Raw genomic sequence first — 288,358 nt, forward strand, 5'->3', positions numbered from 1 at the left:
TGTTAATTATATTTTCTTGTGGTGATGCAGCATAGGCATTTTCTTTTAGATTTAAGATTTAATTTTCTGTTCCAATTCTAATATAAGTGTTTTTTCTTTATTTTTCTTATGTGCGCAGTAAGGTATTATTTTACTCCGCATTATTGCCTTTCCTGCTTCCCATAGAACACATGGCGATATTTCCGGCAGATTATTTTGTTCTAAGTATATAGCCCACTCTCGTTTAAAATAATTAATGAAATCTTGTTCTTTAAGTAATGATGTATTAAATCTCCAGTTCCTAGTTGGTGGTGTAACTCATTTCTGTGTCAGAGACATAGATACAGGTGCGTGATCACTAATAGTGATAGGATGTATCTGAGTGTCTGTGATTTCCGTCATCATGGAGCTACTGACTAAAAAGTAATCCAAGCAGGAGTGGGAGTGATGTACTTGTGAGAAAAAAAACTATAATCTCTCAGAGTGGGGTGATGTGAGCGCCAAGCATCGCAAAGACCAAAATCCTTCATGTATTGTTTAAGAATGTCTGCAGACTGCCAGTTTCTTTGACTCACTGCTGTACTGAGCCTGTCAATCTCTGCATTAAGTACCAGGTTGAAGTCCCCTCCTATTACAAGTGTGGTGTCAGAGTGATCAGCAAGTGAGGTGAAGAAGGTATGAAAGAAGGAGGGATCATCAACATTTGGTCCATATATACTGGCAATACATAAATCTATATTCTGAATAGATAGATTAAGTATTATAAATCTGCTTCGGGGTCTGATATCGTGTTTCTAATAGAGAAGTTTATCCTTTTGTTAATTAATATAGCTACACCTCTTTGTTTAGAGTTGTAACAGGCTGTGTACATATGAGGAAACTGTGAAGAGGAGAGTGTGTGTGCAGATGTTCTGGACACATGTGTCTCCTGTAGGAACACAATGTCAGCCTGTAAGTCATTTAACCGGTTAATAAGTTTCACCTTCTCCCTTGAACCAACTCCACACACATTCCATGAAACAAACCTCAGTGTGCTCATATTGAAATTAATCGAGAAAGTGTTGCGTGCTCACTGAAGATGTGTGTGTGTGTGTGGATGTGTATGTGAGTGTACACTGCATGTTGTGTGTCCTGTATAGCATTGTGTGTGTTGTGTAGCAAACATGTTGGACGCAGAAAGAAAAGGAAAGGGTGCTCCAAAATGACAAATATAGCAAAAGAATGAGAGAGAGAAAAAAAAGGAATAATAATAATAATAATAATAATAATAATAATAATAATAATAATAATAATATAAAAATAATAATAATTAATTAACATAAAGTCCACTATGCTGACTGAACCGGCATTAATTGTTATATACAGACATGTAAAAAAAAGAGAGAGAAAAAAAACAGAAGATAGAGAAAAAAGGCGTTTGTGTACACAGGTCACCTGATCAGTATAGCCATGGCGTGGTTTCCTGGTCGCGATAGAGCTGTCCGTTTATATAGTTTGTCCACCGCGATGATAGCTCGTGAACCTTCTTGAATATGTTTTTTCCGGAGAGGGAACAGGATTTTGCGTCGCTCCAGGATCTCTTTAGGAAACTGATCGTTGACGCTGAAATCCGTTCCTCTCAGCTCCCGTCCGCGGCTCTGTGTCTAATTTTTGAAGCCAACCTCTGGATATGAGGCTGAACACATGGACTCACCTTCTTTGGTCGACCCTGGCAAGGCCTATTCGGAGTGGAACCTGTCCTGGAAAACTGCTGTATGACCTTGGTCACCATGCTATAGCTCAGATTCAGGATGTTAGCAATCTTCTTATAGCCTAGGCAATCTTCGTGGAGAGCAACAATTCTATTTCTCACATCCTCAGAGATTTCTTTGTCATGAGGTGCCATGTTGAATATCCAGAGGCCAGTATAAGCAAAGTGTACTCAAAACACCAAATTTAACAGCCCTGCTCCCCATTCACACCTGGAACCTTGTAACTTTAATGAGTCACATGACACTATGGAGGGAGACACAATTGGCCACAATTTGAACATGTTTACTGTGAGGTGTACTCACTTGCGCTGCCAAATATTTAGACATTAATGGCTGTTATTTTCAGTTATTTTCAGAGGACAGTAAATCTACACTGCTATACAAGCTGTACACTGACTACTTTAAGTTATATCCAAGTTTAATTTATATAGTGTTGTTCCATGAATAAATATTATAAAATATTTGCAAAAACGTGAGGGGTACACTCACTTTTGTGAGATACTATACGTTCGCATGCACAAAAATGGATGTTATTATCCAAGCTATCTGAGGTATTTACAGCAGCAGTAAGCAATAGTTCAACTCTCACGGCAGGTGTAAGTGATTTCACCATAGCTCCTTCCAGCCTCAGTGTTCTCTCAGTTCTCAGCTGGTGCTAGCCCTAGGGCTGTAGACAGCAGAGCAGAGATCTATGCCTGAAGCCGAGAGATCAGACAGCTTGGGCCCAGAGGGAATGCCAGGAGCAAACACACACTTTTGCACTCTAGAGTATTAACTGCCTCTGTCTCAGGGAAGGACAGCTGGAACAAAAAAGAGAAGTCCCAAGTGATTCACAGTTCCAGGCAATGCAAGGGCTCCGTCACTCACTCACTCACTCACTCACTCACTCACTCACTCACTCACTCACTCACTCACTCACACACAGTACCCTTCTGTTTGCCTCTTACATCATGTGACATCTGACACTTTTGGGTTCAGTGAAGTTTCAGTGGAACACCGTTAAGCCAATGTGCATAACAGAACAGCAGCTGCCAGTTCTTCCAAGAATTGTATTATCTTTTAGGAATAACCTCAATACAGTTGTTGAACAGATTTTTTCACTATGAGGTTCATTTTGTTAAAAGTAGATGGCACGTCGCACTGTGGTGAGAATTTGTAAAGTTTACTTTTTCTGTGCAAAGCAACTCCTGACCTTAATCATATCTGATCTTGATCTTAATCTGTCTTTCTATAACAGAAACACTGTGGCATCTCATCTAAACTACATTCATATAAGGTCAGTTTAGGACATGGGTGTCTAATTCATATCAAGGGTTGTTGTGGCTGAAGGTTTTCATTACAATAAAGCAGGAGCAACCATGATCAACTGTTTCAAGACTGAGACCAACTGATTAAACAAGTGGAATTAGATAGATGTGCCCCTGTTTTTTTTAATGAAAATCTGCAGCCTAACTGGCCCTAAGATTGGACACCTCTGGATTACGACCTACAGTTGCAGTGCATTGACATTATTTTGCCAGTAAGTGGCAGTATATTCATAAGTAACAGAAAAAATGAAATCCGGTAAGTCAAATAGGTGTCTGATGACTAAAAACAAAGTTGAGTGGGATAAAAAGGAAAAGAGGAAGAAAGACTGAGGAGGAAAGAAGCTAAAACCTAAACCATATACTAAAACAAAGACAGAAAGAGGGCATGAAAAGCAGAAAAAAATAGTCTAAACGAGACAAACACCTCTTTCTTTATTTTACTAACACATGAAAACTGTTTCAAGTCTTATTAGCCAAATCTATTCTTTCATTTTCATTCAGAGAAGCCAAATGTGTAACCAGAAGAAATGGATGTGTTGAGCCGTTTTGGATTTAATGCTGTAACACAATTCAGTGCAACACTAAAATAATTACTTAATCTTCCAAGCCCCCTTATAAGCTTTAAGGAGCCTGCAGACATTGTTTTTCATGCCAGAAACACATGCCATTTTTTGGATATAAGAACAAATTTTGTATCTAATAAATGTGTGTTACTAACACACAAGGTCAATACTGATCAAATCTTATATGCAGAAACAATAGAAACACAAATTACTACTGAGGGAAATCCCTGTATGTGCCATTTCTTGTTGAATAAATCCATCACTTTGACTGGATGATGGATAATTGGCCTATCCATGTTCCACATACAAATGTGCTCTTTTACAGCAACTACAGTGCCTTGAAAAAGTATTCATGCCACTTGAACATTTTCAAATTTTTTTCATGTTACACCCACAAACTTAAATCTTAAACACAAAAAACTTCAAACTTAAACACAAAGTAGCAAGTAATTGTGCAGTGAAAAGAAAGTTATACATGGTCTTCAAAATTTTTTACAAATGAAAATCTGGAAAGTGTGGCGTGCATTTGTATTCAGCTTCCCTGAGTCAATACTTTGTAGGACCACATTTCACTGCAATGACAGCTACAAGTCTTTTGGGGTATGTCTCTAGCAGCTTTGCACATCTAGAGGCTGATATTTTTGTCCATTCTTCTTTGCAAAATAGCTCAAGCTCAGTCAGATTGGACGAGGAGCATCTGTGAACAGCAATTTTCAAGTCTTGTTTCTTAATGGGATCTAGGTCTGGTCTTTGACTGGGTCAATCTAACACATGAATATGCTTTGATCTAAACCATTCTTTTGTAGCTCTGGCTGTATGTTTAGGGTTGTTGTCCTGCTGGAAGGTGAACCTCCGTCCCAGTCTCAAGTCTTTTTCACCCTCTAGCAGGTTTACCACCAGGACTGCTCTGTATTTAGCCCCATCCATCTTCCCATCAACTCTGACCAGCTTCCCTGTCCCTGCTGGTCCCCATAGTATGATACTGCCACCACCATGTTTCACGGTGGGGATGGTGTGTTCAGGGTGATGTGCAGTGTTAGTTTTCAGCCACATATAGCGCTTTGCATTTAGGCCAAAAAGTTCAACTTTGGTCTCAACTGACCAGAGCACCTTCTTCCACATGCTGTGTCCCCTACATGGCTTGTGGCAAACTGCAGATGGGACTTGCTATGGCTTGCTTTCAAAAATAATGGTCAGTCTGGTATGTTCCTTGGTTTTCATGATGCTGCTTGATCACTAACGTTCTCTAACAAATCTCTGAGGCCTTCACAGAACAGCTCTACTTATACTGAGAATAAATTAAACACAGATGGACTGTATTTACCCATTTTTATTTAGGGGTATCACTGTACAGGGTGGTGAATACAAATGCACACCACACTTTTCTGATTTTTATTTGTATATTTATTTTATTTATATATTTTCACTTCACAATTACTAAATCCCAATAAAATACATTTAAGTTTGTGGGTGTAACATGAAAAAATGTTGAAAAGTTCAAGGGGTATGAATACTTTTTCAAGGTATTACCTTAATACACTGTATTAAGAAGCTGGACAATACAGAGAGACCAACAGTATACAATATGTGTTACAGTGAACAAAAAGTTGTGGATTCTGATGGAGTGTGGCTTTAGGTGATAGCTTTATGTTCTGTTTTTTTTTTTTTTTAAAGGATTAGACCTAAAAAAAGATTCTGAAAAGCTCACCTAAAATGTCCATTTGGACTCTTGCTGAAGGTTTGGTGTTGAGGCTGAGCTGGATTAGGGATTTGTCACACCTGATAAATGCGATCCTCTGCAGGGCAGGGGGCTCTGATCTTACCTGCCTGTTCTGTAGATCATCCAGGCTTGGCAAGCAGATCTAGCAACAGTCTTCTTGCAATGCAAAACATAAGACACAAATCCTCACACATCACCTTCAACTCTTTCAGCCCCTCCTTCTCTACTTCCTGGAACACAGATCAAACAACACATAACTCAACTATGAGAGCCTTAGTGATTTCTACTTCTACAGACTGTAACGGAGATCTGTTTAAAACAACTGAGTAGGACTTTCACCACTGAGTACAATAGTAGTCGAACAATGTACTGATTACTTTGATGATTAATCAAGTAATCTGAATTTTTTAAAAAAGCCTTTAAAAACACTTTAAAAAATTGTAATAAAACTGTATAACAGCAGTAGAATTTAAAACATGTCTTATTATCATGCAAACTGCCACTTACTCTCAATGCATCAAGAAGGTAAATTTAAATTGACTTTTTTTTTTAACAGTGTAACTGAGTTTGAGTAAGCACGACAACCCCACAACTGGTGTATTAACAATGACATCCACAGACAGACCAAACCTGGTCTAGACACTTTTTAAGCCATGAGTGACACCACATAAAGTCCTTGGATAGGTTGGAGTCACATTTGGGTAGGAATAAAGTTTTTGAAAGCCACATGGCTGGCTGGATGGCTCTGGCGTGGTTCACTTATCCGAACATGTTTGTTTCCCAGACTGTCTGTACCATCAACAGCACAAGGTGCATTTTTCCCCCTTCTATGGCCTTTTGATGTAGCAGAAGATGGTAGGGAAAAGGATGGGGGTGGGGAACTGAGAGAGCAGTTCAAGAGTTAATGCTGCACATATGGCCAACCTGGCAGGCCAGCAGTGGGTTTGGCTGTTTGGCTGTGTTGAAAAGAGATCAGATGAGAAGGAGGGGTAGTTGGGCTTTTTTTTTTGGGGGGGGGGGGGGGGGGGGGGGGTGGTATGCTATATGAACACCTATTACTTTGTTTATAAACGCTGCCAAAACAGAAGGTGGACATGTAGCAACCAAAGGCTTGAAGAAATAAACCTAATGTTGATGTCTTAGCGAGTCTTGATGTGAAAGCACATTCATTTGATTAATATCCACAAAGTGTACCAGATTAAAAGACTTGTAGAACAAGACCAGACTATGAAAATGTAGGCTGCTATGGTCAGAGAGGAGAGTGGAAAGTCTAAGGTTTGGTCAGAAAGCTTGTGTACATGTACACACATGAAAAGGGTCCTTTTTCCTATCTGATCAGAAACACAGACAGTGTGCACCTACCTTATTTGTAAAGGGCTGATGTCTTATGGAATTCATTGCATATGTGCATTACATCATGGGTCTAACTCTGCTGTCAGACTAAAGGGGCTGGCTTGGGAAACCCACATGTTTAAGCAGCTGGCTGCACAATATGATACTGCAAAGATTATTATAGAACTTTAATAACATGTTATTCTACTACAGTGCTCCACATCATAGTCATATCCAGCATAGTCTTCCACATTATCCCCTTTGAAGTGATATGGTGGACAAGCATAGTGTGCAATACTTAAAAGTACTCTTGTTCAGCAAGGAAAAAGACATGCAATGCTTAATCAATAATAGAGAAAGTATTAAAGCATAGTTTTGAGGAATTACATCATCATGCACATATTCATCTGTCACTACTATTCATGTCACAATCATAAAACAGGGGTTTCCAAGAAAAAAAAGTAATCCACTGTCTGTATTGCTTGATGGATATTTTCTCTAACCTGGAATAACGGAAACAAAATCACCTTTCTTAGCAAAATGAAATGTGGGCAGGTTCACATTTGAGTCATGGGATGTTTAGGCATCGACTGGAAGCAGTCACTTTGGAACGTCTGTCTGGGAATTAAAGGAAAACGCAGTGTGTTGCAGACTGATGGTAGTAATAATCAGTTCGTAAGGGACGCTTCTGGGGAGCCCTGGGCGTGTAGTAGTATTTAGACGATAAAGTGAGACTCCAAGTGAGCTCTGAGAAAAGGGCAAGCCGTCTGCCTCAATGAACAGACAATGAAACGAGTTCCAGGGATCTCGGAATCAAAGTTAACGCCTCAACAGGTTGTACCTCAGTCACCGTAGTACGCTGAACGAAAAAGACGCAGCTAACACGTTACCTCAGAATAGCGCAGCCATAGCGAAAACAGTGATAATAATGGCGGTGTGACAAATGCCTGTATGACTGAAGTGACCGACGTGTGTGGAGCCGACAGCCGTGTAGCTTAACTCGGCAGTGTGGCAAGTTGCCAGCCTGAGGCGAATGTCCTATCTACTCAGCGCCATGCACGAGCTGCTCTCGCGCTGTACTCCCATGTGCAATATATCACAAATGTGCTCAAGGAAATAATGCATCGGTACGGATCACCACCGAAGAGCTGGCTTGGTCTCCGCTTACGACTCGGTGAGTACATCTGTATTCCCTTATTACTGACGCCACCGTGTTATTATAACCTTTTTTCTCAAAGCACATTCTAAATGTTACCACTTAAGTGATTAGCAGGCAAGGAAAGTGCTGGCAGTTTTCTAGATGCTCACCAGTTTTACATTTAACGCATTGTGTGTTGTGAGTTACCTGTTATCTGTCAGTTATTATTTTCTTAATACGTTTATTGCTATTAAGCAGGCTGTGAAACTGTAAAATAAATATATTTTGTAATAAACAGATTTATAAAATATAAGTTTCCTGTAGAAACAGGAATTGTAATTGGCACAGCCATAAATGTTTTCTTTGTGGCCTTTTGATCAGTTTCCAAACTAAAAATTCGATCAGTCACAATCATTTGCTCTTCGTGATTGTCATGTATTACCCCTTAGTGGGTTTGTGTTACTTGGCTTCCTTATTGCACCGATTTAAACTGGGATTAATCAGTTTAGGTTCTGTGTGTCAGGCCAGGCCATGGGAATTCTGAGGGCAGCAGGTGTAACATGAGCCGCAACTGTAATTGAGACTTTTGGAGTGTGGTAGAGCCTTACAGGCATTTACACCAAGTGTTGAATAGCTAGATAAGTGAGAGTGGCCTTGTGCCAAGGGCTATTGCAGTTTGTTTTTACAGCATTATTGCCATATCTGGCAAATTACGTCTGGGTTTCCAGCTTAGTCTATGAGAAGGCTGCTTGAGTTCTGACACTGTTGTAGAGTGCTGTTAAGTAGATGAGTGCACATATACAGGTTATTGTGACAAAGGTAGATGATGTTTACATGCGTGCTGCAAAGCAGTGAGATTTGGGATTTACCTTAGAGATTTCTATCAAGAAGAAAACATGTTGCACCTGCACTGACACTTGCACAGCTGCAGAGAGATTACATTCAGAGAGATATTTTTTAAAAACATATCTGGATTACATCCAGCCGAATATGCTTTATAAAACAGCAAAAATGTTGTTGTTAAAAAAAAAACAGGGGAAAAATAATGTTGACGTTAGTAGTGCAGGTTTTTAGTAATAAAGTTGTAAAAGGTATGTGTGACAGGAAGCGAGGAGGCGGACGCATATGCAGAGATAAGCAAGATTTATTATGGGCAAATCCAGGGTCATGGTCAAGACGGTCCAGGGTCATAGAGCCAACACGGATTGAACATGGGGCAGACATGACCGACCAACAATAAACAGGTTCAAACAACACACAGTAACCAGAATAATCAACAAACAGCACAATCAAACAACAGTTCTGCCAACATACATCAAACAGTACAAATCAAACAAAGACAAGCACTAGACTAATGAAAACACAGGGCTTAAATACAAGAGGGCTAACAAGGGTTCACAAGACACAGGTGGAGACACAGGTGAGAAATCAGGGGAGGAGTCACCAAAACAAGGGGCCGGTCTAGGAAACTGAAACAAATGCACATGGAAGATCAAAACACAACATGAACACATGGACAGGACTGGGAGGGGCCAATCGTGACAGTATGGTCAATACGAGAGAGGTTAAAGTTCAGAAAATAGTAATAGGCATTAGCTACAGAGTCATACACAAAATTAACATTAGTTGTTTACATATGTATGACCAAATAGATTTTTCTGTATGTTCCATTTAACCAGATGCATGAACATTATTAACTCACGATTTGGCTCTAAAATACTAACTGGACATAGTTTAATAACACAGGTAACATTTAAGCAATAGATCGCAGTACAATGTGGAGGCTTGAACAGATAACTTTATCTTAAAGGGGGTTTCTAGAAACATGTGGTGGGAAAGACATTTGACTTGTCCTTCTCTTGTGTCTATGATGTTCTCAAACATTGCTTTCATCTCCAAGCAGCAATGAACAAATTGTGCTTTTAATAGCGCTTATGATTTATCAGCGGAGCTCATAGGTATTGTTTCTTGCCATATTTTCAAATTTCGCCATAGCTTTTGGAATTTATAATTAGCAATGCTAGTAGAGTCTTGTTTACCTGAGCCTGAATGGAATTTGGCACAGGACACCTCGCACTGGCCATTAGCTAACTGTCACTTGGCTGACTAACTTGCCAGCCAGACTCCAAATACAAACCATTATTGAATACAGTTTGAAATTAGATGCTCTGTTTTGTATGAATATGACTTTGTCATAACTCTGGTGTTTAGAGCTGTACACATTTCTACACTGTTTAACAAAGTTAAAGTATTTATTGTGTGATGTATATAATAGAGATCATTATTAAAATATTATTTCATTTTATTATTTTACATCATCATTTTGATGGCACAAAAGATCTTGACATCATTTTAAGTAAAAGTAGAAGGCAAACAAACATGCTGTGTTCATCACATGCCTCCCCCCTGTATTAGTGCACTATGATCATTAACTGTATGTCATGCTGTTTGCAAAACCTGTATTTATTGCCATTTTAAGGCTCATCATGAGTGGCTGCCTTGTGAGCCATATGTGGTTAAAATTAAAAATGGCCAAACAAATGTCATGATGCCCCTTGGCTGATAGAGCCCAGCTTGAGCAGATGGAGGATGAATAGCATCAACCTTAGCTTCCAATGTATAATGTACTGACATAAACTTGCTGTGTATCAAATACTCACAAAAACACCAAAACACCCAGTCAGCTGGTATTGCACAGCATATTGCAGTCAAACAAGCAGGTTATTATTGGAACAACTGTCATGTATGAACAAATGATATTCATTGTATCTGAAATCACTTGTGATTACAGTTAATGTCAGTTTGATTACCACTGCACAGTGCTCTTTGAACCCAGGACTTCCATCTTCTCTGTAAATCTCAAAAGTGGCCATGTTCACTGTGAATCCAGAGAGCGTGCAGTATGCAAGCATGACTGCCACTTGCAGCCTTGTCATTAAAACTAACCCTTGCACATCAAGCTACTCCAAATCACTACCATATGCTTGAGAAAGGCTGGTTCTTAGTGGTTAAAAAGCTCCCAGCCTAGTCTCTAATTTGTCAGAGCAAAATTAGATATGTGGGGGGCTGGAGGCCTGGCGTGCCCCTGTAGTCACTAGCTCATAGTTTTCATCTTAACCCTTTCTCACCTTCTACAAAAAAGCAGGAAATGAGACTTCCTCCTCCTTTGCCACTCTCTTTTCCCTCTTCTGTAGGAAGATTGAATGTCAAGCAGTGCTGCCGTATTTTTGTGTCCTAGCTTTGTATGATACTGTAAGTCTAAGACAGCCTGTTTGTAAAGATGCATGCAGTATGTGGGCTCACTGTAGGTGGACTTCTTGAAAAGAGAGCTTTGTATCTCCCAATGTTCCAAAAAGTCACAGGTCCAAGTCTCCCTCACATCCCAGCATGCACTTCACATTTGAATGAATGCAGTGCTTGTCTGTCTTGCTGTGTGGGTCAAGATCCCCCCCCTTCCCCACTACACGCACACACACACACACACACACACACACACACTGGCTCACAGAATGAACAGCAGTCTACCCAGATTCTTTTGAGAAACTTACTTTCTTGGAAAATTACACTGCAGGAGAACTCATTCAAGACTGGTCTGTTTTCTGAAGTTGGATTTTATGTATGTTAATCCTGCGTAAAATAGCATTGGTCTGCCCAGAGTTATGATGTATTTAGTTACCATTGATTGTACCTCAGCACAGCAAACACCGAGAAACAAATCATTAAGTAAAACTGACTTTTTTCTGAAAGATGAAGTCAATGGGCTGAGGTGCTTCCACAGCTGTTGTTATTGGTAGGATTCAGAAGCACAATGTTCCACTGGAGACGACATGGCTCCTATGAGCTGGAGACTATCCCTTGCTCACAGAGTGAACTGAAGACAGAGAAGTACACCTGGATTTCACTCATGGACATCACCCAAGTTACCTGTGGTAAGGCTCTTGCAAAGATTGGATGGATTGGTGAACACCTCTTGAATGGGATTTTTTTAATGTGCCTGTGTACCTTTGCTTGCCTGAGTGGCTTGAGGATGTGGCTTATATTAAAACATCATACTTGTCACTTAATGAGAAAATGCTGTGTTTGGTAAAACCTGAACATAGCATTGCTTCGTAAAAAGGCTTTAAAAAGTGTGACCTCTTAAAACTTTTAAAGAAATTAGATTCACAGCAACAGCCTGATTTTTTGTTAGAAGGCTACAGGTTCATATCCCGTTTGCATGCCATTGAGTTAGGAAGTTCAGTAATAGACCCTAGCGTCAGAATGTCCCTAGTCCATTTATTCTTTGCTTTGGGTTGAAGACCTGCTGTTTGCAGAAAGTGGTTGGTGACTTCATGGTGGGGAGAGAACAAGTTCTGGCCCCAGATATGCTCTTGTTCTTCGATCTCTTGAAGCTCATTTGGTTCCTATTAATGATGGCCTTTGTCTCTAAGATTTGTGCTGATTGCCCTGCCTTAGACCTTAGAACTTCATCTTCCCTCAGAGCAGTCAAGCTCAGACATGTCTATCATCTGAATTAGAGTTTACCTCAAGACAAAGATGTGTATGTGTCTGCTCATTTGCTGTTTATTTTAAAGATGTTATGTATTCTTTCACATTTTTAGTGTGTCTCTATTGTTTATTGTTAGGTAGTAGTATTTTTAAGTGATTTTGTTTGTCAGTGATACAAAATGGTTTAAAGACATTGGGAAAAAAGCACTTCCCAGCTAGTTAATTACTACAACAAGTTAAGTAAATCCCAAGCAATGGGGGGATGATAATCCCGGAGCCAATGCTTCCGACAACCAGGACAACTTAAGACCTCCTGCTGGTTGTGTTTTGACATTTTCAATGCCCTGTGTCCTCCTAAAACTTCTGCTGGCATTGCTGGCATTAGCCTGATGTTCCTCTAGGAGGCTCAGAGTAGACATGTGTTACATAAAGGTATTTCCGGCTCAGACACAGACGGTGGATGTGCTGAACACTCACCTCCTCAGAGGCTTCGAAAGACACTGGATAAACAGAGGCACATAAAAAACAGTCCCTGGCATTCTGCGCATTCCTCACATGGATCATGCTCTGGAGGTTCCCCCTTGCCTCTCTGCCTAAACAAGGAGAAGTGGACGATTCTGAAATGAAAGGATGGTAGGAAGGAGAGGGGTGGAATGCGATGTTTGTAGTAGAAGATGATGAAAGGTTTGGTTCTGACAAGTAGGTAGTGAGCTGTTCCCATGGTGTGGGAAAGAAGGGTGAGGCCACGCAAGCACAGGTGCTAGGCCCTCACTTGCTGCCGTCAGTGATGAGCCCATATAACAAATAATTTCTCATCAAATCAGCTGGGCTGTGTGTCAACACTTTACAATATAACATGGCCTAGAGCATACCAGAATTCTAGAATCACAGGCTTGATGGTAACAGTTTGTGACACGGAGCGTCAGGTGTGCTTCAGTAGAGATTGATCAAGAATGTGGAATGATGTGGTCCCTAAAGGCTGGTTTGGGAAACTGACTGATAAGAGGTTTATAACTTGTGATTGCAAAGGATCACATTAGGAATATTTAGAAATATAAAGACTAATTTTACAGAAAAAAATAGCATTCCAAGGTGGTTTTTACATTGGTAATTATTGTCTGTAAAGTAGCTTTCCCTGTCTATGGATATCCAGTGATGTCGTTTGTCTGTATGTAATTGTCTGAGTAAAGCAGTAAATTTATGTCTATTGGGTTCAGAGTACAGAAACGAAAATGGGGAAATGATTTTGCAAAAATATCCCACATGCACCCTTCTCTTAAAATCTGGTGGGTTTTCAAGGTGAGGAATCATTGCACTAATTTAGAGGAAAACCATCTTAGCATCCAGCAAAGCGGTAATGTCTGGAAACCTCAGTAGTCTGCCAGTTCTCTTGTTATGCTTGTTTCTGTCTGTCTCCCTCTTTTTCACTGTCTCTATCACACTCTTCTCAATGCTTGCTCTTTGCTTAAATTATTCTTTTACTATATACTCTTTTCCCTCCCCCCCATTAATTCTCTCTCTCTCTCTCTCTCTCTCTCTCTCTCTCTCTCTCTCTCTATATGTATATATACACTGCTCAAAAAAATAAAGGGAACACTCAAATAACACATCCTAGATCTGAATGGATGAAATATTCTCAATGAATACTTTGTTCTGTACAAAGTTGAATGTGCTGACAACAAAATCACACAAAAATCATCAATGGAAATCAAATTTATTGACCAATGGAGGCCTGGATTTGCAGTCACACACAAAATTAAAGTGGAAAAACACACTACAGGCTGATCCAACTTTGATGTAATGTCCTTAAAACAAGTCAAAATGAGGCTCAGTATTGTGTGTATTGTGTGTGGCCTCCACGTGCCTGTATGACCTCCCTACAATGCCTGGGCATGCTCCTGATGAGGTGGCGGATGGTCTCCTGAGGGATCTCCTCCCAGACCTGGACTAAAGCATCCACCAACTCCTGGACAGTCAGTGGTGCAATGTGGCACATGGAGCGAGACATGATATCCCAGATGTGCTCAATCGGATTCAGGTCTGGGGAACGGGTGGGCCAGTCCATAGCTTCAATGCCTTCATCTTGCAGGAACTGCTGACACACTCCAGCCACATGAGGTCTAGCATTGTCCTGCATTAGGAGGAACCCAGGGCCAACCGCACCAGCATATGGTCTCACAAGGGGTCTGAGGATCTCATCTCGCTACCTAATGGCAGTCAGGCTACCTCTGGCGAGCACATGGAGGGCTGTGCGGCCCTCCAAAGAAATGCCACCCCACACTATTACTGACCCACTGCCAAACCGGTCATGCTGAAGGATGTTGCAGGCAGCAGATCGCTCTCCACGGCATCTCCAGACTCTGTCACGTCTGTCACTTGTGCTCAGTGTGAACCTGCTTTCATCTGTGAAGAGCACAGGGCGCCAGTGGCGAATTTGCCAATCCTGGTGTCCTCTGGCAAATGCCAAGTGACCTGCACGGTGTTGGGCTGTGAGCACAACCCCCATCTGTCTACGTCGGGCCCTCATACCATCCTCATGGAGTCGATTTCTAACCGTTTGTGCAGACACATGCACATTTGTGGCCTGCTGGAGGTCATTTTGCAGGGCTCTGGCAGTGCTCCTCCTGTTCCTCCTTGCACAAAGGCGGAGGTAGCGGTCCTGCTGCGGGGTTGTTGCCCTCCTACGGCCTCCTCCACGTCTCCTGGTGTACTGGCCTGTCTCCTGGTAGCGCCTCCAACCTCTGGACACTACGCTGACAGACACAGCAAACCTTCTTGCCACAGCTCGCATTGATGTGCCATCCTGGATGAGCTGCACTACCTCAGCCACTTGTGTGGGTTGTAGAGTCCGTCTCATGCTACCACGAGTGTGAAAGCACCACCAACATTCAAAAGTGACCAAAACATCAGCCAGAAAGCATAGGTACTGAGAAGTGGTCTGTGGTGCCCACCTGCAGAACCACTCCTTTATTGAGCATGTGAAATTGATTGTCAGTGTTGCTTCCTAAGGGGACAGTTTGATTTCACAGAAGTTTGATTTACTTGGAGTTATATTGTGTTGTTTAAGTGTTCCCTTTATTTTTTTGAGCAGTGTATATATATATATATATATATATATATTTATTTATATAAAATAAGATTACTTTGCTTGATTATTTTTGTCTCTTAGCCTGGACTTTCTGTCCTCTCTCCATGTTCCTGCGCCTGTGAAAAAAAGTCTGCACTAATTCAAAGTGAAGGGACAGTGGCTTTGATTTGTAGATGCGGGGAGATATTTATTGTGTTATGTTTTTCACAGCCAAATGCAAACTGCCCTTGCTGTCCATTCATCTACGATCATGCTGTCCACTCTTGTCCCTGACTTTTCTGTCCTTTTTTGCATATCTAAGTTCTTTTCATCCTCCTCTGTGATTCTGTAAGTTTTTGATTTGCTATCTTCTCTCAGCCCATCTCTCCCTCCCTCCCTATATCCCTTCCACAAACTTCTCCTTCATGCTTATTCTCGCTTCCTCTGTAATAATGCTTTTATGTTTTTTGGCATGTGGCCAAGGACATATCCCCCGCAGGTTCATTGTGTTCATGAGAGTCAGTCCATGATGTTTTCATCTGGCTTTGATCAAACATTAGTTAATTTCCTTTTTCATTTCTTTAATTGCCTCTGGTACTGATGTAGCACTATAGGTACTGTGACCTTTCACCTCTGTGTTTCAGGTGAGAAACCTGTACAGGAGGAGAAAAGTGTCATTTTGTGCCAGCACCCCAACTGTCCAGAACGCCAACTCGCCACCAAGGTAAGGTTCCATAACCTTCCACATGGTGTTTCAAGGGGTACCATAGACTTGCGTCTTGCACAACTCAATTTCTCTGAATTTTTATGTACTTTGCTGCCCAAAAATGTGAAAGTATGCTTGCTCCATTCATCACATAGAAGATTCCAGTGTAATAATCATCCATCAGCCTCCAGATTTGGGACACAAACAGGAAAAACTAAATTTTGTTTGTCTTCAGCCTGACAGATGTGAGGAAATAATGGCCATTTCAGAAGCCCTCTCATAGGACTCTGGTACTGCAGGCATGGAAACATACACACAATTCATGGTCTCCTACACAAACACATTCCAGTGCTTAAAACCAAAACTTTGTCTTAAAATCCAAAGCATTCTGCCACTTGTCAGTTATGTCAAGCTTTTCTGTGTGTATCTGGTAGCTGGTCAACTAGTCAACTTATGAATTCACTAGTTGGTGCTGTGGGCTGTTGTTGACTACTTAAGCCTGATTTTAGAAAACAAACAGTGGTGGGAAAAAAGTAGCAAACAGTCCAGAAAACAGTTTGGAAAAGTGACATGCCACTGCATCTGTTGAGAGACGTTACTTCCTGTTAACAGCTTCATACAAAATTTTTGAATAACTTATAAAAACAGGATAGTGTGAAGTTTTTTTAGTCCAGTTACCATATCTGAAAGGCTCATTTCTGATTGGTATGCAGAGATTTAACTTATAATAGTAAGTAATAGTAGTAGTAATAATATATTAACTAATAAACAGTTCCTTCCTTCTTATTGGACTGGTAAAACTGGTGAACTAAAGCATGAGGGAAGCATGAGGGAAGATTCTGATATGTGTGGTGGTTTATGGTGCAGTATAGTTTAGACAGTCCATGGACCTCAGCTTCTGGGTTTGAGACTGAAATATAACAAAGGTTCTTCTGTTGTGCAAATATGCCCTAACAATGCAGCATCTATTGCTAGATACTAGTGACAAATTAACAAAATAGTTTTCATTGACAATATGTATGTAGCATTCACCACTATTAAAAGACAAGCTTTTGTGCATATCGTGGTGCTTTATTAACCAGCTATTGATGTCACACCCTTGCAGTACAGCTCAACTTTGCTCTAAAAGTTTTCCCCAAACCTCAGCTACACCTTACTCTCTCAGTGCTTCACTTTGTTTGCCTTTTAGTTCATATACCCCCAGGGAAAACTATCCCTGCCTTCATAATAAGAGTCCTTATCAGAATAATCAGTGAATAATGCTAAAGATCTAATAGCCTGGGATTAACATGCAAAAATTTTATGAACGCTATCATACACTATATTTCCAAAAGTATTTGCTTGCCTCCCTCTAATTCATCCCAAAGGTGTTCTATCAGGTTGAGGTCAGTTCCTCCACACCAAACTCTCATTCATGTCTTTATGGACCTTGCTTTGTGCACTGGTGCCGAGTCATGTTGGAACAGGAAGGGGCCATCCCCAAACTGTTCCCACAAAGTTGGGAGCATGAAATTGTCCAAAATCTCTTGGTCTGCTGAAGCATTAAGAGTTCCTTTCACTGGAACTAAGGGGCCGAGCCCAACTCCTGAAAAACAACCCTAAAACATAATCCCCCAGCCACCAAACTTTACACTTGGCACAATGCAGTTCAGACGAATAAGGTTCTCCTGGCAACCGCCAAACCCTGACTCGTCCATCGGATTGCCAGATGGAGAAGCATGATTCGTCACTCCAGAGAACACATCTCCACTGCTCTAGAGTCCACTGGTGGTTCTTCATCAGTATTTAAAGACACAGAACGCATTGTTTTTGAAAGCATTTTATTTTCTGAATGTGGAACTAATGTTTTGCTGGATCATTGCCTCTGTTCCAACGTAAGAAAAATTTAATATTATTAAATAATTATACATATTGCCAAGTGTAAAGTTTACATATTGCATACATACATACATATTGCCGTATTGCCTACCAATATGTCTGACGACTTTTCAAATTATTTTCTTTTATTGTCTCAACTTCAGAGCCAAATGAATTCAGTTGAATTCACTGAGCCCATTGTGCTTCTGCCAGCCTTCCCTCATCTTTTGAGAAACACACTTTTTCCTTCTTTCTCTGCAGCCTGGCAGACATGTCCATTCATTAGTAGTGTTTTCCCCTTTCATATTTTAACAGGTGTTCCCTTCTGAGACTCTGAATTAGGACATCAGCCCTCCTAATAAGGAGCAGGAATGGCAGACCAGGGTTTCTGTGGTAGAGGGTGGTTATGCTGAAATATGTGTCCACTAGTGTGGGTTTCATTTGAGTGCAGCAGTACATCACATTAATGGCTGCTTTTCTTGATAAGAACCAATAATCCTCTTTAATGCGGCTTTGCCAGTGTCCATTGAACTTTGGCTTAGTTTTTAGTGAGAGACTCCAGGGGTAAACAGTTCTGTTTCTGGTGGGCTGTGATCGAAGCCAGACTGTAGTTAATGTACCAGTGTTTTTATCAGCCATGGTCTGCACTTATGCTGTTCTCCTCACAATGTGGAAAGACAAGTGTATGCAAGGACTCTTGTTTATTTGAGAGGTTTTCTGCAAGGAATATGAGAGGGACAGAGAGGGGACTTAAAAGTGTGTTTTTCTGTGTACGCATGTGAGTGAGTGTATGTTTATGTTTATGAGGTACCATGGACTGTTCAATGGGGCAGGGGGTTGTGTTGTAGTCAGCACACTATAGTTAGGCTTGTACTTCCTGTTCCATTGTCATGGATCTGAAAGTGAAATAGTGCTGGGCAGTATTGATAAAGTTCAATATGATGATTCCAAATATATGATAGTATTGAATGATGTTTGAGTTTGCATGAGTAAAGTTAATCAACCAATTATTCTTAAATACAGCTATTCTATTCTAAAAGAATGTCTTACAAATGTATTACAGGTGCCTGCCCCAAAGCACATTCAACTTAAGTTATTCAAGTTAAGGTTTCAGCTCCACAGAACTTAACAAAGCAGCTAAACAATTTCTCCATTTATCCAGGTTGTGCTACTTATGATTATTTGTGATTAAATGTGTGATGTTTCTGATGAACCGCCTATCATGTCAAACGTGAGTAGGAGTTGAGTGGCTTATTTTTGAAAGACGTGAAAAGAAATACAGAAATATGTGGAAAGTATAGGTTATAGGTTATAGCCATAAAACGCCCTACCATATTAGTGCTTTCCTGAATAATAATTTCTATATATTACTGATATCTACACTATATAGCCAAAAGTATTCACTTGTCTGCCTTCAAATATATATGAACTTGAGTGAGATACCGTTGTTAATCCATAGGGTTTAATATGATGTCGGCCCACCCTTTACAGCTATAACAGCTTCAACTCTTCTGGAATTTTTTACCATTCTTCCAGAAGCGCATTTGTGATGTCAGACACTGATGTTGGAAGAGAAGGCCTGGCTCACAGTCTCCGCTCTAATTCATCCCAAAGGTGTTCTGCTGGGTTGAGGTCAGGACTCACTCGCTCATCCATGTCTTTATGGACCTTGCTTTGTTCACTGGTGCCCGGTCATGTTGGAACAGGAAGGGGCCATCCCCAAACTGTTCCCACAAAGTTGGGAACACGAAAGTGTCCAAAATCTCTTGGTCTGCTGAAGCATTAAGAGTTCCTTTCAGTTGAACTAACGGGCCGAGCCTCACTCCTGAAAAACAACCCCACACCATAATCCCCCCTCCAACAAACTTTTTCCATCGGATTTCCAGACAGAGAAGTGTGATTTGTCACTCCAGAGAACACGTCTCCACTGCTCTAGAGTCCAGTGGCGGTGCTTTACACCATCGCTTGGTGATGTAAGGCTTGGATGCAGTTGCCTTGGAAACCCATTCCATGACGCTCTCTGAGTACTGTTCTTGAGCTAATCTGAAGGCCACATGAAGTTTGGAGATCTGTAGTGACTGCTCACTATGTACTGTGTCATTTTACATTCTGTCATTTGACGTGGCCTACCACTTCTTGGATGAGTTGCTGCCGTTCCCAATCTCTTCCACTTTTTTATAATACCATTGAGAGTTCACTGTGGAATATTTAGTAGCGAGGGAATTTCATGACTGGACTTGTTGCACAGGTGACATTCTATCACGGTACCACACTGGAATTCACTGAGCTCCTAAGAGCGACCCATTCTTTCACAAATGTTTCCCAAAATCGGTCTGCATGCCTAGGTGCTTGGTTTTATACACCTGTGGCTATGGAAGTGATTGGAACACCTGAATTCAATGATTTGGATTGGTGAGTGAATATTTTTGGAAATATAGTATATGCTGCCATTGCTGCAGAACTTTTTTTCATGTGATTGATACTGCAAACATCACAAAAAGAAGAAACCTGAAAATGACCAGATACAGTCTGGGAATATCACAATACTTATCATAATATTATCATAATACATTATAGTACAATTTGCTTTTCTAAGCGTACCGTGGATATTGTCAGTACTTAAAGAACACTGACTAACTACATTTCATTATAAAGTGAGCATAATTAGTCCTGTTTAATTGTATTTAGTGCTGAGCAGTTAGTAAAACACTAACACTAAAATAAAAATCAGGGTAGTTGTAGGTTATTATTATTGTTATTATTGTAGTATTTTTAAACATTACTGTTTATATTTCTATTCTTAGTTGCTATTTATTGAATAGCAGAAAAACAATATATTGTGATGCACATCGTGTTTCATGTAAATTGCCATATAACATTTTTGCCATATCGCTCACCCCTACTCTTAAGTGTTTAGTACCTAATACAAACAAGAGCGTGCTGGCTAGCTAGCTACTAAGGGCCATAGTAAAATGATTCAGACTGTACTGGCTGTACACCAGCGCAGCTGAATTAGCATGTGCACTGATATACAGCAGTTTTAAGCAGCTTGAAACCCTTCGTCTCTTCCTTCTTTATTAATGAAAGCTTGACAGTAACTTGTTTTCATTTTAGCTTGGTGGTCAAAAAGATTCTTACCTACTTTAAAATCCTTGCTATTAGAACACATCCAGATGAGGGTTGTCATATTGGGTAGGATCAGCAAATACAATGAAATAATAATTATTTAACAGTAATGTTTTTTCATGACTTTATAGTATTTCAGGTATGATTTATTAAAAAGCAATAGAAATAAATACAATTTATACAGTAGTGAAATCAGTCTATCAATCAGTTAATTCTGTTTTGCTTTTACTAAGATTACCCCAAAGTGAACCTTAAACAGTAAGAACAGTTGAAACTGTTTTCAAATCAATCTGAAGTTTTGCTGTCAATTTATCTAATCCTAAAGATAATTATTGTTGTGCAATACCAGCACATTGATATGAACCATATCGCTCAGCACTATATGAAACTGCATAAAAATGTGCGAAAGGACTTGTTTTATGTGGAGGAATGTGAAGTTTCATTTTTTCCATTGTCTGTATTCACTGGACGTTTTCCTTATGTAAATGTTCATCCTGAGCCAAGCCTTCTGCTTTGCTATTTTTCTGTCACTATGTGTATGCATAATGATGTTCATGTGTACATGCTCATGACAGCAGATAAAACAGATTGAGTTTGTCTTTTTCAGTCGGCGACTCGCAGAGTCAACTGTAATTTCTTTATGATAAACACTGGCATTAGGTATAGCCTGTAATTTAGACTATGATTCATACTCTGTTTATTCATCAAGTCTAACTCACGTAATGCACATGGAATTACCTGTTACCACTATGGAGAAAAGGTGGTACTTGACGGTGGTACTTGACTTGTATGCTTGTTATCTGGAAAGGCCAGACTTTTGCCCTCAGAACTGTGCCAGTGTCTTGGAATCACTGGCTCCGTTTTGGATTTTAAAGTAGGTTAATTGCTTTTCAATGTTCAGCAGGAGATTTAATCTGGTGGCTTGGGTTAACCTGGCACCCTGTCGAAACCTTGTCGTTTTTCCTTCCAAAGCAGAACTTTTCAGATGGCAATAGTGAAAGTCAGATGGCAATACAGAGCAGCCTTGAAATTCCAAGTGCCATAAAGCGGTTCATTATTGAAAGTAAGCCTATTTAAGAACTGAATAATGACAGAGATTTCGATTACAGAAATGAAATGTAGTAATTTATTTTCTTTCTCGCTTTTTATTTGCTATGTTGGGCTTTATGGTCCTGTATGGACCATATGGATTTATCTGGATGAATGTGAGTTATGAATTTTGAATCTTGAATTACACATTCTTATTTTAATTTAAAATACACCAGATTGACAGATTGACATTGAATGCACTGATATGAAATGCAAAGGCTGGTGGGAAGGCCTAACACGTGCATTAGCCAAAGCAACAGGAAACGACAATACAAATAACACTTGGTCATTCTAAAGCTAAACTGGCATTTAAAATTCTTAAACAAAAAAATCAGTTGCCTTTTAATAAAACATAAATTCCTAATAAAGAGAAAGTAAGTTAGAACTAGATGTGTTTAGTAGAGCTGATACAACAGTTTTGAAAACTCATGAAATCAAAAATGACAAGATTATTGAAAAATATGGACGTTTTTCAATATTGAAAGCACGTGTATTTTCCATGTTTAATATATCTACGACTAAGTATATCTAATTGCCCACAAAGTCCAAAGTTTAGCAGACCTAAGAAAAAAAATAAACTCATCAAACTCTTATAGTTTGTTGTTTTAATGCTTGGAGCTTTGAGCTGACTTGGACTTCGAACTCCATCATGCACACATTAGAGCTTCAAGCTCTGTGAGCTGGTGACTCTCAAACTGTTCTATTGAACTTTCTTAGTAGAATGGGTTGTTGCCCATTATCTGTGACTTTGAGTTGCAGTGACTAAAAGAAAAATAGTAACTTTGACACTGTTACTACTGGATCACTTCATTTCTTCTTCCCTCATTCTCAGTGTTCAATGGAAAAAAGACCTCATGTGTCTTAGGGCATTACATTTGTAAAAAAATAATGACTCTGTGTGAAACTATAATTGAGTTTTCCATCATTCCCTCAGTCCTCATGTGTGCAAATGAAAAAAAAAACAGGACTGGATAATGGTTAAGAATGCAGAACACTGCAGGATGAAACAGAATATCCTAACTGCCAATGACATTGCAGCCATTGTTAAGGATCAGTAAATCAAAAATATTTAGCAACACATAGCAACAGCAGTTGAGTAAACTGCAGCTCAATTTATGTCATAAAATCACAACACACTATAGCAAAACTGCAAATAAATCTGATTCAGATCCTGGCCAATTACTATTGTATTATACTTTTTACTGGATTTTCATTGGCTAAAGCAGAATGTTTGATGAACACACATCTTGTATTGGGTTTGTAATATTTCACTTGGTATTAAGGTAGAATTAAGATGTCCGACTGCCTTATCCAGGGTTAATCTTTGTTTGTAGAATACAGTATAAAATCTGAGTGTAGGTCAGGAACTAATAGTACACTGGGTCTGTATTGTGTCTGCTTCTCCATTATTACCAATATAAATCACTGTCTGCTACTTGACAGCTCAGTGTGAGAACAGACAGAGTTAGGTTTCATATACTGTAGAACACTGGCCTAGTGGAGCTGAGGAGTCCAGATCTAGAGTTGCTTTTCCAATGATTTTAGGCTTGAAAACTAAAAAGTGAACCTGAAAAGTAAGAAGTGACTATGAAGTTTGAGAGGCCCCACCAGGTGGCAGCAGATCTCAGTGTGAATATAGTAGTATTTCATCCCATTTTTCTATCAGACCTTTTGTTTAGAATAAGGGCTTCTTCCTCAGGCTCTTAAGGAATTTGTCTTTGCTGCTGCTGTCGGCTTGCTCATTAGAGCTCTAGACTATTGCTTTGTGACAAAGTGCTTTACCCACAAGTGTCACTATTGCAAGAATGTTAACAAAAACACTCATTGACCTTTGTGAGAAATTATTGTACAATTACACACCTAAACACCTACATTTAGAGCGCATAGAGTGCAGGTCTAGTTTTTATGGTATAGCTAGCATATTGGCAAATAATACATCATCGTTTTCTTACTTTTGACTACCTGCAATAGCTGTAGCTCAGCAATTTAAACTGGAAACTTCACTTATACTAACTCTAAATAAGCACACAGACATAGGAATAGTCCAGTTTGAAGAGTTTAGATATTTTGACACAGGGCCAGAGCCAGTCCTGACCTCCATGGGGTCCTATGCAAAATTATGCAAAGGGGCCCTCCTACCTGACCCATGAGCCATGTGAACCATTTGCAATTACCACACAGTCACACCTGACACCCCAGTGCTCCCACAATAATCCTCCCTCCCTTAAAACAGCTTGCACCATATGTCGATCTAAGACTAATTAGAACTGACAGCAAGCCCATATATTGTCTGGTCTGGTCTCCACAGCAGTTGCTGCTGCAAAGTTTCAGTTCATGCATGCACATATGAACACATGTTTATGCACAATGCATTTATAGTTTCTGAGCTGCAGTTTGCAACACCTTGCAAGACAAAGTCAGACCAAGAGATGCGCTGTCTAGCTAGCTTTTATTTGTTAACTGTTACTATTATTTACTAACGTCAGAAGAGAGAAAACAAGTTTATGTTTAGCTGTTCCTGCAATTCACTTCCAAGGTGTATTTTTTTTCTTTTGCATGAACAGATTGATAGTTCCACTTCATCATCTCATCGAAGTTGTAAACAATAAGCAACTTTGACACGAGGAGGGGGCGAGGCCCTTGCATAATTTGTGGGGCCCTACTGCTTTTGCGTAGTGAGTGTACAGAGTTGACCAGCACTGCACAGGATTATAGTTCCTTATTAATTTCAGAAGGATTTTGCTAGTGTTCTGTAAACCTTGCCCAACCTTGCAGCAGTTGCTAGGTTGTGGATGGAGCAAAGATAGGTCAATCCAATTGAAATAACTAACTCCCATAAAAGGCCTTAGAGATGAGAAGAAGCTGTATGAAATTCCTGCCTACAGGCCCTAAGTTCTCCAGGAATCATATTTTTATAGATCAAAATCTGTGTTTATGTACTGGCACTGGAAATGATGTCCTGAGTAATATTGTTTGCCAGTGCTGGGACTTCACAGCTTTGTTATTTGAGCTAGTGACAGAGCGGACACTGGTGTGTTTGTGTAATCTTGAGAGAAGACACTAGTGTGTTTGTATCAGGTCGAGAAGAAGACACTGATGTGTTTGTTTGCAGTAGCTCTGTGGTTTCAGTGCTGGCACCGTGGCCCAGGATTGTGGTCGCTGAGACGCATTATTGGCAAATGACTCATCGACATGAATGATGACGATGATGAAAACAGTGGCTTCATAAACCAGCAGCAGGTTTGTACATTGCCAGCCTTCTTATGCAATGTTGTCACTTTTCAGATTTGTTTATTGAAAAATGTGATTTGTCTGAGTTTATGTAGACGCTCAAAAGTATTCAAGGTATGTGGATTGTCTCTGAAGAATGGTGCTATTATATAAAGATCTTCAGTCTGTGTTGGAGGCCTCAGATAGAATAAGCATTCATCAGAATTTCTGCCCTACGTCTGGCCTCTCTGTCAGCATATCCCTGCATTTAAGCAATTACTATAGTCAAGATATCAACAAGGAACACTTGCTTCTCTCTCTTTCTTTCCCCCTCTCTCTCTTTTATCTGCACATGTCCAAATACAGCTCTTTTCCCTTTCACATTTTCCTTTAAAGGAGTCCTGTGATGTCATCAGGCAGGAATTAAGACCCAAAGGGATGAACAAAGGGTGCTCGACACGTGACCCCTTGAAGTGTAATGTTACCATCATTTTCAGCCCTGTGCTGGACAGCCCAACATGTCTTTCCCCTGAGAGCCATGAAAACATTTTCGAGCCAACACCAATAAAATCAAAGCAACGTACAGAGACGTTGTGTAGATTTGCGTATTTCACACAGGCTACATCTGTATAGACTCAGAACAAGGTCTATCATGACAATGTAAATCACAACAATGTATATCATGATAAATGTATAAAATTATTGTAATGTACTAGTGCCTTATTATAATAATTAGTAGGACACCAGGAAGCTCCATATAAAATGTAAGAAATGTCAGATGCGTCTGAAGTGATTATTGGAGCTGTAGAAGACTCAAGAATTTATTTTATTTTAAAAGTGGAGATCAAATCTCAAGGCAGGTAACCTGATAAATTGAAAGTTGCAGTATATCGTTTATCATTTTAAACTTCTCATTCACAGAATTCACATATTGCATGAGTTATTATTAACACTTTTGAACCTTATTGTGTTTTAGATTTAACTTTACTGGAAGGCTTCTGTGCAGTGACTTTTTTCCCAGTAAAATATTTTGGAATTGTTCAAGAATTATGCAGGATGTGTTATTGTTCAGTAAAGTTTAGCTTTTTTAAAAAAAACTCTCTCTCCATTAATCCACAAAACAAAAAAAAATTCAGGAACTTTCCAGAAATCGAGTTCCTGAGTCTTAAAGATTGATTTGAGTCTTGAAGGTTGATTTAAGTCTTTATGTCTTTGTTTTTCCTGTCCAGAACCACTGTGAAATTTATGACACCTTAGCAAATTTATGACTATGTGTTTCCAAGAACTTACTGAGAAGGTACAATTTGACCTTCATGTCTGATCTCTCTGGGCAGGACATTCTTCACATGTCTGAATATTTGTGTCCATTCCATCATCAGGCCAGTGGGTTTTTATCAGGACTCAAACAATATGCTTTCTCACATTATTCTGTTCACTGACTCATAAAGCATCACACACCATTGCAGGGAAGACCCTGAGACGTGGCTAGAGGAAATTGTCATGGTGTAGAGAAGGGGCGAAAACAGGAAACGGGCATATGACTGTTGGAAATATCGCTCACAGGACACTGTAGCTGTCTGGCTGTTTGTTTGGCTTAGAATGGTGTCCTCTGGGGCATGTTTTAGCTGTGTCCTATGTTACATTGTTTCTCTTCAGTGGTATCATTCTGTTGGTCAGTTGGTTTCACCTCAGCAAAGCATCCTTTTTGTCAAATAGGGCTGTGTTCAAAATACAATATAACGATGTCATGTATTAAAATTTATCAGTACAGGAATTAATCATTTCCTTCCTCTTGTGATATGAAATATAGCTTGCTACATTGAAGGTACTGTATGATTGTATAGTATTTATGGTTTGCTGTTCTGTGTCATATTGAATGTTGTGAAGCTTGTATAATGATTATGATAATGTATTGTATTGTGAGGTTCTCCGCCATGTGTCAAATGAATCTCATTGTGACCTTTACAATGGCCCATAGAGAGCTAATGCAATATTGCTACATTAGGCTTATCAGAGATAGAGTTCACAAGTGTGAAATACCATTAAAAACACACACTCTTGAATTAGTAGGTTATTTAGAACCAAAACTTTTGGCATCAATAGTTCATATCGGCTTACCTTAAATGGTGAGGGAAGAAGGAAAGAGGGCTGGGGATAGCGTAATGTGCTGGATTTGGTGAGTAGAGTCAGTGCTCCTGCTTCAAAGCCTCAAGCGTTTTTTCACTGAGGATTTCCGGCCCCCCTGCAGATTTGTACACTGAGTCAAGGGCGTGTCGACAAAAAGAGTCAAAGACAATCATAAATCATATTGTGTTATACAGTAAATAATAGCAATACAATTTGCATTTACATATACTGTATGTAAGTACTGTCTCTACTACAACTACTACAAACAGGCTTTTCTTCTCTGATACTGATACCAGTGATGAAGCCCTGAGTATCGGCTGATATCAGAACAGTCGTGTTGTTTTTAACAGTAGGTTGGTTACATGTGGCTACTGTTGTTCTGTCATCTGATTTCCTTCACATTATGTTACACTCAGTGCATGAAATACCCTATGGTGTTTGCGGTATCCCATGTTGGCTGGCTACTCCAGCACTGCCTGGCTTCTAACTGTTTCACCAGAGCACTGCTGAAGCTAGCTTCTTCAATGTCAACAAAATGTTTGGTTTAGCAGTTCTTCTTTTGGAAATGTTTTTTTTTCTAGTCTTCACCACATTAGTTGAGACATCTTTTATCTTCGGTTTGAGAAATAAGTGACAATTCACTCTTTCATTTTCACAATTCAGATTTCCTGTAGCATATTGTAAAGTCTTTCCTAGGTATCTCAAGCATAGCTACAGTTGCTTGGCTATGAAAGACCATCTGGGTGAACTAATTTGCTGCAGTGACACCCTGAAGCAGACGATTGCTGCATCACTGATTAGTTAATTTGTAGGAGAAGCAGGCTAAACAATGACCTTTCAGTGAGTTTGCATTTGAGCTTCTGTTATTCCCTAATGGACAGTATAACATAATAATAAGTTTATTATCAGGGGACACCAAATGTTTTTGATTTTGAGACATTAAGTGGTTCCTAAAGAGTAACTAGGGTGGCCTGTCCTTACTGGTCCCCTGTACTTCACACTTTGGTTACACTACAGCCAATTTTGGGGTTTTTCAAGCTAGATTTGATACAAAATTAAGATTGATTTTTTTTTTTCCTGTGATGTGTGATCCAGCATTTTCTGCCATTATCTGCCGATACTAACAATGGGCATCTGTTCAGTACCATCACAAGTTAGAAATGTTTAACTTTTTTAACAAGTTCAGAGCACAGAGCTGAATTTGACATGTTTGTGGTGTTGATGTTGGCCTGCATGTGAATTATTACTGAAAGGCATGATTTCCTTTTAAGTTGAGCCAGTGTACTGTAAAACACAGCCAACAGTGCTGAGGTTATAATAAAGGCCGTAATTAATATTAGAGAGAGTTGTTTGTACGTGCAGCAGGTGGATTGAGGCATATTTCTGCAAACTGGAGATCAGGACATTCCTGTAAATTACACTTTTGTTCAAAGTTGCTCATAAGAGGGGGTGCATAGTGTTGTGTATTTGCTAAAAGTCAATATAATGATGGCAAAGAGAGGGAGAGAAGAGAAAGAAGTGTGTACATGTGTGTGTATGAGATTGGACATTTGTGTATGTATCTGTTCCGACTAAACAGTAGAGGAGGGTGTTACTATAATCATACTGTCATATAGGTGACCGTTGCATCTTCAGTGTCTGCTTAGTATCTACACACAGCAATTTTTTTCCACTTGATACATATGCAGGTTTACTTTCATGTCAGGACCTGGGGTCAGACATATGTAAAATATCTACATGTAATATACCATATCCCATGTGTAATACATACAGCATGTATGCAGTGTGTAAAAGTCAGAGACCGCCACTGCCAATAGCAGAATGGCTGTTAGTTACAAATGAACTTTTAAGTATCAGAAAAAGCAAGAACCAAATAATTACACTGTAAAATCAACTGAATGTAAAATGTAGTTGTCTCAGTGTCCAGCCATTGCTTTATTATAATTTCCACTCTTTTCAGTAAACATTTTCGGTTTCTTGCAATTTAGATAATCCAAAATTCCAGTTCTCTGTAATTTCTATATATTTTCCCTTTTTGGAAACTCCTGTTTTTTTTCCTTTCCTTTCCCCTTAATCACCAGTTTAACTGAAAATTGAGTAAACAAAGGTTCTCTTTAAAACAGTACTGTAATATCTTGTGAGCTAATTTGAGGAGCAAAATTTATTTTCAGATGTCTCCTGCATACACCTAGCCATCATTAGATTTGTTCAATTCCAGCACATTTGATTTAGCTTATTGAAATGTTTAACCAACCAAATGGTGGACGGTAATCAATAATCTGGACTGCCATGAAGCAATGTTTTAAATTGTTGAAAAGATGTTGAAAAACAGATGAACATCTTTTGAAACATAATTTTCTCATGTATCTAAAACTCTCGCATGTTGCTGTATATTATTAATGTCCAAAGAAAAACATTCAACAAAAATATTCTTTACTTTCAATTTAAGACCAAAAGATTTTATTTCATGCAATTTTGGATCATTTCTATTGGTCCAATCATAATGAAACACACAGTGTAAAGGTGAACTGCTGTGTTCAGATGGTGTAGAAAAGAAAAATGGAAAAAATGGAGATGCATGATCTTTGGACAGTGATGATATGTAAGTACCTGTAGGTAATACTGATCTGTCAAATATGTACTATATCTGTAACTATATTTGATGAGAAACCTAATTCTAAATTTAAACTCAGTAACCGAAAAGTTCGTTATTGATCCTGTTATTGTAGGTTAGCCTGTTTTTCTTTGCTTGTCTACACAGTCAGGACAATTTTGTCTTGAAAATGTTTGAAACAAAAATAGACTCACATACACACACATCCTGTAGAAGTCTGCAATGAAAAAGAAAGGAAGCCAGGAAAGGGGAAGAAGGGAGAGAGGGAGGGAACAAGCAAGCGGCAGAGAGTGAGAGAGAGGGGAGACCATTCAGAGAGTGAAGCTGCCCTCATATGCTTCTCCATTCTGTAAGCATTAATACGGACAACAGAGAGGTCGAAAATTCTAGGGAAACGCTCATACACACGCACACGCACGTGTCTGCAGCAGCAGGTGAGTGACATCAATGTGTTATGTGAGGTTTACCGCTCAGCTAAACTGTTCAGAATGCAGGGCTAAAATCTCTGAGGTGGTGCTATTCTTTCCACAGGCATGTGAAAGGTCTCTGAAGAGTGAGGAAAACAGGCAGGTTAAAGCAGATCCTCTGTTCTACAGCTGATTCTCTCTCTCTCACTTGCTCTCTTGCGCTCTCTCTCTTACTCTCTCTCACTCTAATAAAATGCTAGAGTTAAAGCTTATTGCGGCTTTGCAGTCTGCTAATGGCTTAAGCATCAGTTGGTCCAGGTTACAGCCATATTTAGCATTTAGCCTTTCTGAAACCTTTAAAAGAGTTTACAGATGTTTAGTTCTTTCTTTCTTTTTCTTTCTTTCTTTCTTTCTTTCTTTCTTTTTTTCTTTCTTTCTTTCTTTACTGTGTTGCTCTTTTTCCTATTTCTCTCTTCTTCCTTCCTGTGCTAAGCATAATTCCATCTGAGTTTGGAGGTTTTTGTGCTTTTTTTCTTTAGTGCAAGAGTCAAGATACATTGCCATGGTCATTATGGCTGAATTTGCTAGAGTAAGCATTCCAAGAAGAAGAGGAATTAAAATCTCCCCTTTGTGCATCCATTCGTCTGTGAGTTTGTACATGTGTTCGGACCATTCAAATCTGAGAAAAGGGCAACTGAGGCAACTTGATTTTTTTCCTCTTCTCTCCCCTCCCTCCCAGGCCCTTTTGTAAGTGGCTGCCCAAGGCGGTCACAAGTTGCTGTTATTAACATAACCGTACATTCTTGGTGGCCGGAGGTGTCATGTGGGACGGTGTTGGGGTAATGTGCTTGAAACTCGTCGCCCTATGTAGTTGACAAAAGGGCAAAAAGGAGCTCTACTATTTCGGGTTACATTTACCGTGCTGTTTGTTTGGAATTTGATAGGGCCTTGGAAATATTTTAAATTTGGAATTTGATAGGGCCTTTAAGATATTAGAAATGTGGAGTTCGATAAGGCCTTTCAGATATTTGAAATTTTTAGTTTGATATGGCCTTTGAGATATTTGAAATTGGGCTGACATAATTACTTTTTTAACTCTATTAAAATTTACCTTCTTGAATTGGCAGTGATTATTTGGCAGTGTGCTTGATGCATATTTTAAATTGTACTTCTACACCAATCATCAAAGTTTCACACAATATAAAGGAGTTCAAGCAAAGTACAAAGAGAAAAATAAAAATAAAAAAGTTAAAAAGATATGTTTATTTTTATCTTCATAGTTTGTCCTTTTCCAGTTATGTATTTTGGAATCTATGAAAGGCTCTTTGTTATTGTTCAGTTATAAGAACACTTTGGCCAAAGTATGACCATCACTATATCTGTTTTGAACATATCTACTTCTGTCCTGCAGTGGTGCTGAAGTAGTATCTAGAGCATTTTTTTTACATCTGGTTTAAGACACGGAACACTCTTGTCTGATGAAATATCTTAAAATTTGGAGAAACCTTTAAGAAATTTTGACTACTTTGATGTGGATATTTTGGGGTGAGCTGTTAGATTTTTTATTGATTTTTTTGCTAGTTGTTGAATACACAAGGAAACCAGATAACTAGCTTTTAATGAGCCAAAAATCTTATTGCAACCAAATAACTGTTGTAACTGACTTCAAGACATCATAACAATGGAGAGAATAGATTTCTTGAATGACCATAAAGACTTACAACAACAAGCTGAATGCAAAAGCCATCTAGATCCAGCTACTTTACCACAGTTTGGCACCTTTCGCAGGCCTAAAGGTCGAAAAATGTCTTTATTAGCTTATAGATCAGTGAATAGGCAAGCAGTATAGATTGTTTGAGCTATGCTGGGATTCCCAGTGGTTGTACATTGTATTTGCACAATGCATGCTGGTGATTTTAGTGAGAAAACATTGAACAAAAGCATTAAAAGGACAGATTCATGATTGCTGACAAATTACAATGTCAAATAATGTATTGTATGTAGACTGAGGTCAGAGTAGGCCTTTAAGACCATTTTGTTATTTGGGCTTTTTAAAAACTGTAATTACTTAGATAACCACTAAAATAATTATTAGATTCCTGGATTTCTAATATAATTCACAGTCATGGCCCTAATGTGAAGTAGAGGTGACATAAATACACTCTGGATCCTTTTTACGATGAGGGATTATTCTTCGCATTAAGAACTAATTCTAGCCCTATGTGGACTTTAGTAGGTTAGTGGGCCATGCATGCTTGCATGTTTGAAGTGTGACACGTTTGTCATGTCCGAGAAGTGATTAACCTGCACTGATGGCTGTGAAAGTAATTGAATCTTTACTGGGTCTTTTAGTGGCCTTAAAAGCAATAGGCAAGTCTGACATTTGACCTCTTTGACTCATGCTTGGGGCCTTGGTTGATTCCATGCCACTCTGCTTGCCATAATAGTTACGACATTTTACATCAACAGCACAACAAGAAGCAGTTAAGCAGCTAGAGCTGTGATGTTGTTTTTAGTTTGGACAGCATCTTTAAGTGATGTTGACCAGTGTTTTCCAGTACTGCGAACCTGCACTGTACATTTTGGGGTAGGGGTGGGCAGTACAGTGGTATTAGTTTAAAATGAAATCACCATATTCTTTTCTTAGTATGTTGTGGGTATTGTCAGGACTTCCAGAACACTGAACACCTGCATATATATAATGGAAAAAATGTATTTAGGTGAATTATAGAAAGCATATAAACAACCACAGCTAGTGTAGAGTAACTGCATAGTAACAAGTAACTTTTTGCTGGTGCATTTTGTCTGTTTCTGAATGTTCACAGATTGCAGAAAACTAAATATGATGGTATACATTGCGTATCATGAAAATTACTGCAGTGTTTTTGTTGTCACCATGTTGGGTCTTATTTTAAGGTTGCTCCTTAACACACCCACCTTGAATCAGCAGAGGAGTTTTGGGGTTGTAGAAAACACAAAAAACCTACAACACAGGGTCATTCAGAAACAGAGGTAGACCATGATAGAACTATGGTTGTCACGATACCAGAATTTTGAACTCTACACCAATATAAAGTATGCCATTATGATACTCGATTCCACAAAGATTCTATGGCAAAAAAAATGACAAAACACTAGTCCTCATCTAAAAAATATTTAATTTGTAACAGCTTAATTAACAGCTTTGTTTTTGAATTCAATCTTCTGTCAATCAAAAATTTTCAAATAGCATGTTCTGAAACAGGTTGAAGTGGCAATTTTTTATCAGTGCTGTGTCTGCCTACCTTACAACCACGATATGCAGTATTACTACTAGAAATATGAAGGGTTAGTTAGTTTAAAACTTATACTTAATGCTGTTTAATTCTTCCATATTTAAAACAAATTTGCCTCAGGTAAACTTGAAACAGTTAGCCATCTGTATAATGTGCATCACTGAACAGAATATAGCAACTGGTGAAATTCAAGAGTCGTAAGTAAAGTATTTTGCACATACCTCTTGGTGCATGCCATTCAGACCAAGCAGTAAAAAAATCCTGAAGCCTAAAATTGCATAAAATGGGTATATAACTGTTCATGCAGCTTAGTGCACAAAGCTGACATAAAAGACACCACTATTTAACACAGGAGCAGACTGTGTCAGTGGAATAACAATTTTTTAAAGATTAAAACAAATCAAACTCAAACATGAGTTATATCTTATGTTGTTTGTTTCTAGTAGCACACAGTAACATCCATTACTGACTATTCACCTCTATGTTATAGATATGCTTATGTAAATCCTTGCCCATGTGCAATTTAATTAATCTGTAGGTAGAAAATAACATAGCCTGTTAGCCTGTTTAAATAACGAATTGAAAAAAATATAGTATTGAATTGTCACTTTGTGTTATTCTTTTAATAAACACCAAACCTTTAATATGCACATGCAGCATTCTATGGAAAGCAAAAACGTGCTACAGACAGAAGGACAAAACCTGACATTCTATTTGAAGCAAGCCTCATTTCACAATGAGTAGGTCTCCTGGCATTGAAGGAAGGTTTCTGAAGCCAAACTGACCCTTACGTAAATAAGCACTAATGCTCTCTAAGTAAGAAAGCAAAGAAAAAACAGACAAAGGTAAGATTAAGTAACATTTTGGCTAGACCTCCTGTTTTATTGGCCTTTCTTATTTTGGCTTTTCCTCATATTCTACATATGTGCTTTGACTTCCTGTTCTTCCAGGACAGTGGAAGTGTTTCTCAAAGAAATGAAATCATGGCTCATACCCATCAGCACCTCGCTAGATTATTTATACTCTGTTAAACTCATTAATCAATCATTCTGATTATTTTTCATGCTATATTCTTTTTTTGACAGTGAGGATTAAGTAATCTCTCTGGTATCCACTCATTTTTTCCGAGTTGCTTTTCTTCTATTGTTTGTTGGGCCCGTCTGGACTTTGCCTTCTTCTTTTGTGAGGGACTGTTTTTCTCCCCAAAAGCCTGCAGTCAGTCGCTCCGTCACTCGATTTGAGTCCAGCAGACACATTTGTTTTGGCTCCTGCAGGAGGTTTGCTGTGTGTGTTTGTGTGTGCACAATCTTTTAGGAGATATTTTGAGCACATTTGGTCTGGAGCAGAAGCAGCATTCACTGCCCGCAGGTTGATGACTGTGTTAGATTTTAGTTTTTGTCACTTTTTCATCCTAATTTTGCCTGTCTTGTCTTTTGGTATGCCTCTATCTGACCTCTCCATTTACAGACCTGCTGATGAACAGTGCAGATGTAACTTGAACAGAATGTACATTTGTCAGTTATGGTATGCATTCTGTATGAAACATTAAACATTTTTGCAATTGAACCTAGAAATAAACAACGGACATGTTTAGAACTTTGAAAAGTTACAACTGCCATTAATAAAATGGAGACATACCGAATACTGATACATTCTTCAGTTCATGCAAATATTTAAAGAATTCTACTTCTCTCATGTTTTAGCTTGGACTGCTTTTTGAATGAAGCACAACACAGAGCAGCCAGTCAGAGCAAAGATTATTCACAGATATCAGTTTTATATGCAAAGTAAGAAAAACAATTAATAATTTGGAGGGATTAAAAGAGATTGATAAAAATGTATTATGAATATTTTTGTTATATAAAACCGCATAATTTTCATGAGGACATCTAAAGGCCTTTGGCCCCCTTTGGAGTCATTATTAATTATTATTTGAGTGTAAGGATTGATGTTTTATGTGTGTATGTTGTTTGTGAAAAATGTTTATTTCTGTATAATAGAGAAAAAGCAAAAAAAACAAACATCATTTAAGCCGCTTCTCCTTCTGGCTCATGGGGTGCTGGAGCCTATCCCAGCAGTCATTGGGCGGAAGGCAGGATAAACAACGGACAGGTTACCAGTCCATTGCAGAGCAGACAGACAGACACATTCTCTCATACCTAGGGGCAGTTTACCATGTCCAGTTGGTCTTTGGATGGAAACCAGAGTACTCATAGGAAACCCACGTAGACATGGGGAGAACATGCAAACTCCACACAGAAAGGACCCTGGTGACCCAGCCGGAGAATTGAACCCAGGCCCCACTTGCTGTGAGGCAACAGCGTTACCCATCATGCCACCCAAAAGCAGAAACAAATTTCCAGTATATTTTTCTAAAATACAAGTTAATACAATAAAGTATAAGAATGCAGGCTATGCTGTAGTTTACAGAATATGTCAGTTACAGAACACTGACCAGTTACAGTTTGCATTAAAAATAGATTCAAGAGAGTCTCACTAATGGTGTAGCTGTGGTTGAGAACATGCTATTCATCATGAATAACAAATGTTAATTCTGATGACAGCAGGAATCTGTAAAAGGAAAATTGTTTGTAGTGAAGGACAGCATGACTCAAAACTTTTGATAGCATTTTTATAACATATTTTGCCATATTGCCTACCACTGTTCTAGTATCTGCTGTCTTTTTTTCATAATGCCAGACATGAGCAAATGAGCAACACTGCATGCATAATATCCGCATCCGTTAGTTAAGGAGTGTTTATGTGAGTTAGCATCAGTTGCTACAGATGCAAAGCTCATCAAATGAACAATAGGAGGAAGTGCACTGAAAGGGTTTTATCTTTCTCGTTTGCTCTCTCTCTCTTTCTTTCACTTTCCGCTCTTTCAGTCCATGCTGCTACTGGGTTCATAAACTTTGATAAGAGTGCAGTGGAATGCACTGCCTGAAACTGTGAAACTATCAGAGGACGTTTCATTCAGCAGAACTTTGAAAGAACTTTGATAAATGGCTTAACCCCAGAATGTAAATTACCTATGATCTCTTTTACTACTTTTTACCCTATACAACATATTCTGTTTTGGACTAGGTTTTTATGTCTGAGGTACTTTCAGCAACAAAAGATGTAGTTTAATGTCATAAAAATAGAACTAGTTTCTCAATACTGGTGATGTGTAAAATTGTAATGCTAATGAGCTGTTGCACTCAGTAAGACACTATGCAAACTTTGTCAGTGATGTTTCCTGTCAGGATATCAGTGATCAAAATTATAATGGTTTTAAGTCAATTACAGTTTGCAGCTGTACAGAATGAAACAGTATGAAGTCCAATCTGGGGTGTAGTGCTGCAGGCAGCTGTGGGCTAGAGGTTAGGGAGCCAGCCTTGTGACTGGAAGGTTGCCGGTTTGACCCCCTGAACAGACAGTATGTTACTGAAGTGTCCTTGAGCAAGGTACCCAAGCCCAACTGCTCCCAGGGGGGTTGTGTATTCACTTGTGTGTATGTCATGTTTCACTGCACGGATGTGTTAAAATGTGGAGGTGAAATTTCCCCATTGTGGGAATAATCACTTGACTGAAATTATCATACATCATTATCAGAGTTAATAAAATTTGGTAGAATTGTTTTGGGATTTTGTGCTGGATTTGGCTGGAATGTCAACTGAAACCAGTAACAATCTCCTGTTATAGTTCAATGGCATTTGTGTATTAAAAGTATGTATTAAGACTTGTCTGTGTCTCTCGCAGGTGTGTCACCATCCTCTGTGTCAGGAATTAAGGGACAACAGCCCACTGCACCTCTGTGAGTCATGTGACTCACGCAGCCACCCAGTTGCTGGTGGCAACATGCACTTTGATAGGCATCCGCGCTTTGACCTGCAACCTCAAGGTATGTAACAATAAGAGTATTTTAAGACTTCCAAGCCCATCAGTAAAATGAATAAAAAAACTTTAGTTTCTTCATTGATTACATATTTGACAGTCACATATGCCAAGTCTTGCATCAGATGACCTTTAAAACATCAGCTAATCCGAAAGTTTCCTAATGTACATAGGGCCTGACTTCTATGAAAAGTCTGTGACTGATACCAATAGGCCCAGCCAAGGGGTGACATAATCAGATATTGGCGATGATTGACAGTTAATGATGCTTGAAGGCAAACATTACCATGTTGGGAAAGAGGACTGACCTAGAAAGAGAACTGAACTAGAGAGAGGAATAATTTCATGTTAAACAGTTTTCTAAATAATATTAATTATGTTCATGTGTGGTATTGCATATTTTCTTTCTTTTTTAATGTTTATATGGTGGATTATTAAGGGGCATTAAAGAGCTGTACATTTTACTGCAGGAAAAATCTAAGCATTGTCTGTATAGATTAAGCAGTAAAATTATAAAAAAATAATGCTTCATATAAGCATCTACACCTTAATTACAAAACACCACCACTATAACATCAGTAAACATGTTGTTTTTTTCAATATGTAAAACATATGGATGGCTTTGGGACTTGCTCATTAACTTGTGCACATGTGTCAAGGGGAACGCTTAGCATGTGAGTCTCTAGGGACATAGGGGGGGTATTTTAAATTAGGGCCACTGAAACTGTAAGCATCATATACACAACATGAACAGTGGCATCATGCAGAATCATTTGCCTTTAAAAAAATGAGAATTTATGTAGAAGGTGGCAAGAGACAACAAAATGCACATATAACAGACACATAAAATCACTGCGACCTGCCTGTTCTATCTGCTTGCATTGTAGACATGCTCTTTCGTTCTAGAGTTGAGCAGTGTCAACATATTGTTGATATGTGGTGTGGCAACTGATTGTATCACATCCATAGATTTAACATTCATAAAAGCATCAAGTGTGCCATTTAAAGAGTAGGAACAGCAATGAACCAACAGCAGTAGGAGCTTATGAATGCATGTGTTTTTAGTGACAGCTTTTCCAATGAGAAGTGAAATAGTTTTCAAAAATATTTAGTTGCTCAGTATTTTATTATTTAGTGTGTGATTTCATTAAAGATTTTCATTCAATCAGTTCCATAAGAAAAAGAAACATATAAGCTAACAATAACTTAGAAAGTACCTCCAAGCTGCACAATATATGTGTTTGTGGGTGATATAATAAATTATCTCTAATTAACAAGAACATCGTTGTGCTTATTACAACCCCATTTCCAAAAAAGTGCAAAATGTAAATAAAATGTTACAAAATAGTTGGGATCAGGGCATGTTTACCAGTGTGTTTCATCACCTATTCTTTTAACAACACTCTGTAAGCTTTTGGGAACTGAGGAGTTTTGAGGAATTTTGCTGTAGTTTTGAAAGTGAAATGTTTCCCCATTCTGGTTTGATATAGGATTTCAGCTGCTCATCAGTTCAGGGACTCATTCGTCATATTTTTCATTTCATAACCCAAATGTTTTCAGTGGTGACAAGTCAGGACTGCAAGCAGATCAATTTAGCACCTGTTAATACAGACCAGTGCTGTTGTAATACATGCAGAATGTGGTTTGACATTGTCCTGCTGAAATAATCAAGGCCTTCCCTGAAAAAGATGTCATCTGGATGGCAGCATATGTTGCCAAAACTTGTATTTCCGCACCCCTGTACCATCATGAATATAGGCTTTTGAACTGTAGACTGATAACAAGCTGAGTGGTCTTTTGCCCAGGTCTTTTGTTGTCATCAAATTCAAAATGGGCAAATATTTTTCAAAAAACCATAACATTTTTAAGGTTCAACATTTGATATGTTTTCTTTGTACTATTTTCAATCAAATATAAGGTTTATATGATTTACACATTATAGCGTTTTTATTTACATTTTGCACACTGTCCCAACTTTTTTGGAAATGGGGTTGAGCTATTTTGGATCTACTTCATGTTATTTGATTTTGAGTATTATTTTACTTTTATCTGCATATTGCTGCTATCAGAAGAAAACCTTGTATCTCCATTTTTCAGTTTTTCACATGATTTGAAAATGCCTGTTGTTTCTTACACTGTGTGTAAATTTCATCGACTTGGAAAAAAGTCTGGTTCCATTGACTTGCATTAAAAGTAAAGCAGTTTTTCCTTCTCCTGTAAAGTTGTCATTTTGCAGATACAATGTTTTCTTCTGTTCATAGAAACTAAAGGTTCAAAAGTCATAAAAATTAGCCTAATTTACCACCAGGGAGTGTGAGGTTTGTGTGGATAAAGTTAAATCAGAGCAGCCTATGGAAGGATGTTAGTTTTGTCCCTTTTCCTGTCCCAACGGTAGGTTCCATCCTGGCTCGCAACGTATCCACTCGCTCCTGTCCCCCCCGCACTGGCCCCCCCTCTGACCTGGAGGAGGGGGAAGAAATGGGCTGTGATTTGGGGTCAGTTCTTTTTTATTAATTTCTCCATCCTGCCATCTGTTTACCACTCTTAGGGGCTTTACTGGTGAAATGAAAGCGGATGTTCCAGTACTTTCCAGTGGTGTCATATGAGAGCCTTTCTGGGTTTAGTTGCCTTTTCTTCTTGAAGTAATGGTTCACAGGGAAAATCAAATTTACACCATTTCCCACTTCTTAAACATAGACAAACAGTCAAGACGTGTTTGTTGTCAGCAATGTGCTTATTTATTATTGCACTGAAGCTACAAGGCAAATAGTCCTCAAGTAATATAAATTTGTCCCCCAAGATTTTGAAATAGAACTTCTGTTATATGTCTTTCAGCTCCATTGCAAAACTAAAGAAACAAACCTCAAAAAACAAATGTGTCTTGGTTGACTTACCATGTATAGTAATTTATACTTGATATTTTTGGTTAACCATTCCATTAATAGATTAACTAAATTATTTCTAAAAAATGGAAAATGAAAGCCAGAGGGTCTGTTTTTCTAGGTGTGGTCTTAAACCTAATCTTGGACTAAAACATGTTGTATGAAAACTCCAAATTAGCAAAGAAACAATCAAAATATGCTAAAAGTGTCAACTAAATCAATACTAAGACCAGTCATAAATGAACTTCTGGTTCACTGCATTTGTGTGAAATTAGACTATACTGAGAATTGTTCATCATTGTGAGACTGATTGTGTATAAGCTGTTCACAGAATTTTAATAATTGTATAAAAGTCATGGTCTTCTGTATTCATTGCAAATATGACTTGGCAGAATGCAAGAAACTTTTTGCTCATCAAATTAATACTGTTTGTGTTCTCCAGGGATCGCAAGAGTGGCCCTATAAAACTAGTGAAAAAGAAAGCAAGAAGGCGATACACAGATGTGAGTAAAGAACATTTTAATTTATGTCAAGTAAGGAAATCACAAACATTTTAAGCTGACAATTGACAAGAGCATCTTTATCTAGCTCTCAAAGATGGTAAATCTGTTGCCTCAGAAATGAAGCTGTAACATTGCTCTCTTTGTCGCCCTCTGCAGGACCCCAGTAAAGAGTGCTTCACTCTAAAGTTCGACTTAAACATGGACACAGGCATGGAAATAGTGCCAGCAGTAAAAAAGAAGACATTAAGGTGATTCTAGTTCATTCAACAGACCTAATGTTGGAAACAATGTGTCATCCACATGTGATGTCAGTTTATAGCTGTGTAAATGATCACATTCATAAGAAGACTAGATAGATAAAAATAGAGAATACAAATAAATCCACACATAAAAGTTCAAGAGAAATAAAATGCACGTTAAAGGGGCATTCCACCAATTTTTCTATTTTTTTTTGCATAATTAGGCCAAAACATTTTTGCATAATTAGGCCAAAACAAAGAAAGTGAAAAAAAATCAATTGAATTCCATTTCTTTTGCTTTATTCATCACAAAAGTTTAATTAAATGTAGCTGCTGTTAAAATATTTTGACATTAGATCAGTTACTACAGATCTACCTGACACTGAGATCTGGTATAAAGAGTGTGACTAATGCCTGTTGTGCTGTATGTTACAGGGAGGTTCTGGGCACGGTATTTGAGAGGAAAGGGATAGAACTGTCTCGTGTCAATCTGTTTCTGGACCAGTCTAACACTCCTCTCTCACTGGGCTTCGAGGCCTACCGCTTTGGGGGTCACTACCTTCGAGTACGAGGTGAGAGAGCATCCAGTTTCTTTGTAGCACATCTAAAGAACACTGATGATAATGTCTAACTCAAAACTTAGACTTTTTGATGTTTCTTGCATTTAGCATATGGAAATGAAGAACATTTTTAGCCCCCACCCCCCTGTTGAGTACCGTTCTCTGGGATGACTAATACATTATTTTGAGAACATAAGCAGCTTCTTTGTTTGATAAGTATATTTGGATCTCTGCAGTGCACTTGTGGCCTTGCTGTAGAATGAATTTCTTCCAGAGGGTATTACATGATGCATTAAAGTTTATTCATACTTATCAGCATTCATTATCCCTTCAATCAAAAACACATCACTGTAGCTCCACCTTGCTTGATACATGTTTGTAGACAAGGTTCAAAAAGTCTTTCATTGCTTGGGAGGCATAAATACTGCCTTCTCTTCCTTCCATAGATCTGAAATGTAGTAATTTAGGGGTTAGTGGTCTACCAGGTCTTGCGCAATTGTTAGGATTCCCATTTTTCTGTTTCTTTCCTGATACTTAAAAAAATTATGGCCATTTTCACTGGAAATTGAACAGTGATGAAAGTATTGTGTTTGACATTTGTGCAGTACTGTATATACTTATATGCTTGTAAGTTTGAACATCCCAGCCAAATTTCATTTTCTTGATTTTCTAAGTGAATAGAAATATACAAATCCTCAGTATATTTTTAATGGACAATTGCCGTTTATTTGCTACATTCGATATGAAAAAATGAAGGAAAATTTTTTTTTCTAATATAAGAAATGTTGGGAAATATACACACACATACACACACACACACACACACACACAGTCGTTCTATGTACCAAAAGAGTCAAGGCCAGTTATGCTCTCAGTGGTTAAAGGATCAAACTCTGCTGGTGGTGCCACTTGCAAGTGCTTAATGGAATTTTTTCATTTGGGTAGTCAAATTTTATAATGATAATGATGGTTAGTAATTACAGCCATGCTACAAAACAAGTTTCGTAAAGGTATTTTAACTAATTAGGGTCCACTAAAGACTTTTGATGAAAACCATACAGGAAAGATAGCATTAAGTGTACTGCTGTGTGTGCTTGTGTGTGTGTTCAGCACGTCCGGGAGAGGAGCTGAGGGTGGAGAGGGGGGTGAAGGACCCTCGCTCTCTCAGTCTTCCTATCATGAGGCCAAGCAGTCACAGTGCCTCCACTGATCGTGTGGAGCATTGCTCTCTGGGACGACGAGAGGCAGCGGATCTGCTTGTAAGTTTGGTAAGTTTCTTTTTCCCTTTCTTTTTCTATCGTTCTCCTTTTTGTCCTCCATTTTCTCCCAGAGGGCCAGCTTTTATGCAACACAGCTAGCACCGGAAACCCTCAGGGCAAATGTGTCATTTGTGGTATTTCTAATATTCCAGTACTCTACAGCATGCACACGTCTTCCCAAATGCCTCATCGTCAACAACCCAAAAAAAATCAGGGAATGTACATTACTCTTATTAAATTTCACTGCTTGTGTTGACATGTACCCCCACCATCAATTTTGCTAGGAACTTAGAAAGATGAGCAGGAACTTCCATGGAAAATATCACAGCCAAGCAGATATCATCAGAATGAATGGAGCAGGTCACTGTTTGCTGTAGTGTTATTCCTATATATCCTCAAAAAATGTCTTCTTCAGCATTCTTTAGCAAACTCACTGTTTATTTTTGCATGGTTAAAAGGTTCATCGCCATGATGGCAAATCTGTGGAAACAAAAAGGGTGTTGTTACAATTCAAAGAAAGATTTTGGTACTCTATGTAGTAAAAAAAATGCTGCCATTTGTGTATCATATGATTTTGTAGTGATATCCAGATTGTATGAAATCATTACGCTCTCCAGTATATGTTAAATTACACAGGTTGGTGGTCCTGGTCTTTGGGTTATATGTACAGCTTACCCCAAAATATCCAACCCCAGAACGTTTGGCTGAAGCCAGTACAGGAGCCCCTGAAAGATGACCTTTCTTGCTCATGACATTAAATCTCTGTGCTGTAAAGCAGGGATGGCCAATCTGCAAAGGACTGGAGTGGCTGCTAGTTTTATGTCCAAAGATTCAGGGGCACACCTGATTCCATTCGTTTAATCAGTTGGTCTCAGTCTTCAACAACTGATCATGCATACTTATGCTTTGTTGGAATGAAAACCTGTAGCCATACTGGCCCTTTGCGGACAAGATTGGACACACCTGCTCTATTAGCATCTTTTTGTTTACCTGTAGCCATACTGGCCCTTTGCAGACAAGATTGGACACACCTGCTCTAATTATTAGCATCTTTTTGTTTATCCGATGAGTTCAAGAACTCTGAGTCATTTTCCATGAATGGTGTGATTCCCATTAACAAAATAAATGGTGCAGCACTTGGTATACTGTATGAGAAGTAGTGTATGTAAAACCTCAACCAGAAATGTTTTTGGGTTTTGATTCTTTAAAAATATGAACATGGAAATCCTTCCTGTTACTCAGCGTTCACATGAACACATTCCTGCTTAGGAAATGAAACTCAAACTGGAAATATTCTTTTGCAGGATATGGTAGAACAAAGATGGTAACAGAGAGCACGTGGGTTCATCCTCTGGACTAAAGCTATGGTGATTCATCTCCTGAAGCTTGTACAGCAATGTAAATTTAAACGCTAGCTTTTCAGAGAAACATTTTTTTCAGTTTAAGTTCCAAAACTAAAGAGGAATACTCTTTGTGTAAGATATCATCTAAAGGCAAGTTCATACCAAGAGGGTTTTTGAAGTGTTTGTAATCATTTGTAAGACTGAACATTTAAAAGTTTTAGTCCACACTGGCTTGCTTATGTGTTGAAGTGCTGATGCATGTCCTGATAGGTCACAAATGGTGTTCCATGTGAAATATTAAATCTGATCCCTATCCTGGTCCACCACCCACCTTATTCTGAACAGTTACTAAGTCCCACCTTAGTCAGTTTATAATGTCACACTGCTTAACACCATCAAGCTGTTTAGCATGGCTGTTTTACATAGGGCTTACCACAGGTGTTCAAAGTTCAAAACCGATGTGTTATTGCTTCCTCATGACACACACGCACTGCCCTGTCAGCATGTTCTGTGGAAGACTACAGAAAACTGCAGTAAACTGTTATTATTTAATGAAAAATCTTACCCGGAAGGTCAGGCTTTCACAGGAACTACAGCATGCACCTGTTTATGTCCTGTGATCATTTTGCTGCTATGGGTAAAGATAATAACCGTCAATGATACGTCTGATTGGCTGTGCTGTGGTAACAGTGTACCGCTGTCAACTTTTGTGTTGTTAGGGTGTTGTAAGTGCTTTGGTCCATTGTGCCACTGAGGTAGGGAGGTCAGAAGCTTGCTGTGCCGTGCTATACCCGGAAGGGCTTATGTAACCTGCCAGAAAGGTGCACAGCCAGGATGGGAGAGATAAGACAGTGCCATAGTGTGAGAAAGTTAGGAGTGGTGCCGTGTGTTGTCCTGGCAGCAGATGGACTGTGTGGCAGAGAGGGCTGGAGGAGCACCAGAAGCTATTCGTCACTCCCACCAGCCCTGAGACAGGGGTCAAAGGACACAGTGCTGGAGAAGGATTGCCATACGATGGGACTGACAGTAGCATATGAGCATATAGAGGATACACAGAAGAAAAAAGGAAATACCAAAGAAGGAACACATTTCGAAGAGCTTTGGGGACTGAATCATGTTTCAAAGTGTTTAGGTTTGCAATTTAGTAGTGCAGACTATGGATGTAAACTGTTAGGATTGAAGAAGAACGAATGGTCTTTGATCCTGTGGCACTGTCCAATCCTGTTGTGCAGAATATAAAATAGTTGACGAAGAAAATAGGAACCTGTTTGTGGAGTTCAGCCATTTACTCCATTTAACTTTTTTCAGCAATGTCTGTAGTCTTTAATAGGCCTTTTTAACATTTCAGACTTTTCAGTTAGATCAGTTCTTCTTGTTTTTGTGCACGCGAAAGCACTTTTTGGTGTTGTTGAAATGCCAAATTTCCGTCAGAGGACGTGGCATGTGCCCAGTGTTGCAGCCCATCCGGAGAGGACTGAGGGGATGCTGACCTACTACAGCCCCCTGAGCGAGTTCCCTTTGTCGCAGACCCGCAGGCCGCAGACCCTGGGGCTGGTGGCTGCCCGCGTGCAGCGATTCGAGGCTGGGATGACCCTTCCTATCAGCCCTGTGTCTGTGGGCTCTCCCTCCCCTACAAGCTGCCCTTCTGATCTACCAGGACAGACTAAACAAGGAAACAAGGTACTCATGCCCTGCCAAATGTCCAATAAGGGGAATTCCTGTACTGTCTCTGGGATGATCATCAAAGACATCATAGTTTTTATGAAAAGAAAATCGTAGTAATACTAAGAAAATTTCTGTAACATTTAAGTGAATATGGAATAATGGAATAAATTGGAATAATTACTTTACTGAATATTATACAGTTTACTTGATTATCTACTTTAATGTTTACTTTATTATACAGAGATAATAGATTATTATAACAGTATTATACACCACTATACAGTTATTATAGCTTTTTATTGTGCTAATAAATTTTTTTTTTTGTAAGGTTGAGTTAAAATGGTAATAACTGATGGTAAATGTTTAAAGCTTTTTTAAAAAGTTAAAAACTTTTTAAGGGCAGTTCGGGTACTGTATTGAAGTTTGACGATGACTGCTTGGTGGGATGAGGGATCAGGTGGCCAACAATATAGCCTTCCTTCAGCAGCAGAACTCATAAATCCTGGCAATTTAACTGCTAATTTAACTTACACTGCTAGTTTGCTAAGGGCTACACAGCTAGCAACATCAAAAAAGACCAGACTTCCAGTTCATGAGGCAAAGTTGATGAGGGCATTTTAAAAACAAGATTGAAGCGAGCAAAAGTTTTTGCCACTGTAATTCTTTCTTATATCAATTGGGAAATTCCAACATATAAACTAATAACCTAAGTCTTATTCTAAAAAAAGGTAACTTTAAGCATACTTATTACTTTACAGTGTAGATGGCAGGAACATTCATTGTTATGTGTACGGTATCAGTCCATCAGACCTTGAGTCTGAATACAGGTTTAAGGTTTAAGACATGTTATGTTATGTGGTTTCAGGTGTAGGAAAACGAAACTTAAGCAGGCTCTCTTATCATACTGTACTATGTCATATAAAGAGCACATTATTGCTGTGTGAAACATTAATCTTTAACTACTGATGGATGCACTTGGAAACCATGAAGATTTCTATTATTGATTCATATTTTTGTACGTCTGTCTTTACTACATTTTTGTTGTCATAATTCCAATTATTGACTTGTAGGTGTAAATTAGGGCCATTCTTAGATCTACATAAAACAAAACTGAGGAAGTCTCATGATTCAGAAGTCATATGACATGGAACTATGCAGGACACAGGTTAATATGTAAATGTGGCTTCAGTTCATGGTTCCATTGCCATTCCTTTTCAAGTTTTTCATTTTTGACGAAAATATATATATACCAAGAAACTGATGCACATGAACAATTTTGCTTTGACACAGTAATCAACAGAATTTACTTTTTGATGTTTCTTATCACTGGCTGTAGATTTCAGATGGAGCCCCTCTCTTTAAAATGCAAATTAGGCAATGAAGCAAATTGTGACAGGACCTAATTAGTTCACTTAGTAGAGGCTTGTGTTGCTTAGCTCTAAGTGAATGACTTTGCTCGGCAATGAAGTGTTTTGTAAGCTGATAAAGTCCTTAGTGTCTGTATCCATGTCTTGTTTGTTCTGCCTTGTTTCTTTGTTTCTAGTTGTGACCTGGCTATTTTGTCTTTTACCTGTAGAATTTGTAGTTTTGGCTCATAATAATAGCATGGCACGATCTGTTTTTGATCATTTCTTGTTCTTTTTAAACAAGCACAGAAACCAAAAAAGTCACAAGTGCAGACCTGAATCTGCAATACAGAATTACGATAATACATGCATGTCCAGATAGAGCATTGGTTCTTTAGGTTGACTACCATTGAGCATTTGCCTGGTGAGATCAAGGCAAAGCACTGCAGCGATTATCAATGGAGAACTCAGTTGGTGGCTCTCCAGGATGTGAGCGGACTCTCATCACAGGATCTTCCTCCTACATGGGTGAAAGCCAAGTGCTGCTCTGTGGTCGGTTTGCACCATTTCCTAGTAAAGATGGCTATTAGGAGAGGAAAAGTAAGAGCTGATTTTGGATCAGTAGTGAAATGCGCTAAAGTGAGCACAGCTCCACCTCCCTCCTTTCCTGCCTCTGCTCCTGTCCCCTCTCTTCCTGTTCGCACAATAGGAGGGCAGGATCCTACCGTTTCCATGACAGCCGGCCAGCCCTCTTCAGTAATGCAGCACCAAGCTCCTGCTTCAGATCTCCACCTTCAGGTTCACTCTTACACACACGGGCACAGAGAGGTGGATTTGAATGTCTGGTTCTGTTTGTGCTCTAGGAAGGGTGTGACAGCAGCAGACGACTGCATGGTTTAAAGAAGGAGGTAGTTGCTGGAGATTCATTTTCAGGGGTTTCAGTATGGGCTGGATTCATTTCTGATGTAGTGCAATGGTGAACAGCATTTTGGAAATGCCTCTCACATCCTCGGTGAGCTTCTGGCACATTTTATTCTTTCAGTTTGTATGAAAATGTTTGAAATTCTTATGTTGTTTATATATATATATATATATATAAATGTATGTGTGTGTGTGTATCATAATCATCTAATCATCTGTGTATCATAATCATCAGTTCTGCTGAATGAATGCAAAGCAAACACTTCTTACACAGTACTTCCAAGATGCTTGACTTATTGTTCATATATATATATATATTATTGTTCATACACTGGTGTATATATATATATATATATATATATATATATATATATATATATATATATACACATACATATATACGTATATATATATATATATACATATATACGTATATATATATATATATATATATATATATATATATATATATATATATACCAGTGTATGAACAATAAGTCAAGCATCTTGGAAGTACTGTGCAAGAAGTATTTGCTTTGCATTCATTCAGCAAAACCAATGCACGAGTTTCTGTGTGAGATGATCATGATTCCATAGACTTGTTTGTGGACTTTATGTGTTCAGTCTAAGTGAGCAAAACTGGCTGTCCTGTGTCACACTCACCAAAATGGCCACTGATAATGAGGTTAATGAGCCTGCTGTAGCCACTGGTACAATGAAGACCTACATTAGGTATCTATTACATCACTGCTGCTTGCAAACTATCACTTAAAGCTGTAATGTAAGCACTCATCTGTATAGTAGTGCATTGACTGACTGTCTATTAGACTGTATAATTCTCCAGAATGTGGCTTTTAATTTTAGTAACCTGATAAGGCTACTGCATGCCCAGTGAGTCTTTGGGCCAAGAATTTAGCTCTAATGCATCAGTCTATTAACAGATACACATTGCATTTAAACCTGCTTTGATATCTGACCACAAATAATCTAAATGTTACCTGATTGTAATCATAAACAGGCTTTTTGTAGGGAAGCAAGAGTACAGGACATTGAGCTTTAACATTTTTCTCAAAGTGTACTGCTAAAGCCTATTTGCAATAGAAATGGCCTGTTTTTTTTTTTCAAACCCATTGTGTTTTTCCACCAGAAGAATTGATATTTATGATTAGAACACATTGTCTCAAATGCAAAGTCATTTGACCCTAGGGACATTTAGAAACTTTCCCTCAGTGTGCTCATACGTTCCTCAATTCTTCTCCATTGTCGCAGGGAGGGAAAAGCCTTTCCCGTGTTTTCCAAACGTTGCCTTGCCTCTTTTCCTGTTGTGACTCAGGGGTTCCTCCTGTGCTCCTGGGTCAAAGGGTGCATGCTCTGCTGTCAGTCAATTTTATAAGGTTACAACCTCTCTCTGTATATACATTTGACAAAACCAAGATGACGTTGACACCTTTTGATAGCATAACGGTTTTCGGGCTTTAGATTTGAGCTTTGTTTGTCAGTCCCGAGGTGAAATCCACTCATGAAGGCATATAGACGGACAAGCGCCGCTTTGTTTATGTACAAATGTCTAGATTGCATTGTCTTAGCGCTTCCTTACTTGCCAAGCTCCAGGCTAAGTCTGGGTAAACAACATAATGCCACAACCCGCCCTGACTACTTTAAAGGACTCACATACTATAAGCCGTAGTTCATAGTTTGTATGACAGGAGAGTTCCTTCTTAACTGTGTCCAAGAGTAATCATATGTCAGAGGGTTAAAGGAATTTCAATCCAATCGATAGCACATGGTAGATATATGATATCATTTAAACCCTATATTTAAATCAAACTAGTACAAAGACAACATATGCTGAAACTAAGAAATGTCATTGTTTTTTTAAAAATATATGCCCATTTTGCATTTCATGGCAGTAACATGTTTTTAAAAAATTGGTACAGGAGCAACAAAAGACTAGTAAAGTTGTGTAATGCAAAAAATCGAGTGAAACCTGGTGAAACATCTCACAACTAATTAAGTTTATTGGCAATAGGTCAGTAACATGATTGGCTATATAAAGAGCATGCCAGAGATTCTCAGATTTAGAAGTAAAAACAGGGAGGGGTTCATTATATCATTAAAAGATTCACAGAATTCATAGTAATCTCTTCATGCAAAGGACAAGTCCAGAAACCATTATTGGTCATGATGTTTGGTCCCATCAGCACTGCACTAATAAATAGACACAATTCTGTAGTGGAAATCATTGCATGGGCTCAGGAACACTTCTAAAAAACACTGTCTGTGAGCAAATTTCATCACTGCATCCACAAATGCAAGTTAAACCTCTAACATGCAAAGAAAAAAACATATATAAGGGGATCATGGGCACATGCCATGGGTGTCTGGCATCATATCCAAAATAGACATAGACTTTTCAAAAAACATTGAAATTTCACATTTTCAGCATGATATGTTGTCTTTGTACTGTTTTCAATTAAACATAGGGTTTAAATGATTTGCACAACACTGCACTCTGTTTTTAGTTGCATTTTGCATAGTAATCCAACTTTTTTGGAAACGGGGTTGTAGGGGTTCAGCATTTCAGGTCAACCTATGTACTTCAAATCAATGCGTTTTTTGTTCTTTTACTAAGTACAGGAAAACGTACAGAAAAGTAATTTTTAATGGTATTCAACTGTATGCTATAGATGTAGCAGATAGAGATTAGGTTGAGTGTCCTTTAATCCTGGAAAGAAGACTGTCTTTCTCTCATTCACTCTTTCCTTTTCAGGGTCAAGCACGTCGGCGGAAGAACATGACAGAGTTCTTGGGTGATGCCAGCATCCCTGCTTCAGACACTGTCTCCCAGCTGAGCGGTTCCCTCCCAAACTCTGCCACAGGAGCTGACAGGTGGAAGAACCGGGCAGCCAGTCGCTTCAGCGGCCTTTTCAGCTCTGGTTCAGGCAACGGCTCTGTCGGCAAGGTCTGTCTCTTACATGTGCAGTGTCAAACATTCTCACACCTACCACATGAGCACAAGTTCTTCCACTTGGCAACCTTGTTATTTCTTACACTTGGGCCACTTATACTTTTAGCCATAAGGAAAAGGATGTCTATTTGTCAAATCCAACAAGCTTTTCTTAATTCTTAATGGAACCCCAGATGACCAGAGGAGAGTGTACAAGTGGAGCTTTCCTGGAAGTGTGCTCAGGATGTCAGTGAAGTGTTTGTAGTATGCACACGTTGCACCCATTTACACATGCAGCATCCCCTAGCAGATGCACCTTGTTTGGTAATGTAGGAGGACTTGGGCTGCTCTTGTGCTGAAAGTGCATTTACGCCCGCTGGCAGTCCCAGGAGGACATGTTTGGTGGCATAGGTCATGTCCTGCTCTCTTTGTGTTGGTTTGGCTCTTGTTAATGGCCTGACGCTGGTCCGGTGTGGACAACAATGCCTCCTGTGTGTCGTGCACGGCCTAAGGAGCTTAAGAAAGGTGCCTGGGGGTTTTTGCTTTTAACTGTAAACAGCACAGTACACAATGACGCAGTCCACCGAGGCATAGACAGCCTTAAATGTTAAACCAAGTATCTCTTACAGCTAATGCTGTTTAGATTGTGATAAAATGGACCAGCTTACATGAATCTACAGTATCTGCCACATTTGTATTGAATAATCAGTTGCCATGGACAATGTTGAATTTCCCTGTGCAAAACCTGTTGATTTTAAATGCACTTTGAAGCATTTGTCAGTAAATGTTTATGTGATAGCCAGAGCTCTCTTAATGATATACTGCATCCCAAAATGCAGCATAGTAATTTCAGGAAGATGTAACCCCCTTGGATTAAGCCTATTATAGATATTCAAATGGCAGCAAAGTGAAAGAACATATTTCCAAATGTTACTGCACTTTCTCTGCTGGTCTTGAGGTGGTTTGGTTACTTACTTCACTTAATAAAGTTAATTTGCTGCATAAATTACATGGTTGAAAATTTTGCTTAAGTTAGTCTTAGCTCAACAATCCATATAGCACCATCATTTCACAGATATGTGTGGAGTCATACTGATTATTTTGAAATCAAACTAGCTCATATTACAATATATGAAAATAATGAGAATGAAATCACTGCACTTTTAGCAAACATTAGTATTTTTGAAAACCACACAGGTTTAACACACAGAAAAATCCAAAATTGACAATATTAAAATATTTAAATGTTTGGCTTTAGAGATGGGTAAAAACAACACCCTCCACTACGACATATTATCTTTTAAAAGTTATCAGGAACATCTCATGACCAAAATACATCCATATGTGCTGCTGAGGAGCTTAATATCAGCTAGAAATGGTTACAAAGCTGTGTGTTTGAAGTTTAAGGAAAACTGGTGCATCTTCAGATGGGTCTGATTGGCTTGATTCCTGCCCTGTACTACACTACACAGCTTTTATCACATACTGGCTAGTATACTGTTTTCAAATTTACATTTACATTTATGGCATTTGGCTGATGCTCTTATCCAGAGCGACTTACAACTTGATCATTTTACGCAGGTAGGCGAAGGTAGTGTTAGGAGTCTTGCCCAAGGACTCTTATTGGTATAGTGTAGGGTGCTTACCCAGGCAGGGATTGAACCCTAGTCTACAGCATAGAAGGCGAAGGTGTTAACCACTACACTACAACAACCACGTAAACATACTGTTTACTACTGATGAAGCGTAGCACTCAGCATACAGCATATACTGGTGCAGCATGCAATATAGAGTGTACTATTTTGACCACAGTCATTCTCTCATGTCTGTCTAGAATGGTTGTAGTATTGAATTTGCTTTATGTAGTCAAATATGTCGAGCATATTCACAGATTTCAGCAACTGCCCAAAGGCTTTTATTATAAGTGTCAATCAAACAGCAGAATCACTTGCTGTCTTTAAATGACGTCTGAAGACCCATCTCTTTACACTACACTTATCTAATCACTAACACTGTCTATTAAAGATCTTCACCTCTTTTTGTTCACTGTATTTTATTACAAACTTTTTTTCAGCAGGTTTAGTGTTGTGTAGACTCTGTGTTGAGTTGTAGGTATTTTTCTACTTGTTGTATTTGTTTTAGGTCTCAATGCATAGATAACTTCAGGTAGCAATTTAGAGCAAAGCTCTTTAAAATTATGTCGACCTTTGTTAACATGAGATATTCTGAAGTAATGACAAGCACTTTTGTAAGTCGCTCTGGATAAGAGCGTCTGCTAAATGCCATAAATGTAAATGTAAATGTAAAGTGTGTTTGGAGTCATGGTGTTTTCTGGTCTTTTCTAAGTACAATAAAAGTGTTTACATTTCTTTATGATCAAAAACCTTATTTCACAGTGACAGCAGACAAAACGATTGAAAAATGCTGGAGTATTCCAGTATTCCAGTATTTAGATACTGGCAACTGATGGGTCTTTTTTTCCTTTCTGCAGGAGTGTGATCGTGTAGAGCAGTTACAGAGTAAACTTCACTCCTACACTGTGTTTGGACTACCTAAAATGCCTCAGCAACTCTCCTTCCACAGAGATTCTTGGGAGGAGGAGCCTAATCTAGAGCTAGAGGAGAGCTGGAAAGAGTTACTGGAGAACCCTGAGGTGCAAACACACACACACACACACACACACACATGCAAACAGACCCCTGTCTTCTTTCAAGATAATATTCAACAAGCAGCACTTCTGCACTGTTCTACATTGACCTTTGCACAACATCAGCTGGATAGATATAATGGAGTGTTGTTTTGCACTGTAGTTGACACAGACAGAAACCTAGATAAAAGAAAAGTTTATAGCCCTATAATCAGACACATTGCTGGTGTCATTTTTTTCACTTGTATAATGCATTCAGTGGAATACCTGTGGCGAAGCACATGGAAGACATTTTTATAATCAGGCATTTATGACATTACAACCCAATATAAATACAAGATTAAAGTCATCTCACTCTGTTTCTCTGGAAAGAGAACCTGACCTCTCATTTTATGACAGTAATCAATGGTAAATTGAAAGACTTGATAGTTTCTGCATTTATGTTGCACTCTTTGTGTGTTTGGATTTGGGTATATTGTGGAGATGACTTGGTTATAATGCTGCTGTTGGTCGTATGTTGTGTTCCTTGTCTACACCCTAGAGAGTAATTGTGGCTTCATGGAAGTCCAGAGCTATCATATGATGTCCATTTATTAAGCAGTTATATAACCAGTTCTGGCAAAAGGATCTGTAACGCTGAGTTGGTTCACAGCATATTCCATAAATGAAGAAAAGTGGTAGCCATCTTGTAACATGAGAAACCACATAAGCTAGACTATTTTGATTATTTAACAAATTCAGAAGGTTAAAGGAGCATACGCGATGATTTAGACATGGAATTTGTACAGTGCTTTGTGGTAGGATATAAGCTTCCATTACATTAGCTGTATTAGCCTCATAGCTCCAGTACAAAACTAAAGAAACAAAATTTGGATGTCTTGACTGATCAACTTTATTTGGGGTAAAATATTTTGCAAAAAAAAATGTAAATCTGTTTTCCAATATGTATAGATACAGTAATAGTAGGCTGTATAGATAAAAAACTTTTTTCCATTAATGCAGTATGTTGGCACAAAACATATTCTGAGAAATCATCAGTAAAATCTAATCTTTATTTCATGTGTCCTCATGTGCCATGCTTCCTTTTCTTATCTGTAGATGTTACCCAAACGACAGTGTCACCAGCAGGAAGCCATTTGGGAGCTTCTGCAGACAGAGTCGGACTACATTAAGAAATTGCACGTCATCACTGATGTAAGCTTAACTGTGGAGAAAGTGCTGTCACTAGAATATTGGATTATATTTCACATTAGAATTTTGCAGTAGCTTCTTCTTGTAATTAATTAGATAATAGTTTGAGGTTTAATGTAATGCCACAGCACTTAATTTCTGTTTTGATGACTGTGCTTCTGTGTGTGTGTGTGTGTGTGTGTGTGTGTAGTTGTTCCTCTGTGGACTGTTGAACCTGCAGGAGAGTGGACTGCTGAGTGAGGTTGAGCCTGCCCGTCTTTTTGGGAACATTCAGGAAATTGTGCTACTGCACACTTCACTGTGGACTGAGGTCTTGCTGCCGATGCTGCAGGGGGCCAGACAGAAACATGCCCTGCTTGACCCTATGGACCTGCATCAGGGATTTAGCACTGTGAGTAAGCACATGCGCATAAAATACATATTGGGCAAATTAACATACTGCTGTAACACATGCCTTAGAGGCTGAACCAATCCAGACAAAAAACCCTAAAATGATGGTTCTCAATGCAAAATTTCCCAGTAGGAAATTCTTGCTCTACAAAATGTTATATTATGTATAATGTTATATCCTTAGTCAAACAAGCCTAATTCAAATCAGCTAACAGACCAATGAGTTCTACTACTTTTTCAAACTTATATATGAAATATTTCTGTTAACACAGGAAAAAATGTTGTCAATAAAGAATTTTAAATCATAGTCTGTACAAGCAAAATGCCAGGACAACTATAGAGATGCTCCAATCAGAGCTTAGACATGATCCTTCAAGATGAAACAGGCCAATCAGATTAGCTGTTGAGGTGGGACAAAAGCAGAGCCAAAGCATGATTACACATGGAACACAGGAAAATACAGAAGAAACATAACTGCTGAATTATATTGATTGGTTATTGACTTTCTTGATTTCAAGAATTGCAAAAGGTAGGCTACAGAGGGAGCAGTGGCAGCAGCAGTCACATATATTGGCCACCTATAGAAGAAACTGTTTCATTCTGTTCATATATGTTTGAATTAATTTGTATTTACATGAAGAAGTGAATTTTTGTTTGTGTTTCTGAGAATCTCCAGTTCATAGTGTTTTCTAATTTGGCCATATGTTATCATAGGCCAATAACCAATATTAGCTGGCCATGTTCTTCGGGCCCTCAGGCACCACTGCATCAAAAACAGACACAATTCTGTAGTGGAGATTATTACAAGGGCTCAGGAACACTTCTAAAACCAATGTCTGAATGTCTGTGAAAACATTTCATCATTCCATGAATGTAAGTTAAAAGTTTACCATGCAAAGAAGAAAACATATAAAGAGAGGATCAAGAAATGCTGTGTCATTCTCTGGGCCAGAGCTCATTTAAGGGATGAGATGAAGTGGAGAAGTGTCCTGTGGTCCGACATATCAAAATTTGAAATTCCTCTGGGCTAAAGAGGACAGCGAGCTTCCAGCTTGTTATCAGCAGACAGTTCAAAAGCCAGCATCTGTGATGGCATGAGGGGCCATGGGTGATTTGAAGACAAATATGTAACTTTTATATAATTAATCATACAGAGATGTCTCTGTGCAGCTAAGATTTTCTTTGGTATACGTGTGTGTGTGTGTGTGTTTGTATCTTTGCATGCAGTTTAGTTACAGATTTAAGCCGTACATCCGTTACTGCATGGAGGAAGAGAGCTGTATGGAGTACATGCGCACTTTACTGAAGGACAACGAGCTGTTCAGGATCTATGTGACTGTGAGTGTCTTACTGCTGGTATTCACTTCAATATGTGGCATAGAGCTGTTAGCTATAAGATTGACAGAAGCCATCACATTCAGTATGTTTTAGCTCACAATAAATGTTTTGTACTCTTTGATTAGCTTCCTCAAGAGTATTAGGACCTGAAATTGAGTAAAGAAATGCTAGATGTCACTGAGGACTGAATAGAAGTCCTCATTCTATTCAGCACATTGCTGAGGAGTAATGTGGTAAATGTATGAGAAACCCTTAGCATTATTTTTTTATTAAAGACAGAACATAACAAGTAACTGCATGTGAAAGCAGGGAGATCTAAATGGTTTGCTTGCATCACTACAGGGAATATTTAGTCATCACTGATCAATGTGATTCCCATTTTTGTAAAGCTGCTTTGTGACAACATCAGTTGTAAAAAGCGCTATATAAATAAATTTGATTTGATTTGATTTGATTTGATCAATAAATAAAACTCATTGGGTGGCTACTTCATTCTTGTTATATACAATGGCAGCAGGCTAAGACAATAACTATTCTTCAGTTCAGAGGATTTGTGTACTTATTGTTATGCAGACACCCCACCAGTGTAGATGAGAGATCTTTCTTTCTTGGCATTCATCCAATAAAGTTGTACTTGGTGGAAGCTTTTGCATTGCCAGATGGCCAGACTCTGTTGTTTTTGCAGTGGGCAGAGACCCATAAGCAGTGTAGCCGACTGAAGCTGACCGACATGCTAGTAAAGCCTCACCAGAGACTTACCAAGTACCCCCTACTTCTGAAGAGTGTGCTGAAAAAGACTGATGACCAGGGAGCACGAGAGGCCGTTAATAGAATGGTAAGAAGGATAATACAGTAAATGCAGTATTTGTGACTATGTGACATTAAGCTTAAACTATGTGGTGTGTTTAACTACAGATTGCTGCAGTGGAAGGCTTCATCAACAATGTGGACTCTCAAATGAGGCAACGAGAAGAGAAACACAAGTTGGCAGCCATTGCTAGCCGCATTGAGGCCTATGAAGCCGTGGAAGGCGCTAGTGAGGAAGTAGAAAAGGTGAAACTGAAGAACCCTCACACTTGTTACACCTTGACCCTCTTGGTTGTCCAAAAGGCCACCTACACTGACCACCCATTCTGTTCTAAAACCCTCAGATCCTCAAGGAGTACAATCAGTTTGACCTTAGTGCTCCAGTGATGGGTGCCTCACCAGAAGAGACACGGCAACTTCATCTGGAGGGAGCACTGAGGATGAAGGAGGGGAAGGAGAGCAGGGTGAGAAATCTGACCTTAAGTATTGATTCAGCTAGTTTCAGCTGATGCAGTGAAAGTACATTCAAACCATTATACTCTTAGGAAAAAGCAGATAATTGTGTAGTAATAAGTTCTGTAGAGTCTGTTTGGAAGCTCTTTGAGGCTCTCTATGTAATTTGTTTCTTGGAGAAAAGTATGGCCCTTTACTGTACTTTAACGTTTTGTTATTGTTATTTTTGCCTAATTGCTTCTTTGTTAGTCATTGCCAATTCCTACTTGCTGCCTATATTGGGAAGCTACCAATAACTTCCAATTTGGGAGTTTGCACACAAACATATACTTCCTCCAAGACATGTAAAGATGATCAGCACTTCCCTTTTTTTGAACTGTAAATCATACAGTGTCATAGGGTCCTATGGCAGCTGAGAAAACAGTGACCTGCGTATGTGTTTTGGCAGATATATAGCACTGGCCAGCTTTGACAGGAGAGTGAAGTATTAGCAGTTTTCCCATCAGACAGTGCCATAGGGCACAGTATTTTTACTAATCCAAATCTAGAACTATCCATACCCTGGCCACATATATTAAATATAATTTAGTTTTATGTCTTTAAGCTGTGTCCACTTCCCATCACATAATGATATTCATGAAAGTTGGTGGGGTTTTCTGGAGGTTGTGTAATGGTTACATGATTTCCTAATGGAGTTGTTAACAACAAACAAAAATAACAGTATCAGCAGTGGAGTAGTGTCATTCAGGAAGAAGGGGCTTCGCTGAGGAGTTTCTTGAGATGTTAATTTATTTGGCACAGGCTAGCTAATGATTTTTAAGAAATGTCAGTTGTTGTATAACTTGAGTAATAATTTTGTGATGATTGCTATTTCTAGCTCTTCTCAGATTTCCTAATTCAGTGCTGTTGAAGAGTAACCAAACTCACTTAGAATAGTGATAGGCAATAGACAAAATGTGTCATCACAGATTTGTGATTGTACTGTGCCATTCATTACTCATATTACTGGATATTACTCATCCAGAGAGTAATGCCAACTGTGTTTTTGTCAATTCCTCAGCCACAGCCAGATTTCTGTGTAATCATGTCAACCCAAATTTGGGTCCGAACAATTGACTGCATGCTTTTAGCATTTTCCACAATTCCACAATTCCTTCATTGGTTATTATCTTCTCTATAGATGGACGTGTACTGTTTCTTGTTCACGGATGTGCTGTTGATCACCAAACCAGTGAAGCGTGTAGAGAAGGTGAAGGTGATTCGCCAGCCGCTGGTCATTCAGAATGTGGTCTGCAGGGAGCTGAAGGACCCAGGAGCCTTTCTTCTCATCTACCTCAATGAGTTCCGCACTGCTGTGGCCTCTTATTGCTTTCAGGCTAACAGTGCCACACAGGGACGCAGCTGGGTCGAGGCCATCTACAATGCTCAGGTACTTGCTTATTCTTAAAGTCTACTTTTGTCAACCATACACAATGACCCACTGAAATCATATTATTCCTTGCATTCTTGTCTTTAATAACACCACTAATTTTACATTTTGAGGAAGGTATTTCAGTATGTGTGGTACACTATGCAAAGCAGTGCAATTTTAGATTAGCATAATAGAGGTTTTGCACTCTAAGACACCAGACTGTTTTATTCAGAATCAGCTTGAGAGACTTCGCTCTGAATCACAGAGGGATGAGAGAGATGAAGAGGAAGAGGATGAGACAGAAAGCAGCATGTCCACATCCAGTTCCCCTTCTCTGCAGCATAAAGAACCACTAGGCAAGAGGTAATGCTAAAAGCCTTTGTAGAACACCTTGTGTAATAACAATCAAAAATGCTAATAATTTATAAATAAATATAAAGGATTTGGATTTGTTGGCCATATTTGCATTCTGATGGATATGATTATGTTTTCTCAAAAGCCATTCTCTCTCACCCAGCCATTCGGATGGGTCCACCGAAACCCTCTCAGTAGTTGCAATAGATGAGCAAGATGATTTAAGATCCTCATTGCCCCTGGAGACAGAGCCAGCGTCTCTCAGAGGTTCACTGCACTCTGATTCATCAAGCCCACGCGACTCACTTTCCACCAATGACAGCCGAGCTCTGGAGGGGCTAAAAGATCTGGTTGCCATGGAGCTGGATCCAGAGAGTCGTTCTTTGTCTATAGACAGTGCCTATGGAACCCTCTCTCCTGAGTCTCTGATTGCTGAGTTGGAGTTGAAGGGAGCGGTGGAACAGAGTGAAGGAGAGGAGACAGATACCGGGGAGGAAGAAGAAGCTTTTGAGGAAGATGATGATGCTGACAATGATGATGACGAGGCGGATGAAGAGGACTCAACAGCCTGGAATGGCTCTCAAGTTACTGTTAACGAGTCATGCACCTTGGACGATTATTCAAACCTCCTGGAGGAGCAGGTGGAGGAAGCAGAGGAGACGAAAGATGCAACAAATGGCCAACAGGATTTGAGTTGTCGCTCACTAACATTGCGGCGCCGTTCCCCTGTCCAGCCCCGCCCGGACTACTTGCAGCACTTTGCCCTCAGATCACAATCTGAGGACGACCTACTTCAGCGACTCGCCGCACCGTTGCACTCAAGAGCAACCTGGAGTGTCAGGAGCAACCGCAACATCAGCAAGAGCCTGTCACAGCTACCCAAACAGGTGCAGTACAGCAATGAGCACCTACGGGTAGAGGAGGGGCAGCCAATACAGAACCCCATCACTGTGCCCGACAAAGACATGAACACTTTGATGCAAGCAGAGTCTCGGCTCGTGCACAGGGCCCTGAGCTGTCCTAATGGCCAGGTCGAGAGTGAGAGAGCATCAGCCAGTGGTGCTTTGGAAGAAAAGGGTGACATGATGGCATTCCAGCAGCATCACCAGCAGAGGAAGCTGACCAGAGCTCAGCTGCAAAGGATACGCACTACCATGGTGCTCAATTCCACACTCACTGCCTCGTAAGTTTCATAAATAACACTTTTAATCATGGGCTGGGACAGTCATTGGTTTCAATGATAAACCATTGTATAAAACCCAGTGGTAGTCAAATTTGAAAGATTTTGAAACCCTGTCAGGGCAGAAGTAAAAAACACAAGCACTATATATTCAGAACAGAAAACAATAGTAGTTCCTGTGATAATTAAAATTTTATTTAATTTTCTAGACAGTGTCCTCTTTTCTGGTGCATTGTTAAATACTATTTAACATTCAATTTTTCATACTGTCCTATCCCTAACTACATTCAAAAAATAAATTGCTTCCAAAAATAAATCAGCTTCCAAGACAGGCAATTAAACTAGTATTAAGTTAGGCTGTCCATAACTTCATGTTATAGTAATTTGAGCACCCGTTGCTTACACCACTAATTATGTTTCCCTTTTTAGTACACTCACATACACCATCCTGAGCCCCTGTTAGCTTACATTAGTAAAGGCTCTCATTCCAGACATGTGCTATCAGCATCCTGCACCCACCGTCTTGAGCCATGGTCCTATTGCGATTGTGTCAACACTAGACATTAAGATGTAGCCCCTTTAGGGCTTGTAGCCTTTCCAAATGACCTGCTGAAAGATTGTTTCTGCACAATCTGACTTCAAAGCTTGCGGTCATTGTCTACACATGCTGTCTCAATGTGACCTTCCATACTATAAGGTCATCAGCAGCTACGTTTTTTCAACAGCAAAATCACCATCAGCCAGTAAGGTGACGGTTTGGTGTTTTTACCTAATGCCTGATAGGGTGAGACACAATGACCTCAGCATTGCTCCCAGCCTTGCTTCTAGAGAGGCCTGAAATAGGCAGGCTCTATTGTCTCATAGCTTGTGGGAAGCTGGCATTTCAACATTCAGGCCTTTTGTTTCTCTCGTCTTTTATCTAACAATCTGAGTCTCCACCCTGAGTTATTAAGGAGCTGTAGTTTGATCTTGCTAAACCATTAGAGTGAATCTGTGAGAATCAGTCTAGATTTCTGTGAGTGTATTTCTGTCAGATGTAGGAAGCAGTGACGATACATGTTATCTTTTAGGCTTCAGTTTGGACCTTGTGTATCATGAGAGATAAAGTCTGGAGGCTAGTAGTCAAACTATATGTGTCTCATGCTGATAATTAGTTTTTCTTGAATGCAGACCATTTGAGAATAATATTCTACATGCTGAACAATTAAGGAATGCTATTCCAAAAATTCTGTATATCTGTAAAAATTTTGGATATGAGTTCTAGAAAAGAATAACAGCTAACATGTAATGGAAAACACTTTTTTTCTCTAATGAAGGTGGTATTAATTATAACATTGATATTTCTTGTATGTGTATATATGTTGAAAAAAAGAAAATTCTTGAAAGTGGTCTATAATACATTTTGGAACTAAACCATTCATTTACAAACTACTATAGACACTGCATTGCTATGGTTTAACTTGCAATAAATAAAGAAAAAAATGTTTAACTTAACATACACTTGCTTGCATCTGCCAGATATGTCTGTTTCTTCCATGCCTCTAAAACCCAGATGTACATGAAAGGTGGGCATTCATTGGCTAATGCCAGTACTTGGAAAATCTGAATAGAAGCCCATATTACACAAGCACCCCTGGAACCTAAGGAAAGTTTAATATAAGTGCAACAGGAATGTACTGGTGAATAATACACTCCAAACATAATCCAAACAGACAAGACTAGAAGTATTTAGCTTTCTATATATCTATATATGCAGACTTTAGGAGTGTGTAAGACTATAAACAATAATAATGCTATATACAAGATTGTGCAAAGCATAACAGAACTTTATAGACTGGCTGAAGTCTTTTTCTGGGATGGAGATGAACAGATGATCAGAATTTTGGAGAGGTAGAGTGAAGCAGGTGCAGGGAGTGTGAGACTTCAAAAGTATCAAGAACTGATAAATGCTAAGTTTCACATTGGTGTGGTATAATGCTATTCATTTACTAAATTTGTATTTTTCTTCTCTTTCCTAGGGAGGTATAGTGTGAACTTAAGCAAATGCCATTAGCTGGTCTATTGGTGATCTGTACATTGCACCAACACCGTCACCGGTATCAACAGCAGGGATCTCTGTAGCTGTCCAAGAGGATAAGGACTTAAGAATGAAGGATCTCAGTGGAATGCATTCAGCAGCGCGTCACTGAAAGTTCAGTGACCATAAATTGGCACATCAATGATAATGTTCTTCCAAAGTCTTTTTTCACAGTTGTGGTTTGGTTTTGTATGAAGATAAGACCTACTAAAAAAAGAAAATACATTGGAATGAGGAAAACAACTATGTTTTACTTTGTATCATAAACTGTACCTTTCAAAGGGCTAAATAGAACTTTTTGTGGTCTGGACCCCATTTGCGGACTACTGTGCCATCAAAATTGTGCTATCAATCAAGGCTATTAAGACAAAAGTATTGAATGTTTTTTATCTTAAGGCTACATCTCCACAGTCTCAAAAAATGATTTATCAAAAAAATGCACATTTGTGTATAAAGGCAGTTTTCCAGGTGAACCTTACATTCAACCTTACATACAGTTGAAACTTTCATTCCATTGTGGAGCTGCAAAAGTGCAAGAGGTAACAAAGTCTTGTGCTGACAAGTTGCGATTGTATAAGCTCAAGTTTATATTTTTTAAAGTAATCCTCTTTGATCTGTGATGACAGTCATTGTTCTTTATTCCAGATTGCACTTGAAAACAAAAAACAATCAAATAAAATTTGAAGATAAAGAGCAAATGAATAAACACAGAACAACATTTACTTGGAGATGTTTCTTGGAGATGACCTCCTTTGTAAATTACCCAAGTCAAGGGAAGGGCGTTAAAGCTGTAGAGTTATACTGCCCCTTGTGGGTATCTAACAATATTGAAAGATTTTGTGAACATAGGATGATTGATCCATTTAATAATAATCATCAAATTATTAACCAGAAACCAAATAGTTTTTCAAACTACCTTCAGAGAGACTACATGTCCCTAAAACTGATAAAAAGCTACAAGACTTAAGGGAAAAAACACATGAGAAAAGGGAGACAAAACATTAGATATTTGGCTTATACAAGTGTGAGGAATTCAGAGACATTTGTAGGCCACCTTTTTGATATGAAGCTACAGTAATCAACATACATGGGTTTGCTCTTTGTTTAATGTACTGTAAATTTAATATTTATTGCTTCATTGTTTATCGAAAAATATCTCTATTGTTAGGTTTTGATTGTTTTTCATTATTGTTTGAAATATCAACATGTAGCATTGTTTTTTTTTTCACCTTTTTGACAACATTCTAATAAAATAAGGGCTGAATCCATATCCCTTTGTCTTAAGTTTTGATCCTCATCAGTTTATTGCTGATATGTGTCCTACTGCATTGACTTACAAATAAAACGATCAAGCTGCCAAAATCCACATTGTTTCCTGTGCTACTTGACACCACAGCATGTGCTGTTTGATAGGTAAATAGGTATTTTATAGAGTTATATTTGGACAATTATTTTTATATTTTGAGAACTTTAGACTTGTTACATAATAAGTGGTAAAGTTGTGTTGAAAGCTACAATCTATAATATATTTATTTAATTTATACACCTGTCTAGTGTTGTAGACAAGTATGGACTCGAGACTGTAAATCAATGGCCTTGTCTCAGTCTCAACATCATTTTGAGCCTGTCTAGTCTCGGACCTGGAGTAAGGTGAACTCAGAAAATGTTCCTGAGACCAGCCAAGTGCAATGAGGTCATTGGAAATGGAACATTTTTCTACCCTTACTAAATATCAACAAAGCCTTCAAACAGAATGAAACAGTACTTCCTCCACAGCTTTAATAAAAATCTGCTTGCTTTCCATCATGGCTGAATTTGGTATTATTTGTTTGTGGATATTCATTAGTTCCAAATTTCAAACATCCTCTGATAAAGAGATGGAGAATAACCTCATCATCATGTGCTTCCAAAAGTTACAATGCAAAGATTAGACTAAGGTTATAAAATAATCATGATTACTGTTATCTTAGGTTAGACATTATTTACAGTTATAGTTTACAAAATATACCAGTTTTTACATTTACATGGCATATGAGACAGATTTGTTGTAGAATAGAAGAGTGACCCAAAACAAGTATTGGTGTTGTGTGATAATGCTGATTAACATATTTAAAGGCATCTTTTAAAATGAAAAAACATTTAGTGTTGTGATACACAAATTGATTGAAACCTGAATGATTAGTCCATTAGCAGTGCCATGCACATGGGACAAGTTAATGTTTCTTTTCCCTTTATTACCATCTGTGAAATGTTATACATGTTCAACGTACAGTCAGCACATAAAATAAGTGCTCTATTAAAATCTTATTGATATCGCACATATGGAATTGGTCAGGGAAAAGAGGTGTCACAGAGCAACACTCTGCCAAACATGACGTCCTCTGTCAGCAAGTAGTTATTTTCTGCCAACAACTGTTGAGCACTGAAAACTCTGAGCATAGTAGTCTTAAATGAAAAGACTGTTAAGGTCTGCACACTGTAAGGTGAGTATCTCACGTGATCTCCCCTGTAGCCACCAGAGGGCAGTAACACTCCGTTTTCAGCCATGGCTCATCCTGTGGACTTTAAACAGCTGCCAGGAAAACAAGAGCTGAGGTCATGCAAACCAACCACATGGTTTTTACTTTTACTGACCAACTTATCTTCTCTAGCAACCACTGGTCCTATTTATTTATCCTTTCATATTTTTACACTGAATTCCACTTTTGAACTTTGCATGGATTTATGTACCGAAAACAGTCATAATTCACTTTTACACTACTATTTCTGAACCTGTCCTCTCTTAGGTCAGAGCTGCCCCATGAAGTGTGGCCTGTGCCCCAAAGTTGGCCAAGTTATCCTAAATCCATTACTTCATTAAGTGAGAAAACAAACTACCGAATCCTCATCCTACCGAACTGGTTCAAAATTAGAGCTGAAAATTTATTTCGGACTTTAAACTGACTTGGACTTTAAAACTAAAATCCTTTCCCTTTGGTTAAAAACAAGTAAGTGAACATTCTGTTGTGTCAGCAACAATACTATCAATACACTAGCGAAAGTTTGTTTTGATAGTGACTGTGTCAGTAGTGACAGTTAGCATAACTCAGAAACACATGAAATCACAATATTTTTCACAACATACAAAATTATTATGGGCTTACTCAACTGCACAAAATACATGTTTCAGTAGTGACCACTCTCAAAGGTTACACGCTCCTTTTCAGGGCACATTTACTTCAGATCATTGGGATCTAACTGCTCGCCATGTGTGCATCACTGAAAAAGCAGTCCAGGCTAAAATATGGTGTAATAAGTGTGAGGGGTCAGTTCAGAAACTGATTATCTTTGATACAGATCTGAAAGAATGAATAAAGCTTTTTGTGTCTATATAGATCTTATAAGCAGTTTTTTAAGCCATGTTTTATAACATTTATGTCTTTTTTCTGTCAAACTTTTCTTGATGTTTAATATAACACTTCATACAAATATTTTAATCATTCTACACTGTTTCCTGGGACTTTAAAAAAGAAGTAGAATGGTAAAGCATTAAACAGACTATGTACTGAGTAGTAAATGAGATATTTTGAAACAATAATAATGTTTATGTACTACATCAAAGGTTTATTTCAAAAAATGATGAGAAGTTTCCATGATATGCTCCATCATATTCAATACGATCCAAAATGATATACAAAGCATATCTTTCTCTGTGTTGGTGGTCTGTGTGCTTACACGTCTCTGCTAAAGTCAATCTGGAGAGAACAGACAGACCCTGGCATTTCCGTGAGTCAGCAGAGGAAGAACAGTCTCCCAAAAGCCTCGTGTTTATTTGCTCCCTGGAGTTTTATTTGAAGGAGAGAGAGCTGAGTCTGCACTATCCACATCGAACCCCAGTCTGTTGACTCCCAGACTGTAAACACCACATACTTGCTAGCCTAAGTAGATTGGGTACATTTCAGCATTGTATGTTTAGGTTTAATGTTTATAATCAATATTTTATTGTGCAACTGGGTTGTCATTTAACCCCTGTTATTCCTAAAAATGATCCTTTTTTTATTTATTTATTTATTTATTTTAGCATTTTTACATATTGTATCTAAGGAAACATGCACTTAACCATTCACTAAACTGTTAACGCAACTCAGGAACAATTTTATCCACAGATTCTCAGCTGATCTGTGGTTTAAATGAGTGACAGTGCTGATTACAGTATGAGAAAATCTGAAAGATTTTTGTAGTGGGATGGGACAGGTAAAAATGTTGTTTCTAAGTGCTTTATGTAGGTTCCATTCATATTCAAAGCTACTTATCTGAAACATGCACATGAGTTACTGTCAACAGCACTTTACCGATGTTTAAATTCTGTTTTACCTTTATATACAGTATCTCACAAAAGTGAGTACACCCCTCATATTACTGCAGATATTTTATTATACCTTTTCATGGGACAGCACTATAGCAAGGAAACTTGGATATAACTTAAAGTAGTCATTGTACAGCTTGCATAGCAGTATAGATTTACTGTCCTCTGCAACACACAGTCATTAATATCTAAATAGCTGGCAACACAAATGAGTATACCTGCCAGTGAACATGTTCAAATTGTGCTCAAAGTGTCAAATTTTTGTGTGACCACCATTATTATCTAACACTGCCTTAATCCTCTTGGGCATGGAATTCACCAGAGCTGCACAGCCTGCTACTGGAATCCTCTTCCACTTCTCCATGATGACATCATGGACTCCTCCACCTTCTGCTTGAGGATGCCCCACAGGTGCTCAATTTGGTTTGGCCAGTCGATCACCTTCACCTTCAGCTTCCTCAGCAAGGCAGTTGTCATCTTGGAGGTGTGTTTAGAGTCATTGTCATGTACCACCACCAGTCTTGGTACACCTCACTAGGGCACTGCCACACATGCTGGATGCCATCTGAACCAAACAAGTTTATCTTGGTCTCATCAGACCTTAGGACATGGTTCCAGTAATCCATGTTCTTGGACTGCTTGTCTTCAGCAAACTGTTCACAGACTTTCTTGTGCATCAGCTTCAGAAGAGGCTTCCTTTTGGTATGACGACTATTGTGTGGCATACGGTCTGAGCACTGACAGGCTGACCTCCCACTTCTTCAACTTCTGCAGCAATGCTGGCAGTACTCATGCATCTATTTTTTTAAGCCAACCTCTGGATATGATGGTAAACACAGGGACTCAAGTTCTTTGGTTGAACCTGGCGAGGCCTGTTCCGAGTGGAACCTATCCTGAAAAACCGCTGTATGACCTTGGCCACTGTGCTATAGCTCAGTTTCAGGGAGTTAGCAATCTTGTTATAGCCTAGGCCATCTTTGTGGAGAGCAACAATTCTATTTCTCACATCCTCAGAGTGTTCTTTGCTATGAGGTCCCATGTTCAATGTCCAGTGGCCAGTACGAGAGAATTGTACTCAAAACATCAAATTTAACAGCCCTGCTCCCCATTCTCACCTGGAACCTTTAATTCAAATGAGCCACATGACACCAGGGAAGGACAACAAAACACTTGGACGCAATTTGTACATGAGGTGTACTCACATGTGTTGCCAGATATTTAGACATTAATGGCTGTGTGTTATTTTCAGAGGACAGTAAATCTGTATCGCTATACAAGCTGTACACTTACTACTTTAAGTTATATCCAAGTTTCATTTCTATAGTGTTGTCCCATGAAAAAATATTTTAAAATATTTGCAGAAATATGAGGGGTGTACTTACTTTGGTGAGATACTGTACTTATTTGGTGATGTAGTGTCAGTGCAGTACAAATGGCATCCCAGTCATGGAATCATCCAGCTACCTTTTATGGTCCTTGACAAAATAAACATATACTAAAATAAACCAAAACCACAAACTGACAATAATTTTTGCAATATGTTAAAGTTATATAGGTGATTGAAATAGTCATTCGTTGTACATTAACACTTCCTTTTGCCATGAATGCCCTGAATCTTTTTCCTTCATTTCTGACTGCATCTTGACACACCAAGCCAATTCTACGTGGACACAATTTACTAGAAAGAAACCAATTACGCTAACAACGCCATAATATTAACAATAAAAAATGTCTCTTTTTACACCAGGATTGTGGTGCCTCCCAAGACCCAGACCCTGTTGTACTGGACTCAGGGGATTGTGGAAGCAGCAGTGAACTAAAGCAGAAAAAGTTAAAGAATTTTTAGAACTTCATTTAAATTGTAAGATTTTTTCTCATGATACCTACACAATAATTACATGAAAAAAACTGTCTATTAGTGAGAAGTGAGAAACATTACGGACAGTGTAATCAGTATTCAGCCATCACATTTTCTAAGTATTTTGCCCAATGCTGTTTATTAAAATGTCAGAGAACATAACATGATGATGGTAAACACTTCCAGCATGATAAATAGCTGAAAATGACTTTACCATAACCAAAACCTTCACACTTTTCAACTTTAAAACAACAACGTCTAACACATTAAATTTTAAATAATTAATGGCTGTGGAGAGGCGCATGGCATTCTGGCAGTCCCCAGAATCTCCCAATTGGCCCAAAGTCCAGTGGCATCACTACATAGCAGCCCCCTGCCACCCCACTTGCACCCCCAGTGCTCTCTTGGGGCCATGTGCTTGGTGCCATGCTACCTCTTAGCCCAGTGTGGTCTCGGTGTTGTCATGCACTGGTCACAGAAATGTTGGTACAACTCCACATCCATCCATACTCACTAGGACCTCTGCGACAAACGCTTTAGAGTAATGACAGGTGACCACTTGCAGCTGTGCAGAACACCCATGCAAACTTGCCCCTGAAGCATGGTATGCAGATGCATGCCGTCTTTCTCTTGGTAGGCTTTACTGCCAAGCTTTGCCGTGTTGTTTCCTTTACCATACTTCGATCTCGGCTGGCTGGACCTGTCCAGAAAGCTGGTAGGCGTGGCACCCCTTTCCTCCAGACTATGTCTTCTCTGCCATCTGCCTCCAAGTTAGTACAACACTTCTTCCAGCTCAGGGGATATATCCCACTTCTGATATCAGTGCGTTCTTCACTCCTGAAGAAGACCTGGAGCCCGACATTCTGCTATTTTCTCTTAAGGAAAATAATCTTTGTTGAGACAGCAGAGCGGAAACTAACACATGGGGAATAAGGGAATAAGGTTTGGACGAGGCTGGAGAAAGATTTGCTCTTCTGAAAACAGAGCATTAGAACCATGAGGATTAAAACCTAATGGTTTTTCTTTTTTTTTAATTGGCTTCATGGTTACCATTAGAGACCACTAGTTTCCTGTAGGACACCTCTAGGTCCCATTAGGAAACCATCAGATGCATCTGGAATCAGTTTCAGAACACCAGCAAACCAATAGAATCTGTTACACTGTGCTGTCAACCCATCAGGAAAACACAAAATACCATTGAATCTTGGACATCAGCACGAACCAACAGAAACTTTTAATGGCTTCTTTGATTTTTTTTTTCAGCAGGTTGGATGAAGTAAAAAATGCAGTAGGAGCTTGTTTTGGCATCGTCTGCCACAAGAAACTGAATTATGGGGGCAGTTTGTTAGTTTGCCAGCACCTCATTAGCTTATCCGCTTTTACTCTGTCTTTGCTGTTTAAACAGTCTTTAGTTTAGTTTAGTGGTCTTGTTTGTGAAGTAAAACAGAATTGAGCTACACACACATTGATGGTAATTTTTTGACTGTATTTTCAAAATTCCTCTCAAAATTCACTAGTCTGTATTAAATGACCTCTCAAAACTGAGAATATGCATATTCTAGGAATGAAGGAATATTTCATATACCCCGTCTCCCAACAGTTCTGTCAGTATCATCTGACCTACTGGACTTCATGCTGATACAAAACATTTAACTGAACGTCATTCTTTCTAGCGCACTTTCCTATTTTCCGTTTAACCGCTCCAATAACTCCTCAACATGCGAAACTATGCGTGAAAATCAAGACCATGCCAAATATTCTAGGTGAGGAGAATTTTCTTTATTTAAGAAGAAACGTAGAACATGAGTTACGAGTTAAGAGTGCCGGGCGGTGGGTGGGAGTTTTGGGCGGGGGGAGAGAGTCCAGGCTTCGGTTTGCTTTAGCAAAAGGTGGGTGGATCCACTGTTGCTGCTGCTGCTGTTGTCGCTGGTCGACCAACAGTGAGCGGTCCTGGGAGCCTGCACCATCTCGTCGTACAGGTAATCCGAGTCCTGGCGTTCCTGCCGTTCCACACTTTTGGAGCCACTTCTGAAGCCCAAGTGAAGTCTGGAAAATGTCTGACATGAGGAAAGCAGGTGTGCGCGTTGTAGTCCAGACGCTGCTCTTTCTTCAGAGTAAGTATCAGAGTGAGTTTGATGTTTTCAGCCTGTTGTCTACCAGAGTGTAGCTTAGTCCACTGTTGTGAAAGAGTGATCAAGAGTAAAACTAAACAGTGCTGTCGATTTAAATATGCACATGTACTACTATTACTGGCATATCAAAAACTTTTTAAGCAGCAGAACATATTTGGAGTTTGCAATACTGCAATTTCAGTCTGTCTTTGCTGTTTATCTATGATGAAAACCAATGTCCTAACCAGCTGGTGCATGTGGGCCTCTTTGTTTTGAAATAAAGCAAAAGTTTGTTCCTGCCAAACGTTAAGGTACTTGAAGGAAAATAGCTATGAGGTTATTTTCTGGACTCATGCACAAAGTGAGTTGAAAGGCGGTGGCTGTTAGTATAGACATTCTCTGGAAAAGAGAAACCAGATGTATTCTCTAAAATGGGTTATTTTGCAGCAGAATCAAAGCATGCCAATTTGCTTCCTTTGTGCTCCTATCACTGTGGAATTCTGTTGGTTTTGAAGAGAGTACAGTATTCCACAGTGGGGGCGAAGAGTAGACATGATAATGTATGATGTTAGTCAGCCTAAGGCGGGCCTGGTACTGTGGGACATGGAGCATATTTTGCGTGGTTCGATGAAGCTGGAGAAGGCACCCTTTGGGTAGGTAGTCATCATATGGCCTTTTCAACCGGTGGTGGTCTTGGAGGGACACTAAAAGTGATTCACCACAGTGGACCTTATTTTCTGCTATGTCAACAAGAAATTGTGAATGATTCAACTGAGTTTGGACTAGTTCCTCACACCAAGAACAGACACGTATGGGTTTATTCAGAAGCAGAAGAAGATATCTGACTAAGACTGACTCATTTCCTCACAGACAGTATGTCTTGGTCCAGTTTTGAAATTCGGTTGCAAAAAAGGTTACTAATCTAAAAAACTCTCTTGTATTGGTACCTACAAATTAGAATGATCATTGTTATTAAAATACATATACACAGATTTTCCAAAAGCTTGCTATAATTCAATAATTGTGATGTAAACAAAATCATTCAGAGTAGTTTATTGTAAAATGATTCATTTTATGGTGCAATTCAGGGAAATCTACGAACTCTGAAATCTGAAATTAACCTATATTTATCTCCTGTAATGATGACACAGTAAAATGGTGGTAAATCTGAAAAAGAAACTTTCTTTAAGATCTTCGTCAGGAAAACTATCATAAATAATGTTTCAGAGATCAGGCAGTGTATTCTTAACCATTTAATGTAATAGCTTTTTGTAAGGTAGCTGTGAGGACGCATTAAACACAACCATCTTTTATAAAGTTCTGTGGGTAACCAAAAGAACCCTTTTAGGTTTCTGATGTGCTCTGGAGATCAATATATACAAGCTCTGGTGTACATACTTGTACAGAGAGTATTAATTAAGCCCTTGGAATGCTTGTGCTTTCTTAAAGCTTAATGAGTTTTTTAATTGCATCCTGTAAAATTCTTTGAGGCCATTTTAGACAAAATTATGTTTTTTTTCAGTGAATTAAGTTTGTACTGTGCAGTTCTGTTTAGTCTGAAATGACTCATTATAACTTATTGAGGTTTATTGCATGCCATTCTTGGTAATTCATTTGTTTTTGTGTAGATTCCTGTTAGAATGTTATGCTTTTGCACACTCAGCAGTTCTTGAAGACAGCTGAAAAGCCCAGGCCAGGTGGAGAACACACCGCCCGTAGCACAACATGTGTCAACACGGCCTCACTGAGCTTACCTCTCACAGCACAATCTTCTGGCCAACATTCACTAGAAGCACATTATAGCTAATACGTCTATTTTATTTAGAAAGAAGTTGTGATTTATAGGGCCTGTAATGTGGACAGCCAAATTTTCATTACTTTTTAAAATAATATGTATGTAAACATTGGGTCTCGTTCATCTCCCTTTGTTGTTTTTTTTTTTTTTTTTTTTTTTTTTATGGGAACAGTCCTAGAAAAAGGTCTGTAGTTTGTACTGTCTTTATATTGAAACAAAGCTGCAAAAACATCCTGTTTTGAAATGTTTTCTGTACTGTTACAAAAACTAAGGCATTTACATACAACCCCAATTCCAATGAAGTTGGGACGTTGTGTAAAACATAAATAAAAACAGAATACGATGATTTGCAAATACTTTTCAACCTATATTCAATTGAATACACTACAAAGACAAGATATTTAATGTTCAAATGGATAAACTTTATTGTCTCTTGCAAATATTCAATCATTTTGAATATCCACCTTGTCAGGCTATAGCTGTTTAGCCCTGCTCACGCTGAAGTTATAAGGAGTGTTTCAGCCAGTACTTCTTTTGAGGCACAATACAGGGCAGCTGATCGCAGCACATATCATTTAGGTATATCAGTCTTAAAGGCACAGTAACAAAAGCAGCCTGTTTAATTCTGAGGGCAAAGAGATGTTGGTCAATGTTCAAGTATAAATGAATAATGACTTTTTGATACATAAAACTACACAGATGTGTGATGGGTACCTCAGGGAATAAACATAAAATAAGGTAAAAAAAAAGAAATAAGAGAAGCGATATAGAGTGAGTGAATCATGCTCTGACAGAGTGTGGCGCACAGATAGTCATCCGAAGAGAAGCCAGGGTTTAATTAAATCCATTCCAACTCTCCAAAATTTCCCATTCAGAAAATCCCCATCATTTTTACCCAGGACAAAAACTGCCGCTCTTGGAGATTAAGTTACCCAGTATCCTCCAATTTTGGACACTTAGCCAAGCCAAGTCTGATGTAATATAAGAGATATTTTAAAACCCGTGTCTTCTCTCAGTCCAGGAAAACTCATTTTCACTCACCCTCTGAGAGAAAGACAAAAAGGAGAGCATAGGAGGTATAGCTTTCACACCCTTGTGCGCAGGTTTTGAGCTGTGTGGCTTGGTATGAAGTGTGCATGTGATTTGGGGATGTGAATATGTGGACATGAGCACTCTGCACATTCCTGTCCATGACCCCCCCCCCCTTGTTTTTTTTTTTTCTTTCTCTCTCTCCTTTCTATCTCTATCTATCTGACTGTTTTTCCTTCTCTCTGTCTATCTCTTTCTTTCTCTCCCTCCCTCCCATCTCTTTCTGTCTCTCTCGTGTCTCTCGCCCCCCCGCCCTTGTCTCTATTTACTCTGTCTCTCTCACTCTCTGTCTTTCTCTTCCCCTTCCCTTTTGTTTTTCTCCCTGACTCACTCACTCTGTCTCACTTACCCTCTGTCTGTTTCTCACTCACTCTCTCACTCACCCTCTTTTCTTTCTATCTCTCTCTGTCTCTCTCTCTCTCTTTTCTATCACTCTCTCTCTCTGTCTGTCTCTCTCTCTTTTCTATCACTCTCTCTCTCTCTGTCTGTCTCTCTGTCACTTGCCCTCTCTCTGTCTCTCTTCTGTCTCTCTGTCACTCTCACCGTTTCTTTGTCTCTGTGCCCCCTTTTCCTTCTGAAGTGCATGTGTTCCTCTGGTTTCTAACATATGCTCATTACCAGCTTTTCCTTTATTCTTCCTCGAGGCTTTTCTTTTCCCTCCTGCCTTAGTTGATTCTGACAGGCTGCCGCACAAAGAACACTGTATTTCCTGTATTTCAGCAGAAGTGATAATCCTTGGTTAAGTGTTTAATTCACAGGAATATAAGTACTGCGATCAAAAATATAGTGACTACATTGTTTCTTTTTAAAAGTTCATACATTTTTTTTCTGATATTTTAGAAAGAAGCCTCCTATACGGACATACTTTAATAAAGTACATAAAACTGAAAAAATATGTGAAGTTCCTACATCATGGAAAACTGAATTTGAAGTCAATTTCATGTAGTAAGTAAATATTGTTAAGTTTTAATATATACCATTCAATTTCCAGGGCATATAGCCCATATATTGAAACTAAGCTGCAATCACAGCCTAATTTAAATGTACTTTTTTGTGATGTCACAAAGACCAATATTTGAACATACAGCCGTGCATTTAGCTTCCAACAGTTAAGCCCAGCCTTACATCTTTTTGGATTATGCACAATACAGGGCAACCAATCACAAAAATGGTAGGTTAAATCTTAAATGTGTTAATCTTTTGCACACTAACACAAACCTACACAATAATCATAAGTGGACCTTGAAAGATGTAAAGTACAAATAAAACATGTAAGATATGTGCCCTTTAACCTCAGTAGCTAATAACATATACTTTGTAACTGCCCACTGCTGTAAAACCCACCAAGCGAAACACCCTATGAGATTAGCTGTTAGGCAATATGACAATATGTTATTGTTATGATAAAAGAGGTTAGAAGAAATTAGAGGATATCATCAGTACTTCTTAAACACTGAACAGCTGCATGCATGTGTGTGTCTGTGCGATCTTGTTTGTGTGTGTTTTTTTTTAAATATATTTTGTCTGGGTGGGACAATAAAGAAAGTGACTCAGTTTCTTTTACAAGGGTCTGGTTTTCCAAACTATAAAATAGCCTCTTAATGAATTTTTGGTGGTATGCTTCAGCCATGCCCAGTCAGACACTTAGCACTTTAATCCGTTAAAGTTATATAGGCTATTTTATATAAGGTCTCTTGGGATCATCTTTGGACTAAACATTACATCACTGGAAAGACATTGACTGGTAAGGGTTGAGCAACGATAATCGATATTGTGATCAATTATACCGCATTACATACTAAATACATTTCGGAGTATATCATGGATATCATGGACTCCTTAACTATTACATTGAAGAATACAGTACCTCTCTGTTGAGTAAGGTATAGTATGCATAGGTAGTATTCCTCAATAAATTCTTCAATTTTTTTTTGTAAAAGAAGAGCACAGAGATGTGGCAAAAGTCATAGTTTACTTAATCAGGAACTATAGAAAAGAATTAATGTTTTATAATATTGCCAAACAAAATGTTATTGACACTTTTTTGCTGCAGTGAAGTATTTCATCACTTGAGGTGCAATTGACAAAAAGTATACAGTGGACAAACTGATCTGTTTATTGGCTTTTTTATGAATCATGCCTCAATTATTAAACAATCGAATACGTCTACTTCAGGATTGTGTAACATTTTATTCAAATACTATCTTGGTCCTGAGCTTCAGTCTGCCATCCATGCATAAAGCAGACTTTTCTTCTTGTTTCTTAATACTCCAACATGTCATCAGAGGAAACCAAGTCGCAGAGCTAAGAGGAACTTATGGTTGTATTTTTAGTCCAGTTCCATTGACTAATTATTTTATAATCCATTAACCATCCTGTTTTTCATCTGTTATCCACCTTTGTATTTATTGTGCTACAAGTGTATGTAGCCAAATAGCCATATGGGCTGATAGTTTGAGTGTCACCACCAGTCAGCTTGACAAATGGACTTGGACCTCTGTGGATTTTTTTTCTCAGCAAATCAGTTAGCTAGTGTCCACCATCGCTAACAGAGTTGTTATGGGAGATGACTGGGGCCGTATCAGGAGGGTACTTAGCCTGGGAGGAAGAATAAGAAGGGGGTCTGCATCCTTGCTCTTGGCATAACCTCATGCTGGCTGGCTTGTTTTGTTTGTGTGTGATTATAATCATTTTTCTCTGTTTGCTTTTGTTACAGTTGCTGTGTTTTCTCTCTTCACCACTGGTGAGCCCCTTATACACTTTAAATGATCTTAATCTCAAGTATTTCCCAGTCTTATCTTTGTTTGCCACATCTGTAGCATGCAGATAATTGCCATGAACAATTATTTTCCTGTACTTATTAAAAAAAACAGGACATTTTTTGGCTCAAAACACACTTGGCATAAATAGTAGCCAATGGGGAAATGTTTCAGCATTGCAATGAAATTGCTGTACCAGATGTGGCAGATAGAGAGTAGACTGAAAATGCTGGAGTATTCCATTAACTGCATTCTTTGTTTAGTGTTGCTGATAAGAGGATGCTTTACCACAGAAGCAATTGTAGTATTTATTCCATTATATTAATATAATAATTCATGCAAGTTTGGATATAAATACTTACTTGTATGAATTATTTCTTTTCTTTCTCTCAGTACTAGGCCAGAGTGATGGCAGTGGTGTGGTGGTAGCCATGTACAATATTAGTGCACCTCAGGGGTCTCAGGCAGTACTGCAGTGTCACAGCCAGCGCATGGTGTGGACCCAGGACCGGCTGAAGGACCGCCAGCGTGTTGTCCACTGGGATCTGTTCCGCAGCACTCCACTCTACGCCATGGAGCGTGTCCTGGACATGTTTTCTGCAGGAGATCAGCGTCTCTATAATGCGTATAACCAGGGACGCGTCAGCATGTCCAAGACCGCTTTCACAGATGGCAACTTCTCACTAGTTATCAACAGTGAGCACTGCTCTTTTTTTTACTGGTACACTTCAAAAGTGCCTGTTGATCCTTTCATTTTATTTAATGTGGTGTGATCATTATTACAGATGTGACTATGACTGACAAAGGCATCTACTCATGCAACCTTCACCATCACTACTGCCATCTCTATGAATCAACCAAAGTGCAGCTCAATGTCACCAAATCAGGTTGGTTAACTTCTCTCTGTGTACTCATTTGTGGACAGTACAGATGTGGCCAAGTGTTAATGCAACTTGTAGTTCACATACTTCTACTTTACACAGAAATCATGAAAATAAGCCAGGGAACACTGGCCTACTTACAATGATTGCTAGTTGCTTCCTTTTTGTTTTCACTAATTACTAGCTGGGGAGTAACAATAGACTCAGTCCATGATTCAATTTGGTTAACCGTACTGGGTTCACAGGTTCATTAAGCATTCTCACAATATTTTAACATAATAATTATAGTGAATTATTCATTGGTGAAAATCGTTTGCAACTTTTAATGGCAATTGCATTAGATGTCATATTTAACTGAATGCCTCCACAATGAACACTGTCATGCCATGATGCCACACATTGTTACATGCATCATTAATAAAGATAAGCTATAGAATCGCTGCCTGTTCCAATGCTCATTCTAACATACTGCCACTTCCCCTTGAGGGAAACCCTAATGCTGTCTTAAGGGCCATTCCAGTACTTTAGAAGCTCAAGTGAAGTGTCAACTTACTGCAGAAATTGCCCAGAAATCATTGCAACCTGGCAAAATTCCTTTATCAAGCCGGAACCAGTGTGCTGCATTCAGAATGGATTTGAATTAGCAAAATACTACATCTGTTATGCTGGTTAGCAAGCTAAACGAGCTACACAGCTAGCACCAACAAAAAATATAAGCTATATGCTACAGTTCTATACTAAAGTACATTGCCAGCTAAAGTGATTATTCAGAAAAAAATATGTATGTTCAAGCATGTCAAAAAATGTTCTGCATTGCAAAGTTTACATGGCTAGCCGATTAGCTCACTGTGTCCTGTAGCTAAAGTCAAGTGTGAAAAATCTGCCTCTTCTCTGTCCCTGCGTTTCTTTGGGCTACGAATGGCCTCTTTTGTACCGTGACACACTTCAAAATGGTCAAAATTGGCTTGGGCATGTTAAAAAAGAGTATTTAAACAAGGCCTAAGATGACCCAGAAGATCTTAAATCTTAGCAGAATTGAGGCTGATATGAATAAAAATTCCACATTTAAATTATTTTGCTACATATTAAAATTCTGATCTAATTACAGTATATTTAAAACACTTCAGTGAAGGCTTTACAAGATGTGGTAAAACTTGCCCTGTATTGTTTTTGACCAGATTTAAATTTGTAGGATCATGCAAAACACTTGACTCGACTTCCACACATGTCTGAGATTGGTCAGGCTACTCGCTGTGTGCAATAAAATATTTAGGTCTGGTTAGAAGGCTCATTTGCATGTTGAATCCTCCTGAAATACTGGTTTTGGAAAGGCAGATATTGTGATAATAACTCACAAGCAGTGTATTGTACAGCCTTACCAGAAACCTTTTCTGCCTGTTTATGCTCATACCATTATTCTTTACCCAGAAGCTTTTGATCCTGGTCTTCTTGTATCATGAAGCAGGGCACACAGACATTTTGAACATTGCCTTTTCTGTCAGGAAAACTGAATTTGTGTTCATCCCATTTTTATTGTGATTACAGCTCGCAAAGTGCGGCGTTTCTGGGATGGGCAGAAGGCGGTGTATGTGGTCCTTTTAAACAGTACAGTTGCGTTGCCCTGCGTGAACCGCCGGCCCATCTGGACAGAGGGCAACAGCCAGGAGGAGCAGCAGCAAGTGGTGCACTGGGACCGCCAGGCACCAGGTGTCCGTCATGATCGTGCTGACCGCCTTATCGACTTGTATGCTTCAGGAGAGCGGCGCCATTATGGGCCACTCTTTATTCGGCAGAAGATGAATATCTCGGCCACAGCTTTCTCACAAGGAGATTTCTCACTCATCATCTCGGACCTACAACCAGCTGACCAAGGGCTGTACTCCTGCCATCTACACCACCACTATTGTGGCCTACATGAGAGACGCATCTTTCAGCTGACTGTTGGCCCACCCGTCCCACAGGAGCCTACTGATGCCCCACCCGTCCCACAGGAGCCTACTGATGCCCCACAAGCGCTACCCAATGAAGATCCCAGTAAGATAAATGTTATCATCATTTAAAAAGGGTGTTGACAAATCTGAGCATTTATGTTTTTTTACATATACAGTCACGCCTTCAAAAATGTGGATGTTGACATTTCTTTTCTTCCATACTCTTCCACAGTGTATCAAATTTTAAATTAAATAATGAATATGAGCTCAAAGTGCAGATTTTCAACTTTAATTTGAGAGTATAAACATTCAAATCAAGTGATGTAAGAATTACAGCCACTTTCATGCACAGCGTGTCACCCCTTCTCCCCATTTTAGGGGCTAAAAAGTAATTGGACAAAATAATATAATCATGAATTAAATTGCAAGTATTTGGATTAAAAATGACAGTCAATGATTGTCTGAAGCTTGACACCCATAAATATCAGAAGACGCTGGGTTCCTTCCCAGGTGGTGCTCTGCCAGGCCTTTACTGCAGCTGTCCTCAGTTGCTCCTTGTTCTTGGGGCGTTTTACATTCAGTTTTGCCTTCAGTAAGTGAAATGCATGTTCATTTGGCTTGAAGTGAGGTGACTGACTTTCTGACTTTGTCTTTGTCTTAAAGTCTTGGGTTGCTTATGCAGTATGTCCAGTATTTCCGGTTCATTGTCCATCCGCACTGTCCAATACGTTTTGAAGCAGTTAATTGAATCTGTGCTGACAACATAGAACTATACACTTTATCCTGCTGCTTTTGTAAGCAGTATCATCACTAAACACAGAAACTTGTTCCACTGGCAGCCATATATGCCATAACCCTACCTCCACCATACTTGATGAAGTGTTCTGCTTTGGATCAAAAGTTGTTCCTTCCCTTCCCCATACTTTTCTTGTCCCATCATTCTGGTGCAAGTTGGTCTTTGTTTCATTTGACCATAAGTTGTGTTCCTGAACTTTTTAGATTTTTTTTCTGGTCTTTCTGTTTGAGACTTACAGATAGTTTACAACTTATGGTAAACCCTCTGTTTTTGCTCTGGTGAAGTCTTCTCTTGATTGTTGACTTTGACACAGATACATCTATCTCCAGAATGGTGTTCTTGATCTGGCCAGCTGTTGTGAAGGGATTTTTCTTCACCAGGAAAAGAATTCTGTCATCCACCACAATAGTTTTCCATGGTTTTCTGTGTTTTAAGTGTGTATGAGCTGTTTTTTTTTTCTTTTTCTTTTTAAGAATGTACCGAATAGTTTATATGGCCACACCTAGTGTTTTGCTGTCTTTCTGATTTGGTTTGTTTTAATTTGTAAGCATAATGATGACTTGCTTTGCTGGCAGTCATGGTGCTAAGGACTTTATATTGGGACTTAACAGAAGGAGAATCTAAATGCCATACTTGAAATCAACTCCATACCTTTTATTTACTTAATTGTAGATTTTCTATGGGGTTTAGGTCAGGGAACTGGGGTGCCCATGGCAAAACCTTAATTGTTTGGTCAGTAAACCATTTTTATGTTAATTTTGGGGTGTGCGTTGTCCTGCTAAAAGTCCAAACTATGGCCCAGTTTAAGCTTCCTAGCTGAGGTAGTCAGGTTTAGATTTTATTTTTGCTGGTACTTGGTAGATATAGTTGTTTGCAAAAGTTAGAACTGACAGTGCAACCTTTTTGTGTTATTTTTACCTTTTACTTAAATATATATTAAGATAAACCTTGAAGGTTATACGCTCCAATTTTGTACTTTTTAACTCCATATATCTTTCACTGATTAAAACTGGCTATCATATGTATTTTTCTGCATAAAAAGTGTATTTTTAGGCATTCTGTATAACTGGAAAGCTTGCCAGGTCCAGCAAAATCCCATCATATGTGTTGCAACAAGGCTGAAGTGTCTGTTGTGTGACTGCGACTACACAATCACTGTAGAGATCCTGTCAAAAAACTGATTTATTAGTTTCTTAGGTGAAACTCCATTTTCTAAGCTATATTCACTTCATTATATACAACATCCACTAATATGGCAGCCTTAGGACCAAGCATGTGCAATGTCAGTCAAAGCTGGCTGGATATCAGGGCTTCTGGGAATACTAAAATGAGAAGTATATGTAGGCCGCGTTTACAATGAGAAAGTATTCCTATTTTTTCAAGCATAGGCAGAGATTAGTGATTAATAAATGGCACATTTAACAGTGTTTACTGGCGATGCATCTCTGCCATGGCAGTGACTTAAAACTATTGTTGAATTATGAAATGGGGGAAACGTGTTTTGGGGACCTGACAGTTTTTTTGCTGGCTCTGTTTCTGCCACTCATCTCAGCACTGGTTGCTGTACGTCATTGTTCTTGAGTTTCACTTCTCAATTTTTTATTCACAATGTTTTATGAGTGTGGGGGAGGAGATGAAGTGGGCCTTGTTACTGGTGTGTGCATTTAAACATGTTGTGCTGTGCATTTCACCCTACCATAGTCAGCAAAAACTGGGCCAATCTCAGTTCTCCCAACCAACAGCTGTTAGTTCTCTTTTTTTCTCTCTCTCTCTCACACACACACACACACAATCTCTTTCTCTGGAAGTGGAAAAACAAGAATAGGCTGTTTTGTTTTTTTGGAAGACATCGAAAGAGGACAGATGTAGAGATTCTGGAAGAAAGACTGGCATGTACAAAAACACACACATTTAAACACATCAACATACATTATAAAAGGCCAGCTTTTGTCAAATGCATTATTTGTCCAGTCATGTAGTATACATTACTATACGAGCAGAAAATCTAAACAGAACTATCAAAAAAAGAATCAGTCAAAAGGTTTTTCCTCCAAATATAGCAACTTCCAGGATACATCAAATAATATTTTGACAGTTGCTTTCATTTTTGTTAAACCCAAGATTTTAAAACCTCTCTACTGAACAAAGGCTTCCAGTTACAAATACAAGGAGAATACACTTGTACACATGCACACTCTCTAACACTAGACTTTGGTTCTATTTTTGCTATCATAGCTGCCACCTTAATTGTCTGTAAATAATGAATTGCTCACCAGCAAACATCCATTCAGCCCTTCTTCAGAAAGTGTTTCATTTCTCTCATTTCTTCTACTTTTTGCTCAAACTTCTCTGTATCTACCCTCTGCCCCAATTCCCGCAGTTCACCCCTGTTTTCTTTCCTGGCTCTGGTCCTGATCGCCACGTGTGCATCTGTGTTTCAAGTGCTGCCAGACAGACAAGAGAAATGGAGGATAGAAGATTATTTCACATTAGATAAGAAAATGGCAAAAGAAAGGAGGGTGAAGGAGAGAAGGGAAGAGTGGAAATACAGAAGATGAACAGATGGTCTCAGTAGGAGTGCAACAGCTCTTTATTTCCATAAACTTTGACTGTCTCATATCTTTGGAAGTTTAAACACAACACATGGAAACGTGTGCGTGTGAAATGAAATTGAAATATTTAAGAAATATATTTAATTTATATTCAACTAAACAAAGAAAACAGTTTTAGCCATGTTTGTAGTGGTTGAAGAAAAGTATAAGTAGCTCATCTTGCCCCACTCCAAGGTACTTTTCTGCTGGTAATAATACTAATATCTGGAAGTGAGGTAAAAAGTATCAATACAACCAAAATTGATAATTAGCAACCACTACACAATATTGGCATAAAAACAATTAAGCACATGTTTTATGGTATAAACTGTTTTAAGGACTATGCCACAGTTGCATTGTTTGAAGAACAAAGATTGCTACCAAATTAAAGCAGCACATTTAGTATCATGACACACCTCCAGCTCCAGGCTAGGACTCTAGTTTTCCAGTCCCTAGTGTTATTAGAAGGTACAGTCATAATTTTTCATCGTTTAAAATTTGTATAACAAGAATATTGACTCGGAAACCAGAGATAGCACCAGTCCAATATTTCAGTATTTGTATTGGCCAGATATCAACAGAACAAACTGAAGCAGATCGTGGAGGAAAAAAAGAAGGAATCCTATTAGTTATTCGGGTTGCTAGTAGTGAAACATAAAATAAGGCAAAGTAAAATAGCTCATGTTATAATACATGATACTGTCCCATGATAACAGTAAGGATAGGGCTATACAGAGTTCGAGTGGCTTGATTAAATGTATACAAAATAAAATTGGTGTTGAAGTTAACGAATTGTTAATGCAATAAAAACTGCACTGTGGTTTTGAAAATGCCATTAATTCATTTTCCTAGTTTAACCCTTCAAACCACCTGTCATTCCAGCCTGAAACCCAGCTGCTCATGCTGCCGTTACTTCACTCAAATACAGCTTATATATGGCAAGTTTCATTAACGTCTCGCTTGATGAAATCAGAATTATTTCCAGCTACGAAAATGGCATGAATTTCTTTGTCACAGAAGGATGTTAAGTAAGCAAAATGCTGATACTGGCAACATCAGTAGTATCAGTAAAGCTAGTATTGGAGGATGCCTTCAGGAGATTATGGAAAAACCAACAAGAAATAACATGGTTGGATGAGAGGTCTGTGATCACAGAGGAGTTCAAACATGCAGCCACTGTTGCGCTCACTGCATACTGTATTTTCATTTTCATGTTAATTTTCAATGTTAGTCAGATTTGAACAAATGTGACTTAATCTGGATTAATTACACATAATAGTGTGATTAACATGATTAACTGTGATTGATTTAATTTATTTAAATTTATATATATATATATATATATATATATATATATATATATATATATATATATATATATGTGGTGTCATTCCATCTCTGTTTTAAACACTAAATAAAATCAAATCGTGAGCTGCATGTATCGTTATACACCCTTAGTGTGATATGTTTTTTTTTTTTTTTTTTTAATAATTGGAGTGGGGGTTGTGGTTGGAAGTCTGGGGACGTGTTAGTCTGGTTAAAAAAATGCCAATAGGAGAATGTGGGAAAACCATTTTCTATGGCTGAGAAATGCCTGCGCGTCTTGGACCCGAGTCTACACGGACCTCAGTAGAATCCAGTGGGATAACATCACATGCCTGTGGGCGGGGGAGAAAAGAGCAAAACACTTTAAGAACTGCTGAACACATTACTAAAAAGAAAATACATTCTGATATTGCTTGAATGTTTATTTAACTGCACAAAAAGTAGTAAAGTAACTAAAGCTTGTTCTGTGTACTTGATGAAGTGTGCTGTTCTTTCCCATTTGTGATACATTTTGTGTGCTTTGGCAATTCTAAAATAGACATGGGCATGTAGTTTTTCCTTGAATCATTTTCCACTGTCTTACTCTTTTCGGTCTGCAAGATCCTACTTTCAGTCAAGCTAACCTTTTGTGGGTTTCAGTTTGTTTTAAGTCTTTTCTCTTTTGTTTCTCCTTGTTTTCTCTCTCTATTTTGCACCCCTGCTTTCCTTCTGTTTTGGAGTTTGCTTGGACTACTTGTTGTTTATCCTCAATACTGCGGAAGTTTGCTTCATGTGTAAAGCATCCAGTCAGCTGCTGCTGTAGTACAGCCTCTGAGCCGCAGAGGAGGAGCAGGAGGAGGAGGTGGTGATGTTGGATTTAGGTCAGCTTAACACAACCCCCACCCCTTCCACCCAAGCAAAATATGCTGGCCCCTTCTTCTGACCTGTTTAAGCATAGAAAGGAAGGCAACTGTCTCTGAACTCACAGACAGAGATATCTAAACTACGTTCTTCCAAAAAAGGAATTTTTGCAGTGCTACCACAGAGCAACCACTTTTGGCATCCTAAAGAACCTTTCTATTTAATTCCAATAAGAGTTTTTCAATGAGCCATAAAACCAGAAAGGCTTCTTCTGTAGTGGTGAGCAGAGAGTGTTTTTAAGAGTGTAGTTTTGTCACAATAACAGACTTTTGACTTTAATAACAAAAAGATGTGTAGTTCAACTATTCTCACCAGCAAATACTTTAAGTTTCTTTCATAACATGGACTCTAATAAGATATCACATCATGCTACGTTATAGGATCATTCCACCATGGTTTTTCTTTGTTTATACTATGAGAGCTTAAAGAGGTTGCTGTTTTACTGTTTTTTTTTCAGGCTTGTCATTCTTCTAAATCAGATGAAATGGGAGTGTATCTTAACCAACTCCAGACAAATGTCAAACAACAATATAATGATAAAATTATATTATTTACTGATCTGTACATCTGTAATGTTACCTCCTTCCATGGCAGTAACTAGCTATGAGGACACCAATGTCCAGATAATTAAGGTATATTAGAAGAGTTTTTCTCTTTCTTCCTTTCATGAGATTAAACATAGAAACAGCATCATTATGATAATACAGTCTACTCAGGAGCACAGCCACACTATCACAGGCCACCCAATCAAATGTGGACAGAATATTTGTTATGCCACATTTCTGGGATGATGAATTTTGATTTGTTTTTTTTGTGAGCACTGTCACTCTATTATGGCCAATCAAAATTTGCCATTATTTTTTAGACTCTCCACACATTATATGCTAAAATATAACATCACCATGGTAAAAATGTAAGAGTTTATAATAATAATAATAATAATAATAATAAATTAAATTTAAAAGCACCTTTCTTGACACTCAAGGACACTGTACAAAATGTAGGGTTATAAAAAAAAAAAATGTTTGTTTATGACCATAATTTCCATATTAATATAATTTTTTCCATAGTAATGTAAAATGCAAACTACAATATTAATGTCTTTACTTTCGAGCACTTGTAACATTGCTGGCTAAAACAGCTTGCTTTAGTCTAGTTCCAGTAGCTGCTTAGTTTAGGCTACAGGCTCCATAGCTGGCTAGATTAGTGATTAGTATGGAGGGATGGGGAAGGAAGAAATTAAAGAAAAAAGTGCATAACAGTTATAGATGGGTTAAAAAAGAGCAATGATTTTGTTAAAAAAAAAAAAAAACTAAAGGAAAAACTTACAGTTGGTATAATACTCATATTTAACAGTTATATTATTCACTCTATGGCATGGGTCACATTTTTGCAAAATTAACCTCACCAAAATTCTGCTCCTAGTTACAGCCCTGCTCCTTTCATTCACAGACAGTTTTTTTGCTGTTGTGAGGCTTATATGCCTGTTCCTATAAAGAGGTCTAAAGTTTTAAGTCACTCGAGGCCCATGTACAGGTTACAACTGGTTATTTCCCCCAGCCACTGGCACTTTTAACTTATCCTACTGACATCTTTGGCTCCGCTACTGCAGATTTGGCCAAATTTCACTGGGCCATGGGTGGATTTAACATTATTCACTCAGCCACTGGCATATTTAAAGATGGAGAAGACTCTGAAGGCAGTCAATCTAAAATGTTTAAGAGACACAGACAAGTATACGCTAGTCATCTGGCAGCTCAGCTAACATTACTTGCTCACTCACAACGTACTTCATCTCAGACCTCATAGCTGCTTTTGTTTTGAGATTTGCTTGTTTGTTTCATCCTGACGCCAGTGAGCTTTTTGTGAAGTTAGCTTAAGTTAGCACGTATGCTTTCAAACGTGATGAAAGTTTGAAGCTGAAAGTTTTATTCCATAACATCTGCAATTAGCCCTATAAAATGATTTTGAGCTTCATGTTTATCCGCACCATCTCTGTGACGTTTCATATGCAGTGTTTAATCAGAACTGTAACCGAACAGCTGACTAAACTCTCCTTTCCGGGCTGTTTTCTTTGATTTTGCTGTGATCAGTTATCTGTTAGTAGTGTTGATCCACATGCAACATACTTTGCAATCATACTTAGTGAGCCCATAAGCTAGAGATCAACCAAAATCAAGAAAAGCAGGCACAAGTGTTTTTCAACTACTCTAAACGAGCCTAGTCTGACAAACCCTTCAACAATGGTGGATTAACCATAAAACACTGCTATGAAATCACATCCCCAAGCCCTGTAAGCCAGGTTTTCTCAGCCTGTGTTAATTTTGCACATGTAGTCATGAACAAGTGACAAGTTTTTCTGTTAATGGTTTTGACTTGCATGATAATAAAAACATGCTAACTTGTTAACTCTGGCTAAGGGTCCCTGGGAAGTTACACCAGGTCTGAGATTATGATCACCTCCTTGTTTCTATGCTCATTGTCCATTTTATCAGCTCCACTTACGATAAAGGTGCACTTTGTAGTTCTACAGTTACAGACTGTAGTCCATCTGTTTCTCTGCATACTTTGTTAGCCCCATTTTACCCTGTTCTTGATTGGTCAGGACCCACATAGACCCTCACAGAGAAGGTACTATTTGGGTGGTGGTTCATTCTCAGCACTGCAGTAACACTGACGTGGTGGTTGTGTAAGTGTGTGTTGTGCTGTTCTGAGTGGATCAGACACAGCAGTGCTGCTGGAGTTTTAAAACACCTCAGTGTCACTGCTGGACTGAGAATAGTCCACCAACCAAAAATATCCAGCCAACAGCATCCTGTGGGCAGTGTCCTGTGACCACTGATGAAGGACTACAGGATGTCCAACACAAACTGTGCAGCTGTCTCTGACTTTACATCTCCAAGGTGGACTGACAAGGTTGGAGTGTCTCTAATAGAGTGGACAGTAAGTGGACACAGTGTTTAAAACTCCAGCAGCACTGCTGTGTGTAATCCACTCAGACCAGCACAACACACACTAACACACCATCATCACATCAGTGTTACTGCAGTGCTGAGAATGATCCACCCAAATAGATTCTGCTCTGTGAGGATCCATAGGGGTCCTGACCACTGAAGAACAGGGTAAAAGGGGACTAACAAAGAAACAGGTGGATGTATGTTACCACTGACTGTGTTTGACCTGTAACAAAATGGCCGTGTTGTTCTGCAGTAATTACATATGTATTTTGCACTCTTCTCTGCTCAGTTGGCAAGCTATCCTATGTGTTTAAGCACAGAGCTTTAAGGTGTCATTATCTACCTGAGCTTGCTTTTTATATGATGTCTCATGGGCTGTAGTTGCCCTACAATAACAACTATTTGAACAGAGTTAGGCAAAGTAGCGACTCAATCTCAAATGGCTTTCTACTCACTATGTAGTGCACACTACGTAGATCATTATATAATGGCCTATCCACACAAACAGTGCATTAAATGTCCAAATAAAAGCTGTTTATAATCAGTCAAAGCTGCGCAATATTATTTCTAACAATATTATATCTAACACTTAGTTCACTGTTTTGGTGTAGAATCCCTTTATGACCTGTGCAGCTCACTACATAGGGCGTAAGGAGCCATTTGAGATTCAGCTGTAGACATGCTCTCATGCTAAACCAAAAATGACAGTCATTGAGCTGGTTTTGTCCATGCTATTCTCATCTCACTGTGCTCCAACCTGAATGTATTTACCTACAGAAAGAAAAGTGAATGAAACTGCTAATATAGTGGTTTCAGCCCCAATCTAATCTGCTAATATGAAATCTTCATTCAAGTAAACTGCCACTGCAGGTCCAAAGTGTATTTAATTAGTGGAACCTGAGCAGTGGTAGAAAATGTGAAGAGCCTTACAAATTCATCATTAGGTCATTTTGTAAACATGCATAAGAATTGCTGAGCTTAGCATGAGAGTGTGAGATTAGACCAAATTGAATCTCATGGTCAATGTGTGACAGTTGGAACCCTGCAACTGTAAAGATATAGAAGATTTACATTTGAGGTAGGAAGTAGCTTGATCTGAAAAAAAAAAATGTAACGTTCCTCTATGCATTAACACCTCAGATTTTCTTATCAAACTTTTATACAAACTCTTCACGTTAAATAAATCATTTAAACATGGCCCAATTTGCTGTTCTGAAGGGAAGATTGACAGTGAAACAACGCTATGTAGCATTTATCACACAGTTTAAACCTCATGTTGACCGTTTTTCGGAGCAGGTCACGTGCAGTCGTGTGAAGAAGTAAGTACACCCCATTAGAAGTTTAGACTTTTTCAGCGCATGTAGAGGTACAAATATCAAATTTTCATTGAAACATTGTTGATGGATAAAGGTGCTATAATTTAAGAAGTGACTTAGAATGAATATTTTTGTCATCTATATAATTGAAATAAACAGTAATGCCATTTTCGTATGTGGAAAAATTAAGTACACCCATATCTGCTTTCAGTGCTTTTTATGTGTCTATATGGTCTCACTAAATATGTTTGCAAAGATTACTAGAATGTGGCCCTACATGACTGACAGTTTGCCAATCAGATCAAAATCAAGGCAAACAGATCAGAAAGGAAGATTGAGTAATTTTTCAGATGCAGCTCTGGTTAAACAGCATATATGAAGCATTGCAGTGAGAATGAGGATAAACATCAAGCTCAAGCTTGTGTTATAGGTTATATGTGGTGGGTAAAGTGTAGTGGGTAACACCTCTGCCTTCTATGCTGTAGACTGGGGTTCAATCCCCCTTTGGGTTAGCACCTTATACTATACCCAGGAGTCCTTTGGCAAGACTCCTAACACTACCTTTGCCTACCTGTGTAATATCAAATTGTACTGGATAAGAGTGTCTGCCAAATGTGGTAAATATAGATCTAATCATATACATTTCATTTAAAAAAAACTTTTAACATCCTTTAGTAGATGGATGCAGAGGAAAGAAGACAAGGAAAGAAGACAAGGAAAGTTGGTGGTGGAATGAGGAAGTCCAGGAGAGTATTCAGAAGAAGAAGGCAGCTAAGAAAAAGTGGGATAACCAGAGAGATGAAGGAAGTAGGCAGGAGTATTGTGAGGCTAGTCGCATAGCGAAAAGAATGGTGGCAAAGGCAAAGACTCAGGCCTATGATGACCTGTATGAGAGGCTGGACAGTAAAGAAGGAGTAAAGGACTTGTATCGTTTGGCTAAACAGAGAGATAGAGCTGGAAAGGATGTACAGCAGGTTAGGCTGATAAAGGATAGAGAGGGAAATGTACTAGTGAGTGAACAGAGAGTGTTGAGTAGATGGAAGGAGTACTTTGAAGACTAATGAATGAGGAACACGAGAGAGAGAGAGAGAGAGAGGAGGACAATGGGGGGAGAGATGGTGGATCAGGAAGTGCAGAGAATTAGTAAGGTGGAAGTGAGAGCAGCTTTAAAAAGGATGAAGAATGGAAAAGCAGTTGGTCCAGATGACATACCTGTGGAGGTATGGAGATGTTTAGGAGAGAAGGCAGTGGACTTTTTAACCAGGTTGTTTAACAAAATCCTGGAGAGTGAGAGGATGCCTGATGAGTGGAGAAGCAGTGTACTGGTCCCCATTTTTAAGAACAAGGGTGATGTGCAGAGCTGCAGTAACTACAGAGGTATAAAGTTGATGAGCCATACCATGAAGGTATGGGAAAGAGTTGTTGAAGCAAGGCTAAGGCGAGAGACCAGTGAGCAGCAGTTTGGTTTCATGCCCAGAACCAGAGTACCACAGATGCAATTTTTGCGTTGAGAGTGTTGGTAGAGAAGTACAGAGAAGGTCAGAAGGAGCTACATTGTGTCTTTGTGGATCTAGAGAAGGCATTTGATAGGTTGCCAAGAGAGGAACTGTGGTACTGTGTGAGGAAGTCAGGTGTAGCTGAAAAGTATGTTAGGGTGGTGCAGGACATGTATGAGGATAGTGAGACAGTGGTGAGGTGTGCAGTTGGAGTGACAAATGGTTTCAAGGTGAAGGTAGGGTTACATCAGGGATCAGCTTTGAGCCCCTTCTTGTTTGCAATGGTGATGGAAAGGTTGACAGATGAGGTCAGGCATGAGGCTCCATGGACCATGATGTTTGCAGATGACATTGTAATCTGTGGTGAGAGTAGAGAGCAGGTGGAAGAGAATCTGGAGAGGTGGAGGTTTGCACTGGAGAGGAGAGGAATGAAGGTCAGTAGAGACAAGACGGAATACATGTGTGTGAATGAGAGGGAGGCAGGTGGAAAGGTGAAGATGCAAGGAGTAGAGGTCGTAAAGGTGGATGACTTCAAATATCTTGGGTCAACCATCCAGAGCAGTGGACATATATATATATATATATATATATATATATATATATATATATATATATATATATATATATATATATATATATATGGGTCATTCCATGGAAATGGCACATTTTGAGTCCTCATCTCCTCTTTAGGTGTATTTTATCTACTGGGTCACAAAAATCTATATTTTAACAGCTTTACACATACATTGAAATATCTCCTTTAATACAGTGTATTTTTTTTTTTTATTTGATCTTTTTATGAGAACTTTGTTTATTTATTTATTTTTGCTGACACCACCTATTTTGTCATGTCCCTCATGGCCTTCAACAAAAGTATACTTAGAATATACCAAATACAACTATAAAAAAGTCCATATATTTTGATGTCAACCTAAACAACTGTCTGTGTTTAATTGTTTGTGATATTATTTTTCAAAATTAATTGATAATTATTTATTAAAATCACATTATTTAGTTCTGTACCTAAGTAACCCCTCAACCCCGTAACACAAATGAATCTCCCCCACAAAAACAATGGTATGATCCATATGATCCATATACATCAAGAAGTGACATCACTCAAGTCTTTTGGACAACAGGACAGCAAAGACAGGCAAGTGGCTTCCTTCTTTTATTTAATTTTGGTCATTTATCTTGTGATATTGTGGTCACCAAACTCAGTGACTCAACACCGTCACATGAAAAAAAGATAGAAAACTATTACTTATAAAAAAAGTTTTTTTTATTTCAAAACTATATGCTAATTCTGAATCTCATGCATGCCATGTGCTCTCTCTCTGGTATACAGTATGTAGAGCAGTGGCCATTTTGTGCAAAAATCACAACCCCGTCACACTCAACCCCGTTACATGTTTGACTGTGAGGTATACATATCAATGATACATTTAAGCAAAAAATTTGAAAATGTCAAAGTCCAATTTGAACCATTCTAGTGGAATGACCCATATACATATATACATACACACATACACATACATACATATATACACTAATCAAAAAAATAAAGGGAACACTCAAATAACACATCCTAGATCTGAATGAATGAAATATTCTCATTGAATACTTTGTTCTGTACAAAGTTGAATGTGCTGACAACAAAATCACACAAAAATCATTAATGGAAATCAAATTTATTAAGGCCTGGATTTGGAGTCACACACACAATTAAAGTGGAAAAACACACTACAGGCTGATCCAACTTTGATGTAATGTCCTTAAAACAAGTAAAAATTAGGCTCAGTATTGTATGTGGCCTCCATGTGCCTGTATGAACTCCCTACAACGCCTGGGCATGCTCCTGATGAGGTGGCAGATTTCCACCTGTTGTCTATTCCATTTGCACAACAGCATGTGAAATTGATTGTCAATTAGTGTTGCTTCCTAAATGGACAGTTTGATTTCACAGACGTTTGATTTACTTCATTATATTGTGTTGTTTAAGTGTTCCCTATATTTTTTTGAGCAGTGTATATTGGACAGAAGAGGTACATTTAGCCCAGTATGGGGCAAAACATTGATTAAAATGAAAGTGTATTTGTTCTGTCCGATGGATGGTTAAGCAATGCTTCAGAAACATGTCTGGTGTAACTTGGCCTTTAGCCTACATAAAGAATTGAAACGGACGTATCAAAAGTTAAAGCACTGAATACAACATAGTCTACAAGGTAATATTGCAAAAAGATTTTACTTCAATAGAGACAAATTTATGTTTCTTCTCGTGGAAGAAAATCCAGCAATACACATTGGGTAAATCAGTGATACAAAGCTTGGCTCTTGTGTTTAAGAGGTTCTGAACACTATCCACTTTACTGCAAGGTCAGAGGACACTGATGCTACACCATTTGCTTTTAAATACAGCCAAACACTGGGTTATGTCCACCCTGGTGGCCATGAAATCAGGACAATCCCATGGTTCCTGAGGAGCTCCTGTTCTGGATTACTGGCTCTATAAAAGCTCTACTTCCTCTGTGTGCTCTGGAGACAGGAGCCAACTTGATGAGCTGTGCTCTCCATGAAGGAATCTGTTGAAGGCCAAGCAGCTGTAGGAAGTCAAATTGGCCTTGCATGGGCTGAGCTTCTGTGGCACTGGTTGTAGAGGAGTTTTTACTGACTGCAAAACAATACTGCAATACCGCATATTATCTCCTGGAATAGACTCTTCCACTTTTTTGGTTTTGGAACATAGACAGATGGACACACAGATATATAGAGAGATTAAGAGAAAGAGACTTTGGGAATTGCAACATGAAGAAGCATTAGGGCTGCAAGATGAGTTATGTTTTTCTCAGCACTGTAATATGAATTTATGCGATAAACACATTGCAGTCAGAAGAATGGGTGAAACGGCTAAAATTTTGAAAAAACACCACCACTCAAATTACATTACCAACTCATTCATGCCATAGTTATAGTAACATGCATATCTTTAGAGCTAACACAGGTGACCAGCCAAACAATGCACTATTGTTAACCCTTTGAACCTGTTGAGTTTGTGTGGGGCCAAATCAATGGGAAAAAATGTGAAATTCATTTAGACCTCTAAAGCTTTTAAGTGCTTAAATAGGCTAAATATTGTCACTCTGTATTGAGCTGCTGGGGAGCAATAAGGAGTGAAAACGGGAACCTCCCCACAAAAATGGTTGTGCCAAGATAACACAGACAGCACAACTGCAGTTTCCCTGATTTCAACAAATACACCACAATAAAAAAAAAATTTAACACAATAAAAACACTTTTTTTTCATTGTTCACTTGCTCACCTATAAAGACTTCCAGTTTAGGAAATCATACACATTTCCATGAAAATATATTACATTAACGTTATTGAAGAAAAATGTATGGTGCAGTTAAGGGACCTCAAAATAGGTGGAAATTGCTTTTGTGTGGCTGCTGTGAAAAAGAGTGAAGTGCATTTCATTGCATTTCACATCATCACAGTCTCTGACAAAAATACTAATGGCAGTATTCAGTGGGCAGAATAATACTGTTTAACTAGAGGGATACTAAGCTATTAATCAGCAAAGTACCCATGATATACAACTGAAAACCATTTGGTCTGAAGGAGATTGGTACCTTGATATGTCCTTTTTAAGGGGGCCATTCATAATAGAGTCATTTGTGTAACAATGCAGAAAGCTGTGACCGATGCAGAATGGTCCATACTTCTTTGCAGAGAAACAAATGTGTCCTTCATCTCAGCCGACCATTTTGCACTGGCAGTGATGCCATGGTTGTGGTGTATCATCTTCTCAGCAGGCCTTTGTGCTGTGGTTAGGCTGAAGTGGCAGGTACAGGCGAGTAATGACAGTGGAACCACAACAACCTGTGTTTATTGCAATCATTTTGAAGAGACGATAGAAGCCTCCTCACAGAAGCTCCTGCTGATAATTGTAGTCCACTACTGCTATGCCCGTTACAGTGAGCCACAAAAGAATAGAGTACATAGTAGTGGAGAAGATTGCAGAGAAGAGTAATTGTAATTAAGCTAATCAGCTAATGTGTACTTGTTAGTATCTTTCTGAAATCTTCGAACAGCGATTGTTCATCATTTTAGCTGCCAGAAAATACATATCAGTCAAAATATTAGTCTGATATTTGTTTTGCTAGCTGATGGTAATCCCTGTGATGTAGTGCTTTGGCTAACATAAACTATATATTCAAAACTGCCAGTCACTCTATAATGAATGTATTCAGTTTCTTTAAGGTGCTGACCCAAGTGTTCAATTGCACAGTTTATTTAGCTCCATATAAAAGCATTGCTCATTCCAGGTGTCAATTAGAGGGGTATAACACGCCTCAGCACTGAGTTTTGAAGCAGGAGCAGTGGAACTGCGTTTCTCTTGAGTGGTGGAGCACCACCAACTACCTTTGGGATGAGTTGGTTTGGCATTTGTTATTCAGAATTGACCACCCACCATCCATACTTGACGCTCTTGTGGCTGGACACAATCACAATCTTCTCAGAAAAGTAGAGGGGGTGCGCAATTTTCCTGTTAATACCCTTGATTTTCAAATATGTTGGATGAGCATGTGTCTGCTAACTTTTGGACAGTATGTCAAAAGAAGAGAAACATTGAACTGTTAGTATTCATTTTGAACTGACTTGGTTTGAGGTCTAAAGGTTGATGATGGAAAATCATTAAACTCATGGTTGTCATAAATAGTAATGAACTAAGGTACCAATATCATACAGTAAAAAAGTAATGGATTTTCAGGATTGAAATGAAACATATTTCCACACAAATAGACGTATTACATAAACACAATTATTCACCAATATAAATGAACTTAAATAAACTGTGTTGCTGTCATCGAGTAAATTACTTAGCAATAAATTGTTAGATTAAAATCTGCCATATCGTTGGTTTTTGACATGCAGTCAAGTAATTTGTGTAATTTGTGCTAGCCAATCATTCTCTCTCTCTTTCTCCCTCCCTCTTTCCTGTGGTTGACCAAAGCTGTCTTTGATCCTTCCGTCACCTTATTATTATGGCCAGAGGCAGTATCCAACTGTTTCAGCAGAAGCAACGTGTCTTTAAACTGTACCCCAGCTCAGTGTTTCAATCAAAATATTAGACTCCAGACAGTCTCTCTTCCCTCTTATGACTTTCCCTCTCTCTTTCTGTCATTTTTTTTTATGTTAAATGCTTATCGGCTACATATTTTTATCTGCCTTGCTGTGTTAATGCCTTGTCATGTTATAATGTCAGATTCTGGTTTTATTGGACTGAATATTGGCCATCGGTGATGCAGTGTTAAAAGCATAGAGCTTTTATGGCTTGGTTAAAATTTTCCTCTCAAAGCATAATAGCAAGGGAGTTTAGTTAACCATATCGGGACCTCTGCATCCTTTCCCTTAAAGCCTTTTGCCCACCCTTGATGTTTTTTACAGATCTGCTTCTCATTGTTAATCTGATAGGCCTCTAATGGTAGTGGTGTCCATTGATGAGCAGTATTTTTGCCTTTTCCGTATAATAATATTTTATATTAATAGTAAAATCTTATTCTCTGCTGATGTTGCTCTTATGTTATTGTTTTGCTATTTTTTTTTGCTAATTTTGACTTCACTTGACATAACCTTCCTATTTCACTATTATGCTTTACGTGAAATTTCATGAAAAGCAAAATTGCAACACAACCATGTCTCATTCTGATTCAGAACCACCCAGTCATCAGTTCGTAGGTAAAGTAAAGGTAAACAAGCATATAGCTGCTCAGTCCTCTCACTCCAACCATCTGGTTCTTCTCACCTTCCCTGGGTTGTTTCCACCTCATTTTGGCCAAGGATTTTACCCATCAGAACGACAGACTGAAACAAAGGAAATTTGAGCAGCTGCCCCAGACATAGCTCAGATATTTTCAGAATCAACATTTTTCCTCAAACTGCAGTTCACAATTTTCCCATAATACTAAGGTCTAGAAATGGCATTAAGCTCAACACAGACAGAGTAATCATGGTATGAGTCTCATTGTTTGAATAGCTTAGTGAATTACATTTTTTGGGTAATTTATTTACCTTATTTATACATTTACAATTTGGTTGTATTCTGGCCACATCATCAGAACCAGAAATATGTTAGTGTTATGTAGCAGTAAAGATTTTGTGTTTTTTTTTTTTTTCTCATCCATTAATTGTTTTTCCAGAATATTTTGGCATAGACATGGCGCACTAAAAACATTTTTATGAGAACGCAGTGCCCTCTTGTGGCTCATGAAAGGGTGCACAATGACACCAAGTTCAAGAACAGTTTAAGATTTCAAACAGCTGAATTAAACATTTTAATCTTGATTAGAATGCTTAAAAACATCTTATCATACTTACAAGTTTCCAATCAATTGTAATGTGTTCTCTTTGTAGTCACAAATGAGGTGGAGGTACCGCCTCGTGTTATCAACGTCATCTTGCCGGAGCAGCGAGGTCACTTACTGCACCAGCTGGGCTACATCCTGGCCACACTTCTCCTGCTGGCCATCATTTTGCTGGCCATCATCTTCCTCACCCGACAATGGAAGAGTCGAGGTTAGCAGCCTCCTCAGACTGATCATCTTGAGAATTTATATTTTTTTCCTTTTGGCTATGAATGTATTTACATTTTGATGTCAGTCTACATCTTATTTTAGGTTTGGAATATGATCCACGCACAGCTGCAAAACCACAACTACCCATTGTGAAATACATGTGAGTACCTGAAGTTGTCAGTGACAAGAGTCAAAAGAAATGAAAAAGTGACAATCAGTCAATAGAAATGAAAAATCAAAAAGTTCCAAAAGGTACATACAGGCTTGAACTGCTCATGCAGGGGACAGGTTTCTATGATCAAGGACATAGAGAGATGCGTCCCAGAGGAGAAGACGTGCAACCAGGAGGATACTAAGCTTGGTGAGTTTATCGGACTGTCCATCCATGCTGCTATAACTTGGACAGTGACTAATACTCTATTCTCCATTCTCTCTTAGACTTTAAAAACAACCTTCTGAAAGAGGCGGAGATGTCCAAACTTTGCTCTCCTAAAGTTATTGACTTGGACAGAGGTAAAAAAAATAAATATTCCATCACAAAGCTACTGTATTTGGCTTTCTTAGAAACACTAAAGTGAATCAAGTTTAAATGAGGCAAATCTGAGGAAGTGAAGTCGAGCTGCTGAAGTTGGAGGGACCCCTGTCAAAAATAATATTAGTATAAATAATAATAATAATATAATTAATATTTAGAGCAAGGCTAATGCTCTCTAGCCTTGTTAGTATATTTAGTGGCCTACAGATCCAAACACCATGGTGCAGGTTCTGTTCCCTCTAACTGGTGCTCTGCTGTTACAAATGTAGATAATAAAAACTCATGTCCTTATGTCTGAGTGTAGAAGCCGAGTGACTGGAGCTGGAGTGACAGAAAACTGAAATCTAACCTCTTCTGTACTGTTTTGAGTTGTAGCCTGCTGGGCTAGTTTAACACTAGTGTAATTTTAGTTAGCAGGCTATGGTTTCCACCCAAAGTAGAACAGACTCTGTTCGAGCTAACTGATGTTCACTCATTTAGAGGATACAGAGAATTTCTAGCCTGTTAGCCATTGCTGAGCCACTAATGTGTGAATCTTTTTTGAGGATTTCGTGGTTCTAATTTACCGGCACAGCAGATGGAAAAAGAAACCGTAATAATCTCACAAGTCCACACTTGCACGAAACAGCAGTATGGACCTGGGAATCATTTTGTGCTGCAATTGATAAGAGGCCAATGCCTATTTAGTTTTGTTAACCCAAAACAGATTTAATAGAAATCATTAGGCAGTTGCTGAATTCCTTTTGCCTGTCGGCTTACATTGACTATTGAGCCAACAAGTTGGACAAGGAAACACATCAAAATGTTTGACCTTTGTAATCAATAGCATGACACAGATGCAGCAATTACTGATTAGGTTAAAAAACACTGGTCATTTTTGCTGATCCCAGTCTATCATGTCATCCAGGCCGAAATAAATGTTTTGGGTTTTTTTTGTACTTCTCACCTCATTATCATTTGCAGAGATGGAGAAGTTGTCCTGGAAGTGAGAGACAAGCTGGCCCCTGGCTGGTCCAGAGGCAGATACTGCAGAAGAATAAGAAGAAAGGATAAAAAAAGAATGCGTTGAAGAGAGTAGAGGAGACCACAGAGGAGTTGGTGTATCTGTCTATAAGTGTGCTGTTTCAGTCTTTGCTGTTTCAGGTTCGCATAAACTGCTGTCGTGGGGCTTCACTGCCGGAAGGAGTACAGACTTATCTTTGGATCAACGACTCTGTGGTGCTGCAGCATCAACAGCAGGCTTAATGTATTACACAATGGACCACACACATTAGTGATATACTTTCCAGGGTACTATTCTATCTTGCACCTTCAAAAACAAATGTCAGTGCCTTTGATGTGCTGTTAAAGCAAAGCCATTGATTGCCTTAAACATTTATTTCATGGTCTGCATGGACTGCGCAATATGCCATATCTTTGTCTTTAAGAACTCAAACAAAACTAGCATTTTCCTGTGTGATAATGCACAGATATATTAGGGCAATGCCATACAGAGCTGCACTTATTAATTAATGAGCTTCAGATAAAACCTTGATAAAAATGCTAAAGCTTGTGCCTTGAGTCATACTGTAACTTTTTTTTCCAACTAAAGCTCCACAGTAGTTAAGCTTTGTTCTAATCCATCTGTTTTTCATTTTTCAATGTTTGTTTGAATATTTTTTGACATATTGCTGTGTAGTTTTGTAGTGTATTTAAGCTGTTTATTAATGGCCTAATATGCTTATTACTGGCATAATGAAACAAGTATTCAAGTTCAAGTGTTCAACTTGAAATCGTTCTAAATAGAACCCAGAATACTTTTACTGTAGAAGTGGGACCTATTTTTCAGCATTGGTAAGACGATATAAATTCAAGTATCCTGTGCTTACTGTATTTGCATATGTTTAAATACATTATTCTGACATATAGCCTACAGACTTTCAAATTGCCTTTCATGTAGTGTATGTTGCTTTATCGACTGGTTATTTTTGGATGATTAAAAGACATTTAACAAGGCTAAAGCTTAAAGAATAAACACCTAGACAGTGATTCTTTGTTCAGCATTTTTTAGTCTTTTCACTAGTTACCACTTATCTAACCATTACTTGTAGAAAGTCTTTTGACCAGATAGCTTCTCCATCTCATCCACAGAATACTTATCTTGTCTTGTTTTTTTGCAGACCTTAATAACCTCTGCCTTCCTGTCACCCTTTGCTGGAGTTAGCCCATTTGTTTTCCCAACCTTTCTGTTTAATTGGTGTGTGCTCTTGTTTATTCTTTGTGGCTACTCTCATTTCCTGCTTTTTGGTGCTTTCTGTGTAACTGCTCCCCTTGTTACTGTTGGTTTTTGAATATTTCACTGGCAGAAGATGTATTAGCTTAAAGCTTTGTGGCCATAGCTGTCAGAAGCTGTGAAGCCATCTGAAACTGAACGCTTATGAAACTGCGCTAAAGGCAGCCTGGGACACATAAAAAATGCCAATTATTCAGCTTCAGTAATGCTGTTGTAGCTTGTATTGTATTTTCGTGTAATTTCAACCACATTTTAATGTCATTGGAAACTAGAGCTGTGTTCTGACAGAAAAAAAAATATGTTTGGGGCTTTTGTAATGAGAAACGTCAATGGCCAGTTTGACACCCAGTTATTCTTATTTCCTCAGTAACTGTAATGCATTGATTTAATACTGAGAAAATAGGAGGAACCAGCTGGATAGACTGTAATGCTGCAATCACACTATCCAACTCATTTTTAAATGGACACTTAATTGCCATGTGGCTCCTGGTGTACTGTTTCTTCAAATGGCATGAATTGTTATGGGTACTGATGATGTAATTTTTCTCTGGTCTGCTCAAACAAGTAATAAAAGCAAAATGTCAAAAACATTGCATTAATAAAAGGCTTACCAATAATAATAATACCAACCTATTCACACCAGTGGGAAATTCTACCCATTGTATTTCCCCCTTCATGATTACAGCAAAACTGTGGCTATGTTTGTGATTGCTAGGGTCTTGTGGCTATTTTGAACATAATATTTTTATTTAAACACATTTTCTGATGAGCTGATTGTAATAAATAGTTATATTTGCCCCAGGACATAGAGGAGGGGCAAAGTGAATGACACACAAAGGAACTGCACTATTTTTTGCACCATTGACTTATATAAGGCATGCATCATCTTAGTTTACCTTATATATGATCTTTGACTGCACCAATTCACAATAAATTGTAATTCACATATTACATGACATTTTTGGTACATAAAACCATGTACATATTAGAAAAATTGACCAAAGGGAAATAAATATAATGCAAGAAAATAAAGAATATGAATAATTAATTTAATTAAGAATTATTAAACAATGAACCCAAACCAACTGATGCCTGAAATCACCTATCTCTGTCTTTGCAGTTTACAGTGGAAAAGTGTCTGAAAATTCTAATCACTTTGTCAAAGGTCAGTCTTAGGATAAGACTGCATCTGGGATGTACTTCAGTAATATCACAAATCCTGAACGCTGCTCTCTTTGGCCCTGTTATGTAAGGAGAGATGATAAAGACAACGTGAAATGGAGTGAGTCAGGAAATGTGAGCAATGCCTTTGGATCTTAATTCATAACGAGTAGCTGCGTTGTTGGTAGTCATCTTTGAATCAGTTCTGGCCTACAAAAAAGGTTACATTACTGAAGTGTGGAAGGAAGATCACCTCTAGAGGGCAACAAAAACTAAAAAGAAAAAAAAGTAAACCACAAAATAATTGAAGACATTAAATGTAATTTATCATTCTGTTTGTGTTCCATATACTCAGTGTAAGATGACTGTGATTCAGGGCTAATGCTTCTGCCCACAATGTGAACTGCACAGTATTTCTGCAAGCAAAGAAAGCTGTTGAGAAATGTAGATATTTCATAATGAAATCCTATTATAAATAATCCAAACACATAATTAAATCTTATCCACAGCTTCCTCTTATAATACAGTTGGTTTGGATCTCATGCTGCCTCCAGATTTCACACTTCCCAGGAACTTATGACCATCTATGACAGGAATGTCTAGTCACTGGGAAATATTTCACAGGGGCACCATCTGTAGAGTAGATTACAATGCAAGATGTTTGCTCACCCTGCAAAACATTTCTTTTTGCTAATCCATTTTTAAGGCAGGCATTTTATGTAATTAGATGCGTACGACTGAAGTGTAGTTCACACAAATGTATTTTCACAAGTATTAACAGCACCTCTGATTTCTGATCAAGAAGACATGAACTGAATCTCAACTCCCTACTTCCTATGTAGTACACTAGATCATGAAAGAATGGCTTCTGCCCTAAACAGTGTATTAAATACCATTGCCAGTAAAAGCACTATATAACATTAAAGTAAATACAAATAAACATAATTACAGTAAAACATAATTTTTAGAAAGCTGCTGATAGTTAGAAGAAAAAGACTTCTTACTGTGCTCCAGCTATTACGTGCAAATATTAAATTCCATCACCTGCTTGCCTGACGTAATTCAATGAAGGAATTTGGTTGGTGACTCTAAATACTGGACTTCATTGGGGAGTTGTTTGGCAATTGCTAAGCTAATACAAATTTAATCACAATGTTTTTGTTTATTTGTATTCATTCTAATCTTTGTATTTTTCTTGAACAAATAAAATCTAACTACCCATAAAAATAGCTTTACAGTTCATTTTCTCCATTTGCCTGAGACTTTTGCACAGTACTGACAGTACTTGGGTAGAGAACCCATATTTTCACAACTCACATTGCGCACTATGTAGGGGTAGAGACCCATTTGACAGTCAGCCATGGAGCTGGAAAAAACTGAATAAATTAAATAAGAAAATTTTTTAAGCATATTCCTATTGAAGTGTTTACTTGTTCAAAACACATTTTGTGAGACAAATTATTATTGCAACGACTTTATTAAATCACCTTATTAAATTAACGGAACGGACTGACAGCATAAATAACCATGTTTTTGTCCAGCTTTAAAGGATTAATATTTACTGAACTGCTGATTTGCTCTGATAAGAAGTAAGTACGGTGAGATCTGGGAAGATGCTATTGCTTTAGTTTCTCTGCTTTCTCTCCTCCTGAATATTTATTATAACGTCCAGGCTTTGTTTCATGTTTCTTGATATTACATTCATTATAGTCTTTTGACATAGGATCCACACACATTTGTTGAGGATCTCGCCAAAATGACTGGTTCTCAATGTTAAGCTTGTGATTTATGTCTGTAGTCTTATCTACATATCAGATAGTAAATAAAGGTGCAGTGTCACCACCCAATTTGAACCAGAATACTAATTTGGACTACACATGCGCAGGAACATCGTAAATGATACTGGAAATTTACATTTTAGCTAACTTCGTTACCAATGTAATTTAATGGCGCTGCTGCCACCATCAGGTGAAAGGAAAACCTGTAACATACTGGCTGCTTCTAACACACTAAAAGCTTTTGGCCCTGGGGTCAGACTTTGGACACAGCATGCCCAAGTTTCAGGTAGAGGAAGATAAAATACCCCAGCACTGGGCTGTGGAGCAGTGGAACTGACTCTGGAGTGACGGAGCACAATCGACTACACTGTAAAGCCTTTCCAGAAAAGTGCAAGCTGCAAAGTCTGGACTATTAATAGCCTCGATTTCGAAGGAAATGCCAGTGCAGGGGTTTACATACCTGAGGATATTACTATAATATACATACTAAACGAATTAATTGGCTTCTGATGGTGGCATATACTATTTAATATGGCATTACGTGGTTTGGACGCAGCAATATTACAAGACTGAGAAAGCACAAAACCACCGGCCTCTGGAGTTGGGAACGTTGACCTATTGTCATATCCCCACAATATAACCCAGAGCCATTTTAAGGCCTCATGGTGGCAGCACTAGACACAGAAACGGCTCAGAAAAAAAACCGTGTTCCCGGCTGATTCTCTGAAGGCTGTGAACCTTCCCTTCCTGTTTCAGCACACAAGCTGCACAACGTCCGCACACTGAAACCCATCTGACTGCATTAGATGCCTACCAGGCTTCCATAATGTCTGCCTTTCAACCTCCAGCGACAAAGAGGCGGTTCATTCCTTTCCTCGATCGCGTTACATGTTTCGTTTTATTAATCTGAGGACCTTATTTCATAGCACTTGTTTTTCGCTATATCCTTGTAGGGCAGGAACACTCACTGTTCTCCGGTGATTGTTCCCTCCATATTCTCATGGCGGAGACTAAAATTATTTACCATATAGACGAGGAGGAAACTCCTTATTTGGTGAAACTGTCAGTCGCTCCAGACAAGGTAACTTTGGCAGATTTTAAAAATGTCCTCAACAACCGTCCGGTCAACAGCTACAAATTCTTCTTCAAATCTATGGATCAGGATTTCGGGTACGTAGTCTGGTCTGCCTACCTTTACAATATTGCATGTAACGTTAGTCTCTTCTGTCATGATACGATTCTGCTGGAAAACGGGGCTTAAGGAGAATACATTTATATGTATCCTGAAAATGGCATTCGTTAGGTCTTCACTTGTGCTGCTGCTGCTCGAATGAAGCTGTCATCTCGGCAGCGACGTTAATGCCACCTTCCTGCCTCCTATGACTAATGGCTTTATCACCTGCTCCTTCTCCTGTTGTAGGGTTAACAGCAGAATAGGGTTTTACCTTATCTTACCGAGAAAAATGAATCTTTTATAATTGTACTTTACTACGTTTGACTTCGTTTAATGTATTTTGACTACACACTGGTTTAATTGCCTGAGTTTAGCTTTTTTACAATGATAAGCGAACACCAATGACTGTGTAATTGTAATGACATAAACGGCTCCAGTGTTGTCTACAATGCCATTATCCTGCTTATTACCAAAGCCTATTGTGACGTAACTACTGAATATATACGTTATATTTCCTTTCTTCCTGCCGTTGCGATGTTAATAAAACCTATCACAGTGATTCTCAGGCGTTTAATGCTGCTGACTCTTTTACTACGTTGTGTTTGGGGCAATACATTAATAACACATGCACGTGGAACTAGCAAGCTAATTACAATGTGAACACATACAGTACGCTAAAGCTTCCCCCGACCTTACACTTCACTCTTTTCCCTGCACATGTGCACCTACTTTTTCCTACCTGACAGGGCTAACTTTACACAAGGTGGGTTAGCCTGCCGGTAGAGAAAAAAAGCGCGGTGTGTTACATTTCACCCAGCTTCAGTTGCCTGTTTTGACAAGTTACGTGTGACTGTTCCAGCTGTCGTTTGTAAAGGTCTGAGAAGAAGTGCTTGCTCAGTTGCCCGAGTAGGCCGCTCACTAGCTGGAATGTTGTAGGCCTAACTGTAATCGCGGCTATCCGGGAAATCTCGCTGTCTTCGGGAAGCCGAGTGCCGGGGACTAACGGCCTGTCATTAACTTAGTCTCGTCCACTCTGCTGCGGGCTGCAGCCACTGACGAAGAGCTGGTCACGGCGCACTGGCAGCCTGAGCTGGTTTCGTTTTCAGTGAGAGGTGTGTAGGCGGCTGGACAGAAGTGCTTGCCTGGTTAGCTACGGCACTAAGGCATTCAGTCAGATCTTGGCACCTAGTCAGTGTGGGTGCTTTGTTGTGGTGTCCGTATTGTTCGAAGGTATTGCCTTATAGCTACCTCTTTCATCCCCAGCTGTATTTTGAGGCATGGCTGATGGATAAGGTAGACCTAATTACAAATTTAAGGTGTTCTGTACATAAATGAAGATCCTATTTTCAAGGAAAGCACAGTGTTAGCAATGTTAAGGTTGCTCTGATAGCAGTTGTACTTTCACAGTCACGAAGTTAAATAGTGACGAGTCGAAAGATTAAAACGTGACATGAACTGATATTGACAATGATATTGGTTGAATTTTGACAGCAATACATTACATTCCAAAGTATCCACACAGCTTTTCCACTTAATACATTAAGCAGCTTTAAGCTAGAAAAGCACTGTCAGAAGAAAGGGACGCTGTGGAGCACCTGCACATGAGCCTAAGAGGGGTGAAGCTCCTCAGCATTGGAACAATGTTCTGTGAAGTGATGGCGCTCCACTGAATACTTTTGGGATGAGTTTGACCGTTTGTCCAACATCAGTCTCCTAGTGCTTATGTGAATGAATACAGTTTTCCACTGTCTAGTGAAAAGCCTTCCCAGAACAGTAGAGGCTATTACTGCTGCAGTGACAGGGGGAAAAGCTCCATATTAATACCCTTGATAGCAGAAGAATCTAATTGATTTGAACTGTCTGCTGACTTTTGGACATGTTTATTTGATGTTATACAGTTGCTCTGATGTAGCAGCTGTACTTTTACAGCCAAGAAACTGAATGCTGGATAACCTGCTTAAGAGCTGGAGGTGACTTGAATTGACATCAGCTTTGACACTGATTGGCAAAAGTGTCTTGGTGACAGTAACATCTTGTGTCTGCATGCTTATGGTGTGTTTTGCCAACAAATCTACTGTGGCTAATGCAGTTATGGCTTTTGTTATGAAGTGGTGTAGCATCACTAATTAAGAATAAACATTTTATCAGCTTTTTCACAATAATATTATATTTTAAATTCCTGACAAAATATAATTTTAGTTCCTACAAATGTAATATGTATTGCCTTATTGCCACGCAAACACAATATTTTTTAGGTAGAGCACTTATAACTTGAAAAATAATAGCTATCATTACTATTATGCCTTGTCTCAAGTCTAGTCTGGGTACGGGGTCCAGTATTTGAACTTTATATTGGTGCCACTTAATGCAAAGGACTGATTGCCACTACCACTGACACAGATACACATTGCATATACCTTCACACTCTTGCCCTAAGGCTGCTCGCAGCAGTACGCCAGCCCACCCTCACTGAGCTCATTGGCCTACAGACTGTTTTATAATTGTCTGAATTATTTCACATGATATAACAGTCAGAGCCAGACACAGTACCTCAAGGGAGGGCAAGCGATCCAGAACATCACGCTCATTCAATCACTGGGTCAGACCACATGAAGTGTTAGAGGGCAAAGCCATGTACTTGCTTTATGACGTTGTTCCGGAGGCTTACACGTACAGTAGTGTTTACACAAGACATTTGCAAACAATCACATAGACAGGTATGTAGATTAGGAGACGTAAGAGCATTTTCCTGTTGAATTCAGTTTGATTGTAGTAGATAAGACAGATGTAAATGCTTCCGTAACTGGTAGTGCAGTAGATTATAAATAGAGATTTAAGAGCTCCTGAATTGTTAGTGTAAATACATTAACAAATACACTTGTTAAACTATTTACACCTCATGATTAAATTCATAGCCAAGTGGATTTCTTTATCTTTACATGTTGATGGGCAGGTTTAAATACTCCAGAGTCATAACTGAATCGTGATCGGATGCTACAAGCTGCCTGCAGAGGCACTTCAGGTCAGGATAAGTTGTGATTAGGTTGTGCACAACTGTAAATGTTTCAGGCTATTTTTTTTACATTTTGACAGCATGTAGAAAGTTCAGAAGTTCAAAGAAAGAAATCTGATTGCACTCTGGGTAATTAAGACAGTGTCAGGCCAATATCAGCAGAAAATGCTGGACCAGCTATCGGAAGGAAAAAAGAATCCTGTAGCACATCTATCCTGGGACAGCACCCACTCACATTGTATGATGTCATGTCGTAACTGTTTAGTTGTTCCTGCAGGGTAGCAGAGTGTTTGAGTTGTTTGAACACAATAGTCTATTTTAGATGCCTCTTTGGAAACTTACTAGTTACTAGAAAAATATGTCTGTCTGATTTTGGCTGATATTGGTAACAGTGCTATTGGGCCAGTGTACAAAGGTAATTGATGACTAAGTGATGATTTTCAGATATACATACACGCCCATGAAATGCCCACAAAATAAAACTGAGTATTCTAAGTTTAAATGCTTTATTGCCAGAACGTCTCTTGGTCTCTGTCATTTGCTGTCTTTTGTTTTAATGACCAAAACAAGGCATCTAGATGTATTCTGTCAAAGTTGGTGGGGCTTATGCCATGCCACAATTGATCAAGTTTTCCAAATTTGCTTATAAAATCTAGCTATTTTTATGGGGCTTATTTTGTTAGAGGGCATTTCAACAGGTGTTGAAAAAGTCCTATTTGAACTTTTTGAAAATCAAATGGAACCTCAACGTATGTATAATGTTACAAGTAAATTTAGTTTACTTTAAAAGATTCATACCATAAAAAGCATAATTTTCTTGAGTTTGATGCAATATGTTAACATTGTTAAAGTTTCAAAATCTCTCCGCTGTCCATATAGTTCATATATGACAACAAAAACATCCCATTTTGAGTTAACTGTTATTGTGATGTCATGGAAGTCAACACTTTTATATATATTCACCACTTTGGCCTACAACATTTTAGCGCCACCCATTCACATTGCTTTTTGAATGAGGCACAGTTAGTAGCAGGTGATACTCCCGCTGTCTAGTCCATTGAATCTGAATGAGTACACATTGTTTTTGAGACAGCTGACACAAAGGAATGGCTGGTCTTTTGGGGTTAGCCATAGCATGGACAACAGACTAAAAGCCCCACTTCTTTCCTTGGCCTGAGAAGCCACTTGACTCTCTCAGTTGTGCACAAAGCAAGCTGTGGACTAGTTGTTAATAATAACTGCATAACTGTGTAACTGTAATATTTTTCAAATTGCAGCAGTGTCTGATGAATGTAGATGCATGTATGAGATGAATGACTCTGACTAAATTTGATGAAGTTGCCCTCTTATTCAAAATTCTGGTTCCACCTTAAATGCTGCAGTTACATTCAAGTTCCTGTCAAGTGGAATGTAATTTCAAACAAAAATAAGAAGCCAAATTCAGCTTTGTAGAAATAATGGACAATTAGCATAGTTTTTGCTGGATCTACAGGACAAGTGTTAGAAAGCAATATTGACATATTTTTCTGTTTTATTTTTACTATTTTGCACCAGAAAATTCAGTTTTACATTGGTGAAGGGATATCCTAGAATGATAATGCACTATTTAATCACAGAAATAGGTTTACATAGACAATGAAACTGTTAGAAATTTTATATACTGTAATTATACCATAATATACCTAATTCCCACTATTTGTCACAATACAGGACATCCAGTAAGAACAGAGGTTATGTTCATATATCAGCAAAACCATCCTGTTTAATTCTAAGGCACAAAGAAACATTGGAAAATGGTCATGTAAACATTAAACCACACATAAGTCATAAGTGAGCATCCATGAAAAACATAGAATACAAGAAAAATAAAATAACAATAAAATTGTAATCAGATCAAACAGTATTGCTTACGCATATCAGGCTGCTTATGAATACCTCAAATCCCAAGGCAACAAAGTAAGCCAGCTATTTCTGTTCAGGACAAATACTAACAAACATTATACAGTTCATGAGCAAGATTAGTTGTTCTGTTACATTAATATTGCCTAATGGGGTCTGTGCAGGATCAATACAAAAATCTATGCCAAAATATCAGACCCAAGCACAAGCAAGACACATTTACCAACAGCACACTTAAAAGACTTGAAGGTTCACATACAGAGCAGCATATTAATTTTTCAGTCAGTCTAATCAGGATTTTCCCTGGCACATTTCTCCTTCCTTTGCGGATGCTCGCTAGCTGTCTTGACACCAAAGGGCTCATTGCTGTTTTCACCTTGAAGCACGTTAGTGTACCTGCATTGCACCAGTCCAGTGAACACGATCACAAAATGTATCCAGAAGAAAAGAGTTCTTCTGTTGTTACAAGCTTGACAGAACTATAGAAGAACCCTTTTCAAAAAAGTTCTATGTGAACAGCACATTCGCCATCAATTTGAAGGATGTTTTGACGAAGCAAAGAACCTTTTAGTCATGCAAAGGGTTCTTTATGTGTTCATGGTTATATATAGATATAGAACCATTTTCTATACTAAAGAAAGCTTGAGAAACCATCTCTTTTAAGAGTATAGGACTGCATTATTTTGACAAAATTATGTACTTTTAGATTGCAAGTATACTTTGACTGATCAAAACAGCCACAGACACAGTTGCTCACAGCACATAGTAAAAAACACTGTGATTAGTTAAGTGACTTGTATTGCAGCCTTCTGTGTAATCAGTACATAACCTAGTGTGTATTTAGAGCGCAGATTTCCATGCTGACCTAATAATCTATCTACATGTAGAACATGACTACAAGATATGAGTCTAAAGTAGGCTTTGTGGATATAATGGAAATAATAAGCCTCTGTTCAATGTACTGCTAAGTGTGCATTAGTAAGAACTCAAGTCAGGAATAATAACATACTTAAATGCATGGTGGTTTAAGGAGAAATACACCATTCTTCATAACAATTGTTAACATCTGAAAACAAGTCAGTTGTTTGACACAAAATGTGATGTTCTAGAGAAGTTTGCTGGGCTGGAATTGTTCACAGTTGTGGTCATAGGAACCAAATGTCCAAATGATTAACCCCTTAAAATGCCTGGCTTATGACATAATAATGCTTATTATTCAGTAATTACTGAGACTTCAGTACAAACTGGTTGAGCTATTCTTAGGTTATAGAATTATGTAATAAAACTTGGCCATTTAAGCAGTTAATATATCTAAAAACTACCTCACCAGAAATGATTATGTAAAATGGTTACAAATATGTAGCGTGATGTCTGAGACATTGTTTTACTTTTGCAACAAGATTCTGGCTTAAAATGTATTTTTAAAAGATGCACAAAGGACATTGTAAGGCACAATTATACCCAAAGAACCTATTTTGTTATGTATTCAGCACTTTTAAATTCACAAGACACGTGTAGGTTAACTGCCTCTTTTGGATAGTAAATAAATGGCTGTATCTGCATTGTAGACAATGTAATCCCTGGTTCCTATCACCCACACTGTAGTCAGAGTCAGTACGTTTCTGTACAATGCACCTTTTCACAGCAAACCACACTAAATGTCTTTGTTTACATTTATATGAATTATTGAATTATGCAGAAATGTAAAAAATTCTGCTTTAACATAAATGTACAAGCTGCAGTACACATAGCTTTGATAAAATGTCCAGTCTGTTGGACTTACTGTATTCATGATAAAAATGACCTCAGAGTATACAACATCTAATAAAAATAATACTCTTATGTGTTAGTTTGTCATGTATGAGAATTAGTACTAGATTGATGTACGAGGACATGGTTTAAGCATGATAAACAATAACCTGACATGTGGAAATTCCAAGCTAAGAATAATGGTCGTGTTCTGTTTGAAGACAGTATGTCTGGAATGATGTTTAATGAAATCCGATGTTTAATGAAAACCTCAGCACACCTCTCGTTATTCTGTACATCAGGATGTGTGTGTCAGGAAAGTGGTGTTTTCTTAGTCTTCAGAGAAAATATTACCAGCAGCACTAAGTAAATTCACAAATTGATCACAAAGCTTGCTTGTTCTGAGGCTAAGACACACTGCCCGGAGAGGTGTAGGTAAATGATTTGATATTGCTTTATGGAGTATTGTGGCTGTCGTCCATACGCTTATCATAAAAGATATATTTAGGCCAATTATAGAATCTGTAAACTGAAACATCTAGTGTACTGTTACTACATAGACTGCAATAAATAGGCCTAGCATTGTGTGAATCCATTACATCATGGTTAATATAAAAATTTCCCTTAAAAATGTATTTAATAATGTATTATTTTGTAAACACTAAAATAGCAAAAAACATTGTACTCTCCCATTTCCATAGCTTTTTAAAAAACCCAGTATGACACTTGAAAAAGTGTCCCCAGTCAGATTACATATTTTGTTGAGTTTCTTAGTGAAAAGACCTTAACACATCCTTTATAGGAAACCAAATTAAATATGGTATTTTTCTGCTTACTTTCTTGCACAATTTCTGGGTTTAATGATTTGGAAAAAATAAAAGATAAAATATATAATGTTCCATAAGTTTTGCACAGACCACATTTTAAAATTTTGTTCCCAATATGCTAATGTTAAAGATTTTAAAATGAGCTATTTTTAACCTGGTATCGATTCTACTTTCACAGTTTATACAGTTTGAAAAAGACCATGCTCTGCCATGTTCCAGAATGCCTAAATTATCTTGGAAATCCTTTTTATTCACTGATGTAAAAAAACATTTTTCTTCTGTTTTATTTTTATATTCATAAAACCACACAAACATCAAAAGTGGATCTTGGGGGAGTAGTCATATTTCATTTTACCTGACCACTTTCCAGCATCTCTCTTCTACCTTTAAAATAAACAAGCTGTTTTTTGCCTTTAAGTCTGAGCTCTGTTTTGTTTGGCTGCCCTATATTGTGCAGTATTTAAAAATCAGCCCAGACTGAAACACACCTTATAATGTAAATGTGCATGGATAAACTGCTGAATAAGTGGATGTTTGTAAATGTGTTGGCTTTCATTCATCATGTAATGTTTACATACAACATCAAACTCTTTCATTTAAAAAATAGTGAATAAAATTGAGCTTTCCATGATACAGACCATGCAAACACAATAGTTTGCTTTGTCAAAGTTGTACTCATGATGCATTTTTTTCTTGAATGTAAAGTATCCTATTCTTAGGCTTTTGGTTCAGGTTGTACATCATTGTGTTGAGTCATGATACTAAGAATAAGATGCTATTGATACTAAGAAGATATTTTTTAATTGCTGTGACGACGAGCGCAGATGTCCAGACTGCACAAATACACAATTTGGCTGTGTTTCTTGGCAGTTTGAGAGGAGAGCTTAGAGTGTTAGAGTTGGCTGCAGTGTGGTCAGTCTCTGTGCCCTGTCCCTCACCATTGGAAAGCCCCAGGTTTGGACTCAAAGGCCAAGCCATGTGATTATAGACTGGACTGCCCTATGCGTCCCAAATATGTAGACAGAAAACACAAGAAAACCTGTCACAGCATGTTAACAGTAGGTCATTTAAAAGGATAAGATCTATTTCCCTTTAAGCACTCAACATTTTGTATTAGGGCCACCACTATTGATTCTTCTTTTTCTTTCGCCTGCTCCGGATCATCTGCCTCCATCTTGCCCTATCCACTGCCTCCTCTACTTTTACACCAACCATTTCCATGTCCACCTTCACTACATCCATAAACCTTCTCTGAGGTCTACCTCTTCTCCTTCTGCCCGGCAGCCCCATCTCTAACATTCTTTGACCAATATATCCACTATTCCTTTTCAAAACATGTCCAAACCATCTCAACCTGGCCTCTCTGGCTTTATCTCCAAACTGCTCCACCTTCACTGTCCCTCTGATCTGCTCATTTCTAATCTTGTCCATCCTTGTCACTCCCAATGAAAATCTCAGCATCTTCATCTCCGCCACCTCCAGCTCAGCCTCCTGTCTTTTAGACAGAGCCACAGTCTCCAAACCATACATCATAGCAGGATGCACTACTGTCTTATAAACCTTCCCTTTCACTCTTGCTGCTATCCTTCTGTCACACATCAGCCTTGACACCCGTCTCCACCCACTCCATCTGCACCCTCTTCTTCACCTCTTTTCTACACTGTCCATTGCTCTGGATGGTTGACCCAAGATATTTGAAGTCATCCAACTTTGTGACCTCTACTCTTGCATCTTCACCTTTCCACCTGCCTCCCTCTCATTCACACACATGTATTCCGTCTTGTCTCTACTGACCTTCATTCCTCTCCTCTCCAGTGCAAACCTCCACCTCTCCAGATTCTCTTCCACCTGCTCTCTACTCTAACCACAGATTACAATGTCATCTGCAAACATCATGGTCCATGGAGCCTCCTGCCTGACCTCATCTGTCAACCTTTCCATCACCATTGCAAACAAGAAGGGGCTCAAAGCTGATCCCTGATGTAACCCTACCTTCACCTTGAAACCATTTGTCACTCCAACTGCACACCTCACCACTGTCTCACTATCCTCATACATGTCCTGCACCACCCTAACATACTTTTCAGCTACACCTGACTTCCTCACTTTTCCTCATTCATTAGTTCTTCAAAGTACTCCTTCCATCTTCTCAACACTCTCTGTTCACTCACTAGTACATTTCCCTCTCTATCCTTTATCAGCCTAACCTGCTGTACATCCTTTCCAGCTCTATCTCTCTGTTTAGCCAAACGATACAAGTCCTTTACTCCTTCCTTTCTGTCCAGCCTCTCATACAGCTCATCATAGGCCTGAGCCTTTGCCACCATTCTTTTTGCTATGCGACTAGCCTCACAGTACTCCTGCTTACTTCCTTCATCTCTCTGGTTATCCCACTTTTTCTTAGCTGCCTTCTTCTTCCTAATACTCTCCTGGACTTCCTCATTCCACCACCAACTTTCCTTGTCTTCTTTCCTCTGACCAGACGAAACACTCAACACATTTTTGCCAGTTTCTCTCACCACCTTAGTTGTAGTTTCCCAGTCCTCAGGTAGCTTCTCACTGCCCCCAATGGCCTGTTGCAATTTTTCCCTGAACTGCCTGCAACCATCCTCCTTCAGCTTCCACCATCTAATCTTTGGCTCTGTCTTCACTCTCTTCCTCTTCTTTGTTTCTAATCTCATTCTACAGACAACCACCCTATGCTGCCTTGCTACACTTTCCCCTGGTACCACTTTACAATCTCCAATCTCCTTTAGGTGGCATCTCCTGCTAAGGATATAATCCACCTGTGTGCACCTCCCTCCACTCTTGTATGTCACCCTGTGTTCTTCCCTCTTCTGAAAATATGTGTTCACCACAGCCATTTCCATTGTCTTTGCAAAATCTACAACCATCTGACCTTCTGCATTTCTGTCTTTCACACCATACATACCCAGCCCCTCTTCATCCCCTCTGTTCCCTTCACCAACATGTCCATTGACATCTGCACCAATCACTAATCTCTTCTCTCTAGGGACACCATTTTCCACTTCATCCATCTTACTCCAAAATTCCTCTTTCTCCTCAAACTGACAACCAACCTGTGGTGCACATGAACTGACCACATTCAACATTACACCATCAACCTCCAACTTCATGCTCATGATCCTGTCTGACACTCTCTTTACATCCAGAACAATTTTCACAAGCTGTTCCTTTAGGATTATCCCTACTCCATTTCTCTTCCTCTCAACACCATGATAGAACAGTTTGAATCCACCTCCAATATTCCTGGCCTTGCTTCCTTTCCATCTGGTCTCCTGGACACACAATATCTACATTCCTTCTCTCCATCATGTCTGCAAGCTCTTTGCCTTTACCAGTCATTGTCCCTATGTTCAGAGTCCCTACTCTAACTTCCACACTCCTGCCTTTCCTTCTCTCTCACTGCCTTCTAACCCGCCTTCCTCCTTCGACCTACAGTAGTCCAATTTCCACCAGCACCCTGCTGGTCAACAGCATTGGAGGCAGTCGTTGTTAACCTGGGCCTCGACCGATCCGGTATGGCAATCATATTTGTGATCCGCATGATAGTTTTGGCACAAGTTTCTCACTAATCCCAGTGCAAATTGTGAGAGACAAGAGGATATTATCCAGACTTGCATCCATGCTGGAGAACAGCTCTCACCCCATGCATGAGACTCTGGCAGCACTGGGCAGCTCTTTTAGTGACCAGCTGCTTCACCCCAAGTGTCTGAAGCAGTGCTTTCGCAGGTCCTTCCATCCTGCTGCTGTTAGACTATACAACCAGCACTGCTACTAATAGAACCTCTTCATCCCCCACTAGACCTCACACACCTACAGAACATACAGTGAATTTATCGCCATTTCCTCTGTGCAATATAATCAACACTTCATGTGCAATATATTTTTAAAAATATCTCTATAGTGTAAATATTCTTGATCTTAAATTGTTTATGTTGTTAACTCCTCACCATCCCATGTGTGATATAAACCAGTACCTCATGTGCAAAACCCCAGGCAAAATATCCTTACAATGTAAATATCCTAGCTTTTGACTTATTTATAATTCTATATAGTTATTTTTTGCGAAAGATAGAGTTTATATTTGTGCCAAATTTTTATGTTTAATTTTATATGTATTGTTTTATATGTATAGTAACAAGTAACAAACTGTAAAAAACCTTAACAAAGTTAGTTACTTGCTTGTTAATTCTCTTCTGCTTCTGCTGTAACACTGAGAATTTTCCCATTGTGTGACTAATAAAGGATTAAAACCTTAGAAATTACGTATTTGAACAATAACAAGCCATGCATAGTCTTTAAAAAATCCAAAATACTGGAAAAATAGACTTCATTAAAAAACCATAAAAACACTTGGAGGTACATCTTCATCATTTTTTTTGGTCTAAGTCAAGTAAATTGCAAGATCTAATGAAGATACCTTTTCATTGGTGATTTAGTTGCTTTTAATATTGCAAGTAATTGTGTGTAAATAATATAAAACATTTATTTGTGTAAAAAGCATTTTTGTATGTTTTGCATTTCTTTTCCTGCTCTGCTTGTAATATCAGTCATTGTTGCCCCCTGCATAGTATGTCACAAATAATGTAAAAACTAACATAAATGTATTTAATATTTTTTAAATTTTACTTCTATTTTGTGACTTTGTTCATTCAGCTTTTCTTATTCTTAATCGAAACTTTTCAGATCATGAAAAACTAAATCAATGATGCTGCACTTTTCAGTTACCCTAATAATTCGTCCTGTAATCAATTTTTAACGTTCTTCGACGTGCATCAATTAGTAATAAGCATGTCTGGAGAACCTTTCAGAGTGCAATTCATCCTCTCATGTTGAAGTGTGTGTGTTTCCTTTTATTGTATATTATTGATTAATTCGGCATGACCGGGTGGGGGTAACTAGCGGCCCCATTACATTAAAATTCATGAATTTTTAGAATATAGTTCAATACACTTTAGGATGACCCCTAGCATATGAGCACTGTCAACCATGCAGAAAGACACACCTCATCTAATACACTGCAGACTGAGCCCCGGAAAACCACAAAATTACATTTCAGTCTCAATTTCCTTGGAAAACATGGTGGGTAACAAAATTAATTCATCTGACCCACACACCATAACGATGGCTCACCCTAAGAAGCTGCACACCCCCTCGTTCCCACCACCACTACACTGCCACTCACATCTAAGACACATCAAGGTCAAAGAAACACTAGTTAAGTATGCCGAGTCAGCCCGCTGGCTGAGCCCCCAGTGGCTGAGTTGGTCTCCTGGGTGTGGAAGAGCAGAAGCAGGGCTGGGGAAGGCCTGGCCTAATTAAACAATGGAAGCGGCAGTTGCAGCTGGCTACAGCCAGGCCTGTGAGGGTGGTGTGAGTCTTAAAAAACAGGACTGAAGATGTTTGCTATTCCAGCATTTAAACTTCTGTTATTGGTCATATAGAACTATTGACATTTCTTGCTTCATATTTCAATTGCTGATTATTACATAAAAGTCTGATCGTAAATATTTAATCGCCTGACCATGATCATTTCCCACAATTGTTACTAGAGCTTCACAACATGGACATAAATTGTGACGTTTGATAAAGCTTGTTTGACCATGATCTTGATAGTGATATAAGAAGGAATAAATTATTATTAAAATAGTATGCCTCTGACTAGGTGTGCTGCAAATAAAGATCTTTTTTTGTTGCGTAAGGAAAAATCTAACCTCTCGTTTAAGGAAAAGGTAAATTGGATAAAATAATGCAAAATTACGAAAGCACCACTGACTATTGCGCAAAATAAAAATACTAATAGCTACTTACATCTGAACTGTAAGCACATTTCTGTGCACTGTAAGACTGAACAGTACCACTGATATGAAGCATTGCCTTTATGAAGAATCAAAAGCTATTTGACTGCTAATGGTTCCCCTTTGTGGAGATTTTGTAGGCTGCAAACATGAGTGAGTTCCATGAGGTGCTTCAGTCAGACAAGATTCCCTGTAGGAATGGAGTGAGGCAACAGATATGAAATAATATGTATATATTTATTTGCAATATAGGTCTACAAAAAAGGAATAAACATATATATTTAATATCCTATAAATCTCCTTATGTTGATGCAGATTTGTTATGACAGTAGCCATACATTTTATCATACATTATATGTATGATATGTATTTACACAAAACACAAAGAGTGAGAGTGGTCACTATGTTTTAAGCATTTTTATGGCTAGCTTATGGCAGGTAGTTAAAATAGTTTTTGAGCTGCGCATGTGTATGCCTTGCAGAACAAATAGTTGAGTAAGTTCTTTGATCCGAATACGGGTGGAGTGTTCACACGTCAAAACGGCCAAAACTAAAGAAAATGTTAATAAATATTAAATCTGACATACACACTGTGGCAAAGTGCATTACTTTGTGTATCATGGTAAAACATTTTACCAGATTAGTGAGCTCTAGCTCCTCTAGCTCCACTGAGTTCATAAAGATTTTACTGTTTGAGAAATGTCTTGCCTCCCAACTGAAATGGAGATTTTGATTGGTTCTGCAGCTGACATTGACTCTCTGTCTCTCTGTGTCTTTAGGTCAGCACTCCATGCAGTTTAGACAGAATGGAGTTTTTTTTTTTATGTAAGCATCCTTAACTCAATCAAAAAGTGATGGGTCAAATGCCTGCTCGCCCCAGTGTTTTCGGTGGCTCTGCCATATACCTTAACAATGTTTATTTTATTAAAATAAAGGACTGAACATTACATTTTCAATCATCATACTCCCAAAACTTTACCAAATGTTAGGGAATAACTGTTCTGGTAGTACAAATTTAAATCATTTTGTATTTCTAAAATAATAACCACTATATGACTCGCAAATAAAACTTTGAACAGTAAAAATATTTTTTAAAATAAGTATTATATGCATTAAAGCACAAAAAAGTTAACCTCACTGCAAAAAATATTTGTTCTGATAGAGAGAATTCTCAGCGTTACACACAGATATTCAGGGCCTGGCACCTTTACAAAACACTGGATTCTAACTGCCCACCATGTGGCCATGAGTAAGAGGGATGCAGTTTCGCTAAAGGCTCTGTGTATGAAGTGAAACTCTTTGTGTTTGGCAGTGACCTAAAAATATGGGATGGCATTTTCTGAATACTTAAAAATTAGAATCAAATCTTTATATCAAATCTTTAAATGTCACTTTGTAAGAAACCAAAAGATGTTTTGAAAAAGATTTTCATTTTAAGGATTATTTTCATGGGTTGAAAGTTAGGGGTTAGAATTTAAAGGTAACTTTGTTCATATTTAGTTTATTACTATCTCTGTTAATGCGTTAGATTTAAACAGATCATAGAATGCCACCTTAGCTACAAGTCAACTGCAGAAGCTGAAACGTTTGCCCTGCTAGATCTTCCCCAGTCAATTGTAAGTATTATTACTGTGATATGGCATTGTCTATGGGCAACAACAGCTCAGCCACGAGGTGGTAGATCACGCAAACTAACAGAGTGAGCCCACGAAGCTGAACCACGTAGCACATAGAAATCCTCTGCTGCATCACTTACTACAGAGCTCCAAACTGCCTCTGTCAGCACAAAAACTGCAATGGAAGATTCATGAAATGGATTTCTGTGGCCAAAAAGCTAAACACAAGCTTAAGATCACTATGTACAATGCCAAGTATTAGCTGGAGCACTGCAAAGCACACCTCAACTGGACTGATTAGTGGTGCTTCATTATCTGGTACTCTGATTAATCTTGGGTTGGCAGAAGCCAGGATGAACTCTGGTTATCAGAATGCATAGTGCCAAAAGTAAAGTTTGGTGGAGTCGGAATAATGGTCTGGGGGTGTTATCAGGGTTTGGGCTAGGTCCCATAGTTCCAGTGAAGGGTAATGTTACAGCATACATATACATTTTGGACAATTATACAATTAACATGTCTGTGTCCCTCTGCACAAAACAGTCCATAATGACATTGTTTAATGGGTCTAGTGTGCAGGAACTTCAGGCCTGCGGAGAGCCCTGACCTCAACCATATTTAATGCCTTTGGGATGAATTGGAACATCAATTGCGAGTCAGGCTTTCATGTCTTGTTCTTGCCTGACCTCACAAATGCTGTCTTGACAGAATAGGCACAAATTCCCACAGACACACTCTGAGATTTGTAGAGAGCCTTATCAGAAGAGTGAAGACATATAGCATACATTACAAACCTAGCCCCCCCCAAAACACATGAGAACACATGACCTGACTAGTCATGACAGAGAACATTGAAGATGAAGCAAAAGTCTTATTATTCACGAGCTTCGTGCTTTAGATAATGGTGCGCAATGTGTCATTTTCAACATTGTATCCACCTACCTCATGTCTCATTTACACATAACAAAACACCTAACATTATTATAATGGATGTAAATAATAAGATAAATACCAACAACAATACTTGCTCAAAACTATAGTCCAGACATTGTTGAAAATATATATGCACTGATCACATACAAGACAAATGTATCTGGCTTACGCAACTGCATACGTAGTTAGCTATGTTAGCTATGTAGTTCAGGAACATAACAAATTCTTCCATAAACAAAACAAACAAGATAATTACGAATCTAACAGAAAAATAGGCCTTTTTTCAGACATTTCAACTCTTTCAGGTTTCATGACCCTTGAAATGCCACAATAATGTTCAATCTGGTCTGACCTCTTGCTTTTTTCCAAATTCTTTTTGTTCAAAGCCTTTCTTTCTTTCTTTCTTTCTTTCTTTCTTTCTTCATGAGAGCAGTTGTAGGTACCTATGTAACTTTCTCTGCCATTCTTCTGAACCTAGCTTGCTTCCTTTCAGTTGTGTGTGTGTGTGTGTGTGTGTGTGTGTGTGTGTGTGTTGGGCCAACTTATTCCATATTATACCAATTAGTACATGTGCAGAGCGCATGCTTGTAGGCAGGTCATGAGGAAGACAGACCTGGTAGACCAGCAGGTAGGTTCTTTTTGTTGTCAGAGCTTTTGATTTATTGATTGTTGTTGGGATGTAAAGAGTATTTCGAGAAATATTGCGAAAGCTGTTTGTAAAATAAATTGCCTACTCCACCTTTAACTGATTGTTTCACAGGGCTTGCTCTCTACCTGAATTAAACCATGTACTTAAATGTCATAAGTAAAACAGGTGGCGGCAAAACAACATTTATGCAACAGCTTTAGCTTTAAGAAGGAACAATGCTTGTTTTTCTGCAGTGTTAACTTGCTTGTTGAGCTAATTGCTAAATTTCTAATTTCTAAATAGCTAATTTTCTCAGGTTGCAATCTTTATATTAACTTGCAATGTATATTAAAAGTTAAAACATCTAAGTAGAATACGTAACTACAATTACTGTGTTCTGAATATGCAAAAAGTACATTTCAGGGAAAATGTACTGTAACAAGTCTAGCTGTAATTTGTTACTTTCCTCCTCTGTCTCTTTACAGTGAATTAGCATTAGGAGGTTCCACAGAAAGCCTCTTACAGCTTAGCATTTAGAATTCTTTGCCTCTTTTCCAATTACTGTTCTCACTGGCATTTCAGCCAACCTTCTCTCTTTTTCCCAGAATTTTTGAGGTCTTTTTCTTCCCTTTCCTCTCTCTCTCTCATTTCATCTCCCTTTGCTTTCCTCCTGTCTCAGGAGAGAACAGGGCAGAAGAGTTCAGGGGCGAATTTCCACTACAAAGTATAAAAGAGCTTTACACACAACTAACCTCATTGAGTCCCCTATCATTTAACACACACACACACACACACACACACACACACACACACACACACACACACACACACACACACACACACAGTGTTGGCTGTACTTTTTAAGTGACATAAACTGCTGCACCAAGGGTATGTCTAACAACTTTTGTGTTATTATTTTGAGCAGGACTCTCAAAAGAAGGAAAATCATAATGCCTAAATATGTAGACAGTACAGCATTGATAATCCAATTCAATTTAGGCCCAGTCCCATTTCTTATTTTTACCCCTACCCCTTGTTTTTGAGTGTAACCCTCCCCCCTTGAGTTACAAGGGGTAGTAGTTGAAATCTTCCCCCTACGAAATGGGAAAACCCTTCAGAACCAGAGACGTCATCAGGTGTCATCAGCGACTTTTATGTAAACAGAAGAGACGAGGTTTTGCCTAGGTCCAATATGCCGCCTCCAGCTGTGGTAATCTCACTTGTGTGTCACATGACAGGACAGGTGAATCATATTTAAAATAGCAAGAAAAAATAATCAGGACGTATTTTCCTACTCTGTCTCCAGGGCATCATATGCCTTAAAGGGGGGGGGGCAATTATTTATTATCGCCATCAAGAATTCTTCGGTGAATTTAGCTTCATGATCAATTTCCCGTTCCACCTTAAATGGTGCAGTAACCTCACGTACTAGAACATAACTGCTGCACCATTTAAGGTAGCAACCGAGACATCAGCGTATTACTAGCGATTTTTATGCGTGTTATGAAGGAAATGGCCATAAAACGCTATTACAGTGGTTTTCTTACAATTCAACCACTTTTTAACAGAGAAAATACTTACATTAACGTGTCTCTTTGGCCGCTTGTGCAGCCGTCTTGCCGATGATTCGTATAGCATTCTGGGGATTTTCTCATAACACTCCGTTTGTAGTGAGCCTCTGAAAAATCTTAGTTTGAAGGGCCATGTAGCCCTAACACTTCACCCTACCCCTCCATCTCAACAACAATCAGGACAACCCTACCCCTAGATGTGAATGCGCAAAACGGAGGGGTAGGGCTAAGTGTTAGGGGCAAGAGGTGAAATGGGATTGGGCCTTAAAGTTAGTAAGCAAGAAATACTGTGTTGTGAGACGGACTCCTAGGTCAAAAATGCTGAAAAATGTTATATGTAATTTAAACTGTATTTTATTAGAACTCCAATCGAGCAAAACAAAAATGTGTCACTTATAAATGTGTATCATTTAGACAGCATGTGGCAGCCGTGTTTATTAGTCAGCTTCTGGTTTTGCAGTATGTCAGCTAACAAGATGGGGGCCCCCAAAAAAATCTTGCTTAGGGCCCCCAGAAGGCTAGAGCTAGCCTAGCCACACATACACACAACATAAGCACAAACACAAACATCGTCCCCACAGCTCTGTCACACACAAACACTTAGACTAGTAAATGGACACACGCAAGTCCTTGCCATTACTTATTAGTTACGCTGCCGATGATGAGTGTTCACAGTGTTGTGACGTGTCATATGTTTCTGTCTGTCTTGTTCAGGGTGGTTAAGGAGGAAATCTCAGATGACAATGCCAAATTGCCTTGCTTCAACGGCAGAGTGGTGTCATGGGTAAGCTCAAATGTTCTGTGGCTTATATAATATCTAAATAGGAAATATACAAGAGAAGTGTCTGGTCATATGGCATGCCATATTATTAGATACATTTCTGAATCTGAATCTTAAGTAAGGTGGAGTGGTATAACAATAATTTGGTTTTCTGCAGTATTTGAAATATGAAGATAAACTATTTTATATAAACTGTTAAATAAATGCAGTCTGATCATGCATATTCATACATTCTGCATGATATTCTGATTTAATCTATCTGACCATCAATCTGGTTAATGACGTTAGTTGTTGAGCTAATATTTTAGTTTTTTATCTGTTCCATCTCCTCTGACAATGCATGAATTGCTTTAAGCAGTATAAACAGTTGCTTAGGGTCCCCAAACAACAAAAAAAAATTGGTGCCATGTTTCAGATAATGCCCCTTTTTTTGCTTAGTGTGCCATGGCTTCACCTTCATGGACAGGTTAATGGGTGGAAGTCTAAAAATGAAAAAAACAGATCACTTTTTCTGTTATCTTTTGTTTTACAAAATTTTGGATCTGCCCTGTTTACAAAAAAAGAAAAAATATGATTTGGGGCTGGTTTGATAATATGTAAAAAGTGGATCCCCCCAGTTCTAATACCAATCAATTGGATGTATCTTTCCACCAAAATGCATGTTGCTCTGTTACCCTATGCCAAATATAGCAGACCAGCATCAGTCTAAAATGGTATATTCTCCAATGTCCATGTGTGTTTTACTGTAGAGGATAAAATTTTTATGCATTGCACCAGTGTCCTTGACTTTCATTGGGTTTCAAAGCCAGCACCCAGAATTCTAGAGAGAAGTGCTTTCTAATTCTGGCCAAGAGACTGTGCTTCGATTAAAACTGTTTGAGTCTGTTATTGCACTACTGCAGCCCCTGTGGCTTACAGCACTTCTGATGGTTTGTAGCTCTCTGTTGATACATTGCTGTAGCTCACAATTGATCCTACATTTAAGTATGTTTGTTTTTGGTCATCCATGTCTCCATCATGTGGTCCATCTTGTTTTAGGCCAGCAGTGTCCACTGCCAGTTATGGGTAACTCATGTGCTGTTTGTTTTTAGGTTTTCAGGTTAGTCATGTAAATGACTAAATTTTGTGTTGCACTTTTGTTGAGTTGTTAAGTATTTATTTGTTCTAGAGGGTAGGGCTTAGTACAGTATATACAATATGATAAAATCCATATCTTGGCCAAAGATCACACCACTATCCACTTTTATATCAGTAAACCTCCCACCACTTGCAAGGATTGTGAACGAGTGTGCTGATATTATTATGACATTTTTTGTGTCTTTTTCTTAGCTTGTACTGGCAGAGAGCTCACACTCCGATGGGATGTCAGTGTGTACAGACCGTCATGCTGAACTTCCTCCACCCTTAGAGAGAACAGGGGGCATCGGAGACTCAAGGCCACCCTCATTCCAGTAAGTACACTTCACCCACCCTGTAGCCCTGTTTACATTTGCCGTTCAAATGCATCCCATGTAAGCATGTTGTGTTTGGATAATCTACATGTTGTCCATATATGTATTTAAAGTAGAGGTGTAACCATGTATGTAATCAGATTATGTTCTGAATCCAAGTCAGCTGAGCATACATTGTTGTGGTAGCTAAGCAAAAAAAGTTGCTTTGTAAATTAAAATGTGCAGAGTGCCCTCATAGTGATTGCAAGTGTTTTATGAAGAATGAAACACAGCACAGTCTGTATAAACTCTGCCTGCTCTGCTCTGGCACCACACCAACCAGATTAAACATTGTGCAGGGAAAGGAGATACAATCAATAAATGGATACAGAAGCAACATTTGAAAAGGGTAAGTGTAAATAATCATATCAAGATTAAATGATGATCTGATAATGGTGATAAGTTGCTAATGCCAAGTGTAGATGGGGCTTGTGTTACACACATAAATGCACAAACACATGCACTCTTGTAATACTGTCCTCATCAGGGTTTCTAGTCACTGCTAAATACTGTAAATGCTTACACTAAAAACATGCTACATTGAATTGACTTTGTGTCATTTGCACAAGAATAAAATATACCAAGCATGAGCTACAAAACCAAAACTAGTGTTGGTGAAATATCTTATTCAAATGTTGTGTTGATCAACATTTTGTTCAGGTAGAAGTGTACACCTGTAGTGTCTTTCTACAAGCCCTGAGGTATTTTTTCCCTGTTACACTGTTATCAGACCAACCAAGGCACCCTTGGCTTTGTGTGTGTATGAAATGTTCTGGCTCTTTGTTGAGCTGCTAGCAATGAAGGGTGGGACAGTAATGGTTACACATTCAGTTTGTATACTGGTTTTGTGACACTATAAGTGTTTCCATTAAAATATTATTGCATGAACCTGCAAAAATTGGAGGGGCTAAGGTGCAAATCACGTTATTGTGAAAAGGGTAAATGAGACAGTATACATATACATCTAACCTTAATGGAATGGAAATCCAAAGGTGACAGGTGCATGTTGTATTACAGAAAGCATTTTTCATTTTGAGAAACAGTGACTTCAGAATATTGTCATCAGAAAGAGAATAAAACACAAACACAGATATATAATGCAGCCTTTCTAATAGTGCTTTCTGGGTAGAAACGCATACCCAGGCAATGCACTCATCCTCTCTCACACATCCTACACACCTCTCTCACACATCCTACACACCTCTCTCACACATCCTACAGACCTCTACTTTATGCCTCTTTTTGCACATAAGTGCATTTGCTGTGTCACACAGTTCTGCAGCTCACACAAACACTCCACAACTCTGTTACATCCTACTTGATTTTAAACACTTCCGTCTGTCATCCACACATACACACACTCTTGTAGGGGTGGCCAATATGGATTCAATATTTTCACAATATTTTACAATGACCAGACGGTAACTATATGAAATGACAGTATACCACCCCCTTCTTCTTATCATTATTATTATTATTATTATTATTATTATTAGTTGCAGATGGATGTTATTTGATGTACTTGAATATATATAAAAATAACTAAATAAATGATTATTATTAATAATAAAAAATTATACATTAAATAATAATAATAATAATCCAGACTCCATATCAAAATGACTATAATACACTGGTATTCATTTTTATACCATTACACCCTCCACCTGTTCTTTATTCCCATCCAGCCACAGTCTGAAAAGCCTAATGCAGTCTGCTCATGTATGCAGTGATCTCTTATACAGGTATAGCATTGTTCTGACTATAAGAACAGGAACAGCAGTGTAGCTGGTAGAGAGTGGACGCCCCTGGTAGTGGTTCCCCTAACTGAGTCGCTCGTCCGTAAACTACGGGACTCAAATGAAGAAAAGAGGGGAGGCAAACAATGTGTGGTATCTGGGCCCTGGGCGGAAAACTCCAGAAGGGGCCTGCGCTGTGAATACATTGCCCAGTTACGCAAGAGAGAGGCCAAACATTAAGTGCGCTGCTGATGCTCAAGGGGCTCTCACAGACACACAACAACCCAGACAGACCTCAGAGAGAGAGAGAGAGAGAGAGAGAGAGAGAGAGAGAGAGAGAGAGAGAGAGAGAGAGAAAAGATAGAGAGAAAAGATAGAGAGAAAAGATAATACACTAAATTGACTTGATTTAAATATTTACATCATTTCCACATGAATACACTGCGTTCCAAATTATTATGCAAATGATATTTTTCCCTGATTTTCCTAAATGGTCGATGCAAATGAGTCAGTATAATAAAAGTCATCACCCGTTAGAGTATTAATTGAATTTTATTGAACAAACCTCCCAATGATAACAGTATATTCTTAAAAAAAAAAAAACTCAAAATGCACTGTTCCAAATTATTATGCACAGCAGAGTTTCAAAGCATTTTATAGGTTGTAAAGAACTGAAAATGGTCATTTGTTGAATTTGCAGCATTAGGAGGTCACATTCACTGAAATCAAAAGCTATTTCAATCAAAAACATCCTAACAGGCCAAGTTACATGTTAACATAGGAACCCTTCTTTGATATCACCTTCACAATTCTTGCATCCATTGAACTTGTGAGTTTTTGGAGAGTTTCTGCTTGAATTTCTTTGCATGATGTCAGAATAGCCTCCCAGAGCTGCTGTTTTGATGTGAACTGCCTCCCACCTTCATAGATCTTTTGCTTGATGATACTCCAAAGGTTCTCTATTGGGTTGAGGTCAGGGGAAGATGGTGGCCACACCATGAGTTTCTCTCCTTTTATGCCCATAGCAGCCAATGATACAGGGGTATTCTTTGCAGCATGAGATGGTGCATTGTCATGCATGAAGATGATTTTGCTCGGGAAGGCACAGTTCTTCTTTTTGTACCATGGAAGAAAGTGGTCAGTCAGAAACTCTATATACTTTGCCAAGGTCATTTTCACAACTTCAGGGACCCTAAAGGGGCCTACCAGCTCTCTCCCCATGATTCCGGCCCAAAACATGACACCGCCACCTCTTTGCTGACATCGCAGCCTTGTTGGGACATGGTGGCCATCCACCAACCATCCACTACTCCATCCATCTGGACCATCCAGGGTTGCATGACACATCAGTAAACAAGACTGTTTGGAAATTAGTCTTCATGTATGTCTGGGCCCACTACAACCGTTTCTGCTTGTGAGCACTGGTTAGGGGTGGCCGAATAGTAGGTTTATGCACCACAGCAAGCCTTTGAAGCGGGACTCCAGATGCACCAGCAGCTTCAAATACCTGTTTGCTGGTTTGTAATGGCATTTTAGCAGCTGCTCTCTTAATCCGATGAACTTGCCTGGCAGAAACCTTCCTCATTATGCCTTTATCTGCACGAACCCGTCTGTGCTCTGAATCAGCCACAAATCTCTTCACAGTGCGATGATCAGGCTTTAGTTTTCATGAAATATCTAATGTTTTCATACCTTGTCCAAGGCATTGCACTATTTGACGCTTTTCGGCAGAAGAGAGATCCTTTTTCTTTCCCATTGTTGCTTGAAACCTGTGGCCTGCTTAATAATGTGGAACATCCTTCTTAAGTAGTTTTCCTTTAATTGGGCTCACCTAATTGATTTCAGTGATCCAAAGAGCCCTGAGACACAATACTATCCATGAGTTTAATTGAGAAACAAAAAAATGTATCTTTATGACACTTCAATCCAATTTGCATAAGAATTTGGAATGTGGTGTAAAGTGCATTACACAATTTACCTCTCAGTTTATTATGACTTTATTTCAGTGAAAGAGAAAAACTTTCATTAAATTGTGTCTGAGAAGAAACTTACATTTGAAGTTTTCAAGTGTTAATTATTTGATATATATCTTAATTTGTACTGGATACATAATAATAATAATAATAATAATAATAAAAAGAGAGAACAGTAATATTTCTAATGGGGAATTCAATGTTCAACTTCTGGAATGTAAACAAAATCATTCAGAATAGTTTGATGTGAACAATATATCTTGAAACTAATGTAAAACAATGTGAAGCTCCATAGTGCAGCACTAAAAAGTGCTTACTACAGGATTATTTACATTTACAGGGTCAGTAACTTTCTAGGCAATGTTATTTCTGCGGCAAATGCACTCGCTTTTTATTTTCATCCTAACCTGATTATGATCATTTTGGTCACAGGTTTGGCTGCAATAATAATTATGAATACAGCCCTGTGTAAAGTCACATTTAACAATTTGAGATACACAAGCAATATAACTTAATGTTACTTTGCCAACTTAAATACCTGGTGAACAAGCAAGCTAGCTTGCAAATTACCTAACATTAGGCTAATGTTATTAATGTTAGATATTTTCACAAGGTTGGCAGGTTTGTGTTAACTCATTTCACACTTTTAACTTTCCACATCCACTCCAAACCGTTTACCTTTCTAAAGGGGTGTAAAGCACTCTCCTCCCTTGTGGAACCACCCAGACAGAGTGAGGAGGGGGAACGAAAGGAATAAAATGCATACATTGTGGTTGATTTGCATTCTCTTGAAATGATTGGCATCACTCATTTATTATCCCTGCTTGATTTTTAGGGAAAAAACCCTAAAAACTTATTTTTTTCAGAAGGTTAGACGCTGCTGCCTCTTGGTGTTAGATTAGAGGACTGCATGTGCACAGGCATCACCAGCTTTTTGTGTAGTTTAGAGTGAAATTCATACAGGCTGGCAGATCTGCCAGTGTCTCAGGCATCAGGCAACATATGACCATCCTGTGTAATAATATCCTGTAAGTTAGATAGTAAACATTCTGGAGATTGGGTTCCTATCACCAACACTGTAAACAATTTTGACTTGGCAAGTACCTTTACAACAACATATTTATGCATATTTTGTGTTTTCTCTGCTATACCAGACCTGACTCAACAAAACAGCTCAATTGCAAACCCTCCCAGAGCTAAAGTGGGTATAGGAGCACAAAATCACTATGAAGTACAGGACATAGGTAGTCCAGGAGCAGGACTGGGAACCACTTTTTACTTAATCTTTTTGCTGTTGCAGTGATCTATGGTATCATTGTAACACTGTCACCATCTGCCTTCTGGTGGTCATATTCTGAACAGCACCTCTTCTCCTAGTCGCTGTCATTATGTAACACTACACGTGCATGTCCTTCATTTTTTTGTAGAGGTAGACTTACTTGCTTGACTGCTCAGACACTTGAAAAGTCATTGGTGTGTTTTGACATGAATAATATGATCTGAGTAAGAGAGGCTATATTTAGTCAGAGTAGGAAATAGATTTGCTTATGCAAATGTATAAATAAGGGCAGTTAACATTTGTCACCTATGTATCATTGCTGTAATAATTTTTTCTTTTTTCTTTGTTTAACCATTTGAAAATCTTAAATGATCTTGTTGAAACATTTTATAAGGTAGGAACCAATATAAATGACCCAAAAATGACTTGGAATAAAATTTTGTTGCATTGACCCACATTAAAGATAACAATGTTATTTTTTTACCATTTTGGGGGTGTAAAGTTGAGATATAATTGTGTACACTCACTGGACACTATATTATATGCATCTACCTTGTATCTATACTTGTTATCCATTCCATCAGATCCACTCAGTATACATGTGTATTTTGTAGTTCTGTAATTGAAGTCCCATTCCAAAATGCTGTGTATCAATTTGTAACAGATGGCCTTTACATTGTTTGAACATGCCATGGTGAATGGACCAATAAAAATGGCCCAAAAAGTTTAATTGTGAAATACTGTATGTCAGTTTGTAACAATTTTGGATGTAACAAGTTTTGAAAACAGTAACAGGTGATGTATAATAGAAAATACATTTTTATTTATCTAATATTGGTATTAGTATTATAGCTATTATAGCTTTAATATTTTGCATATGTGTAAAGCCCACTCACAATTTATAATACTGAAAAAAAGAAAATTCTTGAAAGTGATAAATGTGGGTAACAATTTATTTGGATGGTCCACTATATATTCTTTGTAAATGTTCCATATATATTTAACTGTATAGCCATTAAATGCGACTGAACATTTAACTGTATAGCCATTAAATGCGACTGAACTTGAAGTTGAATGTAACTTAGATGGCTCACTATAAATGTTTTGTAAATGCTCAATTTAACTTTCAACTAAATACCCATTAAATTCTAACCTAACCCTAACCTTAACCTCAAGGCAAAACCTACATCTACTCCCAATCCTAACCATACTATTGTTAATAAACAACTGAGGATCACTAGAAAGTTAATGATTTAAGTAGCTATAGAGCATCTATAGGGGACCATCCAAATAAAGTGTGACCTAAATGTATTTTAGAATGATACTCCTCAAAACAGACTGTAGTCCATCTGTTTCTCTCATTAATTTGTTAGCCATTGATCAGTGGTCAGGACCCCCACAGGACCACCACTGAGCAAATATTATTTGGGTGTTGAAAAATTCTTAGCACTGCAGAGACATTGGCATGGTAGTGACTTTCTTGTTTTGTAATAAATATATATAATGATTTTATGTGTGTACTGTTCAAAGCTGTATTGTACTGGCTAATGTGTCTGTGTTATGCTCACAATTACCTAGAATTTCACTACCAAAAAAGTCTCACCTGAAATATTTGGTAACATTTTGGCAGTGTTATGATTATTTTGTTGTGTTCAATCATTTGTTTTAATAAAATAAACATATTTACACTATGCATTCACTTTAGTCTTAGACTGAAGTCCAAGTCAGTTAAAAATCTGAAATTACTTTGAACTGGTTCAGCAGAATGATCCATACATTTGTTTCTGTTGTAACAAAACTTTGTATTTCTAAATTCGTAAAAAAATACAAACCCAATTCCCAAAAAAGTTGAGATAATGTACAAAATGTAAATAAATACAAAATGCAATGATGTGCAAATTATTGAAACTAGTACAAAGACAACATATAAAATGTTGAAACCGATGAAAATGTTGAAAAATATTTGCCCATTTTGAATTTGATGCCAACAACACATTTCAAAAAGTTGGAATGGGGCAAAAAAAGTCAGGTAAAATTGTGTAATCCTAAAATAAACACCTGGTGGTTGATTGAAAACAGGTCAGTAACTTGACTGTATAAAAAGAGCTTCTCAGAGAGGCTGAATCTTTCACAATTAAAGGTGAGGAGGGGTTCACCACTCTGTGAAAGACTGCATAGGCTAATAGTGCAACAATTCAAGAATGACAATTCTCAACATAAAAGAGCAACAAAAACTTTTGCTTTTCGTCATCTATGGTACATAATAACATCCAAAGATTCAGAGAATCTAGAGAGTCTCTGTATGCGAGACACAAGGCTGAAAACCAGCATTGACTGGCCATGATCTTTGGGCCCTCAGGCGGCACTAAATTAAAAATGAGATGATTCTGTAGTTGAAATCACTGCGTGGGCTCAGGAACTGAAAAACACTGTCTATGAAAACAGTTTGTCCCTGCATCCATAAATGCAAGTTAAAACTCTAAAATACAAAAATGAAACCATATATAAACAGGACCAGAAATGCAGCCGCCTTCTTTGGGCCTGAGGTCATTTAAAATAAACTGAAAGGAGGTGAAAAAGTGTTGTGTGGTCCGATGAATCAAAATTTTGAATTACTTTTTGGAAATCATGGACACTGTTTCTTCTGGCTAAAAACCACTCAGCTTCTTATCAGTGCACAGTTCAAAAGCAGTATTCATGATGGTATAAGGGTTAGTGCACATGGCATGGGTACCATGTACATCTGTGAAGGCATCATTAATGCTGAACAATATACACCAGTTTTGGCAGCATATGCTGCCATCCAAGTGACGTCTTTGTCAGGGAAGGACTTGATTATTTCAGTAAGACAGTGTAAAACCACATTCTGCATGTATTACAACACCATGGCTTCGAATTAAAAGAGCCTGGGTGCTAAACTAACCTGCCTGTAGTCCAGACCTGTCACCACTGAAAACATTTGAGGGTTATGAAATGAAAAATATGACATGGAGACCCTGAACTGTAGAGCAGCTGAAATCCTGTATCAAAGAAGAATGGGAAAACATTTCACTTTCAAAACTATAGAAATGTCTCCTCAGTTCCCAAACACTTACGGAGTGTTGTTAAATGAAGAGATGATGCACTGTGGTAAACACCCCTCCTCTCCCAACTTTTTTGGAATGTGTTGTTGGCATCAAATTCAAAATGGGCATATATTTTTTCAGTTTCTCAGTTTCAACATCGGATATGTTGTCTTTGTAGAATTTTCCTTTTAAAATATGGTTTACATGATTTGCATATAAATAAAGTAATTAAATAAATTAAATGAATACATTTATTGGACATTGCTAATGTAACAGGATGCGTCCTTCATTGAATTTCTACACTTCCCGATATGAAATTAATTTTACATAACAAAGAATTCTGCAGCATCCTAAGCAGGCAGCTGCATTTGTTTTCACATAGAATGACCCATTTTCTGCAGTGCATCATGGGTAATGATAGATGAAGGTTCTGTGAGGGCAGATTGGTGTGTGTGTTTATGTGGCTGTCTGAAATATCCCCACAGCTGGGTGGATCATCAGAGACGCAACTATTTCTCAGTGCAGGTAGACTTTTCATCCTGCTCAGGTTTCTACAAAGCCTGTGGCCGCTGCTCTCCGGGTGACACACACACACATACACACATAATCTCTCTTTGTCCCTGGCCCCAGGGGTTTGACTGGGAAACAGCGTAATAATTCTGTTTGATAAAACACCAATATATCAGTGTTGTTATTCCCTAGAAACCTAGCGTCCCCCACTATGTTGCAAATATTTCTCATTCCAGGACAGAAGAAGTTGCACAGGTCAGTGCTACACACATGAAAACATGTCTTTGCAAGTCTACTGTATAAACCATGGGTGCTTGCTAATGTATACCATGTACAATACATTCACTCTTAAATAAAAATTGTCATAAAATGTTCCTTGGGCATTGCCAGCATGATATAACATAAAAGTTCTTTACCAATTTACTGGTTCTTCTATGGAGTCTTTATTATAATGTGTCTTCAAGACTGATGTATGTAAATAGCCTGTGTTCTGACTGGCTGTCCTGTACTGTACTAGGCTGACACCATCCTTATACCTTGTGTGAATAAGCAGGGCTAAGCTGCTGTAGGCTGATTAGGTAGAAATATGTAAATGTGTTGGCTTTCGTGACCTCACAGAAATGATTAATTCAATACAGGCTGTTTTAACAGCTTAGCTACTATAAATGGACTGTGAGGTAAGCAGTGCATTATTTTAAAAAGCAAGAAAATCGGACCTTTGAATACTATGTGCCCAATATGACACCATAACAACATAACACCAAAACAACTTGTAGAATATGTGTAATATATATATATATATATATATATATATATTATCTGATGAATACCACCCAGTACATATACATGCTATATGTGACTAGTATGACTGAAATCTCAGAGTGTCAGAACAAACTGAAACAGTATCTCGTTTATAGGGTGATTTATGAGTGGCAGTGTAAGTTTCTCTCCTTGTCCTGAGGTCATTTCCTTTAAGATTAAATGTCACACACATACTCTGCACAGGTGTGGTGTTGTGTAAGGCAGTGGGAGTGGGTGTGAGCTTGTATTACCTCTGGCTCATGTGTGTATGTGCTTGTGTGTTTGTGTGCAAGTGCCAATGTGGTAAGCAGTAGAGATGGCCTTGACACCGAGACAAGCGAGTCACTTCTCAGCCACCGTAGAGAGAGGGAGCGAGAGAGAGCCCGGCGGAGAAGAGAAGAACGTGAGTACTGCCCGAACACACAAACAACATGCTCCTAAAGGCCATTGATTAAGATTATTTTTTCAGTATACATATATATGTATAACAAATCAACTGAAGTCTATGAACATGCCAGGTTTCAGGAAGAACAGGAAGATTTGTTATATTGCTTGACAACCATAGGCTACTGTTAGCAGACTACATTGCAGAGAAATTGTTATTAATAAAAAATGTATGGAATGTCTTGTGTTCTGTCATATTGTATTTTGTTGTCAGTTGTAAAAATCAATAAGCCACTCAAGGCTGTGTGTTATAATGATTTTACCAGTGGTAAAAATGACCTCTTGAAGGAATGGTCTTCGGGGTCTGAAGTTTGCTTCTTTAGTTTGGCACTACAGCAGAATAATGACAGCAGGCTAATGGCATGTCACAGATTTCTATTATATTAGTCTTGTAGCTCAACTGCAAAACTAAAGAAGCCAAAGATGTCTTGGTTAATTGATTATGTTGGGCATTGTTCAAACTGTCACAGAGGTCTTCTGGGGGTCTCTTGCTTGAACATCTGACTATGAGGTGACCTGTATATTGATGAATGCTCTTTTCACAGTATATTTTTGTGAGGTTTACTTCTTTAGTTTTTTTCACTAGTATCACAGTAGTATAGCAGGAGTTGTATATTTTTTTTTTACTTACAAAACCATTAATTTTATCCGTATTATGTATAAATGTTTTCTTTGCTGGAAATGTTTTTCTTTCCTTTCATATGTAGGTAATTTCACAAAAAAATGTGTTGTGTTATTGCATTGTGATAGCGTGACCATTACCCATCCCATGGGTTTTGGACAACCTAAAACATTTATTTAAAATAAAAAATATATAAAGTCTCTACATAGTTTACATGTAGAGTTTACATTACAGTTTACATTTTTGTTCATGGAAATAACATAGGACCCACCTAAGTTCAATGTTTTCTCTCTTATGAAGTATCCCTTTACTCTTATGGGAGGTCTGGGACCCTCCAGCCATTACCCCACCCCAACAGTTTGATCCTGATGGGGTAAGGGTAAAATTTTGTTGGTGAACTATTACTTTAACCACAATAAAATCACTGTCATGCACAGCCTTGAGTGGCATATTGCTTTAGATTATTAAAGATTATTACAGATGTATTATAACGGAGCAATGCCCGGTACAGAAAATAATATCAGGTTGTGGCATCTGGATACCTTGTCTGACACATAGGATATTTAGGAAGTGTTCAAGGCTTGATCACATCCTGAGGACTCTGCAAACATTTATACAGCTTCCACTAATGACATGTGCTGACCGTATGGAAGCCCAGTTTTGTTGCCAGCATCTGCTGGCATACATACCCAAAATGATTAAACTTGGCTCTGTGAGTACCGAACAATCGCAACCAATCTTTCCACTCCTGGAAAATATAGTGGTTTCATTGTTGCTGTACAATGAAAATGAGAAATTGCAAAACTGAGAGTGAATGTGGAGTGCATAAGTGAATGTGTGTATGCATGCAGTTGTATGGCTTTGTGTTTGAGTGTATTTCTGGATGGCTTGATGGTCCCTCTATTTTAAAGAATAAATAGATTCTGCATCAACAGATTTTTATGATCATGTAGCATGTTTTTGTGCTGGTCTCAATTTACTCATTCCTGCCTTTTCCAGTTGCCGTGTTGATGTGTGGCTAACTCTGGACAAAGCCACTGCCTTTTTCTCTGACCCTTCAGAAAGGAAACACTATATTTATCCATTGGTCCACCCTGCCCCTTGCTGTTATGGGTCCCACCCATATCCTACAGCCTCAGCTTATTTTAGTGCACTTTCACATCTCCATTCACCACCATCCAGCTTTCTCCTCTGTTCATCTCTCTTGAGGGTGATTTAGTTTTTTTTTACTGTATTACCTGTTATTTGATTTGCTTTAGAAATTACCCCATAAATGTCATTCTCATTGTCTTCGACATATTGTTGCTGTCGTGTCGGAACTCCATTTTTTAGTTTTTAGTTTTTTTGCGCAGATTGAGAACACCAGCTATTCTTTAAATTCAACATTTCCTGACAAAAGGACCAATAGATATTGTTCAAAATTACGTACATTCATGTTAAGAAGTTTTTCCTTCTTCCATTTTGGAGATACAATGTTTTGTTACTACAGTGATATGTAAACATGTAAACACAAAGGCAATCAAAGACCCATCTGTCAGTACCTATAGTAACCTCACCAAACAGAATCCCTCGTCCTCCCAATTACCTCACCTCACATATATCATACACTCTCTCTTTGTCTCTCTCTCTCTCACTACAATAATTCATCTGTGTTTTTGTGACAGTAGTGCTTGTTTCACCCTTGAACCCCATTAGATCCCAGTGATCATTTATCAGCAGAGCTTAATTAGACTTTAGGAACAGTGACCACAGCCTCAAGACAGTAGTTATGATGGCACTGTGCTCAGAGAATTAATAGGCTGGAGTATAGAGACAAAACACCTAAATACAAAAGCAATCAGAGTCGCCATGGAAAGACAGTTTGACCACAAAAAAAAGAAAAAAAATGTGTGATTGCATGTCAGTATATTGGAATGTCAGAAGATGCTTTGTGGAAATGAAAGCATTTGCAATCCAGAAGAGGGCAAGATGCAACATAATATTAATAATAATAATAAGCTGTTTATTTGCTGAATGTAACAAAAATAAAACATAAAATGCTATATATATATATATATATATACACACACACACACACACACACACACACAACTACATTTGTCTGGGGGTGTTCAAACATTTGCTTATGACAGTATCTATTAAAATATAATATGTAAAAGAAATATGATGGAAGACGTATATGTAAAACAACTCATGATCTATAACAAATTTACCCTGTACTATCACAGAACTGTTTGTAGCACAGCTTAACATAAAACAGTTCATTATGATTTATTTATTTTGACCAGAGGAGGATGGGTCCCCCTTGTGAGCCTTGGTTCCTCCCAAGGTTTCTTCCTCAGCTCTGAGGGAGTTTTTCCTTGCCACTGTCCCCCCTGGCTTGCTCACCTGGGGGGTTTTTACATTCTTGTTTTAAACTCTGTCTTTTCTGGAATTCTGTGAAGCTGCTTTGTGACAACATCAGTTGTAAAAAGCACTACAAATAAATTTGATTTGATTTTTATTTTAATTATATTTTCTCTAGTAATTATTTGACTAGTCTGACCATGCTACTTTTAGATGTAGATTGCCCCTCTTTAAAATTTTATAATAGATTGGTGTAGTATATAAACACAGTTAAAGTTTCAAAATGCTCCACACGCCTCAGTCCATTTATAGATTTTAAGTTGCAAAAACAGCCCCTACTGAATTCACTCTTTTTGTGACATGACCAAAAAAGTACATATACATATGTCTGCCTGTTTAGTCTGCGGTACACCCGTTCACATTGAAGTTATATGGAGTGGTGCAGCTTGGACTGCTTTTTAAATGAAGCACCAAAAGGAGCAGCCATTCAGAACAGATGTCATTTACATATATCAGTCTTAAAGGCACTGTTTAATTGTAAGGGATAAAAGAGGTTGGAAAATGGGGCTTGAATAATGAATCATGGTGCATAAACTTTTACATCAGTAAACCTCAGGAAAAAAAATGAATGCAAGAAAAAGATATGGTTCTTTAAAGTTTTTTTAAAAAAAGTGGTCTCTGTATCGATATTACAGTTGTTATTATTATTAACATTATTTAAGAACCAAATGCAAAGAAAATGGCTAGTACTTTATACGCTGACTGTAACTAAAGGCACTTCCAAAAGGATCCATGCTGAAGTTTCCCATCTGTCTGGAGGCGGTGAGTCCCTCTGCTGTAGCGGGGTTGTGTGCAGGTTGTGCTCCGTATCGATTACCTGGCCGCTGGCTAACCTTCCACTCAAGTCCCTTACTTGTTTGTCCAGGCCATCAGTATTGTTCAGATCTCACTGTGAGAAACAAATCCTGTGAGAAACAAAACACTGAGCCGCGAGCACATTGGCTGCGTCCAAAACCGCTCACTACCATACTAAATAGCATGTGGTCAATACTGCCTTCATTAATAGTACATTGTATATTGTACAGTATTAGTGTAGTATTTAAACTACACTAGTATAATATGTGGTTTTGGACGCAGCCATTGTCTCCGCGCAGAAGGGGAGGGACTCAGTGCGCGCTCCCGCTCCTGCACGAACGAGTCTGTGGGTGAGAAGCGCGCGAGAGAGTTTAGGCAGTTGTGCTCGCGCTCTGTGGCACAGTGGCTGTGTGGCTGTGACTGAGGTAAGACCGTTAAGGATTCGCTTTGTATGCTTTTTTATGCCCTAGACAACAATATTAGCTGCCTTTTAATTAGAATGAGTGGGAGGCTTTTTTATTTGTGATGTTTTAACAGATAGAGATATTTAACCTGATTTGATTCTCGTAAGCAGCTGTTTTGGTAAGTGGTGTTTCATACAGTAGCAGTTCTTTAGCGACATGAAACATGATCTGTAGTATCACAGCTTATAAAATGATATCTGTGTTTGATGTGTTTGGAAGTGTGTAAAATAACATTCTTTTTTAAGCAGTATTTGTATAATTAAGCTTTTACAGAAGATAAAAGTAGGTTTTTTGTTTGTTTGACTGTTTACTGAATAGTCAGTAGTTACTGAGGAGATTCTCTTCTATCTCCCTGATGTTAATTCAGATCTATCACTGCCCATTTGACCTCACTCAGACTGTGAGCTGTTGGATTGGATTCACTGTATAGCCTAAGAGTAGTTTCCTCCCTCATCAGGTGATGCATATCAGTGTTATTCCCCTAACGGTGTTCACAAATATCGTGATATCTCAATTTCATTTCTGTGTGTGCAACATTGTTGTAATGGATTGTCCTGTGTGTCAGAACTCTGGATGAGTATTAAGTTAAATTGCTAGTGAATTAGAAGTCAGTCCATGGCCCATGTGTGTCTCAATGAAAAGCAATTATAGAATATAGGTAGGCCTTGGAGGGATATTTGTTTTCAGAAAATTCAATTTTGATAGAAAAACAATGAATTGAAATTGTATTATCGACCACTCCACTGCTGCCCAACTATTCCCACTTTCAGTTTTCCCATGCCTGTGTATGTACTTTGCACCTGTTTCAGCCTGTCTCCTCTCATTGCGCTTCAACACCCCCTTCACTTCTTTTTTCCCTCCACAAGCCGTCAGTGGAACTTGAAAGCCAATCACTGGAGGTCAGAGTATGCACCTGTGCTAGAGAACTAAGAATGTGGTTATCCGATAAACAAAAGATAAACAGAAGCATTTAGGGGTGTATATGGTAAAAAAAAAAACATGGACTGTGAGAGAGACAGAGGTACTGTTGGACAAAGGCAAGGCAGGATGGCCACCCCGACTGTACTGGATTGTTTTGGCTTTCCCCGGAAAACCCACCCCCACCTAGACTCTTTGAGATGCCTCCGCCTCACTCGGGCCTTCCAGCCAATCCGCTGCTACCCTGAGGCCCAGCCACACCCAACGCAATGTATGTTGTCTATACATTTTTGATGTTGTCTTCCTGTTACAGATGAAACCAAGCAGAGTTGTAACACTCAAGGTGTGATCAAGCCATGAATGTAATCATTGTGTTTGAAGCAAAACTATTGTTTTCATTTTTTCACAACTTATTATCCATGTGATGACTGCTCTGAAGCATGGTGCATTTATTTTGTTTATCTCCTGTTGAGCTTTGTAGTGCTCTGTGCACAAATATGCAAAAACATGAAGCGTGTCTTACTCTAAGCTATGTGTTTGGGGTTGTCTTCAGTTCCGCGTGTCAATGGTCACTCCAAAGCCGAGCGAGTCATGAGGGACACAGTTATGGTCTGTGACAGTGCCTCCATGATGAGCAGTGAGCTGGAGTCCAGCTCTTTCATCGACAGTGAGGAAGATGAGGACACCAGTAGGTTAGTATTAAAATACACACAAGCTCAAGCACATCGTTAGGAGAGATATACATTTTATAACAACTGTAAAATCATATTCTTTATGCTACTTTTTGCCCAGTTGTACAGTATCTGACTTCCTTTTTTGCCAATCTGTCTCTGTATGGTTGTTAGACTGAGCAGTTCTACAGAGCAGAGCTCCTCTTCTCATTTAATGAGAAGGCACAAGCGCAGGCGCAGGCGACACAAAGTGCCCAAGATTGACCGGGTAAGAGAACGTGTGTATTTTCAGGGATGCACCAATATTTCAGGGCTGATAACAAGAACCAATAATTTACACCTTTCTGTGGCAGATACCAGTATCAAGAACCAATAAAACTCTTTAGTGTTTTCAGTTCATTTCACAGTATAATCTATATATAAAATGCATTATTAAACTCAATTAGCCAAATAAATTCACAGTTTAGAAGACATGCTTACCCAGAGATATAGCCAATTATGAGTAAGTCTGGTACATCTTTAGTTTAAAACATTCATTTTTCTATCCACAGTCATCTTCATTCAGCAGTATCACAGATTCAACCATGAGCCTCAATATAATCACAGTTACACTCAATATGGGTAAGAGTTTTATGTTGAAAACCTTAGTATGCATACCACCAGACATTATGCCCTACAGACCAGTCACCTTTTATGCTTCTCTCTCTCCTTACAGAGAAGTATAACTTCCTAGGCATTAGTATCGTAGGGCAGAGCAATGACCGCGGAGATGGTGGAATCTACATTGGCTCTATCATGAAAGGAGGAGCAGTAGCAGCCGATGGGAGGATAGAGCCAGGGGACATGCTCCTGCAGGTGCTACTCTTCTGTCTTTACTGTATAGAACATATAGGTGCCTAGGGACAGTGTACTTAAACAGTGAAACCTTAAGAGCTCACACTTTCTTTCCTCGCTTTTATGACTGTATAAGTGACATATTGGTTTCATAGTAGTGACCAATTAATTCATGGCACTGAATAATAATAATTTAAAGATAGTAAGCAAGTCCTCTGACACAGTGACTTCACGGATGGCTCAAATAACTTTTATTGTTTAAACTGTTATTGTTATAATGCTTTTGACATTGCCCTCAACATATAAGCTTTTGTCAAAAGCAAATATGTGTACACAAGCATGATTTTAGAACACACAAAAAAAATCCAGACAGCATATTTTTGAGTGAAGAACACCAAACTGAAGGTGAAAAAAATCCATGTTCCGTTCTATACCCCTTACACACAAAGCAGCTTAAAATAATGCCATGGATCGACTGAGCCAGCAGAAGCCACAGTGTTGGGTTAAAGCGATTAAACACTGTAGGGACATCAGGATTTTACCCCGAGATCAGGTTTAGAGGATGAAACAAGGGAGTTGCTCATCCTCTGGTTCTTGCCTTGTAGCTCTTTGGCATTAGCAGCTTTCTCCAGGCACAGCCCCAGCCATCAAATATCTCCAGCAGTTTGTTAATCCTGGCTGAATGGTAGGCTGAAGGTAATGGTGTGGATTAGATGGATTCCCGTATAGGGAAATGCCGCTGTGTTGCTTGGTGATACAGTGAATATTAGCATAAAGGTCTAATATCTGGTTCGGATTCAGCTCCCCTGGGGCTGTTCAGAGGAGTAGATGTCACTGCTATCTGTTTTTTTTTTTTTCTTCAAGATTTTACTTCATAGCGGAATGGCTTAGCCGAAAGAGAATTTGATGTCGCCTAGAGGAGCTCAGTGTGGTTTCACCGAACAGTGGCCCATGGGAGTAGAAATACACAGACAGCCCTGTTTACCATTTTTAGACATTAACAGTGCTAAAATATACTGTGAATGCAGTGTACACATGTACACACATGTACAAAATAAATTGATGAGTGATTTTGTCAGTAATTCAGATGACACACTTACATGCACGGTAAGCTGATAATTGGAAACCTCGAGATCTATATGAATCAGTCAAACAGATTTTTTTTGACATGACACGTGCACCTCTACAGTTCTCTGTAACTTGTCAGTAAACCTACCAAAAAAAAAGAAAGACATGGTGTCTTGGCACAGATATGTCCATCTACAAAGTTTTTTTTGTTAACATATGCTTACACTGACTGGCCATGTTGTTAAGTACACCTGCAGTGTATATTGCTCCCAAAGAAGCTCTATGCAGTTATGTTTGCACATATTCAGATGGAATATGAAAAACTAAAGAGATTAGATCAACCGTATACATGCACTGAATAACCTGATTACTGAGGTAAAATATGGATGATTTTGTAGTTTTTCGAAATCCAGTATTCCTCACATCTGGGTTTAATCTGATATAAGAAATCAAATGATGTGTATGAGAAATATAAGAAGTAGGATAGGAATAGATATGTAAATATTAGATATAAGTAAATATAGGATATATGATTGAATAATCTGGGCACTGCTGAAATGAGATAATGAGCATATTATTATTGTCTATGTAGTGACTATTAGTGAATGAGCATGCCTATTTTTCTGACATGCAGGTGAATGATGTGAACTTTGAGAATATGAGCAATGATGATGCTGTCAGGATCCTCAGGGAGATTGTCTCTAAGACTGGGTAATTACACAGAGCTGGGTTTAAATTGCACAGATTAATTAATTTAGCTGTCATTGCATGTTAAATGTGAGCTGAATGAATATGTGCTTCTCTCCTGCAGCCCAATTAGTCTGACTGTTGCCAAGTGCTGGGATCCGTCCCCTCGCAGCTACTTCACCATACCCAGAGGTCAGCACACACATACATACATACATACAGTTTTATGCCAAATTTTGGGCACTGCTGGCCAAATTACATATTCTTAAAATGGAAAGAAGTAAACATAATCTTTGCAGCAAAACTATTAAAAAAATATTTAACTGCAAATGTCAGTGTACAGTTACTTTATATTTAATAAACATAAAAATAGAAAAAAATAAAATATTAATAGCTGCAGAGGTTTTGTTTACTTCTTTTCACTTCAAAAAGTAAAAAAGGTGTTAGGATGCACCGCACAATAAATAAAATTGAATGAAATAAAAGAATCCACTTTAGAGCCCTAAGTTCTCACGCCTCTTATCTGTTCATCTGGAATATTTTAATCAAGGTGGAATACCAAGCCAATTCTGATACTGGTCAGTCATCAGGCAATAATGATGCATGTACCAACACTATAGTGGTAGTGTGCTGATAATCTAAAGTAAAATGCAAATTGAAATGACTAGCAGTCGTTTTTGTCTATTTATTCAGCCACAAAAGCTTTTCATATGATGTCTCCTGCTCCCCTGCTTTCATTTTCCAGCTTTCAAGAAGACAGACAATTTGGCTAATCACCCAGTGGTTTTGAACAGAACTTGCATTATGCTGAAATCATGGATCATAGTACTATATAGGCAGGGGAAAAAATGTGGGTCATACAGCATTTGCCCAACATATTAATATGTTTTTTTTTTCAAGCCAAGAATGATGTTGCAGATAATCTTATGAATAATTATTTGTAGTAATGAATTTCTAAGGAGCAAGATCTGGGCCTCATATTAAGGCCTAAACTGGACCATATTCCTTTGTCTGATTTGTTTTGAGAGTTTAGACAGATGCACCTTAAAGATGCTAGAAGTGCTGTAAATGTGCCTCATTGTGCTCTTGAATTTATCACATGTATTGCTTTTACTTATATGTTAGACCGTGTATTTATCCGTTTGTAATTTAACTGTAACCCTAATCCTAATCTAATTATTACCAGCTGAACCTGTACGTCCAATTGATCCTGCAGCTTGGATATCTCACACTACAGCTCTGACAGGAACATACCCACAGTATGGTACGCCACAATCATTAATTTAGACAGTTATCACTTTTTTCCATAGAATGTTGATTTCAGTTGAGCCTTCAGTCTAATATCACACTCTTTGTACTTCTCAGAGTTTGACGATCTTCCATTAACAGTCGGGAAGACAGATATGGCCACCATTTTGAAGGTGATGCAGCTCCCAGACTCTGGCTTAGAAATCAGGGACAGGATGTGGCTAAAGATTACCATTGCAAATGCAGTTATAGGTAAGAAAACTGGCTGTACATAGTGTGTGTAAACATGTATCTTTCTTGCTTTAAATAGCCTTTTACTTGTGTTTATATGTTTTACTAAACCTCTTGTCTTCTAGGTGCTGATGTGGTGGATTGGCTGTACTCACGGGTTGAAGGCTTCAAGGACCGACGGGATGCCAGAAAATACGCCAGCAGTATGCTGAAGCACGGCTACCTGAGACACACTGTCAACAAGATTACATTTTCTGAGCAGTGTTACTACACATTTGGAGACATTTGCCAAAGTACTGCACATACATCAAGATCTGGTTAACCCTTAGCAGTTACATTCACATTAATTAAACAAGATGTAGTCGTATTTTCAACCAATGTCAGCACCCTTCCATTCTTCATTTTTCTTTTTTACCTTGTTTCCCCTCAGACATGGCTTCACTGAACTTGAACGAGGGTTCGAGTGGTGGCGGTTCAGAACAGGACACCCTGGCCCCTCTCCCTCCATCCTCTAACCCCTGGCCCATGGGTGGCCAGCCTTTTCCTTACCCACCTTTCTCTTCAGCACCTCCTGGCTTCCCTCCAGGCTACTCCGACCCCTGTCACAGCTTCCACAGTGGCAGTGCCGGCAGCCAGCACAGTGAGGGTGAGTATTCCTGTTTGCACACAGTGAAGTTCATGTGTTCACACAGTCCAAATGATTAACTCAATTAGTTCTTCAAGAATTTACACAATTGTCCACTTTTCCCAAATGAAGCCAAGACATTTGCTCCTTTAGTTTTGCACTGGATCAATGAGGCTAATGTAGCTAGTGATTAAGGCATATACATGCAGTTAGCATTATTCTAACTGCATGTACACTTTAATTGTTAAGTCAGTAAAGTAGACTTCCTGGCATAAGGTGGTTGATATGATAGTATTTTAGTGCATCATGGTAAATTATGTTTCATCCATACTATTTAATTGGAATTAGTGCAGTGCAGTGTGTGAAACACTGAATAACCATTATTGTACTCATTGCTGATAGTATCCTTTAATGATAGCACTACGAGGGCATTCTGTCTGTTCCAGCTTATGAAAGCTCAGAAAAACAAAATACTGTGATCTATATTGTGTATTGTAAAAATGTTTTGCAGTATTGGTACAGTGGTACTGTATTTTTGCCCTATTGCCTTCCAATGCTTGCAATTAAATAATTAAGCTTCTATTACTCAATAGCTTTATTAACTCCAGTGCTAAATTAAAGTAGAAAAGTTTAGAAACCAAACATGTTGACTACATTTGGGGGAAAGGCAAACTAGTACTTTAGTCTTGATTCATTCTTGGAGGTCTGCCTTCCTGTACAGTTTTTGTTCTAATTCAGCTAAATTGCTAAATAATCAAGGGCTAGACCTAAAGTCAGGAAAATGCATGCTAATCTGATGGAAAGATGGGTGACCAATGTCAAACATCTGATGAAGGTGAGGTTAAGAGGCCATTTTAGACTAAAATATTCATTAAAAGTAAGTTATTACTCTTAATTACATTGCCCCAAGACATTGTTTTGTTATACAGAGGCCTGCACTTACTTTCATGACAACACCACTGTTCATTTTAACTTTAGGGTCAAGTGAGAAAACTAATTTACTTAATTTGTCAAATTTTTGACATTTTTTTTAATGTCTTAGTAAACAGGAGAGGTAATATACACAATAACAGTCAAGGTATTTGCATCTTTTGCATATGATTTCATAACCACAGCAATGCAAAGTTTTTGTCTCTGCAAATTAATTAATGGACTTCATTGCTTTTCAACCCTGCACAAAAACTTTCTAGAACCATCCATATATGGACATTCTTCACGTGGTTTTGTTTATAGTCTTATATACTTCAAAGTCAAGCAATCCATCATCCCATTGCTCACTCATTTCATAAGCACTGCCATTGACACTGAACATTATTTTGACAATGCTTTTTAACTCTAATCTCTCCATTACGCTTGTAGCTGACTCATTCCACTCACAGATTTCCTTCACTTTAAAATAGTCTTTCTCATAATGTGTTGATTAGAAGTGGAGCACCTTGAATACGTTTGTAAAGAAGAGTGCAGCAAGTACATGTGTGTGCCATTTTGTTTTTGATGGTAGTAAATTGAGCCTGGTGGAACAGAAAGAGTGTATTTGGAATGGTCTGGATTTAGCAGTGTCAGATTGTTCTACTTAGCTAGTGGTCAGATTTTTCCATTTTGCTTTCAGAAACATATTTGAACTTTGTCAGGTACATAGAATGGATGTGCTCTGTCTTATTACATCAACATTGGGGTTGGAGAAAAAAAAACATGAAATAGTATTGTGATACTTTGGGTGAGAAAATAGTATTCGTTTTGTTCTTTCTGGTGAGTCCAGTGGTTGGAAGCATAGTGCAGGAATTTTTCATGCCACATGATGATGTAGTGTTTGTCCCAAGACCCAATGAGCCATAAAATTGTCAGGAAACTAAAAGTGCTTTTAATAATAGAAAAATAATACATTAATGATGGTAAATTTGTTAGTATGAAATAAATATATATATCAGTATTTAGTCAGTATTAAAAATTAATAGGCCTATATATTTTAATTATAATCACTTAGTTTAACTGTGGTGAGCTTACTGTTACAGTAGCTTACTGCATAATAAGTCTTTCAACTTGACACATCAGCAACAATGATTAGGCTAAAAAACTTGTTTAAATACAATTGCGACATAGTACAGCAACTAATAAATCTTAAATAGAAACTTCTTCAAGGGTGCTTTAGTAAAGAAAATGGTTCTATATACCATGGACACTCAAAGAACCATTTACATGATTAAGGGTTTCTTCGCATCATGAATGAAAATGGCTCTAAATAGCACCAAAAAGGGGCTCTTCTATTGTAACAAGCTTAATATTGTAACAATAGATGGACCCTTTTTGGTACTATATAAAACTCTTTTCAAAAAACTTCTATACATAATCATCACACATTTTCCATCAGTCTGAAGAACGCTTTAATGATGTAAAGAACCCTAATCATGCAAAGTGTTCTTTGAAGATGTAGATATGTAGAACCATTTTTTTTAAAGCTAAATAACATTTGAAGAATCATCCATGAAGGTCCCATGTGACAAATGGGAGTAAGTTATTCTCCACATAGCACGTAGCTCACAGCAAACAGCACAAAAAAAGAAGCCTCTTCTGTCATAATTCAGTTCACACTGTCAGTGAGCTTGAACAGCCAATGAGCTTCTCTGCTCGCAATTCAGTCATCACACTGTATCTAGAATGCCTGGCTTCTGCTGCCCAAAACCCGCTTGCTGTAGAAAAAAGGAAATATATGAGTGAGTTTTCTTTGCTTTTTTAGTGAAATACATCCTTCTACTTTCTAAAATTAAAGAAACGTTCTGGCTAAGTGATTAGAAACTATTTTAACTTTTCATTTTTTAGCCGTTGGGCTCCATTTGCTCCCATTCATAGTGGACTGACTCACAAGCGCCCTCTGCTGTTTAGCAGTCCTGTTTTTGCTATAACTGGGGAATAGGAAATGGCCAGGCTCATCATAAACCGGCTCTGGCTCAGCATGGTTAGTTAACTGTACTCAGGGCCACAGAAATTCGTTCTTTGTTTATGTCATTATTGTGCTACTGCATCCTGCTGCTTTAGCTCAACCTTAAAATCAAATGTTTCAATAAACCATTCAATAAATGTCAAAGCTTAAATCTAACACCAATTTCTTAATATTAGATGGTGTCGATAACCAGGAGAAAAGAGCTGGTTGATGTTAGCTTAATTAGGATGCTGCCAGCTATGCTCACTACAGAAATATGTTAGATTCTGACTAACAAACGCAAAGTTTAGATGTTAGTGACTCAGCTCTGAGGAAGCGGAGTCGAGTGGCTGACGTTAAAGGGACAAGAAGCTGAAATTAAACCTGTCCTCTGGTGTAAGGAGCTGGAGCCTCCTAGCTAGCTAAGCTAATGCTAGCTGGCTCATCTCTCTTACTTAATCTAACAGCATAGCTGATGAAATCCACAGTGCAGAATCGATTCAACTAACCATTGCTCTGCTATCACAATCATAGATGAAACTTACTATAGTGAGGGCAAAGTCGATTGATTGATGGTGAAGTTACAGAAAGCCTAAATCGAACATGTTCTGTAGCCTGCTAAGCTAGCATGAGCGCAAAATGTGTTTTGTGGTAAGTGGTGTGTACATGACTTTTAGCCTGTTAACAGTTAGCCACTAGTTTGTGTGTTTTTCTCGGGTATTTCCTGGTTTTGATTTAGCAGTACAACAGATGGAAAGACAAACCGTATCCGGTCTCAGGAGTCCGGACCAGCGCGGAGCGGCCTATTACGTCCCTGAGAACCATTTGGCCCAACAGTGGAAAAGTGGCCTTTGTTCCCCCTTAAGATCAAAGTTTGTTTAACTCTGCTTTCATGGAAAAACAAAAAAAAAATTGCTGCCCTGCTTGTCCCATAGTTTCAAAGCCACTGACACAGTGTGTAACACCTTATACTTTTATTATATCAAAGAGATTAGGGTTCAGTTCCCTACAGAGCCCTGATGATGACATGGTGTACAAATGTGCGGTACCACCTTGTTAACGCATGGGAATGAGACCCTAATTCCTGGCCATCTGTCATAGCAATTAGAATCCCTGAGCAAGAGTCTTAACGTTCACTTACCGTTGTATATGGCTCTGAATGAGAACATCTGTCGAGTATGTAATTTTTGGAAGGTCTTCGAATGTTATTTGTCTACTTTCTGTTTTACTTCAGTATAAAAGACTGAAGTGAGATGCACAAAGTGTAAACTTTGCCTGCTTTATTTGGATGAAGAAATACACTAAAAGAACAACTTAAGTATTTGTGCTGAGATTAGGCTCAGGTTGGGGGTTGTTAGAGATAGTTTTGTTTTGTAGGTAGGGCCACCATGTAACTGTGCTATTCCCTCTGTTTCTGCTGGGCAATGGCAGGCTGATGGAGGAGGTAGTCCCACCGCTGGGGTGTCCGGTAAGGCAGCCTCCCTTCCTCTCTCATCCTTATACTATACTTCCTCCTCTCATCATATACTCATGCTTCCCACTGTGACTCAGGCATATTGCTGTTACTTTGACATCTGGTTCCACTGGTTCACCTCATGTCTGTCTGTCTCTAATCATGTTTTGCTGGTGTGCTTTTTCTTTTGTCTAAAAAAAAGATGGATGGCACTCTAACAAAGAAATAAATACAAAGTTACAAAATTAAAACTGCTTTATGCTGTGCACTAAAAATCATCTGGAAGGGTGGTGTTTTCATTTTGAGAAGTCATTGATTTTTTTATTATTATTATTTATGGTGATCATTTTGTCATTTTCATAGTTTCAAAAACATGCTCTCTTTTAGTTGCGAATGTGCTTTGCCATTTTTTGGTGCTTCTTCAGGTTATGTAGAGCCTATATGTTTTTCTCTAAAACATAAACTTGAGTGTCCAGTCCTGCTCCTGGAAATCTACTGTCCTGGAGGTTTCAGATTCAACACACATGGCTCTACTATTCAGATGCCACTCAAAGCCCTTGTTACCTGGATCAGGTGTTTGATTAGGGTTGAAGCTAAACTGTGCAGGATGGTAAATGACCAAGACAAGGATTGAACACCTTGGTAAATCTCCAAGACAAGGATTGAACAGTGCCATGCACTTCAACAATGGTCTCTACTTCAGACCTCTATCTTCACTTGAATAAAGGTTATGTACTGGTAATACATTCATGTAACTAAATCTGCATTTCCGAAGAATGTCTGGTCAAAAGGACTTCAAACTGCTTTGGGAGCACTGGGAGCATGGGCACTCTTTATGATCATCTGATGATCATTAACACAACTGTTTAGAATCACAATCGGCATGATGACAGCAAATCATACATCTATATTTTTCCAAATGTATCTTTTGTTGACTTGTAGTTCATATGGTGATTACTAAACACACACAACTGGGTGATGGCAAGTCATGGAGAAATCCACAAAGAATAGTCAGGTTAATTCAAGAAAATTATTTGCAATAAATTTGTTTAGTTTCTTTTTTTTTTTTTGCAGCAGTATACACTCCAAATGTAATTTGCTCTGTTTGATCTAAATATAACACCATTAGACACTAGCATTACAACTATCTGAACGGTTAGTAATGCTAATCAGGAATTGAATCACCATCAGGCATTGCTGGTCATTCAGAATGTTTTATGAACAGGAAGCTAAATACTCCTTTCAGTTGTTCAGTCAAAGTGATGTAGGTGATTAACACTGAAAAGTATTTATGTGCAGGTTTAAAATGCACTTTTTTCCCCTCTCTCTTTCAGGCAGCCGCAGCAGCAGTTCCAACCCCAGTGCCGGGAGGAACCAGCGGCCCATGCCTCGGGAAAAAGATCGCAAGTCGACAGGCAGTGGCGGCAGCGAATCTGAGACAGGCACACGAGGCGGTAGACGGGGCGAGCGCTCGGCCAGTCAGCTAAGCCACCGTAGCCACGCCCACTCTGGACACAGCAACGCTCACTCTCATCGAAGCCGTGTGCCCTCCCACCACAGCCGTGCTTCCTTCTCCTATAGCCACACCTCCTTTTCCAAGCAAGGGCGCACCTCCTGTGCACACAGTGAACGGAGCCATGCCTCCTCTTATGGGCCCCCTGGTTTGCCTCCTCCCTACAGTTTAGCCAGACTTGCCCCTAAAGGGGCCATTAACAGTGGACCCCCAGGGGCCCCGCCAGTCCGTGAGCTATCTTCTGTTCCCCCAGAGCTCACAGCTAGCCGACAGTCATTTCAGCATGCCATGGGCAATCCCTGTGAATTTTTTGTGGACATAATGTGACCATGAACCAGTGCCAAATTACAAACAAGAAAAGCAGTGCATGGTCCAATCATCCTCATTCTGTTCTGCCTCCATGTGTTTCTTGGTCTGGTCCATTAGTCTTGCTTTACACCCAGAGCAGCAAATATGGTTCTACTGTGATTCATTCATTATTGTGAATTTAGAGTTGGGCCATTTTAAGGATAATCGCACAGAATGAATTGAGGGCAAATTAAAACCAAAGCAAGGGGTCAGTAGAATCAGTTATTTTGTTAAGGCTGGTCAAGGTGAAATCCAGTGAGAATGCTATACAAAGAAAAAAATATTCCTTACCAATAGGTAATATTCTATAGATATCAGAAACAATTAATACCTGAAAAGCAGTTTATATCTGCTTTCATTACCACCAGGAATGTCCTCCATTGTTACAAGCTGCATTCAGGCTAACAGACTAGAAGACAATCAGGCATTGCCCTCTGCTGGTCAGAATCTGTCACCACATATTTCAAGGGGGCCATAAGACATTATTCGCTGAACACAGAAATGAAGAATTCTTACACATGCTTACTTGCATTAGCTGCTTTTGTTCTGCACCAAGCATTTTTAATGATTTAACACTCAGAAATATTCATGATGCTTAAAAATGAGAGTTGTCTCTGCAAAACTATAAATGTGAAAAGTCTGAAATTTAGAATTCTGATTAATTGGTTTCCTCTAATCATAGACCTCAATGATGTGTTATATCCATTAAGGCCATATCAAACATTTAGATCCCTTTGGAATTACAGGGTAAACTGAAGAACCAGCACTTAATACATACAATTTTTAAAAAGTATGTTGCTTTTCTTACGTAAGCTATACCACACCGATAACAGCACTACATACGGTCTTGCCCTTGTGTGCTAAGAATTGTCAGTTCCTACGGGGCTGGATACCTGGTTATTTCTCAACATTCTATGATGGCATATAAAACCTTTGTTTTTTGTCAGTGTAAAACAGCAGAATTGGTAGCGAAAAGTTTAAAGATCTGTTCCAAGTTAAGAGTGAGACAATTTTTTATGGGTACTTTGTGTACCGTATCCAGCCTCTTCATGAAGGCATTTAATGATTTAAGATTTAATGCAGCATTCTGTTAAAGTGGCACTTTTATAACATGCACCCTTTTTAGTGTAAAACACTGTACAACATCTTCAGGTGTGTCTTATTTTTGTCCTATGGAAATAATGGGGGAAATGTGTTGTACATAATTCATTTTTACTGTATATATGACAAATAGAAAATTGTATAAAAAGATATGTACAAAGGTTCGGGTCATACCTTTTTGTAAATTGATGTAAAATGCTAATTTGATTCAATGTGAGTGTTAATACAAATTCCAGTTTCATTTGAAAGTTTTGTAGCAGTCCTGTTGCTTTTTGTATTTCTCATTAGGGGTTGTTGATGAATAAAAAGCAACATTATGTGTACCAATTAGTAACTCTTACTATTAATTAGAATTCAAATCCAAGTTCATAGTGTCACCTACTGGCCCAAGTGAACTATTTCTGGGGGAAACAAAACCAAGCCATGTGTCTTTATAGTTGTTTATTTGTAAGATACATTTGTGACTGGAATGGTGACGATGTCTACACATCAACATACCTGATTAAATTAGTTTAACTGTAAACTGCCTTTGTGCAAAAGGACTCATACTGCATGCATGGATAACTCCTTACACAATACGTGTAACAAATGGGCATGTGTCAAATGAGGATAAGACTTATTGACAATCCATATTCTGTTTTCAGATCATATAGATTTTAATTCACATTTCTTTCCCAGTGATACCACTAGGCATGTTCTCATCACACTTAAATACACATCTCTCTTATCATAAAAGAACAGCATCTGTCCTTGGTACTGTTCTGACTATATAAAGATGGTATATATAAAACATAAACAAAAGAATGTAACAGAAGTATCTTATCCTAATTCTGATCCAAGGTCAAGGTTTAATGTGAGCCTCCAAACAAAGAGACAATGGAGACAAAGACTTAATACAGAAAAAGATTGTTTTAGCAGTGTTCCATCCATCCATTTTCCAAGCCGCGTTTTAGCAGTGTTAATTACCTAAAATAATTTCAACAAAACTACTTCACAGAGCCCAAATATGCACTCACAATGCATGTATTATTAATTCTGAGAACAAGTTATATCTTGGTAGTCAGCTGAAGTAAGTAGAAACAAACTCTCTCTGCAATCCCAGCAATCTGAACCATTAAAAAAAAACAACCAGACAAAAACAATGCACTAGTACAAAACACTACCACCTGCTGTATGGACATTCTCAAATACTAAAATTGTGCGTGTTTCTTTGAGGAAAGAGAAGTCCTAGGTGGTTCCACAAAAAAAAAAAAAAAAAAAAGCACACCACTATATAAAAGTATTTGCAGTCCAGTAGTCCTCTAGCATTTCTCCCTGATTGGTGGTTCAATGCTGTGTCCACTTGATACTCTTCAGATCAACACCCTCTTGCACCATCTCCCACAAAGGACTACAGGACAAACACCAGCACAACCATCAGAAAAGAAACTATACACTGTGCAATAATTTAAGATTGGGGTGACAGGCTTTGTCTGTATGCCATTGCTTTTTATTAGCCATTCAATTCTAATTGGATTGCTACCAAGCTAAAGTACAGTGAATACATTACCTCATCTCTCGTAGTCGTCTAACCTGTTGAATGCACTTCTCAGCTGTGTAGTCCACTTCCTCCTCTGTGGTAAAGCGCCCAATTCCAAACCTAAGCATAATGTCTGAAGTCAGCCCAAAGCTAGCTAATAGTAATTACCAAAGTATAGAACAGATATACTGCAAAATGAATGCCAACCTGATTGAAGAATGGGCCAGGTCCTCATCTGCTCCTATTGCCCTCAGTACATAGGAGGGCTCCAATGAAGCAGAGGTACATGCACTACAAGAAAGGGACATTCTCAATCGCTGTACAATTGTTCAAAGAATGAACAATCTTTGTAGCTTCAATTTAAAAAAATATTAAAATAACTAACCTCCCAGAAGATAGAGCAACGTCCTTTAAAGCCATCAGCAGACTCTCACCCTCAACATAGGCAAATGATAAATTGATGCATCCTAAAGCCCAATGAAAAAAAACAGCATGAACTAATGTACAAGCAACATACATACTTGTAAAATTCATTGGTTTCTCACAATGGCCTTTATTCATCAGACCTGTGTATGCTTGAATCTGATTGTAAAATAAGCACATGCAAGTTTCAGACAACTTTATTATCCATCAATTTCATCTTTTGCGTATCTGTATGATTAAACTCCTGTCTAATTGGAGTGTGTGCAAATTTCAGGGTAAACATTTAACAACATAATGCTTCGTTTGCTATTAATTAACAAACTTTTATCAATATAATCTGTAATATCAATAATAAGAATAAAAACAGGGGGGAAAAAAAACTAAATTATTAATAATTTATCCACATGGAAATCTAGTACAAACAGGGATTTACTTATTTGACATACCCACTGGTATAAACAAATACTTAAACTATTCCACGTTCCACTGTAATACATCTTTAAATGTTGTTTTGGTTTGTTGTTAAGACACTGCCCATAAAATAAAAAATGCAAACCATAGCTACTGTAGAAGCATCTTATACACTGCAGTTATACAGTATTTAAGTATGATATTTTAGGAAAATACTCAGTCACATCCTTCTACCATCTCCAAAAATTATATGTACATGTTTTACATATTTCACATTTTGTTCTTTCCAATGTAATTTTAACACTATAAAGTTTGATCAGTAGGTAAAGAAGTGCCCTCACAGCTCGACCTCAAATCCCATGCATGAGCCGTTGAATGTTGTTTCATCGGCTCCATACCAAAGCATCTGAATTAATTAGGGCGTACGTCATATACACTGATGTCACACATTGAAGATTTATCATTCAAATTGTTTGCATGTTGTAAAGAGGTTTCATCAATTAGATGCAGACTTGTTTGTGCATCATTTAAGGCGCTGAGAAATAAGAGCCAATGTGTCTCACCTGGGTATCTCTGTTCTGGATCTCCATTCATCACAACATCTGGAACCTCAGACATTATCTTCTGCACAAGGCGATTAGCAAGCACAGACACTCGGGCATGGTCATACTGGAAACAGGGATTATTTATTTAGTTTTATATCATAGGATGCTTTGTTACCAATTTTAGAAGCTTGAAAACAAATCTCACACAACTAAGCTAGAAGTTCTGAAAATATGTAAACAAATGCTTAGCGTTATGTAAACCTTTATACACTTGGCATTAAAATGCATCCTGTATCTGAATGTTACCTGCATACGCATTCAAAAGATAAGTGTAGCTGCGTGTTTTCATATCTAGCTGTCCTGAGGTATCTGAGTGCACGCTGTGACTGGATTTACACCGACTGGCCATGTCATTAAGTACACTTACCTTGTATGCACACGCTTTTATAGGTGACAATATGGTACATGGACCTGATGGACTACAGTGTGCAATTATAGAACTACAAATCTTATATGGAAAAAATAAACAAGAAATAAACAAAATAAATAAGAGGAGAAACAAGGAGGTGTACTTTATGAAGTAGCTGGCAGGTGTATGTGTGTGTAAACAAAGTCTTGATTTAGTGAATTGTTCTTTACAAAATGAGCCTATTCGTTTTGAATGTAGCTGTAAGGTCTGATATAACTTTCTCTTCCTCTGAGAGCGATGCTGTAGCCACACACCATCTACTACTTATTTACTGAGTTGAATTTACTCCTGTAAATTGTGCCGTTGAAAAATAATTTAGAAAAGTACTGAAGTATTTAGGTACACTACAGCCAATAATTGCTCTACCTCCATCTCTTGCTGGGCAAGCTCACAGGCAGCCCCCAGTCCCACAGCCAAGGGAGTGGGTACTGTGCCCGAGCGCAGCCCTCTCTCCTGTCCCCCTCCGCTCTGCAGCGGCTCGATGCGAACCCTCGGCCTCCTCCTTACATACAGAGCTCCAACACCTGGCAACAGCATTCAGACTCACAGACACTCCTATGTATTTGTCCATCACATCATTAAAAAAAATGCTGGTATCAATATTGCTATGAATGCTTACATTTTCTCTTCATCAAAGATTTACTGTCTTTAGATGAAGATTTTTATCAAAAGACATGAGATACCTTTGGGGCCATATATTTTGTGACCACTAATGGACATCAAATCCACTTTTAAGTCAGAGACATTGATGGGAATTTTTCCAATAGCTTGGGCTGCATCAGTGTGGAAGAACAAATTCTTGGACCTACAGATGTGACCTATCAGAGAAAACATAAGAATGAGGCAAATAAAGTACCCTGTTCTTTAATGCTGTACAGCTAATTATAGTGTAGAACTGAAAGTTGTGGACAATTACCTATCTCTTTAATTGGCTGTTTGACTCCAATCTCATTGTTAACAGTCATGACAGACACCAAGCTGGTATCTGGACGTATTGTTTCATCCAGTTGCTGGAAAAGCAGAATAAAGTAGTGAGAACCCACAATGTCAATCTCTGAATCTAGTTATAGTATGAACTTGAAATTTGTCATGACAAGTGGGCACGCCCTACAGTCACGCTAAGACGTAAGTACACCCCATGAAATGTTTCCTCTTTTGACATGTGAACACATCAGTATCGGATCTTCAGTCAAACTGTATGTAAAAATATTGCAAAAATGAAAGAAAAAAAAAAACGAAACATTGTATCTCCAAAATGACAACTTCACAGAAGCAAAAAGATGCTTCACTTTTAATGTAGGTCATGGGAACCAGACTCTTTTGTAAGTAGTAAGTTTGGGACATCTCTTCTGGTCCATTCTACATAAAATTCGCACATAATGTAAAGAACAGCCATTTTCAAACTATGTAAAAAAACTGAAGAATTGAGAAAAATGAAGATACAAGGTTTTGTTCCAACAGCAGTGAAAAAAATCAAAGATACAAATGTTAAAATTTAATAAATGACACCTAAAATTATTGGATTTACCTAACATTTTTTTTTTCTTCTTCTCATCCAAACCAGTACTGCCAGCACAAAAAACAGACAAAAATCAAGGACATATAATTTGTTCTTCTTGGAGGCAATAAATCGTACCTGGAGGTCAATTAGACCATTGCTTTTCACAGGTAAGTATGTTACTTCAAAGCCCTCAGATTCTAGGACACGACAGGAGTCCAGGACACACTTATGCTCAATCTGTGTGGTGATGACATGCTTCTTCTTGGCCTTATAGAAGCGGGCCACACCCTGGAGACAAGACAGAAGGTTGCAAAAATATAGTCATTCCATGTCCCATGACTGTATTTGATACATTTAGCCTGTGTATTTCTTAAATAATATGCTGTTTTATACCTGTCCAAAATAACATTTAACTTTGCGTCATACTCCTTCTCTTGCTAAGAAGTTAGAAAATACTTACTTTGATTGACATATTGTTGGACTCTGTGGCACCACTGGTAAACACAATCTCTCGTGGATCAGCCCCAATAAGATCTGCTACTTGCTGGAAGTAGAAATAAACAACGATGTTTACATAAGCAATGCATTTTTGGTTTAACCAAAATATTTTGCTGTGGACTGTATAAGCAAAGCTTATTATTATCAAAGCTATTATTTCAAAACCAATGTAATGGTGAAAGAAAAAAGTAAAGAAACTATTTGCAGAGATAGCCAACAAAAACAACTATTTTGGGATGCGATTAACTAACTTTTCTCGCTTTTTCCATTGCAGCCTCACTTTCCCACCCATAAGCATGTGTCCTAGAGTGTGGATTGCCATAGTAGTTCACTTGGTAAGGGAGCATGGTATCCAGAACTCTGGGATCCTGCAGAGGCAGAAATAAACAACATTGTTCTTGAAAACAATGACAACCAAACATGACTCAGTTCTCAATCACATGCTACAATCAGATGATTTTCACAAGCCACCCAAGAGTACTGAATTTTTTTCTCTACTGACAGCAGACATGATTCCAACACTAAAATGTATCTGTGAAAAAAAAACATATCTACTGGTATGACAAAGTTTATACTTGAACATCTAACTCACACATTTCTAAGCAGAGGTGAGCAGAAATAATCATAAGTAGTTACATGTACTTAAGTATGTAAATGCGGTGAATATTTTGAAATAATACCCCCCCATACTCATGTAAATCTGAAAGTTATCTACTTTTTAAGTGACATTTTGACCATTAACACTTAATTATGAAATTAACTTTTAATGTTTAATTAATGTTTATTGCTGACAGCTCTGTACTGTTTTGAGGTTGTTCACACTTCTGATTAAAGATTTATCATTTTATTTCAGCACAAGGGCATCAAAAACAATACGCCATAACAATCGTACAGGGCTAGCATAACCAGCTAAAACCAGCATAAATTATATTTGTTATGTTGTTATGCCGTATTGTGTAGTGTAGCAATTGCACCCCCGATGCACACTGGTTTTACAGAAAGCCAATTAACAGTCCATCAACGCTCACTCAATACAACAGTACAACACCCACCATGCATTATGCCAACACATCCCACAACTACTGAAAATCCTTAGAGTGCTTAACAAATCATGACTGCTGGCCTCATTGCATTTAGGCATGTAGAGGTGGTCAAGACAACTTGCTGAAGTGCAGACCGAGCATCAGAATGGGGAACAAAGGTGATTTAAGTGACTTTGAACGTGGCATGGTTGTTGGTGCCAGACAGGCTGGTCTGAGTATTTCAGAAACTGCTGATCTACCGGGATTTTCACGCACAACCATCTCTAGGGTTTACAGAGAATGGAGAGAAAAAGAGAAAATATCCAGTGAGTGGCAGTTGTGTGGACGAAAATACCTTGTTGATGTGAGAGGTCAGAGGAATGGCAGACTGGTTTGAGATGACAGAAAGGCAACAGTAACTCAAATAACCACTTGCTGCAACCAAGGAATGCAGAATACCATCTCTGAACGCACAACACGTCGAACCTTGAAGAAGACGGGCTACAGCAGTAGAAGACAACACCAGGTGCCACTCCTGTCAGCTAAGAACAGGAAACTGAGACTACAATTCGCACAGGCTCACCGAAATTGGACAACAGAAGACTGGAAAAATGTTGCCTGGTCTGAGGAGTCTCGATTTCAGCTGCGAAGTTCAGATAGTAGGGTCAGAATTTTCCTTAAACAAAATGAAAGCATGGATCTGTCATGCGTTGTATCAACGGTTCAGGCTGGTGGTGGTGTAATGGTGTGAGGGACATTTTCTTGGCTCACTTTGGGCCCCTTGGTACCAACTGAGCATCGTTTAAATGCCGCAGCCTGCCTGAGTATTGTTGCTGACCATGTCCATCCCTGTATGACCACAGTGTACCCATCTTCTGATGGCTACTTCCAGCAGGATAATGCACCATGCCAAGAAGTTCATATCATCTCTAACTGGTTTCTTGATCATGACAGTGAGTTCACTGTACTCCAATGGCCTCCAGTCACCAGATCTCAATCCAATACAGCACCTTTGGGATATGGTGGAACAGGAGATTCGCATCATAGATGTGCAAACGACAAATCTGCAGCAACTGTGTGATGCTTTCATGCCAATATTGACCAAAATCTCTGAGAAGTGTTTCCAACACCTTCTTGAAAGTATGCCAAGAAGAATTAAAGCAGCTCTGTAGGCAAAAGGGGTTCAACCTTTTACTAGCAAGGTGTGTCTAATAAAGTGTCCGGTGAGTGTATATCTGTGGTGCGAGCAAGCGTTAGTGATACTGGTCATCAAACGTCTTTTAGAAGAGAGAAAGAGCGAGACAAAAATAAAGATATATGAAAATGAAAGTGACAAAAAACAGCCCTCCTGAAAATATCATTCCCATTTGTAGACTTTCAAAATGTACCTCCATCTTCACTATACACCATCACCAAAAGGGAGATCCTAGCCTTTAAACCAGTATGTCTAGTTCTAGATACTATAGTCCCACTGCTTCAGGAGTTGAACAGGCATGTTTACAACAAATACAGGTTAAATTTCTCATTTCGGTCGGAGCGTCCCTCAAAATTTCTTCGCCGACAGATGCTATGTTATACGTTATATGTTATACGATGACCTGGTACTTTTTTTACTCCTTCTCAAGTTGTTTTCTGCTAGACTGTTTTACTAACCTACCGTTGATTAACAGAAATAGTTATGGTCATTACAAAATATACATTACCATCGGCGTTGTTGCCTGGAAGTCCATGTACAGCGGTCGGAGCTCATCTTTCTCCAGCTCCCTACTTTTGATCACCTCTGTGGAGGCAATGAGCGACAAGTTGGTCATTTAAAAGCAGCAGTTTAGTCTTCACATATTCAACAACACACAGCTAGTTAACAAACTGCCTTCTCGAAGAAAGCTTCCTTCTCGTTGAAAACACTTTCAGCTTATGTCATTAAACAAAAGTCAATAACTGTTAGCGAGCTAACTCAAGCTAGCAAGTTAGCAAGGTGGCTAGCAACAGCAAGCTGAACAAATTGAAGTGCGTCATGGGGAGATTACAGCTAGCGCATGGCTTTTAAGGGATTTTCTGGTAAATCTCTCCAGCTAGCTAACTCACTACCTCTCTCTCTCTTCGAGGCACTGACAGAACTCTGCGGGTAATTCAGGCGAGGGCTTGAAGAAATCCCACGCATGGAGCTCAAAAGCGTCCTCGTAACGTTCTTGCTCATCATCCTTAAGCAACGACTGGTTTATTCGAGCCAGAAAAATGACAAGGGGCTTGTTAATAGCCACTCGCATGAAATAAAGTCCAGTTTCCCTGCAGATAAGTACGGCCGTTATCCAAATAGTTCCAGCACAGATCGCATGCCACACTAAACTTGACTCGCTTCACCCAGAGCGCTCAGAAAGCGGCGCTCACACAAGACGCGACGGCACTGCGGACGGATAAACGTTGTTACCCGAAAGTCTGACTGGCTGCTTGTTTGCACGAAAGGCGGGCTGATTTGACGTACACGAAATTCATTGGTTCAAAATTCAAAAGGCGTGTTGTCTCGGGCGGAAATCTGAGATTTCAGCCAATAGAAATTGAACGTTTAACTACGCAGACTGTAGTGGACATAGATGATACCGTTGGTTCTCTTTTCGATCCCAAACTAAGTAATAGCTACCAAAGCTATTTACCCAACGATATTGATGCTTTTAAAAGCCTCCCCGTGTACAAATATGTACACAAATGATTTCTTTTCTTTTTATTTATTTATGTATTTTAGTTTAAACCAGTACGTGGACATAATACATAGGAATATCTAAAAGCCTTTGAATTAATATTGAATACATGCGTGTGTGTGTGTGAGTGTGTGAGGCAGCAGAGAGAAAAGGCTGGAAGTGGTTCCTATCGTATACATTTATTTATATTAATAATATTTACAACCTGTCCAGGGTGTATCCTGCCTTCCGCCCGAAAACTGCTGGGATAGGCTCCAGCATCCCCCCGCGACCCTGACGGAGAAGCGGCTTAGAAAACTGATGGATGGAAGGAATCATATTTTCACTTTTTCATTATCAAAGAGACACTCACTTTCATAAAAAAAAGACAGCTTACATTCACTCCTTCTCTCATTGTGCATTTTATTAAGTCACACTTACCATATACAAACACTCTGGTCCTACAATACAAGCTCTGTGGTTCTCTGCACATGTTCACATCTCATCTGTTTCTCTGCATACTTTGTTAGCCACCTTTCAACTTGTTCATCAATGGACAGGACCCCCAAAGCGCCGCCACAAAGCAGGTATTGTTTGGGTGGTGGATCATTCTCAGAGCAGCAGTGACACTGACGTGGTGGTGGTGTGTTAGTGTGCGTTGTGCTGGTCTGAGTGGATCAGACACAGCAGTGCTGCTGGAGTTTTAAAACAGCTCTACTCAAACACCTAATTCACACATTTTTGGTTTTAAGCAGAGGCGAGCAGAAATAATCATATCCAACTAGTGGTAATCCTTACAGTGCTTAACAGGCATGTTTACAACAGATACAGCGAGGTTAATTTTTTTTGTTCTTAAACACTTGTGTCACTGCTGGATTGAAAATAGTCCACCAACTGAAAATATCCAGCCAACAGCGCCCTGTGGGCAGCACAGCATCCTGTGACCACTGATGAAGAACTAGAGAACGCTCAACACAAACTGTGTAGTAACAGATGCGCTATCATCTCTGACTTTACATCTGCAAGGTATACACACAAACCCAATCCTAAAAAAAAAAGCAGTGATTTGTAAACCTACTTTGTCATATTCGTCATGTTTTATTTTATCAACTTCACTGTTTTTGTAAATAAAAATAAATTCTAAAATTGATGCCAGTAACATGTGACAAAAAAGTTGGGAAAGGAATTAAATTAGGACTTGGAACATTATGAAATGACCAAAAGCAAAAACTTTTTAAATATGTGATGCAATTATGCTTGTATATAAAAGGAATATCCAGGAAAGGCCTAGACCGTTATGAGCTAGGGTGGGTCGAGACTCGCCACTTCCAAAAATCCAACAATCCATTCCAAAAATCCATTACTTTAAAAAATATTTTATGCAAAATGTGTGCATAATAACATCAAAACATTCAGGAAAAACAAGAGATATCTGTGCACATAAAAGAAAAGGTCAAAAACCACAAATGAATGACTGTGAACTTTGACCCCTTACAGCACTGCACCAAAAACTGGCATGTTTCTGTGTTCGATATGATGCATATGTCTCTCTCATAATGGATGTTGTGTTTTTTGGGCCAACGAAGGCCATTCCGATTGTTACAAGTGTAAAGTTCAAAAATCAGGATCTGTCTGTTTTATGTATCGTTTTTCACAACAGATGTTGTCACAGAGCAGGTTTACAGGAAAAATCTGGGTCCAAGCCCCCATAAGCAAACCAATGGCAACGAGGAATGGTGGCAAGCAAAGCAATAGGAAGAAACATTGAGAGAAACCAAAACTCAAAAGTGGAATCCATCCTTTTCTGGTTGACACTGGATAGTAGAGCAATATGAACAGAGAATAAGGTTTTAACACTAAATTATATACAGCAGGAAGCTTCATGGTGGACAAACTGGTTCAGAAAGTGGGCAAGCAGTGGGCACCCAATCAAGGCAGATGAAGCAAAAGTGTTAGACCACACAGGATGTACAGTTGTTGTGTAGGCACCAGAACACATTTTGGAGCAACGTATGCTGTTTTTTCCGTGCCATCTTTTTCAGAGACATCCATGCTTACTTCAACATGAAGCCCAGATTTGTCTTCTAATTAAAATATAAGACTAGTGCAACAGAAAAATGGCAAATAATTCTGCTTTCAAAACAGGATCAGATAGTGTTTCCAATATTAAGTATCAGTAAAATTAAAAGTAATGTAACACAGTGATAAACATACTCCTGTCCCAACTATTTTGGAATGTGTTGCAGGCCTCATATTTAGAATGAGCATATATTTACAAAAACCAACAATGTTCATATGGTGCAACATCAACATGTGTTTTTGTACTGTTTAATACAGGTCAAACAGAATTTACTAATCACTGATTTCATTTGCATTTCGCATGCTGCCCGAACATGTTTGGTGTTGGATTGGTATATACACTCACCAGCCACTTTATTAGGTACACTTGTTCAATTGCTTGTTAACACAAATGGCTAATCAGCCAATCACATGGCCACAACTCAATGCATTTAGACATGTAGAGGTGGTCACGACAACTTGCTGAAGTGCAAACCGAGCATCAGAATGGGGAAGAAAGGTGATTTAAGTGACTTTGTATAAAGTGACTTATAGAGAATGGTCTGAAAAAGAGAAAATACTCAGTGAGTGTGTGGATGAAAATGCCTTGTTGATGTGAGAGGTCAGAGGAGAATGGTCAGACTGGTTCAAGATGATAGAAAGGCAACAGTAACTCAAATAACCAACCAAAATCTCTGAGGAATGTTTCCAACACCTTGTTGAAAGTATGCCACAAAGAATTAAGGCAGTTCTGAAAGCAAAAGGGGGTTCAACCTTTTACTAGCAAGGTGTGACAAAAAACTATGGGCAATTCATGTGTCTATGCATAGGCAGTTTTCAATAGCTTGAGGACAAATATAAATGCATGAGGATGAGGACGAAGATACACCATCCTCCATAAGCTTTGACTATGGAACGATTTTTGGTGGCTTTGTTATTTCTACAAAAAAAACAAGCTGAAGTAATGTGGGTAAATATCAGGGAATAAAGCTAAATTGACAATTTTGCCATCTGTTCCACAAAGACAAGATCCAGGTCTGTACATTCAACACGTGCTTGCACATTTTGCTAAATAAGGAAAAATGTAAATGTGCATTTCACAACTTACAACTGCGGACATGTGTCTGGACTTTACATGAAAGGAAAAGTAGGGCTCCATCAGCTTTAGAGGATGAAAACCGTACGAGTCATCTGATCCTCCATGCACTGGGCAGCAACAGCTTTGGGTTGGGTCAGCTAAGCCAAAGCACTTGGCCAAGATGCTGAGTTTGCAACATAGAGCATGTAGAAAGAGGACATGATTACAGTAATTCTTTTAAACAGCCCAACCCTATGAGAGTATTCTTCTCCCTAAAATCAGAGACCAAGTTCATAAACTAAATATAACCTATTAAACAACAATCTATTTTGAATGTAATGCTCCTGATATTGGAAGCTTATGAGCATAACTAATGTCATGATAAAAACTTTGATGTAGTACATAAACTGTTTCAACCCACTGTTCACTCCCTAGTCTGAGCGACAAACACAGCCCCTTCTGAAATCCTTTGGTTTTGTTATATCACAAAAACCAATGTATTTACTTCTACACTTTTTCATCCTGCAAGTTTAGCCACACCTACTCAACGTTGAAAGGGGTATTTCAGCCCAGACTGCTTTTGAATTAAGCACAATACAGACAGCCAATCAGAACATGTCACTTACATACATCAGTCTTGCCCTGTACATGCATCTGGCACAAAATTGTAAGGGATAAAAGGGAAACTGGAACATTGTCACGTAAAATGAATGTTTTTGGTACTAATTGAAGAACATTTTTTGTGTTAAAAAAAGGCATTAGGTCTTACACAAGACTCTTCTTACAAAATAACTAGGCCAGCACTACTTATCCTTGTTAAGGTCATTTGCCTGAGAAGGCTTTTGAAGCTGCACTGAAAAGCCTGGAGAACAAACATTTTTCTCTTATTCAGGCATCTCCTACATGTCTGCTCTTAAAGTATACTTTTATTTTCTCATTTCACTTGCTGCACACACCTTGTCATGAAACAAACAGGAAGGATCCCTTTATATTTCCAATTCTACTTCTGTTAAATTGCTTTTCTGGTTTTAATGTAATTGCTTACATCAGGACAATAAAACCAAAAACCTTTGCCAGTATCATGGCTTTATTTGAAATGAACTGTTCATCAAGGATTTTACAAAATCAAATCTTGATTAGAAAAACAGGATGCTCTGAAACCATATAGTCTCTATGAGGCTCTCATCACCCATTTAGTTCCCACAGCTCATAGAGCCCAAAACACTGAATGTGTAGATATTTAACCAAAACTGTCAGGTTTAATTAAAAAAATTCCAACATTTTCATTATGTGTGTGGCTAACTGTACATTTTCTAAAGTGGAATTCATGCCAATCACAAAGACAATACATGTTGAAGAAAAAAAAAAAATTATATCAACAACATAAGGTCAAGACACCTTGACGGGAGGAGGGGAAAAAAAATGGCTGTACATACAAAACTACCACAGAACCTTCTTTATATGCCCAATTAACATGAAGGGCATCTGAACCTCTTAAAATCAATTAATTTAAACAAAAACAAACAAACAAAAAAAGAAAAAAGGAACTGCCATAGCTTGCAGAATTTCAATACGAATATTTTACCCAAAAATGTTAAAAAGAGAAAGGCTGAAAAATAATGATCCTCAGAGGCAAGAGATCACCGGCGAGTAGGCATAAGAAGCTGTGTTGCTTGCACTGACTCAGGGAACAGATTGTGGTATGTTGGCAGGGGGACATATGCTGCTTTGATCATTTTACCTGTGAAAAGAACCAGCAAATGAGACAGGTACTCAAAAGTAGATAAATAAGTAATGTAGTATGGCAAAAATAATACACTCACAATGTTTGGTTTTTCTGACAACTAAGTTGGGCCCAAAAAAAATAAAATAAAAAAAATATTAATACAAAACCCCCCCAAAACTGAACTAGTGGCATATTTATAATAAATAATAAAAAAAAAATAATTCAGCATGTCACATTTCAGGCAATTACTCTAAATTAAACAGGACTAATTGTGCTCACTAAGCTAGCAGGCTTCATATCTAAATACTTAGGAACACATTTAATACACCTTTTGTCCTTCCAGTCGTTCTTTAGTCCCTCAAATTTGAGTCCATGAGTGTGTTTACGTGCACTCATTAACCAGTTATCCAATTATTTAAAAGGTCATGTAAACCCCATTTAGAAATCAGATTAAGAAATCCGATAAAGGCAGCTGGGTTTTAGCTCAGTAATCAGATTTCACTGCATGTATACTCGTAGTCCAATTTCTGTTGGATTTCTAACAGATTTCTCAGTCTGCGCATACGTGAGAAGAGACAGTGGTAGCAGAAATAAGCAAGCAGCGTTGCCGTGAGATGACAGAAAAACAATGAGTGGCACTGAAATCAAACATGAAATAAAGGATTTTAATATTCATCTTCTACATGATTTAGGTATGTATTTTCAGGTAAAGGGGAGAGATAAAGCTGCAGCCTCAAGCTCAAGTTTTACATTACGTTTGTCACATCTTTTGCGAGTTTATTGGCTAGCTGCAAAACAGAAATCTGATTACTGTCTGACTCATGTCGACCCAGAGTTTCCCCATTAACTGACTACAAGAGCATGTAAACGTCTTGATTGGATTACTGACAAAATCTTTTCTGCAGTTATCAAATTATTAAGTGCATGTAAACGCACTTAAGTGTTATGTGCAATCTAAACTTAGAAGAAGAACAAAGCCTGTTCTTTGTTGAGCATGGTAGCCAAGCTACTACTAACCAACTCCTCTCTCCTAGTTAAGAACACTGGTTATCATTTACTAAGTGTTAGATTCAGACACTTAATATTAAATAATTGATTTAAAGTTATACCCCATTTATGTATTTAGTTACTGTAAACTTGACTGAAATGTGATTGTTTAGATTAAATAAAAAATAAAGCATGAACACAAAAGCAATGTAAACAAAACTGTTTTACATTACAAATCTTACCTCCAAACCAACGTCCATGTAATGCACTTACTGCGGCCATAGCAGCAGGGATGGTTGGACACTTCACATATACATTTCCCTACGAACAAAAACACAGAGTATTAGCATGGCTGTGAGGTATATGACCAAACTACTGACTTCCTGACTTCCATGTTATCAAATAAGTACGTACCTCAGTAGATTTCTTGTCCACATATATATGAATAACACCACCATGTTTGTTACATTCTTCAATTACATCATCTTGGATTTCAATATCCCATCCAGGATCATTCTCCCTATGAAAGTAAGGACACATATTTAAAAAGTGTTAAAGGAAACATAACTCACTGAAAAACACCAATAACGTATTATATACGTCCATACACATGACACTGCAGAGATACTTACGAGTGTGGATCAAACATGTTAGAAAGCTGGAAGCAGTGTGTGGCAATAGGCTGAGATGGTAGATTTAAAGCTTGGTTTGTGGGCATGCTGATGTTGAAACTTAACCCAGGATTCATAGCCGCTACAACAGAACAAAACACGGTGAACAAACTGAACAAGAAAATCTCAAGACCAACTTTTAATTTTATCAACAGGGATTTAGTCAATACTGTATTTTTCAAAACCCACCTGTAGCTGCTGCCATTGCAACCATGGAGCCACTCATCTGAAGAGCCTGCTGTGCAGCTGGAGGGATCTGCAGACCAGTACCTTAAAATACATAAATTGCATGTTAATAATTCAGAGAAAAAAGAAAAAAAAAAAAAGTCATTAGGACAATGTACACTTTTAGGGGAGGGGGAAAACGGGGAAAGACAGCAGCATTTTAATTGGCAATGAAATCTTACCTTCAGCCAGCCTGGCCATGAGCTGCAGCCTTCCAGTAGTGCCCAGGTCGATGCCAGTCCTCTCCAACTCATCATTATCCAGGAAGGAGCTTGCTGTGGACGCATCGGTGCGCTCAGTCACATGACCCACTTTCATTGGCCTGCCAGCCAGCTCAAAGCCATTTAGCTGCTCCAAGGCTTTCTTAGCACATTCAGCATCAGCAAACTGGATGGGAAGGAAGGAGACATAAAACAAATAAATAAATGTACACACACACACACACACAATGCATTTAAAACATCACATACTATTATTGGAATTTATATAAACAGATACAGTAAGACTAATCATTATTGACTCACTGTGATAAAGCCATATCCTTTGGATCGCCCTGTTTCAGTATCCATCATAAGCTGAATACTATCAATCTATTTGGAAAAGAAAGCAAAAAAAAAATTAAATAACTGAATATGCCACTGACTGTACAATTATACACTGACAAGTAGGCACAATACTTGAGAAATTTTACCCGTCCAAATGGTTCAAAGATTCCTCTGAGCATGTCCTCAGTGATATTGAAGTGAAGTGAGCCAACATAAAGCCTCATAGGCCCAGCACTGCCTTTCTGCAAGTTGTTTGCCGTTGCAGCTGCTCTGTTCTTTTCAGCCTGGAAACAAATAATAGGAGCAAGTATATCTTGCATCAGAATATACAGCTAAAACACAAGAATGGTCTTAAATATTTGCTATAAGGTTTCTTTCTTTCTTTCTTTTTTTTTTACCTGTGAAGCCTGAACAATGATCGGTACACCTAGCAGCCTTTGTCCAGACAGGCCAATTGCCAGAGGCACAGAAGTGGCTTCCACAAATTCAATGTAAGCAATGCCTTTGGATCTCCTGGAGTTCCTGTCAGAGATCATCCTCACATCTCTTACCTGTTTTTGGAGAACTGGGTATTAACACTGTACATATCACAACCAACGAAAGTCAGAAGCTGACATAAGTAAAGGATAAATTACTGACTTTTCCCACAGCAGAGAAGAACTCTTCCAGGTCCCGTGGCCGGATTCTGGCAGCAAGCTGCATGCAGAAAACTGTACGTGCATCCCTCTCCTCTGGCGTAAGGTTATCTATGGGTTGTCTAGAAACAAATACATTTAACATTTGGTCAAAATGGGAAAGAGAAAATCCATAAAATGGGGGAATAAAAAAAAAGACAAACAAACAAACCCTTGTCGCTGCAAGATAAGGGTTTCAATCTGGTTCAAGCTTACCTGATAGGGCTTTTGTCTCTTCTGAAAGGGCTGCGGCTTCTAGACCTTTTACGGCTACATGGAAAAGCTTTCTGTTAGTGTTTCAGCATATATCACCAACTTTTGACTCATACATTGAACAGTCAACTACCCACACACAACAAAAATAGTATCATAAAAACCTTAGTTTGATGGCAGGTGGTGGGCCAGTCTTCCCCCTGGAACCACCGTTAAATTTCAGGCCAGAACTGTGATTTAAAAACAAGGTTTATCTCAGCAGCTACTACTATTGCTCCATTTTTAATGGCTGTCAAAAAATGTATGGTTCAATGGGGGGTGGGGGGGGGGTGTGACCAGACAATGTTTTGCTCACTTGACAACTTCAGGGAGAACCAACCAGAAATAATTACATATAGAGGAGGGGATGTAACTGCTTTTCAAGACACAGACATCACAAATACTTTAAGGAATAGTAAATCTACTTTTAAAAGCTAAAAATTTAAAATAAACAAAGTAGTAGCTAGATTTACACAGCTATACAAATAAAAAAAAAAACAGCATACATACAAGGACACTCTGAAGCGGCCTCCGCGCTCTCTGCTCCTTGAGCGGCTGCGGCGTCTTTCCTTACTCCGACTGCGTCTCTTGTCGCGGCTCCGGCTCCTCTTACGTTCCCGACTCTTTTCCCGGCTTCGGGTCCTTTTACGTTCCCGACTCTTGCTTCTCTTTCGTTCCCTACTCCTGCTACGACTCTTGCTTCTCTTTCGCTCCCTACTCCTGCTACGACTCCTGCTCTTCTTTTTCCTTCCATTTCAAGATTTTACAATTTGTCAATATGTACATGTAATTAATCAAAATTAATGCATTTAATTGAACAACTGACTGAATACTGAAAATATTTACAATGTCTCCTATTTATGATCAAATGAGTTATGAAGCAAATATTTGCTTTTAAAATAATCTAATAAAAAAAATTATTAAAAAATAAAAAAGACTTACTTCTTACTCCGGTCTTCATGGCCATTGGAACTTATGGACTTGGTCTCATCCTAAGCAGGGTCGATAGAAGAACATCATGAGGAGGACGGCGTAACATTGCAAGTCGTAAGGATAAAGGGGGGGATGGGAACAAAAGAGAATATGATATGATCATTAAATATGTGTTCTTTACAAGGTTTATGTGTGGGAGAACGACAAATAAAAGGGCCATTAGAACCACAAGGCTGCCATTTTTCTCTTTCCTTACTAGTATTTGTAATTCGTATGTGGTACGGTCACAATAGGTCAAGACTAGTGCTATGCTGTGAATGTAAAAATGGCATATTCAGTGATTCATTCTTTCAGCAGCCTGACAGGTTCAGTACCAAGGCTATCTGTGCCTATAAGACCCAAAGTGGCAACGCTAGCAGCCAGCCACTAAGCGAGCTCCAGTGGTGGATGCCATTCCAGTGATCTTCACCCCATTTGCCTTCGTGGATTGTAAGAGTTCGATGCCACCTCTGTCACACATCTCGCCCTGAAGCAAACAGGGATTCACACGGCTTAGTAATATCGACTTCCAAAGAACATCTAAAGTTGAGATGTTCTTTAAATGTACCTAATGATCAGCATAAGTTTTTTTTAAAACATAAGTGGCCATCTGTATTCATCAGAAAAATGTGACAAAACTATTTTGTATTGTGTAGAGAGCCATCGTTTCCTGTCTGTAAGACCAGAGAAACAACCACACATCACTGATATTAAAGTCAACTGCATGCATAATACTTAATGCATGAAGTGATGAATTTCCCTTAAAATGTGTCAGTATTGATAACCTCCTGGTTATAATTTATGCTCATCTTTGTTCAATTCCAATCCCATGTAAAACATGAAAACTATGTGGAATAGCTTGTAAGCCCACTCCAGAATATCTGTAATGAGAATTTTAACAATTAGGCCAATGTAAGTTTACATCAACAAAAATCAGACGTTCACTACAGTGTTACTCTATAAGACATGCAGACTACAGTAACCTTTCAGTAACTAACTTATTCTGAAAAATCATGAGGATAGTTGCTAAAAAATACCATGCATTTAAAAGCGTGAATAGTCTCCAAAGACTTCATACCAGGACTTAATTTCATGTGCATCCACTGCATTTATTTTTGTCGGCACCATTATCATTCAGCCTATGTGTTTTCAACCAAGGGTACCACAGTACATCAATATATGGGGCAATTACTACCTTCATTTTTTTGACAGTTCACACTGGAATTCATGGGAGTAGAGGTGAGATATAGGCATGTCTACAAAAAGAGATAGATGGGCATTTATTCATTGAAACCACTATGACAGAAACAAACATGTTATTTAGCTATATATAACGAGTTAGCTAACTAAAACAAGGCGTAGCTTGGATTGCAGTTTCAATTGAATGCAAAACTAAGCTAACTTGGTGTTTAATTTAACACCCACCTTTTTAAATGGCGCCTCAAGCATTGCTTCGATGTCAAAGTCGTCGGCCATGATGTCGGTTATCTATTGGCGAGTAAAACAGAGGATAAAAGAATGTGCTGTTAGAGATTCGTTACAAGATTAATTTTAGAGACAGAATTATGCACGGAGCAATAACAATTAATTGATGGCACAATATTTAAACAGAACATTTTAATAAGTTAACTTTCAATAACTTCCTTACTCACTCCTAAAAGCCTGAATGTAGTGCCTGTAGATGGCTGCCTAACATTTCCCTCACAGCGAGCGAGCAAATGTATGCTAGCGAAGAGGTTAGCTGGCTAGCTAGCTAGCATGCAAGTGTTAATTAGTACGTTCACAGCTATAATTGGCTATTTTCTCCTACACCTTAATTATTTACTATGTATGGCATTTATATCGACCATAGCAGATAAAAACCAGCAAGAAACCGAATCTATCTAGCTAGTAATGTCTCATTTTTTTTCGTGTTCGCTGTGTTGTTAGCAAAGGGCTAATAACAGGTCGGCTAGGCTAGCTAGCAAATAAAACGCGCAAACAGAATTGCTTTACCAAAACCATTTTTAGGGTTCAGTATTGTGCAACCCATTATTTTAAGTTAAATATGTATTTAATATTGTATGATATTGTATGTGAGAGGTCAGCTAATCAGAAAAGATCTAGCTTACGTTTTCCGCCTTACCTTGTTAGCTAATGCGGCCTACTAGAATCCCCGTTCAAACGACGGTGAACGTAGGACTCTCTGAATCTCCTTCTCCCTCTTCTTCTGTAGCCTGAAACAAATGTATGCCCCTATAAGTATTTATACACGTATTTCACACAAAATAACTACGTTTCCTACTTCAAATAAACGCTAAATGCTGTACTCCAACACCGCGCTCCACGTTCGCCTTTCCAGACCGTGGCGGCAAACTGTTATGGCGCATGAACGTGCCTCGTTGCATAAGAGGGTTTAACGGCGTCTTCCACAAGGGGGACCTAAGACCACTGAACAGTCTGTGGTGAGCTGTGAGAAGTGGATGCTCACTGCCCGCCCATGATTCCCTCCAAAATATCCAAGAAGGGGAGTGAATGAAATTTCCTTTCCTATTAAGTACCCTTGATTTTTCCTGAAATGTAAATTGCCTCACTAAATTAATTGGGCAGAGCTGACTAGCTGGTGGATACACAATGCTATGGCATCAGATAAAAAGGGCCTATGCTGTAGTTTGAGGTTTGATATGTGTTAAGAGACATGAATGGTCTCTTAACACAGTGGTGTCATATTAGCTATGTTATATTGTAATGCGGTCTGCCTGGGTTTTTTTCTGGAGTGCTGACTAGTAAAGCACAAACTGTCCTATTAAAAAAGTCAGTATACAACAAGCACATGTCCTACTGGTGTCTCCACTGTATCATAGGCAAACAATTTTCTATTGATAGGACACCAAGTAATACCGAAACTTTTAAAAAGTGCACCTCCCTAAACTGTTTAGGGAAATACCATTTGTGAGTGTTCACTGAGTCTCATTGCTGCCTGTGTGCATGTGAGTGAAAGAACGGAAAGAGAGGACGAAAGTAAAAGTAGTTCCTATCCTACACATTTAATAATTATGACCTTTTTGTGATCATTTCACCATTAGTTTAATAATAAAGATGTTTACAGCTTAAAGAAAACACTTTTCATCAATATTGTGATGTGAGGATCGATTCTCGAAAAGGATTGACGGGATCAACAGCATCAATGTTTCAGGATCGATCCGCCCAAGACTACCAAATTAATATAACCTCACTAGCAGCACATAAAAGCTGAACAAACAGAAGTCCAAAGACATTAAATGCATTTCATTAATTAAGTTAGAATTATTTAAAATCAACACATTTCTGTTGTTATTTAATTGTTACCCTGAAATCAAGACTTAATTATTTAATTTTATTGTCAGAAAATATTTCATACAAATACTACCTCATGGCTAAATTAGTGATGCGCACTTGTGCCAACCAACCCCAAAAAGTTTTCTAGAGGAAAGTTGGCACAACATTAAAAGGCTATAGACAACTTAAGTAATCTGAGCTTTTGATTTAAAGCTTAAAAAGTAGGAACATCTTACATGCTACAAATGTATTGGAAATTCAGTATAAACAATGATATAGTACAGTATTATATTCTGGATAAGTATGTTATTTAACATAAAATAATAAATTGCTGCTATTGGAACAAAACCTCATATCTCCAAAACAACATTATAGGAGAATGGAAAAACTTATTTTACTTTTAAGTCAATGGACAATGGACAAAATGTAAAGGGTAACAGGTATTTTCAAATCACTTCACAAACTAAAAAATGGACATACAAGGTTTTGTCCCCAACAACAGCAATGTTTGTGACAAAGGCTCTCTACATTTATACACACACACACACCTAGGGGCAATGTAGCATGTTCAATTGGCCTAACTGCATGCCTTTGGACTGTGGGAGGAAATCAATGGCGACACAGGGAGAACACGCAAACCCCACACAGAGGGGACCCCAGTCGCCCAGCTGGGGAATTGAACCCAGGCCCTCCTTGCTGTGAGGCAACAGCGCTACCCACCACATCGCCCTCTTTTTATATATGTATATATACATAGATATATAGATTATAGATAGAGTATGTAACATCTAATTCTATATTTACTTCTTTAGCTGGTGTTGTAACGACATTAACAGGTTATAATGTTCAGAGGTCTTGACAAAATGGATCAATGTTGTTGTGTTAGATATGTGCAAGAGTTTCTCCTACTCACTCAGAAATTGCCACTGTGCCAACCAACCCCATTTTACCTCACAAAATGTCATCAAGAATGAATAAAATGTCACTTATGATGTTAATGCATGTTTGTGTGGTGAGGTAATATGATTGCTGCCCAACTATCTTGAGGGGCAGATACAAAACCTTCCATTTCATGGTGGATTAAACTTCGTGAGTTGCTGCTGCTATTTTGTCAGCAAAGCATTTTGGGATTGACCATCAGTTTCCCTTAATGTTTTTCTACAGTTTGGAGCAGTGCACAATGGTTACTCTAATCATCCTCTCTATGAAATACCCTGTGTATGCTGAATCACTGTAATGTTAACCACACTGTTAAATTTGGAACAGCATTAAAAAATGACTTAAATGAGGCCTCTCACCAGAAGTCACCAGGCATTATTTATGTTGTCTGGACCAAGCTGAGTGTATGTGAAAATGGCTAGGATAAAGTAAGTGAATAGGCTGATTTTACTGAGTCAAAATTTTAAAATAAACTAAAAATAAGTACTCAGTAGTCATACAAGTTGTTATTTCATGCAAAGTCATTCAAGACAAACTGACAATTTGTTCTGGCTAAATCAGGCCTATTAAAGTGATGTGTAATGAAGTACTGCAGCCTAGCATGCTTTTGCCATATATGTCCTCTTGGTCAATGCTGTCTCCTTCATGGCCATGACGTCTCAGACACTAAGAGCGTAGTGTTACCATTAGGCGGAACTGAAACTCCTGAAAATTTATGGTAACTCAAAATGGCATGAGTGGAAAGATTAGATTATGTGTTGCCTGGTGAAGTTGCCCAGCAAATGTTAGCATGTCAACAAGTTGTTTTAGCTCCTCTGACAATTAATTGTTTAAATTGTTTATGTTTCTAGATATGGCTTAGAGTAGATTGGCAAAACAAAAGATTCAGTTTACAATAGGTAATATGTGAATTTGGGCTTAACTGAATTTGGGCTTAACTCACATCCCTCCAGTTGTAAAACAGACGGCTCTACACAACTACACAATGAAAAAAAGAGATTGACATGCACAAAAAGGTGATCTGTTTATTTCACACATAAATACAGAATTGGCAGACATTGAGAATTAGTGCTGGGTATTGGTGTCGTTTTTAATATTAGTAACATTTATAGTTACTTTAGTGTTTAGTAATTGAAACAGTTATTTTCTGACTGCAACAGATACCGAGTACAGCTACCAATAGTATGTTTCTTCTGTGGAAATGTATTTCTGTCTAATTCATGTCCACAATATTGTATAAGATTTTGGTGTACTATTAAAAGAAGCAGAACAAAACAGTTCAATCAGAACAAGGTATGTCACATTTTCAAGGCATTCTTTTAAGATAGAGTACCAACACTGAGAAAGCATGGGTTCATTAGTATTCTTAATGCTTTAAATATCATCTGATGCTGTGATGTACAGTGCTGTACAAATATTGTTTATTTAATTTGCAGTCAATACAGCCACTGAGTGCAATTAATTTTTCAGCGTGAAAAAAAAACAGAAATCTTATATGTAAAAGAAGAATTCAGATAAGCTTCAGCAATTAAATACAACCCCAATTCCAATGAAGTTGGGACATTGTGTGAAATTGCAAATATTCACACATTTTGAATTTGATGTCTGCAACACGTTCCAAAGAAGTTGGGACAGGGACAAAAAAAGACTGGGAAAGTTGAGGAATGCTCAAAAAACACCTGTTTGGAACATTCCACAGGTGAACAGGTTCAATGGAAACAGGTGAGTACCATGATTGGGTATAAAGGGAGCATCCCTGAAAGGCTCAGTCGTTCACAAGCAAGCATGGGGCGAGGTTCACCACTTTGTGAACAACTGCGTGAGCAAATAGTCCAACAGTTTAAGAACAATGTTTCTCAATGTGCAATTGCAAGGAATTTAGGAATTTCATAATCTACAGTCCATAATATCATCAAAAGATTCAGAGAATCTAGAGAAATCTCTGCAAGTAAGTGGCAAGGCAGAAAACCAACATTGAATTGAAGGCTTCTCTGGGCCTGAATTCATCTGAGATGGACTGATGCAAAGTGGAAAAGTGTCCTGTGGTCTGACGAGTCCACATTTCAAATTGTTTTTGGAAATCATGGACGTTGTGTCCTCTGGGCCAAAGATGAAAAGGACTATCTGGATGGTTATCAGCGCAAAGTTCAAAAACCAGCATCTCTGATGGTATGGGGGTGTTAGTGCCCATGGCATAGGTAACTTGCACATCTCTGAAGGCACCATTAATGCTGAAAGGTTTTGGAGCAACATATGCTGCCATCCAAGCAACATCTTTTTCAGGGACGTCCTTGCTTATTTCAGCAAGACAATGCCAAGCCACATTCTGCACGTATTACAACAGCGTGGCTTCATAGTAAAAGAGTGCAGGTACTAGACTGGCCTACCTGCAGTCCAGACCTGTCTCCAATTGAAAATGTGTGGCGCATTATGAAGCGTAAAATACGACAATGGAGACCGCGGACTGTTGAGCAAATTAAGTTGTACATCAAGCAATAGTGAGAAAGAATTCCACCTACAGAGGATGTTAAAAGTGTTGTTAAAAGGAAAAGTGATGTAACACCGTGGTAAACATGCCCCTGTCCCAACTTCTTTGGAACATGTTGCAGGCATCAAATTCAAAATGGGTGAATATTTGCAAAAAACAATAAAGTTTATCTGTTTGAACATTAAATATCTTGTCTTTGTAGTGTATTCAACTGAATATAGGTTGAAAAAGATTTGCAAATCATTGTATTCTGTTTTTATTTATGTTTTACACAACATACCAACTTCATTGGAATTGGAGTTGTATATTTGTTTGTGTTTTATTCTTGCTAAGCATACACTACTTTGATCTTAATAGCACCAATCCTGTGAGGATACAGAGAGACAAACAAACATTTGACCTTAAAGCATTCTCCTTAGGCTGGAAAATGTTCACCCCATATAGTAAGAGGAGTGAAAAAAAAAATCAATGCAGTACATTGGCTCTCACAGATCAGTGTCTGTTGACCTTCTGGACTGCAGTGACCTTAAGATGAGCTAAACTGACTAGTTCATGTCCCAAATGACATAGCAACATATAATGGTTCTTATGTTGCCTGTATAATTTTTATATATATTTTATGATGAACTGGCCTTTTTTAAAATTTATTTATTAAGAATAAAACCTCATTATATTGAACTTACATACATTATTCCTTCCTGAAAAAAGTTACCATTCAGAAAATACAAGGTTTAATTCTGACGTGATATAGAAAATAAGGTTGTGCAAAGGTTTCTAAATAATAATAAAAAAAGACAAAAAAACCTTTATGACCTTGCATTTTTCTTGGTTTAATCTCATTCTTTCCGTTGTATATTGCCACAGCTTGCTTGCTCCTTTGCTGGCTGCCAACTTTCCGTAATTAGCTCTCTCTCTCTCTCTCTGTGTCTTTCTCTCCCTCTTCTCTCTTTCTCCGTCTTTCTCTCCCTCGTCTCTCTCTCTGCCTTCAGCCCAGTAGAGCGCAGCCAAATGTAAATCTCCTGGGAGGCTTTGGACAGTATAAACATGACACACATCTGGAGGACGCCAGTTTCTTGACACGTTACAAGAACCAGTCAGTGTGACCAGTGCGGGGTCGTTCATCTTCCTGTATGCGCCACCACCTCATTGGCCTTATTCAGTTTTTCCATTCGGTGCTCTCTCTCTCTCTCTCTCTCTCTCATGTGTTGTTGGGTTTTACTGCAAGACTCTAGTAGCGCTGTCCCCTATAATCTCATGTCTAACACTTAATACCTATTTGCCTTTGCCATTTAAAGGAAACAGTCGCCTTTTTGTTTTGAAAGGGATATACTTCATTGCAGGAAAGAATGTGTTTAAATTGTACAAGAAGCCAGTAAAGATGAGAGGAAGAAACATTAAATGCTACTTAGTAAAACAAATTGCTATATGAATCAAGGTAGCATTACAAAGCTGTTGAGGCAAGCAGTGTGGTTTGAGTCAGCAGATTTTAAAGGTGTAAACACTGCTCAAACCCGTGGCTTTTTAGAACAAGCAAAAAAGCCTAGCAAAACAAACAAACAAACAAAAACTGGCATTACATACAAGCATTCCAGCGCAAAAGTTCCTTGTTTAAAAAACTACTCAAGTACTGAGTCACTTATAGAAGAGCAGTGGATCTTCTTAGTATATCCACTACTTACAGTGGGGAAAAAAGTATTTAGTCAGTCACCAAATGTGCAAGTTCTCCCACTTAAAAAGATGAGAGAGGCCTGTAATTGACATCATAGGTAGACTATGAGAGACAAATTGAGGAAAAAAAAAAATCAGAAAAAATCACATTGTCTGATTTTTAAAGAATTTATTTGCAAATAATGGTGGAAAATAAGTATTTGGTCAATAACAAAAGTTCATATCAATACTTTGCTATATATCCTTTGTTGGCAATGACAGAGGTCAAACGTTTTCTGTAAGTCTTTACAAGGTTGGTACACACCGTTGCTGGTATGTTGGCCCATTCCTCCATGCAGATCTCCTCTAGAGCAGTGATGTTTTGGGGCTGTCGGTGGGCAACACAGACTTTCAACTCCCTCCAAAGGTTTTCTATGGGGTTGAGATCTGGAGACTGGATAGGCCACTCCAGGACCTTGAAATGCTTCTTACAGAGCCACACCTTTGTTGCCCTGGCAGTGTGCTTGGGATCATTGTCATGCTGAAAGACCCAGCCACGTTTCATCTTCAATGCCCTTGTTAATGGAAGGAGGTATGCATTCAAAATCTCACAATTCATGGCCCCATTCATTCTTTCATGTACACGGACCAGTCGTCCTGGTTCCTTTGCAGAGAAACAGCCCCAAAGCATGATGTTGCCACCCCCATGCTTCACAGTTGGTACGGTATTCTTTGGATGCAACTCAGCATTCACTCTCCTCCAAACACGACGAGTTGTGTTTGTACCAAACAGTTCTACTTTGGTTTCATCTGACCATATGACATTCTCCCAATACTCTCTCCAGCAAACTTCAGTGGCACTGCAAGATCTGAGTCCCTGGCGCCGTAGTGTGTTACTGACAGTAGACAGTCTCCCACGGTAGATTTCTTCACACCAAGCTGCTTGCCTATTGCAGATTCAGTCTTCCCAGCCTGGTGCAGGTCTACAATCTTGTTTCTGGTGTCCTTCGACAGCTCTTTGGTCTTCACCATAGTGGAGTTTGGAGTGTGACTGTTTGAGGTTGTGGGCAGGTGTCTTTTATACAAATAACGAGGTCAAACAGGTGCCATTAATACAGGTAATGAGTGGAGGACAGAGGAGCCTGTTAAAGAAAAAGTTACAGGTCTGTGACAGCCAGAAATCTTGCTTGTTTGTAGGTGATCAAATACTTATTTTCCACCATTATTTGCAAATAAATTCTTTAAAAATCAGACAATGTGAATTTTCTGATTTTTTTTCCTCAATTTGTCTCTCATAGTCTCATAGTCTACCTATGATGTCAATTACAGGCCTCTCTCATCTTTTTAAGTGGGAGAACTTGCACATTTGGTGACTGACTAAATACTTTTTTCCCCACTGTACATAGGAACTGAACTTTCTTTTTGGAATCATTTTGGTCTAAAACTGGGATTGCCCAAAGTGTGGCCCACGAGGATGTTTTTATCTGGCCCCCTAAAAAGTTAACTCAACCCCTCTCCCTTATTCTACGAGAGGACAAAGATCATTTTAAAATTGTTTCATAATTTTTTGTATTGGCATTACTTGGGTCTTGAAAAGCAGAAAATGTAACTAACATCTAGGACTTATCTTTGGAGATGTGGGAAAATATCCCAGCAAATTCATTTTAAAAAACTGAAAGCAAGTCTCCTGAAAAGAATGGAAGATTAAAGATAAAATTAAAAAGCGGACACACTAAATACTGAAAAATCCAATATTATATGTAGTGTTGTGTAATTGTTTCAGATGCTGAAAAATGGATAATCTGTGCTTGTTTTAAATGGAAATATTTTAGTAACAAACATAAAGTCCATAAAACTTAAACAAAACTTGAAACAATCTTATATTGTCCTACATTCAAAATCTTTTTATATTTATACCTTGTTAACTTTTTGGCCCACCACCAATTTGGTCCCCCCACAAATGTGAGAGGTTCAAGCAACAGTAAAGCAGCCTGGGGCCTGAACCAACACAATCAAAATTAACTCAATGTCAATGGCTAAAGCAGAGCTGAGTAAAAAGTTGATTACTTTCTGCACAAATATACATGAAGAGAAGTAAAAATATTTCCATTTGAAATCACCAAGAAAAAGACTAATCAATCAAAATTTGAGCAAATGGAGCACAGAGGAACCTGCTACGATTAATATCTGCTAACATCTCACTCTCGTATGGGAAGCTCTTCAACAAAATCATCTGTATGAGATAAAGTCCGTCCATGTTTCAGCGGAAATGACGGTTTTGTTTGTGTGTTGAGCGTGTGTATGGGTGTCAGTAGTGTCTGAAATAGCTGGGGGAAAGGTTGACTGTGGAGTGAGGCATTCTTTCCATTAGCCAGACGAAAATCAATGCTCTGAGCTCCAGCCAGCAGGCCCTGTCCCCTCCCCCCACAGCAACCCCCACTGGGCCGAGTGGAAAGAGCTGACCCAGGCACGGCACTCTGAAGCTGGCCTTGTTGCAGCCTCTGCCCCCCCGCCTGCCCCTCCTGGTGCTGAGCAATGGTTGTCCTGACACATCTGCCTACGTCAAAAACACACCCACGCACGCCCATGTGAGCTGACAGACAGTGGATGTCCAAACCATGGACCTAAGCATGAATGACTTAGTGAACTGTTTCTGCTCGAGATGGCACTGATCTGATATCCAGTACCCAGAAAGGTTATCAGGCTGATACCAGTGGAGAATGCTATATTTGAAATTGGAGGAAAAGAAAGAACAAATCTGACTCGGTTCTAATATAAATCTAGTCTGAAATATGACTTAAATGCCAGAACTACAAGATAACATGTTAGAAGTCTGCAATGTGTTTTTACTCTGTCTGGTAGAAGGATCTATTTAGTGTGGGTGTCCAATTGGTCACTAAGTTAGGAGCCCTGTCTAATGTTGAAGAAGTAGGCCATCCCCATGGATATTGACTTTCATCATTGTTCATTTCAGAATGACCATCCAATACTGACAGTAACAAGCAAACCATCAATAATAACAGACCAGGCTCAGTTTTTCAGCAGTTTCGTATTAAAATAATCTTCCCATTATGCTGTTCCTTTCTGACAGCATGTTTTATCTGATTCAGCTGAAAAATTTGAAATAGATATTAATAAACTATCACACCATAATCATCAAGTCAGGTGTGCTAAAGCAGAAGAAAACTGTGCAGTGCATGAACTACTCGATTAATTTTTTTTTTCACTGGCTTGATGTTTTTGGGAAATGTATCTGTTATCAGTTGTTTTAAAAGACAGATCAATCCATGCTCTCAAATGCAGGCTTTCATTGCAACTGTTGAGTGGCAGGACTAGCTTTAAAGAATAATGACAAAAATTGCATTTAGTGAATAGTAATGAACAGTAGTGAGCTTGTCAGAATACCTAAATTGAGAGTGCATTATTAATTAAATAGCTGGGACCCACTGGTGGCTCCAAAGTATTGTTATGCATTTCCATAACCTAAGCATAACCAGTTTGAACTGTAGTCCCTGTAGTTACTGAGCAAGCCTCAAATGTGTTAGAGCATGTTTTAAAAACTATTTTAATTTTTAACCAATTGTGCAACCAAGCTAACAGCATAGTTGAAAGTTTTGAATAACTAAAACAAAGTAATTTACCTCAGTAGCGCAGCATTTTAAACAGGAAAATTTGTGTTATATCTAAATAAAAATTGTAGAATTCCAGGCATTTAGGTATATCTATCAACGGTTGCCAAAAATGGAAACATTTGTGAGAGGCAAATCGAACACTGTTTTATTGAAAATCAGATTCAGGGTGCCACAACTAACTTTAGGTTAACTCCACTGTTAGTATTTGTGGTAATAAGAGATAATACATTTTCATTAAGTTTGGAAATTCAATACTTAATCAGAAATCTATTGATCTGTCTGGAGGAGTAGTTCTCTGATGATTCAGGTTCGTCTTGTTACAAAGTGTAATCTGATTAACTGAGATGAATGGAACCAGAACTTGTCAGCGCACAAAGAAAGATCTTGGCATCAGCCATGAGCTTTCAGTGTGGGCCTTCTGGAACACTAGAGTTTCATTGAGACCTTGCACATTGTTGTAGGCCAGCGCTCTCAAAGCCACTGGTCTGTGTCTGAGGACAAATACAATGGATGGTCATCCAGGCCCACATGCACTCAAAACAAAGGAGATATTGGAGCACCTCATTATCATACAAATTGGTGGCCTGGACTATGCGAATAAGTACAAGCAGGATGTAATGGCTATACATTTTGCTTGTGTAAATGACTAAAAAGTGTAACATTTTAACATGATTACTTGCAATCTACTAAACTGTGTTCTTAGTCTGGATTCTAATACGAATGTATGATTTACAAGTGCTAATTATACAGCTGTATGTTATATAGAAAAAGTAAAAGAATACTGAGGATATAAAAAGTGGAAATTTACAGATACTAGGTATCAGTATTGACCTGATCCTGGAGAAAATCCAGCCTGAAATATCACAGAGCCACTCTAGCTACATTCCTATCCAGAATATAGTCAACTGTTGTAGGCTGTGGAAACGAAAATTGTTAGTGAATTGTTCATTTTAGAAATGTTGATGAAACCTTTTCCACACAGCTTTAGCAGAAAATGTGTTTGATAATATTGAAATGTTGCAAAAACCTACATTGGAAACTTTTTGTGGGGAAAAATAATGCATTAATGTACAAAGTTCAGAGTTCCCTCATGTGCCTCTTACAACAAAAACAAACAGCATGGCAAAGAGCTGGAGTCGAACTGAAGGCGAGACAACAGTGATTTTAAAAGGAATGTGCCACATTTCAGCTCTTACAGAGGGAGAGGTATGAAAAGTGCTATAGCCTTTCTAAATGGAAAGTACACAAACAGCAGAGGAACATAATCTGTCACATTACAGTTTTCATGAAAAAATAAATATAATTATAAATATAATGATAAAATTACAATACACAAAATTTATTTAGCACCAGGATATGGAAAGTTAGGGAAGCGGCCTTCGTGCGACATACATGAAATTAGAGATAAATACATAGCAAACATGCATCCATCCATCCATCCATTTTCTAAGCCGCTTCTCCATCAGCGTCGTGGGTGGATGCTGGAGCCTATCCCAGCAGTCATATAGCAAACATACTTTTGTTATTAACAAATCAAGCTTTATGCAAGTTTTTTTGCACGAAATCATGTAATTACGTATATAAAGCATTTTTCAGGTTGTTAGGTGTGTATTTCTTCCTGTGGGAAAGTGTTTCAAAAGCTTGAGCACGATAGCCTACTTTATGTTTACATTTTAAGCCTCATCAATTCTGATTTTACTGTGATCCGATCCTTCTAACATAATGGCTCACATTTGTGTAAGGAAGGGGCTCAAATCCGTCATTAATGTGAATAAACCTGTGTCCTGGAATGTTCCGCATGGGCACGTCTTTTTCAATGACGCCACATAAAAAATAAACAATGTGCGTAAACAACAAACTATGCTCTAAAATTTGGAACAGGGCAGAAGTTACGTTTAAGTGTTTTTGAGGACTGAATAAATTTCAAATATTGCTTTTGTTCATCTAAACTAAAACTTTGCTTTACATTGCTGCATTCAAAGTATTTGAGTTGAACAAAACCAGTTAAATTGCTTGTTACCACATGAATTAATGTTTTTTAGGTTGAACTGACAAACTATTTTTACAATGTAACAAAAAACTTGAATTCTATTTTCAAGGTTGCATGGCCATGAAACGGATATGCATCCATTTTAGGACCACATATAAAAGCAGCTCAATCTTATTTGAAAAATTGAGATTTGCTTGTAAACAGCTCTGAAAACATCTGTGTCATGTTAAGGCAACAAAACAATGAAACAACCAATAAAGCCTGGTAATATGAATACTTATATTAAATGAAGTGCTGCAAAGCTTCACAGCTTTTATAGAAAAACTACTGGATTAGTATCAGCTAATATTCAAGGTTTCAGTACAGGTATCAAGAAAGAAACAACACTGTTTCAAGTAATACTGAGAAAAAGAAAGAGAAGCAGGACATAGGTCGGTGTAGCAACAAAGCAATCTGTAGGATTTGGCCCAAGCCTGAGTAACCTAATCACAATGAAAGGGCATCCATTGGTGGAATTCAATAAAAGAAAATCTGTAGAATAGAAACCTTGACTTTGGCATATACCTGCTTAAAGTATATTTTATAGACCCTCTAATAATTTGACTCTGGCGAATAAAATAGAACTTCTCAGCGCACAGAAAAGAGCATATATGTATGTATGTATGTATTATTTATGCTTTATCATGTTACATAATCTTGAGAGAATAATAAATTGCAGTATGTGAACAGTTTTTACTTTATTTATTGTATTAAACAAATTCTGAACATACAGTAACTACAGTGTATATTTACAAACCAACATTTCTTTGTACAAAATGCTTCTGTATCGTCATACGAGTAGACACAAATTCATAAGAAAAAAGTTCATTTCATAAAGTTTTCTTCTTTGTTATACCTAGCAAGTACAAACAACTCTCAATCATTTCTTAACCACTTGCATTTATACCATATAACAATTTGTGAAGAAACTAGACAGGGTTCTCTGAAAGAATGCAGAGTTGCATAGTGTTCAGAAATAAAATACACATCCACACGGCAGGTCCTGATGGCATGTCTGCAGAAGATATTTGCTTTCCTTTTAGCTTGTTAGCTTTAAACATGCAGAGCCATTTGGGATTCAAACTGGTCAGTTCAGTGAAACAACATACATAGTGCAAAACTTCAAAAACAAAGACAGTGGTCTCTCCTTTGGTTCCTCTTTAAACAGTGTTTTCCTTGTAGCAAATGACATCAGTGTATACAAAGGTATTTCTTTATTAGAAAAAGTTAAAAAGGATCATATTTTTATGTTACTTTGAAAATAGTAGAAATAACAGTAAGCAACTAGAGCTAGGTTCCCTAACCCAGATGTCTACCCAGTACGATAAGGCAAACACTGATAGAAGTAAAAAAAAATAATAAAGCCCACTTATTTAGTGATATACAGTAATAAACCTTTGGTTTAAGAAGTACTTCAAAAATTTTACAGCTCCTCAGCTCAATTCAGTTCTTCAGATCTATTAGCTGAAAGTATTCTCAAGAGAATGAGCAGGAGAGCGGTGCATAGTCCAATTCTCCATCTTTGAAAGGGTTTAAATAAATAACAAATAACGCAAAACACAACTGTCAATAACTGATGGTTTTTATGAAGAACAGAACAGAACCTTTCAGGAATGAAGAGAAGAAGACGAAGAGACATTTGAAGAGGTAAGACTCACAGCACTGTGAGGTCGTGGCAGGATTTTGAGCGCACTTTTAGGGCCATCTTTTTGTTGTTCTTGGCTACCAGCCTGTCGAGGAAGCGACGAGCCTTCTTAGTGATGCTTTCCTTGCGCTTGTAGATGGAGCGGCGGCGTTCGTTGGCCTCTTTGCTGTCTCGCCGCAGACGGATCTGCCTTACAATGCCTTCAAACAGCTCATGCACGTTATGATGCAGTGAGGCCGATGTTTCGATGAACTTGCAGTCAAAGACTACAGCGCATGCCCGACCCTCTGGCAAACAGAGCAGGACACGTTATTCTTGGTAAACTTCTTGCAATAAGTTACATCTCATAGGCATAAAATGATACTCCAGTCTGTCTGCTGCATTGTATTGTTTTGTTAACAGTGCATTTTCTTGTACTCAGAACAGAAAATCCAATTAATCAAACTTACTTATAACTGAAGTCTTTGGGCAGTTGCTGAATTCTGAATAATTGTTCGCAAGATGTGTATATGACATGGAATCAAAATAGAAGCTGCCAGTATGGCAAAGTTATAACATCACTTCAAGATATTTTCATGGTATATTATAAAGAGCACAGATATTTAGTGTTTCCACAGTTTAACATAAAAATAGTCCCAGTGCAACCTGTAGTGAAGAATACTGCACTAATGCTAAAATTACTAATAAAACTAAAAACTGTTCTTTAAGTACTCTTGACATTAAGAACATGCTCAGAAAAGCATGTGATGTAACACATTTTGTTACAGCAGTGATATTGTCATATTGCCCACCTCTAATTCAACAGCCATTACACTCTCAATTTGCATGTCTTAGGATGAGAATGTATTCCCAAAACTGTCCTTATGACATTTTATTCACAGTTTGAAAACTAGTGCAACTGCAGTCCTGCTTTTTTAAGTTGTCTATACCCATGTGTGATCAGACAGAAGCCTGCGGAAAAATTATTTCTTTTGAATAACTACTCCCATCTCTGAAAGAATGAATAATAGGAAATTAAGTTTTAAGATACAGGAAGTTAAGATTTAATTGATTGAAGAATTCATTATTCAAAATACACATTTCGCATTAACGATTACTGGCAGAATTCAGCATCTACACATAGCAGCATATCATTTCAAGCAACTCAAAGAAGTGCTGTTTAGGTAGGACAAACATATTCATGTGCTATACTGCTCGCTTACCTTCCACTGCCACTTCTCGACAGCGCACCAAGTCACTCTTGTTGCCCACAAGGATAATGGGAATGTTCTCAGCCTGGCGGATTCGTCGCAGCTGGATGCGTAGCTCTGATGCACTTTCAAAGCTGCTGCGGTCAGTGATGGAGTAAACAATGACATAAGCGTTGCCCACCTGCATGCAGTAATCCTGTACCCACTTTTCATCCTCCTCCTGTAAATCACAGTCAGAAAAAAAAGAAATTCTCACACATAGCACAGTACCCACTGTTCATCATATGTTCTAGTGAGGTAGAAAATAAAACGTAGAAAAATGAGTAGCATAATGTGATGAGTTGTTAATTCAGGTACAAAATTTCAGTTTATCAGAATGGCAGGGGTGGGAATTATTAGATGCCTCATGATCTGATATTATCATGTTACTTGAGCAAAGATATAATTCTGCTGTAATTTTTTAAAGATTTGTGATATGCAAAGTAATGTGATAGGACTACAGCTGGGCGACAAGTTGATATAATCAGTTATAAATGATGACTTACACATAACTTGATAGTAATGCTTGAACAACGAGTCACACAAAAAGTCAATGTTTGGAAAACATGTCTGATAGACAGCTCAATTTATAAATAGTTTTAAAAATAATAATAAACAATAGTTGCACATTATATGCAGTCACATGTTTGGTGATAAAATTAATTATCTATCCTAGATAATACATCGTATATTGCACTTTAGTACTTCTGACTACAGATTATGTCTCCAGAAGAAAAAATAGTTTTACCTGTGTTCATTTCAGTTAAAACAATTTTTAAACTCAAAATAGTTCCTAGAAGATGCTCCTAAAAAGACAAATCTACAATACTAGGTAAATACGACATTAGGTGTGTAGCCCAAGATCTTTTATTCATGTATCATTCCTGTATTCCTCCTTGGATGGAGAATCAAACCATCAAATCAAATCTCCTGTCTGCAAGGCAATTGAGTTACCTGCTATGTTGTCCAACTGCTAATACAAAAGAAAAAAGGGCCCAAGGCCCCAAAATTAAAAATCCTAGCTGAAAAAAAAAACGTAGTTCTCAAGTGCAAAGTGTATTGTGAAATTGAAGCCAGTGTGAATCAAAACACTTTTTTCTTTCCTAATGTGATGAAAAACAGAACATTCAGGTGGGAAATAATTGTGGGCAGGACTTAACTTTATTTTTATTCTTCAGGATTGCAGCATGAAAACCTTTTCAAGACACTTTGAAGCACTAGACTAATCTTTTAGCATCTGCGCTGCCCCAGCTTTTCTTTCAATTTAAAATAAAGCAGTGTACAAGTGTAACTAACTATCATGTGTGAGCAAGAGACAGACTGTGCATGTTGCCTTCATCATCAGCTGATCCTCCTCACAACATTGCAGTGCAGTAGAAAACTTTAGAAACCAGGGCAAATACTGACAGATATTTAAACTACCTCATTTGTAGTAAGATGAACACAGATTCAGCCTACACAAATGTCAGATGGCGTTTAGACATAGGCAAAAGGTGTTACACTTTGTTCAAAGATTACACAGAAACAAGAATTTAGTCTTTTAAACTATATATTAACTGTACATAAAACAACCAAGATCAAGAACTAACAAGGTAAAAAAGATCCATTTTGATTTTGGGTCATCACTTTGAAACAGGGTTGAAAACAGACTTTCATCGGTGCTACACATTAAACATATTAAGAATTAAATCATACAATATAGACACTTTTTTTTTTTTACAGAAAGTATGGCAATACTATAATTTTTTTCTCTCAACCCTAACAAGACAGTTGTTACAGGGTCAGTTTTTTTGTCCACACTTGTAAACAACCACTCAGGCCAAGCTGAGCTGCCTTGGAGCCCTCAGTGGGAGCTTGCACAGAGCTGTGTGATCAATATTGGTGTAATTAGGTCCCAAAGCCATCAGTGTCCTCTGGTGTGAGGTGCTCGGCAGGAGCCCAGAGTGTTCTGTCCGATCTCTGCTGGACGCCAGCCCACTCCACTTCAGCTACTGTCAATGGAGTTTGGCCAGTGGCGCTCAGTGGCCATGTTTTTCCACAACATTCACTGTGGGAAGGGCATTGTGGCCTTTAAGTGAGTGTGTTGTTTGTTGTCAACAGAAAGCTTGCAGCTCAGATACATGCAAATCTATGTGTTGGGAACAAATGCCTTTGGATGTTTTTTTCACTTGCTCTGTAGTTTATAAAGTAGGTTATGCTTTATTCTTTTTATTTTTGATTTTGACTTTTTTGATTTTGACTTTTTGATTTACAGATGCTATTGGGTGTGTGTTTTTTTTTTTTTTAGTTTTTTCATACCTGCTTCTCTGTTTCCCATGTGTCCATTACAACAAGCGTGGTTTCTTCTCCATCCACTGTTAGTGTTCTTTCATATGTGTCCTCTAAAGAAGAAAAACAGACAGAGAAACTGTCAAATATCCATTCACAATTTTATGGTACATTATTATTATTTTTCTTTCTTTTTAAAGTTTATCTTTTGAAATATGGAAATGCATATGGCTATGCATAGTTTGTTATTACTCAGGTTAGTCCTAGAGAACTACATCTATATAAAGGTCTACATTAGACAAAATACACAAATGATTTGAATTTAAAACTCTTCCATTTTATCCTATTCTACTGCTTTGTCCACGTCTTGAGTTTGCAGTTATATGCTCCTGATGGCCTTAGCCTTTCAGCAGATTTTAAAAAATGTCAAAAAAGAAAAAGAGATGCTTTAAAAGTTTAAAATGTGGCTCAATATATAGTTACTGTGCAAGCAAATTAAACAGTTTCTTTAAGGTCATATGAATGATAGGATTCATAGCCTTTTCAGCCCTTTTTGTATATGGCCTCCTTTTCAGGGGGCCATATGTAATTGGACAGTGGATGCTCAGATGTTTCTTGGAGAGCTTTGTGTTGTTGCAATTTATGCACTAGAGAGGTTAGAAAAGGCCTGTAGAGTTCTAGTACAAAGTCATATGGACGAATATGACAAAGATTAAACAAACTGGTACCAGAGTGACAGAATGAGGAAAGTGCAGAAAAAAAAGAACTCATCTCTGAAACATCCTGGCGTGGGCCTCTAGGTCACTCTCACACTTGTAATTAACATACATCCTGGGTGATCTAGTCATAAGTGGACAGTGCTAAGAACAGGGGTACAATGTGTCTTGGAGACACATGTGCTATGTTCAGATTGCAGGTCAATTGGATTTGTTTCTCAAATCAGATCTCTTGCCGCACCATTATTTGCAAGTGATCAGATCGATTTTGTATGTCCAGACATGACCAACCTATCTGCATAGGTTGCTGTGGTAACAACATAGGCATTAGTAACTATGTAGCTATGTTGGTTTCAAAAACAAATGCAGGAGATATGGCAGCGCATCCTCTCGCCCACCAAACTCTTCAAAATTCTCTGCCATATACATGAATGTTTGGCACTCTTCTTGAATTCCAGCACTTTCGACACCCTGGATTTGACATTGTGGATGTTGCAAATGATGCAAAAGACACTTTGAAATCTGTTTCGAGCATCCGGAGCATCCAGACGGAGATGAATCTGTGGAAGTGGTCCTATGATCAAATAACATTTGCAATGTGAACACTAAAGTGCCTTGATGTGTCTTTGACAGCGACAAAAGAACCACCTTAATCAGCTGCCTCATCACGCTGCATAGCTTAATTTTTCATCTCCTTTAATGTTCGTTTACACGTCACGTTAGTGGTTTAAGTGCTCTAAACTTTTGTAACAGCCCTTTCATTTACACCAGCATGGACTTTATTCTAATAGCAAATGCAAAAACTTTCTTAGTACATGTAGGTGGTACCCATCCTCCAGTCACAAAATCTGATAACTGAAGATGCATTCATGACACATTGAAGCGCCATGTGTGACCGGACAAGGTCTTTCTGTCCACGTATGATCAGATCACTCGAGACGGATGTCCGTACCAAGTGTGAATAGGGCCTATGACTGCCAGTGGATCTATTTATTAAGGCTGTGACTGTTGATGCTAGCAGCAAGATAAATTCTGAAGTATACAGCAGCATCTTAACCGCTCAGATCCAATCAAATTCCTCAGAAGTCAGTGAATGACACTTGACCTTCTAGCAGTACAATGACTCAAGACATACAACTAAGCAACTGTGAAGTTTTTCAGGGCCAAAAAGTGGAATGTTTTTGATTGGTCAAGTAAATCATCACAGCAACAGCCCTCACCCAAATGTAAAAGTGTTTCAAGTAACAAACCAAAATGTTTCTGTAAAGACCTTCAGAGAGCCACTGCTATGGTTCAACTGTTCAAACAGATGACACAGTTGATAAGGCCCCGACCAAAAGGCACCCTGTTTATGCTAGTGTTGATGTGCTTATCCCTGATCTCCTTGAGTGGTGCTATGTTATTTTTTCACATTCATGACCATGAAGAATGAATGTGGAGCAGAGTGATGGAAAAAGCATTGCACCATGTCTAGTTTAGGCTGATCTTGTGGCTAGTTTGACAAGAAGAAGAAAACACTCTTTGCTTTAGAGTGAAACAGACCTTGTCTCATTTTTCCACTTTAAACCCACCCTGTCAAGCCTTCAGCGTACTTACAGCAGGTACAGCTGAGGCTAGATATTCTAGATATGACTTCAATGTATGAATTTAAACTAGGATTAAAAGAAGCTATAATGAATTCCAGTGTTTGTGACTCAGCATCAGTTAACTCTCTCTAAATGTGCCGTATCTAATTAAACTAAAAATAGTACAGCTTTATTTAAATTGTGTCACAATCATCTATAAAAATGAGTCTCATCATCCGAGTGCAAATGTAATTTTCACCACCCATTTATCCGATGCAAATTCCACTTCCAATAGCATCTCATTTCATTTGGTAATATCAAACAAGTTGAGCTTCATGACTGAGGATAACAGCTAAACATGGTAAATCAATGAAATCAATTAAATGTAATGTACATGCAAGACCATGCATGCAGCATTCAGGTAACCAATCTAAATAAATCAACCAGAAACATGTCCAAAGAAGCACAAACACACTAGTGAGCTTTGTAACAGCAAACATTGAAGGTTGCTGTGGTGAACAAATAAAACATACTTTCAGTCAATGAAGAAAAACTATTAAGAGATTCAGACCACTAAAGAGGATGTAGACCACCAGGAAGAGGAGAACAGACCAACACAACATGCAAAGCACTAACTACATAAAAAGTGGATTAAATGCATGTACAATGTCTTATGGACACATAAGAGATAAGATGGTAAAAATCTGTATCAGAGTGATGAAATGAGAAAGTGTGGAGAAAAAAAGACCAGTTCAAGATACAAAGCAAACCACCTTGTTTCTTAAACATACATGCCATGGGGCTGCATTACTGGCAGTGGAACTATTTCATTAGGCTTTATTAACGATGAGATTGTGGGTGCCAGCAGCAGGATAAAATCTGAAGTGTACAGCTGCATCTTAACGTCTCAGCCAAATGCCTCAGAATACAGTGAAACCTTCAAGCTATGACTCAAAACATCAGGGCCAAAAAGTGGAATATTCTTGACTGGCTCAGTAATACACTTTGCCTGAACCTCCTGAGAATGTATTTCACATAATGAAAACTTAGGGTAAAAAGCCTTGAAACAAGCACAAACTGAAATGTAACTGGATTTCAGGCTTATTAGAGCACCACCAGGGGAAGATATCTTGTCTGTGGGCTGCAAAAGGCATTAATCGGTTGCAAAGGATTTTAAACTAAGCACAGAATGATTTCATTTAAGATTATGTGAATTCATGACAATGGATAATTTATTACTTATTATGGGACTAAGTATAAAAAGAACGGTGATTCCAATATGATTCCAATATGATTTAACCAATACAGCATATTCTCTACTTCTCCAAATCTGTTCCGCACTTTAACAGTCATTGTTTTCTCACATCAAATGCAATGTGCTGAAGTACAGAAAGAAAGGAAAGGTGTCACTCCAGTTACTTATAGGCCACAATGAGTAAGGCTGTTAATGAAGAATTAATGCATGTAAGTTCAGACCGGCAAAATAACAAGTACGCCTTCAGATCAATAAATAATCCAGCCACTGGTCTTATATCTGTGACCTACATCTGTAACCATGTAAGAGAATCTTGTAAGGTGATCGTAGACATGTCCAGTCCGTACAGTTCACCAACTGCATACATTTTTGCAAAGTGTGTGTTTTGCTATCAAACAAGGTTACTGTATTAGTACTGACGGCAGGTCTGAGAGAGCTTAAAACAGAGTGACAGCTCTGTACATCAAACTCTATCCAGGCTGTCCGTCAAAGTGGACCATCTTGCATCCCTGGAACGCATGACATAAAGAAGAGTGGACACATGACGGGTCTCACCCCACCATGGCTATTGTTTTGAATTCAGTCAGCTTCAGTCCTGAGCAATGACCAAATCCAGCAGTGCTAGGAAAGTATAATGGCAATAACCATATCCACTGCAAGGACACCCTCAAATAATAGGGTACAGCATTTCAGACACCTCAGGGCACATAGATTAGTATAGTGTATGAAATCAATGCTGCACTAGAATGAATGTTTTCAGATCAATCACTACATGTGGTATATTCAGGGTTCAATCTATCAGACAGTCCCAGGAGTTTAGCCAAGGTTATTATAGTAACGTGACTTGTCTAAAGTGTACAGATAACTTGCACGGTTCACGGAAAAGTCTACTTCAGACAGTTTTCCCCTACTCCAAATGTGGTTGATTGGTTAAGAGATGTTTGAAGTTTAGCTTTACAACGGCGCTGCAGGGCTAATATAATAGACGTCTGTCACCCAAAGCAGACCTAGTTCTGTTGATCTAGGCTTAGACATGAACATGGATTCTTTAGTACCTACGTTAGCATTGTAGCACCAGTACTAAACGAAAGAAGCAAACTTCAGACACCAAACATAACTTGGCTGATAGTTACGTAGTAGATACCATTAAATCCTGCAAATTCGATTTTTGGTGAGCCGTTCCTTTAAAAAATAGCTTGATAACAACGTAGCCTAACACAATGTTCACAGGGACTAATTACGTTTTCATCTATCCATAACTAAAACAATAAATGAACGTGTAGTGACCACTGCATGGCTCAAACTGTATACCGAGCTACAGATTCAGCCAAAAAACTAATCCAGGTTTTGAAACAGCCCACCTCCTATGTGCTTGTGCGCATCTTTCTCTTGTATTCCGGCGAATATGCTGGCGAGGCTGGACTTCCCCACGCCGTGATCTCCCAACAGAACAACCCGGTAGAGGCATTCTGCGCCGGAGCTGTCCGACTCCTCTGAGTCTGAGGACCAGCTGGCCCGCGGGTGGACGCTCTTGTCTCCGGCTTGGTAGGAAGCGGACTGGCCGAGCGGAGGGTGGCGGGGATCGACGGGCAGCTGTCTGTCTCTCGGGCCAGGCTGATGAGCAGAGGGGATCGGAGTGCTCGCTCTTCTCCGCAGCGTTTCCTTACCCTCTCTCTCCGTGTTTAGCGTCATCTTACAAGCGTGAGCATTCCTTTGCACATGAAAACGTCACACAAAGTAGTCTGGTAGATTAGCAGGCCCACAAATCCAAATTTCAAACAACTTTTGAGGTAAAACAAAACTGACAAAAACGGTCTAACGATTAAGTTAGTTAACAACCCAGAAACACAGTACTGAATTATGAAGATTTACTCACAGGCAAGGCCATGCGCGACTAGTGCCAACACAAGGTCAACCAAGGCGCTGCAGTGAATGTGCGCTGGAGGCGAGCACAGCTGTTACTCCTTACTGCACTGCTCCATCTCCAAGCTCGGCTCTCCGGGCAGTTGTGACCGCTTTACAGTCAGCCTGGATTTGTTTTTACCTCAGATTTAACTGCCTTTCCGTGAGTTTGGATTTGCTTCCCCCAATATGTCACCCCCTTTCCTTCAATCTGAACTACTTTCCTCAGAATTCACGATACTTTTAGTTTTGACTGAGCTTCAGGTCCTTTTTGACTGCCTTCCTGTGGGGTTTGTCCGCGCCTGGGTCGCTTTTAAACGTCTGCTTTCCCTCAGTTTTGACCGCGCTTCGTTCACTTTTGGCTGCGTTTCGGTCAGCTTTGCCTGTCTCTTTGTAAGTGTTGACCGTGTTTCAGTCAGTTCTCACCGCCTTTCCCAGTTTTGTTGCTTGTAGGAGGCAACGATGTAATGCTAAACCCCAGGAGTCATAGCAACCAGCCAGCAAAGTTCCACAACGCTGTTAAAAATTCAGGAGTGGAATCAGGGGAGTTGCTCGCTCGCTCTCTCTCTCTCTCTCTCTCTCTCTCTCTCTCTCTCTCTCTCTCTCTCTCTCTCTCTCTCTCTCTCGCACCTTTGACTACACGAAGCTCACGCAACGCACGTGGACAAAACACTGACGACTACAGTTACCAGTTACGTTTACCTTCAAATCTCAGCACTGGCGGAGGCTAATCACAAGTAGCCGTTCCTTTCCCAGAAGTACCTCAGAGCATGAACACGCTCTACGACAACTTTGAAGCCAGCTGCCCACATCCTGTTCCAGCGTCTACACGCCGGTGTGCTGTGATGATATTGATACCGCGATTAACAATGTTTTAGCAATAGTTTAATTTAGTAGTACATTTTCTTTCTAGAAAGATGCTGTGTATGGTCTGGTGTACTTTTAAGAGAAGAAGACAGAACAGTCCAGTCTAAACAAGCTATGTCAGTTTTGTTAAACATAGACCACTGAAGTCATGCGTTATTTCGGCGACATGTCGACAGTTACATTTACCGCATTTAGCAGACTCTCTTAACCAGAGCAACTTACAAAAATGCGTTGTTATCCACTTAGAGAATGTGTCCTAACTAAAAGGTTAGAGTCCAAGCTACCTTTAAGCTAATTAAATATAGCATCCTTGCAATGCATTATTACCTAGATGTAATATATTAATTACCTAGCGTGACGCTCAAGTGCTCTACCGAGAGACGGGTCTTCAGTTTACGTTTGAAGACCACGAGAGAGTTGAGGATACTTTCTGTTGTAATAGAAGTAAATAATGACATTTATAGTAAGTTATGCTTTTACTACACTTATTTTATACCATGCTTATCTGTGTGTTGAGTCATATGTCTGCTTATTTGCCTGCTTTCTCATTTTCTACTCCCCATAAAAGCAAAAAAGGTTTGACCCTCCAGTGCACAAATCTGTTCGTAAAAACCGGCATGTGGCAAAGAGAGCAGTTAGTATAACAGACAACTGCTGAAGAGATTTTCAGAAAACAGATGAGCCTAAAGTGCCAAACTGTAAGTATGTTGCCGTACAGTAAGCTAGCTTGCTAGTTAGCGATTAGCTAGTAAGCAGGCTTTCATAACAAGCACAAAGCTAATAAAGAAGCGGTATTTGATTTTATGCAGCTAGTGAGCATTTTATTAATTGTTAATATAACAGAAACTGTTTTTTTTTACCTGTCCAGGGAGTTTCCTACCTTCTGCCCAATGACCACTAGGACAGGCTTAGGGCACCACCTGTGACCCAGCAAGATAAGCGGCATAGAGAACGTGTGTGTGTGTTTGTGACTATCATCCAGCAAAGTTCAACCTCAGCCCCGCAGCTAACCTGTAAAACACCCACCGCTAGCTCTGTTAGTTCCCGAAGCAGTCACAGTCACTGAGGGAGGAAAAGTTGGCACCTCTTCCTTTTCTGATGCAATTGTAGCAACTGAAGACATGAGACAAGATGAGCTCACCAAAGCAGGTATTAAATAGGTGTTCCAAATTCCAATCAACCATTTTTGGAGCCGTTTTCCTCTAATTGCATTTATTGCCTTGAAAATGAACCAAGTTGAAGTTCATTTTTGAACTACAGCAAGAGTGATGATTCAGCACTGCATAAAAAATGCTAACTTAGCAAGGGAAATGATCTTAAATCTAGTTAATATATCTAATATTTCTAAATTTCCTCATATTGTTGTAAACTTATTTTAAGATTATTTAATTCTATTCTAGACTTTATAGTTGTTTTAGGCAATTTCATAAGTACAATTATCTCGCTGTATTGGCAGATCTTTTTACATGTTTTAAGAAACTTGCTTGAAACCAGCAAAATTCACCAATATAGTAAAATCATTTTATTCTACAAAGTTTCTTAAGCCAAGTAAAAATGCCTACAAATAAAATAATCTACAATAGCTTGCAATCTGAAAATGAGAAATTTTAGATATATTAAGAAGATTTAAGGTATTTTCACATGCCAGGTTACCATTTTTTGCAGTGAAATGCACAACTTGTTGTTTGTTAGCTATTTTACCATAACAATGCACACCAACCAGCCTCATAAAGAAAAAACATCATAATAAACTTGATTTGTGGATACTTTTTTTGGGAGGGGCACGCTACTGTACCAGGGGCCCAACGTTTGGTGCTTTGAAGCAAACTCAAGAAGACTGAAGAGCTCCATGTCTGAGCTGCTTTTTGTCTATGGGAAAATGAATGATGTTTTTCAAAATCACTGCTGTCACACTCTGTGGTGCACAGAAATGTTCCAAAGCTGATATATACATTTGCCCCTAATGTCATTGGATCCTTTGAATTATGAAATCATTAAGGATTCGAAGTAAGAGCACTGATACATTTTACTACAAGCAAGCTAACACTCCTGCACACTGAGCTGAAGTCGAATGAAAGTAAGCTTACTTCTGGTTTGTGTGTGGTATTTTATTGAGGTTTCCAGTCTTATGATGCCAGTGCAGTTTCTGTCAGTGATATCTTGTATGTAGCAATATTCACATTTTGACCCTGTAACAATCTCATAATTCAACAGGATTAGGATCCAGTGACATTTGGGGAGGTTTAGAGAAAAAGCTTAGACCCTGAAATTTTTCAAATGTACCAAACAACAAGTTACATTCTTAAACACAGATGAGATGGAACATTTTGTAATAATCATACTTTGCTACTATACTTGGGATACTCTCAGGGGTGATAGACCTGTTGTAAATGCCTACCAGCCTCCTGAACTGGCATGGATAGTTGGAAGACTAGAATAAACATCTGGATTATAAATTGGTTAGCACTCATATTAATGCAGGTCAAATATCTTAACTGATATGCTCTACACTAGCCAGTCCTCTAATTTAATTTGATATATAAAATGTTTGCTAGTTTAAAATAAACAATCATTAACTATATTAATGCAGTTTTATAATCTGATATCAGGATATGTTCATAAAATATTGTGATATTGAATTTTATTAATATAACCCAACACTACATCCTAACGCTGAAGCCAAAACACAAGTGGGCTCCTAAGCTGTAGCACATTAGTGAAATGGGCCTTTGTGTTTATATTACTCACTTGATTCATAAACTCAGACAGATATGCTTTCAGATCCCCTTGTTGCAAGTCTCATAGGTCCTCTGAGAGCTTTTTATTTTTTCATTCACATTGTGCTAGGTCATTGACTCTGTGTGGTGTAGAGGAACTCTGAGAGTTCAGGACAGTTTGATCCCCCCACATTATGTTAAGCTTCAGTCCCCCCACTTTGCTCCAAGCCCTACAAACCTTATCAGCCTCTCTCTATTAGTCACCTTCTTTGATGTTTCAAGTACTCAACCCAAACCTTGCCTTCCTGACACTGCTGCTGTGAAGTAATGCCAGATAGAGCATCAGTCACCAAACCATTCAAGAAAAACAGTCTGATGAACTTTTATGCTTCTCCAAAGAAGGAAGCAATTTCAACAGTTTCTTTTTTCAATGCATGAAGGGACAGTGAGGACATCTCTCTTGGTGAGGTCCAGTTCCAGCAGGCCTTACCAGGAAACCGTATTCTCTGAGGCTCAGCTGAATCTTTTCCAACTGAAACAACAGAAGTAATCAAAGCAGTCGGCCATGCATAGGGGTGATGAAGGCCCTAACTGTTTACAGAGCCAGGCTTGTTCCCACACTTAAGTCAATTACAGCAATGTCCCAAAACTGCATGTGCAGGGTTTACAGAAATTTACAAGAGGGGTTAGAATTGCTGTGTTCACAGGACAAACAAATGATCACAGCTAGGGATAAAGAAAAGTTTGGAGAATCGTTAATTAAACATATACGCAAATACTGTGGATAAACTGGGAACTCCCTTTAGGTTTTGTTTTACATTCTAGGGATTGGATCAGTACTTTTCTTCATTAATTAATTTACATTGTGCACAGAATTAGATTCAGACTAAACATACAAAAGTATTTGCCTTCAAATGTACTTAAGTATCAAAATTAATAGTACTAAAAGATTAATTAGCTTAATTCAACTTGGTTACAAGTTAAAGTTTAATAAAAACTTGCTTTAAGGTTCACAAATGAGTTTTCCTTTTACTGTATTCCATCTATAGATCTCTGTTTATAAACATAAACTAGCCAAAACAAATTTACTATAAAATGAAAGTGTTTGTATCAATTCAGAAAAAAGACACATGCCAGTCACAACTGCAGATACATATTTCTTTATTGTGTTTAAACAATAAAGTTAGCTTAGTTCCATTATTTATGTTGGAATAGACACTCAAAATTTTACACTGCATTGACATTGAACCGTATGCTTGCACTGGGTTGGAATGTCCAACAGGTCAAAACAAGCTCACAACAAAGTGCGCTGTGCATTTTTATGCACACATAAACCAAAAGGAACGTCAGACTTCACAGCATCTGATTAAATGTCATACAAGATTTATTACATTTTCCGACAGTTGTGATACAGCGTAAAACTGAGCCTATTCCACAGACATAATGAGGAGAAAGCAACAAGGAAAATGCAAACTTACTAAAAAAAACTGAATTACTTGTGTTGTATAGTGCAGTGGTTTGCTGTGCTTCTTCTAGTAAGATTACTGCCATCACAAAATGTAACTGTAAAACTAAATCAGCATAAGGTTGAATCTGGTTGCCCCCTTTGACAGTCATATAGGCAGCCGTTCTTCTTTTTGTATACTGAGGTGAAAATCCATATTTGGGGTGCACCTGCAATAAAAATCAAACAAGCTCTTATAAGCAATAATATGACAGACATTTAGTGTTTAAATCTTCTGAAATCTTGCAAAGGGCCTAACAGGCTACTTAACAGGGCCCTGCACAGACATATAAAGAAGCACTATCTCTGATAAACAGCAAGGGGACCCAGCAAGCACACAATGTTGTCTGCTTTTTTACAATGTTGCTACAACGTTGTCAAAAGGTGGTGCTGTTTACGTTGTCCAAACAAGGTTGTCACAACGTCATTACTAAGTAATGTTGCCTTATGGTGTTATGACTACCTATAGGCAAACAAAATTCCATGACGTTCCATGCGCAACAAAATGGGACTTATGATAATTCTAAGAGGTTGTGACAGCGTACTGGTAATGTTGTGAGATAACAATGTCACAACGTTCTGAGGAATTAGATTTCAACGTTATGGTCACCAAAACAATAGGTTGTCACAATGTTGTCACAACAAAACTGCTTTCTGGGTAATCATCACCATTAGAATTTATCTTATGTCAAACTACTGCCTTCATTTTATGATGTACATACAGTAAAAATATAAGCTTATGTTGCTACATACAGCTTGCCTAATACTTCTCAAATATAATATGGGAGCCTCACAAAACCTGTTGCCCATGATTATTTTTTTTATTATAGCATAATACACTACCTTAATGATTGGTCTGTGATTATATTGTTCCGCAAAAGTGGAAAGTAAATCAACACTATGCAAAGTTTGTTGTGGACTTGGTAATGTTCGCTTAAGCATAACAACCTTTACATAAGATCAGAAAGGACAAGATAATAATGCTGTGAAAGTGGCATTCAAAAACTGCTCACATGCTTTGGAGTTTCCTGCTTTCATTCAGATATGCACAACTGTATTTTGCTGCTTTAGAATGATGAAAAGCAAGGCAAAGAGCAACTTTTTTGAGCGAAGTTTTAATACTGAAGGATTTACACCATGTTTGTACAGCCAGGGACACTCTGCCATCCCCTTTAGTAATCCTTGCTAAGTGCAAGCATTGAATATCTATCGCTATGTTCACATTACCAGGTTGAAATGGCAAAAATCTATTTTGTGCCCTTAAGTGACACAGATCTGATGTTTTCATAGCTGTATGAACACAAAAATCTGATCTGTTATATAAGTTCTGAGCAATGTTTATATGTGGTACATATACCTGATTTGTGACCGAGCAAACTTAATGAGACCCGTCAGATGGGTTAATGGGTTAGTTAATACTGTCATCATCCCAAGTTGGCAGCATTGCTGCAGCAGCTTCAAGTTTCTGTTAGGAAATGTTGCAGAAGCATTAAAGCAGCTGGCCTTTTCTGCCTTCTCCCATAATTACGAACAGCTGAGAGCTGTTCAGAGTAAATGATCTTGTGCTGCTAGTTTGTTCATTTGTTGTTCGTGATGAACATGAATTATTCACGTGATGCTATTGATTAGGATGTGTGCATGCCGGATGATTCAAGCCATCAAGGCAGAAAAATCTGATCTGAGCAAAAATATGAAATGTGCACTAAGGCTTTTAATGTGAACATAGCCTATTAGTCACCTTAAAGTGCAACTAATTGATTGCTTACTAATCTGATCTTTACCTGGGGTATCTGTAGCATACAGTCAATTACCACTAAGGACAGTTTCCCTGTGCTTTGAAAAGAACAGAAAAACTGCTGAATCGAAACACCTGTTCAACCATTTATTAAAGCACCTGCCCATTGGCATATAAAATGGTCTCAAATATTAATGGTCTAAACAAAGGTTCTTGTATGTAAGACACATTTTCCCATACATAGACTACTGCACACTGACTATAAATTAATGTGGAGAAGCACAATTAGTAATCCACTATGACAGAATAAACCATCTGACATCTCCCCTGCGAGTAAGAGAGTCTGCATCTTATCACGCAAAAGGGAACAAACTATCTAGAATTGAATAAGCAAAGTATCTCCCCAAAAGGGCCCCAAGGGTGCAACAGAGAACACACACAGAAACACTATTCTGTGGTGATGTGCAGATAGTCCCAGCAGCTGTGGTTATGAAGTCTGTAAATCAGGATGCAAACAGGGACTCTTTATGGAACATCTGCCCTTAAACATGGCCATTATGGCCCAGGACGGTTTTGTTTAACACAGGAAACAGGCAAACAGTCTCTGCTGGGGCTCAGGCCATCTGCACACACTGAACTTAAGCCTTTGTCACGAGTGAATCAGGAAATCCCAAATCTGGTTGCCATTATCCTTGAAGAAATGGAAATCTCCATCATAAAAACTGTTTGTAGAAACTAAGTATGACATTATGTGAGAAAAGACAAACAAATGTCTTTTTCAATGGAAAAGAACTGCAAATTCAAGGGCTGACATAAATACATCTTGGTGTAATGGGTCGCATAAGGGGTTATGTAAGCCTTTGTCAACTGCAGTGTCCAGCATTAAAGTGTTACTGATTCTTTGGAGATGAGAGATTGTCATGGAGAGGAAAATGTCAGAGTGTTTTGGAACAAGCTGTTGGGAAACGTGAAACCCTTATTAACCTTTAATGGCCAACTGGGATTCCATGAATGTGCTGCTGCTCTTCATTTATCTTTAAGATGGAGCCTTTTCCAAAGCTGTAATATTACACGCCTTACGATAGTCCATTAATTTTCCTCTCCAAGTACTAGGTGGATTCCCTTCCTAGGGTTTTGCCTTGGTTTATCTTACATGTAGCAACCTAGCAAAGGTGCAGGGACTACGTTAAATGTGCTCAGCAAGTTGAATATCCCTCTGTGATGTTTAATTTGTCTTTTTTGTGTATGAATTAGTGCAATTTTCATGTCTGGATTAATCATCATGGATCCTTGCCTGTAAAGTGGATATTCTATGAATGCTGCAGTTAATGGTTCCAATTTGTCTTTGGGTGTGCGCTGTCAGTGTGTTTGTAAGCAGCCCTGAAGAAGGCTCTTAAGGGATTGGATTGCACTGAGTGTTTCAAATATGCATCAGTTCATACAAGCAGGATTAAGCCAACCTAATAATAATAATATGAATATCAGAGACTTAAAGGACTTCCTTTTAACTGGCTGGCTTTATCTGTCATTCTACTGTCTGGGAACATTTTCTTAGCATCTAAACTAAGAACTGGTCATGATTCAACATAAAACTGAAATCATTTTCCAGAACATTTCTGTGGATGTGGGTTCGAGCAGCAGTCCACCACATAAATAAAGCATCCTTCACAAGTTGTACTGACTTATCTGACTTTGGGAAAACGTCCCGAAAGACCTCCCTGCTGATGTTTGGCCTTGACAGCTGCAGTTCCCGAATACTCTTTAGTAGTTTTCTGTTCTTGTCTTCCAGTTGCATTATTTCCTAGAAGGAGAAACAGACTCATATATACTGGATACTGTGAAAAAATAGTTCTGATAGAATTTATCACGTTATACAAATATAATACTGTGCAAAGAGCACCCTTTCAAACAAGTTTCAGTCAGAATGGCCTTTAAATACAAATTATCCATTTTCAGTGTTAGAAAAAAGCAGGAAACGTACAATGATAAGCCATAACATTAAACTACCTCCTTGTTTCTCCAGTCACAGTCCATTTTATCAGCACCCCTTACCATATAGGTGCACTTTGTAGATCTACAGTTACATACCCCCATTTACCCTGTTCTTCAATGATCAGCACCCCCACAAAGCAGGTATTATTTGGGTGGTGGATCTCAGCACTGCAGTGATGCAGATGTGATGGTGGCATGTTAGTGTGTGTTGCGCTGGTAAGTATAATAACAAATCTATTAATCTTTACTTTGTCCACCCTTTAACTTTTGTGCACTTTACTGCCACCCATCTATCCTCCCAATCTCTAAAACCAATGAGTTACAGCTGTGTCCTTCTAAAAAAGCTGTTCCCAAAGGGACACTAACATTCACAAAAGTAACTACCCAAACACACCTTAGCTACCATGCACATTTCTTTCTCATGCGCATACATGCTCATGCAGTTGTTCACAAAGTGGTGAACCTGTTTCCAATGAACCTGTCCACCTGTGGAATGTTCCAAACATTTTTTTGAGCATTCCTCAGCTTTCCCAGTCCTTTGTTGCCCCTGTCCCAACTTCTTTGGAAAGTGTTGCAGGCAACAAATTCAAAATGAGTGAATATTTGCAAAAAACGATAGAGTTTATCCGTTTGAACATTAAATATATTGTCTTTGTAGTGTATTCAATTGAATATAGGTTGAAAAGGATTTGCAAATCATCGTATTCTTTTTTTATTTATGTTTCACACAATGTCCCAACTTCATTGGAATTGGGGTTGCATTTAATTGCTGAAGCTTATCTGAATTTTTCTTTTACATATAAGATTTGTTTTTTTCGCGCTGAAAAATAAATTGTACTTAATGGCTGTATTGACTGCAAATTAAATAAACAATATTTTCACAGCACTGTACATCACAGCATCAGATGATATTTAAAGCACTAAGAATACTAATGAACCCATGCTTTCTCAGTGTTGGTACTCTATCTTAAAAGAATGCCTTGAAAATGTGACATACCTTGTTCTGATTGGACTGTATTGTTCTGCTTCTTTTAATAGTACACCAAAATCTTATACAATATTGTGGAAATGAATTAGACAGAAACACATTTCCACAGAAGAAACATACTATTGGTAGCTGTACTCGGTATCTGTTGCAGTCAGAAAATAACTGTTTTAATTACTAAACACTAAAGTAACTATAAATGTTACTAATATTAAAAATGACACCAATACCCAGCACTAATTCTCAATGTCTGCCAATTCTGTATTTATGTGTGAAATAAACAGATCACCTTTTTGTGCATGTCAATCTCTTTTTTCATCGTGTGGTTGTGTAGAGCCATCTGTTTTACAACTGGAGGGATGTGAGACACTTTTTTCTGTAAAACAAACCACAAAATGTAACTGTCTTACAATTTAATTGACTAATGGACAGAATACACAGAATTTTTAAAACTATTTGTAGTCTGATACTTTGGCAGTGGCTAACAGCACTTCCTGTTGTTTCTGATGGAGATGTCTCTCTAGACGAACCATCTCTTTCTGAAATAGGAGCTTCACATCCTCGTATTCATCCTAAAAAAAAAGGGAAGGAAAAATGCCAATGGGGCAGAAGCTTCCGAGACGGGTTTTCAAAACACTCTAACAGAGTCTGCCAAAAATGAAAATCCACTTGATCTGTGGTGCAGATCCCATAAATTATTCAAAACATTCCATAGCAAATGAAAATGTGTATCAAGAGCATTGTTAATAAAAGGAGGATTTCACTACATCATGAATCGTTCCATCCTCTGTCATTACTTACATCTCCAAAAGGCCATGTAGTGAAACATGTCTATATAATAATGTCCAACTCTGGCTGTACCTGCAGTGCTTCCTTGAGCTTATCCAGATCTCTCTTCATTTCAGCAATCTGCAGGGCTTTCACTGGATACTCTTTGTCTTTATAGGTCTTCAGGGTGTGAAGCTCTGATTGGGCATTAACCAGATTGGCCTTCACTGCCTTTAATTGTGCTTGAAGACCTGAGTGTTGGAAAATGTACTTATTTACATTTGACATTACATGTACTGTGCAGACATACTAGTCTTGAGTCAAGTCCTGTAGAGCATCCAGCAAGCCCACTTATTTCAATTCAGCTCCCAAAAAGACATCTGAGCCACATGATGGAGTGCTGTAGAAGTTTTATGCTCATCATTACTTTAATTTTATGTCAATTCCTCCTTCCTTGCAGTCCATTGAAACAATGTGGTCCAGAAGTGCAGATTCTAACCATTTAGACGATTCCATATTTGTAGTTATAAATGGAAGAGGAGATATTTTAAGGTATGAATATGATGGGGCTCCTAAATGGCAAAACCATAAGAGTTGGCGATATCATTGAGTGATGCTAACCATCACAGGCATCTGTTAGCTAAACTAAGAGAATTGGCAGTTAGCATTCTCCAAAGCACCCTCCCAGCCTGGTAGACCCAAGGCTGCCTTGTCACCTCCCTTCCTACTGCTTCTCTCCTACCCCAAAAGAACATGGAAGGACTGATGCGAGGAAAGGAGCAGGAGGAATAGAGAGAATAAGCAGAAAGTGACACAGCTACTCAGTTTTACCATCATCATATTTGATGTTGATTATTGATAAACTGAGCCTTTTGAAATGTTTGCTTGAAAGTACACCTCTAATACTCCTGTATCTAATTCCAGCTGCTACTCAGATCCAGCCAATTTACAGTTGTGTTGTTTTCTACTCCAGTTTTTTTTCCTTTTAGTCCATATACAACATATACAACACAGGGGATATATAAACACAAAGAAAACACAGAATTTAAAGTATAATTGGATTGTTCCCTATTTGTCTGTCCTCTCTGGGTGTGCATGTACTTTACAGTCTAAAAAAATAATTCCTGGGAAGCATACCCTTTTGTCTTCTCTGTTTGAAGCCTCTTAGGCAGGTGTTTGAAAAGGCTTCTCCTGTCTCCTATGGTATTTGGACAGCCGCCATAATTGCATTACAAAAGCAGTTTCTGGGTCACGGAGGAGAGGAGGAAGTTTGGTAGGAAAATGCAGTAATTTTCTGGTTTCTGAACGCAGTCCTCCATTCTTCTATATAGCACTAAAAAGGTTTCTTTGACTCATAACAATAATGGAACTATACAGAACTATTTTTTAAAAGAGTTCTTTAATTACTGTTTTATCAAGAACTGGTATCTAGATCTCTTTTTTCATCACAGATAAGACCCATTTGACCTTAGTGGAGCATCTATGGTTCTATATACAGTCCTGCTCACCATTATTGGCACCCATGATGTTTAAGTACATAATGTGGAATATCTCCTGGAAAAAAAATTATCAAGTGTAACAGCTTTTTTCTATAGAGAACTTCTGTTTGATACAAAAGAGCAAATGATAAACAACATTTAAAACTAAAAACAACAGGAGAGAAAAAATAGAAAAACCTAAAGCTTGCTGTGACACTGGTATTGGCACCCTTTACAGTAAATCAGTATGGAAACACATTTGGACTCAACTGTGCTAAATCACAAATGAGAATCGCCTGTGATAAATTGTCAGTGCCCATATGACATTAATTACCCAATGAATGATGACTTGAGTGTTTTAAAAAGCCAATTGTTATTCCCTGTTCCTTTGTCACAATGGTGAAGACAAAGGAGCTGTCTGAGGACATCAGAAGTACGACTATTAGCAAACACAAGATCTCAACGGTTTCAACGGTGCGCAATGTTATTAAGAAGTTTGCCAAGCATGGAACAGTCAAGAACCTACCTGGACGTGAAGTGAAGAGGAAAATTGATGAGAGATGTCTGGTTGGTGCGAATGGTGGAAAAAACACCACGTCAAACATCCAAAGACCTGAAGGCCAACCTGGAACAGTCTGGGGTCATGGTTTCAACAAGTACCATACAGCGCACACTAAACTAAGCAGAGCTTTATGGGTGAAGGCCAAGAAAGACACCATTGCTGAAGAAAAGACATAAAAAGGAACGACTCAGCTTTGCCAAAGAGTACCTGGACAAACCACAATCCTTCTGGGAAAATGTTCTGTGGACCGATGAAACAAAAATAGAGCTTTTTGGTAATGCACACCAACAGTTTGTTTACAGACGGCGCAATGAAGTGTATAAGGAAAAGAACACCCTACCTACAGTTAAGCATGGTGGAGGATCCATAATGCTGTGGGGCTGTTTTGCAGCGTCTGGTACTGGGGGCCTTGTCTGTATCACAGGAATCATGAAATCGGAGAATCACCAAGTGATTTTACAGCAAAATGTCCTACCCAGTGCAAGAAAACTTCATTTGAGTTGAAGATCATGGGTCTTCCAGCAAGACAAAGACCCAAAGCACACATCCAAAAGCACACAGGTATGGTTGAAAAGGAAGAAATGGATTGTTTTGGCCAGCAATGAGTCCTGATCTCAATCCCATTGAAAATCTGTGGGGTGAGCTGAAATCTGCCATTGGGAAAAAGAACCCTGCAAACATTCAAGAGCTTGAACAAACTGCAAAGGAAGAGTGGGAGAAAATACCAGATTCTTCTTTAAAATGACAGCATGTAAGCCGAAAAACAATGTTCTTCATTATATTACTTTGAACCTCCAATTAAAAAATCCTGATAATATAAATTTGGTACATTTACATTTATTTCTGAAGATATTGTAGAGGTTATGCTAAAAAATGAAGGGGTGCCAATAATGGTGAGCAGGACTGTATATAAATGTACACTTAGACTTGCATTATCCATCCATCCATCCATCCATTTTCTAAGCTGCTTCTCCGTCAGGGTCGCGGGGGGGAGCTGGAGCCTATCCCAGCAGTCATCGGGCGGAAGGCTAGACTTGCATTAGTGTAATCAAAATAATTTGTTATTTGAATTTGTTAGTGTAATCAAAATAATTTGTTATTTATAATGAGCAAAGCTTGCATAGTTTTTGTCCTTTAATATTTAATATTGTGCAGTTGTAAAGCGTTTGCAATTAAATGTGACTCAACTAACCACAGAGATGATTCTCTCCCTCCTCCACTGCATCTTTCAGCTCAGCTTTGGCCTGGCTGATCTGCCAGTTGTTCCATCGATTGAAGGCAGTTAATGAATTCTTAAAACAATCACATTTAACTCTAGTTATAAATGCACAAAGTAATATGTTCAAAATGTATGCAATAACCAGGATTTAAACATGGTTGTTTCACAGCATAAACTCATAAACTAAGTAAGTGTACAGCTACCACTTAGACAACGTCATAATCTTATGTATGTTCACTTCTGTCACATGCTATCAGCTTATTGTCTTAAGGATTGCCATGTGTTTATCAGTTATATAAACAGCATTAATTTAAGTAAACACTCTTCTTCTGTACAAATCAACTGATGGCTCACCCCTAGCTTCTCGTGCTGGATGAGGAATTCCCTTGCAATCGAGACAGCACGTCTGTCTGTGTCCTCAATGTTTCTGGCCACCTGCTGGTTCATTTCCTGAAGCACTTTGCAGTGCTTTTCCAGATCTTCAATAGACCCTCTCTGTAGCTTCATCAGTATCTAAATGGCAATTTGCAGTCAAAGCCTGTTAAAAATCATGACAATAGAACAAAACATAAACTAATTTCATATGTTAGCTCTTCTTGAGCTTGACTCACCTGCATTTTTTTAACATTAGTGTTTATCTGAGCTGAATCTTGCTCCCCACTGTCAGATTTTATTCTTCTAGAGAGTCTAGAGGATGCTGCAGAGAATCTAGAGAGTCTAGCAGATGCTGCAGATGAATCCTCAGTGTTTCCTCGAGAACTTTCTGTACAGAGAGCAGAAAGTCAATACTGAAACTAGAAGTGAGAGAAAACATTTTACAGAGCCCAGTCCTAAATTTTGTGTAGTTTTATGTACCAAATGAATGTCATAATTTATATATTTTTAAACAGACTGAAAATATGCCTTTCAGATATGTAAATTATGTCCATTTTGATTGGCTGCCCTGTATGTTGTCTCACTGAGTAAGCAAAATATTAAATATTCAGACTTAGATTCAGATAAGTATTATGGTACCATCTATTTAAACCCAAGACATTAATTTAGATGGTAATACGCTAAATACATATAGGGCAATGGCTGTCCCAAACTCACACACACACGCACACATTTTCTAAGCCACTTCTCCCTCAGGGTCATGGGTGTCCCAAACTCTTAAATTTTTACTTGTGAAGAAAATACCTAATTTTTGCATTTTATTTTTATGTTTTATTAACTGCAATATTTTTTCATAATATCATTTGTATTTCTTATAAAATAAAAAAAGATTTACATCTACACTGTGAAAAATCGCTCATCAGTTCAACCTAAAAAATGACTTCATGAGGTAACAAGTAAATTAACTAGTTTCATTCAACCTCAGTATTTTGATTGAATAATTCTTACAATTAATATAATTTCTTCAGTTAAAAAACTAGTTAAATTGCTTTTTACAGTAAATCATTACATTTTTAAAATAGAAAAACCGTATTCAAAAAAATGCCTGTCTAATGTTTTCATGTCTGTACTGAAACACAGAGTTTTAGTTTATAGGCAGAGCTTTATTTTAGCCACACCCCTGCTGTGTGTTTTACTCACGCTTTTTAGATTAGCTAAAATGATCACAACCATAACAAGAGGTAAAGTTTTGATAGCATTATGATGATGTTTTTAGTGAAAGTGGAATGTTTAATATGTAATTATTATCAATAAATAAGGATCATTCAAAGCAAAAGGGTTTTAATCTAAAGTCTAAACCAGTTAAAAGTCCAAAATGTGTTTTCAACTCTTACTTTGAACTGATTCGATAGAATGATCTATATAGATTGTATGGACTGGGGAGTGAATGATACATTAAAAGTGAGTAAGGTTTGGGCTCTTTAAAAAGCAAGCCTCTCTGCTCAAATGAAAATAGAAAATTGTATATTAATATATTGATAGTATATACCAAAACATAAAAATGTCAAAACCTGGACATGTTACATTTTGTATGACTGATCATTTAATCATGAGACCCCACCAGATTTTTCAGGCTGGGTCTGTTTTATTGCATTAGGAGATCCGTTAGTTTCCCTGTCACTTGCTGTGTTTGGCCCATGTGATGCTTTGGCCCCTTTATGATCAGGATGCAATGAACTCCAGTGTACTGGCTTCGGTTTAGTTGTTTTTGAGGCATTAGTTCTGTTGCTCCGCTCCCACTTGCTGTAATCCTTGAAAGATGAAGAAAAAGTTTATATATATATATATATATATATATATATATATATATATATATATATATATATATATATATAATAATGATAATATGAATGCAACTGTACAAACCCTAACATGTTGGGACAGTAGGTAAAATGCAAATAAAAAACAGAAAGCAATGATTTGTAAACTGTCTTTTTTAGGTGTTTAACGGAAAACAGCACAGAGATATTTAATATCTTACCTCACAACCTTATTGACTTTTGTAAATATAAACTAATTCGAGGTCCACCACCCTGTGAAAAGCTGCGTAAGTGAATAGATCAACAGTTTAAGAACATTTCTCAACACACAATTACACGGAACTTAGGGATTTCACCACCTACAGTCATAATAAGGTTAAAAGTTTCAGATAATCCAGAGAAATCTCTGCATATAAAGAGCATGGCTGAAAATCAGTACTGATAGCCAGTGAACTTGAAATCACCCAGACACGCTTCTGCAGTGAATGTAACCACAAGGGCTCGGGAATCATTTCCAAAAACGTGTCAGTAAACAGTTCATCGCTGTATCTAACAAATCCTCGATTCTAGACTATTAGCAACATCCAAAGCCGCCGCCGACCTTTCAGGGCTAAAGCTGTGTGCAGTGGCCTGACGAATCTGCCATTCACACTGTTCTTGGAAGGTACTGAAGTCATGTTCTCTGGCCCAAAGAGAAAAAAGACCATCCTGATTGTTATCAACGCACATTTCAAAAGCCACCATAATGTTAGTGGCGACGACAGGGTAACTTATCTGTGAAGGCACCTTTTAATACTGAAGGGTCCATATTTAAAACCCCCTTTTTTGGTATTAAAGATTTGTGAAGATTCAACTTTGTTCTGAGAGGTTTTTTGAATGGCAACACCGCCATTGCTCGCTTTTGAGTAAGGTGCACAGCCAATTTACTATCGGCTGCTTGGCATACATGCAGGTTACGCATTATAAGTCTAATGTCTAAATAAGTCTAACGTTTAACTATTATTTTCACATGTACACGAAACGCTGTGAAATGTTTAAAGGCAAAAGAACCAGAGAGAGGCGGAAACTCACCACATTCCTAAAATCCTCTCTTAGTGCACAAACGAAGCGTTTTGGAAGTTCGCTCATAGTCTTCTGTGCCTACTGACCGGTGCCGTTGTCGTTCATAATGCTTTTCTTTTAAAAAATGGCGACATTACATTGATGTTTCAGAGAAACTAACCTACAAAATTATGTTCGCTGTTGCGAATGAGTGAAGACCCGCACTCCATGCGTTCCGTCTGTCATGGCAACCAAACGCGCTGGAAAACCGACGATGGAACTCTCACGCCATCTAGTGTACGTTACCTGTAGTTCAGAAAACTACGGGCACGGTAACCCATCATTGGTCTCGAGCTTGCCTGAGCACGTGTTTTAAACTCGTCCAAACTTTTTTTTTTGTTCAAAGTGAATTTTGATCACTTAATTTTTCATACTTCATCTTTTGTTCAACCAACTATTTAAAAACATAAAAATACCAAATTGAATGGTGTATAAAACTATGGACGTTGCAGGTAGGCTGATCAAAACATTTCCAATGGGTCATATTATATATTATACAAAATGTCTTCACTTTTGAGCAGGGGTCTTCAATCTTACCAAAGGGCTTTTGTGGACGCAAGTTTTGATTCCCATAAAAGGCAGCACACCTGAAAAATGGTCGAAGGCTGAGACCATCCATTTAACCAAGTAAATCTGGTGCTAATGCTTGGTTGGACTGAATCCCAAAGCCGAGGTGTATTGTACCACCATTTTAAAGTTTTATACCCATTTTGCTGTAAAGTTTTATTAATAAACCATTTTATAATGAGCCACCATGTTACATTGAGCATATGCCTTCTGGCCTCATAAAATAGTTGTAGAGACAGCTCTTACTTAACAGACGATGTGCAAAAAAACACAGAAAACATAAGACTGCATTCAAAAATATAGCATTAAATACTAAACTGCCTGACATTATATTAATTTCAAAGATCATACAAAAAAGCTTTGATTAAAAGAAACAGGCTGTACATGCCTCTAGAAAAGTGCTTCTGCTGTTATAGCTGTATAGATATATAGCTGTAAGGTACATTGAATACAAGTCTATAAAATGGTTCACAGCACCGAAATTAATAAAAACAATGGGAATGAAAAGTACATTATATATTAAACTGAAACATATTTTTTAAAAAATCAACGGTTCAGGACTGTCAGCATAAAATGAGTCCCCAGTTGGTCACATCTGTAACTTTCGTTTAAAGCTATTGCATTAAAATACATTAAGCAAAATTGAGGAAGATATTATTGAAATATGCAGTTCTGCATAATATTCTGTGTGATAACAAAAAAAAATGCTTTTTCTAGTCACAGTAGACTGGAGCAGCTGCAGGTTTGATGGAACCTGTCATTACTACAGTTGTTGCAGATTTAATTTTGATTTAAATTTGATTGGGATGCTCATCATGCTGTGTTGTTGTTGATGTCCATGCGGCTAACCAGCTCAGTGACAAGCTTCTGTAGAGTCTCTGAGCGCATCTTGCTCACTTCCAGCACGGCTTCATGATTGACCTTTTCAAAGTCCTGGTAGCTCTTCACCACTTTGTTAGTAATGAGTGAAAGGCCGAAGACACGCATCCCACAGTGACTGGCCACCACAACCTCAGGTGCTGTGCTCATGCCTAAGGGACAGGGATGGAAAGTAGTTTTAACAAATTTATAAGTTAATAAACTGATTCTTTAGGACTGTATCAGCTGAGAAATTAAGAAAAATAATTGCAGTGTATGCTTCAGGCTAGTGTATTATACAGAGTTACTGTTCATCAGTGTTAATGTGTTTTGTTGTTCATCAATGTTCAATGTCACATCAATATGATGTGCTTAAAAAATACTTTCCCACAAAGGCAATAAAAATTCTCGTACTGCACTGCTAATGTTATTACACCTGTTACTATTACTTCTACTAAATGTAGTGGAAGCAAAAGTATTGGTTAAAAGATGTGAGATGTAAAGAATGCTTACCTACTGCATCCACGCCCAGTTTGTGCAGAAGGCGGGCTTCCGCTATGGTCTCAAAGTTGGGTCCTCCAACCATACAGTACACACCCTCCTGGACATACTGGGACACGCCCATGCTCTTACAGATGTCAAACGCCAGTTTTCGGAGGTCTTTATCATAAACTCCAGACATTGGAGGAAAGCGAGGTCCAAACCTGGGAGATAATGGGTGTAAAAGAGTATGTTACGTATTTATGGATATTTGGAACAAAATACCTGCTAACTCTGTATTTGGATGGCCATTGTAGATTCTTTGTAGATGCTCACCTTGTAAATACACTGCTCAAAAAAATAAAGGGAACACTTAAACAACACAACTCCAAGTAAATCAAACTTCTGTGAAATCAAACTGTCCATTTAGGAAGCAACACTGACAATCAATTTCACATACTGTTGTGCAAATGGAATAGACAACAGGTGGAAATTATTGTTAATTAGCAAGACACACTCAATAAAGGAGTGGTTCTGCAAGTGGGGACCACAGACCACTTCTCAGTACCTTTCTGCTTTCTGGCTGATGTTTTGGTCATTTTTGAATGTTGGTGGTGCTTTCACACTCGTGGTTGCGTGAGACGGACTCTACAACCCACACAAGTGGCTCAGGTAGTGTAGCTCATCCAGGATGGCACATCAATGTGAGCTGTGGCAAGAAGGTTTGCTGTGTCTGTCAGCGTAGTGTTCAGAGACTGGAGGCGCTATCAGGAGACAGGCCAGTACACCAGGAGACGTGGAGGAGGCCGTAGGAGGGCAACAACCCAGCAGCAGGACCGCTACCTCCGCCTTTGTGCAAGGAGGAACTGCCAGAGCCCTGCAAAATGACCTCCAGCAGGCCACAAATGTGCATGTGTCTGCACAAATGGTTAGAAACCGACTCCATGAGGATGGTATGAGGGCCCGACATCCACAGACGGGGGTTATGCTCACAGCCCAACACCGTGCAGGATGCTTGGCATTTGCCAGAGAACACCAGGATTGGCAAATTCGCCACTGGCGCCCTGTGCTCTTCACAGATGAAAGCAGGTTCACACTGAACACGTGACAGACATGACAGAGTCTGGAGACGCCGTGGAGAGCAATCTGCTGCCTGCAACATCCTTCAGCATGACAGGTTTGGCAGTGGGTCAGTAATGGTGTGGGGTGGCATTTCTTTGGAGGGCCGCACAGCCCTCCATGTGCTCGCCAGAGGTAGCCTGCCATTAGGTACTGAGATGAGATCCTCAGACCCCTTATGAGACCATATGCTGGTGCGGTTGGCCCTGGGTTCCTCCTAATGCAGAACAATGCTAGACCTCATGTGGCTGGAGTGTGTCAGCAGTTCCTGCAAGATGAAGGCATTGAAGCTATGGACTGGCCTGCCCATTCCCCAGACCTGAATCTGATTGAGCTCATCTGGGACATCATGTCTCGTTCCATCCACCAACGCCACGTTGCACCACAGACTGTCCAGGAGTTGGCGGATGCTTTAGTCCAGGTCTGGGAGGAGATCCCTCAGGAGACCATCCGCCACCTCATCAGGAGCATGCCCAGGCGTTGTAGGGAGGTCATACAGGCACGTGGAGGCCACACACAATACTGAGCCTCATTTTGACTCATTTTAAGGACATTGCATCAAAGTTGGATCAGCCTGTCATGTGTTTTTCCACTTTAATTTTGTGTGACTCCAAATCCAGGCCTCCATTGGTTAATAAATTTGATTTCCATTGATTATTTTTGTGTGATTTTGTTGTCAGCACCTTCAGCTTTGTACAGAACAAAGTATTCAATGAGAATATTTCATTCATTCAGATCTAGGAAGTGTTATTTGAGTGTTCCCTTTATTTTTTTGAGCAGTGTATATATTAAATTTAGCTTAAAATTGCCACAACCCTAAAACTAACACCTAATCTAACCCTAACCGTGACCTAAATCCAAAACAGTCACTCTAAACCTAACACTGTTTATAATCATTTGCGTTAAACCAGATAGTTTGTTAACAAGTTGAGTATTTGTAGATCATCAGAATAAAGTAAGACCAAATACTTCAACTAAATATACTTCAACTAAAGTCTGCTAACAAGGAAGGACTGGCAGTATGTGTATGGGATCATGCTAATTAGTTGCCACCAGCTTTCATACATCAACCACGTTAGCATTTTTGAGTGAGATATTCCTTCAAGGTTAGGTAAAAAAAACAATAAGTTGACTCACTTTTCATCATTGGGGCCAATCAGTGGGTTCAGCCCAGCAAATCCAGGGAAGTTAATGTGATCTCTGATGATCATAATGTCACCACAGTTGTAGCTGTCTGCTAAGGACCCTGCAGCATTTGTTACAATCAGGGTATCCACACCTAAAAGCTTGAATACCCTCAGTGGGAAAGTGACCTGTGACAGAGATGCAGGGCACAGTCTCAACTCTCATTCTTCATTCATTCAGTGCTGGACAAAATATGCAAGCCATATACATGAGTGAAAGTAGAAATATCCTTAATGTAAAAATGGATGTACTCTATTTTTATTTGAGTTAAAAGTACAAAAAGCACCTGCTTAAGTATTAAGGCTAAAAGTAAGTGAATTATAGAGGTGTACCCTCAGGGCCTTCTAGGTCTTCTAGGTCTTCTAGGTCTTTACTCTGTAAAATATTTATGTCTGTAATTTCTTATTTGTATTTAATAGAAACATTATGTTTGCCTCTGGTGAAACTCTGCTAGTATTGTAGTAGTGACTCCTGGGCACTGACAACAGTCATGAGAAATGGTGGGAGGAGAATGACAGCCATGAGAGATGGTGGGAGGAGGATGAGGCTCGGAGGTGGGGCTTGAGCACTGCCTTACTGCTGCCTCTTGCGGCTATCATTGGTACCTGGCATGCACTTTTATTTAAATGTTAGGTATTAGTTGGAAAGAAAAGGGTTTAAATTTTAAGGTGTCCAACAGAAAATTGTCCAATCAGGATTTATTATTTTTTTCATCCAGGTAGATGCAACTACATAGGGGTAAGCAAGCTTAATAATTTTTAAGGACTAAGGATTTTGCAGGACTACAGGCATCCTTGGTTAACTACCAACATACACTGATATGCTAAAAGTCATGGGATAGCAGTATGTAAATTGATTATGAAGTGGCGTAACCTCACTGGACAGCTTGGGAACGCCCACACTTGAACAAGTTCTGAAGTGCTATCTTGTGAGTGAGGTTGAACACTGGCCAGCGTGCTCATGGCTAGGCAAGGTGAATTATCGAAGTTCAAATTATCCACAGTGTCATGTGTGTACTGAGAATACACCATAAAGGGCGTTATCACTCAGTGGACAGAACAGTGGCTACCCACGGGTGCTTAATGATGTCTGATGTGATGAAGTCTGGCTAGACTTGTCCATGCAGACATACAAGCGGCTGACAGAAATCATATCCACATTCAGTGCAAGAGGCCACACATGTACATCCTGCAGGTCAGTGAAGCTTTCTTTAGCTTCCATGTGATACAGGAGCAGAAGATGCACTGGATGCACAGTGCCTCTGTTAACACCATGACACTGTGCCTCACCTGGGCTTGATAACTAGCGAACAGGTAGTGCAGGTAGGTGGTGGTTCCATACCGGTATGAAGTGTGTTCTCATGGTATTGGTTGGGTCCACTAGCCTGCCTAAACACGTCATTGACTGGTGACCACATAGTTTCACTGCTTGCTGAACATTTGTAGCCCTTCATGGACTTCATGTACCCCCACAATGATGTGATTTTCCAGCAAGATAATGTACTGTGCCACTGGACCCAAATTGTCCAGAAGTGGAATTCTGGAGAGTTTTGATGAATGACATGGTTTGTACATTCCGCATGTATGGCCATAAGTCTTCTATCCGCTTGGGGAATCAATGCCACATTGAGTTGTTGCACTTCACCTGGCTAGATGGGGCCTTACATGATAATAGTTACTGTCTCATGACTTTTGGCACATCGGTGTAATTCGAAAGTGACAGTGGAATCAACCAAATACATGTTGATTTCCAATGGGTGGGACCAATTTCATGGAAAAAAATAGCAACGGTATCACTATGGCAGGAGTCTTTACTGGAAGAGTAACTGTAAAACTGCTACATACAAGGTAAAATGTAAATTTATGTCTTTTTACAAGCTAATCTACACTGCCCAAAATGTCCATGGCACCAGCATTAGCTTTGTGGTATTAAACCACTAGAAACCTAAAGACACAGAAATTAGTTGTTCTTTTGGGGGTTTATGGCCCAAAAAGAAGCCCTTGCTCATGGTTTGGCACTGGGTATTTTACTGTAAAATGTAGTAATGTGAAAGGAAAAAGTCAACAAGTTTTATATGTTTTATAAGTTTTCTATGTATAGATACTATACATTTGTTAGAAGTAACAAATTACATGTTCTTTGCTAGTGTCCACCGTTGAGAAATGGCAGACTAACAAGAGAACAGTATGTGATAACATTTTCTGTAAGCTGCACTTATTTTATTGTGTGTATTGTAGTTTATTGTATTGTATTGTATCTTATTGTTATTGTATTGCATTGAATGGCTCAGAGTTCTGCGTTCGACTCTGTTTCTTTTTCTCTTGGTGTCTGCAGTGACATTTTGTTTCTAGCAGTATCTGAGCTCAGGACTGTCTTTTTCTCTAAGCTATTGGTAACTAGCAAAGATACTTTCTCTAGATTGACAAAGCACTTCTTGTACGTCGCTCTGGATAAGAGTGTCTGCTAAATGCTGTAAATGTAAATGTAAATTACATAATTCTTTCAACTGACATACACGTACATAAACATTCATAAAGGCTTATTCCAGTAAAGGCTTTACATCGATGTCAAGTTGACATAACACCTATGCCAAATAACATACGTTTTGCTGACATGTTTTCTTAAGTCTTTTTGGGATGAAATGACACAGCTGACTTTTTATTCATTTGTGTCCATTTCATAGTTCATCTCTTGCTTTAAAATTGTGTTAATTTCACATGCAATTCTCAAAATGCTATACTGGACATTCTGGATATCCTGATAAATCCTCTCCAACTAACTCATTCCCAAAGATGACACAAAATGGCCTGAAACATCCTTACATTAACCCTCTGGGGTCCAGCAGCTCGGCCACAACGTGTCAAAGCATGTATTCAGAAATACTCACCTTTATTTTTTAACCAGCCTCACTTAACCAGTTGTGTAACATAATCACCATTATGTCTTTGACATACCAAAAATGCAGAAGTCATTAAATGCTTATGCTAATGTCATGTAGCTTTATGTACATGTAACTTGACTTACAGTAAAGTGTTAACCAATATGTAAAAGTATTTAAATCTTCTTGAAACACACAGACAGATGAAATCCTGCTACAGTACTCACTTAAACATGAATGGAGTGCTGTACTAGCCTACGAGTTATGTAAAGCGGACAATTGTAGCATTGAATGAAGTGAAATGAGTGCCGGCATCTGGCATGTGATTCAGCTCAATGTGATCACGAGAAGGAATGCATGCACAGACCCAAAGATGGATTTTGATGAAAGAAAGCAGATGCTCCAGTCTTAAGACATCTCCTGACCAGGTCAGATACTATGCTTACAGAATAAAGAACAGCAATTTTCTAAAAAAGACTACATAATCACGTAACTGAGAAGAAAACACAGTCATTCACAGTGTTCTGATGTGACAGGATGTGTAAAGAAACTTACCAGCTCACATTTCTTCGCAGTGGTTGTGATAGGAACCTATGGTTGTGATGTCTACAACTCCAATATAGCCATTTGCTATATATCTAAAATTATCAGTGAGACTATATGTATCTTTTTATATCAATAATGTTGAGAAAATTGTCTTAAATCCAAAATAAGTCTTCTTTGAGTACTATTTGCCTTACACTGCTCTGCATATACCTCTTAACCATGCATGTATTTTAAAAATACATTTCTTGTAGCAAACCTATCATAAATTAATGTCTCATACATCAGACAATGTATTTGTCACTTTACTATGACGGACATTTCAGAGGCATTAAATGCTTCAGATGTCAAAATCATTGTGAACAATTGTGCCTCAGCTCGTCTCTGTAGAATGGAACATTTCACATCTATTCTGAATGACTTTATTCACACCTGAAATGTTGAATTATGACTCAGAAACCATGGTTTTGAGTTGAAAGAAACTGTTTTAGGACATCCAGGTATGTCTAAAAGGACTGACCTTACATAGCGAATGTCCCTCATACATGTGGAATCGGCCCTGCATACACACACAGGTTTTCCCTCTGAGTTCACCAAACACCAGTCTCCCAGCATGGCCCTGCACTGTTTACACACACACACACACACACACACACACACACACACACACACACACACACACACACACACACACACACACACACACATATACACACACACACACACGCATACAGATGTATTATTTTCCTATATGTTTTAAAATCATTCTTCATACTATAATTATATACATTAGAGACATAACAAACAAATTGTTGTTTGAAGGTCCAAAAGATCCTAGTTATGCAACTATGAATCAGATATCATATTATGCAGAGTGTTGTGCACCACTAATACTACCAACATTATTGCTTAGTATTTGTAAGCATTCTTAACATTCAAAATTAAAGTCTATCATCTGGCCACAGTTTGAGCATCTAGCCTCACCTGTGCTCTGTGGAAATCCTGGTATATCAGAGTATTTAAAGGAGTCTTGGCACTGGAGGGCATCAGCCAGCATGCCCAGGCCTGAACCACAAATGATGGCCACTTTAGGTCTGTGTTGTGTCTGGGACAGCAGCCAATCAGCTGTCCTCTGGTAGTCTTCATGACTGGGGTAAGTCATAAGAAATAGTTCTGTTAAACTTGTAGGTTCACTCAGTTCTTTCCTTTTATGGAGTCTGAAGAACTGTGTAACTTGGTACATCGATTGCATAACAGTAATAGCATATGATATAATCAGCTATGAGTAATGCCGTTTCATGTCATGTCAGAATTTTAAGAACTTTTTTTTAAAGAACTTTTAGAATATTTTGAAACTTTGCATTTTTTCAATACCAGCCAACTAAAAACCAAAGATGTGACATTATATGATTATCAGTGGTAATATATTATAGCTACACTTGTAAAAATTAAAGTGCCAACAAGGGTACTTTGGAGCAATGCCATAAAAGAAGATCTTTGGGTTCCCTAAAGTAGTGGCTCTGGTCCTCAGGGACCCCCAAATGGTCTACATTTTTTCTCCATAACTATGTTTTGGGAATTGACATGGAGCAAAACATGTCATATTCAGGGTACATGAAGATTTGTTTAAGAACCACTGCCTTTAAGAAAATTTCAATGGATGGTTCTTTATAAATGAATTGTTAACAACATTTTTTTAAGTTTTAGGAATCTCCACATAATGTAAAGATTCTATACCAACTAAACACATTTAAGCCAACAACCAGTTAGGAGCCTTCTTTAGTGTAATTCTGAATACTGTATTTTCCCTCTTTGGAACACTTTACTAAACTGCCATTGTAAGAATTTCTGTCCTGTAATAGACTTTCATCTCTCAATCTACAGCTGCCAGGAAAGTCTATTACATTGTAGCTCAATGCATCAACCAATTCAACAAGCTTTATCTATGAACTCTGACATTTTATCCCTGACTCCAAGTCAGCTTAAATGTCATGAAACTGTACTGTCATATTTTACACATTGACATCATTAAAGCACATTCACATTTGAGCCCTTTAAGTATTTTTATAAGACTAAGAGGCAAAGAAAGCCTAAACCTTACCTGATTTGATCTTTACTGTGCATTTTTCTTGTCTGTGTGAAAGTTACAGTGCAGACTGAAGATAAACAGAGTCCTTGAGGAGAGGAGCATGTGAATGAGAGAGCAGGGTTTTCAGACCATTTAAGTACATCCAATACTGGCCCTTCCTAACCAACACAAATGTCCTGATTGGTTACAACTCAATGCTGTCACAAGCAACGTCGAATGAAATGCCTTGGTCCTGAGAGGTGTGTCTTTATTTTAAGGGAGGCAAATTTGATCTTAAATTGGATTAGGCGAACGGTGAGTTTTTGACCAAATGCACTGAAAATTTGGATGAACTGTGAACTGGTTTTACTCAAGTCATCACATTTTGGGCACGTGTTAAGCTTGCCCTTAAGCTAGTTATTTAAATGTTAATCAGCTAAACATAAAAGCTCAAAGAATGAATAAGATCCTTCATAAATGAGGACTCAACCAAATACAGTTATTTCTTAACTACAAAGTATATTATGTGCCAAAATGCTTACATAACCACAGCCGCAAATATTCATAGACAGTCTTGATGCTAAAATCATAGTCAGTCTTGATCCTAAATCCTCATTAGAGTCATTCCACTAATTGATGTAATGGTCACTTGTCTCATCATAGCATGTGATTTAATATACTAAATAAGCCATGAGAAGTGTATTAAAGCACAATGAAGGATCAAACTGACCTTTTAAAGAGCTGTTAGCATATTGGTCCATCTATCCTATTGAGGCTGCCAGTTTGGCCGTAGTACTAGTAGCATGTGAGGCCCATTACCAGAGATTGGACTGGACCTCAAATGCAAACCATGGGACCAGAGAAATTCAATTTGTGTACCTCACAAGGTTCGCCTCTTCCCCTTTTAGACGCAACTGCAAGTTAGTAAATCTATATGAAATTCTTACCTGGAGGTAATGTATCATGTCCCTAGCCATAGGGCAACTATAACAGTGATTTCCGTCCCTACATGAAGTTTCTATTATACTTTTCATGTTGAGTGGTTACTTTGAGTTATGCTTTGCATGATTATTATTTCTAATAACTATGATTTCGGTCCCACTTATTAAGTGTCCCTAATAACTGTGTACTGTGCAAACTGTAACCGTACTGTGCAAAAGTCAGACTCCACTCTTTATTTATTTAATTTCTAGCCAAAATGCTAAAAAGTTACTAATTTTTCAGCATCAGGTAAAAGCACAAAAGATACCTGATTCCACTTATTTAAGAAATTGCTCAGTTTTCAAACAAATGATCATGCACAGTCCTGCTTTGTTGAAAATGAAAACCTGCAGCTACACTGGCCTTCTGTGGATAAGACTGGACATCGCTGACTTAGGATCTCAGAAACATCTCCTGAATATGAATAAGTTGTTTGTAATGGCTGTTTTGACTGGATATAAAATAAGTGAGGCAGGGAATATCAGATACATATGAAAAAACCTGCTGGGCAAATCAGGGCATAATAGCTTAATAATACATTTTATCTGTAGCATAACAGCTCATTGTCCATTTTATCAGCTCCATAGCAGTTCTATAATTATAGACTGTAGTCAATCTGTTTCTCTGCATATTTTTAGCCTCCTTTGACTATGTTCAGGGCTCCCACAGGACCACCACAGAGCAGATATTATTTGGGTGGTGGATTGTTGTACTACAGTGACACTGATGTGGTTGTGGTGTGTTAGTGTGTGTTGTGCTTGGTATGAGAGAATCAAAGACAGCAGTGCTACTGGAGTGTTTAAATACTTCAGTGTCAGCTGCTTGGCCTAGAATAACCCACCAACCAAAAATATCTAGCCTCTCTCTCTCTCTCTCTCTCTCTCTCTCTCTCTCTCTCTCTGTGTATTTCTGTACACATTCCCCTCACATTTCTGCAAATAAAACTATATTTGTTCATGGGACAATGCTATAGAATTGAAACTTGGATGTATCTTAGTCAGTGTACAGCTTGTATAGCAGCTTATAATTCAACACACAGCCATTAATGTCTAAATAGCTGGCAACACAAGTGAATACACCTCACAGTGAACATGTCCAAATTGTGCCCAATTGTGTCATTGTCCCTCCCTGATGTCATGTGGCTTGTTAGAGTTACAAGGTTCCAGGTGTGAATGGGAAGCAGAGCTGTTAAATTTGGTGTTTTGGGTAAAATTCGGTCATACTGGCCACTGGATATTCAACATGTTACCGCATGACAAAGAACTCTCAGAGGATGTGAGAAATAGAATTGTTGCTCTCCACAAAAATGGCCTAGGCTATAAGAAGATTGCTAACACCCTGAAACTGAGCTATAGCATGGTGGCCAAAGTCATACAGTGGCTTTCCAGGACAGGTTCTACTCAGAACAGGCCGTGCAAGGGTTGAACAAAGACCACATGTTTAGCATCATATCCAAAGATTAGCTTCAGAAAATAGATGCATGAGTGCTGCCAACATTACTGCAGAGGTTTAAGAAGTGGGAGGTCATCAACTTGATCTGCATGGCTGTCGTCCCAGAAGGAAGCATCTTCTCAAGCTGATGCACAAAATAGCCTGGAAAAAGTTTGCTGAAGACAAGCAGTCCAAGAGCCTGGATTACTGGAACCATGTCCTGTGGTCTGACAAGACCAAGATAAACTTGTTTGGCTCAGATGGTGTTCAGCATGTGTGGTGGCACCCTGGTGAGGAGTACCAAGACAACGGTCTCTTGCCTACAGTCATGCATGGTGGCGGTAGCATCATGGTCTGGAACTGCATGAGTGCTGCCGGCACTGGGGAGCTGCGGTTCCTTGAAGGAAACATGAATTCCAACATGTACTGTTACATTTTGAAGCAGAGCATGATCTCCTCCCTTTAGAAACTATGCTGCATGACAGTTTTCCAACTCAATAACGACCGATAAAAAAACCCCTCCACGATGACAACTGCCTTACTGAAGGTAAAGGTGATGGACTGGCCAAGTATGTCTTCAGACCTAAACCCATTTTTGGTCAATAGTGTAATTACTGCTCCTAAAATCTTCATTGAGCCTTTTTTTATAGGCCCTGTTTACACCTGGTCCCTTCATACATCTTAAGTATCTGGATTATTTCTTGATAAGCTCAAGTCACATAAAAGTGCCCGAGATGCATTTCAACATACCCCAGATTTCAAACAGATACAAATCCGATCACTCAAACAACTTCAGTAGGTGGTCTGAAATGCATTTGAACCACTTTATAGCAGTGTAAATGCAGCCATCTCTCGAAGACACATTTGACAAATGCACAACTGAACTATGTCTCTTGGCATGTGATTTGTGGGGAAGACACATGTTTGGGGACCAGATTAAACAAAATGTTTAATAGCAATATGGGCATATACTACTGTGCAAAACAATTGGATAAACAATTGGTAATTGGTTGCTGCTTAATAAATAAATTAGCATATTCCAGCCCACTTGGCAAATGGTTTTTAGTCCGACTACCTGAAGATGTATTTGACTTCCAAGTGTAGATGTGGCATACAGTCCAGATACTAGTCACATAAAGTGACCAGGTGTAAACTGACACAGTCATATATCCACGGCTCACAGACAGATAAAGTTATTTAACATATATCAGCAGTTAGCTTCTAACAACAGCAGACCCTGATGTCTATCTCTTTCTTTGATCCAAAAAAATGAAATTGATTCCATTCAAATACTATATTAAAAAGTACTATATTAAAATTTGTATTTTATTATAATATGGATGTCATACAGCAAGATTTCTTGAGAATATATTTAATATTCTTATTTGACTATCTGCACATCATGTAGCTAAATATGATTGATAACTATGGCAATAAAAAAAACACATTAGCTAAACATAACATAACAAGAGCAAGTAAACGAGCAAATTATATAATCATCTTTTATATACAGAAAATACTTTTTGGGGAATTTTATTACGCAGGGGCTGTAAAATCTTGTTTAAGCCACTGTGTGTGCAGCTGCCCTACAGCATCCCATTATTGCCACTGCATTTCTATGGAGAATATACAAGCAGTATTTGTACAGTTAATTACCTGCATCAGCAAGTGGCTGAATTCACTAATTAGAAAGGATGCCTGGACACCTTTGGACATATAGTGCATTATTATTCAGTAAATGGCTGCTTTTTACATACTCAGGTACATATGATTGTGTTGTCGTTTTCACTTGTGCAGCATATGTAAATCTCGATTTAAATAACAGTTGAGAAAATGCATGCAAAATAAAAGTCTTGGACATAATCCAAATCATACACAGTCCAGTTTTTTTCATTGTACCTTGAAACTAATTTGAACCTTCAATTTACGTAGATGCGGTGGGAAAAATAACATTCTATTTTAAAGGCGTCAGTAGATCTAAAATGGGGCCGGCTGTACAAATACAATGAAATTAAAGATACAATTAAATACAATGCAAATACAATGCAAATGATGAACTGTAGACCTTGCTATGCTCACAGTAACTCAGAGGCAGCAAACCTTCCCAAGAGAACAGCTGGCTTTAAGTCATAATATTTACTGTTTGGAGAGATGTCCTTGCTTACTTGCTTCCTAGACGTAGCAGGAGCTTGGTATGTGCTTGGCTGGCAGAGCAGAGTTGGCTCTAATAGCTACAACAAAGTGCTGAGAAGATGCTCCACATGCCGGGTCAGGCTTAACTGGGTTCATGTGAAGGATATGATGTAGTCAGAGACAGAGAGAGAGAGAGAAAAAGACTAATGAACAGGGTATGCCTGGCACTTGACAATGTTAAGCTTGTTAGGAAAGAGCAGCTGTTGCTCACAGATTCTTGCATTCTCTTTCACACATATGCATTCCTATTCACTCCTGACTTCTCTCTCTGTCGTAATTCCAGTTGTCTTTAAATTTGGTATAGGATTAGTTTAATTGCCATGACTGTAACAGAAACATTATTACCAAAACTTAATGAATGAATAACCCAGTCTCTGTCTCTGTCTCTCTCTCTCTCTCTCTCTCTCCCCTTCAACCCAATAGTTACAATCTGTTGCGCATGAGATGCATGTGATTTCACCCATCTTTCCAATGTAATCATGTGACTTACTAACTGTCAAACAAATGTAAGAAATTATAAATACTCTACAAAACACAATAAAGCTTTTATTCAGTCTCAAACTGCAAATAGGTGGCATAGGTCACAACCTAAAACAAAATGCCCAGATTTTTTATGTGATTTTTATGTGATTTTTTTTATGATTAAACAGATTGAAGAACAGCAAGCTTTTAGTCATTTTCCCATATTCCTGTAGCAATATTATCTGCTAATCTTTAAAGCTATTTGGTAAATATTTCTCATCATTCAAACTGAAGACTGGGTTTTTACAATGAAATTAACTTGATTTCATGATAAAATCTATATTTTAAATCTATAGTACTTTAATGACCTGTACCATGTCACTGTATTGAACACTGTTTTGTCCAGAAACACCACCAATTTCTCTGGGCTTGACTTCATCTGAAATTCACTGATGCACAGTGGAAACATGTTTTGCGTTCTAGCAAGTCAGCCTTTCAAATTGTTTATGGAAATAATCATAGTGTTCTCTGGGTCAAAGAGAAAAAGGATCATTCAGATTGTTACTGTCACAAACAGAAGTAATACTACTGCTTTCTGTTTTTTTTAAGCACATTGCTTCTTCCAATTATTTTGGAAAACGATTTGTAAAAGTAAAAATAAATTATTCCATTATGGTAAAAAGACACTGGGTACAATCAGACACATGTGCTGGAAGTGCACTAAATAGCAAAAACATGACTATCTTGAATATTTTTTTCCCCTCAGTGTACACCATATTGCCAAAAGTGTTGGCTCATCTGCCAGTCATTTACATTTACATTTATGGCATTTAGCAGACGCTCTTATCCAGAGCGACTTACAAAAGTGCTTGTCATTACTTCAGAATATCTCATGTTAATAAAGGTCGACATAATTTTAAAGAGCTTTGCTCTAAATTGCTACCTGAAGTCTCCACTCTAACTCATCCTAGAAGTGTTCTATCGGGTTGACTCTGTTCAGGACAGTCGAGTTCTTCTATGCCAAACTCGCTGATCTATGTCTTCATGGACCTTGCTATGTGCATTGGTGCACAGTCATGTTGGAACAGGAAGGTTCCATCCCACAACGTTGGAAAAATGAAATTGTCCAAAATCTCTTGGTCCGCTGAAGCATTAAGAATTCCTTTCACTGGAACTAAGGGGCCGAGCCCAAGTCCTGAAAAACAACCCCACACCATAATCCCCCCTCCATCAAACTTTACACTTAGCACAATACATTAAGACAAGTACAGTTTTCCTGGCAATTGCCAAACCCAGAGTCGTCCATCAGATTGTCAGATGGAAAAGTATGATTCGCACTCCAGAGAACCACTCCAGCGGTGGCGATTTTACACCACTGCATTCGACTCTTTGCATTGCTCTTGGTAATGTAAGGCTTGAAAGCAGCTGCTTGTCCATGGAAACCCATTCCATGAAGCTCTCTATGCTGTTCTTGAGCTAATCTGAAGGCCACATGAAGTTTAGAGGTCTGTAGCGATCATTCCTCAGCAGCTGATTGGAAAACTAAGCCTGCTGGGTCTGAACACTTCCCTCTGTAACTGGATCCTGGATTTCTTATTTGAGGGACCTCAGTTAGTCAGGATAGGAAATAACATCTCCAGCGCAACCACACTACACACCAGGTCTGTGTTCTCAGTCCACTGCTGTTCACTCTATTGACTCACGACTGCACTGCAAAGTACAGTTCAAATCACATCATCAAGTTTGCTGACACGATTGTGGTGGGTCTGATCTGCAAGAATGACAAGTCATCATACAGACAGGAGGTGCAGTGGCTAATGGATTGGTGCTGAGTCAACAACCTGTCTCTGAATGTAAACAAAACTAAGGACATGGTTCTTGACTTCCGAAGAGTGCGAGGTGACCACCTCCCACTGAACATCACTGGCTCTGCTATGGAAATCGTCAGGAGCACCAAGTTCCTCCATGTCCACATCACAGAGAACCTCACCTGGTCCCTCAACACCAACTCCATAGCCAAGAGAACCCAGCAGTGCCTCTAGTTCCTGTGGAGACTGAAGAAGGCTCATCTCCCCCTTCCCATCCTCACCATGTTCTACAGGGGGACTGTGGAGAGCATCCTGAGCAGCTGCATCATCGCTTGGTTTGGGAATTGCACCACCTCAGAGCGCAAGACCCTACAGTATACAGTGAGGACAGCCGAGAAGATCATCAGGGTCTCTCTCCCCTCTGTCATGGACATTTACACCACACATTGTATCTGGAAAGCCACTAGCATTGTGGACGACCGGATCCATCACACAGACTTTTTTCACTGCTGCTGTCTGGCAGAAGGTACCAGACCATCCGTGCTACCACTGCCAGACTCTGCAACAGCTCTATTCCTCAAGCAATCAGGTTTTTAAACTAACAAGGACTGAGCTAACCCCTGCCCCTCCTCACACACGTACTCCACACACACTCTTTTGATGCTCTACTTTCTGGAACATTGCTGCTACGCTGTGTTTACACTGTTTTACTCAGGTTTTTTCTACCTCAGTAACTGCTGTGTTTATGTATGTTATCTGACTGCATGACTCACAGATCACAGCATGTTAATATCTCTGCACCTTATTCCACTACCTCATGTCCAGAATGAGTGCTGTGTCGGTGCTGTCCTGTCTGTTTACTGTGTCTAATGTCTCTTTAATTTATCGTATTTATTGTTTCTAGTTTAATTTTTTGTTTTCACACTATATCTGCACATTCGCACTTTGCACTTTTTGTGCCTTGTTGCATTGTGTTGTTCCTGGAGGAACGTACTTTCACTCCACTGTGTACTTGTACATAGATGGAATGACAATAAAAGTTATTGTACTGCACTCTGTATTGTAGTTTACTGTATTGTATCTTATTGTTATTGTATTGCATTGAATGGCACAGAGTTCTGCGTTCAACTCTGTTTCTTTTTCTCTTGGTGTCTGCAGTGACATTTTGTTTCTAGCAGTATCTGAGCTCAGGACTGTCTTTTTCTCTAAGCTATTGGTAACTAGCAAAGATACTTTCTCTAGATTGACAAAGCACTTCTTGTAAGTCGCTCTGGATAAGAGCATCTGCTAAATGCTGTAAATGTAAATGTAAATGTAAAAAGCTTCTTGACTTGCCTTGATTCGCTTCCACTTTGCTATAATACCACTGACAGTTGACTATGGAATATTTAGTAGCGAGGAAATTTCACAACTGGTCTTGTTGCACAGGTGTCATCCTATCACAGTACCATCCATCCATCCATCCAACCATTTTCTAAGCCGCTTCTCCGTCAGGGTCGCGGGGCATATCACAGTACCATGCTGGAATTCACTGAGCTCCTGAGAAATGTTTGTAGAAGCAGTCTGCATGCGTACGTGCTTGGTTTTATACACCGGTGGCCATGGAAGTGATTGGAACACCTGTATTCATTTATTTGCATATTACTTTTGGCAATATAATGTATGTCTGCCTATTTAGCCTACATCAGTGTAGGCTAAATAGGCAGACATAGTACAGGACAGCCAGTCAGAATTCAAGTTAATTATATATTCTTAGTCTTAACGGTACAGTAACAAAAAGGAAAGAGATTGCAAAAAGAAAAGAAAAAAGTATCACTTATAAAGAGAAGTTGGAAAAGGTAAAATGTTCATGTAAAAATAAATTATCACTCTTTTAAGGATTCAAGGATTCAAGGAGATTTTATTGTCATTTGCATCACATGGTACATGAGGTGGAACGAAATTAAGATCTCATGGTCCAGTTTACACCCAAGAGCTGTTATTAAAATAGATAAATATAAGGTAAAAAATAGATAAATATAGTAATTTTAGTACATAAAACCACACAAACAACATAAGTGCAAGGAAAATGCCTGGTATGGGCACTTTAAGCATACTGTTTTCACAGTGAATAGAGTATCTAATATGTAGCAGTCTTGTAGTAATAGGTTGATGGGTGTTTCCCATGACCAGTCTTCCTAGACCCCCTAGATTTCTTAGTCTTCCCATCTACTACCATACAGACATACAATACTGTATATATGTGTTTGTATTTTTCACATTTGAACTATATTGTATGTTTGTTTTCAGTGACTTTTAATAGCAATATGAAGAGATAGCAACTTAAGAATTTCAGTGTACAGTGTAAGTCACATGACAATTTACAACTTGAACTGAAAAATAACAAACAAGTAACTAGATAGAAAAAAAGTTTTAATGAGTTTATAATGCTCCTTTAGCTTCTTTAGCTCATTACATAAAGCGTGACAGAACGTGAGGACTTTCAGATGCTCCACAGTCCGGCAGAGGATCTCTCACTCCACAGACAATCACGTGGAGGATCTCTCACTACACAGACAATCATGTGGAGGTGGAGCATAATTGGAGTTTAGGCCATGTGGTGTGGAACTTGTGACTCCTAGAATGGGCTCCGTATGCCTGCAACTTAAGTGTGGTCCTGTCTGTTTAGACTCCTCTGTTCACTGTTTTTAGTTTTTTTTTTTTTTAATTTTAATTGAAATAATTAATTCACTGTTGAGAGAGATATTGTATTTTTTTTTAATCTCGGTTTTGTTCACTGGATTTTCATAGCTGACAAAATAATTAATTATTCGTCTTTAAATTATATTATTAAATGGGATCACTTGAACATACTGCCACATGCAAAAGTTTGGGTGCTCTGACATGACATATGTCAGTCAATAAGTGAAAACAGGTTAACACATTCTCTACAGGGAACAAACAAAAATAAGGATTTTTTTCCCCATAAATTTTAGTACACAATTTTCATTTATTTGTTGAGTTTAAGACTACGGAATTTAAAATGTGCCATAAAATTTGCGCAGATCACTTTTTATGTTTTATTTCCCCCAACATATTAAAGTCAGTAAATAAATGGTAATTGTGTATTAATTGTGCATTGTCATTATTACTTGATTAAACATGATTACTTAACACATTTCTTGGTGATAAAGCATATTTTAAAATGTCTTACTCCCTTAGAAATAAAAGTTCCACAAAGCATTGGTTGAATGTTGCCCTGGAAAAATTACTTTTCATTCCCTAAAGGACCATCTATGTTTAATATGTAAGTGTATATGAAGAACCTTTTAAAGGTTTAAACAACTTTCACATAATGTGGAAAGGATCTATTTTAAGAGTTCTTCCTCAAGCCTTTGTATTATGCAGAGGCTCTTTAAACTTTAAAAACTCACATATCTGTTTTACACATTTTTAAGAAATCACCCATTAAACTTTTTTAAGGGAAGCAAAGATTGCACAAAGAACCCTTTATGGCACCTTCGTTCTGGAAGTGTGCTACTCTCCCTTAAAGTAAACAACAGGGCCTGACAGACACACTCATTTATATGCATATTTTTTGCTTTATAATTTTTAAATAATTAAGTCTTTTTGTAGACCTCATTGTTTATCCTTGTATACCAAATATTCTGGATTTTTTAAAGTCTATGCATAGTTTACTACACTGTATTGTTTGGTCTTTGTCTTGATTGACTAATAAAATAATCAGTATATTAGAATTTGTTATTTGAAAACTTAATCAAGTTCTCAAAAATGCTACAACAAACTGCAGAGAACAAAAACATGAATAGTAACCCAAGAAATTTTCCTTTCATAGCGTAAAGCCCTACTGATAGACTTTCTTGAAAATGTTCTGAACATTCAGCCTCACCTAAAGATGGCGCAGTGTTGTAATGAGTAACATGTGGCCTCTCCTGCTGCACATTAGAGCTCAATTGTAAGGACAGTGTATCATAGTTGAGAGACCATGCTTACAAAATTAACATTTCCAAAATGTCTTTGAATTATTTGAATTGCTCCTGTAGACATATGTAACTATGTATCTATCTAAAATAAATAAAAAGTGAATATATATATATATATATATATATATATATATATATATATATATATATATATAAGTTGCTAAAATAGGTAGCCAGGTAGCCTTCTGGAGTTTATAAAGAACTTGTAAATCTCCTTCAGGGATGTTGGAAGGTGTTTGAAGTCGGGATGCTGAAATTTAAAATATAAAAAGCATATAGTACATGAAATGAATGATGATGTCACATTTTGTGATTTTTCCATCTGAAGATGCAAAAATACAGGGAGTACCGGGTGGTCCAGGACCCCCTTATTAATCTCTTGCAACCCTTTAATGTCTGATAATCAACATTCTGGTGGTTCCTCAAAACACACTTTAGCATAAATTAATGCTTAAATACAAATTCAGGGATAGGTCATTGTTTCGCTGCTTCACCATGACCGGTGAGCTTCTGTCTTTGGTATTCTTAACTAACCAGAGCTGCAGCATAAGTCTACCTTAGGGTGGCGCTGTAGCAGACTGGTTTAATAAAATAATGAACCAAACAATAAAATTGAAAAATATGAACTCTACTCTAAAATTTGCACACATGTGTCTATGCAGTTCAAATTGTTAAAAAGTTCAGATCTCTCCATTATTATTAACACCTTCTTAACCAGTTGCAATACTGAATTCTGGGGGTACTGCAGCACTCTCAGCACTTCCACTTCCTGGGACTTCATTAAAATAGGTTTGATAATTTTATCACCTCTTGTATCAATTACTTGTATCAGTTCTGTTCTGTGTTACTGATTTTGTTTGTTTTTCCCTCTTTCTCCCATGTCAGCTATTGTTTCAAGAGCAGAGCCAGTGGCTTTAATCCAAGAGCCACAATATTGCATCTGAAGGTCATGATTGGTTCAGCCAACACAGAAAGCCTTCTCTCCTTTCTGGCCTTTTGGTGGCCAGCCAACAGGCCAGCCCAGTTCTGAATCTTAACCACCTGACCTTAATCCTCACCCCCACATATGGAGCAGGGTCAGCCATGTGCATCTGGCTGCTCTGCTGGGTGCCAAGAGTCAAGGACAGCCAGTGCAAGAGAGCCTTGACAAATCAAGGGTGGCCTCTGGACATGGAACGTCTGGACATGCACATGGACGTCAACATTTCTACCCATGTTGTGTATGAATTACACAATCCATGTTTTTTTAAGAATGTGATATCTCTTCAGTTTGCAACCTTTTAGGTAGTTACAGCCAGCTAGCTCTAACATTTATTATGAACAGTATGTATAGTGTTTTTACAGTCAAAAAGGACACCTATAAAAAAGATGAGACCAACGTTGAGAGTGGTTAGGACATTTTTTGAATTATTAAATGTATATTTTACCCCTAAGGTACAAACAATATACATGTGCTCTTTACAGAGAAAAAACTGTCCTCAAGGCCCAGTTGTGTATCCGAAATAATTATTAATATATAACGTGGAGCAAAGAGGTGGACGCATGTGCTGAGTAAAGCGAGATTTATTTTGACCAAATCCAGGGTCAACACGGAGAGATCGTGGGACAGACATGACGAACAGAATGCAGGCTAAAAACAGAGAACAAATAGGGAAATGTACAACTCAAACAAGCATACAAATAGCACGTCAAAACAAATCAAACAACTCCAATAAACAAAGACCAACACAGACCAGGGCAAACACAGGGCTTATATAAGTGAGAAGGTGTGAGAAGGTGGATGCAAATGCTGAGATAAGCCACTGCAATAGAATATAGATGTAATGCTGGGAGTGAGAAGGTGGATGCAAATGCTGAGATAAGCCACTTTTAATGAGGGCAAATCCAGGGTCGTGGTCATGACAGTCCAGGTTTAAAGAGCCGGAGAAATTGGGGTTCAGACACGACGAAAGAAACACTGAATCAAACAACACCAACAAAAAATCAGAACATCTAACATCAAACAAACAGCATGATCAAACAGGCTTACGAACAAAGACCAATGAAAACTAGGAGCAAACACAGGGCTTAACTTATAACAGGGATGATGAGGGACAGGTGGGAAACAGGTGAAATGAATCAGGGGTGGAGTCTAGAAAAAATTGGTGCACACACAATTAATTTAATGCAATTCTATTTTATTTAGAACCAAACATGCTTTTGAATCCAAATACATAAAGTGTATGCATCAAAATAAATATTATTGGTAAAAAGAAACATTGGAAGATTTAATTTTAACCAAAAAATAATTTTTGGTTTTTTGTTGTAAACTCAATTGGTGTAAAAGTAGAGGAGGCAGTGGATAGGGCAAGATGGAGGCAGATGATCAGCTGTGGCGACTCCAAAAGGGAGCAGCCAAAAGAAGAAGAAGAAGTTGTAAACTCAATAGGGTGGCACAGTGGCGTGGTGCTTTCGCCTCACAGCAAGGAGGGCCTGGGTTTGATTCCCTGGCCAGGTGACCAGGGTCCTCTCTGTGTGGAGTTTGCATGTTGTCTGCGTGGGTTTTCTCCGGTTTCCTCCCACAGTCCAAAGACATGCAGTCAGGCCAATTGGACATGCTAAATTGCCCCTAGGTGTGAGTGTGTGAGTGACTGTCTGTGTCTGTCTGCCCTGCGATGGACTGGCAACTTGTCCAGGGTGTATCCTGCCTTCCGCCCGAAGACTGCTGGGATAGGCTCCAACACCCCCCCACAACCCTGACAGAGAAGCGGCTTAGAAAATGGATGGATGTTGTAAAGTCAGCATTTAAACTTAACCTATGTTTGTACAAACCTTATATATCACTGTTGTCAGAAAAACTTGTATCTCCAAAATGATAACTTCACAGAAAAAGGAAGAAACCTACTTTGCTTTTATTGTAAATCCATGTGTCATGATTGGCCGCTCCCAGTCCTGTCCATGTTTTCGTGTTGTGTTGTGGTTTAGCCCATGTGTTCTTTATTTTGATTTTTTGTCCAGCCCCCTTGTTAGTGACTCCGCCCCTGATTGTTCCCATCTGTGTTTCCATCTGTGATTTTGGTCCATTTTTCATGACATTTACACACAATATAAACAGGCACTTTAAAGTTATGTCAAAAACTGAAAAATTACATAAATAGAGTTACAAGGTTTTCTTCCAACCACAGATATATATATAAAGAGAGACAGGGAGAGAGAGAGAGAGAGAGAGAGAGAGAGAGAGAGAGAGAGAGAGTCAGAGAGATGGAGGGAGGGAAGCTTAAGAGAAGTTATTTTGTGATATGAGCAAATTCAGTGGTGTTTGAGGCTGATGCTTAGAGTGCCATAATGAATGAATGAGGCTGAGGTTAATGCTGAGTGAAGATCCAGCACATAGTATATAATGCATATCTCATTGTAATGGAAAAGCAATATTAGGGAGCAAAGAAGAGGAGAATGAGTGTGGGAGTACACTCTTTAGGACCCTTAACTGACCAATTTAAGAAAGATATGAGGCACAGGAGATCAGCAGATGCTTCTCTTGAGTGCACTAACTGTGGTTAGTTAGCTGCAGGCAAAAACATAATACAGTGCCCACTCAATCACATCTGTCCTGCTCTGTATCCCTAGATAAGTGCCTGAGCCATAATTGGCATTAATTACAGCCATATCTGCCAGGCCCTCTGTTGGGGGTTCCACAGGATGCAGAGCAAAATGATGTTAAACATGCATGTGAATTCACAATTCAGTAATTGTGTGCACACACTCTGGTGCACACACAAATGCAAGCACACATGAACAGACATACAGACATGATTTCTTTGGAAATGCATCCGTGTTTTATTTGACACTCACAAAACATTTGTTACTTTTGTTACACACACATACGAACCATGTCCCATGACTGGAATCCTAAACCATATGTGCCTCTCTTAATTTGGAAGAATTTCAGTTGGTATTCTGCCTATGGTTCAGCACACAATTCAATTCAATAACATTCACTCACTCAGAGGAACACAACATTTTTCAACCTAATCTCTATCTACTGCATCTAAAGCATGTGGTCAAATACCATGAGCAAATATTTTGACATGTTTCTCTGGGCTTAGCAAAAGAACAAAGGCTGTCTAATAATAAATTGCGATCACTAAGATGGTATAATGGTAGAAATACTTCTTAGTTATAGTTTTTGTCAGTCTATTGCCATTAGCCTTAGCCTAACATGGACACCACTTTTCTTCTCGTACTGCCTGAGAATCTGCCATTTGAAACTCAGCCAGCTGTTTCAGATGCCACCGTGGTTGGAGTCTTGTGCAGTCTTGTGTTGCTTAAGGGTTAAAAGGGCATCATTAATTCTAGAGCTCCATTCACACGTGCACTTTTCTTGGGCTATTACCAGTATTTAATAGGAAGTGGTTCTGTGTGAATGCAAGCAGGAATGGAAATCCTGGTAAAGTTGACCTGGCTATTTGTTGACCTTGCCTAATACAATACCCGGGTAATTAGCAGGATGGATCATGTATTCTATTGATGATGGAAACAGTATAGGAAAATGCATTACATGTATTACACTGCATGGATATGACAGACACTCTTATCCAGGTTGATTTACAATTTTAATGTTCTTACAAGGGAAATCAATTGTAAACCCATGGAGAGCAGCCAGCCCAGACAACATCCCCGGGCGTGCACTCAGGGTTTGCTCATCAGAACTGGCTGACATGTTTGTGGACATATTCAATCTGTCCCTCACACAAGCTTTTGTGCCATCCTGCTTCAAGTCCACCACCATCGTACCCCTTCCAAAGAAAAGCATTGTGACCAACCTAAATGACTATCGCCCTGTTGCACTCACCCCAATTGTGATGAAGTGCTTCGAGAGAGACCATTCCGAACACTATAGACCCTCTTCAGTTTGCATTACATCAGAACAGGTCCACAGACGACGCAGTGAACACGGCCCTTCACACAGCCCTCACACACCTGGAGGGCAAGGACATGTATGTCAGAATGCTCTTCATCGACTACAGCCCAGCATTTAACACGGTCATCCCACACAAATTCTCAGAAAAGCTCCTCACCCTCGGACTGACACCTGCCCTCTGTAACTGGGTGCGGAACTTTCTATCAGATAGACCCCAGTCAGTCAGAGTCAGCAGCCGCACATCCAGCACAAGAACAGTGAGCACAGGGGTCCCCCAGGGCTGTGTGCTGAGCCCCCTTCTGTACCCTCTCTTCACTTATGACTGTGTGGCTTCCCAGAACAACACCGGCATCATCAAGTTTGCTGATGATGCTACAGTCGTTGGACTGATCACTGGTAGGGAGGAGACAGCATACAGGAAGGAGGTTGCTGAACTGGTGGCCTGGTGTCATAACAACAATCTTTCCTTGAATGCAGACAAGACCAAGGAAATGATTGTTGATCCAAGGAGCAAGTGGGAGCTGCACACACCCCTGTACATTGCTGAGACTGAGGTGGAGAGGATGAAAACCTTCAAATTCCTCGGCATCCACATCAATGAGGATCTCACCTTGTCTCACAACACACACCTCATCATCAGAAAGTCCCAGCAGCGACTGTACTTTCTGACAAGACTGAGGAAATTTGGCATGCCAACCAAAATTCTCAGCACCTTCTACGGGAGTAGGATCGAGAGTGTTCTTACCAGCTCCATCACAGTCTGGTATGGAAACTGCACTGCTCTGGGTAGGAAGGCTCTCCAGCGTGTGAACAAAACTGCACAGTCCATCTCAGGAGCATCTCAGGGTCATCAGGAGGGCCCACAACATCATCAGGGACAGTACACACCCCCCAGCACAGACTCTTCACACTCCTACCTTCAGGCAGATATTACAGGTGTACGAAGTCCAGGACTACAAGACTGACCAACAGTTTCTATTCACAGGCCATCAGCCTGGTGAATACCTCACTTACTACCTCTTCCCCCCTCCCATTCTGAACTAGTTTAACCTTGCACTCAACTGCACCTAACCTACACTGCACTGCTGTTGTTAGAAAAATACTGTTTACATCTATTACTTGCACAGAACAATATTGTTTACTGTTTATATCTGTCACTTGATGCACTTTATGAACAGCTGCTCTACATATTTGCACATTTGCACATACAGACATGTAACTTTAATTTTTTTTCAACTTTCATACTGTACATTTTTACTTTTACTTTTCAGTACTGCTTTTAGATTTATTCTTATATTTTCTTTTTTTTGTTTTTCTTAAGATTAGATTTGGTGAATGGAGGAATAGCAAAGTAAGAATTTCATTGTACAGTGTAACTGCCTGTTTTTCTGTGCATATGACAGTAAAACTCTTGAATCTTGAATTCAATGTAATATTAGGTGTCTTGCCCAGGGACTCTAATCTGTGTTCTTACTTTTTTTTTTCTTGCAGTTAAGTACTTAGTTAACCATTTGACATGTTTCTCTGCCAAACTAACATGTTACCACATTGTCCACTGAGGAGAAAATACCTTGTGTAAGAGTGTAAGACAATGAGCAAAGACCTCATGAGCATTCAGCGTTGTACCACTTAGCTGTAGTTTTAGCTCACATCTAAGAGGCAGCCTGTGTTACTCATCGAACTCAAAAACTACAGATGTTACTTGTCTTTTTTAAATAATAAAACATTTTTTCAGATGTTCCTCTACTTGCTAATATGTCATTATGTCCTCTTGCCGATACTCAGATATCAAAATTAGTTGGAATGATATTCCCTAATAGGAAATCAAACCCCAGTCTGCTGCATGGATGGTACAATTGTGAAACACTGCACTGCACATACTCCATTAGTGATCTTTTAAAAATGTGTTAATGATCGTATTAATGTGTTATTAATGTGTTATTCATGTGTTATTAACACATCAACTTCGAAAGCCGTAAAACCAACAGAAATCCTTCTAAAGCCAACGGGCAGCTGTTGAAGCACCTTCCCATTGGCTTTTATCTGAAGTATACTTTGACTTAGATTTTTTACTCTTAGATTTTTAAAGTCTCATCTGCGTCAAAATTATTACCCATGGTAATCGACTGTATGGTACAGACGTAGCAGATAGAGATTAGTTTGAAAAACACTGCAGTACTCCACTTTATAAGGCATTCATGAACAGAGGCAGTTAAGCAAGTTGCCAGATAATCCTTGTCTATGTTATTATTTCACACATCAAGGAATGTTTAACTCAATGAAATGCTCCTGATGTTTGGACATACTCAGCAGTGCTCGTGCTAAGCTCATCTCCACTGTGCTATTTTTCCCTGTATGTCGTGCAGCGGTGCCTTATCTCCGGATTATTCTAGATTAGTGACAACTGGTAGTAATCCCTCGCACTGTGTGTGTCAACACAGAGGTGGCAGACAGGATGACGGGGTCCCTGGGGCACGGCTGCCATCTCTGCGGACTCACATACACTTTTGCAGAAGCACACGTGCCAAGCTGACCTCATTATTGCGTAAACCTGCTGTGTCCTTCGCCGCCTGCCAGACAGGGCTTGCCATGCTCACATCCTGCTAGTCTGCCACACTAAACAACAGAGGGACAGGAGCACAACGCACACACTCTTTGCCTTGCCTTTCTGTTGACTTTAATCTTTTCTCAGGGCATTTCTACCAATGCGCTGCTGGAAAAATAAAAAAGCATACAAGACAATGACAATTAGCGATAGATGATCCATGCAAAGCAAAACACATGTTGACAATTGAAAATATATTGAATGATACATTGATAATTCATGTTTTACGTTTCAAACTTTATTATTCTTTTGCAAATACATGCTCTTTCCAAATATGATGCCTGCAACCCATTCCAAAATATTGAGGACAGAAGCATGAGTTATATCACCTATCCTTTATAGCAACATTTAAGAAGCATTTGCGGACTGAAGGCACTAATCAATCCAGCTTTGAAATTGGATTTGTTTTGCCATTCTTCCCTTCTCTGATTAGGCAGCCATGCTGTTGTGACACATACTGAATATTGCTTGTTATGTTGAAACAGGCAAGGATGTCCCTGGAAAATACATGTGTATATAAAAATATCTTTCAGAATTCATGGTGATTTACACACTAATACACCATCATATAATGACAGATGTTGACTTTTCAAATTAAGTCATGAGGCTTTTATTGTCATTCCATATATGTACAAGCGCACAGTAGAGTGAAATTTTAGTTCCTCAAAAAATTTAGTTCCTCAAAGGAACACAATAAAAACTTGATTGATTTTGAGCTTTACACTGGTAACAATCAGGTCAGGTAAATCAGGTGGATTCAAAAATGAGTGCTTACTGTTTTATTTACATTTAACCTATTTTCCCAACTTTTTTGGAATTAGACTTGAACTTTTGCTGCTCTCAAAAAACAATAATTAAAGGTAGGAATAACATTATCTGCCAGTGCGCTTGTCACGATTGGCCCCTCCCAGTCCTGTCCATGTGTTTATGTTTTGGTTTAGCTCATGTGCATTTGTTTTGGTTTAGCCCCCTCTCATGACTCCGCCCCTGATTGTCTCCACCTGTTTTCCACCTGTACCCCGTTTTCCATATGTATTTAAGCCCTGTGTTTGCCCCTTGTCTTTGCTGGTCTTTGTTTGCTTTGTTTGAATCTCTGTTTGCTTTGTTGGTTGTTATATGCTGTGTTGGCTGTACTGATGTTTGTTTGATTCTGGTTTATGTCATGTCTGCCCCCCCGTTCTATCCGTTTTGGCTCTCTGACCCTGGACTGTCTCGACCCTGATTTTGGATTTGCCCTTAATAAATCTTGCTTATCTCAGCACGTGTGTCCGCCTCCTCACTCCCCGTCACAGCCCTAATGAGTAATTCCATCGATTTTTTTAGATTTCTGCATAATTCAGTTGTTGAGATGTAAAAAGTCATTCACAATGTTTTGAGATTTATTTACAGTAGTGATGATACAAACTGGGGGGGGCACAATATCCAATGCTTTTTATGTATTATCTGAAATGGCCAGTAAGCCTATACATGTCTTTTGAGTTTTACAATTTATGTAATGTTGATGGTCATAGCACAGTTGCCATGAATTAATTTTTAAGAATTTGATGCAGGCCAAAAACTTATCTTAAAACTATCATAAAACAATGTTTCAGGCATCAGACAGCGTATTTCTAACCATTTTGTGTAATGACCTTTATCCAAGGTGCCACGCCTGCCATTTCTGGACCTGTCACTGACAATGAACTCCTACGCATGAACTCCAACTCCCGCAATGCCACAGACTCTAGCATCAATGATTCTAGAGTCACATGACACTCACCAGATCTCAGTCACCTGAATTTTAGATTACCTTCATCTGTTTCTACCAGTAGGATCAGGTGGTGGGGGAAGATGCCGGTCAGACCAGGCAAGCCCAAACGCATAGTGAGGGTTTGCTGGGAACGTCTAGCAGAAGAACCTGTCAGATTGATCTTCAACTCACACCTCCGTCAGAACTTTGACCAGATATCGGGAGAGGTGGGGGACATTGACTCAGAATGGGCCATGTTCTGTTCCTCCATTGCTGAAGCGGCTGACTGTAGCTGTGGCCGTAAGGTAGTTGGTGCCTGTCGGGGCGGTAATCCTCGAACCCGGTGGTGGACACCCCAGGTGAGAGATGCCGTCAAGCTGAAGAAGGAGTCCTACCGGGCATGGTTGGCCTGTGGGACACCAGAGGCAGCTGGCAGGTATCGACAGGCCAAGCGATCTGCGGCTTCAGTTGTTGCCAAGGCAAAAACCCTTGTATGGGAGGAGTTTGGTGAGGCCTTGGAAACTGACTTTAAGTTGGCTCCGAAAAGATTCTGGCAAACCGTCAGGCGACTCAGAAGGGGAAAGCAGTGTGCCACTAGCACTGTATATAGTGGAGATGGTGTGCTGCTGACTTCGACTGAAGACGTCATTGGGTGGTGGAAGGAATACTTTGAGGACCTTCTCAATCCCATCGACATGTTCTCCAGTGAGGAGGCTGAGTCTGGGGACATGGGAATAGGCTTGTCCATTACTGAGGCCGAAAGTCGCTAAGGTAGTTAGGAAGCTCCTTGGTGGCAAGGCTCCAGGGGTGGATGAGATCCGCCCTGAGTTCCTCAAAGCTCTGGATGTTGTGGGGCTGTCTTGGCTGACACGCCTTTTCAACATTGCGTGGACATCGGGGGTGGTGCCACTGGATTGGCAGACTGGGGTGGTGGTGCCTCTTTTTAAAAAAAGGGGACCGGAGGGTGTGTTCCAACTACAGGGGAATCACACTCCTCAGCCTCCCTGGCAAGGTCTATGCAGGGGTACTGGAGAAGAGAGTCCGGCTTATAGTCGAACCTCGGATCCAGGAGGAACAGTGCGGGTTCCGCCCTGGTCGTGGAACACTGGACCAACTCTTCACCCTCTCCAGGATTCTGGAGGGTTCATGGGAGTTTGCCCAACCAGTCCACATGTGCTTTGTGGATCTGGAGAAGGCATTCGACTGTGTTCCCCGGGGTATTCTGTGGGAGGTGCTTCGGGAGTACGGGGTACATGGCTCTTTGCTACGAGCCATTCAGGCCCTGTACAAACAAAGCTGGAGTTTGGTTCGCATAGCCGGCAGTAAGTCAGACTCGTTCCCAGTGAGAGTTGGACTCCGTCAGGGCTGCCCTTTGTCACCGATTCTATTCATAATTTTTATGGATAGAATTTCTAGGCGCAGTCAAGGGATGGAGGGTGTCCGGTTTGGTGACCTCAGGGTCACATCACTGCTGTTTGCAGATGATGTGGTCCTATTGGGGAGATCAGGCAGTGAACTTCAGCTTTCGCTGGATCGGTTTGCAGCCGAGTGTGAAGCGGCTGGGATGAGAATCAGTACCTCTAAATCCGAGACCATGGTTCTCAGGCGGAAAAGGGTGGAGAGCCCTCTCTGGGTCGGGGATAGGCTCTTGCCTCAAGTGGAGGAGTTCAAGTATCTCGGGGTCTTGTTCACGAGTGATGGTACAAGGGAGCGGGAGATTGACAGGCGGATTGGTGCTGGGTCAGCAGTGATGCGGGCTCTTTACCGGTCTGTTGTGGTAAAGAAAGAGCTGAGCCATAAGGCAAGGCTCTCGAATTACCGGTCGATCTACGTTCCCACCCTCACCTATGGTCATGAGCTTTGGGTAATGACCGAAAGAATAAGATCACGAATACAAGCGGCCGAAATGAGTTTCCTCCGCAGGGTGTCTGGACTCTCCCTTAGAGATAGGGTGAGAAGTTCAGTCATCCGGGAGGGACTCAGAGTAGAGCCGCTGCTTCTTCACGTCGAGAGGAGCCAGCTGAGGTGGTTCGGGCATCTGGTTAGGATGCCTCCTGGACGCCTCCCTCGGGAGGTGTCACAGGCGAGTCCACCTGGGAGGAGACCCCGGGGAAGACCCAGGACACGCTGGCGCGACTATATCGCCCAGCTGGCCTGGGAGCGCCTCGGAATCCCCCTTGGAGAGCTGGTGGAAGTGGCTGGGGAAAGGGAGGTCTGGGCTTCATTGCTTAGGATGTTGCCCCCGTGACCCGAACCCCGGACAAGCGGAAGATAATGGATGGATGGATGGATGTTTCTACCAGTATATATACTTCCTTGTTACCAGCGATTCCTTGCCAAGTACTGTATATGGTTCATTCCCTTCTCTACAAAGCATTCCTTTTTGAAGTTGTGTTTTTTTGGTGTATGACCTCTTATGCCTGATTCTCCGATGTGGATTTTTGCCTTGTCTCCTGTATTGATCTGCTGTGCTTCGACCCTGGACTGTCTGATCTCTCTCTCTGTTATGTTTTGTGTTTGGTTTATTTGTTTCAGGTTATGACTCTGGACTTTTTTGACTGCTGTTTTGGATTTGCCCCTTTTAATAAAGCCTCAGTAATCTATCTGCACTTGTGTCCTTACTGCCTGGTCATGACACAAGAAAGCTTTTAGAGACATTAACACTTCAGATTTCTAGTTTCTATCATTACCCTGGTAAACAATTGTTTCTTTTGAATGGAGCATTTCACATCAAATCACTCTGAAAGACATTGTTTACATCCTAAACAATTAACTACTTTAAATACAAACATCTAGAATTCAAGTAAATAACCTTATTCTAATTGTACAATAATCTCATAGCAAGAAATATGAGATGCAAGTTAAGTGAATCAACTTGCAAGCATGAACCTAGTCATCTGGGGTCAGACATGGTCTTGTAACAGGAATACATGTCTGGAGACAACCTGTTGAACTTTAGGTGCAGGACTGCGGTTAACAAAAGCACATCCCACTACAAGAAGCCCCCCAAAATCCTATAGCCTGTACTCTTTTAATGTCTGGAATTCACTAACAATGCAAGCCAAACAAGCTAGCACACAAATCATTATATGAAACACACATCTACATACTTAACTGGAGTTTTTGAAGAACAGTTCAGCCATGCAAATCTACGTTACATCCACAGGCTAACAACAGGTTTTCGTTCATTAGACAATGTTGATGAACACACCACGTCCCCCTACTTTGAGCTCTACCTACGTGAGTCATTAGTTTGGTTTAAAAATGCTTACTTGAGCTGTTGCATGCATGTAAACATAATTCTCTATAACATCTTTGACTCCTCTGGTCAGACACTGATGTTGGATAACTGATGTCTCTGTTCTAATTCATCCCAAAGGTGTTCTATCAGGTTGAGGTAAGGACCGTGCAGGCCAGTAAAGTTCTTCCACACCAAACTCGCTCATACAGAGAAAAAATATCATTCAGATTGTTACTGTCACAAACAGAATGTACTAATCACTGCTTTCTGTTTTTTTTAGCACATGACTTATTGTTCCAATTATTTTGGAAAAGGGTTTGTACAACCCCAATTCCAATGAAGTTGGGACGTTGTGTAAAACATAAATAAAAACAGAATACAATGATTTAAAAATCCTTTTCAACCTATATTCATTTGAATACACTACAAAGACAAGAAATGTAATGTTCAAACGGATAAACTATTTAATAAAAAAATAAAATATTTTTGCAAGTATTCACTCATTTTGAATTTGATGCCTACAACACATTCCAAAGAAGTTGGGACAGGGGCATGTTTACCACTGTGTTACATCACCTTTCCTTTTAACAACACTCAAGCGTTTAGGAACTGAGGACACTAATTGTTGAAGCTTTGTAGGTGGAATTCTTTCCCATTCTTGCTTGATGTGCAACTTCAGTTGCTCAACAGTCCGGGGTCTCCATTGTCGTATTTTGCACTTCATAATGTGCCACATATTTTCAATGGGAGACAGGTCTGGACTGCAGACAGGCCAGTCTACTACCCGCACTATTTTACTACGAAGCCACACTGTTGTAACACGTGCAGAATGTGGCTTGGCATTGTCTTGCTGAAATAAGCAGAGATGTCCCTGAAAAAGACGTTGCTTGGATGGCAGCACATGTTGCTCCAAAACCTGTATGTACCTTTCAGCATTAATGGTGCCTTCGTAGATGTGCAAGTTACCCATTCTATGGGCACTAACACACCCCCATACCATCAGAGATGCTGGCTTTTGAACTTTGCGCTGATAACAGTCCTTTTCCTCTTTGGCCCGGAGGACACGACATCCATGATTTCAAAAAACAATTTGAAATGTGGACTCGTCAGACCACAGGACACTTTTCCACTTTGTGTCAGTCCATCTTAGATGAGCTCAGGCCCAGAGAAGGTGGCAGCATTTCTGGGTGTTGTTGATTTATGGCTTTTGCTTTGCATGGCAGAGTTTTAACTTGCATTTGTAGATGGAGCAACGAACTGTGTTCACTGACAAAGTGTTCCTGAGCCCATGTGATAATATCCATTACAGAATGATGTCGGTTTTTAATACCGATTGCTGCCTGAGGGATTGTCACGGGCATTCAATGTTGGTTTTCTGCCTTGCCGCTTACTTGAAGACATTTCTCCAGATTCTCTGAATCTTTTGATGATATTATGGACTGTAGATGATGAAATCCCTAAATTCCTTGCAATTGCACATTGAAAAACGTTGTTGTTAAACTGTTGGACTATTTACTCACACAGTTGTTCACAAAGTGGTGAACCTTGCCTCATCCTTGCATGTGAACGACTGAGCATTTTAGGGATGCTCCCTAAATGACACTCACCTGTTTCCAATTAACCTGTTCACCTGTGGAATGTTCCAAACAGGTGTTTTTTAAGCATTCCTCAACTTTCGCAGTCTTGTATTTGTAGTGTATTCAATTGAATATAGGTTGAAAAGGATTTGTAAATCATTGTATTCTGTTTTTATTTATGTTTTACATAATGTCCCAACTTCATTGGAATTGGGTTGTAAAAGTAAAAATAAATTATGCCATTATGTAAAAAAGACACTGGGTACATTTGAAGCAGACACATGCACTGGAATGCATTAAATAGCAAAAACAAAACTATCTTGATTATTTCTTTCCCCTCAGTGTACACTATATTGCCAAAAGTATTGGCTCATCTGCATCCCTTTCTTAATCAATAGGGTTTAATATGATGTCAGCCTACCCTTTGCAGCTTCAACTCTTCAACCTTCCTTTCCACAAGGTTTAGGCGTGTGTTTATTTGAATTTTTGACCATTCTTCCAGAAGTGCAATTGTGAGGTCAGACACTGATGTTGGACGAGAAGGCCTGGCTCATAGTCTCCGCTGTAACACATCCCAAAGGTGTTCTATCAGGTTGACTCTGTGCAGGCCAGTCAAATTCTTCCACACCAAACTCGTTCATCCATGTCTTTATGGACCTTGCTTTGTGCACTGGTGTGCAGTCATGTTGGAACAGGAAGGGGCCATCCCCAAATTGTTCCCACAAAGTTAGGAGAATGAAATTGTCCAAAATCTTTTGGTCTGCTGAAGCATTAAGATTTCCTTTCACTGGAGCTAAGGGGCCGAGCTCAACTCCTGAAAAACAACCCCACACCATAATCCCTCCTCCACCAAACTTTACACTTGGCATAATGCAGTCAGACAAGTATCATTTTCCTGGCAACCGTCAAACCCAGACTCGTCGGATTCGACACTCCAGAGAACACGTCTCTGCGGCTCTAGAGTCCAGTGGTGGTCCAGTAGCATTGCACTTGGTGATGTAAGGCTTGGATGCAGTTGCTTGGCCATGGAAACCCATTCATTGCTACTCTCTACACTGTTCTTGAGCTAATCTGAAGGACACATGAAGTTTGGAGGTCTGTATTGAAAAAAAATTGGCGTCCTATGTGTCACAGCATCCGTTGACCTCACCGTGTCATTTTACGTGGCCTACCACTTTGTGGCTGAGTTGTTCTCATTCCCAATTGCTTCCACTTTGTTATAATACCACTCACAGTTTGCCCAGTTTACATTTAGTAGCGAGGAAATCACACAACTGGACTTGTTGCACAGGTGACATCCTATCATGGTACCATGCTCTCTCTTGCTCTCTCTCTCTCATATATATATATATATATATATATATATATATATATATATATATATATATATATATATATGTGTGTATGTATATACATACACATTTGTGTTGTAGCCACAGTTACCCCTGGTTCCTATCATGACCACTAAAGGAATTTAAGTTGGTCAGTTTCTCTATAGTTTCACATCAAACCACTCTAAATAACTTACATCTCATTGACTGAATTGTGTAGAAATTTAGAAAAATCACCTTTCCTTTTTAAGGTAACTGCACAGATGTAGTCACATTTTCATACATCCCTCCTTCTGTGAACTGTGCATTCAAACCGCCTGTCTTCCTAAGAAGCTTTCTTTTCAATTCTCCATTTATCTAAGAGTCTCCTCGGCTCCCTCTCTTGGCAGTGCTGGGTAACAGCGTGGGGTGCAAGTGTCTGTGCCCGTCGCTGTGGATTAGGGGTGCTCAGCTGAGGCTCGGCTGGCTGAGTCTGATAATGGGACTCCTGCTGGGTGGAGGAGAGTGCTGGCGGGGTCCGTGCCCAGGCACAGAAGCTTACGCTTGGCTACACTCACAGTGGGGGGCACGCTACGCTGTCAGCCTGCGATATGGAGATGTTTCTGCAAGTCCTCCGTGAGCAGATATGGGAGAAAGGGGAGACATGATAGTGTGGGGAGAGTGTTTGAGGATGGAGGAGTGTATGTTTGCACATGTGTGTGTGTTATTTGCTGGTTTTTCTGGGGTGTGTTTGCTGTGAGCTTTTACACATGTAAAGGTCTGAGGTGAATATAAGAGTTCATATTAATGATAGCTGGTGTGGTGTCAGAATGAATTTAGATGCTGCTACTTTCAGAATTGAGAAGTAACAAAGTATATACTTTTATAGCTATACTTAAGTGCAATGCTCAACTATATGTTCTTCAGTTAAATTTTTGTTTCACCAAAGAATGAAACTAAAACAGCATTCCACTTATATAGTCAAATATAATCAATAAGACATAACATGTTTGGTGTCTGAAGTTAGCTTATTTTAATTTGCAAAACAAAATACATTATAAAAGATTTGGGGTGACTTCCATTGCCAGAGTTCAGAGTTCGTCGGGAGCAATATGCTCCTGGTAGGGTCTCCCAGGGCGAACAGGTCTGGAGTGAAGACCCAGACTGATTGGATAGGAGCCAAAGCTCTTGCAGGAGGTTGAGAGGTCCTAGCTATAGCTAGACTCACCTTCACTCACAGTGTTGGCTCTAGAACCAAACTCCTTGATAGAGATTGGTCCCTGTCCTACTCAGGGGTTGCACAGGGTGAGAGGCGCTGAGCAGGTGTGGGGATACTCATGAGTCCCCAGCTGGTGGCCGTGCAGTTGGAGTTTGTCCTGGTGGATGAGAGGGTCACCTCAGTGTGAATTAAAACCACAGACAGGAAAACTCTGACTGTTGTCTGTGCTTGTGCACCAAACAACAGGTCAGAGTATTTGGCCTTCTTGGAGCAAGTGGGCGGGGTTCTGGAAAGGGTCCCACCTACAGACTCCATAGTCTTACTGGGAGACTTCAATTCTCATGTTGACAATGACTGGGAGACCTGTAGAGGCATGATTGGGAAGAACGGCCTGTCCGATCTAAATCCGAATGGTGAATTGTTATTGGACTTCTCTGCCAGGATTGGATTGTCCATAACAAACACCAAGTTCAAACACAAGGATGTTCATAAGTGTACATGGTACACAGTAGGCCCAAGCAAATAGTGAGGGTGTGTTGGGAAAGACTTTCGAAAGCCCATGTTCAGATTGATTTCAACTCCCACCTCCAGAAGAGCTTTTAACATGTCCTAGAGGAGGTAGGGGACATGGAGTCTGAATAGACCCTGTTTAAAACCTCCATTGTGGAAGCTGGCAGGCGTAGCTATGGCCAAAAGCTTGTGGGTGCCTGTTGGGGCGGTAACCCAAGAGCCCCCTGGTGGACACCAGTGGTGAAGGAGGTCGTCAAGCTGAAGAAAGAGGCCTTTAGGGATGGCCCGAAGGACTCCTGACTCAGCAGATAAGTACCGACAGGCAAAAAAGGTGGCAGAAGCCAAATCCAGGGCATGGGAGGAGTTTGGTGAAGCCATAGAAAAAGACTTTTGGTTGGCCTCAAGGAGGTTCTGGACAACTGTCTGGCGACTCAGGAGCAGTCAGGGTGGCTGCGCCCAAGCTGTATTTGGCAAGGGTGGAAATACTCTGACTTCAAATGAGGATATTGTCAGTCGGTGGGAGGAGCACTTTGAAGAACTCCTTAATCTGGGAGACATGCCTGCCTCATGGGAGTCAGGGCTAGAGGCTTCTAGTGTGTCAAGTTCCATTTCCCTGGTGGAGGTCACTGAGCTAGTGGGCAAGCTCGACAGTGGCAAGGCACAGTGGAGATGCTTAAGGCTCTGGATATTGTGGGGCTGTCATGGCTAACACATCTATGCAATATTTCATGGACCTCAGGAACAGTACCCTTGGACTGGCAGACCAGGGTGGTGGTCCCCATTTTTAAAAAAGGGGACCAGAGGGTGTGTGCCAACTATTCGGGTATCACACTGCTCAAACTCCCTGGGAAAGTCTATGCCAAGGTGTTGGAAAGGAGACCTCGACCTATAGTTAAACCTTAGATTGAGGAGAAACAATGCGGCTGTCAAACGACCCTTTCACAGATTGTTGAGTTTGCCAACCCAGTCTACATGTGTTTTGTGGATTTGGGGAAGGCTTACAACTGTGTTCCCTGAGATATCTTGTGGGAGGTCCTCTGGGCCATTCAATCTCTGTCCTCCCGGAGTGAGAGCTGTGTTCGTATACCTGGGACATGTTCAAGACTGCAGCAACCACAGAGTCTCTGGTTGATGTAAATGAATATGCAACATCTGTCACTGGATTCATCAAGAAGTGTGTAGATAACGTGACTCAAATTAGACATATCCGCACACTTCCAAACCAAAAACCATGGATGAACAGTGAAGTCTGCAGTCTGCTGAAAGAGCGTGTTGCTGCCTTTAAATCTGGCAACAGCAAGGAGCTCAAAGCTGCCAGACACAACCTAAAGGCTGGCATCTGGGCTGCAAAGCACAAGTATAGCACACAAATTGCAGCCCACTTCAAAACTTACTCGGACCCACGACGGATGTGGCAAGGGATCCAAGCCATTGCGGACCACAAGAATAAAGTCAGTGCTCCATTAACCACAGATGCCTCCCTCCCTAGTGAACTGAATAACTTCAGTGCACGCTTTGAGACCACTGCTCAGTCTCAACATGCTAACACTGCCCTACCCCTCTCCATAGAGGATCCCCCACCTGCACCACTCACACTGACTACTGAAGAGGTGAGGAGAGCACTGTCACGGGTCTCTACTCGGAAAGCAGCAGGCCCTGATGGAATTCCGGGGTGGGTCCTGAAAGTGTGTGCCAATCAGCTGGCTGCCACTTTCACGGACATTTTCAACATCTCCCTGGCATAGTCTGCTGTTTCTGCCTGGTTCAAAGCCACAACCATCATTCCCATCCCAAAGAAAACCACCATTTCAAGCATGAATGACTACCGCCCCATTGCTCTCACACCTCATGAAGTGCTTCGAGAGACTGATCCTCACTCACTTAAAGAGGAGCCTTCCCAGCACCCTGGACTCCCACCAGTTTGCATACCGGGCAAACAGATCTACTGGCAATGCACACTGTACTCAACCACCTGGAAGGAACTAACAGCTATGTTAGAATGCTGTTCATCGATTTCAGCTCTGCCTTCAACACCATCATCCCCTCCAGACTCGTCTCCAAGCTCAACACACTTGGAATAAGTCACACCCTGTGCAGCTGGATTATGGACTTCCTCACCTGCAGACCCCAGTGTGTTAGGATGGGTGAACATACGTCCCCCTCCCTCACACTCAGCACAGGCTGTCCACAAGGCTGTGTCCTCTCACCAATGCTCTACTCACTGTACACCTACAACTGCACTCCAAAACACAGCTTGTATTGTATAATGACAATAAAGTTGAATTGAATTAAGTCAGACTCTTTCAGTGTTAGCATTGGATTCCGCCAGAGCTGAGCCATAAGGTGAAGCTCTCTGTTTACTGGTCGGTCTACATCCAGACCCTCACCTATGGTCATGAGCTGTGGGTAATGACCAAAAGAATGAGATTGCGAATACAAGTGGTGGAAATGAGCTTTCTTTGCAGGGTGGCGGGCTACACTCTATTTGATATGTTGAGGAGCTCGGTCATCCAGGAGGAGCTCAGAGTAGAGCCGCTAATCCATTGAGAGGAGCCAGCTGAGGTCGTTCGGGCATCTGACCCCTGGACGCCTCCCAGTGGGGGTGTACCAGGCATGGCCTACTGGGACAAGACCCTAGCATGGAGCTATTAAGCTAAGTTAAGCTAAGTGATACTTTTTTAATCCCACAACCGAGGAAATTCCACCTCTGCATTTAACCCATCCATGAAGTGAAACACCTCATACACACATGAATACACACACACTAGGGGGCAGTGAGCACACTTGCCCAGAGCAGTAGGCAGCCCTATCCACGGCGCCCGGGGAGCAATTGGGAGCTAGGTGTCTTGCTCAAGGACACCTCAGTCATGGACTGTCGGCAGTGGGGATCGAACTGGCGAACTTCTGGTTGCAGGGCCAGTTCCCTAACCTCCAGTGTCTGCCCCTAAACATCTCCAAATTGGCCTGAGAGCGGCTTGGGGTCCCTGGGAATGAGTTGGAGGATGTTGCAGGGGACAGGGTCATCTGGGATTCTCTGCTCTCTTAACTACTACCGCGACCCTATCTGGACTAAGCGGTTTCATGATGATGATAATGATGATGATGATGATGATGACTTCCATTGCTTCTACATTAGCTACATAACTCTTGGGTAAAATTAAAGAATTTGACATGCACCAAACATGTCTTAGCTGATGGACTACATTGGGAGTAAAGAGAAAATTGTGTGTGTGATTTTATGGTGAACCATTTCAATACCAATTTGACTTTTACTCATATTGCAAAAGCAAAAAAAAAGTTTATGTTCACAATGTTTTAAAGCAGGATTGTTACTGTCAGGACTTTGGCCATGCTACGATGGATGCAGCATTGTACTGGCATATCTGACATTATGAGCAATGTGTGTCATGTTCCTTTTAAAAGATTAATGTTACTCATGCCAATTACTTGTGCCAAAACTGTATTTTGGGAATTGAAGAAAATAAACTCATTGAATGTAACTGTACCAGCTTTTGTCTTGGTGGCTGCTAGCACTAGCTAGCCTAGCAGTGTCTTTTAGGACTAACTATACAAGCCATAACGGTAATAATACTAAACTGCTTAAATATCTAACATTATATTATTGTATTATTTTATTGTTTGAGAAGACAGTGATTACAGCAGCATTTTGTAAACTAGCATGCAAAGATAGAAAGCCAGTGACTGAATGTGGAGGGATTCTGTAGGTAGAAACAAGAAAAGCTGACATGACAGCCTTCACAACCCCACAACATAATGGCTATGCCAGAAACACAATACAGGTCTCTGAACAAGCTAAATGTTTTCGCTCAGTGACAGGAGAGGATGATGAGAGGGTGAAGTAACTCATTATATTATTGGCTGACATTATTTTCCCAGCCTGCTGGTGCAAGGTGATGTAATCAATACCTAAATTATGTTTTAGAGATGGATAAAAGTCATTGTATTTTGATGGAAGTTAATGACAACATCTTTTTGTCTTTTTAATGATATGATGCACTTTTGATGCACTTTTTTTATCTCTTGCACTTTTGCATGACATTTACGTTTACATTTACAGTATTTAGCAGATGCTTTTATCCAGAGCATCTTACAAGAAGTGAGCTCGAGCAAGTAAGTATGAGCAAGAATTGGACTTGAATGTACTTCAACCACCACTGGATGCTTCACAGATGAGGCAGATATGAGAACCAGAAATCAGCAGGCAGATAGTCTTTTGCTTGTTGTGCTAATGGGAGAGAATGTGTCTATTTTAGGGGCAGATTGATACAGTATTGATATTGATACAGATTCATAAAATATTAATAGCTGTGTTTTCTTTTGGGAATTAGTTCTCATACATCAGGACCAAGAGTTACTTAAGTAGTAACCTGAATCTTTTACACTAAAAGTGTCTTTGATGCTAAAAAGATGAATAAATGAATGCAACTAAATGTATACACTGTTAATAAGTAGTCCTTCAGCAGTTACTTGGTAACATTAATACATATATAGAACTGCAAACACTTAAATGACCATAAATGGTTCTCTGCATGACAAATCCTGTTCGTATGTGTTAAAAAGACTAAGAATAGGTGATACTGTGGATGTTCTTGTCCATGCTATTCCAAGTACTAAATAATTCTTTCAAGAACTATTTACAACAGGTTCATACAGAAGATCTAGTTAATACAGAGAGCTATTTATGTTTCCTTTAGTGTTGATGGGTCTATTTATAATCACCTGAATAACCCCTGAAGAACCTCTATTGTAACAATGAAAAACCAAGCAGACCAAGGAGACAGTGTTAATCAGTGCTAATTTAGCATTGCTTAAAATTAATCATAAGCAAACAACAGTTTGAAATTATTTTGAACATAAACTAAAACTCTTTTGTTTTCCTGAAAAAAATTAAAAGAATGAATCCGAATTTAAAATTATTACTCAAGCTGCTCCCTCCTCCCAACCATTTGCATACGGTCCCTAACGCAACATCTTTGGACAGCTCAACACACTTTGATGAGATCACTAACTGCCCATTCTTTTACATTAGCTAGCAGACGCTCATGCTAGCTAGCACTGATGGGTCGATAGGTAATGAGTGATGAGTGGGAGAGGGAGGCCTACTCCAGAGATACTGAGACCAAATATGTTCTCTAGGACTCCTGGCTATTGTCTAGGACATTATCAAGAATCAAACTAGTCATCTCCCCACAATAAGGCCAACGCATAGGTGGTTGCACAACTCAGGAGCTCCTATAATGCACTCGTAAAACTGAAACCAAAATAAAAAAACGTTTTTGAAAGTTTTAAATAATTTACAACTACAATCACCCAGCTACAAACACATGTACTGCATTAGGCATCTAATCCAGAATCAAAGATCAAATGAGGTGAGAGAAGATGTGATACATTCTTTGTTTATCATAGACACACTGTTTTTCCACCACAGGTGATATCTCTACATTCTCCCTACATATTAAAACACATGATGGACTTTTTGAAATAAATTTAATTTATTTTTTTTAATTCAAATGAACCTTCCTCCTGTCTAGACCTCTGCATTAAAGTCAGTGAACAGTAGCTAGATGAGCACAGAGGGTTCAGCACTGGGTCAATTTGTGGGGGCGGTGAATGTTTTTGCTGCAATAATTTTGCATATATTGGTGAGCATTGCTCTTTTTAAACGATACTGCAGCCAAAGCGTATGTGCATAAGCAGGGTGTATGAAAGGGATCAGAGGAATTCTAGGGAGAGATGAAGCTTCTGGCTCCTCAAGACTCTTAATCCAACCCTGAAGATAGAGAGAGAGAGAGAGAGAGAGAGAGAGAGAGAGAGAGCACCTCAGGGAGTGCAGCCGTCACGGGGTCCTTATAGCTGCCTCTCTGTGCCACTCCTCTGCCAGTTGTGCTCATTCTCCCATGGTTTAATTCCTGCACCCGCTCTGCAGCTCAATACAGCATTCATACGAAAGAGCACTGCAGTCCTCATCATCCAGCCCTCTCTCCTTCCATCAACCCCTTAAACTCTATGCATGCCATTCTGATGTTAATCTTAAGTAATTTAAAATGCTACACTACCAAGCTAGCCCATGTTGTTGCAGCTAATCGTAACAAGGCGGATTAGAAATAACAAAAATGCATTTCCTACTACCTTAATGTTAGCTATACAATACAACAAAAATGCAATCTATCCTAAGTGAGACATTTTCTCATACAAAACAAGCATCATTTAAAATAAATGACACACTCTTCATTTAGGATTTTGAAAAAATTAACAGCCGTATGCGGCAGTATCCCATTAGGTTGAATATGGATTCTTGTTAACATTTCGTAAAGCCTGTCAAAGCTCACAGCAGGGACCTCAGATTGCCAATGTCCACATTTCTTCTCATTAAAAATAATACATGGCCATGATTTACTAAGGCATGGGAATGGGGCCCTATTTTGTGGCTCCAATGTAAAAAGGTGAAGGAACAAGTTTGTTCATTTGTAGCCATGGTTAGTAAGGCTTGGGAACAAGTTAGTTGTCATGGAGTAAGGTATGGACTTGGACATGCTAAATTGGCCCTAGGTGTAAGGGTGAGTGTAAAGAGTGTGTATTTCATGTGTCTGCTCTGTGATGGACTGTTGACCTGTCCAGGGTTTTTCCTTCCGTTCCGTTTAATGACCACTTTGATAGGCTCCAGCATTACTCATGACTGAGGAAGATAAAATGTGTGTGTGTGTGTTTGTGTGTTTGTGTGTATGTGTGTGTGTATTTGTGTAAATATCAAGGCATAAGCTACTTAGGTTACACAGAGTTACAACCCCAATTCCAATGAAGTTGGGACGTTGTGTAAAACATAAATAAAAACAGAATACAATGATTTGCAAATACTTTTCAACCTATATTCAATTGAATACACTACAAAGACAAGATATTTAATGTCCAAATGGATAAGCTTTATTGTCTCTTGCATATATTCACTCATTTTGAATTTGATGCCTGCAACATGTTCCAAAGAAGTTGGGACAGGGGCATGTTTACCACTGTGTTGCATCACTTTTTTTCCAATGGGAGACAGGTCTGGACTGCAGGCAGGCCAGTCTAGTACCCGCACTTTTTTACTATGAAGCCACACTGTTGTAACACATGCAGAATGTGGCTTGGCATTGTCTTGCTGAAATAAGCAGTGACGTCCCTGAAAAAGACATTGCTTGGATGGCAGCATATGTTGCTCCAAAACCTGTATGTACCTTTCAGCATTAATGGTGCCTTCACAGATGTGCAAGTTACCCATGCCATGGGCACTAACACACCCCCATACCATCAGATATGCTGGCTTTTGAACTTTTCGCTGATAACAATCCAGACAGTCCTTTTCCTCTTTGGCCCAGAGGACACAACGTTTATTATTTCCAAAAACAATTTGAAATGTGGACTCGTCAGACTTGTCAGTTTCTGGGTGTTGTTGATATATGGCTTTTGCTTTGCATGGCAGAGTTTTAACTTGCACTTGTAGATGGAGCGATGAACTGTGTTCACTGACAATGGTTTTCTGAAGTGTTCCTAAGCCCATGTGGTAATATCAGTTACAGAATGATGTCGGTTTTTAATGCAGTGCCTCCTGAGGGATCGAAGGTCACGGGCATTCAAGGTTGGTTTTCTGCCTTGCCACTTACTTGCAGAGATTTCTCTAGATTCTCTGAATATTTTGATGACATTATGGACTGTAGATGATGAAATTCCTAAATTCCTTGCAATTACACATTGAGAAACATTGTTCTTAAACTGTTGGACTATTTGCTCACGCAGTTGTTCACAAAGTGGTGAACCTCGCACCATCCTTGCTTGTGAACGACTGAGCCTTTCATGGACGCCCCCTGTATACCCAATCATGGCACACACAATGTGTGTTTCCAATGAACCTGTTCATCTGTGAATGGAACCAAACAGGTGTTTTTTGAGCATTCCTCAACTTTCCCAGTCTTTTGTTGCCCCTGTCCCAATTTCTTTGGAATGTGTTGCAGGCATCAAATTCAAAATGAGTGAATATTTGCAAAAAACAGTATACTTTATTCGTTTGAACATTAAATATCTTGTCTTTGTAGTGTATTCAATTGAATATAGGTTGAAAAGGATTTGTAGTGGTTGTAGTATCAGGACTTCGTATCGGCCACTACTTAAGTATAAGGGTATCAGGGAGGGAAAAAATCATAACATACACTGCTCAAAAAAATAAAGGGAACACTTAACAACACAATATAACTCCAAGTAAATCAAACTTCTGTGAAATCAAACTGTCCACTTAGGAAGCAACACTGATTGACAATCGATTTCACAGCTGTTGTGCAAATGGAATAGACAACAGGTGGAAATCATTGGCAATTAGCAAGACACACTCAATAAAGGAGTGGTTCTACAGGTGGGAACCACAGACCACTTCTCAGTGCTTATGCTTTCTGGCTGAGGTTTTGGTCACTTTTGAATGTTGGTGGTGCTTTCACACTCGTGGTAGCATGAGACGGACTGTACAACCCACACAAGTGGCTCAGGTAGTGCAGCTCATCCAGGATGGCACATCAATGCGAGCTGTGGCAAGAAGGTTTGCTGTGTCTGTCAGCGTAGTGTCCAGAGGCTGGAGGCGCTACCAGGAGACAGGCCAGTACACCAGGAGACGTGGAGGAGGCCGTAGGCCGCAACAACCCAGCAGCAGGACCGCTACCTCCGCCTTTGTGCAAGGAGGAACAGGAGGAGCACTGCCAAAGCCCTGCAAAATGACCTCCACAAATGTGCATGTGTCTGCACAAATGGTTAGAAACTGACTCCATGAGGATGGTATGAGGGCCCGACATCCACAGATGGGGGCAACACCTGCTGGGCGCTTGGCATTTGCCAGAGCACGCCAGGATTGGCAAATTCGCCACTGGCACCCAGACAGAGTCTGGAGACGCTGTGGAGAGCGATCTGCTGCCTGCAACATCGTTTGGCAGTGGGTCAGTAATGGTGTGGGGTGGCCAGTAGATACCAAGAAGAGATCCTCAGACCCCTTGTGAGACCATATGCTGGTGCGGTTGGCCCTGGGTTCCTCCTAATGCAGGACAGTGCTAGACCTCATGTGGCTGGAGTGTGTCATCAGTTCCTGCAAGATGAAGGCATTGAAGCTATTGACTGGCCCGCCTGTTCCCCAGACCTGAATCCGATTGAGCACATCTGGGACATCATGTCTCGCTCCATCCATCAATGCCGGGTTGCCCCACAGGCTGTCCAGGAGTTGGCGGATGCTTTAGTGCAGGTCTGGGAGAAGATCCCTCAGGAGACCATCCGCCACCTCATCAGGAGCATGCCCAGGCATTGTAGGGAGGTCATACAGGCACGTGGAGGCCACACACAATACTGAGCCTCATTTTGACTTGTTTTAAGGACATTACATCAAAGTTGGATCAGCCTGTTCTGTGTTTTTCCACTTTAATTGTGTGTGTGACTCCAAATACAGGCCTCCATTGGTTAATAAATTTGATTTCCATTGATGATTTTTGTGTGATTTTGTTTTCAGCACATTCAACTTTGTACAGAACAAAGTATTCAATGAGATTATTTCATTCATTCAGATCTAGGATGTGTTATTTGAGTGTTCCCTTTATTTTTTTGAGCAGTGTATAAAATGTTAAAACTGAGAAATTTTATTGTTTTTTGAAAAATATATGCATATTTTGAATTTGATGCCAAGGGGGCAACAAAAGGCTGTTAAAGTTGTGTAATGCTAAAAAACATCTGGTGGATAGTTGGCAACAAGTCAGTTACACGACTAGGTATAAAAAGAGCATCTCAGAGAAGCGGAGTCTTTTAGAAGTAAAGATGGGCAAAAGACTGCGGGCTAATAGTGCTACATTTCAAGAATGTTTCTCAATGTAAAATAGCAAAGAACTTTTGCTTTTCATGATCTACAGTACATCATAATATTAAAAGATTCAGAGAATCCATAGAAATTTCTGTATGCAAGGGACAAGGCCAAAAACCAGTATTTACTGGCTGTGAGCTTTGGCCCCTCAGACAGCACTACATTACAAACAGACACACTTCTGTAGAGGAAATCACTGCATGGGTTCAGAAACACTTCTGAAAACCACTGTCTGTGAAAACAGTTTGTTGCTACTTCCACAAATGCAAGTTAAAACTCTAGAATGCAAACATGAAACCACATATAAACAGGATCCAAAAATGTCACCTCACCTCAGACCAGAAATGGACTGAAGGGAGGTGGGAACTTGTCCTGTGGTGCGAAAAATCAACATTTGCCATTCTTATTGAAAATCATGATTATATGAGGGTGAATTAGTGCACAGGGCATGGGTGACATGTCCATCTGTAAAGGCATCATTAATGCTGAATGATACATACATGTTTTGGCAACATATGCTTCATTTTCAGGGAAGGCCTTGCTTATTTCAGCAAGACAATGCCAAACCACAATTTTGCACATATTAAAACTTTTAATATGTTATGACATATAATATCCTTATGACAAAGGAGACCCTGAACTGATGAGCAGCTGAAATTCTGTATCAAACAAGAATGGGAAAACATATCACTTTCAAAACTACAGCAGGTGGTCTCCTCAGTTCCCAAATACTTACAGATTGTTGTTAAAAGAAGATGTGATGAAACACACTAGTAAACATGCCTCCTGTCGCAACTTTTTTTGGAACGTGTTGTTGGCATTAAATTCAAAATGGGCAAACATTCTTCAGAAAACAATAAAATTTCTCAGTTTTGATATTTAATATGTTGTCTTTCTACAATTTTCCTTTAAAAATATGGTTTCATGATTTGCATATCATTGCATTGTATTTTTATTTAGATTCTGCACAGCGTCCCAACTTTTTTGGAAATACAGTTGGACAAATAAGCAAAGCTCTGAAAAAAAGGAACTTGTAAACAATGTAAAAGTATTGGCATGGTCAGTGCTTACTCATAGCTGCTAATAAGGGGTGCAAGAAGCTTCATTCTTTCTGCTTCAGGATATTCTGCTGCAGGATTAGGCAGAATGAAAACAGGGATATACTGCTTTGTCACTCCCATTGACTGCTGGAACCAAAGAAATTACATTAATTGAGTGAAATGCAAGATTTCGTTAAATGTGCAAATGCTGAACAAACCAAAAAACAATGAAAATGTATGTTATTTTAATGAGCCTCTGTAATCCAGTTTTGCTTAGACCACTGAAAGGTACCACAACTTGTAGAGTAAGTTAGTATAAGTTAGAACTTGTATCTTTCACTGAATTCTTGAAAAACTACATTACTGACTCATGGGTTTATTGTTGATTTCTTTAGAGCATTTACAGTAGACATACAAATCTTATGCCAAATGCAAATTATGATTTAGACACAATATAGTATTGTACATTAATAAGGCTAATTTTTGAAAAGAAAGAAACAAAGTATAGAAAAACATGAACATCTACCACTACTGTTTAACATCTCATCTCAGGCTATTTCTCAGATACTTGTTTCCAGTTTTTTCTCTGAAAACAACACTATGGATGTGTGGAGCATAGATGGGTTGCACCAGCACAGTTTTTGTTGAACTATATACAATTAGAGTGCATTATTAAATTGCATTATTAATTATAATATGTGTTTAAACTGGAAACTTAATGTTATGTAACAACTCTAATGAATGTAAGTTACAGAGTAGGATGTTTGCTAATGTTCTAATAAAGCTTGTCCAACCCGGCAACTGTTGCTATCAAAGAGCACATTTGTGGAACATGGTCATTTGTAGTTCACTCAGATTTGAAATATGCAGAGTTTTTAGTCAAAAGTAGGTAAACCTTATTCTATAATTTTCTCTGTGGAATATCTGTGTTTTTTCCTGTTTTTCTCCTTTTACTTTATCTCAGTAGCAATTAAGTTTCTGTCTCTGTCTGTGGTCCAGTGAGTGACTTTCTCTCATTATGTGTTTATAAGGTAGGTTATTGTTTGGCATGTTTCATCCTTCTCTGTAGTATGCTCATCTAATATTTCTTCTGAAATCAAGAGTGTTAATAGGGAGCAGCCTCTATTCTTCTAGGAAGGTTGAATTTTAAATTGGAACATTGCGGTGAGGATTTGATTGCATTCATCCGCAAGAGCATTAGTGAAGTCCGTTACTGATGTTGAATGATTAGTTCCGGATGACTCTACTCCATCTCATCCCAAAGGTATTGGATGCTATGAATGTAATGTATGAATGTAATTCCATTGCTCCACACTCCAGTGCTGGAGACTTTATACAGCTCTAGTTGATGCTTGACATTGGGCATGGTGATCTTAGGCCCATGTGTGGCTGTTCCAGGGTGTCTCATCCTAGTGTCAAGAGTGTCAGGCATCCAATGCTTTACTATAAAGATTATTCTAACTATGTGTGCACAAATTAACTTCTGTGTCAGCAATATGTGCACCTTAGCGTAGCTGAATTTACTAATTAGAAGGCATGCCTGGGCATTTTGGACATAGTATGGCTCCACAGCCATGCTTCTGAAACTAAATCTTGTAATCAGCAGCATGTTGTGTATCTTCCAGCATGCCTCGGACTTGCATTTGAGTGATTTCCAACTTTGGGCAGTAGATGTCACTAAATCTTTATCTCTTCCATACTATTGCATCACGCAAAAGGGTTCATCCCAATATAGGTTGTCTTAAGAAAGTGCAGGAAAAAAATGTGTATTTTGAGCTGGACTGCTGTTTATGGCAACTGTCATATAATTTGTATGAGGAGCATATGGTAGAACATATAAGCCTATTATAAGCTGGCCAGATTTAAGACTGTTTCTAGGCAAAAACACACATTTTGTCTACTATGTAATTGAGACCCAGGCCAAATCAGATTACAAAGCTGAAACTATGTTAACAGAGATGCGAAATGAAAGGCTTTTAAAATACAATGTTTAGACTTGGAAAAGTGGATTTCTAGAGCAGGCTGGGCTGTATAAATTCTATACATTAAAATACCCCAGCTTTGCAGTTGTCATTAATATTCAAGTGGCACAAGAGTTGCCTTACATATTGCAACACTTTTTCAATCAGTTAATGTTCCTTTTATGTACACCATGCACTATTTCCCTGTACAAAGAGACGGTCTTAAGAACAGATGGTCTTAAGATGGTCTTAAGTATACACAGTCCTGTCATCATAACCTTTTACAAGTAAATGTGCTTTTGCAAAAAAATAAATAAATAAAATAAAAATTTTGGTTGAATGTATAGCAGGGAGCGACTGTTCTGAAAACATGAGACAACCCACACTATTTCATCCTGTTTACTCTCTTCCAGAAGTGTCCTTTAAAGAGCTTTCAGCTGACAATATGAAATCACAATTGATCAAATGCGGCATACTTTATGCGCCCATGAATAATTTATCGGCAAATGGGTGCATGATTCTGTTTTTTAATAATTCATTACTCTCAAGGAGGCTGGCATCGCACCAGCCATGATTAAAAGCCAACAAAATCCATTGGAATCGATAGCGGTGTGGAGGAGTTTTGTTTTTTTTTTCTTTTTCCTGGAAGGGTAGTTTGTGGTGGTGAACTTATCCTTGGTCATGCACATCCAACCTTAGCCAGAGCAAAAATGTTGGTTTGATTACATACATTTACAACAGACACAGTCTCATTCTGTCTTTAGAATTTTTTTATTTCTACTTCCAGTGCAAAAAGATGCATGATAGAGAAAGAGTGTAGCACCTGTGTTTGCCTTTCTCACAAGAGCAGAAGGAGTTTCACTGTGATGCTATGACTTTTGAAATGATGGGGAAATATTTTTAGAACCTGGAGCCTATATCTGCTGAAGTTTGGCAGTGCTCTTTGCAGAGCACAAGCCAAACAAGCAGCATAGCATGATTTAAAAGAGACGCTAGAGGTTGAAGAGGCCCCTCAGGCTCAAAATATCTCCCAGATGTCAATATGGAACCTAAATATTGCATCAACATAGTTTCTTACTGAATAAATATGATCAGGTGTATTATGTAGATGACATTATAGTATATTACAGCTTAGAGCTACACATCTAATTAAGCAAAGCAAGGTCATCCACCAAATGTGGCTTGAAATAGCATCTTTATTGGGAGGAAAAGTGCTGACCTATGCTGGTTGCATTCAAAATGTTTTGAATTCTTTACATTTCACCATAGGAAAATGTTTACATCAGTTTACAAATCACTAAAAACTTTTGTGAAACAAGTGTTAGTGACTATTCGAGCAGATTATCTACAAAAATATAATATGACAAAGTATACTTTGCTGAGCTATAGAACGGTAAAGATGAAATTACAATTGAACTACAAATCCAATAACTTCGTAATGCTCACAATTAAAAATAAGAACTGAGGGTTACTAGTTAAGTAATTGCAGAAGTCATAGTTGGCAAAGAGGCAGTGGTCACACCCAAAAAAAAAAGTACACAGAAAATGACAAACATAACAAAAACAAAGATCAGGCAACCAAGATTCAAAAAGGGGAAAGGCAAAAAAGAGAAAGTCAAGAAGTCAAATAATACGCTCAGATACACAAACAGGCAAAACAAATGTACAAGAATGCTCTGTAGCTCTACCAGGAGAAACAATACCTCTCAAAGTAACTAGTTTAAAGCCCAGGCTTCTATAGTAGACTAGATCTAATTGCATGATAAACAGAACAGGTGAGGCAGATTAGTACTAGGTAATTGAAAATGGTGAATGGTGGATTGTTAGATGGTTTTCCAAGGAGTTTTGGGAAATTGAGTCCTTAAGAATGTCAGCTGGAGGAATGCATGACTACTGGGAAGTTGACAGCCAAACCTGGTTTCCAAGGTAAATGGAGGGAGAGTCACCATGGTTGTGATCAGCTTGCTGCTTGTTAAGTCAAAATGCAACCTTGATTGTCTGATGAGTCTCCTCCCAGACTTCATTGAATTGCATCCACTTGGCAAGAAGTGATTCCAGTCCATGGTGCAACAGGCAAATCCTAAAATTCACTAGAATGAGGTGATACCAGTAATGCAACTGATTAGGGAGTTTTGTTCTATTTCAGCCCATACCAAATAGCAAGACCAGTCACTGGGGTTTTGATGACAAAATTACTCAGAAACGTCCCTAATTCATGATTTACTTGCTCACACTTTCCATTGGACTGTGAATGATAACCAGAATTCAAGCTAACAGAATCCGCAATATGCTCAAAGAAAGCTGACCAGACTTGTGATGTGAACTGATGAAGGATGTCTTCAGGGATACCAAAATATCTAAATACCCAATGAACCAAAACCTCAGCTGTTTGAAACTTAGTAGGTACAGAAGCGAAGGAGATCAATCTAACATTACAGGAAAATCTGTCCACTATAGTAAGTCCTATAAGCAAGCAAGCAAAATTTATTTATATAGCGCTTTGAGAGGAACCTTGAGAGGAACCAAGACTCAGAAGGGGAACCCATCCTCCTACGGTCGACACCGGATAGCAAACATTATTAGTATAAAGTATTATAGTATAAAGTGAGAAAAGAGAAGATCCAAGGTGAGGATTGCACAGCATTGTAAAGCAAGAAGCTCAGTGGTGGTCAAACCTGTCCAGAAGGCTGGTGAGCAGCAGAACCCAATCAAGGCAGAAGAAGCAACAGCATCAGATGCACAAGATGGGCAGCTATTCAGCTTGGCAAAGAAAGGAAAGAAAAATGCAGTCAGTTCTGTAAAGAGTGCCTGACCACAGATCACAGTATAACAGAGCAGCAGAGACTCCAGCGGGTCTAGATCTGACAAGGAAGACTAATCACTGAAGGCTTGACTATACAAGTAAGTTTTTAACCCAGACTTAAAAGCTGAGGCTGTGTCTGAGTCCCGAACATTAACAGGAAGATTATTCCACAGCTGGGGGGCTTTGTATGAGAAAGCTCTTCCCCCTGATATAGCTTTATTAATTCGAGGTACCAGTAGTAAGCCAGAACCTTGTGACCTAAGTAGGCATGATGGTTCATAGTAGGAGAGAAACTCACTCAGGTACTTAGGGGCGAGTCCGTTTAGAGCTTTATAAGTCAATAATAGAATTTTATAATCAATGCGAAATTTAACTGGTAACCAGTGCAGGGTTGATAAAATTGGGCTAATATGGTTGAACTTTCTGGTTCTTGTGAGGACTCTGGCTGTAGCGTTCTGGACCAGCTGAAGCTTGTTGAGGCTTTTGCTGGGACATCCAGACAGCAGGGCATTACAGTAATCTAGCCTTGAAGTAATGAATGCATGAACTAGCTTTTCTGTGTCCTGTAGAGATAATGCATTTCTTAATTTAGTGATATTGCAGAGATGCAGGAAGGCTGTTCTAGTGATATTAGTTATATGTGCGTCGAAGGACAGATCAGCATCTATCACAACACCAAGATTTTTTATTTCTATAATATACCTTTTTGAGTCAAGAAGGTCAGTAACAAAAGTTAGCACAATCCGGGACCTGTGTCTATTGGTCATGGGCAGAGGCATCAGTTTGCCAGCAGATAATGTCCTTGGTCTTTTACACTGTGAGCAGATTAAACAGGTTGCAACAAAAGTATGAATATCACTGTTCATAGTTTCCCAATAGTACCGATTAGTTATGAGCTGCTGGATTCTGGTTTCACCTGGATGGCCAGTGGTAAAGGATGAATGAGCACAAGTAATAGGTGATCTGCACACTGAACATAAATCTTTCCTGAGGGACACTGGTCTGGCATAGTTGTGTTCTCTAGAGCTTTTTTTATTTCCTCAAAATTTCTCAATGAATTCAAGAACTTTTACCATCTGTGGGCAAAATATTCTCAGGTTCCTGATAAATTCTGGATACAGCATCAGCTGAAATACTGAATTTGAACCTAAAAAAAAAAATAATGACCAGCATGCTTGATACTGTTGTTTCATGGTACAGATATATTCAAGATTTTTAAGAGCAGTCAAAACAGTCGAAGGGTGATTAGCATCCTCTAACCAGTGTCTCCAATCTTCTAGGCATAATTTCACTGCCAAGAGTTTGTGATATATACAACACCAATTCCAATGAAGTTGGGACGTTGTGCAAACATAAATAGAAACAGAATATGATGATTTGCAAATGCTTTTCAACCTATATTCAATTGAATACACTACAAAGACAAGATATTTAATGTTCAAATGGATAAACTTTATTGTTTTTTGCAAATATTCAGTCATTTTGTATTTGATGCCTGCAACACGTTCCAAAGAAGTTGGGACAGTGGCAACAAAAGCCTGGGAAAGTTGAGGAATGCTCAAAAAACACCTGTTTGGAACATTCCACTGGTGAACAGGTTAATTGGAAACACGTGAGTGTCATGATTGGGTATAAAGGGAGCATCCCTGAAAGGCTCAGTTGTTTACAAACAAGGACAGGGCGAGGTTCACCACTTTGTGAACAACTGCCTGAGCAAATAGTCTAATAGTTTAAAATTTGCCATGCAAAGCGAAAGCCACATATCAACAACACCCAGAAATGCCGTTGGAAATGCCGTTATCTGAGATGGACTGACGCAAAGTGGAAAAGTGTCCTGTGGTCTGACGAGTTCACATTTCAAATTGTTTTTTGAATTCATGGACATCATGTCCTCCAGGCCAAAGAGGAAAAGGACTGCCCAGATTGTTATCAGTGTAAAGTTCACACGCCAGCATCTGTATCAGTATGGGGGTGTGATCGTGCCCATGGCATGGGTAACTTGCACATCTGTGAAGGTACCATTAATGCTGAAAGGTAGATACAGGTTTTCATATGCTGCCACCCAAGCAACGTCTTTTTCAGGGACATCCCTGCTTATTTCAGCAAGACAATGACAACCAAGCCACATGCTGCACATGTTCTAACAGTGTGGTTTCATAGTAAAAGAATGTGGGTAATAGACTGGCCTGCCTGCAGTCCAGACCTGTCTCCCACTGAAAATGTGCGGCGCATTATGAAGCTCAAAATACGACAACAGAGACCCCGGACTGTTGAGCAACTAAAGTTGTACATCAAGCAAGAAAGGGAAAGAATTCCACCTACAAAGTTTCAACAATTAGTGTCCTCAGTTCCCAAACACTTATTGAGTGTTGTTAAAAGGAAAGGTGATGTAACACAGTGGTAAACATGCCCCTGTCCCAACTTCTTTGGAACATGCTGCTGGCATCAAATTCAAAATGAGTGAATATTTGCAAAAAACAATAATGTTTATCTGTTTGAACATTAAATATCTTGTCTTTGTAGTGTATTCAATTGAATATAGGTTGAAAAGGATTTACAAATCATTGTATTCTGTTTTTATTTATGTTTTACACAATGTACCAGCTTCATTGGAATTGGGGTTGTAGTTGCATTCCATGGTGGTTAGTTATGAGAGATAAACGCTATAGGGTGTAATTTAGGGGGATCTCCAGATCTTTGTGACAGAACTGTACCTGCTCCTGTTCATGAAGCATCAGCCTATACAATGAATGGTTCAGAAGGTCTGGGGTGGTTGGATGTGTTGCAAGGACTCTCAGCCTGTGGAGACTCAGTTATCAGGGAGCATCTTTTAAGAAGGGCTGTCAAGGGTGCAACAATGCTGCTAATATTACAAATGAAACACTGGTAGAAATGAGCAGTTTGGGGCCAGTTAACCACAGCGTCTACCTTGTGGTCATCCATAACAACTCCATTTGAGCTAATAACGTAACCCAAAAAGGATACATATTGCAAGTGGAACCCGCATTTTTCACCTTTTACATACAGATGTTATCCAGAAGTCATTTGAGGATTGAACAGACTTTTTGAACATGAGTTTTAAGATCACAGAAGTAGATGAGGATATCATCAATATAAGCAATAATGAATTTACTGATCATATCACAAAGTAAATCATTACTGAAGGCTTGAAACACAGAGGGAGGATCTGACAGTTTTTTGTAACAGTTTTTTGTGAAATAATGTGCTCAGTGCAACTGTTCTAAAGCTACTGGGAACAGTGGGAGTGGAATAGGGTATTACTTAGTTATCTGGTTCAAGCCTCAGTAATCTATACAGGGCAGAGTGTCTTTTTTCTTAACCAAGAAGAAGCCTGAAGCTATTGGTGAGGTTGAGGGTCTTATAAAACCTTGTTCTGATACATCGTGAATGCTCCTGAGATAGTGAGTATACTCTAGATTTGGGTACAGTAATGCACAGACAGTGAGCGGTATTTCATTTACAGCATTTAGCAGACGCTCTTTTCCAGAGCGACGTACAAGAAGTGCTTTGTCAATCTAGAGAAAAGTATCTTTGCTAGTTTCCAATAGCTTAGAGAAAGAGACAGTCCTGAGCTCAGATACTGCTAGAGACAAATATGTCACTGCAGACACCAAGAGAAAAAGAAACAGAGTTGAACGCAGAACTCTGAGCCATTCAATGCAATACAATAACAGTAAGATACAATACAATAAATAAAATAAGTGCAGCTTATAGTTCAATGCTCATTTAAGTGCTGTGTATTTCCTTTGCTAAATACTCCTTGGACGTCAGTTTTTGACTTGAAGTTACGAGGGTTAATGGTATTGGAACTCTTGATAGAAGTAGGTCTAACTGTGACAGAGGGATAAATAATACAATTTTGGTAGCAATAATCAGACCAGGACATTAGTTCATGATTGGACAAAGAAATACAGGGATTGTGTTTCTCCAGCCCAGGACGACCTAATATGATGGAGAATTCAGAGGAGCCTAACATTAACACACAAGAAAAAATCAGTTCAGAATGTAGGGCACTGGTGCTTAGTTTAAGTTCAGTTCTTTGAGTTATGGCCTCAGCTCCTACAAGCTTCCATCCAGGGCAACCACTTGTAAGGGGATCTTCAGGGGTATCAAGGGAATCTGTAGCTGATCCACAAGTTGTGCATAAATTAAATTTCCTTCTGCTCTGCAGTCAATCAGGGCTGAAACAACAGAAGAAATGTCCTGATTGTAAATGGTAACAGGCATGAGGAAAGACTTAGAAAAGGAGTAGCCTCCATGCGCTTTCCAAAAAACACAGCATTCACAGGGTTGCCATCAAACTTATCAGGCTTACTGGCCAAAAAAACAAAGGTGAGGAACACTAGCAGTATTATCACTGTTTGCAGAAAAACCTAAAGCTTGTATTTGGGATGTCAGCTCTTTAACATTGGCAACCACATTAATTAGTTGTGTTTGTTGTTCTGCTTGCTGTTGCATCAGAGGTTTTAAAAAGTGAGTAATGCCCACTGAAACCTGTTGGTCTTGTCCGAGCAGATGGCCTTGAGTAGCACTGGCCTTCTGGAAAGTCTCATGGTGTGCTTTCAGCACTGAAGATGAGAAATTATGTTATGTGACAGAACCAGACAGACACTAACAGTTAAAAAAAAGAACCATGGCTTTACTAATTTAGGGTGTGAAAATACTCATGGTCACTGAACAGGCTGCCTTTCACTGTCATTTAGTCATTTGGAACATTGACATAGTGAAAAATGTACATGAATATGGTGATGTCACTGCACAATGTTTGGGGAACCTGTAATATGCATCAAGACCAATTCATTGTTAACAGGAGCATTAGTGTAAATCAGTGTTTCAATTCATCCCAAAAATGTTAGATGGGGTTTGAGGTCAGGTGTCAATGTTGACCAGTCAACATTTTTCACATCAAACTCTTTGAACCCTTTTTTATACACCTTACTTAATGCTTGAGGGCACTGTTATGTCATTGTCTGAAAGAAGAAAAGGCCTTGCTCAAACTTTTGGAAGAACACACTTGTCTAGAATTTCATTGCATGCAGCAGCATTAACATTTTATTCACTGTAACTAACAGGCCAAAACAATTAAAAACAGATCATGACCATCATTCCTCCTGCACCAAACTGTGCAACTGGCACAATGCATTTGGGCTCCTGGCATCCACCAGGCCCAGATACATCCATCAGACTAGCAGTTGGTGAAGCCTGGTTCATCACCCCACATATGCCACTCCAGCCAATACTTGCCATTGCACTTGCTGATCTTAGGCTTGTGTTTAGCTGTTTGGCCATGGAAAACAAATCTGTAAAGTTCCTAATGAACAATACTTCTGCTAATGCTGTGTCCAGGGGCTGTTGAAAACTCGGTAGTGAGGGCTACAGCCAAGGTCAATATTTTTCCCATTCTTTTGCTTCCAAAAACTGACTTCCAGGGGAAGCTCTAGCAGAGCAGAAATTGGATGAATTGACTTTTAAAAGTGGCATACAGCACTTCCTTGACTTCTTCAACATAACCTATTCACTAATTGTAGATTGCATGGCTGTATGTTTGATACAATGCACCTGAATGCAGTAGGTGTTGATTAAATAGTTAAACCCACTAATTAGAAAGTGTGTCTACATACATTCAAAATACAGCACAGCAGTACTACAATTTATCCTTTAAAATTGGCAATCTGACAAAAAACATGGTGAAAGCTATGCCACCTGTATGCTTCTTCTAAACCTCTCTTAAATTAAACATGCAGTTGGTCAGTGTTCTAAAAGTACTCACAAAAAAAAACACATGCTCAGAAAAGCTTATCAAAATGTAATTGATAATAAAAATACAGCATCCTAATCCCCACCGCTAACTGAGAAATGGTTACTAGGAGTCTTTGAACAGTAGCTGTTACCGCAATAACCAAGGGCTCTTGTGGCTGTGCCTGGGGAGGCCAACAAGGTCAATTCAATGCTGGACTGAATGACGTAATCCCACAGAATAACAATTATCTGGGAGGCTGTGTAACAGTGTGCCTGAGCTGTAGCCTGATTACTGAAACCAATTATGAATTTCTTTTTCATGCCAGCCCTTTGAGTCAGAACATCACTATTAACCCTTAGAAATGAAGAGTTATTAAAGCCATTTTGATATACTATTTAAATATAATTACACAACTGCATGGTTCATTAAATAGTTAATTACACATAAATAAGTACATTTACTTTATCTACAAGTTCCTTAGATTATAGACTATAGTACCACTACTAATTTTATTCAAATTCAAATCATAACATAACTCCTGTATGTTTTTACAACACAAATGTGTTATGATTAGAATCTGCATGCTCAACAGAATTTCTCAACAATCTATGAATGAAAAATAATTAATGATTTAAATAGTAAATTGTGACCTCAAAATGTTTATCTAAATAAAAATCACACATTCCATTTGTGATATATGAATGTTATAAGCATTGTGATTTTGTTTAAAATGATAAGTGTCAAATGAGGAAAAGACACTCTCCCAGTTTACAGTGCTGGTGTACCACTGTGCCCGAGTGTTGTGGGAGTTGTGGGCCATTGTGGGGTTAAGAGAATGATGTGGTAACGCACCGCACAAGCTTACTCAACTCCAGGAGTAAATCTGCGGTTGGCGGCCCTTCCGTAATGACAGACCTCGCTCAATAGAGGTGAGAGAAGCATGACAGCCACTTCGATATTTCAGCAGCCCCTTTTGCTGATCGGAGGAAAACGGGAACAATTAGGCGAGAGGGAGACACTGCATAGATTAACAACATGGAACCACCCAGGGTCTGCTCCAGCTGTCATGCTTTTCTCAATCTATCTGCCCCAATTCCTCTCCAAATCCCCCTCCCTCCTACCCCAGTATGCCCCCCACCCTCCCACTTTTGGCTGCAGGGATATGGGGAGGAGAGAGGGGGAGCAGACGGGGAAGGGGCTTTTTTCTGCAGTAGGAGGTTGGGTGTTGGAAAGCTGCCATCTTGGTTCTGTCTGTGCTTTCTCTCCTGCTTCCAGCTGAGTGAGTCCCAGTCAAAGATGCTTCATAAGACACCATGACAATACTGGGGCTGGGGTGGGGGTAGAAAAGAGAGGGGAACATGAATGTATAGGCAGAGAGAGAGAGGAAGAGAGAAAGAAAAAGATTAAAGGAAAAATAATGGAAAAAAAGAAGTACAGAGGGAGAGAGACGGGAAAAGACAAAGGTAGTGGAGAAGAAAGACAAGATGAAAGAGCGAAGAAGAAAGTCATACAGAAAGACATGGGAAAAAGAAAAAGAAAATTAGAGGAGAAAAACAAATGGGTACAGAAGAAAGAGAATGACAGAGAAAGACAGAAGAAAGAAAATAGAAGGGAGGATGAATGATATCAAAAGAGAGAAATGAAGATAAACCGAGATAGACAAAGAGCAAAGAAGAAAGAAGTACAAAGACAGAAAAAGCAGAAAGAGAGGGAAAAAATAGGACACACAAATAGTTACAGTAAGAAAGAGGAAGAAAGAAAGAAAAAGGGAGGAAAGAGAGAAAAAACAGAAGCACAGCAGTGAAAATGGAGAGAGAAAGAAAGTGAGAGGACAGAGGTACAGAGAGAGACAGAATGAGGAAGACAGACAGGGAGAGAGAGGGAAAAAACCTGCAGACAGACAGACAGAGATAGAGAGAGAAATAGAAGAAAGAAAGCAGAAGGGAAGGTGAATATTCAGACAGAGAGAATGAATGAGAGCAAAACATGAAGAGAGATAGAGAAAGAGAGAGAGGAAAAAAGAAGTACGAAGAAACTGAGAAAGAGAGCAAAGAAAAAAGAAAGACAAAGAGATACAAAAAGGTATAGAGACAGACAAAATGAGACAGAGAGAGAAAAAAAAGAGGTAAAGAGAGGGAGAGAGAGAGAGAGAGAGAGAGAGAGAGAGAGAGAGAGAGAGAGAGATGGTGGGAGAATTCTCAAGTCTCACATCTGTTTTAGAATTGTGACTCACAGTGGTACCATACAAAAACACATACACACACACACACACACACACACACTCAAATTTTTACACATGCAAGCATGCACATACACACACTGACATCCACCCACACACCCTCACTCTTTTGGAATTACAACAAAGGGCAAACCACAACAAATACGTCTTCACCTACACACGAGACATGACATTTCCAAGACATAGCACTTCAAACTGTGCTTCCTGCGTACTTTTTAAACTGCACAGAGTGGTCATAAAGTCATAAAAGTAGAGTAAGTGTGAGAAAGAATGTAACAAGAAGGATGAGTAAATTTGTAGAGCCTGAGAGGTTTTAATTCTTTTGTAATGCCACGTGTTCAAATCTGCCCAATGCAGTAGGCGCAACCTGCAAATATAGTCCCTGTGTTTATCATTTTCTAATTATTAGCCAGCTATGCTACAAAGCTTATAAAAAAGTAGACATATCCCTTTGTTAAAAAAGACTCATGAAAGATTAATGAAAGAGTCATGAAAGATTCTCCATTTTAACTACTAAAGCCAATGCAGATAGTAGATTGATAAACATTTCAAAACTTTTTTCTTTAATTAAAAACTCTAACTAATGGCAAAACAGATTGAAGTGTTATTTTGTTCATGATTCATTTCCATGCTCACTTCTGTACCATGTACTTCTACACATTTCATAGCTGTTATGTGTGATAATATTAGGGCCACGGTTCCAAATCAATTCAGAGAACAAAAATGAAATATACAAATAAACTGTATTTTGCTAGGGACAAATATGAAAATAAAAATGTAATCATCTTTAACTGTTCTGCTACAGCTGTGGTTCCCACCCTTGGTTCTTGAGTACCCCTGCCCTGCACATTGTTGAGTTTCCCCTGATTTAAACACACCTGATCCAGCTCATTAACAACCCCTCACTGAGTTGTAGTGGGTATATTAGGGCAGAGAAACAATAAAAGGGCAGATGGTACTCCAAGACCATGATTGGGATCCCTTGTGGTACAGAAATGCTGATTAAAATTTTTTTACTGTAAAATGCTATGATTTTTTGTTCAGAAACAATTAGAACTATGTTTTTTTTACTTTAAAACGTCCAAATGTCTTTAGATCAATGTGTTTCAAATGCTTTCATAAACTATAGCTAAGCTATAATGTCTCTAGGCCTTTTTACCATCATCATTACACAATACATGGATGGTAAATAGAGCTTACTATAAACATTTTCTCATTATAAACCTCACTACATCAAAGCAACATTTTTAATCCTGCTTCTGCCTGCACACAACAAGTATTCCTGCAATGCTTTGGGTCACTAGGAGAATTAAAAAATGCTACATTAAACTTTCAGTCAGACAGATTAGGCCTGTTTGCTGTTGGTTGTTATAATAGGATAGATCTGAATAGATTGCTATAGTTTGGTGCAACACACTGATTCCCTAACATTTGTATGTGTGAACATGTCCTTATTGATACAAACATTATCATCATCATCATTGTTAACTGCTTAGTCCAGATAGGGTCACGGTGATACAAACAAAACTATTAAAAAAATAAAGTATTAAAATCTTACATATTAAGTACTTAAGTAAACTTGTTTGTGCTTTACATGTGTTTGTACAGCTGTTTAAACCTTGTTTATGTTTGATTCCAATGTACTGGCTAGCATTTTTTGAGCTTGGCTCAAAACTTGCTAAAATTGGCACTCCTGAAACAAACAGTCAGTTATGAGTCTTAATACAATAAACATTATTTTAGAGTTATTCAAAGCAAAGGGATTTTAGTCAAAAGTCTAGTCAATTAAAAGTTTGAACTTTGACTGATTTGAACCAATGCAGTAGATCCACATGGGCCCAAATATATATGGTACACCATATAATTATATATAAGGCCTATCTACAGCCTATGTAAAAGGAACAGAACTAATGCCTATTTACAGAACATAAGATTTTTTTGAGGAGAAAAAGGATTTTTAATGTAGTGGAACAAGTCCACACTTGAGAAAAACACTCTGAAAACACAGGATGTGTCATGGTGATTTCATCATATTTAACAGAGTGGCTTCAGTGTGGCATGAATGGACTAAGATAAAGGTAAATACACAAACAAACAAACAAACAGAAAATCTGTAAACCCTCGCTATATATGTATTTGCTGTCATTCAACAGCCTTTCAGACAATGCTATAGTGGGGAAAGATCCTGGTGGGCGAACAGTGTTTTGGACTAGTTACTGTGAGCTAACTTATCAACTCACTCAAATAAGCAAAATACCACTCAGATGATTGTAGTAAGTGTTGCAGTTTACATCTGTAGTAATTTAAAGGTTAAACCAGTGGTCCTTACATCAAGCTGAGCCCCAATTTGCTGATTGTAACTGAGTCGCATGCAGTGAATGGAGATTAGATGAAGCTGATGTTAGCTACTTTTGCTCATTTCCTGCTCTACCGTAAATGATGTTGCAGTTACATTCAAGTCCTGCACTACTTAAGGTGGAATGGAAATTTGAATAAGAAGTCAACAGATCAGCCCCAAGTCTTTAGTTTATCAAATTCAGCGCAACTTTGTGAATTTCACTAGCTGACACAACAAGCAGCCCTCTACAGAATTCATAGCTTTTTTTATGCATTACTAACGTAGCCATTTTCATTCATGAATCATGTGAAGATGAACAGTAGTGGCATGAACTGCAAAAAACAAGGTGGCAACTAGAAGATAAGAACAAAGGCAATGTTGTGTGTGTAGCAAGAGAAATCTAGTTAGAGTTTGGGGTGGGCTGGTCTGCATGTAACTCTCAGTCTGACAATAAGTCCCATTTGTGAATGAATCCCACTTCAGTCTGAATTGTTTTAAGTTTTGTTTTTTCTAACTGATTTAGGAAAGTTATTTTACAGTTACAATGCAAGAACTGAATAATTAAAATACAGTTTTTTCCTAATTCTGAATCCCTCTAGTTGCGGTGGCCCCAGCATACATATATATTCTCAAGTCTCTGTGATGGTGAATTAGCAATCAAACAGTTCTATTTTCTTAACCATCAAACCCATCCAGCAGGGATAGGAATGAAACTGACACCCAGGGCGTAGAGAATGATATGAGGCCTTCTCCAGGCCACATCAGTGTTCACATAAAAAGCAAACCTCTCGACTTTTGCCCCATAGGTACGGGGGTAGATGAGAGACCCCCACAGAGGATGCAACTCAGCAAGGCATCAGCACAAGTACCCCAGGCACCATTTTGAATAAATACACCTCTTCCTCCTTCTCCTTCTTCCCCCAGCCCCTATGAATATTCAGCGAGACAAAACGAGTCATGAAGAGATTGGAGTGTTGTTTTCTTAGGACTTGTGTTTGAGAGGCCTGCTTTGATTTGCTTTGTAATGAACACAAGTCATTATTTTTCTCACCATCAGACAAAAAGCTGCAAGAGTGGGCACACCAGGTCGCTGGGATGATTTGATCATCCCTGCAGCGAATGGCCTCACACCCCTTGCTCCGTCATGCAAAAATTCCACTTTCGACATGGGGCCTGTTCTAATTTGGCTACACGACATGAGGGAAAGAGATGCTGGGTTTTTGTTTTAGAGTTGTTTTTCTTTCTTTTTTTCATGGCTTACAATGACAAGCAGCATCAGTGCTACTAAAGTCTGCTTTCTTTGATACCTCATGAATTATTCAAGTGTGTGAGCAGCGAGTGTGGCGCACTGAGATGGAGCGCTGTGGGGTGTAAAATTTGGGCTGATTTTTAGCGGATATAAAGGGGGCTACGGGGAGGCATAATCATCGGCACCATTCGCACTCATTAGAGTGAGAGCCGTTTGAGTTTTTCACGGAGCAGAATTAGCTCGGGCCTCATTATCTCAGATCCCCTGAAATAATGCCATGGAAGCAAAGAAGAAGGCTCAGTAGGTTGAGATATCTAAAGTCAAGAGGGGCCAGACTGCAGTTTGAAAACCTAGGGGCAAGAGGCAATGGGAGAGCCATAATTAATATCAGTCTAATTATGCTGGAAAGGAAGAAAAAACAAAGCTAGCCAATATGATTCAGTATATCTTGGCATGAAGAAGACATTGTACAAGACTTAACAATTGTTGATGAAAGCTTGCATGTTGTTTTGTCTCAAGTGATCCTACCAAAAGCATTACACTAGGAAAACATGATTTTAATGGCTGAGTATAATGATGCTACGTGTGGTGATAAAAACATAGAGCTTGAAGTGCTTGAAAGTTACAGTGCTGTCTGTGACTTCCCTCCCAAGTCAAAAATCAAAGCCTCAGATTCTGACAGAGGATGAGAGGGGAACTCATCTTTGAATGGGTCTGAAAAAGCGCTTACCCTGCATCTTTTCCTCAAGTTTATTATTTTGGATTTCCAGTCCCACTGTTGACAACATCTTGGCAGCAAGCTGCCTCTCCATTTCTCTGAAATGGTTCAAATTCAAAGATCCTTCAGCTCTAAGGTTCCCTCGCCATGTGAAAGGCAGATACTGCTACTTAAAATATCTTTGTTGTATTATACATTGAATCCATTTAGGCTTTTTTTGCTCAATAATTCAGAAGAAGTGCAGCACATTATAAGGCAGGCTTACGCTCTTAGTAAGGTCCATATGATTTGCTATGATCTTCTTTCCGCATGCGATGGCCAGTGATTTGCTATCAATGAGAGTATGGGTGTAAGTCAAACGGCTTTTTCTATGGTGAACAGATTTTATCGCAAAGTGCAGACTGCTCGAATTAGCAATGTGTAAATTCTGATTAGTACCAAACTCTTCACCAAGTGAAGTCAGTCAACTGTACTATTGCACACTCTTATAAATACTGTATATGAGCTATCTCTTCATAGCTGCTTTATGAGAAACCTTAGTACACTGATGTTTGCTGGGTCTCTATAGCTGTACTTTGATCATCCCCCTCATCCAGGAATCAAATCAAATAAAAGCTATGTAAATCCCATCCCAATGGACAGAAGTGCCCCCGCTGCTCCTGCTGCATTATTGAGGGTGAATTGGCTGTGCCATCACACATCAGGCCCACCTCTTATCCATTATTTAAGACTAAGCAGTATTGGAAGTCTTTGACCTCCCATTATGAACAGTCATGTCTCCCATAGACACTCCAGCAGGGTTTGTATATGACTGACAATAAGTAAACATCTCAAACACAGAAAGTGTGAAAATGGGTTCCATTTGGAAGAAATGTACTGACCTTCATTTATAAGACAGCTTCTACCAAGGCATAGAGGTCAGGGGTCATGTAAGAGGTACATCATTAACTGTGAGAGCCTACTGTAAAAATGGCCTTGGAAATGGTCTTGTCCCCTCTATGCATAAGGCCACTTGACAGCAATATCTATGAATTTTAATGGTGTTTTTTAAATGGTACTTAACAAACTCACATTTTTCTGCCTTACTCTATGAAAGCTCAATTTTAAAACGATGATATTAATTTCATTGTTTCATTCATCCTCTCAGCTTCTTAAGATGGAGAAAAGCATTGAGTTTTTTTCTGTTTACTTATGTATTTGTATCAAAGGATTTCCCCAAGTGGCAGATTCTATCTGTTATGCCCTCAACCCTATATAACTTGCTCTCTTTTGCCAGCTGTTTATCACACAACAACAAAAAAGTGCAAGTTACAACAGGAGTTCTGCTTAAAAATGACCATTTTTTGTTAGAGCTGGGGAAAACATTTCTGTGAAATCAATGATGACAGAGTACATGACGGATTTAGAAAGCATATGGATAACAGTTTGAATGTTAAGTGTACAGGGACATGTGTGGACATGCAAAGTCATATGATGGATGACAATCAATAAGGGTGTACTATTTTACCTTTTGACAGTACAGTTTCTCTGCATTGATTTCAATTGAGTGCAATTCGGTTCATGTTAACTTTTCATTAATAACTAACTAAATAAGCTGGTAATGGAACATTTAAACCACCAAGAAAAATGGAACAGAAGGTCTAAGAGAACGTTTTCCAGAGGAGACAGTGTTTGCTACCAGGAGAACGTGAAAAATATTAGCAATACATGCTTATAATTTTTCCTTTTTCTCTAGGATGCTGAACCAGTTATTGATCATTGAGGCTCTGTTGCAGTTCACCGTATTGAACCTGACAATTACCTTTTTTATTAGCCAGCCTATCGTAGTCTACAGACACGAGCCACCACATTCAGTTCCTAGCATGTCATGCTTTTCACATGGAAATGCATTGTAATTTACTGTGCAGCAATAGAGGGATGTTTGCTCAGGGATAAGTAAGCGGCATGGGATTTGAGGCAGGGCGACTGTTAAAGGCACAGTGGCAAGATGGAGGAGGGCGAAAGAAAGAGGAAGTGGAAAAATGAAAGGGGGGAGGGAAGGAGACAGGGCGAGAAGCTGGGTGGAAAAGAGGAAAAGTATTAGCACAGGGCGTACTGCGGAGATGAATCCGCAGAGGATGTGGTAAGGTTCCTCTCATTAAACAAAATTTATAGGGGAGCCGGAAAGGAATTTATACTTGCTAAAATGGGATATGCTTCACTTGCAGTGAGCCAAAAGATCAATGAGGACACTAGCTCACGTCTCTATACTTAATGGACATGATTTTGACCTTACAAAAATCAACTCTCCTCTTCCGCTTAACTAGATAATCACAGCAGTTACTGTCTAGGGTGAGTGATTTCAAAAGCCTCTGGCGAATTGATGACACCACAGAATGTATTTGATTTAAATCCAGGACATTGCACTTAACACAAACATTATGAATTGGTGTGGCATTAGCAGCAACACTTTCAGTTTCACTTTCAGAAATTTTTAAATGCATGCTCTGGCCATTATTAAGAACGTTACCATAATTACATCTTTTGCAAACATGCCTATTTGCATCCTACAGCAGCACCATGTCTCTAGAATGTAATTTTCTGGTTTAAAAACTTGGGATACCTCCTTCTGATGATGTACACTATATTCACTGACCCATCCAAATAACTGAATTCAGGGGTTCCAATCACCTACATGGCCACAGATATATAAAACCAAGCACCTAGGCCTGAGTAATGAATCATGAATAGTATGTGATGAATTGTAATTGTCTAACTGTATTGCGCCAAGTGTAAAGTTTGGTGGAGGGTCGGTTATGGTGTGGGGTTGTTTTTCAGGAGTTGGGCTCTGCCCCTTAGTTCCAGTGAAAGGAAATCGTAATGCTTCAGCAGACCAAGAGATTTTGGATAATTTCATGCTCCCAACTTTCTGTGAACAGTTTGAGGACGGCCCCTTCCTGTTCTAACATGACTGCACACCAGTGCACAAAGCAGGATCAGCCAGATCAATGATTGCCCTATTATTAATGAAACACATGGTTATAGTCTTGTGGCTAATACTTATCTCTTTTAAAAAAGCCCATAATATGACATCTTCCCTCCACCTTTAATTGTATGTCTGAAAACCAGAGTAGAATGCTGAGAGCAGGGCAGTCGACAGGTCAAACTGCAAAATCAATATATAGATTGACACTCACGGATTCTAAACAGATCAAACGATCCTTGAGCCTCTCTGTGAGCCATAACAAGTTTAGCATGTGAGCACATATTGAACTGCCTGAACCCTTGTTTACAGCTCAAAACAAGCTAGTGCTCGAGCTTGGATCATATTACTTACTGAGTACCTTCATTAATTAGCTAGACGTTGAGCATTTATGCCATTTAGATGAGCAATTGGAGCTTATTAGACAGCCAACCATTGGAGACTAACAGCAAGCTGACAGATTTGCTGTGTTTCATGTCACATATCACAGCAGTGTACACTCTAGCTAGCGTGTCTGGCACTCACACACCTGGGACAGGCAGTGAGAGGAGTCTCCAGAGATAGAAAATGCCTGCGTAGAGGGTTAACGAGCTCCTTGTGATTTTTTTTCTAATTAGCACATTCATTTTATGAATATATGTAAATGGAGGTTTGAAGAAGCGATGGCTCTTTGTGCTAACCGAACTCCAATCATTAATCATACAGAGCAGACATGCCGTGTTGCAGTAAGGGCTTGGGGGTCAGTTTTAAACTCTTCAAACAGATGCAGTATGTGTAACTGTGTCAGAGGTGGAAGAAATTTATTTTCACCAGCATAAGTGTATATGCCTTTATAGCATAGGAGTAGACTGCGGCTGTAAGGTTTTGATTTTGTTTGGGTTGACCGATCTATAGAGTGGTTTGCTTTGAATCTATTTTTCTCTCTTATCCTGGCAACACATTCAGCTGAGTTTTTTTTCCCCAGCATGTTTGGTTTTCAGGTTGGAGAGACTATAGGTTGTCAAATTGTAAAACATTTTCAAGGAAGTTGGTGGTGTGGTGATTATGACCTGGGGTGTACATAATTGTTTGACTTTTTAGCTGAAGAAAAAGTTTTCAAGTATCTCATTTTAAACTGTGGTTACATTTTCTAGAGCAGATCCTCAAAAATTCTCAAAAATAAAAGTGGAAAAAAGTTCTTTCATTCCTAGAACCTAGAACCTTTCAATAGACTATTCTTCAGATAATAATTTTGGTAACTGAGATTTGTGAGTGTGAATGACCTTTTTAAATTTGACAAAAAAAAAACCCATATGGAGCTTTCAAGGCCTTCTAGGGCCTGTCAGGGCCTTCAACCCTCTTGTATTGATGTATTTAAACTCTGCAAGAGTTGTAGTAATATGCATTGTTAGGTTATCCAGTCAGAATTGTTTTCTCTGTTTTATCTAGATAGGTACAGCCAATTGAGCTCTCCCACTTATCAGAGCATCTAGGATCTGGGCCGAAGGCCTTGCATGTCAGATGACCCACTTACATAATTTCAATCTGACAGTGGAATAAAACAACCACGTTTTGTAACTTCAAGCCTTCTGGAAACCCTAAATATGCTTCTGAGTGTGAATATTAGTGGTGATCTGGTCAGTGCATTTCAGACAGATGTTAGAAATGGAAAACAGTGACAGTTTTTTTCTGAATCACTGAGAAACTGCTACTGACAAGGTAAAATATATATTGATATGTCTATAACAAGCTTCGAATAAACCATTGGATGTTTTTTACGAGTTTCAAATGTCAGCATTTAATCTAGAACAGCCAAAAAATGCTTGTGTGAATTGCCATTAGAATAATGCTAATGGAAATACACAATGATTACATTATACGAAGGTTCATTAATGGGGGCAGTAGTGGGCTGGAGGTTAGGGAACCAGCCGGAAAGTCACCAGCTCAATCCCCTGAGCTGACAGTACATGACTGAAGTACCATTCATCCCATTCATATCATCCTCAAATTGAGTCTTGCCTATAGAGCTACAAGTAATACATATTATGGTGGGTAATTTGCACAAAATGTAGAATACTTTCATTATACGCACATTCACACTGTTTATTTGCCTAAACTGCAGCATGAACTTTGCACAGGACAGCAGGTGTACCCCGGCTAAAATCCCATTAACCAAGACTCTCCACCCAGTTTCAGCCTGGCCATTTGGCCCAGAGATCACCAGCCAACTCCATCAAGCTAAATCATTGGGGCAATCTGTCAGGTCCAGCCGGTCACATTGTGCCTGGCTTTTGCCTTAACATGACTGATTATTCAATCTGATTCAAACTACATATTGCCTTAATCCTAAAGATGGATGAGATTTAGCCTTTTAATGCTCCTAAGAATGTAGTTCATTTGGGTTAGGAGGGATTCCATGGCAGGGCTATAATAAAAGACACAGAAAGCCTTCCAAAAATGGTCCATATGCCCTTATCCACAATTCAATTTTTATATATAAAGTCTACGGTCTGGTCAGTAGGATTAAGGCCTACTGGATTAGCATATTGTTTTTGGAGTGACATCACATGCTCTATGGAGTCTGTGACAGAATGAGAAAAAAGCCAGGTGGGTGTGTCTAGTGGACAAAACTCAAGACAGAGGCTTAGGCAGAGTAAGTAGAGCAAACGAAATGAGGAGCTAGACAGATTCAGCATCTTGTAGCATCTTGCTAGCTCTAAAAGTAAATATGAAGTAACAGCCTGTGGTGAAGTAGTGGTAGCAGCATGATGTAATGGTTAGGGATGCGCCATTATGGATGGCATTTGTGGATCCATTGTTGTCTAAAAAAATGTATCTTCAAAATAGAAACTTTACAAGAGAAGGTAACAACATTTTTAACTTTGAATGTAAATTAATGTAACAAAGTTTAATTCCAAGTAATTATAGAGCATTTCTTTTGGTCCATTCATGAAAGAAATTTCACATAAGGTAAAGAAGAGTTGCCATGTTGAAATGATGTAGAAAAATAAAATCCAATAAACATGTTTTTTTTTTTTGGATGGCAGTGATATAAAAGATTTTTATAAAAAGTTATATGTAGCTGTGATATAGCTAAATATAACACAAATTTACAATTTACAATTTACAATGGCAGGCAAATGTAGCGTTAAGAGTCTAGCCAAAGGACTGCAGTTTAGACACCAGTGCATACAAGTGCATCAATACATCAACAGTTAAACATAGCTATGGGTTGCAAATATGGTCTGTAATTCCAATAATTAAGCAATAATAAACATTTAATTTTTACATTTATTGACTAATATGTTTTTCAACCACTAATATAATGCACCCCTAATGATGCTTCAGTGAGAGGTAAAAACCCAGTTTTAGTATTTTAGTTGATATGTTTAGTATTTTTGGATGACCATAAAACACATTACTGATAATTATTTTGGTAATAAAAACACATTAGGGTGAACATATGTTGTATGGATTATGGTCTGTGTTATAGTGTTGTTGACAGTGACCTGAAGCCTTAAAGCATTTGAATAGAAACAAAGCTGAGAACAAATATCCTTTGCTGTCAGTAGATTTCACACACCACAGCATAAGCTGACAGGCTCAAAGGCACAAGGCTGTGACTCTCATCTTACTTGTTTGTGTTGGGGCTTTTGATGGTTAGCTTTCCCTTTTTTCTCCCAGACCTCTAGCTAAATCCAGCTAAAGTCTCCATATTAGACAGTAAACAATCAGTGGATGATGCCAGGCTTCTGATGCCCCCCGCTGCTCAGCGATTTCAGCAGACGGGCACCACCTTCCCCAACACTCGCAACGGGGCTCATGAGCATTCTCTTCAGTATGGGAAGATGATGAGGGTAGGGGGTGGCGATTACCATGGCCTAACTGTTTTAAAGTAGCTTTTCTCTGTTTTGTTTGGCATCTCAGATTTGGGGTTCAGGCAGCAGGATGGTATTAGACTGCATCAAGGCAGTTGAATGCCTCACTGTGTCTTGCTGTGAGCTAGCCATGCACTGCAATGTCAATGACTTGACACACAGAGACTACTGCACACCCATACTTGTTTTTATACAATGTTTGGGTACTAGGTCATATATCCTATTACATCACTGTAGGAGCAAAACCTCACATCTCCAGATGTGTCCCAAACTTTTTTCAGGAGAAAGAAAATTGGAACACGAAATACTTATGAATACATTAAGAATCAACATGTCTTACAGAGCGGTTTAATGTGAAGTGTTTGTTCTGGAAAAACAGTCAGAACTGTTCACAGAGATGGTGATAGGAACCAAACCTCGATAGTGTTTAATGTCTCTAATAGCTGCCTACAAGAAAGCTATTACATGACATGCTTACGAATATGTTGGCCTGATGACTGAAATGGCAGAGAGATACATGCAAGGTTTTGTAAAGCAAAATGGTCCTCAAAGTAAGGTTTTTTTTTTTTTAATTCACCATTGAAAAAAAAAAAAACACTATAAAGTCAAGACCACTATGTTAGTGCCCTGATTTCCTCTGCTTATCACATTTTTGTCCTGAAAATATACATAAACAAGCATGCTCTCACACACACAAACCCAGAACTTGCACACTGAAAGGAAATGCATGTTAGAAGGCAGTCACAGACACATCTTCACACCTACAGGAGGCCATTCCACACACACTTTCTACACAAGCACACACGCTGACTCTAGCACAGCCCCCCTTCACACAAACGCAGCTTCCAAAACCATTTCATCTGCCTTCACAGACAAAGTTTTGCCAGATTCCTCCTCTTCCACCACCCGGAGCTCTGACTCTCCTGAAAAAAGTCAAAGGCAGCAGCAGCATATTTCCCCCACCTCAGATCAAGGGAGGTTTTCTAGGCTAGTCAGCCCTATTTTCAGCCTCATTAACTCTGCATGCAGGCCTCTGCTGTGGCTAATCCGCACTCTCATCTAACCAGGCCCATGAAAATCAATTCCGTTAATGTTAACAAAATATTTATACATCAAGAAGGCAAGAAAAGGTCCTACTGCTGCCACACCATGCACATTCGCTGCCCGCAGATCAAAATATAGGTCAGCTAAAAGCTCAACTTGTCATCCTTCAGCTCTGGAGAAGCTGGGAAAGGAAGTCTCTCAAGGTTTACGGAAAAAAAGTTTTGCTGCAAAAGTATGCTGGTTGAAATTGATCAGTCACAGGCTATTTCTTGGAAAGTCCATGGGCTATTGATATCCGACACTGATATCTGACAGACCCATAGACCCACTCTGAGAATTGATAGGGCCTCATAGAAAAATATTGATCAATTTGTCAAGAGAGCTAGAGGTTTGTTGTCATTTGTGTGCTATGCAAGGTAAATGATATATAATGGGCTTCTCAAGTTTAGCGTGAAAGAAGGGTTCTAGAGCCTTCTTTCTATTTTTCTTGGCTATTTTCTCCTCACAACTTATTCTATTATTATATGTACACACATAGACTTATAGTTTATTTTACATATGCTACATTTCTTTTTGTTTTTTTGTTTTTGTTAGATGTTGTGCATGGGGCGTGCAGTGCTCATGTGAAGATTTTTCAGTTTTGTTGTTTCCATTTATAACTTTATGGACAGAGTCAGCTATAAAATAATAATTTATAGTTTATTTTCTATTGGGAAGTGGCTGTTTCAAACAAAACACTCAATTTAGTGAAATATTTGAAAACCTCTGGCAACTAATACTCACATTTAAAAAAAAATGACAATCTTTAAAAAGATCTTTTTGATTTATTTTAAAGTGAAGTTGACATTATCAGTTATCAGTATTATCAATTAAAAAAAATGAAATTAAAACTCTGCTGTCCCACATTTTCATGTCACAGGTTAAGTCTGTAAGCAGAGCCTTATTTTTGCCACACCCCTGCGTTTTAGAGCAGAAGTGAGACTGTCCCTCATGGCCACATGTGAGAAGTTAGAAGTTAGACCCCATCGTTTCAAAGTAAATGTATCCTAAAGTCCAAAAATCTGTTTGTGATATTAAGAAATGTCAGTACTGAAATATATATTTGCTGTAATTCAGTAAACGTTTTTGTGTTTTAATGAAAAATATTATGATTTTATCTTTGTACAACTCTTAAAAGCTGTGTTTATTAGTAATGTACTGACTAGTGGATTTGGGTTTTGCTCAAAATTGGCAAAAAATGGTCAATACCGAATCAATCACTACTAAAACATTTGGTAGAATTTCAGTAGTGTTTTGGCTGTTTTGGTAGGAAGAAAAGGGAAGGTTCAATCATTTGTTTTAATAAAAATAAACATAATTAAGGTTTATGGTCATTCAATGCAAAATGAATTTGGTCTAAATTCAGTAGGTTGATCCTATCAAAAATAACTAGCTTACTTCATTAACTGTATTTCTTAATACTTTATTGCAAACCTTTGATCTTATTTTTTTCTTTTTTTAACTTCCCACTAGATACAATAGCTTTATGAAGAGAGAAATATACTTTGATACTTTCTTACTGCAACCCTGTAACTCTTTTTTATCTCTATATTATATGTCAACTGCCTTTTACATTGTACATGAAATTAAGAATGTTTTAGCCCTCTTCTTATACAGTTAGTGTTTTGGAGACATGTGGTTTTGTTATGACGACAAAATCCAACACACAAATTAAGTTAGAGCAAGTCAGTCGAGCCAGTGCAGCTGTGCTAACCATAGATTCTTTGAGTGGACTCAAAATTTGGGTTTTACAAAATGTGTATAAGTTAACCCTTTAAACTCTACTGCTTCTATGTTGGTCTACACTTTAGTTCCTCACTCTCATAAATGCATAACTACATATATATTAGTTTCATAGTAGGTATTGAATAATCTATAGTAGTTAGTGTGGAACCATAAGTATTAGCCCATTTTTATTAAATGTAATAATCATGCATGTGGTATTTAACAATTGCAAGTCATATAGTACTTACTCTTATTCCATTGTTTTGGTTGGAAA

The 288,358-nt window shown here is 38.9% G+C and overlaps 8 protein-coding genes across 15 annotated transcripts; 3 read left to right on the plus strand and 5 right to left on the minus strand.

Moving 5' to 3' along the window:
• Nucleotides 1-7,683: 7,683 nt before the first annotated feature.
• Nucleotides 7,684-64,514, plus strand: plekhg5a (pleckstrin homology domain containing, family G (with RhoGef domain) member 5a). Of its 5 annotated transcripts, none has more exons than XM_017682905.2 (21): nucleotides 7,684-7,826; nucleotides 15,990-16,069; nucleotides 37,501-37,642; nucleotides 40,031-40,130; nucleotides 40,960-41,020; nucleotides 41,177-41,268; nucleotides 41,695-41,831; nucleotides 42,930-43,087; nucleotides 45,949-46,101; nucleotides 51,124-51,315; nucleotides 53,792-53,953; nucleotides 55,046-55,141; nucleotides 55,329-55,529; nucleotides 56,756-56,866; nucleotides 57,552-57,701; nucleotides 57,782-57,919; nucleotides 58,018-58,137; nucleotides 59,307-59,555; nucleotides 59,770-59,900; nucleotides 60,037-61,074; nucleotides 63,090-64,514. In XM_017682905.2, exons 1-21 carry the CDS (start codon nucleotides 7,772-7,774, stop codon nucleotides 63,097-63,099), a joined length of 3,576 nt encoding a protein of 1,191 aa, XP_017538394.1. In that variant the 5' UTR covers nucleotides 7,684-7,771; the 3' UTR covers nucleotides 63,100-64,514. The 5 variants fall into 5 exon arrangements, with proteins under 5 accessions (XP_017538394.1, XP_037388190.1, XP_037388189.1 ...); XM_037532293.1 differs by lacking the exon at nucleotides 7,684-7,826 and adding an exon at nucleotides 11,386-11,719; XM_037532292.1 differs by lacking the exon at nucleotides 7,684-7,826 and adding an exon at nucleotides 11,624-11,719 and having other exon boundaries at nucleotides 60,055-61,074.
• A 6,736-nt stretch (nucleotides 64,515-71,250) lies between these two features.
• Nucleotides 71,251-101,521, plus strand: mxra8a (matrix-remodelling associated 8a). The gene is made up of 10 exons (XM_017682914.2): nucleotides 71,251-71,465; nucleotides 77,063-77,089; nucleotides 77,499-77,801; nucleotides 77,891-77,992; nucleotides 79,532-80,020; nucleotides 97,717-97,878; nucleotides 97,980-98,037; nucleotides 98,159-98,238; nucleotides 98,316-98,390; nucleotides 99,376-101,521. The coding sequence occupies exons 1-10, from the start codon at nucleotides 71,405-71,407 to the stop codon at nucleotides 99,399-99,401; spliced, it is 1,383 nt and encodes a 460-aa protein (XP_017538403.1). The 5' UTR covers nucleotides 71,251-71,404; the 3' UTR covers nucleotides 99,402-101,521.
• Nucleotides 101,522-104,367: 2,846 nt separating this feature from the next.
• Nucleotides 104,368-153,158, plus strand: dvl1b (dishevelled segment polarity protein 1b). 3 transcript variants are annotated; one of them, XM_017682903.2, is made up of 16 exons: nucleotides 104,368-104,793; nucleotides 123,567-123,636; nucleotides 124,963-125,084; nucleotides 134,784-134,893; nucleotides 140,693-140,831; nucleotides 140,985-141,078; nucleotides 141,362-141,431; nucleotides 141,526-141,665; nucleotides 143,347-143,423; nucleotides 143,524-143,591; nucleotides 144,586-144,663; nucleotides 144,765-144,899; nucleotides 145,004-145,171; nucleotides 145,309-145,524; nucleotides 149,852-149,888; nucleotides 151,208-151,343. In XM_017682903.2, exons 1-15 carry the CDS (start codon nucleotides 104,624-104,626, stop codon nucleotides 149,854-149,856), a joined length of 1,662 nt encoding a protein of 553 aa, XP_017538392.1. In that variant the 5' UTR covers nucleotides 104,368-104,623; the 3' UTR covers nucleotides 149,857-149,888; nucleotides 151,208-151,343. The 3 variants fall into 3 exon arrangements, with proteins under 3 accessions (XP_017538392.1, XP_017538389.1, XP_017538390.1); XM_017682900.2 differs by lacking the exon at nucleotides 149,852-149,888 and having other exon boundaries at nucleotides 151,208-153,158; XM_017682901.2 differs by lacking the exons at nucleotides 104,368-104,793; nucleotides 123,567-123,636; nucleotides 124,963-125,084; nucleotides 134,784-134,893; nucleotides 149,852-149,888 and adding an exon at nucleotides 139,149-140,410 and having other exon boundaries at nucleotides 151,208-153,158.
• A 103-nt stretch (nucleotides 153,159-153,261) lies between these two features.
• On the minus strand, nucleotides 153,262-161,655 carry nfs1 (NFS1 cysteine desulfurase). The gene is made up of 13 exons (XM_017682904.2): nucleotides 161,312-161,655; nucleotides 160,927-161,003; nucleotides 158,453-158,569; nucleotides 158,164-158,247; nucleotides 157,839-157,991; nucleotides 157,119-157,212; nucleotides 156,886-157,020; nucleotides 156,569-156,726; nucleotides 155,752-155,857; nucleotides 154,740-154,821; nucleotides 154,562-154,645; nucleotides 154,385-154,474; nucleotides 153,262-154,225 (listed from the first exon to the last, which is right to left on the minus strand). The coding sequence occupies exons 1-13, from the start codon at nucleotides 161,421-161,423 to the stop codon at nucleotides 154,162-154,164; spliced, it is 1,356 nt and encodes a 451-aa protein (XP_017538393.1). The 5' UTR covers nucleotides 161,424-161,655; the 3' UTR covers nucleotides 153,262-154,161.
• Nucleotides 161,656-166,103: 4,448 nt separating this feature from the next.
• rbm39a (RNA binding motif protein 39a) lies at nucleotides 166,104-173,468 on the minus strand. Of its 2 annotated transcripts, XM_017682913.2 has the most exons (17): nucleotides 173,212-173,468; nucleotides 172,512-172,574; nucleotides 172,282-172,342; nucleotides 171,057-171,106; nucleotides 170,625-170,861; nucleotides 170,240-170,305; nucleotides 170,079-170,132; nucleotides 169,828-169,945; nucleotides 169,587-169,739; nucleotides 169,335-169,472; nucleotides 169,168-169,233; nucleotides 168,826-169,030; nucleotides 168,608-168,688; nucleotides 168,380-168,500; nucleotides 168,162-168,267; nucleotides 167,990-168,068; nucleotides 166,104-166,775 (listed from the first exon to the last, which is right to left on the minus strand). In XM_017682913.2, the coding sequence occupies exons 3-17, from the start codon at nucleotides 172,285-172,287 to the stop codon at nucleotides 166,675-166,677; spliced, it is 1,581 nt and encodes a 526-aa protein (XP_017538402.1). In that variant the 5' UTR covers nucleotides 172,288-172,342; nucleotides 172,512-172,574; nucleotides 173,212-173,468; the 3' UTR covers nucleotides 166,104-166,674. The 2 variants fall into 2 exon arrangements, with proteins under 2 accessions (XP_017538402.1, XP_017538400.1); XM_017682911.2 differs by lacking the exon at nucleotides 172,282-172,342.
• Nucleotides 173,469-185,803: 12,335 nt separating this feature from the next.
• Nucleotides 185,804-196,431, minus strand: rem1 (RAS (RAD and GEM)-like GTP-binding 1). Its single transcript, XM_017682917.2, has 5 exons — nucleotides 195,673-196,431; nucleotides 195,158-195,507; nucleotides 190,291-190,373; nucleotides 187,966-188,173; nucleotides 185,804-187,050 (listed from the first exon to the last, which is right to left on the minus strand). The coding sequence occupies exons 2-5, from the start codon at nucleotides 195,486-195,488 to the stop codon at nucleotides 186,773-186,775; spliced, it is 900 nt and encodes a 299-aa protein (XP_017538406.1). The 5' UTR covers nucleotides 195,489-195,507; nucleotides 195,673-196,431; the 3' UTR covers nucleotides 185,804-186,772.
• Nucleotides 196,432-200,645: 4,214 nt separating this feature from the next.
• On the minus strand, nucleotides 200,646-213,092 carry c21h20orf96 (chromosome 21 C20orf96 homolog). Its single transcript, XM_017682915.1, has 10 exons — nucleotides 212,792-213,092; nucleotides 211,522-211,711; nucleotides 210,137-210,288; nucleotides 209,880-210,038; nucleotides 209,499-209,598; nucleotides 206,360-206,517; nucleotides 205,969-206,070; nucleotides 205,788-205,874; nucleotides 204,204-204,322; nucleotides 200,646-200,956 (listed from the first exon to the last, which is right to left on the minus strand). Exons 1-10 carry the CDS (start codon nucleotides 212,846-212,848, stop codon nucleotides 200,896-200,898), a joined length of 1,185 nt encoding a protein of 394 aa, XP_017538404.1. The 5' UTR covers nucleotides 212,849-213,092; the 3' UTR covers nucleotides 200,646-200,895.
• Nucleotides 213,093-213,510: 418 nt separating this feature from the next.
• Nucleotides 213,511-222,635, minus strand: pnp4a (purine nucleoside phosphorylase 4a). Its single transcript, XM_017682916.2, has 6 exons — nucleotides 222,553-222,635; nucleotides 221,436-221,599; nucleotides 220,972-221,075; nucleotides 216,983-217,158; nucleotides 214,760-214,950; nucleotides 213,511-214,419 (listed from the first exon to the last, which is right to left on the minus strand). Exons 1-6 carry the CDS (start codon nucleotides 222,573-222,575, stop codon nucleotides 214,202-214,204), a joined length of 876 nt encoding a protein of 291 aa, XP_017538405.1. The 5' UTR covers nucleotides 222,576-222,635; the 3' UTR covers nucleotides 213,511-214,201.
• Nucleotides 222,636-288,358: the final 65,723 nt, after the last annotated feature.

The sequence above is a fragment of the Pygocentrus nattereri genome, chromosome 21 (assembly GCF_015220715.1).
Source record: "Pygocentrus nattereri isolate fPygNat1 chromosome 21, fPygNat1.pri, whole genome shotgun sequence".
NCBI lineage: Eukaryota > Metazoa > Chordata > Actinopteri > Characiformes > Serrasalmidae > Pygocentrus > Pygocentrus nattereri.

Bases quoted from the DNA above. Each gene is read 5' to 3' on its own strand.
- dvl1b (XM_017682900.2), top strand. From the start codon at position 104,624: ATGGCGGAGACTAAAATTATTTACCATATAGACGAGGAGGAAACTCCT. The intron at 104,794-123,566 runs GTACGTAGTCTG...TGTCTTGTTCAG, and splicing joins TCTATGGATCAGGATTTCGG to GGTGGTTAAGGAGGAAATCT. The intron at 123,637-124,962 runs GTAAGCTCAAAT...TCTTTTTCTTAG, and splicing joins ACGGCAGAGTGGTGTCATGG to CTTGTACTGGCAGAGAGCTC.
- plekhg5a (XM_037532293.1), top strand. From the start codon at position 11,599: ATGTTCCACTGGAGACGACATGGCTCCTATGAGCTGGAGACTATCCCT. The intron at 40,131-40,959 runs GTCAGTTCTTTT...TGTGTTCTCCAG, and splicing joins GAAATGGGCTGTGATTTGGG to GGATCGCAAGAGTGGCCCTA. The intron at 43,088-45,948 runs GTAAGTTTCTTT...CCTTTGTCGCAG, and splicing joins CGGATCTGCTTGTAAGTTTG to ACCCGCAGGCCGCAGACCCT.
- mxra8a (XM_017682914.2), top strand. From the start codon at position 71,405: ATGTCTGACATGAGGAAAGCAGGTGTGCGCGTTGTAGTCCAGACGCTG. The intron at 80,021-97,716 runs GTAAGATAAATG...TTCTCTTTGTAG, and splicing joins GCTACCCAATGAAGATCCCA to TCACAAATGAGGTGGAGGTA. The intron at 98,239-98,315 runs GTGAGTTTATCG...ATTCTCTCTTAG, and splicing joins CCAGGAGGATACTAAGCTTG to ACTTTAAAAACAACCTTCTG.
- rbm39a (XM_017682911.2), bottom strand. From the start codon at position 172,562: ATGGCCGACGACTTTGACATCGAAGCAATGCTTGAGGCGCCATTTAAA. The intron at 170,133-170,239 runs GTTTTTATGATA...TTTTCCATGTAG, and splicing joins CCACCTGCCATCAAACTAAG to CCGTAAAAGGTCTAGAAGCC. The intron at 169,946-170,078 runs GTAAGCTTGAAC...ATTTGTTTCTAG, and splicing joins AGAGACAAAAGCCCTATCAG to ACAACCCATAGATAACCTTA.
- pnp4a (XM_017682916.2), bottom strand. From the start codon at position 222,575: ATGCACAGTAAAGATCAAATCAG. The intron at 221,076-221,435 runs GTGAGGCTAGAT...GTGTGTAAACAG, and splicing joins AGGATTTCCACAGAGCACAG to TGCAGGGCCATGCTGGGAGA. The intron at 214,420-214,759 runs GTAAGCATTCTT...CCTGTCCCTTAG, and splicing joins ACTGGGCGTGGATGCAGTAG to GCATGAGCACAGCACCTGAG.
- c21h20orf96 (XM_017682915.1), bottom strand. From the start codon at position 212,848: ATGAGCGAACTTCCAAAACGCTTCGTTTGTGCACTAAGAGAGGATTTT. The intron at 206,071-206,359 runs GTACAGCCAGAG...CTTTTTTTTTAG, and splicing joins AGCTCAAGGAAGCACTGCAG to GATGAATACGAGGATGTGAA. The intron at 205,875-205,968 runs GTATCAGACTAC...TTTGTTTTACAG, and splicing joins TGCTGTTAGCCACTGCCAAA to AAAAAAGTGTCTCACATCCC.
- nfs1 (XM_017682904.2), bottom strand. From the start codon at position 161,423: ATGATGAGCAAGAACGTTACGAGGACGCTTTTGAGCTCCATGCGTGGG. The intron at 157,213-157,838 runs GTACGATTTATT...CTGCTTTTCCAG, and splicing joins ATGGTCTAATTGACCTCCAG to CAACTGGATGAAACAATACG. The intron at 154,822-155,751 runs GTGAGACACATT...ATTGGGCTTTAG, and splicing joins TCCAGAACAGAGATACCCAG to GATGCATCAATTTATCATTT.
- rem1 (XM_017682917.2), bottom strand. From the start codon at position 195,488: ATGACGCTAAACACGGAGAGAGAGGGTAAGGAAACGCTGCGGAGAAGA. The intron at 190,374-195,157 runs GTGGGCTGTTTC...TTTCTTCTTTAG, and splicing joins TGCGCACAAGCACATAGGAG to AGGACACATATGAAAGAACA. The intron at 188,174-190,290 runs GTATGAAAAAAC...TGTGATTTACAG, and splicing joins CATGGGAAACAGAGAAGCAG to GAGGAGGATGAAAAGTGGGT.